Source organism: Physella acuta, unplaced genomic scaffold, assembly GCF_028476545.2.
Source record: "Physella acuta isolate Inbredline_101_S28 unplaced genomic scaffold, ASM2847654v3 ptg001618l, whole genome shotgun sequence".
Lineage (NCBI taxonomy): Eukaryota > Metazoa > Mollusca > Gastropoda > Physidae > Physella > Physella acuta.
Genome location: NW_026733132.1, coordinates 34745 through 323102, shown reverse-complemented (window position 1 = coordinate 323102; position 288358 = coordinate 34745). Strand labels below are relative to the sequence as shown.

Here is a 288358-nt window from a genome sequence, read left to right as displayed (position 1 = left end):
AATAGCATCCTGTCTCATGCTTCCAGTAATACCACCATCAATTCTTTCATAACGATAATTTTCTGCTTCTAAAAAGTCCTCCAGTAAATCCAACATTTTTGTCATCTGTGAGATTTTAAAACCATACATGAAATTTCCTGTTAAAGGTAAATTTACCTCAAAGTAGTGTTTTTCATTCATGCATATGGGAAAGTCTTTTTTTTAAAAAAAAAAAGGCAAACCTGAGAAAAAATAAGAACTCTATGGCCTGTTCCAAACAGCTCTCTCAACATCTTTGATAGAAGTTCCAGTTTACCAGAAGCTTTGATTAAAGCAGATCCTTCAAAAGCATTGTTGTGTGTTCTTGGAGCTTCCTGTGTTGCAAAATGTAATTAACCAGTAATGTTTTTTTTTTAAATCATACATTATATAGAATTGTAAATAATTCATTAAAAAAATGTGTTTCTACCTGTGCAGCTACTGGAAAAAGATATGGGTGATTGCAACATTTCTTTAAGTCCATCATTATATTAAGAAGTGATGTTTGATTACTTCCACCTTTAATGTTCAATGCTTCATAATTTCTTGCCAAAATATATTTGTAATATTTTCTGTAAAAAAAGAACGATGTTACAGTAAAATATATACAATTAAAATTTGCCAGAGTAGTTTGCAGGTTTCAAGTTCATGGGTCAAGCTTAAATAATGTCCACCCTTTAGTGCCAAAATTTCAGCCTCCTTTCCCCCCACTTCCTCTATATTAGAATATTAAGGACGCTGGAATAAGATATTCTGAGATAAAGCACAAGAATAAATCTAACTCATAAGATATTAAGTATTAAGTGGATGTTGATTAAAACATATTTTATCAAAACTAAAAAAGTAGTTATAAAGGTTTTTTTTTTTAAATCTCACTTCTGTAAAGCAGATAGTTCTACTCTAACAATGAACTCAGATTTTGAAGGCATCCCCTTTAAAACATCAGCTTTAAGTCGTCTCAGTAAATGTGGTCCAAGCATATCATGAAGTTTTTTCACTTGATCTTCTTTAGAGATATCAGCAAATTCATCCAAGAAGCCTTGAAGATCACTGTAAATATTGAAATAAAATACAATTTATCTAAAAGCAATCCAAAACAATAAGCCCACTGAGATAAAAATATTCTTAAACAAAAATGTAAATGGATTTCATAGATTATAATGCAAACTTCAATAAGATCAACATGCAGTTTTCTTAAAATTATATAACTGTTACATTGTGAGGACAGGGTCTAAGGACAACGTACGACGATCCAATATCACTCAATAGAAATCACTAAACAGAACCGCAATTGTACTTTCCTTGGTTTTTATTGTACTATTTAAATACATAATGGACACGGATGACCACATTGACATTTTACACCCTAACACAACATGACTAAGATTGATTAAACTCTATCCCCTAACTAAATCATACTCTCCCATGTCACATCCTTACTTGCCTCGTCACATTCAAAATCTTTTATTAATATAAATCATTCCAGAACATACCTACTCTCATACCTATTCAGTACACTAAATTACCATTCACAACAATAATAAGGCACTAGCATTTATAAAACTGTAAAGAAAAGTGAGGGTGTCTCATACATTTTATGAAGCATTTTTATCACAAGCATTTACAGCAACAATAACTGAATTTTCAAAAATAAATTAATAATTGGCTTCTGCCCATAAAATAAAATATTACTGTTCACAACTTATTTTGAAGGCAAGGTAACTAAGAAGAATGTTTAATGTCACAACTTTTATCAGCACATTGATGTTAATCATCTACATTACTCAAACAACTTACATTATTATTTTCAAGGAAATGGAAAAATTGTTATTTTTAATCTAGACCTTTAGCTACAAAAAAAAAAGTAGATTAGGAATTGAGAAACTGTCATTGCATGATGACCATTCACAGGGTCAGAAAATGTTCACACCACTTGCCTTGATATTGGATGAGTAGGGAAGGGGGAGATGTTACATAAGCAGCCAGTAGATAGAAGAACAAGCTATTACAGCTGTAAACAAAGGTTACCAAAAGAAAACAATCTAATTGATGCTCGTCATGGTTTTATGTTTTTAAAGAAGGTAAAGGAGTAACCTTTTAAACATAATCCTAATATTGTAACCCTTGTGCCAAAATTGTAAAATTATGGGCAAAATCATAGTTATTTTTTAACATTTATTTTAAACAAAATGTTTTTAACCACTCAACTAAAACTGTGTGCGTTTATCTGTTAAAGCAGTCTCTCACTGTTATTTACAAATCAATAGTTTAATATAGCTAATATTTAAAACAGAAGAAGTGTTAGTTACTCTAAAATAATCATGAAAGTCTAACATTGTAATTTAATGTTTCCTTTGTAAACTACTTTATAAAATTTAAATTTAACAAAAAAGGAAATAAATTTTATTTTGAAATTAAGCTAATAATAATTTAAACTGTAATGATCTAGTTGGACTGTCATTATAAATTTTAAATTACACCTTATATATATATTCTTAAACATGGTAAAACATGCAAGTCTTCAACAGTAAAGAGCCTAAATCTAGACTAATTGCAAATTACAAGTTTTAGTTTGTGAAACGGAATATGAAATCAACCAGATTTGCTGAAATTTGAAAGGAAAGAATCAAAATTAAAAACTGTTAGTGTTTTTTTTCTCCCACAAACAAGACGTTTAAAATGCTAGAAAACAAATTTTAGCAATTATTTGGCATTTTAGAAAACTGTTTTAAAAATTGTAATAGAAATTGATTAAAAAAATCTATGCTGACAGAGTTCAGACAAGATTTGGGAAAAATATAGCACAATTTTGAGGGGGGGTTGTAGGCTGAAGCGTGACATCATCTTAGGGAGGGGTCTGCTTAAACAAGATTTTTGTTAAACATTTTGTTAAACTTATCAAGGTAATATTACGATATAGTGTCGGTTATTATTCAGGAACAGTACAGCAGAAAAAACGTCACACTATCAGTGTTTCATCCAGGCATTTTTTCGGGGGGGGGGGGGGGGGGGGGGGAGGAATTTCCATAGAAAATATATAATTTTAACATTGTCGTTAAAAACAGTCCGTAAAATTTTCTTCCACAAAGACACGGTTGGACTCACGTTGAGTTCAGTTGTTTTTTTAAATCTGTAGGCCTATAGCATATCATATGTATAGAAGGAACAGCTATTTGAAATTGACTGTGACGTCATTTATCTTTTTTCCCCCCACAAGCAGTTCCAAACACATCTTTGGTTCATGGTGAGGTCACAAGAGCCAGATTGCAAAATAAAATAGAAGCAGAGAGAAACTGTAGATTTGGGCGGGTAATAAGGCAGATGGATAAATTAGGCTATATTGGTAGCTAGATTACCAGGCTTGGGAGATGTAAGATTCATTAGAAATACAGCTTTATTTTAGATTACTTTTTCCCGTGTTTTGTTATAAATATTTAACTGATGATAGCGGAAAAGTTGGACTAAAAATGTGCGTTCTGAAAAACTCTGTAATTTGCATAAGTTCTGAATCTTGACCTAGATCTACATTTCATCTTGATCTAGCATTGTCAGACATAGCGCAATCATCCAATTAAAAATAAATGTGCAATTTGGGTGTCCGTTTGACGCAAGTACTGTAATTCTCTATTTAAATCCGAATATTTGGAATGCACAGGTCGGCTGTTTCTGTAGAAGAAATTTCTGTTATTTTTTCCTAATTTTTAAAAATCCGTAAAAAAATAGACAAAAAACGAAGAAAACTGGCGGAAAAATTAGGCGAAAATGAAATCAGCAGAGGAAAATTGAAGCTGCAAAAATCTGATTTCCGCTACTAAATTCGGAAAAGTCACATCCCTGTAAACATGTACTTGGGTTAATTGTGAGTTCACATACAAGGTGAGTTGAATCTTGATATAGATTGAATCTTTATCTAGTACAGAGATCTAGCCTAATCACCAAATTGAAAAGAAATGTGCATTTTGATCATCTGTTTTGAATTAAGTGACAACAAAGAAATCATTAGACCAAGCGTAATATGACTATTTTAAATAGGAACATGTGGAATGTCAGCTGTTTCTGTAGAGATCATTATAGCTTTTGTTAAACACAAAAATCAGCAAGAATCTGTGGCAGAATTATTTGGGAGGAAATGAATTTAGCACAATAAAATACTGCTCAAACGGAAAATCAGATTTCAGCAAAATGTCACATCATTGAAGTAAGTCAAAGTTTATGTCACATTGCACTATAATCAGGTCTTGAAATGCATGTTGTGTTTGAAGCACTATCATCAGGTCTTGAAATGCATGTCGTGTTTGAAGCGCTATCATCAGGTCTTGAAATGCATGTTGTGTTTGAAACAATTCAGTTTGGTAGCAATGGTTGAAATTTAGTTCTTAAGTTATGATCCATTACAAAAACAAGATGAAACAAGTTTTTAAAAAAGCTTGTAAAAGAAATCACTGTTTTAGTGTCCTTTTCTTTTGACTTACATTTTTGATGTTCTATAATTTTATGTTTAATTTCAACTTTTTTGTAAAGTGACATTTTAAGCAAATTATTATTATTTTAGTTACCTGAAATTTTCAGGTGTCAGGAAGTTAAGCAAATGAAACAATTCTTCAAGGTTGTTTTGTAATGGTGTTCCGGTTAACAAAAGCTTGTAGCCTAGTTTGTAATTTGTCAAAATTCTGAAAAACTAGAAAATTAAAATAATTTTTAATAATCCAAACAGTATGTTAAAGTATATGGTAAAAAATAGTAAATTTAACAATAAAAGAATCTGTTTCACCTACTTTTGACTGATTATTCTTCAACCTATGGGCCTCATCAACTACCAAAACAGCCCAATCAACAGAACCTAGACATGCTGCATCAATGCTGATTAACTCATATGAAGTTAACAAAACATGAAATTTAACATTACAGCCTTGCTTCATTCTGGATGCTTTGGCACCACCTCTTATTGCATTATCATCAAATGAGAATTCATGTTCTCTGAAACGAGGTCATACAACATTAAAGAAAATAGAACAAGAATCCAAGTTTTATGCAAAGAAAAATTATTTAATATGTAAAAACAAAATTTAATTAAAATACCTAATAACAATTCTGGAGTCTTTATCTCCAATATATGTCACCACATAAAGATCAGGTGCCCAGAATTCAAACTCTCTCTCCCAGTTGATTATAGTTGAAAGAGGAGCACTAACTAAAAATGGTCCTTTACAATGTCCCTTTTGGTAGAAAATATTTGAAGATTAAATATATATTTTAATAAAATAAGTTTCAAATTTGTACATGCAGCAAATTAAACATTCACAATTTTAGCACACCAAACAACTTTATCATTAACTTTTAACCATAGATAATACTAAAAGTACATCTTTTATACCTCTTTATAAAGAGAATACAAAAAAGTGATGGTCTGTATAGTTTTTCCAAGTCCCATCTCATCTGCCAATATGGTATCTGTATTATTAGCCCATGAATAGCGTAGCCAGTTCAGACCTTCTAATTGATAAGGATGCAAGTTTCCACCAGTTTCATCTAAATAAGATGGCTGTTTATCAAGTTGTTTACGCAGCTATGGATTGATTTAAAAGATTAAATTACAACAAAAGATGGTTGCTTTTATAAAAAAAGGATAAACAAATATTACCTCAATTTAAAACCAAAACAAAAGTTATCGGTACCATTACAATAATACATATGCAAATATTTAAAAGGTGAACATTTTATTATTTTAGGCTGAGACTTTATACCAACAATATCAAATGACTAAATAAGCTAACTTAATTCAGTGTAAAAACAGACTTGACAAAAATGTAACAATCAACACTTTCAAAATTTAATGTTAGTGTTGGATTTGAAACTTTCATGAAACTTACATCAGTTGTAGGATAAGCTGGAGGCATTTTTGATAAGATATCTTCATCCAAATCTCTTTTTTCTCTTTTCTGTTTTCCTTTACTTTTCTTCCCAGCTTTTTTGGTTTGTGGAGGTTCATCATTACCATACATTACAAGTCTATAAATTAAAGATAAATTGTATTCAAAAGTTTGTGTATAAACAAGGTGAATAGCTACAAAGATTAAGTTCATAAGGCTTTTAACCTGAGATTTTTGTAGTCATCAATAGCAGTCTGTAAATCAGCTATATCAGCATCTTCTTTTTCCCAAGTTGCTTGATCATATGGCAAATCTCTCCATTTTACCAAATAATAAGTGCCTTTATCGGTCTCCCTACAAAGTACACACAAGTATTAAACTTAAAGTAAATGAATGCAATAGAAATTAGAAGACATTAGCTGCTGCTTATATTAGCCTGCTGCACAAATAAACATTAAACCTCAATGACATACATGTGGTTAATAATCCTATGAATGTTCAGCCATTCTGGTCGCACACCATATCTGTAAAATCTATCTTCAAGGTTATGCGGGTCCTCTTCTTTCATTTTATCTTTGTAGCTGCTTCCATCTTCAAGTGGTGGTGGTTCATCCATATCTACTCTTCTGATGTAATTACGATACAAGGCTGGATGGTAAACATCGAGCTGGCAAATAAAATTACAATTAATCTATTATATCTATTCAAAGTAAAAAAAATTATACTTGATTCTTGAGTACTAATGTATTGGATTAAGAGGTATTCAGTTTAAAATCATGTTACCTGCAGTTCGGAGACCCAAGAGCAATGCCAGTAAGACATATCTGCCCACTTTATGAAGAACTCGCGCAAAGGTTTCTGAAAAAATGTAAGTTATGGGTAAAAAATTCATGGAAATATACTACATTTGGCTAAAAATGCAGCATCAAGAATAAACATGTTTTTCTTCTTATTTAACAAGCTTATATTAAAAAACCTAAGATGATATTATGTTTATCCTTAAAGTTATAATAAAACCATTACCAGAGTCTGTTTCTTTGGAGGATCATGATGAGTATGGTCTAATTCATCGTCAGTCTTAGGGGGTTCACACCATCTCCAAGTAAGTATTTTCTTCACTTTACCCTTTAAAGGTTTGCACTGCAATAAAAATGCAACAAGATCTTGCATATCTAGATCGAATGACTTTTCAAATTTATTAAGCTGAAAATTTTGTAAAGCTTACTGAGCATCTTGGACAGTGCCATTCTCCATCTGGCACACCTTTAATTGGAGGATTTAAACAATGTGTGTGATAAGCAGAAGGACAGAGATCACAACATAGCAGCTCCCCACCATCTTTACAAACTCTACAAAATTCCATGTGATCATCTTCTTCTTGCTCCTTTATTCCTTCGCCCTCCTATATATGCAAATGCAAATATTTTAGTTCAAGTAAGAACATACAGAAAAAATATTCAGTCAATATTCCAACAAACATCCAAATACATTTCTTTTTCAGTTATGTTAATATTTTGATAAAAACAACATACACAGTGAGGACAACTCCATTTTCCTTCAGGTGCCTCTTCAAGCTCAGGTTCAAGACATACAAGATGGTATGCACGCGGACAAGTATCACAAAGAATGATTTCTCCACCTTGCTGACATACTTCACAGTAATCCTGATGCTCAGTCTATATATATATAAATAACACAATGTGATTAATTTAATTTTTAAATTCTATAAAAGAAACCAATAATTTAGAAGTGAGAAAATGTGAAACTACCTCATAACCATCTGCATCAGGGTCATTTGGATATTTGCTTGTCAGCTTTGTTTTCTTTTTTCTTCCTCCACGTCCCCTTTTTGTCTTCTTCTTTCCTGATTTATCTTTTTCCTGCTCTTTAACTAAAGCAGCTTCTTCTAACTGGCGTTCGAATTCTTCGTCACTAGTATTAAAACCTTTTTCTCCATCATCATCCTGTATTTGAAAAACTTTAATTTATGAAAAATCATGTAATAACTGGTTATTCTGAAACTAAATTAAGAACAAATATAAAATACTCATCTAAATCATAAGAAGTATATTGTACGTATGTGCTTAACAACATTTAAGCTTTGAAAATAAAAAATGCTACATTGGGTATCCCAGGCTAAGCATGCCATAAGCTATGTTACACCTTATCTTAGCAGATAAAATAGCAGTTTGCCTAAAATATTCAACTTATGTCATGGTTGAGTCAGAAGGAACTAGCAAGAACAACTCACGTTAGAAGTTTGAAAAAATCTTACAGAGCTATTCTTCTTCTTCCTTCTTTTCTTGAGCTTTATTTTGAGAGGAGCTAAAGCAGGTGCATTTGCCTTCTTGGATTTAGACCTTTTCCGAGAACCTGACTTTTCCTCCTCCTCTGCTTCTGAGTCATCATCATCATCTGCATCTAAAATTATTCCCATTTTGTAATGAAGTAACATCAGCCCTAAATAATTACAGAATAACAGTGAGTAGGTCAAAATTTAAAAAACCAATACCTCTCTGTGGTGTAGAAGGAGAGTCTACAGGAGTTTTGACTGAAACTACAACAGGAGCTGGAATATCAGGTGGTCTGTCACTTTTAAAAGGATTGTTAGCAACAAACTCTCTCCATTTTATACCCAACAGCATGACCAGCCTTTGCTGGGGAATCTATAAAAAAAAGGCGTATTCTACTATACACATTTGTAACATTCATGTATCTATGTAGAGTAACTGTGCCTACCTTGAACGTGGACCAACCTCTAACACCTTCACTTTGAATAGTCATAGCACTGTTATTCAGAAGTTTTATATGTAACAACTTCTGTGTCAAAATTAGCTACAATGAATTGCCGATAGAGGAATGAATAATTCCAGTCTGCTGGCAGCCATTTTTATGTTACACATGACCTGAGACACATTCCGACTTTGTGCCTTTTTAAATGTTTAAATGTTTGGCTGTAGAGTATTTACGAGCTTTCCTTTTCATTCTTTGTCAAATAATAATGAAACTAGGTGGCGCGAAGTGAAAGCTAGTATAGAGGTGTTCGATGTTGAAAAATTACAGTAACAGGTTATATGTAAACATGCAGCAAAAACATTATGCTAGTATACTACCTTAGGGTTTTCTTTTGTCAACATAGGTCTCATCAGCTGGCTGAATAATTTGTAATTGGTAACATTCTTGTAATCTTCTTCAGAAAAATCCATTGTGACATTTTTTAAGCCATTTTCATCACAGAACTCTTCAGAGGACTTCTAAATACAATAATTTAAATGATACACTGATATTGTAAACAATGCATATAATTAATGTCTTTTTCTTTCCTTTATGTCTCTTGTGTTTGTTTAACAAATTTTTACTGCACACCCCCCCCCCCCCCCCCCCCCCCCCCGTTATCTACCCTTGTAAGTGAAGCCTTTGTGATAAGCCATGCAATTATTCAGGCAAACCATTTTAAAAATGGGACTAGGTTAAAAACAATAAAAGATAAAACAATAGTACCTGAGCAGGTCTGGTTGGCGCAGGAGTTGCCTGTACAGCTGATCCTTTTTTTCTCTTTTCTTTAAGAGGTTTAAACCCAAAGGACTTATCATCTTCTGAACCATCACCCTCACTTTCCTATATTACATTTAAAAACTTGTTAAAACACTTACAAAACCTCTCTGGAGGTTATTAGATAATAAATGCAACTTAACTTTAAATTACAATTTAAAAGAAAAATGTTCTGTAGCATGATATTCTTTTAATGGCATTCTTTTATGAGTAATGCTGTGTTGCTTTTATGACCTTAATGTCTCCAACTGTGAGTATGCTCACAACAAAAATTGCACAAAACAGTTGTTTAGCTCGACCTGTCAAGCCTTAAATAGTTTAAGAAAAATTTCCATTTAGGCTACTGGGTTAATATATACCTCAGCATCACTTCCATGTTTGCGTTTCTTTTTTTTGGATCTTTTTTTGCGTTCACTGCTATCTTTTTGTTTTCTTTTCCGACCTCTTTTACTTGGCTGCTTTTCAACAATTTCCTCCTCTTCTTCATCCTCTTCTTCTGCTAAGAGTAAAAAATGGATCTGGGTTACATTCGTGTAAAGAACCTTGCTTTTAATCAATTTGGATAGAAATTGGATAATCTTTAAACCCTAACTAAGATTTATATTATTAATATATGAGCCAACCCGCGGCATATCAAACGCCGCTATTTTGTTGTTTTTTCTACTTTTCAGTTATTCATAATTTGTGAATTCGACACTACCAACGCTGCCACCGAAAATATTTCTTTAAAACACTATAAGTATAAGTAGCTCGTTAAAGATGATAACCCCCCTCCTCCCCCCTCCGTTAAAGTAAACCCCACTTAGTTACCCGCCCCTACGTTTAAAATAGTTTCAAACTAAATTATCTGCCCCTAATAGTCGTCACTAAACCCGGCTATGTTTGTAAACATTTAGAGTGAACCACAGCTCAGTAGTACATAAACTCTATTTGTGTATAAAAATATTGTAACGCGACGCCTGTTTAAAGAGGGCGATTTGAAGCACAGCCGAGCGGTTCAGTCAGACAGAGGTCGGCGCGTCATGTATTGATTTTCGGTCCACTTCAAAGTCTATAGACGTCGCTATCTTAGGGCATTATAGTACATATCATACATATTAATAAATGTCCAGATTTCAGCAACACAGCGCAGGGTTCAAATTAAAAATCGGTCTATAAATAACCCGGGAAACTTGGTTCAACTTTGCTGTACGATATCTCCGAAAGTATTTAATATATTTTGACGACCAACCCTGCGCTAAATACGTCTACATCTAATCTGTATATCTGCCAAGTTTCACTGTTGAGGTACGAAAACTCGAAGACTCTATAGACTCATAGTAACAACCCTGTTTTTAAAAGTTGAAAGTCTCCCCCCGTTCAACGTTTGAAATCATATTCAAATCAAACTTATACAGTTTAAAAAGTTATTCAATTACGAACAGAATGATGTATAACATGTTAATATAAACACAATAAAAGCATGCAAAAAAAGTGTTGAACACGCAGGGGGTAGGGAAAGGCCGATTTGTCCGATTTTCTCGGCAGCGGCATTGGCTTAGCTATATAAATAAAGATACTAGGCCTACAAAGTTATAACAAATTTGACAGTATGGTTTGCAAGCTAGGACAATTTCAGTAAACGCATAAAAAAACTCACAGAACTTGAAAAAATCCTGTTAAAAAAAAAGGCCCATGCTAGCCGGAAAAAGACATTCATGCGCAATGGAGAGAAACCAACTTGCCATCGCGACGATGTTTTCGATGGTACTGCGCATGCGTGTGTTTACAACCACAGAACCCTAACCCTATCTTTTGCAGACTAAGTGGAGACGTTGGGGAGAAAAATCTTTTTCCGAGTAGGCCTAGTCACTTCGTAAAAAAAATCACCTTTTTTTATAGGAAAAAAAATCATAACCATTTAACCATTTGAGCTACATCAAAAAGGAAAACTGGGATGATTAGGCCTATAGATTAGATTTTCTCACTTAATCTAAAATTTACCCTATTTTAAATTTAAACATGACCACTGAATGATAGACAACCGTATTTAATCCATTAGGCACTAATTTTGAAGCTTTTAATTCATTTTAAACAAAATTAGGCCTACTTAATTTAATATTTATTGTCACTCTCTGCCATGCACAACACACCTCTCCATGACAACTTCTCTTATGTTTGAAGCTTAAGAAAACCACGAATCCGGTTAGACTTTTTAAGCGGCCATGCACCCAGAGTTCCTCAATAGTGATCACGAAATAGCGGTCACGTGGTTTAAAAAAATAAATAAAAGTGGTTAGCAATATTTGATTTCTTTTTACATAGACTGATACTGATAAACATAATAGTTCTACAGACTTCAATTCAATTTTGTACTCTTCAGGTTGATATTTAAAAAGTTCTAGTATTTTTAATGAAACCAACTTTTAAATTAAGGCTTCATTTTCCAACGCAAATTTTGAAATGCTTTTCTGGCATTTTTAGCCTTGCCACCTATAGTTTGTTGTTATAGCGTGAAAACCCCGCCATTTTGCTCGTGGTAAACATTTTTAATAGTAAATTGTAGAAGGTCACTGGAATTAGGCCGAAAAAACCTCGGAAGTCATGCGTCCGGTCCGGAAACCACCTTGTTGTAAGCAACCGACCACGCCTCCAAGTTAGCAAGTAATACTATTATAGATACCGGTGTCCGATAATGGAATCTTCTTTAAAAAAGGGGTGTTGGGTTGTTAGTAGTATTGTAATCTCGACTAATTTTATGGTTAGAAGTTAGGGTTAGGCGTATGGTAGGACCAGGGTTGGGGTTAGGGACAGGGTTAGCATAGCCAGCCATCTGTGCACTTAGTTAACTAACAGTAACCTAACACCCCTTTTTTAAAGATGATTCTATTTTCGGACACTGGTGTAAACCTTCTCCCCGAAAACTGTTTTGTTATTGTAATTTTTTACTCCTTTTAACTGTAGATCTAGCTAGATGTTTTTTCCCAGTTAAACCAATTTTAAAAATGTATCCTAGTACCTTGAGTCTACATATTAGAGTAGAAAGGCAGCTGAGTAACACAGTACTTTCGGTTTGTTTCTTTGTGAAACGATTACAAAATAGCGCCTGATGAAAATCTGATGTTCGGAATTTTTCACTATGTCTGATCGATTTGCGAAATTTACTCTAGAGTAAAGTTCCACGCGCGGTCACACATAGCGAACTCCCGACTTTCATCGACTTTTTTGTAACCGTTTAACACAGAAACAAACCCAAAGTACTATATTATTCCTCTGCCTTTCTACTCTTAATATGTATCAATCATTTTATATTCCTACGCATTGAATTTGAGATATTCATGTTTTAGTGACGTGCTACTTGCGATATTTTTTTCCCCTCTTTTTTTTTCCCTGCGGCCATCTGAACCGGCCTGCGTAACGATCGTGTTTTATACGTTTTAATCCTAGTTTAATAAATAAAATAAATATTTTACACTTTTAAACGTGTTGTTGATTGTATTATTAATTAATAGATTTCAAAACCAAATTAAAAACATGTTAATTAAATTAATTAACGACATTAAAAGTTGACCCAGTGATGACTCAAGGGACGCAACTATAATAATCATAACAAAGGGACGTAACAACCACTGACAAGACATAACGTAACATTTGCTTAGATATGCTTGTATGTAGAGACACAAACTAGATTTAGAAGAAGTAGATGATCGAAATAATTTAAAACAGCAGAAAAAATAGAAATTATATAGATTCTAGGCTTAGCTTGAAATGTAGAGCATCTAGAACTAGGCTAGTCTAGCTCAAGTCGTTGGTTACGCAGCGCGGTGAAACCACCCAAATCGACACCCAAGCTGCGGCCACCCCTATTCACCTATCAGGTTGCTTTATTAGCCTAATCTATCGTATGTACAGTGTCCCGCACATATTGTAGAAGCTATTTATAGTTAACCTAGTTATAAAAAGCTTTGATTGGTTGGTTTATTCATCTCATCCGGGACTTAGTGTTTTTCATACGGGGAACTAGAATCGCCTTCGACGTCATACCTCGAAACTTTAAAATTCCTACGCATTGAATTTGAGATATTCATGTTTTAGTGACGTGCTACTTGCGATATTTTTTTCCCCTCTTTTTTTTTCCCTGCGGCCATCTGAACCGGCCTGCGTAACGATCGTGTTTTATACGTTTTAATCCTAGTTTAATAAATAAAATAAATATTTTACACTTTTAAACGTGTTGTTGATTGTATTATTAATTAATAGATTTCAAAACCAAATTAAAAACATGTTAATTAAATTAATTAACGACATTAAAAGTTGACCCAGTGATGACTCAAGGGACGCAACTATAATAATCATAACAAAGGGACGTAACAACCACTGACAAGACATAACGTAACATTTGCTTAGATATGCTTGTATGTAGAGACACAAACTAGATTTAGAAGAAGTAGATGATCGAAATAATTTAAAACAGCAGAAAAAAATAGAAATTATATAGATTCTAGGCTTAGCTTGAAATGTAGAGCATCTAGAACTAGGCTAGTCTAGCTCAAGTCGTTGGTTACGCAGCGCGGTGAAACCACCCAAATCGACACCCAAGCTGCGGCCACCCCTATTCACCTATCAGGTTGCTTTATTAGCCTAATCTATCGTATGTACAGTGTCCCGCACATATTGTAGAAGCTATTTATAGTTAACCTAGTTATAAAAAGCTTTGATTGGTTGGTTTATTCATCTCATCCGGGACTTAGTGTTTTTCATACGGGGAACTAGAATCGCCTTCGACGTCATACCTCGAAACTTTAAAATTTAAAAACTCGACTTCCAGAAGGAGAAAAACAAAAGTATTTGACCTGGATATATTTAGAAATGGACAGGTTTACAGCAGATATCGGTAGTTTCGTATAAAACATCAAAACAAATATTGTACGAAGCGATAAACAGGCGATGACCGCACCGGTGTTTTAACCGCGCGTGGAACTTTACTCTAGCTCTAGTCTCGGACGATTTAACGTACCTAAACTAAATTACGAGGCGTAATACTAGATCTAATTTGATAATAAATTTAAGTAGATCTACCTTCATCAAGATCATCATCTCCATCTACACTAAATTCGTCTTCTTCTCTCCTCGACATGGCTGATTCAGATAAAGCTTTAACAAATGAACAAAAGTGTCTCGAGTTTAGATTTTTCTAGAACTAGATTTCTAGATTCTTAATATAAATATTATAGCATGTGATGTAGCCTACTGTTTACTGTTTACACTTTGCACCACACACAGTCATGGATCTAGAGTCTAGTATATAAAACTAGAATCTAGGTCTAGATAGAACTTATCTAGATCTAGGTTAGATCTTCGTTGTTTGTTCGTAGCCAATTGTAGAGTTTAAGGACTGGATCTAGATCTAGAATCTAGATTCTAAACTAGACAGATTCACAGATCTTAGAGCCTAGACTAGATCAGATCTTTAGGAACATTTCCAGTCACAGAAAGCCGCTTTTACATTTAGAACATGCGCAATCGACGCTCATTTGACATCCCGTAATTTCTATCCCATAATTTCTATCCCATAATTTCTATCCCATAATTTCTATCCCATAATTTCTATAAAAAAATATCCATCCCATAATTTTTAATAAGGTATAATTGTAAATATGGATATGAATAGAGTATGGTAATAATTATTATTGACATCCGCATTTATTTTTAAAAGTTGCCAATAAAATGTCCGTGCCTTATTATTGATCTAGATTTTAATCAAATCTAAATGATTAAAATAAAAACAAAAACAACAACATTGGAAACTGAATTTAGATCTAAAGATCTAAGCTTAGACTCCCGTAGTTAATCTAATAGTGAGAATAGATATTTGAAAAAGTGGTCATTATTGGGGAAGGCCTAAGTGAATGCGCAATTGTTAGAACTGGTGTCATCTACTTATGACGTCCACAAACATTCGGAATTGTATACCACCCCCCCCCCTCAATGTGGACGTCCAAAAAAATTCAGTAGACCTCCGGTGTTTCTTCCAGGCATCTCTTCGCCCCCCCCCCCCCCGAACAAAATGGAATTTGTATAGAAAATATATACTTTTAACAGTGCCCCCCACGGAAATTTTAGTCAGCCCCCCCCCCCCCTCTGGAAATTTCAATTTCTGCTAATATACAGTAAGCTTTGATTTTGACGGTGCACCGTCAAAACGGTCCAGGACAAAACGGCCCAGCACAAAATGGCCCTTTTAAAACGACTCCGTCAATATGACCCGTCAAATCGACACCCTACAAAACGACACCGTCAAAATAGCCCCGTCTAAAAGGCCCCGGCATTTTGGCTCCAGTCAAATGGGCCCCCGTTATATTGACTCGCGACATATCGGCTCCCGACATAAGGGTTCATGACAAATGGGCTCCCGACTAATGGGCTCCCGACATATTGGTTCCAGACAAATGGGCTCCCGACATAATGGCTCCCGACAAAATGGCTTCCGACATATTGGCCTCAGACAAATGAATCGTATGACTACTAATGGCATAAAAGTAACAGCTTTGTCCAACCCACCAACCACATGCAGTTCCTATTTCCACTACTACTATAACCTCTTTTAAATGCCTGAATGAAATTTGTTTCATGAACCAACAGCAATTTATAAACAAATCAAGCCCTTACAGCTATATTCTACCAATTTTAAAATTCTGATAATGTTTTATTTACAACAGGAAAGACCTGTAACTTAAAAGCGCGCACAGAAGTTTAAATGTATGATATAAGACCTACATGATATTACATAATAACGACATTTTTTTATAGCCTACATGCATACTGCAGGTAGGAATGTACCGTGAAATGTTTTAGATAATGGCCGCGGTCACTGCCCCCAACCCTCCCTCCCGATTGCAAAAAAATAAAATAAAAAATCTGCCGCTTTTTTACTTAGGCGTGCGGTATACAATTACATTGTTTGCACATTTATTCACACTAGGAATATTCAATGCAAGAGCTGCCGATTTAATGTACAACCTACATTTTATGTGCAGTTTTGTTCTGTTTTTTTTTTAGATAAGTAATTTGTTGATAATAAACTCAACATGCATCATGTAGACGTCCACAATGACTCGAACCGATTTTTTTCTCACCCCCAATGGATTACCTCTTAGCCTGTGTTTAGTCTAGTTCCAGGGATCTCCCCCCCCCCCCCCCCCCACACACACATTATAATTATTCCAAAAATAATGACGTTCAGTTTCAGGGTTCGGATGAGCTGAAGACACACACCCGATTCATATGATTCACGATTGGATTTTGACAGTGCGGGTGATGGAACTATTAAGAAGGGTTCGGTGAATGCGCATTTAAAACTGGTGGGGTTCGATACCTCCATAAAGGTTAAGAACCACTGGTTAGAGGGTAGTTTATAGAATGCGCAAGTTTATTTGGTCTACTTTTCTTCGTGTTCTCAGAACAATTTCGATACTAGTATATTACAGTTTTAAATTATCAGCTAGGTTGAACAAAGTAACAAAGCAATAGTAGTCGAGTAGTCGTAGTGTTGTACAAGTTTTACCTTGTTTAGTAGGTCTAGTGGCCCCTACTATTAAACAAGTTAATAAAAAGTCTAGTGACAATTTAAGCGCAATTTCATTTTGTTTGACACATCCCTTTCCCCATAGATCTATATCTATATATTGCTATATAGTACTGTAGTGTATTATGTAAAATGTAATATTTTTTTTTAAATTTGTGACCGAACGAAAGAATATTTTTGAAAACTTTCTTCGGCAATATTGTTCTAAATTATGGCAGGAATCGATTGGTAAATGTTTCAAGTCGCTAAGTGGTCTGGTTGCCGAGATATGGGCCAAAAACTGCATTTTTTCGAGGTTTTTTGTGTGGCTTTTCCGGGAAATCCAGGAAGGAATTCCGGGAATTTTTTTAGCCCACAATCATCCTCGGAACTTGCTTAACATATTTGCTTTTGGAACTAGTCCTCGATATTGCTTCGTTGAGGAGGAGATACGACTTAAAGCTGTGGACACACATCCATTCATCCTTGACGAGTTAATAATCGCAATTGTCCAGTATGGAAATTGCGCTAAAAAATTGCAGTATTAGGACTAGTTATGAAAACAAATAATTACGAAGCAAGCAATTTTTAAAAATCTGTTCGGTACAATTTACTTCCTATTGATAACTGTAACCCACCTTCAAAAGAAGAGATACAGACAGCACTGACAGCAGATATAGAAACTTGCAAGTGGTATAACTGGTTCATTCGTGAATTCCGTTTCACAAAAGCACTGAGACGTAAAAATCACCAAGGTAGAATGTCATGTCATACGACAACCGTTGGACGCAATTAGTTTTCCTTAAAGTGTCCCGAAATAATTGAATGGTCTCATCCATCCACATTACAATGGTTAGATCAGGGTGGGACATGATGTGACGAACAAAGTTTGTGTCAAGGGCAATTTCATGCATATTGTACATGGCATTCCTGATGTAGAACTTGATGGGTTTCCTTCCTCTACTAGCGTTTGGTAGACCTTACGAGCTGTTCGATTACCCAAGCAATCTTTTTTTCAGAACGCCACTGACAACAGATATAGAAACTGACACCACAGTACTACACACACTCTTCAAGAAAATCTGGGAAGATGAACAAATACCAGAGGAGTGGAAGGAGGGACTACTCATAAAACTTCCAAAGAAAGGCTTTCTTAGTGCATGCACTAACTATAGAGGGATAACACTTTTGCCCATCCCAGGCAAAGTCTTAAACAGAATATTATTAAATAGAATGAAGGAAGCGATAGACCCCCAGCTTCGATTTCAACGGGCGAGCTTTAGGAAGGAAAGGTCATGCGTAGAACAAATTGCTATCCTGCGCATCATCATTGAACAGACCCAAGAGTGGAACTCATCTCTCTATATTAATTTTATATATTACGAGAAGGCCTTTGATAGCCTGGATAGACAGTCAATGTGGAAATTGTTAAGACACTACGGGGTGCCACAGAAAATAGTCAACGCTATGTATTCATATTAAGGTCTGAAATGTAGAGTAGTGCATGGCCAACAGACTTCGGAGGCCTTCCCAGTACGGACCGGAGTAAGGCAGGGTTGCCTACTTTCACCATTCCTGTTCCTGCTGGCCATATACTTAATTATGAAGCTGTCAACAGAGAAAAAGCGAAACGGTATACAGTGGCCACTGCGGAGCAAGCTGGATGACCTAGACTTTCCTGACGACGTGGCCCTTCTTTCTCACACACAACAGCAAATGCAGGATAAAACCAACAGGGTTGCTAATTTATCTACATGCCTGGGCCTGAACATCCACAGAGGGTAAAGTTCTCAAAGTCAATGCATCAAACAGCATCCCTATAACATTGGCAGAAAAAGCCCTACAAGAAGTGGATAGATTCACCTACCTTGGAAGTATTGTTGATAAGCTGGGTGGGACAGAAACAGACAGAACAATAAGGACGGACAAGGCAAGAGCAGTCTTCAACTAACTAAAAAATGTTTGGGGTTCTGGAGATTTAACCCTTGGAATAAAAAATCCGGATCTTTATTTATTCATTTATTTATTCAAATGCGGTAACAATAGTAGGCACGAAGGCCTTTTTTCAGAGGCGTATCTAGGTTTTCGTTGTAGGGGGAGCGAAATGAGCAAAAAAAGGCGCCGAATTTTTAACACGTTCTATATGCGTATATTATATATATATTATATATATATTATATATATATATATATATATATATATATATATATATATATATATATATATATATATATATATATAGTAAAATATCTAATTCTCTACCTTCTGTTAAATTTTGAGTAATTTCCGTTGACCGGAAGTAATAATTTACGCTACTTCCGATTTCTCAAAAAACTAATGTAAATTTTAAAAGTACTAATAATATTGCGCACTATTATGCGCTTTTTTATTTGGCGTTCACTTGGTGTGCAATTAATTTGTCTAAGAGATTTTATTCTATTTTTAAAACTTTAAGTATTTAAAATGGATAAAAAATCATGTCTATAGCCCGAGTTCCCATCCCATTCCCTGTTATTTTATATAAGAATATTCGAGAAAGTTTAGGGGAGATCACTCCCGGTTTATTTAACATAGTGATCAGGTATGGGTTAGATCACTGTATTGATCACACACCTTTTTACTGGTAATTGCAAAATCCATATTTACAGAGTTTTACCTGATTCAAAAGCTATGATTCTGGCGGCATGGTACTTTGGTACATCGTTACGCGTTTTCACAAATGTACCTAACAGATCAGTTCGGGGTGGGTTGGAGGGGGGGGGGAATATTCAACTTCATTCACCACTGTCCGGTCACTTTAGGTCAATTATTCAACCCAGTGTATACCTAGGTGTGACATTAATGTCGCTCTACACAATTGAGGTGGTGAGGTGTGTGTGTGTGTGGTGAACAGAGTGAACATAGCGTCAGTTTTTAGATGAATTGTTCTAAACATACATGTTCAATTACACATATATACTGATTCAGAAATAGATTTAAATAAGTTGCAGTGGTATTATGACACTATTTTTTTTACAAAGGGGTCCATGGGGGGGAGGGTGGTTGTAACTGTTTCATATAATTTGTAATCGTAATCACTATAGCCCAAACTGTCATAATACTACTACTTCATCGCGATGACGTTGTTGACCTTGTCAAAATGTCACCGCCACTACGCAGTTTGCCCATAAGTAAATTTAAATAGAGTTGCCACATCAGTTGTATTTGTGTCTGTATTGTAATTTTAAAAAATTAATTACACGATTAAAACTGTATATATAAAGTAACTATGTGTGAAGATTTATGTATAATATTTTCTAGATTATTCTTAAGCAAATACATTATACATTAACACCCCATCTTGCCAAGTGGTACTAAGAGGTTTTTTTTAAATTGCAATGCATCGTAATGGTTATTTTTAGAATGACAAACTTGATACAGCTGTTAATACGTGTTGTTAACGTAGACGCAACTAGAATAGTACAATTCTGCTTAATTGCTGCATGGAAAGAAATCTTGTGATTTACATAGATGTGCCGACCAAAATAATTTTTTAACAAAATTCATTGTTTAAAAAGTTTCCAAAAAGGCGCCACTTTGCTGAAAATGGCCAGAGGGGGAGCGGCCGCTCCCCCTGCTCCCCCCCCCCCCCCCTGCGTACGCTACTGCCTTTTTTCACATTGACCTTTTTTAAAATAAACATATAAAACTACAATTCAATAACAGCATTAAAATTAACCGGGAGTGATCTTCCCTAAACTTTCTCGAATATTCTTATATAAAACAATAGGGGATGGGAACTCGGGCTATAGACATGATTTTTAATCCATTTTAAAAAACTTTTAAATATTATATAATAAAATCTCGTAGTCAAAAGAATTGCACACCAAGTGAACGCCAAATAAAAAAAAGTGCATAATAGTGCGCAATTTTATTAGTACTTTAAAAATTTACATTAGTTTTTTGAGAAATCGGAAGTAGCGTAAATTACTACTTCCGGTCAACGGAAATTACTCACAGACACACAGACACACACAGACATACGGACAAGATTGCAAAATTATGCTTTTCCGTTGATAAATTCGAACAGTCTCGAGTTCAACCCCACTGGCAGATAAATCTCGATCCCCTTCAACACTAATAATTAAGAACGAAGAAGAAGAAGAAGAAGCTTTTCCGTATCAGTGAGGTGTAAAACGTCGAGATTTGTAAAAATCTCGATTTTTTTTTACACGATTACAATACTTTCTCTATACTTCGTATATACGAGAAAGTAAAAAGGCAATTGCATAGTAACGACATAGCAGTAACATAGCACTAATAAACCGGGAGTGATCTCCCCTAAACTTTCTCGAATATTCTTATGTAAAATAACATGGGATGGGAGCTCGGGCTACAGACATGATTTTAATCCATTTTAAATACTTAAAGTTTTAAAAATAGAATAAAATCTCGTAGACAAAAGAATTGCACACCAAGTAAACGCCAAATAAAAAAGTGCATAATAGTGCGCAATATTATTAGTACTTTATAAATTTACATGCGTTTTTTAAGAAATCGGAAATAGCGTAAATTAGTACTTCCGGTCAACGGAAATTACTCAAAATTTGAAAGAAGGTAGAGAATTAGATCTTTTACTTACATGTTAAATTTCATTTATCTATCTGAAATAGTACTCAATTTATAGGCTTTTGAAAAATTCAAAGTAGAAAAAGTACCACTTCCGGTTATCGGACATTGCACAAAAGTTGATACGGATCTACGATTTTGATAAAATAGTTATATATGAAATTTCATCAACCTAGCTGTAACGGCACTCAAGTTATCGTGTTTACACACACAGAGTCAGACACACAGACAGACACACAGACATACGGACAAGATTGCAAAACTTTCTCTATACTTCGTATAATCGAGAAAGTAAAAATGTGGAATAAAGAAATAATATTACATAGTTATAATACAAATTGAGATAAAAAAGAATATAATAGATGAATGAGAAATGTTTCAATGAGTCAGTTATAGAGGTCATTAAAGAATTGTTGTTTTAGTTTAGATTTGAATATATTTTCAGATCTAGATGGTTTTATTTTATTAGGAAGATTGTTCCACAAATTAGAACCAGAGTAGGCGAAGCAACTTTTTTCTGGAAAAAAATTGTATATGGGAACGGTAACTTAAGACGACGATTTAATTTTATGTTAAAATAAAATACTTAAAAAAAACTTTTTAAAAAACCACGTTTTTCTTGTGGACTAAAAAGTAGAAAATAAATTTTTCTTTTGTGCTTCCTCGAGCTGTGCAGGTTGTTGTGATGACTGACAAAACACGTGGGTACGTTCACCATCAAATTTCCCGACCCATCTGCCCGACCCACGTTTTTTTGTCAGTCATCACAAGAACCTGCACAGCTCGAGGAAGCACAAAAGAAAAATTTATTTTCTACTTTTTAGTCCACAAGAAAAACGTGGTTTTTTAAAAAGTTTTTTTTAAGTATTTTATTTTCTCCTTTTTAGTCCGTTGCTACACATGAAAAACGTGGTTTTTAAAAAAGTTTTTTATATACTTTATTTTCTACTTTATCTAATGACTTGATTAAGTATGACTTGACTAAGTGTTTATAAATACACGGACTAAAAAAATCTTGAGCGACCAGGATTCGAACCTGGGTTGTCGCGGCCACAACGCGAAGTACTAACCACTATACGATCACGGCCAGCGCGCTCACATCGATTGGGGCCGAAGTAACTGTGTCTATAAGCCTCCAGTCTTGTCGGTATCTTTAGAAATCATGTCCTCAATTTTATGGTCCTTGGGGCGTAATTAAATTAAGCTAATTACGGTCTCTAATTGCTAGTTTTTATGATTGCATCTGAAATTGTTAGGCGAAAGTAGCCTGTATGCCAAATTTCAGATCTGTAGAGCAATCAGAAGTGGGCTAATTTTCGATGTCAATTTTAACAACAAACAAATCCACAAACGCGAAGCTGAGTTAAGAAAAACGTGTTAAGAAAATAGGTCTGATAAGTAAGAGGGGGCTGTTTCGTGGAATGTTTTATAAAAAAAATTGATTTAGTATATATTATCTTTTTAGTTAATGGAAGTATTTTAGTTGTAGTAAAAAAATCCAGACTACTAGACAAGCCAGTAACCAGTTTTATAGCCCTTTTTTGTAATGATAGAAGAGGACGCTGCTTAGTTATAAAGCTGCCGCTCCACACTACAGAAGCATAATCCAACCTAGATTGAATAAAAGCTTCATAAAAAAACTAGCCTGCTGCTATAGTCCAGAAAGTTCTTTATCCTTGCTGGTTGAAAAGTTGTCTTTAATAAGGACATTCTTAAAATATGATCGGACCAAGTGAGGTTGTGATCTATAACCAATCCTAGGCATTTGTAACTGTTAACCTGTTCAATGTTTGTATTGTCTATTGCAGGGGTCTCCAAACTACAGCCCGCGGGCCGGGCCGGCCCGCGTGGTTCTCTCATCCGGCCCGCGGAGATCTTTTTGTCCACGGAAAAAACGTTTGTTGGTGATGGTTGAGGAACTTTGCCCAGAAAAATCAAAGACATGCCTGGAAGAAGCTGGCCCTCGAACTGAAATTTGATAGTTAATGCGGCCCTCGGACGGAAAAGTTTGGAGACCCCTGGTCTACTGTAATGCGTAATGAAGTGGGTGGAAGACGAAGGCGTTTCTGATGAATAGTAATAATCATTGACTTGGTTTTATCGGGGTGAAGTTTCATTTTGTTAAATTTTGTCCAAGTAGCAAGCTGATTGGCACATGTTTGAAGTTTGTAACTGAGTGAGTCAGCACTGTCTGCAAAGACATGTAACAAAGTATCATCAGCGAACATCTCGCACTGACCTGCGTCGATGTGCAAAGCAAGATCATTAATGTGTAAAGAAAAAAGCAAAGGACCTAAAATTGAACCCCGTGGAACCCCTATATAAACATATTTCTGTGAAGAGATGGTATTAAGGTGAAACACGCTTTGAGATCTGTTAGATAAATTTTTTTCATAAAAAACGTTTTAATAACAAGCTTTTATGTACTAATGCACTAAAAAGTAGAAAATAAATTGTAGATTACTATTTAAATAACTATAAAGAAAAGCGTGGGTCTTTTTAGTATCTATTGGATACCTTCACTAATGTTTAGGAAGAGACCCACGCTTTTCTTTATAGTTATTTAAATAGTAGGCTATAATTTATTTTCTACTTTTTAGTGCATTAGTACATAAAAGCTTGTTATTAAAACGTTTTTAATGAATAACTTGAGTACCGTTACAGCTACGTTGATGAAATTTCATATATAAGTATTTTATCAAAATCGTAGATCCGTATAAACTTTTGTGCAATTTCCGATAACCGGAAGTGGTACTTTTTCTACTTTGAATTTTTCAAAAGCCTTTAACTTGAGTACTATTTCAGATAGATAAATGAAATTTCACAAGTAAGTAAAAGATCTAATTCTCTACCTTCTGTCAAACTTTGAGTAATTTCCGTTGACCGGAAGTACTAATTTACGCTATTTCTAATTTCTCAAAAAACGCATGTAAATTTATAAAGTACTATAATATTGCGCACTATTATGCACATTTTGTTTTGGCGTTCGCTTGGTGCGCAATTCTGTTTTCTATGGATAAAAATCATATCTATATAGGCCTTGTTGCCAATCCCGTGTTATATATTATTATGAATATTCGAGAAAGTTTAGGGGAGATAAAGTAATTAAAAAATTGATAAAATTCATATCTATATACCTTGTTGCCAATCCCGTGTTATATATTATGAATATTCGAGAAAGTTTAGGGGAGATAACTCCCGTTTTTTTCCTGTGACTTTTTTCCTACAATCTACGCCACTGGCCTCCATTGAAAACGTTACTTCATCTGCACAATATATCGTTGGCACGATGGGGATGATGATCTTTTAAAATAATCCAGATTTAACATGTTCGGTTTCGATTTTAAAAGACATCCAAGAAACAGTTATCCAAAAAGGACAAATTACTTGTATTTTAATAGGCAGCTTGATACAAATTATTTGCAGCGTTTCTTCCAGACTTTTTTCAACGGGGAGGGGGGGGGGGCTCCCCCTGCCCTCCCACCGAGGAGATGCGTGGAAGAAACTGATTATTTTTAGGGACAACATTTAATTTAAAAAACAAAATAAAAACAACAATTTGCATTAGGTTTACTCTGATTTTTAACAACCAAGAGCTAAATTATCGACAGCAGTAAAAAAATTATTTGACAGAAGAAAATTAGGCATATTATATAAAGAATCATGCAGATGACTAATAAGGTTTCATGCACAGAAAAAAAAACACATCAAAATACATTAAGTTTTTAAACGATTTATCACACTGGGATAAAACCAAATAATGAAATAAATCTTTTTGTAAGCTTAGGTCTATTAGTATATGCTTCATTTAAAAGAACATTAAAAATCCCAGTTGGGCAAACAAAAGCTAGTTTTTAAAAGTGTTTAATCAATCATGGACAAAATAACAAAGCAGGAAAATCTTTTAGCACACAATGTGTTTCATACATTGGCCAGCCAATTTCCTGTGTATGTTACAGTGTGGTGGTAATTTTGACTGTGGGTTCATTGTAATGTGTTGCTCAAGTTTGTATTGTATATCCTTCTTCTATATGCAATGCTACATAGAGCAAAGAGGCTCACAGACCAAAAAATCTACACCTTCGTTAGTTGTCAAAATATAGCACAATATGTAACTTCTTTGTGATAGCCTGCTCTAGAATGACAAGATAAGTTTATCAAAAACAAAACAAAAAAATAAAAAGTAGTTGGCGCCATTACCGACGTGCAACCAGATGGAACTTTCAATAGACATTGCAGCAGTGGATGCTATTCTTATCTGATAAACAATAGGGTCCCAGTGACAGGATATATCGTAGTTGTCTGAAACTATATTGTGATTACAAAAAGTGAGTGTGTTTATTAGTGTAGTTTGAGTAGGAGTGTTAAAATGTGTGTGAGGGAGTGTGTTTATCATGGGTGAGATTTTGTATGTGTATATGCAAGCTGAATAAGTGTTTATGAGTGTTCCTAAAAATGTGTGAGAGTGCATGTGGATGAATCTATATGTATGAGAGAGACTATGAGCATTCGTATGAATGTGTGTGTATGAGTGTATGTACAAGTAAGTATGTGTTGACAAAGGTCCTCCCCGGAAGCAACCTTTCAAAATTTTGTGCGATTGTGTGAAAGGTGTAGTAATGCATAAGGACAGACCAAATAACTTGCATACTTTCATTAGCATTTCATTATATGTATATATACATTTTTACATGGTTGGATAAATTCAATGGCATTTCAATTATTTTCAATGGGGAAAATTACTTTCAGATACAAGCAATTTGAATACAATATATGTTACGGAATGAATTCAATTTGTATCTTAAGGTACCACTGAATGAGGCCCTTGACATGCTTGGAAGTACACTAAAAACATATAAACACTTGATCTCTTTTCAACATAAACACTATTTTTTTCTCAAATATATACATTTTAAAAGTAAATAGGACAAATGGAGTAAAGTTTACATGTTTTGTGACTATGACTATGATCAAAGATATTAAATTACCTATTTAATATACTACATGATTTTTAAGTAAAAACAAATCATTAGATACAAAGTTTTTAAAATTGAGTTCAATGTCAATTGCTGCAAGAGTGATCACTGCTAATATATATATTTTTTACATGTACAATAAGCCTTTGACCAAGAATTTCAAAATTCAGCTTAAATATATAAGACAAATTTCACCGTGCATGAAATATATATTTACAAATATCCTTTTTTTTCATCCTTTGTTACATTCACATTAAAATGTATAAACGCATGCATAATAATTTTGTATCAAAGAATAATAAAAACAAACAGGTCAATATTGTACAATAAACGCTCACAATTCATCTCAAAAGTTATATATTTTATCAAAATATTCTTTCATTGGAGGGACATAGTAAACGTAAATGTGTTTAAAAGTTTATTAAATGTATTTAACATGATATAATGTTCTTATTTATTGAACACTAAGTTAATTAGTTGAATGTTGTATTTAAACATATGGATAGATTTTTATAATAGATTTTGCTTATTCAAAATAATTGTATTAAAATATTTTTACAATGTTATTTAAAACAAACTTTTACTAAAATCTCAAATATTTCCTTTAGATTTGTAGATTTTTACCAAATGTAAGTAGTTTTCAGTGGTCACGTTATTTAGAATTGGCTCCATCAAATGGGAAAGGAACATAGACATTTTTGTTTAAAGCTTCAACATTACTGTAAACAATGTCATCTCTGTCCAGGTCATTATTCTGAAACTCTTCATCCCCTGAACCATCTAATGACTCATAAATATTAGTTTCATCATCATAGTAGTATGGTTCATCAGATATGCTTTCACTTCCAGTGGCCATTGCTTGACTTAGAGCTGAGCGAGGGACATCATAGGTATATGCCTCATTTTTGTCATGATCCAAGAAGGCTCTTTTTGTAGAGCTGGCTAAAGTTTCATTGCTTCCATCAAAAGTATTCTTTGGTAGTTTTTCTCTATACCTTGATGAAGTTGGTGGAGTATCATATTTATTTTCACCTCTCAGCTGAGAATGACTTTGAGGCAAGAGCCTAGCATCTTGTGCAGCAAGTGATGGTCTGAGACTACTATTATTTTTACAATCATTAATGTCTTCATTGATTGAATTTTTATAGTTACAAAGTGGACGTTTGACTTCTCCATATGATGGATTTTCATAACTTACACTAAAGTCTTCTTCTTTTTCTCTGTTTCTGCGTCTAAAAACATTTAAAAAAAAAACAAGTTAAATATCACTTTATAAAATACACAATATTACCTAGGTGAAAGCTAAAACTGTTTGCTGTAATATATCAGAAAAATGACAAGATAATCTAATGCATAAAATAAAAGTCCTAAGCATTTTGTTATCTTTCTGTCTTATCTCATGCAGTGACTTTTTTCTCTAACAGTTTTGTAAACATCACAGTTTGTCTGGCATGATCAATCAAGACTTTTAATGCCAAATGAAGAATATACTTTTTATCAACCAAATAATTGACTGTAAAATATATCAAATATGTATCACTTTTTTAAAATGTTAGGACCTGAATAAAATATGTACCTTCGTTTGAAAAAAATGAAAAGCACAACTGCCACAAACAGGAGGACTAATACAAAACACACAATCACTGCCAAAGTACCTGTAATCATTTAAAAGATGACAATCAGTGTAAATTTAGAATTAAATATACATTTTAAATCCCTGACTTCCTATTAATCTGGTGGACGAAGAAGATTCAAATCAGAAAGATAGGAGAAGTATTACATAGCAAAATACTCTTGGTAGGACGGAACTGATTGTAAAACAAGGGGCTGAAAAAACAGTGGGCAAAAAGTAGGTCAGGGCTGTAAGGTTTATACAAATAAAACCAATATCAAACCAAGTTACTGACCCCTGCATTTATATTCATTATCTAACTTTTTTTTCTTTGTATTTTTTAATACAGTTTCAATCATCACAAGCTTTTGAGGGCAATCATATGATATAAGCTCACTGGCTTATCAAATTATCCCAGTTTTTGTTTAATATATATGGTAGTATGATGATGCACTTGCATATTATAAACAAGGTTAGTATAAAGGCATTATAGCCTTTCAATACGTGAGTGTAGACTAGAGAGTAAAATGAAGGCAAGCATAATGAATTATATAAATGTTTATCCTGTGCTCTTGATGGTATGTACTAAAACAATATACATAACCAAGAAGATCTCTCAAATGGAAGAGTCAAAATTATCAGTTAACTATGTGTAGAATTTTAAGTGTTTATAATGCTATTGGGTGTCATGGTGTAAATGAAAGTATTTTTTAAATTTTTAGCAGTGAAATTTTGTTTAATTCTAAATCCTGTAATAAACTTGTAATCATAAATCTTTATTGAGTGTAATGTCATATTCTATCAGTTCTGTCCAGCAAGCCAAAGATTTCAACATGCTCCACAAGCAGTGACTGAAACAGGTGTATAAAGTCAAAACAAAGTCACACGACTTACCAGTTCTAAGACTTGAGGTTGTAGGGCTTTGGTCGTGATCTAAAACATAAATTAAAATATTTTAAGTAATGTATTCCATTCAATTACATGAGTATAAAGCCATTCATATTGCAGATATTAAGGGATCCACAGAAGCCACAGAACCTTACAGAGAAGGTGACTGTTACTAAATAGCTGTAAGGAAAAACATCATATGCCACCATCAATCGCTTCACTGTCACACCCAGCCACACAGCAAGAAATAAGCTGGAACCATCACAACAAAATATTACACCTTTTGGTACTGAGAGAACACAGCAAACAGCTCATTACAGGTATTGAAGTAAAAAAGAAAGTGGCAAACAATGTTATTGGGATAATAGAATATCTTAGTGGGAAATATTTTTTAAAGAAATAATAGTTAAAAAATGTACATGAAAATGAAAAGGTAATTTTTTTTTGTTCATAGCAAGGGAAAGCAAAAGTTTCATGAAAATTGCCTAATAAAAAGATATGTTAACTTTTTAAAATTATTAAACACTAAAACAGAAAAACTTATAAATACTTTGTGCCAATACAGCAAGTGGTATTAAGTCTGAAGACCCATTTAGATTCTTCACAGGTGTTGTCATCACATCTTTAACAACTTGAGAAGAAGTTTGCATTGCTGATTGCAAAATTATGACAGTGTCTGGGGTAGTTCCAGGAGATGTGGTAGAAGTAGTGGTTGTCTTAGTTGAATGTGGTGTAGTAGTGGGTGTTGTAGTTGGCTCAGGCAGCATATCTGTTAACATTTTAAAATAGAAAATTTAAGATGTTCTAAAATAGAACCAAAAAATGTGAAACAAAAATCTAGATATTTAAACCCACAAGCTAATTCAATAGGCAAAAATCAAAGACTTAGAAAAACATTTTCAAAAATTTGAAGAGAAAAATGACATAAAACAATCTCTCCTTACTATATTCACAAATAAATGAATATTTTTCTAATAAAGAGCAGTGGTAATCATGCCATTCTCCACCAGCAATTTTCCATCTCATAACAGCACAATCTTCCAGACAGAGAAATGAACAACTTGGTTGACCCTTGGCCCACTTATTGTAACCATCCTTAACCTTTTCACCTAACAAATATATAAATAGTAGAATTTAAAAAATAATTTGTTAGATAAGTAAGAAAAAAAGCAAATACTATTGTCCTTAATTAGAGCATTATTAGAAATTGTAGATAGCTCACTATTTACTTTTTGACTAAGATCAAAGAATTTATTTTATTTATTACTTTTTTTTTATTACTTATTTTTTCTAAATAAAGCTATGAATATAATACCTGTAACCCATCTCCAGTCCATTTCTTTATCACTATCAGATGCACCAATCCAAAGCCCATTTCTAGGCCACCGATAATGAAGTAAGGCCTTGAATAAAAATTTCTGAAGCAAAATAAAAATGTAAATAAAAATCATAATAAAATCTGCAATTTTCTGCCTTTAGTAGGTATGTCAAACGGCCGAAAAAAAATGCCCAGATAAAATAGTTTTTCATTTCATATTTTTCCTATAGCAATAAGCTTAGTACAATTAAAAAGTAAATTTTAAACCCCCTTATTCTGCCTATTTAACTAGCTGCATACCCATGCTCCGCCACGTAAATCTTTTTTAAATGTACCAACTTGGGAACAGAACAAAACTAAACACAACACAAACGAAAACACAAAAGAAAACACAAACACAATGCAAAAAAAAAAAAAAAACGCAAATAAAAACACAAACACAGTGCAAACACAAATGCAAACGTAAAAAAAACACAAATGAAAAAACAAACACTCATAACATAAACACAACTTAAATGCTAACATAAATGCATAGTGCTCACAGTTTAGCACGTGGTGCCTAATCGCACCCTGTCCGAGCACCGGCGGAGGTGCCTGATTCAGTGAATGAATATAAAACCCCCAGCTTGTCCGCAAGCAGAAAGATAGAATAATAATTAGTAAACAGTATAATAATTAGTAAACAGTACGTTCAGTGTATAAAATAAATAAAAGGTACTATTTAAAATATCCGTGTTTTACCTACCATATAGCACTTTATCAATTCATGCATTTTTTTTTCAGAATTTTAAAAATTTACAATAGAGTTTCATGACTAAAACCATTACGCACCTAATGAATGTGATGACGCGTGTATAACAGTGCAGAATAGTTGATTAAAAATTATAATTAGTAAACAGGACGTTTAGTGAATAAAATAAATAAAAGATACCCTTTGATCAATCAATGCTAACTATAATATTCTGTAATATTCCAACAATAATGTCCCGTAACAATAGTGTCCTCTGCAGATTTGCATTCACATTTTGCTAATTATATTATTCCAACAATAATTCCCTCTTGGAGATTTTGCATTCACATTTTTTATTAGCGTGAGTTTAATTTATTTTTAAATTACCTCCCTTGGCAAAATTACAAAACAGTTTCATTAATTCGCTTTTTCGACCCTATTATTATTAAAATGTATCCACTTTTATGGGAATCAAAACGAAAATGATATTTGACATTAATCAGTTTAATATGTTTTAGCAATTTGCGTGTATTTAATAGTTTCTTTACATTATGCGAAAGAGTAAAAACTGTAGCAACTATAAAATAAATTTAAGTCGTTATATAAACAAACCTTACTCTATACAATAGGACACTGTGATGCAAGTGTAAAGCACGACATGTGATGTGTTAACTTTTATGGTTCCAAAATCTATAGCGATGACGGAATGACTGACACACTACCACCAGTCTCATATTATAATACTAATAGTTTCGCTGTCTGTCTATCTATCTATCTGACAAGAACGCTGTAGAGTAAACACAAGCAAAATAAAAACATGCACAGTAATTCGAAAAACGAAGTATGACGCGGTCACATTTAGCATAGAGTAGAAAATAATCTCAAGCACACAGTGTGCACACAGACATATGACGTCATTGATTATCGAGTAAACATTGAAAAAAAAAGGAAATAATTGTGTCTAAATGGTTTGCGTGAAGAGTTTCTTGCATACAATTCTTCGGGTAGGGGCGAAGCCCCACCCCCCGCGTAAGAACGTCTGAGCCCCCCCCCCCTCCCCAACTCAAAAGAAATTTCTTCATCGATACTCTATAATAAAATTACCGCCTAATTAATGTGTCTAATCTAAAAAGTGATTTTCTTGCAATTTCTTTAATGCAATTCTTCGGGTAGTGGCTAAGCGCGACACCAGTGTTTCTTTCAGACTTTTTCCTTCCCGGAGAGGGGTGGGGGTACTTGAAATTTTCGGGGGCGGGGGTAGAATTTTCGGGGAGGGGGCGGACACTGGAAAAAGTATATAATTATATTTCGTTGAATGGGACGGTAGACATGTTTTTTTAAGGGGGGTGGGGGGTGGGGGGGGGGGTGGTGTGTGTGTGGGGGGGGGGGGGGTGGTGTGTGGGGGGTGGGGTGGTTTTCGTTTAGACTTTTTCCTCCCCGGAGAGGGGTGGGGGTACTTGAAATTTTCGGTGGCGGGGGTAGAATTTTCGGAGAGGGGGCGGACACTGGAAAAAGTATATAATTATATTTCGTTGAATGGGACGGTAGACATATGTTTTTTTTTTTTTTGGGGGGGGGGGGTCGGGGGTGGGGGGGGTGTGTGTGTGGGGGGGGGGTTTAGTTTAGAGAAAAGAGACAGCACTATCAGCCTAGCGCCCGTTGTATCCTTCCTCAACGGGCCATTTTTCTCGTTATAGATAGTTGTTGAAATTACATAAAGCGGGAGTGATCTCCCCTAAACTTTCTCGGGGATGGCAACTCGGGATATAGACAGTAGGGTGTAGCCTAAGATTTTAAACTTCATTATTGTTCAAGATGACTTAAACTATTAAAAACTACTTTTATTTACCTTTAATTTGATACCAATTTTATTTATCAAATTTAATCGGTAACCTAGAAAATGATTTGTGAAAAAACGCGTTTGTTTTTAAATGGCAACGATGATATGACGTATTGTCATTGATACGGTTGGTTAGTTTTTAAGGAGTGTTGTTGTGACGCGATTGACTGCCTTTCAGCAGAAATGTGTCGTCTACTAAATTTCTCCCTATTCAAATACACGGCGGGCAAAATGGGCGGGCTTAGTAAAAGTTAGTTAGCTGTTGTCTAGATCGAGTTATTTTTTAAAGGTTTGTTTTTACCCTGCATGATTTTTAAAACATTAATGACATTAGTAGAAAGCAAGTTATAGATTTTAGTTTCTATAGTTTAGAAAAAATTTTCATTGAGTTTAGTATAATATTAAATAAGGGGTCGTCCATAAATGACGTCACACTCGTAGGGGGGGGGGGTCCGTAATTTTGTGACGGCGTGTGACGTCACATTTTTGCATTAACAAAAAGTAATGTTGGAAAACGAATTTTATCCGTTATTTAACGTTTAAGAAAGCTGTTTTAATAAATTGTAATAGGAATTGATTAAAATACTCTATGTTGAGAGAGTTCGGACAAGATTTTGGAAAAATATCGATGTTTTAATTTAAAAAAAATTCAACTGCAATTTTTTTTTTGGGGGGGGGGGGGGAAGGTTGTAGGCTGAGGTGTGACGTCATTTTAGGAGGGGGGTCTGGCTTTTTGTGACGATGTGTGACGGAGGGGAGGGGGGGAAGGTAAAAATCGTCAAAATAGCGTGACGTCATTTATGGATGACCCCTAAAGCAATTCACGTTTGCTTACTTTTACTATGTTCTGCTCGATATTCTCAACGATTAGACCACAATAATATACTAATGGCAAGTTTGCATTAAACACTAATCGTCCATTGTTAAAACCAGACCGGCATCGTTGAATAATACGCAAAAATAACGATTTAAATATTACATTTCTGAAATGACCATGAAACATGGTTAAAAAAACGAATAACGGTATTGTCGTTTTCGGCAGCCATCATTACCATGTAACCATAACGACGGTAAAATAGTTATTTAAATAGTAGTGTATTTTCTACTTTTTAGTGCATTATTACATAAAAGCTTGTTATTAATACGTTTTTATGTTTTTTAAAAAAATATTGCAATTCAATTTAATTATTTAACTCATTGTCGTCAGTCTAGATCGAAACGCCAGAGCGAAAATTCGGGCACTTCTGACAGATTCGGTTCATAGTTGGGACGTGTGTCAAGACGTAAAGACAATGCAACATGACATTAAATTTGACTTAATTGGATGCCTAATTAATTTTTATGAATTAATTAATCTTGTGTCCAAATTAGTAGGCTGTCTTATACAATTATTACGCACTATTATACTCTATTGTAAATTTTGACCACAGCGGAGCTTTGACCATAGGGGGGTTTGACCATAGGGGCTTTGTCCACAGCGGGGCTTTGACCACAACGGGGCTTTGACCAGAAAGGGGGGGGGGGGTTAATTTAATATATAGATTTTAAAATAGAAATTATAAATTGTTATTTGATTTTAATTTGTGATACAATTAATACGATTTTATACATGTTTCATGGGAGTCCATTAATAGAAATTAACGTACTAAAAAAAAAAGTCAAGAACGATATTTTAGTCTCCACATAAAGGCTGGTGCTACGCCTAATAGAATTTATTTTAAATATAAATGGAACACAAATAATGCGACATATAACAAGTTTCTCAAATAAAAATGTAGAAATACTTGAAAATACATAAAGGGAAAGGATAACAAAGGATAAAAAACATGCCGACAGTTTAGTCAAAGTAGTAATACTTGTATGGTTTAGATTACTTGTATTTATACATGATGAATTAACATACTATTACATCCTGCCACAATTTAAAATATCTTTACACAAACTTTTAAAATCAATCATTACAATATATGGACAAAGCGCTTGTTATCAAACACCAGCATTGGACAAACAACCTGTGATCATATACCCTATATGGACAAACCACCTGTGGTCAAAGGCGGACACGGCGTTTGTGATCAAACACTCGTTGACAAACCACCTGTGATCAAAGACCCTCTGCTGAGTAAACACCTGTAGCCAAACCCCCTATGGTCAAAGCCCCGCTGTGGTCAAAGCCCAGCTGTGGTCAAAGCACCTATGGTCAAACCCCCTATGGTCAAAGCACCTGTGGCCAAAGGTCCGCGCACCGGATGTTGCATGTTTTCTTTATCATTATCTGGTTTACATCATGGTGTCACCCCCCCCCCCCCATGTCAGGATTTGTCAACTTTGCTCTTAACAGACTATTTAATTCACTGTAATTAATCATTTAATTAAGTGAAATTATCATTGTTCTGTATATATTTTGCTATTTTTTGCCTTGGTGTCACCCATAGATGGTGTCACCCGGTGCGGTCCGCACCCCGCCCCCTCGCCTCTGGTATACCGTATAGATCTAGATCTACATTTGCATGATTTGTAAAATGTAACTAACAACTTATTTAAGTTATTCTTGATTTACTTCTTAAAAATTGTGTCAAGTTCTCTTGTGTTTTATAGTTATAGGAAAAAACTGTTAAAAATGAAAAATAAATGATGAATTATTCATAATAAACTCCAAAGTTTAATCAAGTTCTCATCTGACGTATACTCCCGACTGCGTTCTTTGCTGTTCGAATCTGGCTGAATGTCTGCCTCTAAGCAGCCATGAATCAACGTATCTTGCAACTGTTATATGTACTAATCTGATAAATAACAGTGAAGATACAGTTGTTGTCATCAATGAACTTCTTGTCGGGATGATAGGATTCATTTGCGAATATCTTCTTTCGGCTTCACTTGAAGAAATTGGGATTGTACTGAGAGCAATTTGTAAAGGAAGTTGTTTATCCGGAATGATATTTTCGATGAGAAATTCACGAAATCCGATAATGATTATTCTTTCGTTTAATTGCAATCTTGTTGACCAGTTTCTAATTTCTGTTTCGCCAAATGTTAAGTGAGTACCAATGTTGTCCGGCCATCGCTTTGTATCGAGCACTGGAGCCCAATATGCCAACTAGTAAGCAACCTTTGTTTAATTGATTCTTGTAGTTTTTGTAAACATTTTTTTTTTTTTGCAGGATCAATGGTACAGTTTTTTGTGTGAAGTGAAACTCCTTTGAAAAGGTTACTATCTAAAACAGAGGCCGCAATTTTATAATAAGGGCCTGGAATAATTTGCCTTTCTTCAAAAATCTGTATAACAACCTTGATTTTTTAATCTGCTCGGTAGATGCCTATGTTGCGCTCTTGCAAATCCAAAGTTAACTCTGACAATGCTCTGCAAACCTTCATACATGCAATGATCTTTTTTTTTTAGTCTCTGGTTGAGTCAAGTTTTGCTTCTTCAAAATATTGTACTAAAACTTCATAATCTTCCCAAACTGCTAAAACAGAACTGAAGCTGGATGCCACCCATCGCGTGCTTAACATTGTTCCAATTTAAACAACTTTCCCTCCAACAAACGAGCACATATTAGCAATTCTCTGCAGATTTTGGGTGAAGAATGATAAACTACATACTGAGAGTTCCAGTCGGTAATTTGCACAATGCCAAACAGAACCGATGGAAATTTTTTTTTTCATGTTTGTCTTGACGCCACTTTTTCTTCCCAACATCACAGCTGCTCCATTACATGCAAGAGAAACTAAGGTCCTTCTTATTTCACAAGTAATGTGATTCACTACATTTATGCAAGCATTGGTTGAATGAAGAATACGGCCCATCTCAACTCCGTTTAGTTCTTGCAAATCTATTTCAGATTGGTTTTATTTTGCTACTTTGTGTGCTGTACGAAAAATCTTTGCAGTTAACTGCCTTTAACAAGTTCTCTATAGATACTGCCGCGGCTTCTGTTAGGATCTTAAGCGCAGCTTTGTGTGCCGCGGTGTCTTTATGATCGAATCATTTCTTTCTTAAAGACATAAGCTGCTGTTGTCGATTCGTACCGAAAAAAAATATTTTATTGTCGACCCATTCGTTCCACACCTTCATTCCCATGTCTGCCTAGACTCCGTGATTGCCAACTATAGTCGATTCAGCTGGATGTAACGTTTTCACTACAGTTTGCATGTTTAGGTCATGGTGTTTCCTCCCCCCTCCCCACCCCGGAATCGTCAATTTGTACTTTAAAAAACTTTTTACCTCTAATTAACCATACATTGAACTGGCAAAAATCATATTTATTCTATATATTTTGCAATTTTTTTTTGTCTTGGTGTCACTCCCCTAAATACGCACCCCCGCACCCGTCTCGCGACGCCCCGGCGGCAAAGTTCCAGCCGGAACTGTAAAAATAAAAGATGCATTTTTTGAGAGATTGTGAACCCCTGCCCTGTTTCTTAAAGGTAAATGTTATAGGCCTATATAGTAATTAAATTTAAAAAACGCGTTGTTCCCCTAAATTTTGATATACATATTTTTTTTATTATGGTGATTTTTTTATTATGGTGATTTTTTATATGTGCAAAAAAATGTTATATTATTTTTTTTTAAGTCGTAACTTTTTTAACACTTGAGATATATCCACTAACTTAGAATCCTGAGTTCCTAACATAACTTTCAAAAAAGCTCTAGAACCTTTTTAAAAAATCAGTTTGACATACCTACCTTTTGCAAACAAATATAAAATGCAATCATGAATTATATATGTGTGCATTATTACCTGAATTCTCTCTTCTTTAATAGTTACAAGGTTCCCCCCCTTGTTATGGCACACATTGTTAGCACCATTCCAAGTTCTTTCATCTGTATGAAACTCATAGCATTTACCCCACTCAGCAGCTTGTAGATAGGCCGTTACCAGATTTTTTGGACAGCGTTCTAAAGATGTATCAATATGTAGAAATTAAAACAGAATGGGATTCATTAAACATCATCTATGCATAATATAAAAATAAAAGGTTAAATGTTTGACAATTTCAATCTGGCATACAACTAAACTGCATAGTAGTGTCAACAGTAAAGCACTCATGTTAAGTGTCATTTAATGGAGAGTGCTTCAATTACTATTGAGGAAATGGTTTCAAAGGTCAGATTTAATGTGGTTCCACATCATTTCCTATTTGTAGGTTAAAGCTGGGCTTTAAAATGAAATGTCAAAGGTTATAATATCCTTACAAAATTTTTAGAGTAGCTAGCGGGCATAAAACTATATATATATATATATATATATATATATATATATATATATATATATATACATACATACATATACATACATATACATACTAACCGGCAGGCCCTCTATGTAAAAAAAGTAAAAGATCGTGACTTGTGTGTTTGTTACGCAGCATATACCAGGCATTGCCCGGGTTGAGGCAATATATTACTTTTCCTATTAAATGTCTATATGCAAATATTAAAGTTTGAGAAAACCAAACATAACCCAAACTGTAACTCTAAACTTCATCCCAAGCAACCAAAACCAAAAATAAACATAAATGCAAACACAAACGCAAGAACAAACGCAAACACATAAAATACAAACGTAAAAAAACGCACACAAAAAAACCACACACACAAGCTCAAACCCTTAACCCATACATATTCTGCTAGCGTCCCACTTATGGGACACTTGTAAAAATAAAATCGATTAAAATTTGTTAAAAACTAGTTAAAACACAAATTATGTTTCATTGTATTTGAAAATGGTTAGACTATTTTAGTTGTGTACGTTTTGTGAAAAAAATTTATTTGGAAAATTGTTATAGCGCCGGCTTTGTAAGACTAGTCGAAATATCGGAAAAAAGAAAACATGCGCACCTGAAAATGTGTATCTTCTAAAATATTAACATTTAAAGTGCAAAATATATTTGCAACTAGTAGCAGTACCATATTTATATCTGATAAAAATTTAAGAGTAACAATTTTTTAAAACTACGTTATATCAAGTGTACAAGAAGCGTCCCATAAGTGGGACGCTAGCAACGAATGGCCCCCTAACCCTCACCACAACCTCAACCATGAACATAAACCAACCCTCACTATAACCTCAAACTAAATTAAGAAATTAGGTCTAAAGAAGTGATAAAATAAATTATAATTCCTAAACCAAACAGCTTTGAAGGTAATTAAAATTAAGTAAAACATGAAATATTTTAAAATATCAAATTATCAAATTTTATTATATCCTCATACCCGTTTTTATTTCAGAATGTTAAATAAATTCTAAATAGGAAAATACATAAATGATAACCTAAATAGCAACGGCGTTGAAACCAGCGCAAAATATTTAAATTACGAGAAAAATGGCCCGTTGAGGAAGGATACAACGGGCGCTAGGCTGATAGTGCTGTCTCTTTTCTCTAAACTAAAACCACCCCACCCCCGACCCCCCCCCCCCCCCAAAAAAAAACACATGTCTACCGTCCCATTCAACGAAATATAATTATATACTTTTTCCAGTGTCCGCCCCCTCTCCGAAAATTCTACCCCCGCCACCGAAAATTTCAAGTACCCCCACCCCTCTCCGGGGAGGAAAAAGTCTAAACGAAAACCACCCCCACACACATCACCCCCCCCCCCACACACCACCCCCCCACCCACCCCCACCCCTAAAAAAACATGTCTACCGTCTCATTCAACGAAATATAATTATATACTTTTTCCAGTGTCCGCCCCCTCCCCGAAAATTCTACCCCCGCCCCCGAAAATTTCAAGTACCCCCACCCCTCTCCGGGGAGGAAAAAGTCTAAACGAAAACCACCACACCCCCCCCCATCCCACCACCCACCCCACCCCCCTAAAAAAAACATGTCTACCGTCCCATTCAACGAAATATAATCATATACTTTTTCCAGTGTCCGCCTCCTCCCCGAAAATTCTACCCCCGCCCCCGAAAATTTCAAGTACCCCCCACCCCTCTCCGGGGAGGAAAAAGTCTGAAAGAAACACTGGTGTAGCGCTTAGCCACTACCCGAAGAATTGCATTAAAGAAATTGCAAGAAAATCACTTTTTAGATTAGACACATTAATTAGGCGGTAATTTTATTATAGAGTATCGTTGAAGAAATTTCTTTTGAGTTGGGGAGGGGGGGGGGGGCTCAGACGTTCTTACGCGGGGGGTGGGGCTTCGCCCCTACCCGAAGAATTGTATGCAAGAAACTCTTCACGCAAACCATTTAGATTAGACAAAATTATTTCCTTTTTTTTTCAATGTTTACTCGATAATCAATGACGTCATATGACTGTGTGCACACTGTGTGCTTGAGATTATTTTCTACTCTATGCTAAATGTGACCGCGTCATACTTCGTTTTTCGAATTACTGTGCATGTTTTTATTTTGCTTGTGTTTTCTCTAGAGCGTTCTTGTCAGATAGATAGACAGACTGCGAAACTATTAGTATTACGAGAAAAATGGCCCGTTGAGGAAGGGTACAACGGGCGCTAGGCTGATAGTGCTGTCTCTTTTCTCTAAACTAAAACCAACCCACCCCCCCCCACACACCACCCCCCACACACCACCCCCACCCCCACCACCCCCCACACCACCCCCACCCCCCCACACACCACCCCCCACCCCCCCCCCCACCCCCAAAACATGTCTACCGTCCCATTCAACGAAATATAATTATATACTTTTTCCAGTGTCCGCCCCCTCCCAGAAAATTCTACCCCCGCCCCCGAAAATTTCAAGTACCCCCACCCCTCTCCGGGGAGGAAAAAGTCTAAATTAAAACCACCCCCCACTCACCCCCCACCCACCCACACACACACCAACCCCCCCCCCCCCCCCACCCCACCCCCCACCCACCCCCTCTAAAAAAACATGTCTACCGTCCCATTCAACGAAATATAATTATATAATTTTTCCAGTGTCCGCCCCCTCCCCGAAAATTCTACACCCGCCCCCGAAAATTTCAAGTACCCCCCACCCCTCTCCGGGGAGGAAAAAGTCTGAAAGAAACACTGGTGTTGCGCTTAGCCACTACGCGAAGAATTGCATTAAAGAAATTGCAAGAAAACCACTTTTTAGATTAGACACATTAATTAGGCGGTAATTTTATTATAGAGTATCGATGAAGAAATTTCTTTTGAGTTGGGGAGGGGGGGGGGGGGGGCTCAGACGTTCTTACGCGGGGGGTGGGGCTTCGCCCCTACACGAAGAATTATATGCAAGAAACTCTTCACGCAAACCATTTTGATTAGACAAAATTTCCTTTTTTTCAATGTTTTCGCGAGAATCAATGACGTCTAATTACTGTGTGCACTCTCTGGTTTGAGATTATGTTCTACTCTATGCTAAATGTGTCGACGTCATATTTCGTTTTTCGAATTACTGTGCATGTTTTTATTTTGCTTGTGTTTTCTCTAGAGCGTTCTTGTCAGACAGAGCGTTCTTGTCAGACAGAGCGTTCTTGTCAGATAGACAGACAGACAGCGAAACTATTAGTATTAATAACGAGAAAAATGGCCCGTTGAGGAAGGATACAACGGGCGCTAGGCTGATAGTGCTGTCTCTTTTCTCTAAACTAAAACCAACCCATCCCCCAAACACACCACCCCCACCCCACCCCCACCCACCCCCACAAAAACATGTCTACCGTCCCATTCAACGAAATATAATTATATACTTTTTCAGTGTCCGCCCCCTCCCCGAAAATTCTACCCCCGCCCCCGAAAATTTCAAGTACCCCCATCCCTCTCCGGGGAGGAAAAAGTCTGAAAGAAACACTGGTGTCGCGCTTATCCACTACGCGAAGAATTGCATTAAAGAAATTGCGAGAAAACCACTTTTTAGATTAGACACAATAATTAGGCGGTAATTTTATTATAGAGTATCGATGAGGAAACCACCCCACCCCACCCCCCCCCCCCCACATAAACCACCCCCACCCCCCACTCCCAAAAAAAAACATGTCTACCGTCTCATTCAACGAAATATAATTATATACTTTTTCCAGTGTCCGCCTCCCTCCGCGAAAATTCTACCCCCGCCCCCGAAAATTTCAATTACCCCCACCCCTCTCCGGGGAGGAAAAAGTCTGAAAGAAACACTGGTGTCGCGCTTAGCCACTACCCGAAGAATTGCATTAAAGAAATTGCAAGACAACCACTTTTTAGATTAGACACATTAATTAGGCGGTAATTTTATTATAGAGTATCGATGAGAAAACCACCCCACCCCACCCCCCCCCCACACACACACCACCCCCACCCCCAAAAAAAACATGTCTACCGTCCCATTCAACGAAATATAATTATATACTTTTTCCAGTGTCCGCCCCCCTCCCCGAAAATTCTACCCCCCGCCCCCGAAAATTTCAATTACCCCACCCCTCTCCGGGGAGGAAAAAGTCTGAAAGAATCACTTGTGTCGCGCTTAGCCACTACCCGAAGAATTGCATTAAAGAAATTGCAAGATTAGACACATTAATTAGGCGGTAATTTTATTATAGAGTATCGATGAAGAAATTTCTTTTGAGATGGGGAGGGGGGGGGGGGGGCTCAGACGTTCTTACGCGGGGGGTGGGGCTTCGCCCCTACCCGAAGAATTATATGCAAGAAACTCTTCACGCAAACCATTTAGATTAGACAAAATTTCCTTTTTTATTCAATGTTTACGCGAGAATCAATGACGTCATATTACTGTGTGCACTCTCTGGTTTGAGATTATGTTCTACTCTGTGCTAAATGTGTCGACGTCATATTTCGTTTTCGTTTTACTGTGAAGGTTTTTAATTTCCTTGTCTTTTCTCTAGAGCGTTCTTGTCAGACAGATAGATAGATAGATAGATAGATAGATAGATAGATAGATAGATAGATAGATAGATAGATAGATAGATAGATATAGATAGATAGATAGATAGATAGATAGATAGATAGATAGATAGATAGATAGATAGATAGATAGATAGATAGATAGATAGATAGATAGATAGATAGATAGATAGATAGATAGATAGATAGACAGACAGCGAAACTATTAGTATTAACGAGAAAAATGGCCCGTTGAGGAAGGATACACCGGGCGCTAGGTTGATAGTGCTGTCTCTTTTCTCTAAACTAAAACCAACCCACCCCCTCACACACACCACCCCCCACCCCACCCACCACCCCCCAACCCCACCCCCACCCCACCCCCACAAAAACATGTCTACCGTCCCATTCAACGAAATATTATTATATACTTTTTCCAGTGTCCGCCCCCTCCCCGAAAATTCTACCCCCGCCCCCGAAATAGTTGTTTTTTTTTATCGAAAACATGTATAAATTGTATCCTTATTACAAAAATGCCGCACTGTTTTGTGCGCAGTTTTCCGCAGTCACGTGATAAGAATAGGGGATAGGGATAGGGGTGGATAGATGTCAGGTTATGATTATGGTTAGAATTATGTATATTGTTTGTGGGTTTGTCGCTTATACATTTGCCTCCAATGACAATACAATAACATCTTTATATATATATATATATATATATATATATATATATATATATATATATATATATATATATATATATATATATATATATATATATATATATATATATATATATATATATATATATATATATATATATATATATCGATATTAAATTAGTCATTACAATTTCATTAAAAGTAATTAACCGCACGATTACTCAAGTCAATTTTAAAAGTGGAGATAATAAACACTCGCGATAGCCCGAACAAGCTAGCCGACACTCTAAGCTGCATTTACCCAAACACCTCAAATAATTTCACATAGAAAGTTGCGACATAGTAATGGAGTGTATGTTATGTCGTCGTACTCCAACCCCCCCCCCCCCCCCCCCCCCCACCAAAGAAGACTGATTTTTACACAACATATTCTTTTCATACAAAGATTATTCAACAGCCTCAATGTGAATGAATGATTTAAGGATCGGGTGAACAGTGAAAAATAGAGAGAATTTTACGCCGAGTGTAAGCCAGGGACATACACCGTGGTGGATACTAACTTTTTACACTTTAAATATGAGCCTAACTTATTTTTCCCAACATGTTGCAAATACCTACAAAGACCTGTGTTTAGACCAACTATCTCTTTACAGAAGTACTATATAAGACACCCTTCCCCAAGTAAAACAAGTTCTAACGCTTTTCCTTCGTGTCACTTCACGACAAAATCAGCCAATCAATACAATTGTAAGCGGCGATAAGTAAATCATAAGGCTTTGAGGATAGTTACTAAAACGGTGAACATGCACAGTTCGTAAAATTAAAGCATGGTAGTTTCTTATATAAAATACGCCACATCATTTGAAACAAGCGAAAATAAATAACATGAAGATACACGTTGTGTATTTTCGTAAAAGCAAAAATATTTGGGTAAATATAAAATATCAATATTTATCGATTTATGTTGCTAGGCAAGATCGAGTTCTTTCCTTTGATACGCATTACATTGTAGAATCTTTTATCTTCTACGAATCAACTAGCATTTGATTTGCTAATAGCCTCCAGTAGCCCAAAATGGCCGGATGTATGGATGTGAGCAGACCCAAATGAACATCTGTAATAATAGTTTCGCTGTCAGACTAAATTTTCTGGCAGGGGGCGGACACTGGTGAAAGTAAATTTTCTATATAAATTATATTTCGTTGAATGGGACGGTAGATGTGCTTTGGTGGGGGGGGGGGGGGGGGGGGGGGGGGGGACGACAAGTAGAGTAGCCTAAAAGAAACTCTAAATGCGACTTTTGTCATGATCGAGATTAGGTGCAAGGTTTAGGGGTATGGCTACGACTATATTTAATATCAATGTGCAGTAACTACGATAACTACCGATTCTGGATAAAAATCCGTTTTCATGTCACTTTTAGTTTCCGCTTAAATTTGATTACGGTGGTGATTTTGTTTTTACTTTCTCGTATATACGTAGTATAGAGAAAGTATTGTAATCGTGCAAAAAAAAAAAATCGAGATTTTTACAAATCTCGACGTTTTACACCTCACTGATACGGAAAAACATAATTTTGCAATCTTGTCCGTATGTCTGTGTGTGTGTGTGTGTCTGTGTGTGTGTCTGTGTGTCCGTGTGTAAACACGATAACTTGAGTACCGTTACAGCTAGGTTGATGAAATTTCATATATAAGTATTATATCAAAATCGTAGATCCGTATCAACTTTTGAGCGATTTCCGACAACCGGAAGTGGTACTTTTTCTACTTTGAATTTTTCAAAAGCCTATAACTTGAGTACTATTTCAGATAGATAAATGAAATTTCACATGTAAGTAAAAGATCTAATTCTCTACCTTCTGTTAAATTTTGAGTAATTTCCGTTGACCGGAAGTAGTAATTTACGCTACTTCCGATTTCTCAAAAAACTAATGTAAATTTATTAAGTACTAATACTATTGCGCACTATTATACACACCTTTATTAGGCGTTCGCTTGGTGAGCAATTGTTTTTTACTGAGATTCTATTCTATTTTTAAAAGTTTCAGTATTTAAAATGGATTAAAAATCATAACTATATCCCCAGTTACCATCCCCTGTTGTTTTATATAAGAATATTCGAGAAAGTTTAGGGGAGATCACTACCGGTTTATTTAGTTTAGAGAAGAGAGACAGCACTATCAACCTAGCGCCCGTTGTATCCTTCCTCAACGGGCCATTTAACGGGTGCAATTTTTGCTATCTCGTGAGCGCTATGGCGCTTATAAGTTCGCCGGAGCCCCCGCAGGGTTCTATTTGGTGCCCTAGGTAATCCTGTGAACACCATGGCGCCTACATTAGTTTTAAAGAGCCAGGGCAGTACGCGGCGCCTCAGCAATAGTGTAATCGAGTGGTCCCGAGAGCGCCCCTCTATGTCCCTGACAACTGGACGGTCACTAAAGTCTGTTCCACCTCTCTATTACGGTAGTTTAAAACCCGTGCCCCGATAAATATGATCCAAACGCAGGCATTGTTTACATTTAAATAACTCAGCTTTAGGAAACAAGGTCACAAGAATATAATATTAGTGACGCAATGATGACACTCTCTTAAAATATTACGTCATTCTTTCTTCTATCCCCGCGGGGACGAGTACGCTAATATATCTAACCGTAATTTGTTTTTACAACTTAACTGGTTCTATGAGTCGTGTGTGTTTTGACCACCGCCTAACCCCTGAGACTGACTCACCAAACCCTTGGGTTTCGAACTAATCCAGGTTAAGAACCACTGCAATAAGCACTGTAAGTTTCATAAAAGCTTGTAAAAACCCGAGTCAACCAAGCCCACAGTGACACGGACAGGTTCCAAAGTCCCTGAACTAAGCGTGTTACACGGACCGGGTACTTTCTGTTTCGGTTATAAAAGGTGCTGTGTAAATAGTAGGTAATTGGGTTATTAGCCAAGGCCACCTTTCATAGAAAATAAAAAAATAAAGCAGATGCAAACGTAGTATGCTGTAAATTTGAAGCAAAATTGGTATTCACATTACAGTACAAAAAAATCAGATGAAGTGGCGAAGCAAAAAGAAAATAATAGAAGACAAACAATGGCAAAATATTAAAAAACTAAATATCGTCGGTCTTGTGAAATGCCAATTTTTTAATCTCTTGACTGGAGTACAAATCGTTAATTTAGATCTATAAAGATAAAATTCTGAAAGAAAATTGTTATAGCAACTAGTAGCCTAAAACGTTTTTAATAATGTACAAATGTCACTAATGACTAGCCATGTTTTAAAAACGATATGTTGGCTTATCTCTGCAATACGTGGGGCCTACTATTAGGTAGGTTAGCCTATTTATTTCTTCGATAAATGGCAATTAGTTATTCTTTTAATAATCTGAATGACACCCCCCCCCCCACCTCCAACTTTCTTGCATTACTGAAGATTTGGGGGGGGGGGGGGGGGCTTTTTTGCCAATTAAAATCAGAAGAATTTACACTAGATAAACTAGTTGATAAACGTTATCACTTATAAAAGAAACCAAGAAAACAACAGCATAAAACAAAAAAAAAATGTCTCACAAATTGGAGTCTCACTATTTACTCGCAAGCCAGCAATTGACTAGCACTTTACCGCCTGGCCATTTTGAGTTTGCATCTTACCAAGACCCTAATAATATTATAGAATTTAGGCCATAGAAGATTATAATTTATAAATATTAAATATAATTTATAAATTCTAGGCTTAGGCTACATCAAAATTAAATAAAAGACTATTTTTAAAATTGTTAAGGGCATGGGCGGGTGTACTTTTCGTCATAAATCCATTAAATCATCGATTTCCCACTTTTACTTGATCTATACAGAATAACCATAGTTGATTCTAAAAATGACATTGTTATGACCCTAAAACATTATTTATTTATGAAAAACCGGGTTCAAAGTAGTGTGTACAGGGTCATTTGTTTGATGTTTTGGTAAAAATAGCCATTTTTCTACCTAGAAAAGTACTATTAGGCTTAGCGGAAGCCTAATGTGCTTCATATCAATGGAAGGGCCATGACATCCTTTCTTTAATTGTTCTAAAATTAAAGGATCAATCAAAATACCTATTTTAATATGATTATTTTTCTACGTCATAAAGTTGTTTATTTTACTCAGTCGGGTTTTTCCGGTATCAAATTTTTAACCTCAATTTTTTCATTGGCATTCAATGCGGAAGCTAGTTAGCGATCGGTCGTTTTGCTTCGGAAGTAAACATTCCCTTAGTTTCACAGCGTTGCTAAGTTTGATCTAGTTTTGTATCTCTAAGCTTCTGTGAAATATTTACATTATTTTAACATATGATTATTTCAATTAAATATACTAATATACTATTAACAGTTTAGATTAATATGTGTGAATTGTCATAAGCAGTGAGACGATTTAATTTGTTTCTCTTTCGATAATGGGTAGAACAAAACACTCGCTAAAAATAGATACACACATCTAACTAATTTACTAAAGTAAGGGCGCGTCCAAATGATGCAGATGCAATATGCACATTTACCAAGAAACTGCGGCAATGTAAGACAGTTTTTACAGGCAGAAGAAAGCACTGTTACATCTAATACTGGTAGTGCTAATTGTAAACCACAGCCATGCAGAATTATTGTCGACTGTGATTTGCTTTTTGATGTTATCAATACATTTCCTTTCCCAGAGTGTAACTGTGATGTAGTGGCTACTATTTATGAAAAAAGTGTAAAGCGTTTGCTTCAAGCATGGTGTGGCAGTAATAAAAATGTTGTAAACCGTAAGAATACAACTGCGAAAGAATCCAGAACAAGGCCATTTACAATAAACAAAGACATCGTCTTATCATAATTGGCTTTAGACCTGAGACCATGCAAAATATACTGCTGTTTTTGCGATAGCAGAATTCAATTTTGGACCCATGCATGCTATGGCATTGCTGTCAAAAGAAGGATACCATAGTCGAAGACTCTGTGAAGGACGCCAAAAAAGACACCTTGACAACAGCTTTACTACAGCTCTATGTAAAACAAAGAGCGACAGAAAAAAGGAAACTAACAGCTGAAAAAGCTCAGAAGCAATATATTCAGCAGCACCATACTTCAGGCTATAAATGTGGTAGATTTTAGTGACATACAGCGGTAAATTTTCATTTTTTGCAACATTTTGTTGATTTTTTGCGTTTTTCTCAGTTTGATGTTTTTTTTGTACCATTGTTGAAATAACTTTGTTAATAATTATCAAAACTGAACTAAATTTGCTTCAGTTAAATTCAAATTTATTCAAATTTATTCAAACAACGGTTACAATTGTAGGCACAAAGGCCTTTTTTCACATTGGCAGTTTAAACAAATAAAACAATTCAATAACACATAGCAGTAACACATAGCACTAAAAATGTGGAATAAAGAAACAATGGTACATAGTTATCATACACAATGAGATAAAAAAGAGAATATAATAGATGAATGAGAAATGTTACAATGAGTCAGTTAGGTCATTAAATAATTTTAGTTTTAGTTTAGATTTGAATATATTTTCAGATCTAGATAGCTTTATTTTATTAGGAAGATTGTTCCACAAATTAGAACCAGAGTAGGCGAAGCTATGTTTTTGGAAAAAGGTTGAATAAGGGAATGGTAAATTAAGACGACGATTTAATTTTATGTTAAAAGAAAATAGATCTGATAAGTAAGAGGGGGCTGTTTCGTGGAATATTTTATATAAGAAAATTGATTTAGTATATATTATCTTTTTATTTAATGGAAGTATTTTAGTAGTAAGAAAAGAATCCAGACTACTAGACAAGCCAGTAACCAGTTTTATAGCCCTTTTTTGTAAAGAAAGAAGAGGACGCTGCTTATTTATAAAGCTGCCGCTCCACACTACAGAAGCATAATCCAACCTGGATTGAATAAAAGCCTCATAAAAAACCAGCCTGCTCCTATAGTTACTCTGTATGTATGTTCAAATAAAACTGACAGAACACTTTTGGAATTTTATTAAAAAAAAAAATTTGTATTGTTGAAATAGTGAAAAAATTGGACGAAGTAATGTAATTTTTACAGTAATGTATGGGGGAAAACAAGTTAAAAAAAAAACTATCTTCTTTTTTGAAAATGTAATGTGTCTCCAGACTATAGGCCTATTAAGTTTTCATGAAATTCGTTTTCAATAAAATCCAATATGAATATGGCCATCACCAAGGCAACAGACTACAGAGGATTTTAAAAATTAAAAAAAATATGTGTAGGGGCCTATGCTTAGCTTTTTGAGTTATAACTATTAGCCAAGTATTACATCTTTATGGAAATAAGGAAGTTGGTACTCCCCACCTGCTCATGCCTTTAGTCGTAAGGTTAAAAACTCAAAAAGTTACCTGTAGAGAGTCCTTGTGCAACTTCTAAATCCAATGAGAAGATAAAGAAAATAAGCAATCTTGACAGCAACAAATTAGATTGTCCATCAAAGCAAAAGTTTAAAAAGGATGCCTTTGACTTCCTGGGCATCTTCTTAGCTTTCTGATTAAATCTATTCTAGTCTCAGATAATTTTAATAATTTTATTTAGGCCTATCAATAGTATCATGTAGCCTACCTAAAATCCTAAATGATAGATCTAGATTACTTATGTTACTTATGTTACTTATGATAATAATGATGATATGATTACTTTCTTAATTTCTAGATCTAGATATCTAGGGCCTAATCATTAATTAATTAATTAATCACTTAGATTTAGTGACTAAAAACGAATCAAATCACTAATCTTAACTAGAATCTAGTCTAGATCTAGGTCTCTAGATCTAGACTAGTTACTAGTTAGTAGTGTATTTTACTATTTACTAGATCTAGATTCTAGATTCTCATTTGTTATAATCTATAACGTCATTACTTCCGCAAAAACGAAAGAAAAACACAATAGCTGGTGACCGTCGATTTAGTAAGACTAGATCTAGATTAAATCATTAAATCAAATAACTGAAATAGTCACTTGGGCCTAGGATATTCGTATTTCATTTATTGTTTCTGTCTCGGTGCTTAAACCAAATGTGAGTAATCTGTGAAGGCGATGTTTATTTATGAATGAGGTTAATGCGCTCATGCGCAGAAGCATTGCCTGTTATCCAGCTTTGGGAATACTAGACTAGGCCTAGGCCCTACTAGATCTAGATCTAGTACTAGATCTATGCCTAGAACATTTCCGCGAAGAACAAAAGTAAAACCGAAAACTACTAAAACAAACTGAAAAACATTCAAGGTTCTTAAACGAGCGTGAAGTAGCGTGTGAAGAGAATTTTTTAAAAATTCAAACAAAACCGGCGCTATATGTCATGGATCTTAGTTATGGGATGTAGGTTTGTCTACACTACTTCCCAGACGCACATGAGAGAGCTGTATTTAAGCATTTAGTGTACATATAACCAATAGTGAGTTGGCGGCTCGGTGCGCTCTCGTTATACTTCCACAAGGCTGTCGTGTGCAATCCATGCTCCAGTTTAGTTATCCTATATAGTAACCCACCGTGTTCCTGCTATAGGGTTTATTTGCATTACAGAGCCCAGGGCGAACTATCAATTTAGCTAGTTAGTTACGTAAGCGAAAAAGTACCCTCCCTCCTCAAACACCAATGTTTCACTAAATGGATGTAGAAAACAGCTAAATAAGCACGTAAAACCAAGTGTCATTCTGTTTTCTTAACTTTGTGTGTAATTTAGAATGAGCATTTAGAAAAAATCTACCCCATTTGGCGACCCCAAGAGCTGGCGCCCGGGTTAGCCGCCCCATCCGCCCTCCCCCAGCTACACCTCTGCGAACGCACTGTCATAAAGTAGGCCTACCCTAGAGAAAAAGTGTCATTTTGGTGGCTCATGGAGAGGGGTATAATCAGTATAATCTCCTAACAACCAATGTCTAAGCCACTGTGTTAAAGGTTAAGTTAACTTCTAAGACAAGCCTTATCGATAATTGTTGTAATGCACAGGGTTTAACACTAATACACTAGACCTTTTAACATATTGAATAATAATGGGGTCATCCATAAATGACATCACGCTTTTTTGGACGATTTTTACCTCCCCCTCCCCTCCATCACACATCGTCACAAAAAACCAGACCCCCTCCCCTAAAATGACGTCACACATCAGCCTACAACCCCCCTCAAAATTGCAGTTGAATTTTTCTTAAAACATCGATGTTTTTCCAAAATCTTGTCTGAACTCTGTCAACATAGAGTATTTTAATCAATTCCTATTACAGTTTATTAAAACAGTTTCCTATAATGCAAAATAAGGGCTAAAACTCGTTTTCCAACATTGCTTTTATTTATGTAATGCAAAAGTGTGACGTCACACCATCTAAACCCCCCTCACACACCGTCACAAAATTACGCCCCCCCCCCCAGAGTTTCTTCCAGGCATCTCTTCGGGGGGGGGGGGGGCAAAGCCCCCCCCCCCCCGAAATTTTTTTACCGCCCCCCCCCCCCCCCCGAACGAAATGAAATTTATATAATTTATATAGAAAATATATACTTTTAACAGTGTCCGCCCCCCCCCCGAAGAAAGTTTACCGCCCCCCCCCCCCGAAGATTTCAAGTGCCCCCCCCCCCCGGAGAAAAAAGTCTGGAAGAAACACTGCGCCCCCCCCCTCATGAGTGTGACGTCATTTATGGACGACCCTTATGCCTTATTGAATCTAATATTAAAAAAGTACGTGTTATTATATTAAAACTTGAATGGCTATGAAGGCGGAGTGTAAAAATACATTTGCCGGGGAAAAAATATTTTTATTTTTAATATTGATTACAAATACAATTAGATCTATAACTTATCTTTATTTAAAGACGCCCTAGTACTAGAATATAGATCTAGATCTATAACTTATTAAACTGTTGGTTGTTTTTTTTTTTTAATTTGGCAATTCTAAAGCCTGGCACTTCAGTTGTCTGGCAAGTAATCATTATAAAATATGGAGAACCACGAGTTGAGTAAAGAGAAGCAACCCTCAATATTTCCAGGGGTTGCAGATGTTAATGAACTCTCCCAGGTAAAGCTTTACACTTTACAGATTGCGTACATTTCAATACATCGAAATCGGGTAATCTATCGCTTTAGGTAGATCTACGTAAAATCGGCCGAGGCTAGTAATGGAGGCGAGCGAGTTGACGAGATCCATAATGACTCAATGAGATGACTAATGTTGTTGACATGGATTAAAAACGTGCTTTTTAGATTTAGACCGTAAAAAAAAAAAAAAAAAACTTAAGCCTAAAATTAATTTAGAAATTTTATATTTTTAGAATAAATGCTATAAAATTTGCAAATCCAGAGAACTTGAAAATAATTTGTTGAGTTTAAGGCTACATATTTGATATTACTACATGTACATAATGATAATATTTCGGTAAAATCACGATATAGCGTCGGTTATTATTCCGGAACTGTACAGCAGTAAAAAACAGTAAAACCATGGCGTAGTCTGTCGAGCCGTTCCGGAAACCACCGGAAATACTGTAAACCATCATTTATTTGCCGCCATATTATTTTTAATACATAATGTTTAAAAATGTGCAAGGATTGATTTTAGTTGCATTTTAAATACTGTTTTGCTAATTATTTTGTATTTCTAATTATTTTAAGTGTATGTGCTAATTATTGCTGCTACTAAACATTATTCTAGTTTTAACTTTAGTTAATCTAATCGTCTTATTTACTAACAGAACTAGAGCTGGTTGTCGCAAATCTTCTGCAGGTTTTTTTCTGTTTCTTAAAAAAAAAACATTAATTACTACACTCGACTTTATTAATAATATTTAGATTTACTAATTGTTGCTAATTTTTTGTCAGTTAAACATTAAATTAAGTTAATACAATAATTTAATGCACTAGACACTATTTTTATTTCACCGGTCAAATAAACTATGGTTTACAGTAACGAATGTTACCGAAACTCAACGAACATTACCCAATAATTTCCGACGCTATATCGTGATTTTACCATATTTCTATTTATTTTCATCAAGCCTAAGTTATAACCGGATGTTTCACTTTCGTAAGACAAATATTGATTGGCTGTACAGTAACTTAGTGATCGATAACTATTTGTTTACAAAACTTTGCAGATCAAGTTTTTAAATAACAATGCAAATTTAAAACCCCATGACCAAGTTTTCTATTTTTAGCTTACAATGTTTACAATAAAATCTATGGCGGCCTATCCAATAGCAGGATGCCATTTTGTTTATGTCGCCATTACACGTGAAAACCAAATTGTTTTTGCTTTTTTTTTAAATTTTATTTAGTTACCGAAAATATTATAAACATCAAATACATCCAATCTTTAGTAAAGTCTGAAAAACCAGACAGGCAGGATTTTATAACCATATTAATTGTAACTACGCTGTGCAAGATTTTTAAATGAATTTATACACCTCTCAAATACCTTTGAGACTTTTCTCGCTGGTGTCCATTTGAAAAGGCAGTGCCTCATTAAATTTTTGTAGACGTAATCAATCGTTTTAGGGCAGGGTAATCTATCGTTTTCATTTAGGTACGTAAAATCGCCCGCGACTAGTAATGTGAAAAACAGGTGACTCCTTACTCCTTAAATTTTAATAATTATTTCACATTTTGAAGAGGATTTATGTTTTGAAAAATACAAAAATGTTTCATTTATGTATCTATTTTTAAACAACTGAATTTTATTCATCTATCTATAGGCCTAGGCCTAATATTTGACACAAATATATCACAGTAGTATACTTCTATTAAAGCCTTGACAATGAGGTAACTTTTTCGTACATTACTAGCTGCGGGCGATTTTACGTACCTAAAACGATAGATTACCCGTTTTAGGTCCTTAGGTAGAGTGAAGTTCCACAGCTGATCACACATACTGACATAGTGGAAAAATCCGAACGCCCAACTTTCAGCGGGCGCTATTTTGTAACCGTTTCATACAGAAACAAACCCAAAGTATTATTATATTATTCCTCTGCCATTCTACTCTAATATTAGTAATATGTATCATTACATTATTATTATTTTAACACCTTAGAGTCTAGTACTTGTAAAAAAAAAAGTGTAGTGTCAATATGACAATAAGTGGGTCAGATTATAGTCCTAGATCTAGCAGCAATCAAGCTAAATCAAACTGCCCTTTAACCTTTAGGCCTAGCTATCTAGCATGCGTGATAGTAGATCTAAGTCTTGAACTTAAAAAAAAATTTATTTGCTTGAGGGCGAGGGGTGGGAAAAAGAGAGAAGTGAAAACAGACGATCTCGTGAACTTGTGTTCATTCTGTAACATATGCTTTAGGCCTGCTGAACTCAGTGACCTCGCCGACAGTGGGCCGTGGTGGGATTTTCCACTCACGGGATAATAAACGTAAGGCAAACAAGCAATCACGCCAGTGACGATGTTTGGAGATTTTATTTAAAAAAAAAAGAATCATGCGTTATAGTTTCAATATGAAAAAAAATGAAAAAAAAAAAAAAAAACCAGTACCAGTCGTGCTAACCCCGGGTTTGAACTCGGAGCCCCAAGTCTATGAACTACAGTCTACAGCTGGCAAACTGTTGACTCAACCACACCGATAGAAAAGTAAAAAGTAAGCATTTTCAATTAAAATATGGCAAATCCAACCTGGGAGACGCGTAGTCACTTTGTATTAATTAATAGATTGCAAAACCAAATAAAAAACATGTTAATTAAATTTATTAATGACACTTTAAAGGTTGACCCAGTGATGACTCAAGGGACGCAACTATAATGATCATAACAAAGGGACGTAACAATCACTAACAAGACATAACGTAACATTTGCTTAGATATGCTTGTATGTAGAGACACAAACTTACTAGATTTAGAAGAAGTAAATGATCGAAATAATTTAAAACAATAGAAAAAAAAATAGAAATTGTATAGATTCAAGACAGCTTGAAATATAGAGCATCTAGATCTAGGCTATTCTAGCTCAAGTTGTTGGTTACGCAGCGAGGTGAAACCACCCTAATCGTTACCCAATATGTTTATTAAGAAAATATCAGACATATTTATTATAAATTCTACGTAAAATTTAAGACATTACATAATTAATTGAACAATCGATACCATAAAGTTGAGAAAATTAATATCCAAAACTAAAAATAGATCTGACAGAAATATTGATCTAGTCCTTGTAACTGTAAAGACAATACAGTATTAGGTAAGATGATAAACCAATTTTTTTAAAACTTGAAAATAAATACTACTTAACCATTAATGTCCCATTCATTCTACCAAAACTCCACCCATGACGGCCCAATGTAAGGAGCATAACTCTGTATGATCAAGTGAATAGTTTCACAAAATATTTGTTTTTGTCTAAATGAAATTGAAAATTAAGATAAAAACTACTGCTTAATGTTGGGAATAAACCTGGCTTTCCAACAGTATTAAATAGAATATATTATATTCGGTAAAAGTACAGTAAAAAAATAAAAAATGTCGGAGAAAATTCAAAACAGGTCATTTTCGGTAGTCAACTTTATTTATTTTTGTCTAAACAACTAAGCATCGAATTTAACAGTTAAATATCAATTTGGTTATGTTTAAGATAACTAATTCATAAAATACATGCCTAGATACGTTTAGAGGCATTATTTTATTTTATTTTTAACATTAAATCTACTAAAAAAAGGACAGATGAGTCTAAAATTTCGAGATCGAAAGAAGCTATTATTTTTTATCTTTCAAAAGTGCCATTGAAATTATAAGACCGGAAAAGGATGGTGAAACTATCCGACTTCCTGTTTAGTTAAAAATTAGGATTTGTAGGCCAAATTTTAATGAAACAAATTTAATTTTTCTATGCGTATTTTAAGCGGGCGGCAGCGGGCGTTACGGGACATTAACGGTGTCGGGCGGCAGCGGGCGTTACGGGACATTAATGGTTAATTATTTTCTCTTCTGTTGTAGCATTAGGTTAGGCGAGGTTTTTTTTTTTTTTAACCAGCTATCTATGCGTAGTAAATCTATAGTCCTATAAGCTTGCGTGAACTTAAAATGACTCTAAGTATGCCTGTTTTACACTTTGCTTGGTTTATGAGGGGAGGGGTGGGGTTGACCACCGGCGATCTCTAACAGTAATCGTTAATGCTGTGACGTATGCTATAATAGGCCTGCTGAACTCACTGTGAACCCTCAACCATGTTAACATTTTTCTCCCGCAGACGAGAAAATGTAAGCAGTAGATCTCGCGAGTGACGATGTTTGAAAAACCTAATTAAAAACTACATATAATTTCATATAAATTATACTAGAATACCCGTCATCCGTTGGATAACTGTGCCACCCGCATGAGAGCCGGCTACACTACCAACTTAGCTATTTACTCGTGACGTCACAAGTGAATTTTTATACTATACTTTGAGTCTCCTTATGCAACTTGATTTACGCGCATAGATCTAGATCTAAGTCTAGTAGTAGTAACTTTCAAATTTAATTTTATCTTAAATTAGCCAAACAAAGATTTATATAAAATAATTAAGGCCTGAAATAGATTCTAGATGTATTAAGGCCTGAAATAGATTCTAGATGTAGAATTTACATTAAGTCTAGATCTAGAATTTACATTGAGTCTAGTGACCTAGATCTAGGCTAGATCTAGATCTAGGCAAGATCTAGATCTAGGCTAGATTCATAACCTTTCCTTCGACAGCTGATCTTTAGATCTAGAGAAATTTATTGTAAAACTAAATGAAAAAAGACAGTTTAAAATTGATATAAGTGTTGGAACGTAATAAATACAGCAAACGGGCGTATTGTTAAAGTTATGACTGACAGAAAATTAGATTTAGAACGCGTTAAACTTTTGAATTGGAACACAATTTTCTTCGATAGACGCCGCCATTTTATTGTACTAAAGAGTAAACAAAAAACTGTGACGTCACGGTCCCGCCGAGTGTAGTGGTCGTTCTAATCTTTTTAAAAAAAAAAGGGTTACTCTACGTATGAATAAATCAATAAATTAATTAACGTCTTTAAATAAATTTGTGATTAAAAGTCTGTCTGCATTAAAAAATTATTCTCTACCTACATACTATTTTACAGCTCTCCAGATAGAGTAGAACATATCACAATACTCGATCAGCCAAACAAACAAAAAAATAAATATTCAAACATGTAAACAAACTTGAGTTTTAGTAGTATATAGATAGAAGGTTAGGTCACTTAGTATTTACAAGGTTAATGACCGGTCACAAATTATGTTCAATGAAACTAACAGTGCAGTCGGCCTACTTGCAGTGAAGAAAAAAAAAATCAATATACTAATAAAATTACTAATAATTTCATACAATAATAATGTCCACATTTTCTGCACATGCTACAACTGAATTATATTTAAAATACTAGACTTAACAGTTCATTCCACAAAAATAAAAAATTAGTTGTTTCTATCTGACAACAAGTGTAACAATGATGTAACGTTACTAAAAATAGCTCGAGTTCGAATCCGGGTTCAAGTCAGTAGACCGTCCCTGAGTCCACCCAACTCTGATCAGGTACCTAACTCACATTAGGGAAATTAAAGGCGGCTGGGCATAGTGCTGACCACACTATCTCTTCATATGCCAAGGTCACAGAAACAAGTGAACTCTACTTCACTTGCCCCATAGACCGTCAGGGAAACTTTACTACTTTACTTTATAGTCTACTCCACAATAATTACCAAAATCCACTTCAAATAAATGTCACATCAGGCTTTGAGGTGTTATAAAGCATCGACTTCATCCTGCATGTCCTGCAGCCTTTTTGAGAGTAGGGCAAGAGCATTTGCAAACTCTAGGCTCTAGGTAATCTAGTAAGTTTCCCAATGAGTGTCCACTTATTGCATTTTCCAGAATCCTAAGTTGAAATTTTTATTAATTATCCATTTAATTAATTATCCCTATTCATAGTTGTTGTTTTTTTCTTTTTAGAAAACCCTAAAAGCAGTTTTGAAAGCAACAAAAAGTTCAAATACTTTACCAGTCGGTGATGATTTTGATTTTTATTCTACATTTAGAACTGTTCGTGATGTTTTGGATATTGAGGGACGAAGGATCTTGTCTTTGTGAGCTATAAATATCAGTTGTTTAATTACAATAGTTTTAAGATTTGCTGTGGTTATTTACTGTGCTATTGAAACTGTGTATAAGTTGAAACAAAAATAAAATTTCTATTACATCTTTAAAAAGCAATTTGCAGTATGCAGATAAATGTTTTTAATGTTTTAAAAATAATTTATCATAGGCTACAGAGACTTCTACGTCATCAAAATGTTAAGGGAAGCCTTAATCAAGATGTGGCTGAGCTTGAGGATCAGTTTGATGTTCTTCTTGATGCAAATGATCAAATTTTGGAGCGAACTGTACGGTTTTTATTTATTTTTAAACATTCAATCACTACTAATATTTTGTAACAATGTTAAAAAGAACCAAAAATCTGTTTTAACCATTGTTATTTAGTGAGTTGTTTTATTTTGAATATAGAATAGAAAGTTGTTTTTTTTTGGTAGCACTGCATTAAAGTTTGTGACCTGCTTAAAATCAAATAGGTGCTTGTCAGTTTTGTCAAGTTTGATCTTAGAGTAGGCCCCTACTGATAACATACCATGAAGACGACTGAATTTACGAGAATCCTTCCATCACGTTGTTGACATGGATTAAAAGCTTGCTTTTTTAGATTTTGCTATCAAAGCGACCGTAAAAATAACAAAAAATAAAACTTAAGCCTAAAAATAAATCAGAAATTTAATATTTTTAGAATCAATCAAATCAATGTTATAAAAGTTGTTAATCCAGAGAACTTCAAAATAATTTGTTGAGTTTAAGGCTACATTTCTTTTTATTCTCATCAAGCCTAAGTTATATCCCGATGTTTCACTTTCATAAGACATACATTGATTGGCTTACAGGAACTCGATTTCTGACAGCCCCACATCATAGTTTTTTTGTTACAAAACTATGCAGATAAAGTTTTTAAATAACAATGCAAATTTAAACCCCATGATCTAGTATTCCTTTTTTTTCGTTTACAATGTGTACAATAAATTTTATGGTAGCCTATGGAATAGCAGTGTGCCATTGTTTATATCGCCATTACACATGAAAACCAAGTTGATTTTTTTTTTTTTTTTTAATTTATTTAGTTACCGAAAATATTAAAATATCAAATACATTCAATCTTCAGTAAAGTCCAAAAAAACCCAGAGAGACAGGATTTTATAACCATATTAATTGTAACTAAGCTGTGTACAATTTTTATGCTTTGTATGCTATGACAAATTTTTAAGTAGTTGATTTATATTTTTGAAAAATTAAAGTTCACAATATTTCTGTAATCTGACATCTTTATTAAAATCTTAATAATACTATTACATTTGACTTTTACTGAATGCTACAACTAGTTACATATAATTTATTTTTAGGGAACTCTTTTGGATGAGGCATCTGGGATTCACAAAGAGGAAACTAAACTTATAATAGCCTCTGCTTCACCTGTCTCATTTAAAGCAACTTCAAGCTGGAATCAAAAAGTACTTTCAAAGAAAACTTTATTGTTTTGCAAAAATGTTAACAATATTTAATTTTGTGCTTTAAATACCATATCATAGACAGCTTGTTTTGTAAAAAAAAAAATTTCTGCCAACCATTTGCTTTTGTTTTTTTAGCCTGTTGTTGATGTGGGTAAATCTGCAACAGCTTATCGACTAATGACAGCCAGAAATATACAAAGACCTCAGTTGTCTTTTCGCGACAAGATTGACAACACTAACTTGCCATTTAAGCCACAATTACTTTCCAAGCCTAATGCCCTAAAATCACTTGAAGGTATGTGTAGAAATCAGGGGTAATATTACTAGTAAGTTTTATGTTCAAGTGCCTTTGTGATAAAATCAGACTCCATATCCAATTTTTGCTCAGAGTTTTCTTCTTTGCCATTTACATCCTTTCATGCTTATTTTGTCCAGTTCTTTTTATTTCTTTCTAATGATTTTCATATCTTTCAATTTCTCTATGCCAGGTGTTTTTGGGTCTCCCTTATTCTTTATTCTTGTAGATTCTTTTGATGTGCTTTGTCTGGTAGTACTCATTGCCGATTTCTTGACTAATGACCTATACATGTCCACCTTTTATCAAATTTCTTGCTGCACAGGATTTGTCCTATCCTTTCCCTGTGTTAGGTACTTTGTCAAACCACTTAGGGAATAATATTCACAGTTGGTTCAGATTACAGATTTATAATTCCATGTTTCATATTTCATTTCAAATTTGCTTGAATCTTTTCTCATTACAAAAAAAATGTCAAATGTCAAAAATTGACACCTCAAAAAACTTTGTTGAAGAAAATAATCATTTAATATTATTTATTTTTAGAAAGCCTGAGGCTACCTGATGGTGTAAATTTTGAGGAAACTGAGAGGCCCAGTTTTGTGTAAGTTTTTGGCAATAAAAGAATCAGCGATTTATTAGGTGAAAGATAAAATTGTCAAATTTTCATTTAAATTTCTTTATCCAGATACCCTCACCCATACAGTTTTGAACTTGATTCTTTCAAACCTGATCCAAAAGAATTTGAACATGTTGTGCCTCAGGTCTGTTTACTTTCTGTTTAATTATTAATTATTTTTAAAAATTAAACATTACTTAATTGAACTTTTTTTTTTAAATAAAGCCAATTAAAAATTGCAAACCTTGAAATTAACACACACAATTTTTTTTATTTAAAAAAAATACCAGGATCCCCAACCTCTAAGTGTAACTCCTTTGATAGTTGTTGATACTCAGAAAAAGTTGCAAGAGATGATTGATCACCTGAGAACACAAACTGCATTTGCTGTGGATCTTGAACACCACTCGTATAGAAGTTTTCAGGTTTGCTTGCCTAACTATTTATAAAGGTGGTTTTATGAGTGTTCTTTTCTAGCTTTTGCCATCCCAATTGTTAAAACCCATGTTTAAATGTTGTTGGTTTTTTTGCATACAGTTCTCATTCTTTAAATAAATAAATTTTTATTTTGTAGGGTTTTACATGCTTAATGCAAATCTCTACAAGATCACACGACTACATTGTTGATACCTTGGAATTAAGAAATGATTTATATATATTAAATGAAATTTTTACAGATGTAAACATCACTAAGGTAATAATTTTTTTTTTAAAAACCAGCCTAGTTAACAGCTCTTTTTAAAAAGTTAGAAAATTACATGTAAAAGTAAGTTATTTTATTTAATATAAAAAACTTTTTTCTTATTAAAGCTTAATTCTTGATTCTTGTTGTAGGTATTTCATGGAGCAGATTCAGATATTGTGTGGCTTCAGAGAGATTTTGGTATTTATGTTGTCAATATGTTTGATACTGGGCAGGCAGCACGTGTTCTTGGTTTTTCCAGATTTTCCCTTGCGCATCTACTTAAAAATTATTGTAAGATTGAGGCAGATAAGCAGTTTCAGCTGGCAGATTGGAGAATTAGGTGGGACTGATTTGAAAGTGGTGGTTTTTTTTTTTTTAATTTCTTTGCTAGTATATTATCCTCTAACATTGTCTCCTAAAGCTTGTATTGCTTAAAAAGTTTTCTTCAGAATACTTTTCAAAATTCATCTTTCATATTATGTTTTTAGACCTTTACCATCAGAGCTGATCAATTATGCAAGAGAAGATACTCATTATCTGCTTTACATTTATGATTCAATGAAAAACCAGCTCCTAGACAGGGGAAATTCTCAAAACAATCTTCTACTCTCGGTTTATGAACGTAGCAAAATTGTTGCTGGAAAGGTAACATACAATACTTATTATCAATAAACAATATGTTCGTATTTTTTTTTAATTAAAAAAATCATGTGTCAATCTTCAATTTATCAAGGTGTATCAGAAACCTGTATTCACTGAGAATGACTATAAAGAACTGTACAAAAAAAGCAAAAAAGTTTTCAACAACCAGCAGATGGCAGCACTTCGGGATATTTTTGCATGGAGAGATTTAATGGCAAGGATGGAAGATGAAAGTCTTGGGTATGTTTCAGCCCTAATAATGCAATATCATACATTTTAGATATGAGAGGTAATAATTTTAGTCTTATTTTATAATCTTCATTTGTTAACAAATTGTTGTGTTTACTTTCTTCTAATTAGATATGTTCTTCCGAACCATATGTTACTTCAGATAGCAGAAATTTTACCCAGAGAACGACAAGGGGTGCTTGCCTGTTGTAATCCAATACCCCCATTAGTTCGTCAGAGTTTAATTGAATTGCACAATATGGTGCTTCAAGCAAGGGAGCTTGATATTTATAAAGTAAATAAAGCAAAACCTTTTCATATATATGTTTACAACTAAATAATTTGATGGAGATATCATTAACTCTTAACTAACATTCCTGTTAAAATGATCTGAAACATATCTATATATTCAAAAGTTTTTAAATTTTAAAAGGTGAATTTAAAATAGTAATTTATGTTTTTCTGTGTCAAAACTATCAAACTAATATGGCATATTTGTATATTTCAAGATGGAAAAACCAGTACAGATTCAGTCATCATTTTACCATCCCAAATATGATGCTGATAATTTTCTTAACTGTCCACATGACATGACTCATTTAGATGAAAAGATAGCTGATATTGAGAAAAAAATATTGGGTAAAGAATTAGGTTATTTCTTGTTTAAACCCTGCTCTTTACATCGATTTAATTTGGCATTATTCATGCATTTGTAATGAATGGTCTTTTATTTCATTTTTATTCACTTTGTGTCATCCCGCTTATACATTCCCTACCCCCAATGTTTCTTTTTTATTTTATAGTGACAGCACATGTAGAAATGTATATACAAATTATTTATTAAACTTGTTAATTACTTATATGCTATGCATTACTTTTATTTACTTACTTTTTTAAAAAATATTTATAGAAACAGGATTAATTTCAAGTTCAGCATCTATGTTATATAAGAGTTTGTCTGGAGTGGCCCTTAAAGTATTGCCTATCATCTCAGCTTTCTCCATTAGGAAAGACAAGGTCATTATCAAGTTATTTATATTTGCACATATCTTTTTTTTTGAGAATCTTTGTTAATTTATGTCAACAAATCATTGCTCCTTTAGTGGGGTTTTTTTTTTAATATAGAAAACAATTTGTTTTAGAAAAAGGATGTATCTCAGATATTAGCAGAAGAGGTCAGATCATGCTTCTCCAACCCATTTTTAAAAGTTAGTATATTTGAATTATTTCTATGTGTTTACAGTTTTTTGTTAACATAAACAAATATTCACCAATCTTGAAGCAGTTCTTAAAATAGTTAACACAGACTTGTATATCAGACACACAATAAATATGTAAATCTATTGCTACAATTTTTAATATGCTTGCTATTTTTATTTACAACAGTACTTACCCCCTAGAGATGTTTCAGTCTCGTCTGTGGTAAGTCTTCTCTTGATGATTTAGTTTATTGGATAATAGTCAAATATATTTGTTTTACAATGACTATGTAGTCCACATCAATCCACATTAAGTCTGGATTTTATAAATAAATATGAATTTCAGTTTTAAAAATGTAATATGATGGAGGCATAGTCAACCATTTTAATATTACTTAAATAGCAAACATAAAAGAAAGATTATCTGCTAATTCATTAAAAATTAAGTGTTGTGTCATAGCTATATACAATTATCTTTTTGCAACAAAAAGTTTTCAACTACCAATTTCCATAATGTTGCCCATTCTATGGTTAATATCTAACATTTGTTTTATCTTTTTTGAAAGACTAAAGTGTAAATATAAATGTTACAGGAAAAAGAAATATGGAATTTAAAACCATCAACAGTTGTTCAAGGCAACAAAAGAAAAGCAGACATTTTGGAAAACCTACAACCCATATATGGTTAGATTAACAGTGAAAACATGATTACTTTGCAAATTTTTATTTCACCAGCAGTCTGATTGAAAAAGATGTAGGGTCCATATAAAAATGTGACCATAGCTTTGCGCTGTTTAAACAAATTTAGAAAAAAATCTGTCTGTTAATGTTACCTCAAACTCCTTTCGAGAAAAGCTCTGATTCTGGGATTCTTATACTAATAGTAATTATGTGAAACCATGGATAATTTACCAGGCTTGGAAATGAGTTTAGAAAAACTCAAAAATTAGACTTAGTACTACACATTATTTATAAAATGTAGCAGCAAACAGTATTTGAAGCAGTTCTGGATTTGCCAGTTCAAAATACCAAAAGATATGTGGCATGCTTGTATCATTCTTTAATGACCAAGTATATCATATTTGTGGCATTGATTTTTTTTTTTATTTTTTTTTTTTATTTCATTTTTGTTCTAATCTAACCATTATCTATCTTTGTATGAGGTTTTTATTGATTCTGACATCTGAAACCAGTTCTAGAGGGTTGATATACAGTTTAACCATTATGAGTAAATTGGTCCAGCTTAATTTCAATAAAAAAATTTAATTTTACCCTATATGTGTGGTGGTTGACTATAGTTTAGTTTATTTGAAATACATAGGCCTATTTGTTATTCATTTATTTTTCTAAAGGTTTATTTTTGTATTCTTATTATATTGTTTAAAATATAAATACTTGTTAAATATTCAGCACCTCCTACAAAGAAGATGAAAAATGAAGCTTCTTCCTGCATGTTTCAAAGCACACAAAGTACTGCTATAGGAGCTTCTAAATGTTCTGACGCAACCATAGCAAATCCAGTCAAAATTAAAGATAACACTACAGGAGAGATAGTTGGAAAAAAACTTATGTCTATCAGGCAAGAGGTATGTGACTAGTAAACATTAAACTAGTCTATGTACATTTTAAGCTCCTTTGTTTTATCTTGTAAACACTGACCTCTTTCATTTATAGGCCACTCAAAAAAAAAAGAAAGAAAAAAAGAAAAACATATGCCAAGAACTGAAAACTAAAGCAGAAACTGAAAATTTAAACAATGCATCTTGTTCTAGTGTTATTAATACTGAAACTAATATGAGAAAGGATAAGGTGAAAAGGTCTAAAAAGAAACTAACTGTTACTGATGTTGAGCAAAGTTTTCAACCATTTGATTATTCAGTGGCTGAGACATCCTGTATCAAAGGTGAGATTTAAGTAAATCACAATTTATTAGGTAGATTTATCTTTGCTAAATGAATAGGCAGTAAATGATGTACTGTGTTATGTAGTTTTTGTATGGCACATGACTGTATATGATAGAAATCCAAATGTTGCTTCCATAGATTTTTGGGTTGTCTTAGCCTGTATAGGGTTGGTAAGTAGGTCACCAACCAGTTCTACGGCTCAATAAAACCTGCATGAGCCATAGAACTTATTGGTGACCTACTTACCAGCCCTATTATGTAGACATCCGGGATGTAGTTTTTCAAATATTTTCAATCATTTGAAGAATTTAGATAATTTTCCAACAGCCTAATGTTTTTCTGAGAATTTTTTAAACCTATTACTTAAACATTAAAAAAAGACATTATTTACCAAAATATTATTTGCCATTAAAATAGTAATGTTAGATGATACAATATTCCAGGATGCCCTGGTATTATTCCTCCTTTCTTATTTCCAGATTTGCTGTTTAAAAAAGTCCTTTTTAGCAGCTTTTATTTAATCTTGCTTTGTCATGCTTCATCTTGCTTTTTCATGCTTCATCATGGTCAAAACTGTGAATGAAATTTTGACCACTTTGGATCAGTTTCTTTGAAACTTTGGCTAAGATTCAAGATTGAATGACAAAGCAATGTGATATAAAAATTTGACTTAACTGGCTGCTTTATTAATTTTTAAGAATTTAGTAAAGTTTGCTGTATAAAGAACTAATTTTCCACTCTATTATTAGTAAATGCACACTGTGTGTTCATTTGACTTGACTTAGTCCTCTTTGCTCCTTATGGAACATAGGGCCTCCACCATTTCCTCCTATTTCTTCCGATCCCCGGCTATTAATTTTGTCATCTCCCAAGACATCCCTGTTGGCTTCAGTTTTTCAAGAAGACTCCGCCTCCAGGTCTGTCTTGGGCGCCCTCTTTTCTGCTTTCTTTGGGGGTTCCACTCAAGCGCTTGGCGTGTAACATCTGGGTGAGCCTTTCGGAGTGTATGACCCACCCAGCGCCACTTCCTCCTAATTTGCACACCCATATGCTCCTGCCTAGCTTTCCTCCATAGTTCTATGTTCGGCACTTTGTCCTGCCATCTCAGTTTCAATATCTGTCTAAGGCACCTATTCATGAAGGTCTGTATCTTTGCTGTGCTTACTTTGGAGACTCTCCATGTCTCTGCTCCATACAGCAGAACTGGCTTGATGGCACACCGCCTTGAAGTGGTGGGATGGCTTGTGTGCCCCAGCGACCCCCAGAGCTATGCCGACAGAGCCTATTGCTCCTGGCAGGTCTAATCAAGTCGGACAGATCTGCGCGGGTAGGGGCCAGACCAAACGTTGTGCCCTGGTCCTCCAGGTTGGGGGTTGTGCGATGGGCTAACTACTCGTCCACATAAAACAAAATATAGTTACAGAAACCGAAGCCAAATCTGGAATAAATCCAGTCCTCGGAAGAACCAGGGCTCCACTTAGAAGTATGACGCAATGCAGCCAAATCCACAAGGACGCTACAGAGCCGACCGACCCCCCCCCCCTTCAACCGAGGAAAACTAAATTCACAGCCCCAAAACTACTGTCGTGCGTTCATTTGGCACACAAGTTTTTATTCATGCAATACAATTGTACTAAAAAAAAATATTTTAAGTATTTTCCGAATTATTTGAATAAAACAAGTACATGTTTTTTGTTTAGGAGAAGTTTCACAATTTTGCAGAGGCGTAGCGACCCCTCCCGGTGCCCGGGGCGAACTTTCAGTTTGGCGCCCCCCATATATATATATATATATATATATATATATATATATATATATATATATATATATATATATATATATATATATGTTACGGTCAAAGCCCGAAGTCGGCCAATGCGCGGATTGGCCGGCCAATCCGCGCATTGGCCAATATCGTCTCCCATTGGTCGGCCAAAGTCCGAAACTTTGCTTGATTTTGGCCTTTGGCCGGCCAATCCGCGGACTGGCCATGGTGGACCGGCCAAAGTCTTAATTAGTAGATCGTGGGCAGATTTTGGCTTTTTTTTTATGCCGTAAGGATCATGAAATTAAGTCTTTATTGATTATTAATTAAAGTAAATGACAGAAACATTCACATTTTTTATTTTATAATAGTCTCAATCAATCAATATTATCATTTGTTACAACAATTTGAACTTTTATGGCATTTAGAATTACATAGTAGCTTGTTACTTTTACACTTGCAGCGATTTGTTGTGCACTTGGTTTTGCAATTGCAGCGAGTGTAACCTTGGCCCCCAGTCAATGATTGTGAAGATGCAATTGTTCGTAGTGATTTTTCCTCAGTGCCAACTGAGCAGTTTTTCGTGAAGAATTGAAAACTCACTTCTACTAAATAGTTGTGTTAGAACACCATGTTCCGTTCCTAATTTGTAGAAGCCCTCGACGCTCATGACAACTGCAATCACGCTTCGGGGATCACCGCGACCTCTTGTCAACATCTTGAACACGGATGCGTACATTGTCACCCACTTCACCATCTTTAAATTTTGTATTTGATGTTTTAAGCATCTTAGCACCCTGATTTTGCAAACCAGCATGAGCTGCTGACCTGTGTTCCATGATGTCTTGTTTGTTGTGACACAATCTGCAGGTAATGTTCCCTCCGTACCCTTCGTCTGCTTCATTGGGTACTCCACAAATAGCATGGACATCTTTGCCACAGGATCCACAAGAATGAGCTTTACAAACAAGAGCTAAACAATACGTTACTCACAATGAAACCGCAACCAGAATAATGAAAACGCGATCACAACTTAGTCTAGATAGAACATTGGCCAGGACATCCCGGCCAATGCGCGCATTGGCCGGCCAATGTACAAAATACGCTGTCAAGTTTAAGCACTTCGGACTTTGGCCAGTACGTCCCGGCCAGTGCGCGCATTGGCCGGCCAATGTACGAAATACGATCTTAGTTTTAAGTTCTTCGGGCTTTGGCCAAGAGAGCCGGCCAATCCGCGCACTGGCCGGCCAATCCGGGGTTTGGCCGCACTTCGGGCTTTAACCGTAACATATATATATATATATGCGTGTGTGTTTGTGTGTGCGACAGTCTGGAAAAAAAATTAACAATTACGCTGATTGTCGTTCCCTAAAACTTCACTTGGCGCCAATTAATCTCCCCTTAAGATGCTCAAACGAATAAAGAGTAGAAAATCAAAAGAGCTTGGAACCGTGGGCTCCATCGAACCCGAGAGGTTCGGTAATTCAGTCTCAGGGCTTCCGCGGAGGACAAGACACACCCAACTCATATGATTCACGATCGGATTTTCTCATTGTGGACGATACAACTATTAAGGAGGGTTCGGTGATTGCGCATATGAAACTGGTTGGGTTCGGTACTCCAAAAAGTTAAGAACCAGTGCTTTAGAGTTATTTTGTAGAAGGTGCAAGCCTTATTTGGTCTACTTTTGGTCGTGTCTTTAGAACAATTTCGATAATAGTAGGCCAGTATTGCAATTTTGAATTATCAGTTAGGTTGAACAAAGTAATAATCAGTACAATATACTAATTTTCTTCTCTCTTAACATTTTGGCAAAGAGTGTCGCTTCCCATCCACCCGCTCCGACAGTCTGCTAACTCTTTTTTACTTTCTCGATTATACGAAGTATAGAGAAAGTCTTGTAATCGTTCCAAAAAAAAAAAAATCGAGATTTTTACAAATCTCGAGTTTTACACCTCACTGATACGGAAAAACATAATTTTGCAATCTTGTCCGTATGTCTGTGTGTGTGTGTGTGTGTCTGTCTGTGTGTAAACACGATTACTTGAGTACCGTTACAGCTAGGTTGATGAAATTTCATATATAAGTATTATATCAAAATCGTAGATCCGTAGCAACTTTTGAGCGATTTCCGATAACCGGAAGTGGTACTTTTTCTACTTTGAATTTTTCAAAAGACTATAACTTGAGTACTAATTCAGATAGATAAAGGAAATTTCACATGTAAGTAAAAGATCTAATTTTCTACCTTCTATCAAATTTTGAGTAATTCCCGTTGACCGTTAGTACTAAGTTACGCTATTTCCGATTTCTCAAAAAACGCATGTAAATTTATAAAGTACTAATAATATTGCGCACTATTACGCACATTTGGTTTTGGTGCTCGCTTGGTGCGCAATTTTTTTTCTATTAGATTTTATTCTATTTTTAAAAGTTTAAGTAAACAAAAATCATGTCTATATTCCGAGTTGACATCCCACGTAGTGTCATATTAGAATATTCGAGAAAGTTTAGGGGAGATCACTCCCGGTTTATTTTTGTTACACAATCGTAAAATACGCTTTAGTTCAGTGGGTTTCTTTTCTGGGCGATATCGGTTTATTCCTTAATCCGGTGTGAATTTTTCCGATTTTAGTCATCGAAAAAGCGCCCCCCCCCCCCCCCCCCCCCCCCCATCTAGGAAAGCTGGAAAGCGGTCTTTCCTGTCACTGTTTCTTAAAGATATACGTTTTACAGTTACACAACCAAGGTAGAAAACAGTTAAATCAGTATGCAAAGGCTCTCAGCCGTTACATTTCTTTATTTTGACTGTTTATAATTTAAAACTGCAGCTTAAAATGAGCTTTTAATTATTTTTTTTCTACCCCTTTTGGCGCCCCCCTAGGGTCGGCGCCCGGGGCGGCCGCCCTCCCCGCCCTCCCCTAGCTACGCCACTGCAATTTTGTTTTATCCATAGACACAGCATAAAAGACATGTTATTTGTCAGATTTTAAGATTCATTGATTTGTCAGCACATATTCAGAAGATTGGGGGTGGGGGTGATACTTGTGTAAACAGGAAAAATTAGGTTTTTAAAAAATGTGATACCCATCCTTCCCCCTTAGCAACCCTTTCAATGCAAGTAGAATAGTGAAACTGAAACAATTTACATTTTAACTTTCTCGTATAGAGAAAGTATTGTAATCATGCAAAAAAAAAATATCGAGATTTTTGCAAATCTCAACGTTTTACACCACCCTGAGTCGGAAAAACATAATTTTGCAATCTTGTATGTGTGTGTGTGTGTCTTTGAACACGATAACTTGAGTACCGTTACAGCTAGGTTGATGAAATTTCATATACAAGTATTTTATCAAAATCGTAAATCCGTATCAAATTGCAGCAATTACCGGTAACCAGAAGTGGCACTTATTCTACTTTCAATTTTTCAAAAGCCTATAACTTGAGTTCTGTTTCAGATATATAAATGAAATTTCACATGTAAGTAAATGATCTAATTCTCTGCCTTTTTTTCAAAATTTGAGTAATTTCCGTTGACCGGAAGTAGTAATTTACGCTATTTCCAATTTCTCAAGCATGTGAATTTATAAAGTACTAATATTAACCAGCCCTTATATACAGATGTTTTTGCGTTTGCTTGGTGCGCAATTCTTTTTTCTAGGAGATTCTATTCTATTTTAAAAGTTATTAAAAATCATGTCTATATCCCGAGGTGCCATCCCCCGTAGTGTTATATAAGAATATTCTAGAAAGTTTAGGGGAGATCACTCCCGTTTTATTATTAGGAATATCCATATGTTCTTATTAATAAATAAAAGCATAGAGGGTGGGGTCAGTTTGAGAGAAAAGACACAGAGGCGTAGCGACCCTTCCCGGCCCGGGGACATACTTTCAATTTGGCGCCCCCTCGGGAGCAAATTTTCGATTTGCACACCCCCCCCCCCTCGAACTTTTCATTTTCACCCCCCCTCAAACTTTCAATTTGGCGCCCCCCCCCCCCTAAGGTCGGCGCCCGGGGACATATGTTCTCCCCCCCCCCCTCGCTACGCCTCTGAAAAGACATAAAAAGCGATCAGGAAAAAATACAAAGTAATCGTCATTGATAATTGATGCAGTTAATCATATTTATGGACTCTTTGTGAGATATTGATATTAGATCTATAACCATTTCTCACCAATCAATTTAGTTCCTGTAGCATTAGATTCACATTTAGCTGATTTTTATGTCTGTTCTGGCATAACCAATACTGTGTAAAACCACTTACTTGTGGTACCACTCCACAGACATCTTAGCCTTTCAAGTTCTTTTTTAAATTAATTTTAAGTTAAATTTAAAATTGGTTTTCAATATTACTGTGATGTTTAATTTCAGACAGTAAAAAGAAGAAACAAGTTGACTTCTTCAACCCTTCCTTACCTTCACGTTCCAATAAACATAAAGATAAGGTAATTAAATAAGTTTTTTTTACATTGCTTGCATTGGATTTTTACAGACAATTACACATATAGTTAGCATTAACAAACAAATAAAGCTTTTTAAAATCAAGCTATATGGGGCTGCGTGTCCTAGCGCTAGGCTGCTAACCTGAAAGTCTTGAATCAGTTGAACGTCCTGGAGTCCATCCAGCTCTTATGGGTACGGGAAAGTTAAAGTGTCTGGGCCATGCTATTTCTTCAAATGCAGAGGCTACAAAAACGGGTGAACTCTACTTCACTTGCCCCATGATCGCCCTGGTTCAAAAAGAGAACTTAACTTGTTAAACAAGCTATTATTATTTTAAAATAATAGTTTTACATCTTTTATATGAGCAGGGAGGACTAATACAAATTTTCTTTCAGACCAGAAAACCCAAATTGTCTGGACCAAGAAGTAACGTCAGTCTGACCTTTGGGTGCACTGGAATGGAAAGCAAGAAAATGAAAAAATAAAGAAATGTTTAGTATCTCAGTTCTCATCTTTCTTTTTTTTTCTATAACAAAACCACTATGTGATTGCACAAAAGAAAAGTTTCTTTCCCTCAAATATCGCGAGTTTTGGACAAGGCATAAATTTAGCCAAATCTGTTCTCGCCAATTCTCGAGGTTAGTTTTAAGGGGCCCAAATCTAATATCTACGTTTCTCGTGATCGTTTTTAATTTTACTGTGTAGATATCCACTGCAATGCTAGCTTGAGGCTTAGACTTTGGGGTCATCCATTTATGGGGGGGGGGGGGGGGGGGGGGGGGCATCGGACGTCTACATGTTGAAGTACTAACATTTAAAATAAAACTTATAAAGTGAAATTAAGACGAGATTGCTCTATTTTGATATTTAAACATATTATAGTTACGGTTTTTTTTAAAATGATCTCTATACTACTAAAACTCAAGTTTGTTTTTATGTTTGAATATTAATTTGTTTTTTTTTTGTTTGTCTGATTGACTACTGGAGAGAATCTGCTCTATGTGGAGTGCTGTAAAATAGTATGTAGGTAGAGAACAATTTTTGTTTTCAGACAGACTGTTAATCACAAATTTATTTAAAGACGTTAATTGATTTATTCATAGGTAGATTAACCACATTAATTTTAAAAGTTTAAAACATTGACTTTACTTTGTGGGAATAGTGACGTCACATTATTTGTTTACGTACAATAAATGGCGGCTTCAATCCAAGATTTAGTTGCCGATTCAGATGTTTAACGCGTTCTTAGACTAATTTTCTGTCGGCTATAACTATAACAATACGTCCGTTTGCTATTTTTATTACGTTTGAACACTATTATAAAAGTGTTAACACTTCTTTTTATTTTGTTATACTATTTATGCAATACATTTCTTTAGATCTAGGCCGACAGATCAGCTGTCAAAGGAAGAAAATTTTTGAATCTAGATCTATTTCAAGGTATCTAGACTTAATGTACCTTCTACATATAGAATCTATTTTATATAAATCTTTGTTTGCTTCACTATGCAATTGGCTAATTTAAGATACAATTTAATTTGAAATAATTCTAGATCTAATTCTAGGGCTGATTCGCGTAGATTCTTACGCCGCTTAGTAGTAAAATATATGTTATTAACTTCTTCAGAGTACGAGCCTAGATAGCTAAGAGGTTAGCACATGTTACCATGCGGGTGGCATGGGTTCTAGACATGTCAGTTATTTTTTTATTAACTTGTTAATGATAATGTTGCCTTTGTCTATTGGAACTTAGCGGGATACATGGCAGGTGAAGTAGAGTTCATCTGTTTCTTTGTCCTCAGTATATAACGTGGATAGTGTGGTCAGAGCCATTCTCGGCCGGAATCTTTTTTTTTTTTTTTTAGCGCAATTTCCATTCTGGAGAATTGCGTTTATTAACCCGTCATTTATGGATGGATGGATGGATGTGTGTCCGCAGCTTTAAGTCGTATCTCCTCCTCAACGAAGCAATATCGATGACTAGTTCCAAAAGCAATTATGTTAAGCAAGTTACGAGGATGAGCATAGGCCATAAACATTCCGGGTTTCTTTCATGTATTTCCCGGAAAAGCCAAAAAACCTCGAAAAAATTCAGTTTTTTGCCCATATCTCGGCAACCAGACCACTTAGCGACTTGAAACATGTACCAATCGATTCCTGCCATAATTTAGAACAATATTGCCGAAGAAAATTTTCATAAAATTTACATAAACACCTACAAACCGATCGTTCTTCTAGCTTGAACGCACCCCAGCATTATACGTCAGAGCTATTTTTAGATAACATAAGGAAATTGCGCGTAAATGTCACTAGACTTTTTTAATTAACTTGTTTTAAGATAAAACATGTCTGAGACTTGGCGGAACACTGGGCAGGTGAAGTAGTGTTGGGTAGGTGTAAAGTTCACCTGTGACAACAGCATATGAAGAGATAGTGTGGTCAGACCCACGCTCAGCCAAAATCTGTGTTTTCACAGACAAAAACGTGTCTGGGTTTGGAGGACACTAGGCAGGTGAAGTAGAGTTGACCTGTTTATTTTTTTTTACTTCAGCATATGAAAAGATTGTTGTCAGACCCATGCTCAGACGAAGTCAGTGTATTTAAGACAGAAACGTCCGAGATGTGACGCCTTTTTGAATGTGGGGTCTGGTTATTTTGTGATAAGTGACAGTCGTAATGTCATTTATGGATGACCCCCGAAACCCAGTTATCCAAGGGATGACCGGGTAAGTCTAGTTATTAGTTTTCTGTCACTGCGTCAGGAACGCTCTAAAGAAAACACGAAAGTAAAAACTTTCAATCTATCGAAACTTCCCACTGCCGTGACGTCACATGGAACTTACAGGAAATTTTCGAAACGAAATATATAGTTGTAGTTGAAAAGCCGGAAAGGTACAAAAAAATTACGTCATTGATTCTAGAGTAAACAGAATTAAAAAGCCAATGCAGAAAATTTTTTTTAAATAATGACGTCATCGATTCTCGATAATAAAGACACTGACACTACCGAATAATTCATTCATGGGTCTAACCTTACAAGTAGTTTGCGTTCATCTCTTCGGGGAAAGAACGAAAGAAATTTATATAGAAAATCTATACATTTAACAGTGTTCCCCGCCCCTGCAAAAATATCAAGTGCCCCACTCCCGTAAAAAAGTTTGAAAGAAACACGGTTTAGCGGCCAAAAGTAAGTAGCGGGTCTAGATTAAAGATATCGGGTGTTGCTTAAGTCTATATGATGATTACTTTTAGAGAAAAAAAATTCCCCTTGGGAGAGGCGGATGCTTGTAAGTATGTATTTTCTATATATTGTAAATTCTATTTCGTCCGAGGGGGGCGGTAGACGTTTTTCAGGGGACTCAGCCTCCTACTTCCCCCCCCCCCCCCCCCTTAAAGAGTTGCCTGAAAGAAACTCTGAATGCGACTTTTTTCAAGTTTGAGCTTAGGTGCAAGGTTTAAGGTTATGACTAAGATTATATTTTGTGTAGATCAAGGTTAACAGATAAAGTATTGTGGCAATGTCTACATTTAGCGTCTGCTAGACTGCCCGTTATTCTTGAATAACCGTGTGTTTCGGGGAACATCCATAAATTACGTCAAGTTTGTTTGACTATTTTTATCTTTTCCCTTCCCACTGTCAAGACAAGTTTTTTTTTTCTTTTAAAAACACCGAGCATGGGTCTGAACACACTATCCCTTCATATGTTGAGGACACAGAAACAGATGAACTCTACTTCACCTGCCCCCGTGTCCCGCCAAGTCCCGTAAGGCAACTTTATAATTCCTATCTATAAAAAAATATTGACATGATGTGTCTCAAACCCGCACCACCCGCATGGTAACTATTACAGTATCATCTCAGCTAGCTGGGCACCGATTTGGTGCAAAATGGAATACTTAGAGCATGGGTTCACAAACTGGGCTTTTTTGGGATGGGGGGGGGGGGGGTCGCCAACTGATAGACTAAACCATAGAAATGAAAAAAAAAAATTTAGAAGAATATCTGAAACTCGGCTTTACTAAAAATCAATGGCAATGGAATAGAGAAGAAACAATGCGTACTGTGTAAAGTTGTTTTCAGTCTTCAGTCTATGAAACATTTCAAACCAAAACTTCATTTGAGACGAGTCATACGGAACACACACACAAAAAACCGGGAGTGATCTCCCCTAAACTTTCTCGAATATTCTTATATAAAACAACAGGGGATGGGAACTCGGGCTACAGACATGATTTTTAATCCATTTTAAATACTTAAAGTTTTAAAAATAGAATAAAATCTCGTAGACAAAAGAATTGCACACCAAGTGAACGCCAAATAAAAAAGTGCATAATAGTTCGCAATATTATTAGTACTTTAAAAATTTACATTAGTTTTTTTGAGAAATCGGAAGAAGCGTAAATTACTACTTCCGGTCAACGGAAAATACTCAAAATTTAACAGAAGGTAGAAAATTAGATCTTTTACTCACATGTGAAATTTCATTTATCTATCTGAAATAGTACTCAAGTTATAGGCTTTTGAAAAATTCAATGTAAGAAAAAGTACCACTTCCGGTTATCGGAAATCGCTCAAAAGTTGATACGGATCTACGATTTTGATAAAATACTTATATATGAAATTTCATCAACCTAGCTGTAACGGTACTCAAGTAATCGTGTTTACACACAGACACACAGACAGACAGACACACAGACATACGGACAGAATTGCAAAGCCCAGTTTTTCAGAATGAATTACGCATAAAACCTCTTAATTTTGATAAATCTGGATTGATAATTTTTGCCCGATTAAAATAAGTCCTCTATACTTCGGATTTGATGAAGGACTGAGGTGTAATACGGTGAAAATTGTTAATATTTCAAGAGATTTTTGTGCACGATTACAATACTTTCTCTATACTTCGTATATACGAGAAAGTAAAAAATATGGAGTTCTTTCGTTGACATGAAGCTAGTTGCAAACGTCAGAGACTTAATGGAACGGGAAGAAGTTTTCACAAAGAAAACAAAGCATTAGTGTAAGCATCATATTATGAAGTCGCATTAGAAATTGCCAAGCAAAAAAAGAAAAATCTCTCACACTTTAAGTGAAAATCTCATCAAACCCTGCATGTTGAGGATGATGAAATTAATTCTTGGGTATTACAGTGCATTAAAGATGCAACAAATATCTCTGTCTAATAATACTATTCAGCAGTATATAGTAGAGACGACCGTAGATGTTGAAAAACTAATTTTGAATGAAATCAAGCTTTCACCATTGTTTGCTTTTCAAGTTGATGAATCCACAGACGTTAGTTCGTGTTACCTCAATAGCTTGTCTTTGTGAAATATATTCATTCGGATGATGACAAGGAAAAGTTGATATTTTATAAAGACATGGAGAAAATAAATACGTTTTTAAAACGTTTTTCTTAACTCAGCTTCGCGTTTGTTTGTTTGTTTGGATGTTTGTTGTTAAAATTGACATCGAAAATTAGCCCACTTCTGATTGCTCTAGAGACCTGAAATTTGGCATGCATGCTACTTTCGCCTAACAATTTCAGATGCAATCATAAAAATTTGCAATTAGTGACCGTAATTAGCTTAATTTAATTACGCCCCAAGGACCATAAAATTGAGGACATGATTTCTAAAGATACCGACAAGACTGGAGTCCTAATGACACAGTTACTTCGGCCCCAATCGATGTGAGCGCGCTGGCCGTGATCGTATAGTTGTTAGTACTTCGCGTTGTGGCCGCGACAACCCAGGTTCGAATCCTGGTCGCTCAAGATTTTTAGTCCGTGTATTTATAAACACTTTTTTAAAAAACACGTTTTTCATGTGTAGCAACGGACTAAAAAGGAGAAAATAAAATACTTAAAAAAAACTTTTTAAAAAACCACGTTTTTCTTGTGGACTAAAAAGTAGAAAATAACTATTTACATACATTTGATGACAAAAAACGTGGGTCGGGCAGATGGGTCGGGAAATTTGATGGTGAACGTACCCACGTTTTTTGTCATCAAATGTATGTAAATAGTTATTTTCTACTTTTTAGTCCACAAGAAAAACGTGGTTTTTTAAAAAGTTTTTTTTAAGTATTTTATTTGAAACTGGATGATTAAAATGGGAAAACGGCTGTGGGGTTTGTACGGATGGTGTTTCATATTTGGGTCAAAATCGGGTTTTAGAAATTTTTTTTTAGCTCCCTAATGAAGGGGAATCCAATGCATGATTCACCAGTATGCCCTCGCCAGCAAGACTCTTCTGACTCAATTTCTAATATAAGTAGTAAATTCTATTAAATCTGGAGCCCTAACCACCCGTCTGTGCATATACATGAATAACGATCACGAGGTTCTACTCTTCAGTACGCTGGCTTTCAATAGGAAATGTGACACGTGTTTTTGAATTGAAAGATGAAATCAAGTTGTTCTTGGAAGTGCATAGGAAACAAGACCTTTTGATATAATTTAACGACAAAGATTGGTTGGAGAGAATAACATACCTACATAAGCGTAGCGTTGGGGGGGGGGGGGGGGGGGAGGGGGACATATGTCCCCGGGCGCCGACCTTGGGGGCGCATAAATGGGTTGGAAAAAGTAATCGAAAGTTTGAGAGGGGGGGGGGGTGCAAAATGAAAGTTTGAGGGGGGGAAGATGGGTGCAAATTTAGCAAATTTAAAGTTTGAGAGGGGTGCAAATCGAAAGTTTGAGGGGGGTGGGGTGCAAATCGAAAGTTTGTCCCCGGGCGCCGGGAAGGGTCGCTACGCCTCTGCATACCTAGCAGATATATTCGAACAGCAACATAAGCTTAACCTACAAATGAACTAATATTATCTCTTTTCATGATAATATCTTGGCATTTTTTGTTAAAGCTGCAAAATTTGCAAAGAAAAATAAATATTGGAAATATTGCCATGTTTGAGAAACTCTGCAGTGTGGTAGATGAATCTGATTGTGAGATAAGTACAAACTTAAAAGAGTGAATCTCTTGAAAACGAACTGCGGCGTTATTTTCCCTGAGCTAAAAGAAGAAGAATCTGCATTGACACGTTACCAATTCTCGGCTTCCCTTGATGATGCCAGCATTCCCGATGAATTACAAGATGAATTCTTAAATTTGCGGAATGATTCCGCGTCACGTATCGTGTTGAAAAAACAAACTGCTCAAACAATTTTGGTGTAGTATGCACCGTTCATACCCAAAAGTGAAATCGATTGCATTACGAGTTTTAGTTCCTTTTGTGTCTTCTCCGTTTAAAAACAAAACAAAGAAATAAATTAAATTATGCTGAAAATGACATGAGGTTGGCGTTAACAAAAACTCAACCGCGAATATTGAGGCTAGTGATATATATATATATATATATATATATATATATATATATATATATATATATATATATATATAGGCCTATGCATTCAAATATCACCCATCGAATTAAAACAGTTATCAAGATTAATTAATATTGAAAGTCTACTAGATAATCATATTTTAGTGCTTATTAATTTCCTCACTAATTTCGACTTTTTAATTCTATGGGGTGCGGGTTACTTTTTTTTTTATTAAAGGGGTCGCCACTCGAAAAAGTTTGAGAACCACTGACTTAGACTAAGAAACTTGTGTTACGCGAATAGGCCCTGTTATTTCAAATTAAATTATATCTCAAATTAGCCAATTCCATAACTAAATAAACTTTCTCGAATATTCTTATATAAAAACAACAGGGGATGGGAACTCCATTTTAAATACTTAAAGTTTTTAAAATAGAATAAAATCTCGTAGAAAAAAGAATTGCACACCAAGTGAACGCCAAATGAAATGTGCATAATAGTGCGCAATATTATTAGTACCTTATAAATTTACATGCGTTTTTTGAGAAATCGGAAATAGCGTAAATTAGTACTTCCGGTCAACGGAATAGTACTCAAGTTATAGGCTTTTGAAAAATTCAAAGTAGAAAAAGTACCACTTCCGGTTATCGGAAATCGCTCAAAAGTTGATACGGATCTACGATTTTGATAAAATACTTATATATGAAATTTCATCAACCTAGCTGTAACGGTACTCAAGTTATGGTGTTTACACACAGACACACAGACACAGGCATACGGACAAGATTGTAAAATTATGTTTTTCAGTATCAGTGAGGTGTAAAACGTCGAGATTTGTAAAAATCTCGATTTTTTTTTTGCACGATTACAAGACTTTCTCTATACTTCGTATATACGAGAAAGTAACAAAGATTTATATAAAATAATTAAGTCCATAAATAGTTTAGTATAGAAACTCATTATTGGCATAGACTCTAGATATAGATAGAGCTAGAATCAAGATCTCAAATCTACGGCTGACTTAAATCTAATTTTTCCGTAGCTCTAGAATCTAGATAAATTCCTTGTATTCTCGAATTAGATGAATTGTGAAGCTGAAAAAGCAGATTTTTATTACATATTTAAGGGCTAAAATAGTTTAATGAAGAAACTCAATTATTTATTGTGTTTTTATAATTGTTTTTATTTTTAACTAATTAATTTTGATTTTACCTAGATTCTAGATGTAGAATAATCTACTTTGACTTTACCTTCCTCCGACAGCTTATCAGTAGATCTTGACTTGACTTACTTGACTTAGTCCTCTTTACTCCTTATGGAACATAGGGGCGTTACCTTTTCGTTCCATTTAGTCCGATCCCCGGCTATTAATTTTGCCGTCTCACAAGACATCCCTGTTGGCTTCAGCTCTTCAAGAAGCTCTGCCTCCAGGCCTGTCTTGAAAAAAAAAACGAGTGTACCCGTCCCCGCGCGTTGCCGCGGGAATAGAAGAAAGTCTGACGAAATATATAAGAAGGGTTTCATCAATGCGTTACAAATCCTATATTCTTAGACGCGTGACCTTGTTTTCTAAAACTGAGTTATTTAAATGCAAACAATGCCTGCGCTTGGATCATAAATATCGGGACATGGGTTTACCTATACACTACCGCATGAAAACCTTGAGTGTACGTTAATCATTCACCAAAAATATAAGGTAGAACACACTTCGGTAACCGCCCATGTGTCAGGGAGCCTCTTGATTACACTACCTCAGAGGCGCCGCGTACGGCCCCTGGCTCCTGTGAGGTTTCTGCGAAAAAAAATAAAATTCAAATTTTCTATATATGGTATATTAAAGAAAATTAAAGTCGGATGAGGTTTAACGCCGTTTATCTGAGTACCATAAAACATTGGTGAGTTGATGAGAGTACTCACGAGGTTTCTGGTTGGAGGGGGGGGGGGGGTAGTTTCGCAAGGGCGGCCCCCGCCAGGATGTTGAGAATACTCATAGGGAGATTTGTGTAAAAAAAAAATCATTTCGCACGGGCGGCGCCCAGGCTGTGTGCAATTTGGCGCCCAGAGCTATCCTGTGAGCGCGATAGCACCTACGATCGTTTTAAAAAGTGCGATAGACTATGGATACAATGTGGCATTATAATCGTTCACTAAACTGAATCAGTCGCGTCCGCCAACGCCCCAGTAGGGTGCAATTTGCCCGGACTTTCTTCTTTCTCAGCGACAACGCGCGGCGGCGGCGGGCACGCTAATTTGCATACAATTTTGAAACATATTCCGTCTCTTTTAATGTAAACATAATGTAAGCTCATATAGATACTAAATTGGTATCTAAACGCGCAATGCCGTTACTAGTTGAATCGCACACGTGACAATTGGAACAGTAGGAAGTTCCTGATTCCACCCATCTAGGTAGATATTTAAAAGGATGGGAGATAGCAAGCAGCCTTACCTTACCTTAAACGTTGTTCTCTCATTTACATTTAAAATAATTTCTATGAGGTTTACGCTGATGTTGTATTTGTGTATAGTAGCCCACATTGCATCATGCCATACTCTGTCGAATGCCCTCTTAAAGTCCTTGAAGACGTGGTACATATGTTAATGGTGTAATAGTCTAGTAGGTATTTTTCGCAAAGTAACCTAAGATTAAAAGACATGGAGAAGAACGGTTGAGGAAGAGGCGAAAGCTGGGCTCACATGGGCACAGATAAAGGGAGCAGCCCAAAACTGAGTCTGCTGGAGATGTGTGGTTGCAGCCCTTTGCTCCCCAGGGGCCACAAAGGAATGATGAACCTAAGTAAGATTAAAGTTTTGCTCAGTTGAGCTGCGTCCCTGCCTAAAGCCTGCCTGTTCTTCAGCTATGATCTTTTCATCTTGTGGCGTTAGTCTGTTGAGTATCATCCTTAGCATGATTTTGCTTGGATGACTTGACGGTAGTTTAGGTAGAGATGTAATTTGCCTTTCCTGCTATTATTCTTTTTCAGGTTATCCCCCATTTCTTTGCATTGACTTTCAATCTATGCTTCTTTGGTTATTGTCATGTTTTTGCGTATGGTCTGATTGACTGCCCTGTTACCACCCCGTATTGGCTATCAATCAGTGGCGTAGGCAGGGGGGGGGGGGGTTAAACCCCCCATGGACCCCTCTGTAAAAAAATTTTTACTGTCATAATACCACTTTTACTAATTTAAATCTATTTCTGAATCAGTAGTATATATGTATAATTGTATATGTATGTTTAGAACAGTCTTCTAAAAACTGACGCTATGTTCACTCTGAGTTGGTTATCTTCCCCCCACCCCCACCTCATCACCTAAAACGGGACAGGCTGTAATTTTGTAGAGCGACATTAATGTCACACCTAAGTATACGCTGGGTAGGATAATTGACCTAAAGTGACCGGACAGTGGTGAATGAAATTGACCCCCCCCCCCCAACCCACCCCGAACTGATCTGTTAAGTAGTACATTTGGGAAAACGCGTAATGAGGTACCAAAGTACCATGCCGCCAGAATCATAGCTTTTGAAACAGGTAAAAGTCTGTAAAAATTGTTTTTTTCAATTACCAGTAAAGAGGTGTGTGATCAATACAGTGACAAAAATCAATAGGATTTATCTTTAACACGTAGAAAAAAAATATTTGACGTGTTATAATCATCTGTGTGACTAATGCAATTTGTTAGCGTTACTTATGGTGTACTATTAGATGCTCGATCTCAATTTCTGTTTCGATCGTCTGAAAATAGATGCTGTTTGCATCATTCGCAAAGTGACGAAGCTGTAAAGAAGGATTTCTTCGCGTTACATAGTTATTTTTAGAAGTGTGGCTTTTATTTAAAGATTTGATTTGCCCTCCGAAACTTAATGTTTTACGGAAATATTTTCATTATTTCAAGAACTGTAAGGCTTTTAGAATTGTTTGGATTTTTTTTTTATGGGCATAAGGAAACAACCCGATTAATAATCTACTAACCTCAATTAATTTATCTGATTAATTAAAAAAAATTACACTGTACAGGGCCCTCAGCGGCTGATGTCAGCCTTTCTGGGCCGAAACTGAAATTTTTGTTCGCACACTAGTATAAGTGTATGTTTATTATATAAAATCCATGTCGTTCGGGGAGGGGGGGTGGGGGGGTGGGGTTCCCCCCGAAGAAATGCCTGGAAGAAACTCTGTTCGAACAAGGTGGTATTTTAAGTCGACACAAAAGATGGTGAAGTTGACAAATCAACATAATGTCTAGCCACAGTGGAAACGAAACGTCTTTGGTGAAGTCTGCATCGGATATCACTGTAAATCGGTCGCGGTAAAATTTTCGCAGATAGTTTCACATCCATGGAGGGCGAGGCGATTTGGTGCCGTGTGGAATGGTGGGTTCGGATCCCGTCTGGGTTCTGACTGTTCTGTCTTTACTTGGACTAGATCTATATTCTGTACCTTTGTCTACCCTTGGCGTTGAAATATCACTTTCTGTTTACATTGCTATTTCACCACCCTGCGTAAGTATCGGGTGGTGGTAAAATGCGAGGCAAAAATGTCACGTGACCGACAGTTTTCGCGCCCTTCTCGCAGATTACCGCCTCACCTTTTCGCGTCTCGCAATTTCCCCAACACCCTTTCTACGCAATACGGGCAACGGGGGGGGGGGGGGGTTACCCGTTTTTAAAAAAAAAATCAATTTTGTTTTTAAAAAAAATAAAATTCTAGATCTAGATCTAACAAGTAATCTAAATTTAGATCTATTTAGACGAGTAGCCTATACTAGTATTTGTCTGCATTGTTTTAGGGTCTAAACTCTAAATTAAATAAAAGTGAAAATGTTTAATACGTCTATTAAAATTGTAGATCTAGATCATCTATATCTGAATTAATACGAAAGACGAAATTAAGAGGAGGAATATAGGGCAATGTTTTGTAAATGTACAGTTAGATCTATGGGGCCTACCACAAGTTGGTTTTTGAATAGCTCAGAATGAATGTTTTTATTTGATGTGTGCATCATTTTGATCTGTGTTAACAATAGTAGGGGCCAAATAAAATGACATCATATTTACTTCGTGGAAGCTTTGGGTAAGATTTAAGATAGGAGCTAGATCTAGAACTACCACACAAGTAGTAGATCTAGAAATCTAGATCTAGTTAAATCTAGTAGTTAATTATAATAATTAACTATTTCATAATTGATTCATATCATCATCAATCTCTTCACTCTTCGTAGTAGATCTCTAGATCTAGTTAATAAACTAGATCTAGATATCTAGTAGTTAACTATTAATTTCATAATTGATTCATATCATCAATCTCTTCACTCTTCACTTTACTATGACTAGCTATGGGAATCTCTATCTTGTGAAATGAGTGATGCAACAGGAAACTTTTTTTTTAAAAACAATGTAGATCTACAAACAAAATGAGTTTTTTAAAAATGTTGTAGTTGTAGGCCTATAGCCCTAGGCCTAGGCCTACTTCTTACTGTCTTAAACTTAGGGCATAGGAGGTCTAGATCTAGATTTCTAGATCTGTTCTAGAGGGTGTGGGGAAATTGCGAGACACGAAAAGCGAAATGGCGAGGCGGGAAAAAGCGAGAAGGGCGCGAATACGGTCGGTCACTTGACTTTTTGTCTCGCATTTTACCACCACCCGATACGCTGGGTGGTGTTGAAATGCGAAGATTTCTGCGAAAAATTTACCGCACCCGATTTTCAGTGGTATTTGGTCCAGACTTCAAAGATGTTTCGTTTACATTGTTAAAACTTCCTATTTTTCCGTTGCTAGACATACTGATGATTTGTCAACTCCCCCCATCTTTTGTGTCGACTTAGAATACCACCTTGTTCGAAACAGATGGAAATACCGCCGACGATAGATCAACTTCTGTCTTTTGTGTGGAACGCTGAGGCCGCCTGATGTACCGTCTTTGAAGATCACTGTGCCCGGATCCGCTGCCGCCGCAAACATATTTTCTATTGTTGCATAGAAATTGTGCATTATAGCTGCCGCCTACGATTTTTTCTAACTTTTTTTACCATATAAATATAAGCACAAGGAAATGCCTACATCATTTGGATACAACTATTCTTGAGGTAAGAACTACTTACTGTTCTACGTCACAGAACCTTACAGAGGACCAAGGCTAATAGGAAATTACCTGCAAGGATGATCTTGTTCATCTGTATAGGGAGGAGCATACCGTCATTCCGCCTGCAGTTAACCCCGATGACATAGTTGAAAGAATTCGAGAGAATTTACAAGAAGCAGTTTTAGTTACTGCACCCGTAGGGAAGGTCTGTTTGCCTGTTTGTTCAACTGTTGCCGAAAGGGCACAATTCGTGATTTACAATGAACTGATAAGTTTAAATACTAAACTTGGTGTATTCACTATTAAAGGGTCAACAGACCCCAGGGTGGTCACCCTTTTTCCAAAAGAAACATGCTCCTGTCTGGCCGCAGACAGGCAGTTGGATTATCGACAGTAAGCAACAAGGAATCAAGAAATCTAACACAACTTAGAAGAGCTGCAAGGAAGGGACAGGATAAAACTTCAGGGCGTAAACGTCCACGCCCCGCTGACATAGATCTGGCTGATGACCACAATGAGCAAGACATTGCCAAAATTACAGAAATGATAAAAAATAAAAATTATAAAAAAACGGAAAACAGATGTTGAGCGTGCAGATGATGATGATGAGAACATGGGTGCCAGTGTTGTTTGTGGGATGAACGAGGAGGTCAACTGTGATGAGAATGTGAAATGTTGTGAATGTGGATTGGAAGAAGTAGCCAAAGAAAAATGTATAAATGGGAGTCTAATGAACTGGGTTGGATGTAGGGCCTACTATGTGTGAAAGATGGTGTCATGAGGTGTGTTTGAGTAGTGCTAGGACTGTTTCAGAAGATTTTGTTTGTAAATTTTGTTTGTAATTAAAATTACTTAATAAAAAAAAAAAATTGCACTTTTTAGAATTGTTTATACTTTTACACTTTTTGCAAGTACAAAAATCCATAAATACATGTTGCAGAATATCTCTCCTGCTGACAAGATTATACCAATTCACAATGACACAGCTCACGTTTGTATAAACATGAGTGGGCTAGATTTTTAAAATTAATGCCGACTGAGACGGGATTTTCCTCTCGCTAACGAGTGTGTGCGATGACAGTAGCACAGCAACGATGTTAGGTTTTTTTTTTTAGATAGATCTAGATATAGATCTATCTATCTTCTTAGTATCTATCTATATAATAAAATCTAGATAAAAAATAACAACATACAACACTCATGTTAAAGGGTATGGCTAAATGCTTGTTTATTTTAAAACAAAAAAAAATAATTTAAATAAATAAAGATGAAAAAGCATGAAAAAAAACTTTTTTTTTGCAAAAAGTGTCTCACTATTTACCCTTAATTCCGCAGGTATGTCTCGCATTATCTTCTCGCATTTTCCCGCCTCGCCATTTCGCTTTTCGCGTCTCGCAATCTCCCAACACGCTATTCTAGATCTAGATCTAACTATTTAATAGTATTTAACTAAACTCTAAAACAACTCTAAACTCTAAGCCTAATCACTAGTTAGTAAACTTATTAATATTATTATTAAGTTATTATAATATATAATCTATATACTATTAAAACTCAAGTTTGTTTAGGCCTACAGTTTACATGTTTGAATATTTAATTTATTTATTTGTTTGTCCATTGCCATTTGGTTACAGGAGAGAATCTGCACTATGTGTAGAGCTGTAAAATAGAATCTAGTAATTAAAAAAAACATTATGTAGAGAACAATTTTTGTTTTATAGACAGACTGTTAATCACAAATTTATTTAAAGACGTTAATTATTTTATTGATTTATTCATTGGTAGATTAACCACATTAATTATAAAAGTTCAGAACAATGATTTTACTTATAGTGAATAGTGTTGTCACATGATTTATTTACTTTTTACATCAACAATGGCGTCTTCCATCGACTATATTGTTGCAGATTCAAAACAATAGCGCATATAGATCTAGCTAATTTTCTGTCGGCTATAGCTTTAATGATGCGTCCGTTTGATATTTTTATTAGGTTTCATCACTATTATCAATTTTTTAACAGTTCTTTTTATTTTCGTATACAATAAATTTCTCTAGACATCTAGATCTAGAATCTAAATATCAGCTGTCGAAGGGAGTTATTTATAGATGTAGAATCTATGTCAAACCAAAATTAATTAGTTTTAAATTTAAAAAGCCTTTTAAAATCAGAATACATTATTGAGTTTCTTTATTAAACTATTTTAGTCCTTAAATATTTGATATAAATCTTTGCTTTTTAGCTTCATGGATCATCTAATTCTAGAATATAAGTGATTTATCTATCTAGCTAGATCTAGGTTCTAGATCTAGAGTTACGGCAAAAACTCGGCTTAACCAAATCAGTCGTAGAATCTAGATAACTCTATATAGTTCTAGATAATATTGAGTTTCTATACTAAACTATTTGAAACCTTCATTATTTTATATAAATCTTTGTTTGTTTAGCTATGGAATTGGCTAGTTTAAGATAAAATTTAATTTGAAAGATATTAGATCTAGGGCATTTTTTTCTAGGGCCTATTCGCGTAAATCAAGTTTCTTAAACAGAGTTAAACTATTTATATGAAGCACAAAAAGGGTCATTATGTCACGAGCCTAGATAGCTAAAGTGATAGTGTAATTGGCTTTCATGTGGGTGGCACCGGTTCTAGACACATCATGTCAATGTTAATTTTTTAGCGCAATTTCCATTCTGGAGAATTGCGTTTATTAACTCGTCATTTCTGGGAATGGATGGATGAATGAATGAATGTATGGATGAATGTGTGTCCGGGCTTTAAGTTGTATCTCCTCCTCAACGAAGCAATATCGATGACTAGTTCCAAAAGCAATTATGTTAAGCAAGTTACGAGAATGAGCATAGGCCATAAAAATTCCGGGTTTCTTTCATGTATTTCCAGGAAAAGCCAAAAAAACTCGAAAAAATTCAGTTTTTGGCCCATATCTCGGCAACCAGACCACTTAGCGACTTGAAACATGTACCAATCGATTCCTGCCATAATTTAGAACAATATTGCCGAAGAAAGTTTTCAAAAATATCCTCTCGTTCGGTCACAAATTTTAAAATTACATTAACACCTACAAACCGATCGTTCTTCTAGCTAGAACGCACCCCAGCATTATACGTCAGAGCTATTTTTAGATAACATAAGGAAATTGCGCATAAATGTCACTAGACCTTTTTAATTAACTTGTTTTTTCAATTTACGTCTTTTTGAATCTGGGGTCAGATTATTTTGTGATTATAAGTGACAGGCGTGATGTCATTTATGGATGACCGCCGAAACCCACAGTTATCTAACTAGATAATGGGTAGTCTAGTTATAATTATAAGTAAACAAGGGTAAAACTCCATTTTAGCGTATTTTATTCCCCGCTTCACTTCACCTCTGGTTGAGCGTATTTTATTATAAACACAACCGAAACACACAAAATTAAAATGACTATTTATGTCTGCAGCAGAGGCCAATTTCTATAACCACTCGTCATCAGACATCAATGACTGTAGCTTGACTTTACTTTCCAGGAAGTAACCTATTTCCCTTCTTAACTTATAAAAACTCTGCTCAGATCTTTCTGACAACTTAGCCATCTTACTGCTGTGTAATATGGTAAATCTTGCGATTCTGTGTTTGTATCTTTCAACATGTCTCTGAATAATCTATGGTTTAGCCCATGCGACCTTATTAAAATTTACTGTCTTCACCACAGGATTCAGTACACTGCTAAAGTCCATATATTTAGCACACAAAGCTTGCTGGTGAATAATACAGTGCAGGAACATTGGTTGTAGAATGTTTTCTAATTCCTTGTCCAATAAAGCCTTTCTTTATGCCACTCATGTACTTTCCTCCATCAACAGTCTAACTGTGGTTAGTCCAGTCCCAGTTATAATCAGCAAATGTTTTTTAAATCATTGAATATCACTCTCCGGTAATAGTGCAATACATGATATGTAGGGAAGCCAGCTCTTGTGTTATGTTCATGTCTTTATCCACACCTCTTATGAACACAAGCAGTTGAGGTGAAGAGCTGTCCAGCTTCTCATCCATTGCTATTGAAAAATGGCGAAACTTGCTTGCATTTTTTACTATTTGGGTCACAATGTTTACACCAATGTCTGCAACACAGCGGGCAATGGTATTTGCACCCAAAGTTACATTTTCAAATTGTTCTGAATTTTCTGGGCAAAGTTACTCAGCCACCTCCAACAAAAAATTTTTTCATGGACAAAAAGATCTCTGCAGGCCAGATGAGAGGATCTCACGGGCCGTATCCGGCCTGCTGGCCGTAGTTTGGAGACCCTTGCTCTACAGTAACACACTACATATGAAAGGACTTCCTCTGTGTATAGCCTTAGTTGTACCTGGTAATGCCCTTTTCGTTAACTCCTATTTCAAGGCCAACTATTTCTCATTTGACCTTTTTTGCTAAACAAATAAAGCAAGTGAACAAATACAGACTTAAATGACAGTATTTTGCTTTTCTATATTCTTCCATATTCAGTGCAGCTACTGTGGGTACTCTGCCACTGCTGTGGTCACTCACTATTGTTGTTGTTAGCCAATGTTTCTGCTTTTGGTACAATGTACTATTGCTGTGGTACTTGAATGATACTGCTATGGATACTACTTAATGCCACTGCTGTGGGTACTTAGTGCGGTGCTGTTGATACTTGATATCATTGCAGTGGGTACTCAGCCTTATCTGTAGGTACTCAGTATCACTTTATTTATCATGAGGTGTACATCTATGCTCAGTGTTATTGTGATGGTTACTGTGAAGCCCTTTCTTAGGTGCTATCCAGGATGGTGGTCCACCACCTCACTTCCTTTAGTATTATTTAGTTTTTCTGTTCTTTTAATATTTTAAAATGCTATTTCAAGGATTAATTTGTTATATTATACCCAGCAGCATGTTCACATTAATCCAGTATTGCTCTCTCTCCATATGCCAAAGTCGATGAAACCGGTGAATTATACTTCACCTGCTGTGTGCACTATAAAGTTTGAAAGTGTACATTATATACGTAGGCGAAGACTATATTGTACATCCTTCACTTATTTATAATCATATTTGAAGAAATGACAGCTTGGTGAGGCTTCCAATTAGGCTATACCCACTTGGCACCAAAGTACAATTTTATGTCTTTTTGTCGGATGTTGCGAAAATGCGACAAAGCGTAATCAGAGGAAAACTTCTTAAAATATTCTCATATGTGATTGATACTGTTTATACTCATAAAAGAGTGAATAATAAAGCTATTAGTATTTTTTGTTGTAAAAATGGACCACCTAGCTAAATTCATGAAGTCAAAAAATTTGCGTATTAGTTAAGTGTGACGTCATAAATTTCAACTTGACACCATGAACATTGGTACCTATAAGACCGTCTGGATGTACCCAACACACAATGCATGGCAGCAGTAGGATAAATGTACCAATGCTCAAATGCTAAGCGCAAAATCAATATGTTGAGTTTTAGTAACAGTCAACATTAAGGGATTAAAAAATAAACTTTTCTGCTCATCAAACATACTCTTAGACATTTTAATCACAAGTAAAATATAATTACTTTTTTTTAAGCCCTGCAAATGACATATTACAAGCAAGATGTAAAAATGTACTCCTGATGCCTACATCAACTTATAGGAAAGCTCGTTTTAATGCAGTGGTATTTTATAGTAAGAGACAATCCTTCAAAGTGACTTATTCAAATGGACAAAAATATGGTAATGTTCTTACCTCCTTGCAACTTCAAAGACTTCATGTACGACAGTTTTACAGTTTCAGTCATCGAGGTAACATTGTCTACAAAAAGAACATTAAGTCACTATTAGATGCAGATGGAGTATACAGATATGGTACCTACAGAGAAATAACGAGCCTTGTTCGTGTCATTGGTGGTCTTGGTCGGCTGTTAAAACTTCGATACCTTGTGTTGTTTGGTGGTGCTGGTGGAGGATATGCTGCTACTCAGGTATATCTTAATAACTTATTTCTTTCTTTGTTTGAGTTTAAATAATGCCTTTTTAATTTAGGATTAATTGTTAAAATTCTTAGATGGTTTAAAAAATTTATCATGAAATTTATTGCTATCACAGCAATATTTTACTTAAAAAACTTCCTTTTCTTAAAAAATATATTTCATTAAAATTTACTATATACAGCGATAGAAAAAGAGTTTAGGTATAAGTTAGGCTGTGGCTTAACCTACTTTTTCATGTCTTCCAAAAAATACCAGGCTTCATTTTTGTTCTTTTTACAAAGTTTCATGGTCATTTAAAAAATATATAAATAAATTCGCTTTGCTTTGCTAAATCTGCTTTGATACTTATATAATTAAAACAATGAATACTTGGTGTTTGTTTGCACTTATTATTTTTAATTTTTTTGTCAACACACTGGGTAAACTATAGCAGAAGATAAGGTAAGAATTACATGTTAAATATGAAATTGTTTATGCTTTCCACCAAACTATTGCTGCTTTAAAGGTAATCCAATGATCCTTCATACCTAAATAATATTCATTATAAGCAAATCAATATAAGAACACACAAAATTCATAAAGAAAATAATTTCTACAAGACTGCAGCCGTCTAAGCCACTCCCATAGCGCCCATCATGTGTTTGAATGGGACAAACCCTAGCAAAGACAGAGCTTTGGCTAAGTAACCATTTAATAAAAAATGTGCATTTTTTAAAAAGCATTTTCTCGGCTACTGATTAACTTTGTTAAAGCTTTATTACAAAAAGGAAATTTAAAATTGCATGCAACATGCTAATATAAGTATTTAACTCACAATAACTTAAAATACTTGAATTTAGTTTGATTAATTATTTTATTTTAAGCAAATGGAAAAAATTAAAAGCTACATGCCAGATGTAGAATGGATGAAAGAATATATTCCTGATTATGAAACCATCAAGAACATAGTACCAGATTGGAGCAACTGGGAAGTGCGAGAACAAGCTGCAGCTTCCTTCAGAAATTTAAAAACCCAAATGCTTGAAGTGATGCCTGAAAAAGTAATTACAATTTTTTTTTAAATATGATCATTGCTATAAACTTAAATTGTGCTCTTAGGTTTCTACTTATTTTATAGCATTTTGTCCCACTTACACAACATAAGTTACTAATAATATTGGTTATTTATAGTTAATAGTACATTTTAAATGGGAAAAACCCTTTGAATTCCACTTTTTAATAATTATTTCCCCCTGAAAGATAGTGTAACAATAATTTTTTACGGTTTGTAGTTGAGATACAATGTAACTAAAGATTTTATGTTTTATGCAGTTAACAAAACAAGACAGCAAATGTAATAACTTTGATTTTAAACAATCTTTTTTTGAAAAAGGGTTGGTTAAAAAAGAAGTTGCAAGATCTACCTGATATAAAACCAAAATTGCTTGAAATTAAGGAGGGAATGAAATCCATTATCCCAGCTGATCTCTCTACAACCATAATAGAAGGTATACTTTTAAAATCTTTTAATCTTAATTGTACTATTTTTATATAAATCTAAAATTGTATTGATATTATAATCGTGAACCACCTACACTGTATTATTCTGAGTTTTGAAATAACTTCATTTATTTACTTTTGTCTCTGTTAATTAAATTTTATTATTAAGTATTAAAAATGTAACATTTATTTATCGTACAAACAGTTTGAAACAAAAATTGAATAGTTGCTTTTCTTAGAATATATTGTTCATATTAAATTTCCTTAGTGTAGTAGTGTTTTTTTTTCCATTTTATTTAAATTCTACATTAATGGTGGTAGGGTTAGGCACCTTTTTATATTTTCCGGCATATAAGTTGATTTTTTTTAACTGGGAAAATCTTTCTAAAAGTTGTGGGTTGTCCTATGGACTTGTGCTGAAGCTTCTGAGCCAGACTGGAAAATCTGCATAGGGGAAAAAAATGGTCATGGCTTCATCTGTATGGAGTAATCATACTAAATCAGCAATGATTCATTAAACTCCAACAGCAAGCAAAGATGCAATGGTTATGTATGATTTTTATAGTTGGTACAGCCACTGGATGTGTACTTAACTAAGTACTAAGATTACATTTGAGAACAGTGGAATGAATGGATGGTTAGCGCTAAGACATTCACCAAAGGAGGAAACATAGTGCTGTGAAGTTTGATCTTTTGTGCATTGAAGCCTGCATTTATATTGGTGCAGAAACAGTTATAAAATATTTAAGAAATGTAGCATATCAACTTCATTATTTGTTTTGGAGGATGATTACTCCTTATAAAGGATGACTAATTAACATGGAGGATGGCTACTTCTTTTGGAGAATGGCTACTTCTTAAGGAGGATGACTACTTGTGGCAAGAAAGAGGAAGCCCAAGACCACATCATCTGAAAGACTATACTTCTACTGATATTCAATACTTAAGTCTATACTTAATAGGATCCATAGGAGGGCTGCCTTATACATGTAGCTCAAGATGTCATTGATGCACTAGTGATACTAGATGATGAAATGACATTGTTGAAGGCTTTTAAAGGGAAACTGTCATGCTAGCAAAGCCTGTAAAATTATCACAGGTTGCGGTTATGATGGGTGCTGCTAACTCAATAAAGACCTTTCTGGCACTTGCTCTCCGTATATTGTTTGTTATCTTCCTCCTATAATTGTAAGGATTAACAGCACTGGTTTCATTTCGGCAGCTTTTGCAACACTGCTGATTCCAATCTAAATATGCGTAGACATGCCAACTGCCTAGCCTAAAACGCAATTTAAAAAAAAAGTCGTTTCTCATTCCAGCATTCCGATTTTGGTGAAACTTGTTCCTCTAAATCAGAATAAGTGAATATGTATAAAATGAATTGAAAAAAGAGCGGAGAAAGCGCGACTGCTTTCCTTCGGCATTCTTTTCTGCCTCAATGTTTATTTTAAATACTAAGGCTATTGATAATCTGGAAAATGTCAGCTTTCAAAATAGCAGGAGCTATAAAAATGAATACAATATTTTAGAGATATTCCAAGGAATGATTACCAAAGGATTTGTGATAGTAAATTATACAGTAGATAAATTGTTTTTTTCAAATAAGGAGGATATTATTATCAAGGCACTAACTGAAATATCTAATGTTGACCCACTTTAGTTTTTTAACACGTTTTTCTTAACTCAGCTTCGCGTTTATTTGTTTGTTTGGATGTTTGTTGTTAAAATTGACATCGAAAATTAGCCCACTTCTGATTGCTCTAGAGATCTGAAATTTGGCATGCAGGCTATTTTCGCCTAACAATTTCAGATGCAATCATAAAAACTAGCAATTAGAGACCTAAATTAGCTTAATTAAATAACGCCCCAAGGACCATAAAATTGAGGACATGATTTCTAAAGATACCGACAAGACTGGAGGCCTATTGACACAGTTACTTCGGCCCCAATTGATGTGAGCGCGCTGGCCGTGATCGTATAGTGGTTAGTACTTCGCGTTGTGGCCGTGTCAACCCAGGTTCGAATCCTGGTCACGGCATGTAGGCTTAATTAAATTACGCCCCTTCTCTGTTTAAAGCGTATCGGTCGCTCAAGATTTTTAGTCCGTGTATTTAAAAACACTTAGTCAAGTCATACTTAATCAAGTCATTAGATAAAGTAGAAAATAAACTATATAAAAAACTTTTTAAAAACCACGTTTTTCATGTGTAGCAACGGACTAAAAAGGAGAAAATAAAATACTTAAAAAAAACTTTTTAAAAAACCACGTTTTTCTTGTGGACTAAAAAGTAGAAAATAAATTTTTCTTCCGACCCTAGGGGATCTACCAATGACTGCTCGTAGATTTTGTTCATACATTTGATGACAAAAAACGTGGGTCGGGCAATGGGTCGGGAAATTTGATGGTGAACGTACCCACGTTTTTTGTCATCAAATGTATGAACAAAATCTACGAGCAGTCATTGGTTGATCACCTAGGGTCGGAAGAAAAATTTATTTTCTACTTTTTAGTCCACAAGAAAAACGTGGTTTTTTAAAAAGTTTTTTTAAAGTATTTTATTTGTTCATGTGGCCTAGTACTAGCTAGTACATAGCAGGTCACAAACATGTAAGCTTTAATCAAAGGATCCTTAATAGTTTAAGATAGTTGTAGCATCAAAAAGTGTTAAATCAAACCAATAGTGTTATAACAGCTAAAGTTATTGTTTTATTATAGTGGGGTGGTTTTTTTTTTTTAAACTTTAATTTAAAATTAAGCAGAATATAAATCTAGATGCAGGTTAGATATTAAAAATATATATAACTATACTAGAACTATACATAATACTTATATTTAGTAATATTGTCAGGCTTTTAAAAATTTGTATATAATAATTTTTAATTTTTAATTTTTGGCTTTTTGCCTTTTAATTCCTCTTTTTAAGTATGACTATTCTACTTTTGGTTGCCAGGGTTTGTATTGGTAACATCCTGTCCCTTGGGTCTTTCAGCTGTGTGGAGAATTTTGATACATGGGCAACATTTAGCTCTACTTATCTTACCACCTTGGGTTTGGGCTTGCATTTCCAAAGGGCAATCATCTATTAGACTATAGAGCCATATTTATATTATCATCATCATCAATTCTGGTTTGGTTGACAGCTTGGAGAGCAGACCAGGCCATCTCGCTTTTTTAGTATCTTATCCTTCCTTTCAGTTTTAGAGTGAGTTTGGGAAATCCATTTACATTTTTCTGTTTGAAGAAGAACAAACTCTCGTTTATAAGTGATAGCTTTCCTGCTAAGTAACTAACCTGTCAAATTAAAATTAACATAGTACAATCCAATCTGATGCTTTAAAATCTTTTAGTGTGCGTTAGAATAGGGTAGTCTTATACAGTAAGTATATCCTAAACTATATTCTAAATGGTAAAAATGAAGGTCGTTTTATAAACTGTCATCGTATAAATGTAACATATGGTATTTAAATATATATATACTAGCTGCATACTCGTGCTCCACCACAGTGAATCTTTTTTAAATGTACCAACTTGGGAACAGAACAAAACCAAATACAAACACCAAAGAAAACACAAATGCAAAACACAACAAAAACTCAGCGTAGTCGAGTTTGTAAAGCTCAAGTTTGCTAAACCGAAAAGTGTCGAGTTCGAACCCTCGGGAAGATGATGCTCGTTAGCTTGGGACAGCCACTCTTCTTGGAGAGACAACTCCAAAATCAAACAACCGCTGCCTTGTAGTTTGTTCTTGGTTGGACAAAGGCTATGGAAGCAAATCCAAAAAGAAAAGCATAACCAGTTGACACGTATCCTTAATTGTGTTGGAGGGGGTTCCCTTCCAACACTAAAATTAAGAACGAAGAAGAATAAGACGCAAATGCTAATGCAGCATACAAACACAAAAGAAAATGCAAACAAAAGCACATCACAAACACAAAAACAAAAGAAAACACAAACACAATGCAAACGCAAAAAAATAAACATGAAAACACAAACGCTTATGCAAAACGCAAACGCAAAAAAAAAATCCAAACACAAAAGAAAACGCAAACGCTTTATCAATGGCTTTATCAAACAAATGGTTGTGTATTCCAACAATAATGCTCTCATGGACATCCATGCAATTTGCATTCACATTAATTTATTTTTTTACTTAAATAGCAATATTTATTGTGAGTTGAAATTCTTCTTAAAATACCTTCCTGGCAAAATTATATTAATTGATTAATTTTTTTCGACCCTACTATTGTTAAAACGTATCCATTTTTCTAGGAATATATGCAAAAATATTATTTGACATTGATCCGTTTAAATATGTTTAAGAATGTGCGTGTATTTTATATTTTCTTCATGTTGTTTTGTTGACATATGAAAAAGAGTAAAAACTTTGTCGATGACCAAAAATTTAAGTCTTTACATAAATAGACCCTACTCAATTACTTATAATAAGACAATGAAATGTAAGTAAAATGTACAGCATTTATTATTGTTTACTTTTATGTTGCTAGATTATATAGCAGTGACTGACTTACTGACTGACACACTTATATATATATATATATATATATATATATATATATATATATATATATATATATATATATATATATATATATATATATATATATATATATATATATATATATATATATATATATATATATATATATATATATATATATATATATATATATATATATATATATATATATATATATATATATATATATATATATATATATATATATATATATATATATATATATATATATATATATATATATATATATATATATATATATGAATATAAGATGGTTTAAGATGTTCCAAGCAGAATTGATGGGATTTAAATAGGGCACTATTGCACTTACTTTTTTGCTGACTTTAAAAGTATATTGTTGGAAAAATAGGCTTGCATCTAGTATAGTGTAAAATAAAGTTTGTTTCAATAAGTAACTAACTGTTGGTAAGACAAAATTGAAAGGCAGTCCAGGGCAATATGATATTTAAATTCAATACATGTAAATGTAATTATGTAACTACTGTTTAATTAAATTATTACTTTTGCATGTATTATATTTAATTGTTAAGTACATATCACTTATTTTAGTTCCTTTCTATTGACAATTCATTTCAGAAATTTAAAAAATTAATCTTTTTGTTGCTGTACACTTATTTTATCTAATAAAATTCTAAATTTTTAAATTGAAAATTCTTAAGGTTTTATCATTCTTTTTCAGTGATATTTTGATTTAAAATATCTATAACTTTTGGTGTCTTTTGTTTTGATATTTTTTCTGACAGGACTCAGTTTGACCAAGATGATCACAAATGCTCATGCTCAAGGTGTGTAGATTACAAGAACATCCATTTTGTTTATGTTGTTACTATTTTTATCAGACAAGGACACTCCTTTTAACATTTGGTTACTTTGTTATTGTTATGCAAGTTAGTATTGATCTAAGCAAAAAAAAGAGTTAAAGATAAAGTTGGGGTCAGATTTATTTTTTTCTTTTGTTCTACTTTAATTTCAGTTTGTACATTGAAAGTCCAATCTTTCCATTGTGATAAACATCCATAACTAAACAAGTATTACAAACATTAAAGAAATGTGTTAAAAGTTATGATATTCTTGCAGTCTGCACACCTATGGTTAAGGTGTAGGTTAATTTTATCTGCATCTTCTCCTGTTTATAGTGCCACACCTGCTTATTTTTTTGAAAAATTAAAAGTATTATTTATTTTCCACATTTTGTAAAACAAATTTAGGGATTAAGCACATGATATATAACAGTTACATCTTACAAATATTTCTGCAGTTTAAGGATATATATATATATATATATATATATATATATATATATATATATATATATATATATATATATATATATATATATATATATATATATATATATATATATATATATATATATATATATATATATATATATATATAGTGGCACCTATAATTTAATTTTTTCTGAAACATTGCTCATATATCAAATTTGTGGCTTGTCACAACAATTTTCTCCATTGAAATTAATTGAAATGCCATTATGGGCATGGTGATGAGTACCAACTTCCTTATTTCTGAGTCTAAAGATATAATACTTGGCGAATAATTATAACTCAAATGGCTAAGCATAAAAATATTTTAAATTTTTTTTATTAAACCCTCCGTTGCCATTTAGGAATTTATCGATTTTTAAATGGAAATAACTCAAAAATGGTTTGTACAAATTTCATGGAAACTTAATATAGTCTGGAGACACATGTGTTTAAGACTTCTGATAGATTACATTTTCAAAAATGAAGATAATTTTTTTAAACATTTTTTTCCCTATACATCACTGTAAAAATATTATTTCGTCCAATTTTTCATTATTTCAATCATTTTAGAAAAAAAAAATTCCAAAAGTGTTCTATCAGTTTTATTTGAACATATATAGAGAGTAACTGGAGCAAATTTAGTTCAGTTTTGATAATTATTAACAAAGTTATTTTAACAATGGTGCAAAAAAACATAAAACTGAGAAAAACGCAAATAAACAAACAAAAAGTTGTAGAAAAAAATGAAAATTTGCCGTTGTTTGTCACTAAAATCGACCACACTCGTAGCCATAAGTATGGTGCTGCTGAATATATTCCTTCTGTGCTTGTTCAGCAGCTAGTTTCATTTTTTCTGGCGCTCTTTGCTTTTACCTAAAGGCATCAAGGCGTCTTTTTTGCCATCCTTCATTTAGTCTTTGACTATGGTTTTCTTCTTTTGACTGCAATGCCATAGAATGCATGGGCCCAAAATTAAATTCTGCTATTGCAGAAACAGCAGCATATTTTGTATGGTTCCATGTCTAAAGCCAATGATGCTAAGACAATGTCTTTGTTTATTGTGAATGGCCTTGTTCTGAATTCTTTTGCAGTTGTATACATACTGATAACAACATTTTTACAACTGCCACACCATGCTTGAAGCAAACCCTTTACACTTTTTTTTCATCAATAGTAGCCACTATATCTCAGTTACACTCTGGGCAAGGAAATTTATTTGATAAAATCAAGAAGCAAATCACAGTCAACAATAATTCTGCATGACTGTGGTTTACAATTAGCACTACCAATACTAGATGTAGCATTGCTTTCTTCTGTCTGTATAAACAGTGTCTTATATTGCAGCAGTTTCTTAGTAAATATGCATATTGCATCTGCATCAGTGCTTGTCTGAATATTGTTAGAGTGAGTAGAGGTAGCTGCAATCAGTTTCATTCGGACATGCCTTGCTTCAGTTAGATTTGTGTGTCTATTTTTTAGCGAGTATTTGGTTCTTCCCATTATCAAAAAAGAAACAAATATAATCCTCTCACTGCTTATGGTAATTCATACTAGTTAATCTAAACTGTTAATAGTATATTTAATTGAAATAATTATATGTTAAAATAATATAAGTATTTCACGGACGCTTAGAGAAACAAAATTAAACCGGATCAAACTTTGCAATTCACAAAAACTAATGAATATTCACTTCCAAACAGAAACGACCAATCGCTAACTAGATTCCGCCGCTGAATGCCAATAAAAAAAATTAAGGTAAAAAATTTGCATACTGAAAACATCTGACTGAGTAAAATAAACAACTTTATGACGTAGAAAAAGAATCACATTAAAATAAGTATTTTTATTGGTCCTTTAATTTTAGAACAAAGAAAGAAATTAGGTCCTGGCCTTTCCATTGATATGAAAAACAATAGCTTCCGCAAAGCCTAATAGTATTTTTCTTGGTCGCAAAATGGCTATTTTTAACAAAAAAATAAACAAATGACGTTGTACATACTATTTTGAACCTGGTTTTTTATAAATAAATAATGCTTTTAGGGTCAATGTCATTTTAGATTCAACGATGGTTATTCTGTATAGATCAAGTAAAAGTGAGAAATCAATGATTTGGTGGATTTATGAAGTAAAGTACACCCTCCCATGCCCTTAATCAGTTCCAGCACCCCTAAAATGCCATCATATGATGTTTTTATACATTATAGTGGGGTTTTTTTAAATAAGAAAGGTATATTTATACATGAGAAATATTTGTTAAATAATACAGTAAAGGATAATTTTAAAAAATTGGTTTTATAAAGTGTATTTACCATTAAAATCAGACAATTTGAGCTTTTGGAAGATGCTGGTGGAGGTGTAGGCCCAATGTAGATTGGAGTAGATAGGCGGAGGAGATTCAGTTTGTTCACTTACTCACTTTAAATGCTAAGCTCTTTCAGTCACTTTTATTCACTTATTCGTTATACTCTTACTGATAGACTTTATCCATAAACTTAATGGAACTTAAACTTCAGAGAACATAATTGAACCTAAATCTTACTATATAATGTTTTACTTTCCCTTATTTTTCGTCACTACTTTTCTCTGCTGGTCTATGCTTTTCTTATCCACACTTTCCTCACTTTTCCATGCAAGCCGTTCAAAAAAACTTGTTCAAGGAGGTTTGTTATTTCTTCCGTTTTTTAATGTTTTGGAAATGAGTTTAGGTAAGTGTCATTAAATAGCTCCAATGCACTATTAGGTGAAACTTTTTTTAGTGATTCTTTTCCATGAACTGTTAAACCCACTAATCTGATTACTCATATCTCAAATTTTGCTCACATATCAAAGCAAATTTCAGCTCGCTCAACAGCTCGTTTGTGTCTAAAAAGATCTCTTATGTTGAAGTATCACTATTAATATTTATTATATATTTAAATATATATCTTTCAGACGCAATAATAATGACGTCATTGATAGTAGAAAAAAAATGTAACTCCTAATTTGTCTTATTTTAGAAGTGAAAAAAAATTCTGGAAAATTGATATAAGTTATATATATAGTAAGGATTAAGCTAAGGGTTAGTAATTTTAGGTGTTTTATCTCAAGTTAAATTTCCTGATCCGGTTAAAATGCCGATTCTGGATAAAAATCAGTTTTCCATGTCATTTTTCATTTCCAGTTAAATTTGAAGTTGAGGTGGTGATTTTGATTTTGTTTTTCGGTTTAGAGAAAAAGACGACACTACCAACCTAGTGCGTTGTATTTCTCCCTCAACAGGCCATTTATCTAGTATATATATATATTTACATATCTTTGTGTATGTGTGTTAGCAGTTAACTTGTACAGAAGTATAGACAAAAATATAGTCAATTACATTTCTTTACAAGTGCTATATCTATGATCCTATAGAGTCAGATGCTGCCTCTGTCAATGTTACATCTGCCAGATTAGGAACAACTGCTTCATCTGAAAACTTAAACAAGGAGGTATGTGATTCTTAAATACTTTTTAAATATGCTTTTGGCATATTTTTTTTTACTCTTAAATAAATTATTTACACATATGTTAAATAAAGAGGGAGTGATCTCCCCTAAACTTTCTCAAATTTTCTTAAATAACAATACAAGTGATGGCAACTCTGGATATAGACATGATTTTTAATCCATTTTTAATTACTTAACTTTTAAAAATATAATAGAATTTTGTAGAAAAAATAATTGCACACCAAGTGAACAGCAAAAAGTATGTTATAAAAGTGCAGAATATTAGTATTTTATAAATTCATATAGTCTTTTTGAGATATGGAAATAGCGTAAATTACTACTTCCTGTCAATGGAAATTACTCAAAGTTTGACAGAAGGCAGAGAATTAGATCTTTTACTTATATGTAATCTCTGAAAAGTTGATACAGAACTACCAAATTTGATATACTTGTATATGAAATTCCATCAACCTAGCTTTAATGGTACTTAAGTTATCGTGTTCACAGACATACACACATACATACACACAGACATACTGACAAAATTGCAAAGCTGTTTTTCAGACTCAGGGAGGTGTAAAACGTTGAGATTTGAGAAAATCTCTATTTTGATTTTTTGCACAATTACAATACTTCCTCTATACATTGTATACGAGAAAGTAAAAAATATAGCCTTGTATACAGAGGTATCTTACCCTGACTACTTAAATGTACTCTGCAAAGGTGAACTCTTGTAATGAAAAGATGGTCTTTTTTTTTTTTTTAAGAAGTGGCATGATAATAACTTTCATGTTTTTGTTAGTGTAGTTTTTAAAAGAAGAAGGGCATTTATTTTTGTTGTGTTTTTATTGTAGAGAGATATTAGCTCATTATAGGGTCAACAATCGTTTCTGAGTTAGGAGTTATTTTATAAAATACAAGTAATAAAAAGCTTAGAGCTATGAGCCTGAGTGTTAGGAAAACCAACACAGATACCTATGAAATCTTTTTTTTGTGTGCATGAACACAAACTTTTGCTGTTTAATTGATTTAGCTGTTTCTTTTTTTTTAAAGATTCAGATTTGAAAATTTGTTAAAGGGATGTGACTCTTCCAAATTTCACAGTTATAATTTTGAGACCAAATTTTTCTGCTGAATTTTTCAGTAATATACTTTTATCAATAAAATATTTGAAAAAAGTATACTAAACTGTTGCATCCTCATAAAGGAAATCTACATCTCCCAAACCAGTCTCTTTATTGTTATTTCTCATTCGTGATAGTCTAGGTTTAAGTTATCTACCATTATTTTTTATCAGTTTCCATTTTGTAACTACCACCTCTACCATTTCCCTCTGTTTTCTATTTTATTTTGGAATCTCAAATTAATTTTGAAAGGTTTGTAAAAGTGACTATGAGGACTAAATTAACCCTCTCCTCCTTGAAGTAACAATCACTGATTTCTAACTTCTATGTGAGGAGAGCATAAAAGTGACAGCAATCTCAAATAAGCAATGACTATGCTTTAAATGCATATTAATGTCTAAACTGATTTATGAAGACTAAATTGCAATTAAAAAGGACTTTCAGTTTTGTTTTAGAGTAAAAGAAACTTTAATATTTGATAGATTAGCCATATTAAGCTATTAAGTAGTAAGTAGCATTGATACAGCTTTATTGCAATTGATTAGAGATGATGCATAGAGCATACTAAATCTGGTCCCCAAAAATGTATTAATTTTTTTTCATGGTGTATTATTACAATAGTATTTTGATCCAAAAATAAACAAAAATGCCTATGCAATTAAAAAGTTGTGTACTTCATTATGATAAGAGGTGCTCTGTTGATATTAAATTCAAATGCTTATTTTCACCATCATAACTCTTGTGGGGCATAGGGACACAACACACCTCTCCATTGATCTCGGTATTGGGAAATTCCTCCAAGTTGGTTCTTGGCATGACAACTCTTTTCTATGTTTTTTGGGGAGATGTGTGGTGAGTTTCAATCTGATGCCTATCTGGTGATGCTCTGTTTGTTGATTAGTGCAAAGCTTGTCCAATCCATCCCCATTTGCCTATTTTCCCTCCATTGTTGTTGATAATTTTCTCAGGCCAATATACATTGAAGGCATCCATTTTTAAAGTTTGTGTTACAAATCCATGTCTCAAAACCATACAGGAGAACACATTTTACTTTGCTTTAAAATACCTTTATTTGGAAAGCATATACATTGCTCTTGATGTCCAGATAGTGAAAAGTGTGTTGGATGCATTTCTGGTCTAAAACAACTATGTAATATACAGTGAATCTGTTTTCATTATTATATGACAAATATTGAAGAAACTGATGTATGTAATGTGATGCTAAATTTTAAAAATTATGGTTCAGGTAACAATGTAGATTAATGAAAAAATTATTGTCACTTGTTAGAGCCACATTTATTTATTTATGTGGCTTGAAGCTACTTATTGCACACTTACTATTGTTGTATATTTACAAATAGTTTATTCAACTGAATTTGTAGTAAAACAACTGCATTAAAAGAAGACTAGATGCATTTAGCTCAAACACCAAAGACAACTTTTGTAAAACATTGAGACTACAAAAGTATTAGATATATTTTTTGGCTTTATAAATTAAGAATAGGGAGTAGTATATTTAATGTAAACAGGAAAAATACACCTATGATGGATTTATTAGAAGTACTCCTATTAAATTTAAAGAAGGGAAATTATCAATTAACAAGGAAAAAAATGAATTGAAAATTATCGTGTCACAATCTATTGTAACAATCTGTTAAATACTGCTAGACATTATATGATTTGAATATTTTGTATAGACCTATTTAAAATATTAAAACATGGGTTCCCAAACTAGGGGTCGTGACCCCCATAGGATCCCCATAGGGGAGTCGCAAACTGGTAGACTAAACCCTAGCAATGAAAAAAAAACAACAAATATTTAGAAGAATATCTGAAATTCGGCTTTACTAACATCACAGGAAATAAAAGAGAGAAAAACAATGAGTACTGTGAAAAGTTATTCTCAGCCAAGAGTCTATGAAACCTTCAAAACTTAAACATCATTTTGAGACGAGTCATTCGGAACACACCAAAAAGATATGGAGATCTTTCGGCGTCATGAAGCTAGTTACAAACGTCAGAGACTTAATAGGACACAAAGTTTTCTTCAAGGGAACACAGCATTAGTGCAAGCATCAAATGAAATCGCAATAGAAATTGCCCAAGGAAAAACAACGCAATGGGAGAAAATCTCATCAACCCCTGCATGTTGAAGATGGTGAAATTAATTCTTGGGGATGCAACAAATATCTCTGTCTAATAATACTATTCAGCGGTTTATAACAGACCTGTCCATAGATGTTAAAAAACAAATTTTGAATGAAATTAAGCTTTCACCATTGTTGGCTTTTCAAGTTGATGAATCAACAGACATTAGTTTGTGTTCGCAATTGCTTGTCTTTGTGAAATATATTCATTCAGATGATAGCAAAGAAGAGTTTTTTGTGAAGATATTATGGAGAAAATAGGTTTTTTGAAACTGAATGTCTAAATGGGAAAACGGCTGTGGGGTTTGTATGGATGGTGCGGCATCTATGTTTGAATCAAAATTGGGTTTTCAGAAAACAGTAAAAGATTTAGTTATCTTACCAAGGGGAATCCACTGCATAATTCACCATTTTGCCCGGTATGCCCTCGCCAGTAAGACTCTTCTGACTCCATTGCTAATAAAAGTAGTAAATTATATTAAATCTGGAGCCCTAAACACTTGTCTTTTTAAAGAACTGTGCCAAGACATAAATAAAGATCACGAGGTTTCGCTTTTCTACACTGCAGTATGCCGGCTGTCAAAAGGAAATATTATGAATCTTGTTTTTTTTTAATTGAAAGATGAAATCAAGTTGATTTGAAAGTGCAAGGGAAACAAGACCTTTTGATATACTTTAACTAAATGGTGTGATATATTCGAACATCAACATACGAAATAAATGAATATTATCTCTTTTCATGATAATCTCGGGACATTTAGGAAAATGCTGCAATATTGGCGAAGAAAAATAAATCTGGAAAAAATTTCCATGTTTAAGAAACTCTGCAGCGTGGTAGATGAATCTGATTGTGAGATAAATAAAAAATTGAAACAGGAGATTTCTGGGCATCTTAAATCTCTAGAAAACAAACCGCGGCATTATTTTCCATGAGCTGAAAGAAGAAGAAACTGCACTGACACGTAGCCCTTTCTCTGCGTCCCTTGATGTGGTCAACATTACCGATGAATTACAAGCTGATTTCTCAAATTTGCAGAATGAAAAACTGCTCACATTTTTGGTGTAGTACGCACCATTTATACCCAAACGTGGAATTGATTGCCTTTCGAGTTTTAGTTCCTTTTGTGTCTACATATCTTTGCGAGAATAAATTTTCAACACTTTTCCTATTAAAAACAAAACATAGAAATAAATTAAATGTTGAGAATGACATGAGTTTGGCGTTAACAAAAACTAAACTGCAAATGTTGAGGCTAGTTAATAGCATGAAATTTTACTCATCGTATTTAAACAGTTATCAAGAATAATTCATTTTGAAAGTCTACAAGAAAATCTTACTTTAGTTCTTATAAATTTCCTTATTAATTTCAACTTTTTAATTCCATGGGGTTCGCGGGTCACTTACTTTTTGTAAAAGGGGTCGCCACTCGAAAATGTTTGGGAACCACTTTATTAAAACAAATTGAATCAATAAATAAATTATGTTGTAATATATATTATTTGTTTTGTAGGAAGATAATATTTCTGAGGTAATAACTTTATATTCATTTGTCTATGTGGTTGCTTTAAATTTGCTTTAAAATTACTATGAAAATGTTTTGATCCCAGAATATAATTTTTGTTCAACTACTGTTTCATGTTAAGATTTTTTAAAATGCAGTGTTTATTTGACAAGTGCTATTCAAATTGTTATTGCATTGCGATCAGTTTTAAGCATAATTTGCAAGATATCCTCTTCTTTATTCTTAATCTAATACACTCTTAAGTGTTATTGGTTATTATGTGAAATATGGCCCGTTTACCAAGTTCTGCCTGCTTTTCTGTCTGGATTTGCTTCCATAACATTTGGAACAATCTACAGGGTAGCAGTTGTTTGATTTTGAAGTTTTCTAAGATGGCTGTTCCCAGCTAATGAGCCTCATCTGCCTGGGTGTGAACCTTGGGCTTTTGGAGTTAGCAATCATATGCTCTTCCAACCAATATCATAGACAAAATAGATAGACAAAAAGAAACACCAATTGTTACTGGTGTAGCAGTATTACCTAACCATTGTTCAGTTAAATTAAATACTTAAAATCCTTTCACTTTATTGCAATATTGTGTAAAGCATTATGGTTTTTCAATTAATGTGAATACAACTTGATATAAAATGATGGACATTTGTCATTAAATTACTATTAAAGCAATTTAATACAATGAGGATTCCTCAATACTTAAATAATTAATTTTAAAATATCAGTGATGCTTATGCAACTCTGTAAGTTGTAAAGTCTATGCAAGTTTTTTTTACCTATATACCTAAATATCAGTTTCAACATTATAATTTTCCCCTATTTAAAATGTAAGCAAACATAGAATCACTGTCTAGCATAGAAGATAGTTATCTCACATAATAATAATGTCACACATTAAAATGACATCTACTTGTTTTAGGAGTCAACCATCCCAATACAGGAGGTAAATGACTTAAAATCTGTTATTATATTTTTTCTGAAGTTTTTGTAACTAATTGATAATTTTAATTTCTTTACTTTCATGAAAATTTTAATCATGCTAAAAAAAACTCCTGTTTTATTTTGATATTCTTAGGAAACTATAGTTTCATCAGCAGAGGTATGCGTAAATAACTTTAGTCTTTTGTTCATTATTATGTATAATCCACACATTAAAATGGCATCTACATTTTTTAAAAAGGAAGCTGTTATCTCAATACAAGAGTTAATTGCTTAAAATTTATTAGTTTTGATGATTTTTACTGCTGAATTTATAACAAACTGATACTTAATGTTTTTTAATTTTATGAAAACATTATTTTTGTGTTAAAAATGTTTTCTTTTGATAAATTTAGGATGCTATAGTTTCATCGCCAGAGGTAGGCTTTAATTTAATAATTTTAGTTTTCATTTATCATCTTGTATTACCAGCACATTTAAATGCAGATTTTAAAAAAGCTAGTTTCTTGATACAAGAAGTAATGATATTTTTAGGGTTTTTACATTTACAAAAACTTTGTTTTGTGTTAAAACAAAAAGATGTGTATTTTCTTTTGATAAATTTAGGAAGCTACAATTTCATCACAAGAGGTAGGCTAAAATCCTTTTACGGTCTTTGTTTGTATATTACATGTTTTTTAAAAGTGTATTCTACATGAGATTGATTCATTCTCCAGTTTTAATTTGAAATTTTTAAAAATCTATTCAAAATGAAAAAAACCCTGACTTCTGTTGTTTAGGAATCCACTGTCCCAGTCCCTGAGGTAAACAGTTGACTTGATTCATTTAAAATTCAAAAACATGTTTCAAATTGAAAAACTTTCTTGTTTTCTTTCGGTTTCAATAAAATTGTAAAATTTCTGTCTAATCTAGCCATTGGACAAATTGCTGTCTAACACTTGCTATACAAAATACAAAAAAAAAGGAAAATTTCAAACAATTACTGTTCTTTAAAAAATGTTGCAGAAAATTTCATTTATCCTCATAAACTTTTAAAATTGTTTTATTTATTATATATTAACCTTTCTTACTACAAAGATATGTTAGATGTAAGAAATGAGACAATATATAGGCCTATATATATATATAGGCCTACACACACACACACACACAGATATATATATATATATATATATATATATATATATATATATATATATATATATATATATATATATATATATATATATATATATATATATATATATATAATTGGCCTGTGGCGGGGGAAATACAAAAGGCTTTAGGTTGATAGTGGTTTTTTCCTCTCTAAACCAAAATTCCAACTAAATTTAAAACTCAGTTTAAATAAAAACAGAAATATCAAAATGGCGCTTTAACCAGAAATTGACAAATAACTGGAAACAGAAATTTAACCTGAACCGCAAATTAAACTTTATTGGAAATTCTAATCCTAAAACTAAATCGCCGAACCGGAGTTGGAAATTTAACTGGAACCAGAATTTAGCCGGAATACAAAATTTCACTGTAAGGAAATTTAACCAGGACTGTAACAGGAATTTTATCCGGACCCATAAATTTAACCGGACTTGAATCAAGAAATTAAACCAAAACTTGAAATTTAGCTCAACTCGAGCTCTAATTGGATCATAAACTTTATTGAAATCAGAAATGTTAGCTGAAACTACATTTTTACCAAAAATCTTGATCCCAATCCTAATCTTAATGCTTATTATATATTTTACTTTTGCAGAATTTTGTTGTATATCTACATACACTTCTAATAATAGACTAATAATAATAGACATTTAACTTCGCATCTCTGTTATCAATGATGTCATTAATATTGTTTCTTTTTTGACATTTGATTTTTAATTCTATAATGAATGGCGTAATTATTTGTGTGTTTAAACAGAGTTTAAACTTTTTATTTTGATATTTTCCTATTTGTTTCATGTGACGTCATTCTCTTTGTGATAGTTTTTATTTCCTTATCTTTTCTGTGTCTGTCTGTGTCTTTCATGCATTACTACACCTTTTATCCGATTGCTATAAAACTTTGGGAAGTTGTTGCGAATACACCTGGGAATGTTTCTGCATTAAAACTTTTTGATGGAGTGGAGCCTCAGTTGTAGGATGCAGTTTGACACTCAGTTCTATGGTGGCTATCTTAGCACCTGGGATCCATTGATTGGTCATCCTGCCCAGGGTCAGGGGTGCTACTTGATACTTGATTCAAAGATTGAACTGCACCAGGTGTATCCACTGGCACTCCAGTACTTGGGTGACCAGGAGCACCTGGGCCCACCTGTGAGCACTGTGATATATGTTTAAAATAGCGCTATACACTATGGATACTGTGGACTACTATAATAGCTGACCATATTGAAACAGGCATGTCTATCGGAGCACCAGCTGTTGATTGACCACTATGGAAATGTTGGGCTACTATAATCATGACTAAATCAAATGAAGCTTATATTAAATTTTATTCCTTGACCTCTTCTTTACTCTGTTAGGCACTGCATATAAAAGGTGGAAATTGTTTGTAGTTCTATATAGTTAAAGATGTGCCAACACATTTCCTAACTTTTTCAATGGATAACACAGGAAAAGTGTGGCACATGATTGATTTTGTACTCTCCCAGCTAATCTGAGGCCTTCTATGGAATGCCAGGTTTCTTACTTTGAGACAGTGACAAGTGTAATGAGTATTCTAGGAAGAGGGGAGTAATTATATTGGTGGGGGGGGGGGGGGGGGGTGAGAATAACAGGACCAGATTATAATGTTTTAATCCAGTGGGTCTTAACCTTTTTGGAGGTACAGAACCCTATCAGTTTCATATAAGCATTCACAGAACTCTTCTTAATAGTTCTATTGCCTACACTGACAAAATCTGATCATAAATCATATGAGTTGGGTGTGTTTCTGGACCTTCCGCCCAAACACCAAGACTTACTCACCAATCTGCCGAACCCCCAAGACTTACTCATTGAACTCCTGGGGTTGAATGGAACCCAGGTTAAGAACCACTGTTCTAATCCCATTGATCACAGATGACAATGTTTTAAAGGCAATGGGCTACATAATTTTAACTACCAAAGTTAACTTGTTTTGTCTTATTCATTGTTTTTTAAACACTATATGCATAAATATATTTTAGTATTCATTTTTACTTGTAGGAAAAATCATTTCCTGAGGTAACATTTTTTTTTTAATTTGTGAAATTAAAATATGAATTAAAAAGTTTACTGTCAACTGTCTGATAAATTAAAAAAAATATATTGTACAAAAACTACACATTTTTAATGTAAAAACATTATTTTCCTTAATCTCAGTTTTTTTAATTTTTTAATATACAACTTATGAAGAACAGGATATTATTACATCTTCAAATACCATATGCAATTGAATGTTAATTTTTAACTAAATACCAAACTGTTTTCATTTTTATACAATTTCTGTATAGAAGAACAATTTGTAGTTTAATAAATACTTTAAAATAATATAAACATTAGTTTAATTTATTTATTTTTTTTGCATAATTTTGTTTTACTTTTATTAAAGCTTTTATCTTGTAACATATGTGATAAAGAACAAAGTTACACAGATTCAGACATGTACAAGGTAAAATTGGTTTGTGATTGAAAAGTTAATTTTTTATCCTGCATTTTCAATTATGAAATAAATTAGTATATACCAGGGGTTGGCAACAAAGTTCCAATTTACAAAATTTTCCAGTTTTTAAAGAGCCACTGACATTTTTATTTCAATTTTTTTATTTGATTAGGATTAGGTGTATATTCTGGAAGACTGTACCGTTCGTCACATAATAGTGCCTCAACTCACAGTATTTCTTTTAGAGCTGTCCAGTTATGCAGCAAAACGTGCATGTTTTACTGGACCTCCAACTATTTTAATTTGCCCTTGAGCTCTGTCAAGTTATTACTCCACAAATGTTTGGTTTTCAAATCCTGCGATTTCATTTGAAGCGAACCAGAATCCATTCTAAAAGCTTAATATTGATCTAATTTGTTTTTTCTGTTAAGATGATCTACTGTAAACGTCAGAGTACTTGCATTTTTTGAATTGCTCTGATCTCCCAGGAATCCATCATCCATGTTGTTTATAGTAATGCTGAAGTAAATTCATGTCAATAGTAGCATTGGTTTCATCAGACTTTTCCATATTAAGTATATCGCTCTCAGTGTCTTCAACGAAAGCAAATAATTTTTTTACGAAACAATCCACTTCTTCAAGCAATGCATAGGCTGGGTTTTCCTTTCTTTGCAGTTTTACATTTATCTCATTTAATTTCTACGTAATAACCACCATGAATTGAATGTTTCAATTCGGGATGGACAATTTAATAGGAAGTACATAGAAATAGGGAGTAATTAAATATTCTAATAGAATAGTGAGTGTTTATTGTTTATTGTTTATATTTATTATCATATCGTTCTTTATCGAGTGTTGAAGGCTAATATTTTTATGAGTTATAAAAATAAAATAATTATTAATATGTGGGCATGGAGCTGAAGAGCTGCATCTTGACATCAAAAGAGGCACATGCGGCTTGCGAGCCGCAGGTTGCCGACCCCTGGTATATACCCCAACACTGTTATCTAAGTGTTTGGTATTGCTTAGAAAAAAATGCATATGGCTTATTTATATCAAGCCTTAAAATGGCTTATTAGCTTAGATAATTGACTTTCTTGTTATCATTTTTGTTTTGCACTGTGCAATCTTACTTAGTTTCCATTTTAACAAGCTGAAAGTATATTATATATTGCCTGTAGCCAGTTAATTTTTTTTAAATGAAATATTTATTTCCATACTTTTTGTGTGTTTACAATTAATTTTTAAAATCTTTAAATTGGCATGATTCATTTAACAATTGATCTACAGGATAATATTGAATCTATTTATACAGAACCACTTAAGGTATTAAGTTATTTGTTTGTAGTTAATATAACAATAAATTGCAAGAAAAATGATGTCTTAAACTTTTAGTGAACTATATTTATTAAAAACAAGATTATTATTATTATAGTATTACAAAGAAAGAGTTGTTGGTACTAAATTGACTGGCACTTGTTTTGAGAAACTTTTCATTTGTTTGAATATGTTGAATAATAGGATGTGTATGGGGATTTTCCTAAATATTCTGAAAAAAATATGGAAACAAATAAACTGGGCAAGTTAAAGAAAACACCCAGCCCTTCATTTGACAATATGGATCCATACAATGAGGAGTGTGAGGAAAATTATTGCTATGAAGAAGATCCAAGGGTAACTCACAGTTAACACGAGTTTAAATGTGTGCCTTTTAACATTTTTGAAGTTGTTTTACCACTTCTTTTTATAGTTAAAACTTGAAAATTTTCAAAAAAGTTTCTGTATTTATATTTTATACATTTAATTATACCTTTTATCTATATTTATAGATAAAAGGTATATTTAAAATGTATATTTTAAATATACCTTTTATCTGATAAATATCAAGTAGGCTATATATTTTGAACTTAATCATAGTGTACTCTAACTTACTGGTAATTATAGATTAATTGCTAAGCATTACATTTTCTCAACATGCAAATTATTTTTGTTTAAAAAGCATCATGTCTACCAACACAGCTGAAATAAAACATTCTTATGCAACAATCCAAATTTTAAACTTATGTGTGTTTTAACTCAGCAAGAAAATACTACATGTGTAGGTGATATCGATGTTTAAAAACTTCATAATGTTATCAACATGCTTACAAAACTAGCTAATACAACTAGGTTTAAGTATGTAATTATTTGTTACTGTTTTTTTTTTTCATTTTTTGATGTTCCAATTTAAAATAATTTTTTTTTGCAGTTATCTATTTTTGTTACATTTATTACAAATAGCATTGGTATCTTATAATCAATGAATCTATTCTTTAATAAATTTGACTCAGTCAATGCTACTCCATCCAATTTTTCCTCATAGCATCTGCAAATCTTTAATGGTTATACAGTGTAATGATTTTGGGTTATTACATTTGTAAATGATATTCTTGTAAACATGAACTAACAAAACACATTTTGTTTTACTGTTTATGTTTCAGGTGACAAGACAAAAAATACAGGAGGAAGTCATGGACATTCAGGTAGATTTTATAACACTTGAACTTTATTTTTATGAAAAATTTTAGGTCTTGGTTGTATAGTTTCTCTTAGTTTTGTGTATAATACAACTGCACTTAGGTTGTAACAAATAAATTATCATTAGGGAAAAAACAAATATAATGAACACATTCTGAGTGCAACATTGTTTTAAGCAAGATTACAATCATATTTTTTTTTAATTTGAAGAACTAAATAAAATTATAGAAAGGATATAGTGGTATCATGGTAAGTCAGTGTGCTGTCATGATTGCCTCTTTTTTTTAAAATTATTTTCCACATTTTTTGGTGACATTTTTTTAATTTGTTTATTCAGCTTAGGTATCAAAAAGAAATAGAACGGCTGGAGAAAGATAACAGAGAATTGAGAAAACAACTACTTTTAAAAGAGCAAAAGTCAGGTGCAAAACCAAGAGCAATGAAGGTATATACTATTTGCTTTTGTAAAAATTATATAAAAAATCATTTTCATTTTTTAAGTGAAAAAAAAACTATATTTTTCAGCTGCTGATTAATTTAGAAGTTACTAATTATATTTTTAATATGCCAACAGAAATCTTTAATAGATATGTATTCAGAGGTTTTGGATGAGTTAAACCAGTTTGATTCTAGCTACAACACACAGGATAATTTGCCGAGGGTATGCACTATTTTATTAGTAGTTTTCTGTTCTATTTTGTCCCCATATCATAAACAAATGTTCTGTTTTATAACCAAACAAATTTAGGGATAGAGTTTGTGTTTACTAAGACTTATTAATTCAATATTCTTGTAGTATTTAAGGCCTTTATTCTCATTCATTTCTAATTGACAATATAGGTTGTTGTAGTTGGCGATCAAAGCTCCGGAAAAACTAGTGTTTTGGAAATGATTGCCCAAGCCAGAATTTTCCCACGGTAATGTTTTAAAAATGTCTAAATTAAGAAACTATAGAGAACAGTCATTAGAGATGGTAACAAATGTTGTAGGAGAGCTAGAAATGTAACCAACTAGAATTTACATTAGGTTAGAAGTAGACAAGCTGTTGAACCTTGCTTCATAGAAAGATTCAAAGTCTACTAGATTTTCACTCATTGCTGTCTACATCATTAATTAAACACCATTCTTGATGGGTTGTTTGTTTTATTTTGAACTATATCACTGTAATCAGAAATTTAGACTAATCTGAAAAAAATATATTTCTTCTGTAATTACTCTTCTTTTACTAAATTTTTATCAAATGTTCTTATTTGATATCATTATTTATTAAGATTTTTATTATTTAGGTTTCTATATTTAAAAGAAATCTGCCTTTATTTTATATTGGTAATTGTATGAAGTTGTTCATGTTTTGAATACTTAAAACTCTCAGGGGCTCTGGACAAATGATGACACGATCTCCAGTTAAAGTGACGCTATCTGAAGGACCCTATCATGTTGCCCAATTTAGAGACAGCGCTAGGGAATTTGACCTTACCAAAGAGTCAGATGTGGGTATAAATAGGCATATTACAAACTAATTTTTTAAATAACTATCTGGTTTGGCTGATTTTCATTACAAATCCTTTAACCTTTACCATCTCAGTTATCTGCTTTGAGAAAAGAGGTGGAGTTAAGAATGAAAGCTAGTGTTCAGTCAGGACAAACAGTTAGCAGTAAGGTAGGCCAATTTTTAAATAATGAGTGATCATAGTCATTTCAATGAAATGAATATACAGATTAAAAAAAAACTGATCGTTAGCCCTACAACCTGACGAGCACATTTACACACGCTGTCCTTTAAGTATATAATTGTAACGTGGTTATTTTGAGTTTTTTTACTTGAAAAAAAGGACTAGATCTTCACCATCTTAGGCTTTGTCACAAAATAATAATGTAGGCCTACTATAATTTAGTTACAATTGATTGAAATGTTTAAAATGTATTGTTTTTGAAAATTGCTGCCGTCACTGCCTCATACCCTCCCGCTTGTAAAAAAAATCGCTTTTGTTGTTAGGTGATACATTTACCACGAAAACTGCCGATTTAATGTATCAACTACATTTTATATCCATTTTTAAAATTTACTTTTAAAATTATCAAATGTATGAATCGTGTGGTTTAATTCCTCATGTGGATGTCCACATTGAAACCCCTCCTTTCTCCCCCCCCCCCCCCCCCAGTCCACCGTCCACAAAAGTCAATTTTATTTTTTGGTCCCCCCCCCTGAAGTTGTGTGTTATAAATAATATAGACTCAAATTGTATGTCCCACAGTGTATTTCAATGACTGTCAAAGGTCCTGGGCTGCAAAGAATGGTGTTAGTTGATTTACCTGGCATTATCTCAGTAAGTTTCTCTAGCCATATTTGTTTATCCTCAATTAAAAGTAAACTAGTCAACAGCAGTCTCATATATGACTTTATTTATTCACAGACTGTAACCACTGAGATGTCTCCTGATACAAGAGATTCTATAAAGGTTATGTGCAGGCAATACATGGAAAACCCTAACTCTATCATTCTGTGCATACAAGGTTTGTTTCAAAATCTTGATAGTGAAAAATAAATCACTGATTACTTACATCAATAGCAGTTATTTAATTGTCAGTTTTATATATTAAAAGAGAAAAGAGGAAAAGTTGTAATAAAATCTCAAACATTTTGTATACATTGAAGATGGTTCATTGGATGCAGAACGCAGTAATGTGACAGACTTAGTTAGCTCTATGGACCCAACTGGCAAGCGTACAATATTTGTGTTAACCAAAGTTGATCTAGCTGAAACTTCTCTTTATGATCCAGAAAGGGTGGGTTCTTAATTTAATTTTTAAATTACATTCAAACATTATTGTGGTATTCCTTTATGAATAATTTTAATTAGCTTAATTTTTAAAGTTTAATACTGATGTATTACCTTGTTTATTCCTGAAATGAAGATAAAAAGCATTCTTGATGGTCGTTTATTTCCAATGAAAGCTCTTGGATACTTTGCTGTTGTTACAGGAAAAGGTACTGTCGTATAATTTTTTCAAATTACTGTTTCAAAGTTATATAAGCAGTTGAATTTTAAATCAATATTGGGCTAGCCCTACAAGACTTTAATTCGAACAGCAAGCGTACAGAATAATTAAATCAGTGAAACTGCCTTCAAAGTGTTAGTATGTCATTACAAAATATCAAGACAATTTATTGTTGGATTGGTGTGGATAGACCATAAAACATAAAACACCACAAGCATTAATAAGTTATTCTTCCTTATTTGTAAGGAATCTAGATTGGCTAGTTGTACATTAGTCTTAGCATTATTTCCTAATAATATTTCTAGCGTATTTGTTGGCTAGTTCAAATCTTGGGTACTTTGGGTTGTACTATTGTTTCTATTGCTTTTAACTCTAATTTCAATCAACACTTATTGTCCATTTGTCTCTGGAATTTCAGGAAACAACAATGATAGCATTGGTGCCATCAAACAGTATGAAGAACAGTTTTTCAGGAACTCTAAACTTTTTAAGTAAGTTAATTGGTTAATTAAATGTCATTTGTGTTAAAAATTGATATTACTGCCAAGTAAAATTTTAATGTTCGGAACAGAGATGGAGTTCTAAAACCAACTCAAATGACCACTCAAAATTTGAGCATGGCTGTTGCCGAAACATTTTGGAAAATGGTTAAAGAAACAGTGGAACAACAAGCTGATGCTTTTAAAGGTTAGAGCTCATTAAATAATTAATTGTGTAAAATGTGCAGCCTTTTTAAAAGTTCATAATCTGCATTGTAGTCTAATGTTGCATTGCTCTTTTACCTACTTATGGAGACAAAAATGGACATTTCATATTATCTTAACCTTACTCTAGGTATCACACTACTCCTAATCCTAAACCCATCACTCAATATCACCCAAACTTTTGCCATTTCTTTTCCCTTCTGGCTCAGTTAAACAGCAATTCAACATTTTTCACTTCATCCCATAAATTTTGTATAATGATGAAAACAGTAATCTCTTATCTTTGAAATCAGTTTTAACTTTCAATGGTTTATTCAAGCCACCAGATTTAATTTAGAAACAGAGTGGAAAAACACATATCCTAGAATCAGAGAACTTGATAGAGTAAGTAAAAATTAAATGCCTTTTTCTCATTAGTATTTTTTATGGAGGTTGATATATTTTAATTGTTTCTTTCATTCAATTATTAATTCGAAAATTACCTGCGATTTACAGGTTTTTAAAGTCTTTTTAAAAAATACTTTTTCAGGATGAACTTTTTGAGAAGTGTAAAGGGGAAATTTTAGATGAAATAATAAATCTAAGTCAAGTCACTCCAAAAGAATGGCAAGCTTTTTGTTCATCTTTTTAAAAATTTACTGTTAACTTGATCAAATGCTTAAAATATATATTATATTGAGTCATACTGTTATAATTTAAATTTAATTACATCAACTTGTGTAACAACCACCTATAAGATTCATTTCTGTTATTCAAAATTTAGAATGAAGTAATCCGATTTGTTTTGTGCTTTTTAGGGAAGAAGCTTTTTATAAGAAATTATGGGATAAAGCAGGATCATTTATCATCGAAAATGTTTTTCTTCCTGCTGCACAATCTAAGGACACAGGGTTTTGTACATTTTTGTTTGTCATAATATCTATTTAGCTTTTATTGCATTGACTAAAAAAATATTAATATTTGATCATTAATATAGCACTGTTTGAAACTGACACTAAAAAGTATTTCAACTTATAATTGGTTTTGTTACCCACCTTTAGTTTTGTTTAGATATAAGAAGATAATCCCTATGTCATTACTCGTATAACTACCAATTATCTAGACAATTTTCATGTATGTATGCTCTGGTCAGCTGTTATTTACTCATCTTTTGTTTTGTTGACATTATACAATTTTTAATTGGCCAGCTACATAAACTTAGAGCAACATTTCTAAAAACATTGACACCCACCATAATTCACTTCATTTTGCTCTGATCCATAATAAAATAAAAGAAATGATACTATTGATATAAGCAGTGATAATTGTGTTACTTAAAAGTATTTATCTATTCAAGTTTTTACTCTGATTTAAATACAATGGTGCAAGAAATGTTAAACTAAAAAATAATTAACTTTCTTTATCAGAACATTTAATACTGCTGTGGACATAAAGTTAAGGCAGTGGGCAGATGTACAGTTGCCTAAAAAATGTGTTGAGGTTTGTATTGTTAATGAAAACTTAGTGGCAATCATTTGATCAAACAACTTACAATACTGTCTAAGTAAGTTTCCAAAGGTAACCAGAAAACTGTGCATTAAACTGTGCGCAAGGAATTTTTATTTTCTAATGAAGTATTCATGGACATTAGTAAAGAATGACCACATTGTAGCATAATAAAAAATACATTTTCCATGAATGATGACAGAGTTAAAGCGTCTTAGTATTAATTAGTTAATATTCGCATATTTTTCTGATCGTGCAGTTTTTGTTTATGCATTTTTCTTGAAACTGTTACAAAAGTGTTAAATATTAAGAGGAAATGTATCAGGTCTGGATAATTTTGCATTGTGACTTATTGTTGTTTAGTATAGTAGTCAATCTTATATTTCTCTTGTTAAATATTTGTTCCCTCCCAATTTGATAAAATGTCATAATGACATTCAATTCATTAAAACCTAAAGTATGACATTTTATGCAGTGCTAATATATTTTAACTTCATTCAAAGTTGTTTGAAGTCCTCAGTTTTAGCATTTAGTTTTTCATCTAATTTATTTTCATATATGTAACTTGATAGATTGGTTGGGACACTCTACATGAGCAGTTTACCAACCTGTTAGAGCAGAGTAAAAAGAATAAAGATTATGATGAAGTGTTTGACCCTCTTAAAGCTGCTGTTGTTCAGATGACTAAAACTAAGCACAACTGGGAAGGCAAAGCTGAAGATAGTCTGGTCAGTTTTACTAGTATAGGTTTAATTCAGGTCATCAAAAACTATTTTGAAGGTTGTTGAAAACTTGCTTATTACACATTTGTATTTTTCAGCGTGTCATCCAGTTAAATACTCTGGAAGATCGATCAGTTCATGACAAGGAGCAGTGGGATAAAGCTGCCAAGTTTATGGAAGAAACAATGAGAGAAAAGCTCAATATTAGTAGGTCCCACTTTTCATATTACTTTTTATTTCATATTTTAATTTTGTTTTATACTAATATCACTCAACTCAAATATTTCAGCTGAAAAGGAGCTAGAGTATATGACTGGTCCAGGGCTATTAAAACAGTGGGTCAAATGGTCTAGGCGAACTGAAGATCACATTAAGTTTCTGGCAGTCAAAGGAGAATTAGAGAAAATGTTGGCTGTAGAACCTGTAAGACTTTAGGTTTTATATTTTATAATGATAAATTCATTAGCTTAATCAGTGGCATTGCTGTTTTCTATCTCAATCATTGAGTGTAAATAATGTTTTTTATACTATATTAAAATTTAGCTTAGAAAGATGTATTTTTTGTATCAATTAAGGAACACAAAGCACACTTAGCAGCTGATGAATTGACGACAGTGAGAAGAAATTTATTTAACCAAAACTGCGAGGTTGATGGTGAAATGGTAGGAAATTTTATGAAACTTTAAATTATTTTGGTGCTGATTGATTTTTAGCATTCAAATCAAATATAAAAGAACTTATTTTTACTTCAACTTTTACTGTATTTTTCACCAACGCAGATTAGAGAAACGTGGTATTATGTTTATCGCAAACATTTCTATAAGAGAGCTGTTCAGCAAGCTGTTGACTGTAAGAAGTGCTTTTTTCATTATCAGAAAGGTTTTCAAGATCAAGAGGTATGTTATCAGAAAACTCCCTTTTTACACTATTATATATTGTGCTGCTATCTTTGTATAGAATTTGTAGGATTTAAAGGAAAGACACAGTAATTTAGTTTTTCTTTGCATTTGCAACAGCTTAATTGCAATGCAGTTGTTTTGTTCTGGAGACTACAGAGGATGTTGCAAGTGACAAGCAATGCTTTACGTCAACAAGTTGTTAATAATGAGGGTTAGTTACTTTTTATGTTTTATTGAAACAGATTCTAATGTTACAGGCCTACATATTAGCTTAAGAGTTCTTTATTTCATGTAATGAATTTAGTTAAAAATATTAAGGGAAATCACCATTTGTTACAGCTAGACGTCTGGAAAGAATTATCAAAGATGTCCTAGATGAAATTGGAGATGATAAGGACCTTTTGCAGCACTTGCTCACAGGAAGAAGAGTACTGTTAGCAGAGGAACTCAGTAAGTGCCAAACATTTTTTTTAGATCAAAAGTAATGTTCTTAGCAACATTGAAATGTTTATATTAATGCCTCACAGGCAACATAAAGACATTTTGTTGGTCCAATACAGAGCCTCATTTTGTTTTGCCTAACCTTAGTGTGTAGAATATTTCACAGATCAACAACAAAACTCAAACTATTTTTAATAGTCATGACATGTTAGTGAAATTCCATCCCCATTTCATAGTTTCACAGTTTCTTCTAGCAGTATAGCAGTAGTTGTTCACCTCTAATACATGCTCTTTTACAGAAAAAGTGAGACAGATCCAAGACAAACTAGAAGAATTTATTCAATCCTTAAATAAAGAGAAATAGTTTTAAAATTAGTAAATAAATTTAGTTTTTTAAATTAAACAATAGGAAACAAACTGAAACTTAAAATGGTATTATTATGTTTCTTTCCTGTTTGATATCAACAAATGTTTTCTCTGAGTTTTAAAGAATATAATTTGTCTTTAAAAATTTCATAAATACATTTCTTTTTTTTTTTTATGTGCATTTTAAAGAGTCATCTTGTATTAGAGATATTTTACATATTCTAAAAGTGTCATTCATTAAAATTTAAGGCATGAAAATATTTTATTGTCTGAGTCAATAGGAAAACTTCTTCATTTTAATTATTTCTTCTATACAATAATTCTTCTATAATGGTTTTGTAAAGCCCAGTCAATCTGAGGATGTAAATTTTGTTTGCCAAGTGTATTATAACTTTGAGAGCCACTTATTGTTCTTGCTCTAACATAAACAAGTATGTCTAAACCTCATTTTTTAAACTAAAATCAAATGAATGGAAAATATTTCTTGGTGTTGTTAGATGTGAGGAAAAATACATGTGAATTCTTTAGGAATAATTTTTTAAAACCTTATGAAACAAAAACGTGAGCAACTTTCAAGAATGTGTGCCCTTTTCATGCTCATACAATAAGTTTCAAATTGCAAAAATTGGCATTTTGATTTAAAATGAGTGACTATTATATGTATGTCAAATACTAGTAAATTATAGTAAAAATGTTTTAACAGTAAACTTAAAACAGTTTTGTGTGATAGAAAATTGTATGCACTTTTGGATTTGGCAAAAAAATAAATTATTTTCCCTGAGCTGTGCATTTTGTGTTACTTGTATAGTGATTTTAGATGTACATTCTGTTTGTTGGGAATTTCATTTGCATTAGTTGATCTAGTCAATAGTGAATTGCTCAATTGGGAAGGTAAAACTTTGAGTGAAGTCCATATGCTGTCCATAATTTAAATATAAACCAGAAGCAAATATTAACACTGAGTGGACCTGAGAAATACATGTGGTCACTTACCCCTACTACCAGCTGAATCTAATATTAGTTAAAATTAAAGTCATTTTAAATTTTCCTTTTTTATAGTATTTTAAAACAGCACACATGTATAATTTACCAAAGTCAGTAAGAAACTAATTAATTCAATGATAAACCATTAAAAAAAAATCCAATTGCCCTTTTTTAGAACCCAAATTTAAAATACACTAATTTGTATCACAAATTTCAATTACACATAATCAAGTTAAAATTTTGGCAAAGTTTTAATGCTTAATTATCTTAAAACATGTACACAGTTTTTTATTACTTAAAAAACTAAATACTTTTTTTAAAAAGCACTTTTTGAGAAAAAATGCAAACTCAAACTATATTATCCAATAAACAATATTCATTTATATATGTATCATTAATTTTTTTTGTTTTTAGCTGTTATAATAATGTTTTATGTCAATTTAATAACTTTCCACATTTTGGCAGAGAATAAATAAGCCCTTGGTGAGCATTATAAATAACTTGCTTATAACCTTAATCAGCTGTACATTAAAAATTCTAAACTGTACACCCATCATAACCTACATCAAAAAATAGATCTACTATGCTTCTGTTAGATCATCATTGAAGTATAACTGAATGGCTTGAAGGTATGTATCATCGTTCATACTTAATTCATAAAATTCTTCATCTTCATCATCAATTCCATTCTCTGTAAGTGTTTTGCTCATATCCAGATTTTTTCCTTCATATTTCCAAGTGTAACTCCCAGCATGTGCATTAAACTTCATGTAACGCTCTTGAATTTCTGTCATCACTTCTTCAGAGCACACCTTAATGAAATTTTAAAATGCTTTTTAAACTTTGCAAAAATAAAATAAAATTAAATGTACTATTTAGCCCAGACACAGCTTTCACATTACTAATCCTGCAGTTTAGGCTATTTTTAAAAGTATGTTCCATCAGCTTTCATTGTTTTTGTATACAGGTCAGAAGAAAATTTAACAATTTTGTTTCTCCATTTGATATCCACACTGTTTAGTTCAACTTATTAATTATTATCTATGCTTCCCATAATGTTTCATTCAATTTATAAATGGTCAACTAGTTTTACTGTCCAATGATTCAGTGTTTCAAAATATATAAATTTCTAGACTGACCCTAAAGACCTGGGATTATCCACTAATGATGCTGCAGCACTTAAAAAAGTAACAGGGCTTTGATTATATCAAGTGGAAATGGGGATCACTTACAGCACAATTATGAGCAACATGACAAAAACTGAAAAATGTTTAATCAAGATTTCTACCTCAATAACTTGGGACTTGGAAGTTAATGTGTTGGTAATTTTTATAAGACGTGTTTTCTGTGACAGGATTCCAACTAGGTAAGCATCATCTTTCCACCATGGACGACCAAAGTCATTGGCCCAGTTTGAGTCTGGACATGTTGGTGGTATGTGTACAAACCTTCCATTCGGACAGTAGGGAATAATACAGTTTGTTTGTGGATCAACGTGTGTTCGGATCTGCAAAATAGAACAGCATAAACATACAATAAGTCTACAACTTAATGAGGTATCACTAGATTGATGAAAAAAAGATGGTTTAAAAATATCAGGTTAAGGCATAAAAGCTAATGTATTACAAGAACTGAGAAAATAAAAGATTATCAGCTTTTTAATTTAAAAAATTGTGTCTATATTAAGTGTTGTTTAGTTGAAGCAAATAATAAAAAGGTACTGGAATAAACTGCAGATCAGCTAATTTTTTTATATAAATAATGTGTGGTTAGCAGTAAAATTTGGGTCATCAATACAGTATTGGTTCAATTAAACTCTTAAGGATACAAAAATATATCCACAGAATGAATCAATCTAGATCAGTATATCTATATACATAAAAATCAAAATTCAAACATCTGAATGGATCAGGTTCGTTTTTGCCACTCAAGTGCATTATAACACCAGGAGTTTTTGCACGCACTTTCTGGCCAACTTCAGTGAAATTTCAATTAGTTTTCATTTTTCAAATATTTGTAATGGCGACCTCATTTGATGCCATTGTATTTTGTATATGCTGTAACCATAAAGCTGTCTTTAAAGATAGTTTGCATTTACTATTTTAGTTTTTATCCCTCTGAAACTAAAATCTGGATAAAGAAAAACTAAATAATTAAAACTTGATAAGTTTCTAAATTGAAAATCATGTATCGTAGTCTATACATTCAAAAAAATTTAAAAGTCTCGAGTTCAAACCCTCTGGCAGATATGGCTCTCTCCCTTCCAACACTAAAAATTAAAAACGAAGAAGAAGAAGAAAATAATTTAACTGCCTACTAAAACTACATTGTTTACTCATTTCTGTTTATGGTGTTAGTTTAGCTTATGTATTTTAGGTTCTTTGAATATAACTTTAAATAAATATGGTTAGGGCAGTTTTTGTTATTGTACTACAGAGGGAATACACCAGCTACCTTAATCCTTCACGATTTGGTGCCATGTTCGTTTTGCAACTTAATGTATTAATTAACGTGCAAAAAACAAAATTTTTCTTCACAAAAATTATAATTTATCTGAAAATGTGTACATAAAAAAAAATATCAAATTTTTGTGCTTGTTTGTGGTTTAGGCTTAGGGGTCATCCATTTATGGTATCCACATGGGGGGGGGGGGGGGGGGGGGGGGTTGGGTCATTGTGGACGTCAACATGTTGAATTTTACATCAGAATATTTACATCTATATTTAAAAAGCACATTTTTACAAGCCCAAAAAAGTGGGAGTGGGATATTGACCCCGGCAATTCCCTAAAACAATTTATGATATTTCAAGTTTTTCTTTAAACATTTCTCTGAAATGAAAACATACATTAACAGCAGCTCACTCTATTGATTGTTTGCTAATCCTACTTAATCCCGTTATCTCCCCTTTTTTAAATAATAATTAATTTAGTATCTAATTAGAGAAAAAATATTATTTCATTGTCTTTGAAAATCAAATCACTGATTTCAATGTGGGTCTTCTTCTTCTTCATTCTTAATTTTAGTGGTGAAAGGGATCCAGTACAGTTAAGTATATGTGTCAACTGGTTATATGCCATTAAGGTCATTGACTCAGATTTCAGTATGCTTTTCTTTTTGGATTTGCTTCCATAGCCTTTGTCCAACCAAAAAAAAAACTACAAGGCAGCAGTTTTTTATTTTGGAGGAGTTGTCACTTCTAGAAGAGTGGCTGTCCCCAGCTAACGAGGGTTTGAACTCAAGACTTTTCAGTTTAGCAACCATGAGCTTTACCGACTCAACCAGACAGAAGTTATGAACCAAAAACAAGCCATTGTGGTTATTAATAATAAAAAAAGCAAATTTTGTACATATAATACTACATACATCTTTTGTTTTGCTATCAAACCAGTGAGTAATGTCTTTTCCAGCTGACTGTATAATAGGTTTTAGCAAAACATCTCCTGAAAATGTAAAACACAAAAGACTTTAAACAAATGTTTCTTCTTTTTACTTTCTCGTATATACGAAGTATAGAGAAAGTCTTGTAATCGTGCAAAAAAAAAAAGTGAGATTTTTACAAATCTCGACGTTTTACACCTCACTGATACGTAAAAACATAATTTTGCAATCTTGTCCGTATGTCTGTGTGTGTCTGTGTGCAAACACGATAACTTGAGTACCGTTACAGCTAGGTTGATGAAATTTCATATATAAGTATATATATATATATATATATATACTAGCTGCATCCCGTGCTCCGCCACGGTAAATCTTTTTTAAATGTACCAACTTGGGAACAGAACAAAACTAAACACAACGCAAACGAACGCAAAAAAAAAACAAAAAAAAAAACGTAAAAACAAACACAACACTCATAACATAAACACAATTTAAATGCAATCATAAAGGCATATTGCTCAGTCTAGCCCGTAGCGCCAAATCGCGCCCTTTCCGGTGATTTGCACCCCCCTCAAACTTTCGATTTGCACCCCTTCCCCCCCCCCCCCCGCCCTAAAACTTTCGATTTCCACCACCCCCCCCTCGCATTTTTTTCCAACCCACTTTGGCGCCCCCTAAGGTCGGCACCCGGGGACATATGCCCCCCCCCTCGCTACGCCTCTCCTATAAAACCCGAAAGATAGAATAATAATTAGAAAAGAGTATAAATAATAGGCAGTATCTATAATATATACAATATTTCACTTTATCCATTCACGCATTTTTTTCCAGTACTTTAAATTTTAAAAATTTACAATAGAGTTTCATGACTAAAACGATTGCGCACCTAATGAACGTGATGACGCGTCTATAATAGTGCTGAATAGTTGATTAAAAATTATAAGTAATAAACAGTATGGCCTACCTTCAGTGAATAAAATAAATAAAAGATTGCCTTTTATCAATCCATGCTAATTATAATTTTCTAACAATAATTTCCTCTTACACATCCGAATAATTTGCATTCACATTTTGCTAATTATATTATTGCAACACTAATTCCTTCTATGACTAACGTATATTTGCATTCACATTTTTTATTAGCGTGAGTTTAATGTATTTTTAAATTACCTCCTTTGTCAAAATTAGAAAAGAGTTAAATTAATTTGATTTTTCTACCGTACTGTTATTATGTTATTAAAATGTATCCACTTTTTCTAGGATTATAAACGAAAATGATATTTGACATTGATCCTTTTTATATGTTTTAGCAATGTGCGTGTATTTAATATTTTCTTTAAGTTATGCAAAAGAGTAAACACAGTGGTAATTATAAAATAGCTCTATGTCGTTATATAAACAAACCCTACTCTATTAATTATAATAAGACACAGCGGTGCACTGAAAAGCACAGTATGGTGCGATGTTTACTTTTATGGTTCCAAAAGCCATAGCGATGACAGAAGGAAGGAAGGACTGACACACACTCAGCCCAAGGACTGACACACACTCAGCCCGCTTATATTATAGATATATATATATGGGGGCTATTGTAACTGATAACTAATTTGAACCAGACACATCTGCTGGTGCCACAACAATTTGGTGACCTAGAGCAGGGGTCTCCAAACTTTTCAGTCCGAGGGCCGCATTGACTATCAAATTTCATTTCGGGGGCCAGTTTCTTCTAGGCATGTCTTCGATTTTCTGGGCAAAGTTCCTCAGCCATCACCAACAAACGGTTTTTCTGTGGACAAAAAGATCTCCGCGGGCCGGATGACAGGACATTGCGGGCCGCATCCGGCCCGCGGGCCGTAGTTTGGAGACCCCTGACCTAGAGCATCCCAGGTTCCACTGTGAGCACTATGGTGCCTACATTCATTTTTAATAGGTACCCTATGCCAGGGACACAGTGGATCACTACATTTGATGACTAAACCGAACCAGGGTAAGATGTTGGTGCCTCTGAGGTAGTGTAGCTGGTGGCTCCCAAGAGCACCCCACAATGCCCCTGACACCTGGGCAGTCACCAAGCTGTGTTCTACCTCACTATTACTATGTACACCCAAGGTGTTGATACAGCATGCCCAGGGCAGTCTGAGCAGGACCTGTGCCCCCATATATAAGATCCATTAAAGCCATAGCACCTAGATCCATTATAGTCATAGCACAGGCTGTTTACATTTAAATAACTCAGTTTTAGAATCCAGACACACATCTAAAAATACAGATGTGCCATTTGATGATGTGCTGACTAAACCCTTATAAAATATTTCATCACTCTACTCTGGTGTGTAGAACTTTCTATAATATAAGCCGCCAGCGTCATTTTGCACTTTCTGACACTTCAGTCATTCCATCATAGGTATAGCCACTTTGTCTTCATCAACGCTTGAGAATGTGGTCATCCACATGTTGTTTGGTGGCGGTTTAAATTTTTATTTTGACCGCTGTTTAATTTTCATGAATATCATGCTGTGCCCTGAAGGAATATCAGCCACACAAAAAAATAGTTTACACTTACAACATGTATACTATACTTGACCTACTAAAGTGTATACTAAACATGTTACGAGTATATGGAACATCTTCTGAGTCGCAGGGCACAAAACCATGCCCCTTTTTATGTTCTGGGTCAAGTTTTTGTCTTCGCTTGCTGAGCGAAAACATAGTACATGTTCCGAATTTTCAGTTGAGTGCACATGCGTCGAAAAACCAGTTTAGGTATTAATAACGAAAATAATAATTAATAAAAAAAATATATAATTTTACCAAATGTATCTTCAATTTTTCCTTAACCAATATTTTGTTTTAAGTGTATCAACATATTTTTCAGTTTCCGTCTGACATGAATAAATCTTTAGGCCCACCAGAATGTACCGTGCTCGTGAGATCACACATAATCAACTGACTATAAAAACAGGCAGATAAAAAAGTCATAGGCTAATTATTAAGGTTTAGAATGGGACATAATTAACATAAAGAAACGAAGGGGGGAGGGGGATGAGGGTCACATAGGCCCTACTCTAAAAACTAGAACTACTTTTTTCTTAATAATAGACTCGGTATAGTTGTAACGCGATCTCAATACTTTTAATGAACTTGGCAGATGCAAGTTTTCGAAGAAATCGAGCCTTTCAGCAAACAAATATTCAGCCCTGTTCATCCGAAGCTGTTTCTGAAGGATATAGACATGCAAAGAAGCTGGGGGAAAAGACTACCATGAGGTTGGGGTGGGAAGGGGTGATTGTACTGCGGGATGGGAGGGAGGGGTAATAACATGTGGGTAATGTCTACGACCCGTGCTATTATACACAGCAATATATTTATAAAAACTGTCTAGCTCCATTTGCTGGCACTCGAATAAAATTTATAAAATCTTGCATGTTCTGTAATGTTTAAATAATTCATTGTTGAATCACAAGCACAGTGGCTACACCATTTTCCTTTTTAAAAAAATAAAGCTGTATGCCTACTATCTACGTGTTGTTTTTTTTACTCTGATTACTCTTTATTTTAATTGCCTAGGCCTATAGAGCAGACGCTCCATGTCAAAGGTCATGCTTGTCTAATAAAATGTTCTATAACATGTTCTGTAAGTGTAAACGCTAAAGTATACATGTTCTGTGGACAAAATTGTTCTAGATAAAATAACTTTTGGCGGGCTTTGTGTTCTAGAAATGTATAGTTATATACATGTCGTAAGTCGTAAGTGTAATCGCCGTATAAAAATACATCATTGGTAACAATTGAATTATATCATAACAACTCATAACAATGTCCTTGAATTTCTTTAATTCTTTAATATTAGCAAGCGTGATAGGTTAGTTTGTTCTTAATGTTATAATTGACTATTGACCAAAATAAATAAAAATGAACCTGTGTTTAGTTGAATAGCACTCACTTTACTGACAATTGAACCTAAAATTACTAACTACATTTCATTACAGCCTACAGTCCTTGGCTATTATTTATAATGATTTATTACTGATTATATGATATGAATGAATTTAGAATTAACTTTTTATATTTATTTTATTTACTATTTACCTTTGTACTTCTCACATAGCGGTGTCAAATTGTAAACATTACCCAGAAACGACACCCACAAATCATCGGTTGTGTTGTGTACTGAAACTTCTTTCGGTGTAAAATACTTAGGACGAGTGATGGCAACCATGTCGTTTAATATTCTTCCTTGCTTGTTTATGCTTTTTCTTGTAGAACCATGATATTAAATTAGTATTAGTGTAGCTGCTGTTGCCAATGTCAACAGGAAGTAGTTGTAATTAAATCACCTTAGAGCTGTAAGTTCGGCGCATGCGCTTTGCGAGGGAACCTATGCTAAAATGACACAAGTGAGATAGCAGACTGCAACCATCTAGATCTAGATTAGATTGGGTTCCCAAACTGTGGGTCGCAAAGGGCTTTATGGAGGGGGGGGGGGGGGGGGGGGGGGGTTCGCCAACTGGTAGACTAAACCCTAGCTATAAAAAAAAATCATAAATATTTAGAAGAAAATCTGAAATTCGGCTTTACTAACATCACTGGAAATGGAATAGAGAAGAAACAATGCGTACTGTGCGAAGGCTGGCTTATTGGCCCAGGCGTTGTTTTGTTCCTGTACATATGTGCTTCGTTCCAGATATTTACATATGTGACCAATGTTTTTATACATGTGGCCAATGTTGTACCAGTGGCCAAACGTCTTGCCGTGTAGATATGCTCTTCAGTGGCCATTATCAGTGTGGCCCGATGCTGGTACCAGTGGCCCAATGTTTTATTCCAGTGGCTGGAAATCTTCCTACCGCTTGAGTGTCCAGCTAGATTGTTATGGGTACTGATGAGTATTCATAGAAGGATTTAAACCGTGTTTGATTAGTAGAATCAGAACTAGAGATGATAACATTTACACGTGTGATTCAGAGATTACCTAAGCAGTGCAAGTAGAGTGTAGGACTTGAGTAAATAGCTTTTACCTGTGTGAATTATGAGTTGTGTAAATGCAGGTTTACTATTCACACGTATAGGCCCTATATGTTTTTTTTATGTTATGTCAGTAACCAAGGTGAATAATTCTGCATGAAAATGTAAGTTTGTAAATTAAAAAGTGTTTTTCAAATAAATTAAGTCAGATTTGATGTCAGATTGCATTGTCATCATGTATTAACCCACGTTCTAAGTTTGAAACGAATCGGTCGTTAGAAGTGATCGAAATTTCGCTAGGCAATTTCTATCCATGGCGAAAGAAAGATAGATAGGCAAATAGACAGAGGAAGCAAGTTTAATAAAATGTTATAAAATGGGCGGACAGAAAACAAACCTTCATTCCCACACTCTACCAACATTCACCCCCCCCTCCCCACTTTACCAACCTTCAAACCCCCACCCTACAAACCTTCACCCCCCCCCCCCCCACTCACCAAACCGTCATCCCTCCTCTCCCCCCCCCCCCCCTTTTCACCAACTTCATCTCTCGCTTTTGAACCAATTCTAACAACCAATTGTCTCACATAATGGACCACGAGATGTCACAAGCACGTTATCTAAAGACTAGATAGCTGAACAGTTGTTCTACCATATGCTAATGCCTTATTGTGAACATGACCTTTACGTTGAAACAGGTCGGCCTGGTTTAAACTTTTAGATAAAAAGCCATGCCAAATATTTTGTACTCTGGCCTCATTTTGTCAAAGCTACTACTGCTAGTGTTTGGGAGAGTGTGAGGTGGTGTGTGGTAGAGTGTGAGGTGGTGTGTGGTAGAGTGTGAGGTGGTGTTTGGTAGAGTGTGAGGTGGTGTGTGGTAGAGTGTGAGGTGGTGTGTGGTATAGTGTGAGGTGGTGTGTGGTAGAGTGTGAGGTGGTGTGTGGTGGTGTATGGTAGAGTAGGAGGTGGTAGAGTGGGAGCTGGTGTTTGGGTAGAGTGTGAGGTGGTGTGTGGTAGAGTGTGAGGTGGTGTGTGGTAGAGTGTGAGGTGGTGTGTGGTATAGTGTGAGGTGGTGTGTGGTAGAGTGTGAGGTGGTGTGAGGTGGTGTATGGTAGAGTAGGAGGTGGTAGAGTGGGAGCTGGTGTTTGGGTAGAGTGTGAGGTGGTGTGTGGTAGAGTAGGAGGTGGTGTTTGGTAGAGTAGAAGGTGGTGTTTGGGTAGAGTGTGAGGTGGTGTGTGGTAGAGTAGGAGGTGGTGTTTGGTAGATTAGGAGGTTGTGTTTTGGTAGAGTGGGAGGTGGTGTGTGGTAGAGTGTGAGGTGGTGTGTGGTAGAGTAGGAGGTGGTGTTTGGTAGATTGTGAGCTGGTGTTTTGGTAGTGGGAGGTGGTGTGTGGTAGAGTGGGAGGTGGTTTGGTAGAGTGGGTGGTGGTGTTTGGTAGAGTGTGAGGTGGTGTTTGGTAGTGGGAGGTGGTGTGTGGTAGAGTAGGAGGTGGTGTGTGGTAGAGTGTGAGCTGGTGTTTTGGTAGTGGGAGGTGGTGTTTGGTAGAGTGGGAGGTGGTTTGGTAGAGTGGGTGGTGGTGTTTGGTAGAGTGTGAGGTGGTGTTTGGTAGAGAGGGGGGTGGTGTTTTGGTAGTGGGAGGTGGTGTTTTGGTAGAGTGTGAGGTGGTGTTTGGTAGAGTGTGAGGTGGTGTTTGGTAGAGTGTGAAGTGGTGTTTTGGTAGAGTGGGGGTGGTGTTTTGGTAGTGGGAGGTGGTGTTTGGTAGAGTGGGGGGTGGTGTTTTGGTAGTGGGAGGTGGTGTTTTGGTAGTGGGAGGTGGTGTTTGGTAGAGTGTGAGGTGGTGTTTGGTAGAGTGTGAGGTGGTGTTTGGTAGAGTGTGAGGTGGTGTTTGGTAGAGTGGGGGGTGGTGTTTTGGTAGTGGGAGGTGGTGTTTGGTAGAGTGGGGGGTGGTGTTTTGGTAGTGGGAGGTGGTGTTTTGGTAGTGGGAGGTGGTGTTTGGTAGAGTGGGAGGTGGTGTTTGGTAGAGTAAGAGGTGGTGTGTGGTAGAGTGTGAAGTGGTGTTTGGTAGAGTGGGGGGTGGTGTTTTGGTAGAGTGGGAAGTGGTGTTTGGTAGAGTAAGAGGTGATGTCAGTCAGTAAGATTCATTGGTTGAATGATGGGCTATAGGGTGGTAGCTACTGGTTGAGTGTATGGGGGTAGCTACTGGTTGAATGAGTGTATGATGGTAGCTACTGGTTGAAAGAGTGTATGATGGTTGTTACTAGTTGAATGAGTGCATGGTGGTGGTTACTAGTTGAATGGGTGCATGGTGGTGGTAACTAGTTGAATGGGTTTGTGATGGTGGTTACTAGTTGAATGGGTGTATGATGGTAGCTACTGATTGAATGAGTGTATGTTGGTAGCTACTGATTGAATGAGTGTATGATGGTAGCTACTGATTGAATAAGTGTAGGGTTGTGGTTACTGCTTGAATGGGTTTAGGGGGTGTTTACTGGTTGGAAGCGTGTATGATTGTGGTTATTGGTTCAATGTGTGGTTGTGGTTGCTGTTTGAGTGAGTGGAGGATGATGAATACCTTATTCGAATCCGAAACGGAGGAGCAGGCAGTTTTTGTTGTACCTAAACTAAAGAGCACCATTGACTGTGTTTTAATTTGTATATATGTTAATAATTTATCCTTCAGTAGCTTTTTTTCTTTGTATTCTTTAAATTGTCTGTTCAATACACTAATTCAATAAGAGCTTTTAATGTTTATATTCAAATTAAAATAAAACATACTATAATTAAGCTCAGATTTCACAAACGTGATGATTTGTTTCTTCAATTTGTAATAAACATCATAATTTTCAAACGAGTTCTCTAAAAAAAATTTCTACACCTCATCAAAGTACTTCATATTTTACTCATTTTACTTTTAATTCCCTCATCTCTATGCTATTCCGGAGTTGAATGTTTTGTTCTCGGATATACATTCTAATACATTTTTTTAATTGAGACATTTACTCCTGAACTGAAAGATTTGTCCTGAGATTTTTCGCCAGTGATAAACTCAGCTATTTCGCCTTATCGAGTCATATAAGCGAGCGATTCGTGTTAAGAATATTTTTTTCCTTCATGCACGATCTTTAGGATATAATTTAATCTTGAGTATTGTTGATTGATGGTTTTAAAGTTTATAATACCCTTTTGGATCATTAGATGCTATAAGATAAGTGAAATCGACAAGGGTCATCTGACCGGGGGCTCGAACTCAGGTTAATAACCATACATACAATCTATATAACCTATATTTACATCAAATAGTTGATAACAATGGCAGAGTTAGCATTAGATACATTGTAATTATTATACAGCGAACCCGTAGAACTATCTTAAAATGTGTTGGTGTAATGCACAAGTTGGGGTACTATAGTCGTTTATTAAGCTGAAACATGCGATTCCGCCCCGGGCTAGACTGTGAGCACTTTGCGTTTATGTTCGCGTTAGTGTTTTCTTTGTGTTTAGTTTGGGTTGCGTTAGTGGTTGCGTTTTGATTTGGTTCGTTTTTGTTCTTTCTTTTTTCGTTTTCGCTTGTGTTTTTTCTTTGTGTTTGTATTTGTGTTTGTGGTTGGTTTGCGTTTGGATTTGGTTTGTTTTCGTTTGCTTTTTTCGTTTTTGTTTTTTTCTTTGAGTTTGTGTTTGTGGTTGGTTTTGCGTTTAGATTTGGTTTGTTTTTGTTTGCTTTTTCGTTTGTTTTTTTCTTTGTGTTCATATTGGTGTTTGTGGTTGTGGTTGGGTTTGTTGTTAGGTTTTTGTTTTCGTTTGCTTTTTTGTTTGTTTTTTCTTTGTGTTTGTATTGGTGTTTGTGGTTGTGGTTGGGTTTGTTGTTAGGTTTGTGTTTTCGTTTGCTTTTTTGTTTGTTTTTTCTTTGTGTTTGTATTGGTGTTTGTGGTTGTGGTTGGGTTTGTTGTTAGGTTTTTGTTTTCGTTTGTATTTGTAATTGTGTTAGCGTTATGTTTGCGTTTTGTTGTTTTGGTTTTGGTTGGTTGTGGTTTGGCCGGGTTTATGATGATTACTAAACACAGGTAATGGTCTTTAACAGAAAGGTTTTTCACAGAAGCCAGAGCAGGGCCTGGCCGGGACGGCTAGTCTATGACTATATATATAATTCTCTTCTTGGAGACCCTAGAAAATACCAAGCTGTAAGCGTGCTCCCTACCACCCCCACCCCTTCATGGTCTGGTGAGCTGTGGTTCACGCTAAATATTTACAATCGTAGAGCCGGGTTTAGTGACGACTATTAGGGGCAGATAATTTAGTTTGAAACGATTTTAAACTTAGGGGAGGTAACTACGAGGAGGCTGCTTTCACGGGTGTGGGGGGGGGGGGGGGGGTAGGGGTAGGGGGAAGGAGGGGGGGGGGGGTTACCGTCCTTAACGAGCTACTGATAGTGTTTTAAAGCAAATATATTCAGTGGCAGCATTGGTACTGTCGAATTTACAAATTATGAATTACTGAAAAGTAGAAAATAAAACAACTAAATAGCGGCGTATGATACGCCGCGGGTCGGCTCGTTTAATATAAATAGGCCTACAATCTATACACCATAGCTCACTATTGTGTATTTTTGTCACGGAAAATTATTGTTCTAATTTGTGTTGCCGGTTCTTCAAGTTCAAGGAGAAGTTGAGGGCAGTTTTTGAAAATATTTGAATTGATAAAATAATTCTAAACGGCTTTTCAACTGCTTATATTCGATACAAAAATATAAAATGAGTGAAATAGATGGTTCCCAAAGGACTTTAATTTTTTACAAATGTAACTATAATTCTCATACCTGTTGTTTGTATTGCTTGTGGAATTCTTTTGGCGTATATAGGGTAGGAATAAGAGTGCTTTGTTTGTGTATACATATATGTATGTGGGGAAGGTTTGTCAACAACAATGTGTACCAATATCGTCCTCCATATACATAGCACATTGTTAAAAAGGTGTGTAATTACTCAATATACTAATACTGCATTTAAAAAAAAAGACTGTTTTTGTTAATGTTTAATGTAAGTACAATTTCACATTTTTCTTTAAAAAGCGCATAATTCCACGTAAATACATTACCGTCACATCAGTTTACATTATTAATGGTATAAGCCAACATAAAGTACACACGTTTGTTTCAGCAGAATCCAAGGGAAATAACAACTTTACAACATTGGATTCAACAAGTGGAAAACAACAACACCTGTCTCAGTCTGAATAGCGATGCAATTATCTCTTTAAAAATTGTCTTTTCATTAGAAAGCTGTCTAACACTTGGGAAAATGTGTCTACGAGTGTTTATTATGTAAACATTGGTATGATTTTATGTCGTCAGTAGCGGTTGGGCCAAGATGTTCTGTTAAGCATAAATATAGTTTAAAAACAGTTTATTATATTCCTCGTAGATTTATACGCTATTTTTAAAGTTCAATAATATTTTAAAAAGAAAAAAAACTAGGCTGTATAACTCAACGGTGTGCGTTGATCTATTCTATTTGTAAAATTAATGTAAGTGTTAACAAACTGTTGTATTTAAATTACGGTATCCTTTTTTTACTCAAAGAATTTGCAAATTAGCAGTGTCTCGATGAAAAAGAAATGCTTTAAAATACAGGTACTGTAATATTTATTTACAATATTTGTGAACACTTTTGGACACTCTATGTGCCAGAAGTAAGTGAAAATGAACAGGAGAAAAAAGTCTCTAAACATCTGTCACATTGAGCAAATTTAAATAATTGTGAGCTTAAGCGTAACAAAAACGTAACTGATAAACGTTAGGTTCGAAAGGGTACTTTATTTACACAGAGTGTGTGGGGGTGGGAGGGTGCTGAGAGGGGTGTGTCTGAAAAGGTTACCTTTTTAGGACTGGGGGGGGGGAGGGCGTCCATATGTTGCATTTAAGACGACACACGTGTATGCCACACACCACACACACCATTAAACCTGCATACAAGAAGTGTCCATTTGAAATGTAATGCTCATGTTATTTTTTTTATAACCCCAGCCCATGGGGTAATTAAATTACGGTACGTAGACCTATATTTATAAACTAAATAGGCTACCCCAGGGGGTGATGAAGGAAACAGAGATTGTGAGCCTGCAGTGGCTTTACACCTTATTATATTATGCCGTGTTCAACTACAGAAAATAATACTAGGAAAACTTTTGGTTTATACACAAAATTTATTGTTTACTGCTCTGCAATCTGGATCTGTTTTTTTATGTATAAAAACTAACATGAATCAAACGCTTAATGTTTAAAATATTTATTTTTCTTAACAAACTCTAGATTAAGCTCTAAGATTTGGCAGATAGAAACTTAGCGATAAAGTGTTCAGTTTTGTCGCAACATAAGCAGTCGTGCGCTACCGACCACATTGTAGTATATTCAGTAGTTATGGATTTTGTTTTAATATTTTTATGAGTAATATACCATAAATAACGCGCTAGTAAAGTAAGCTCTAGTAAACTTACTTGGTTTTATGTATGCTCTTTAATAACAATGAACAAGGAGGATTGGGGTGTCACTTACATGAGAATCGGACTATGCGATAGAAATGCTAGGAACGTTTATGGCAAAGCCACTACAGAAAACAGAGACGAAAAGTTTTTAGAATAAGCTGATTTATGAGAAAGTGATGTGAAATTATCAAAATGTGAGAAATCGGAAATATAGTGAAGTAGGCCTACTACTTCAACAGCTGACTGAACCCTACATCTAGGGCTTATGAATAACATATTAACATTTCGTCCACCTAACAGAAACGGTACTAAAACTATGTTGTTCATACGATTAAAATGCTTCCCTTTACTCGTTATTCAACAGGGTAAAACATAAATTCAAAGGCTTTACTTCTGATAGAACATTTTAAATTAAAAGATAAAAAGCACAGCAAAGTCGCGTCATTTTAAATGAAGTTTAAACGTGGATTTGTAAATGAAATATCAAAGATTTAATTGAAAATATATCTAATATTTTATAATATCAACATTTGTCAAACCAATCACTTGGTAGCTTTTTCCTGTTTTAGTTTTTATCATGAGATATTGAAGCAATCAGATAATATTGTCTGCTGTATGTTCAATATGTTGCCCCCAGCGGGTTCCTAAGTTTGGCTGATCAGGAAGAAAACTGCCTTCCACACCCTGGTCAATAAAAGGATCGATAATGACTTGAGTGGTTCTTAGTGCGGGAGTAGTTGTCCTTCTCGTTGTTCTCCTTGTTGTTCGTGTTGATATAGTTGATGTAGTTGTTGTTGTAGACGTTGTTGTTGATGTAGATGCAGCTGATGTTGTTGTAGGTATTGTTGATGATGAAGATGTAGTTGTTGCTGTACTTGACGCAGTTGTAGGTCTGGTTGTTGTAGATGTAATTGATGGTTTAGTAGTAGATATTGATGTAGTTAATGTGGTAGTTGATTTTGGTGTAGTCGCCTTTGTAGTTAGTTTTGTTGTAGAATTTGGTGTAGTTGATGTTAAAGTTGGTCTGGTGGTATTAGAAGACCTTGTGGAAGTTGGTGTTGTTGGTACAGTGGTTTGTGCTGTATTTTGAGGAAGAGTTGTGTTGTGTGTAGAGTTGATGTATGACGTAGTGTTCTCCTCTGTGTTGTTACTAGAACTCATGTTGATAGCAGCTGTCGTCGTCTCGGGGCCAGTTTCTGATGCTGTGTCGTCTGCTACCGTTGTATTGACTGAAGCTGTTGTTGTTGTATTCCGATCTATCATTATAGTGGTGGTCTGCCTTAACGTTGTAGACATTCTGGTAAGAGATGTTGTTGTATGAGGAATGTCTGTCGTGACAGGAGTTCTAAAATGGACGTTTTTTAACGTTCTTAACCAATCGTAGGTCGCTTGTCGAATGTATTCGCTAAACGAATCGTCCGAACGCCTGTAGGCGGGGTGTATTAGCAACTGTCGTGAGTACAGATCGTCCAATGAGTTGATACTTTGTCGAACCCGGGCAGCTGTTGATCGAAGGGGGTGAACCCATTCTCTGATGAAGCCAGCGTGCGGGTTACTCCACTCACGAACACTGGGTGTTTCCCACAGAGACCCAGTTTGCTCCCAGCCGACCTCTGGTACCTGGTAGCCTCCATAGATAGGTCGGTGCAGCTGGTTGTTGACGGTTTTAGTCACGTGGACTGACGTCGTAATGGACGATCCAGGTGGGTAAAGTGGAGACCTAACAGTTTCTCCGGGTTGGTACGATGGGGACCTCATAGTTTCTCCGGGGTGAAATATTTCTCCAGTCAAACGTGATTGCCTAGGCGTATCAGAATACTGAGATATCTGAGCATCTTGTCCGTTTACAGAAGGTGATCTATCGTTTCTTGAGGAATTTAAGATTTCCATAAGGTTCGCCAACATGTCGTATGGAATGGCTACAGTAGTCAAAATCATCAGATAAAAAATAAAACTGTATACGATAAGAAATCTCACCATTGTTATTGGGTTATAAAAATGTTTCTCAATAGATTGTACACACTATCATTAACACAAGTCTAGCGCCGGATAAATTTTCCCCGTTATAATATTAACACGACGTACCGGTGATAACTATATGAACTTCCAATAAGGTGAAGACAGAAACATGCCGTAGTCCGTTGAGCATGGATGTGAGCTCAAGTTGGAAAGTATTTTACATCTACTACCCAGGCGTACACGGTCATCCATCAAGGAGCCATTTTTAGAGCACAAAATTACCATTAATACGTCTAATCTGTCACACAACTGTCGGACACACCTTGGTAAACAATGTCAACATAAACACGATATGGATATTTGAAATTTTACAAAAAAAGTAAGCCCATGTCTAATTAGAAAACTATATTATAGGCCGTTTATATGTACATAAATACCATCATATATCTATATAGAATATAGTCATATATATATATATATATATATATATATATATATATATATATATATATATGCCTGTAGGCTATACAGCATATTATTAATACGTTTCTATAGGCCAGAGGCGTAGCGACCCTTCCCGGCGCCCGGGGACAAACTTTTCGATTTGCACCCCCCTCGAGATTTCGATTTGCACCCCACCCCCCTCAAACTTTCGATTTGCACCCCCCCCCTCGAGATTTCGATTTGCACCCCCCCCTCAAACTTTCAATTTGCACCCCCCCCCCTCAACCTTTCAATTTATTTTTCCAACCCATTTTGGCGCCCCTAAGCTCGGCGCCCGGGGACATATGTCCCCCCCCCGCCCCTCGCTACTGCTATAGGCCTAACTAAAGTTTAGGAAAATAAAAAACATCATGGGACAATCACAATGCGTCCAAAAACACGATTAAAAAGGGAGGGGAGGGCTCGTTATGTGGGGTCGTCCACACGGACTAGTTAAACTTAAAGTAAACAAAAGTTCTTTACCTTGCAAACAAAATATATAGCACCAGCTTTAATGACAGCTGCACGGATTTTAAGGAAAAAAACCCAGCTACCCCGGTATCTAAAATTATTTTTTATGAAATTAGTTGAACCTTTTAAATTAGTAGCCTACGCGGGCTATGAAAGAAGTGGGGGAAAAAACCCATCTACTTTTGCTATCTAATTAACGCCATTAAACAATGACCTTTAAATAAAGCATAGTCATTGTAGGTCATGCTTAAAATAATACTTTTACATTTTTGACTTATCAACCGTACACTTGATGCTTTGGCGGATGAAGCGTTGTCAAGGTCCCCGACTTTCCAGCGTCCACCGTATCCCCCCTCCCAATAAAATGTCTGAAAGAAACCCAGCTAGTGACTGTAATACAGGTGGACCTAGTCTTGCGGATACTGCATATTGAAAATACCATCACAAAATGCAAATAATAAGGAAACTCTGTATCTAACTGCTTGTATTTTACCCAAAAATGTAGGTGGAATTAGCTAAAAACCTCTTACCCCATAGTAAGATCCATTAGAAGTCTTGTATTGGAAAAACGTATTGGCAGGAGCAGTCCTGCCCCACACATGAAGTATAACATACTTTTAAAAATTGTCGCGTATTCTATAGGTTACCTTTAACTAGGAGGTATATCCTGTGCTTACCAGTGTTTCTTCCAGACTTTTTTCTCCGGGGGGCACTTGAAATCTTCGGGGGGGCGGTAAACTTTCTTCGGGGGGGCGGACACTGTTAAAAGTATATATTTTCTATATAAATTATATAAATTTCATTTCGTTCGGGGGGCGGTAAAAATTTTTCGGGGGGGGGGGGGGGGGGGGGGGGGGGGGCTTTGCCCCCCCGAAGAGATGCCTGGAAGAAACTCTGGTGCTTACCCGTAAAGTTTGAACCAGCGGGCAGATGAGGCTTGATAGCTGGGGCGATAGATTGCTAACTTAAGTTCGCTTTCGACAACTTCTGCATCTACCTATTGCTTAGCATTCTTTTTGACTAAACCATCCAGGGTTGAGAGAGGCAACACGATGTATGATCTGATTATCTAATACCCAGGTACCCCCACCCCTTGTAATTCTATTGTTTGTCTGTACCCCTGTCTTCCACGTAGAATTATCTTTAGACATAATTTTTTAAAAATTTCCACATCATTTATGTTCATTGATTTGTTATAGATGGGAAGACGGGGCCTAGGGGGAACCATGTGAAATCATTTTTAATACTATTGTAAAAACGTTAAAACCCACCTTCAACTTCTAAAAATATAATGTGTTTTTTTTTTGTTGGCACATACATCAAACCCAGTATTTAAATGCGCAAAACCTCTTCTGATTTACATACATTACAATAATTTGCGAACTGAAAAAAAAGACCTTTGCTGTTGGGCATTTTGTTGCCAGTGCAAAACGGCACAGTGGTGTCACGGAGTAAGAAACGCCAAATCTGGTCAGTATGCCACAGGAGGCGTCGCGACCATTCTGGTGTCAGTGTCGGACTATCATTTTTGCGCCCCCACCCTTACATTTCTATATAATTATTCCTGTCTGTGAAAACGCCCCCCCCCCCCCCCTTCCCCAGTTGGAAAGGTTTGTTTAGTGGACAAAACACGGACCAGAAGTATTTTTCCCCTTGATAGACTGGTGGATCTACTGCAGTGATTATTGTTCTACATTAACTCACGCACTGTTGCCTAATACAGTAATAGGGGTGCCCATAAAGGTCATTTATACTATCAAGTCCACTTTAACCTCTGAAAAGAGATTTACCACTCTGGGGGCTGCTGATCAGGATTACTACTTGAATAAATGGTATAATTGGTCTAACTGCATCAGGGGCGTCCTTTCTATTTCGGTACCCCCAATATATATATATATATATATATATATATATATATATATATATATATATATATATATATATATATAGAGAGAGAGAGAGAGAGAGAGAGAGAGAGAGAGATATTTATATAGATATATATATAGATATATATAAATAGATATATATATGGATTTTGTATTTTTCCAAATTTTTTTTAACTACATGAATAAAATTTATATGTGAATAAAGTTTAAGTCTTTTTAAATTTTTTATCTGTCAATATGTGGTATTTTTGTTTCTTTAAGACATGTTTAAAAGTGCATTCAATTTATTTGAAAAGTATTAGTTTTGAAAAAACAATTCACCATTTTGTGAGGGCCCTAGGTTCTAGACTATTCCACCCTACTCTAACCTAAACTCCAATTCCAAATGACCCTCAACAGTCTGGAGCCAATTAGTTATGAGTTCATTTGTCAGGAGCCAATATGTCAGGGCTATTATTATGACTGGGTTGTTTTTCCCGGGTCATAATAACAGTGTCATTTGACAGTGCACAGTGCTGATCACACTAACCTCTTATACACCTACGCCGAGGTCACAGAAACAAGTGAACTCTACTTCACTCGCCCCATGCACCGTCAGGTTTGAAAATGGAACCCCACCTGCTCTGACTGTATTAGTCAGATAACCGAATTATATAATCCGATTTATTTTCTCTTAAGCTTTTAACAATGCAAATCCATACAAAATGTATTGCAATCTAGTCAAGTTGTAGATTTACGTTGACAAAAAAGCGCCAAAAATGTTAGTAGGCGGTTTTTACCAGCCACTAAAGGGCATTTTTTTTACACAATCAATATAGAAAACAAATCAGATTGTAAAGCCTTGTAGTTGTAGCCATCCATTCTCTTAACTTTGACTATGTAATTATAAAATTATAAACTACTCACATTTACTCACAGGTAGACAACAAGGTGTGTTAGAATGCACATTTTAATCAAATATTTCAACAGTTACATTGAAGGATAAATTATATATTAAAAGCAACATGGGATAAATATTACAATATATATCTGTTTACACTTGGGAAAAAAAACCTTGCTTCCAATTCAATGTAAAATCATGACATATTTTAGTATTTGTATATTAGCTTTACTATTGGTATATGGTCTAGGCTTTAAGAGCAAGACATTATGAGCAGTGGCCAGATTTCCCACTGGGATGTACTTGGGGGGGGGGGGGGGAGAGAAAATTAAACCATTTGCAAAGACCATACAAGTTCCTAACCCACAACTTAAGTATAGATCTCATACTCTCCACTTGGCCAGACATCACATTTCAAGTTGACAAAAATTTGTATTGAGACTTCTTATGGGGCTAGAGTGACACCTGAGTAAAAAGACTGCTTGCTACAGTGTTAGTGAGCAATAATTGGAAATGTGTTCATGGGAGTATTTAATCACAAGCATTAGGTATTAAGCCTACTTGAGATTATAGTATAGCAATTGGGCTGTTGAAGTAGATTATCTATTTATAAATAGGCCACAATTCTTATCTTTTTATGATTAAGATTATAAAACATTGCCTTTTACTTTTATTTATTCCAATCAACTTTAAACTTTATGCCCTGTATTAAATATGGGTAAGTTTTTTTTCCCTGTAAATAAGTAAAATACCCTTTCCAACCAAGGGACAGGTGAAGTAGAGTTCACCTGTTTTTATTTCTGGCATATGAAAAGATAGTGTGGTTAGCACTAAATATATTTGATAATTATCTCTACATGTAGGTCTATAACAGTCTTTTCTAAATACATTTTTGATATAATTATTATAATATTAATTATAATTAACATGTCTGTTTGAAGTTGCACTTGCATATTAAAATATATTAGTATTAAAAGTTTTGAAAGGCACAATTGAAAAGCACAAATGAAAAAAAAAATGTATGCTTAACTTAATGTAAATATTTTTTATACACATCAGGAAGTGTTTCATATAATCCTCTTGATTTAAGGATCTCTTTATTGAACAATTTGGCATAATACCGCTGTCCTGTATCGCATAAGCATGTAACAATAGTATGTCCAGGTCCCATCTCCTTAGCAACTTCAAAAGCAGAAGAAACGTTAAGTCCAGTTGAAGCTCCAACAAAAAACCCTTCTTCATGTAACAGGCGAAATGTCATATTTATTACATCAACATCCATAACAGCCCGGGCATCATCTATCGGTGCATCTTTTAAATTTTCTGTTATTCTACCCTGGCCTATTCCTTCAGTGATAGAATCACCAGGTGTTCTTTCTATTTTTCCATGTTTGAAATAATTATAAAGGACACTACCTTGTGGATCAGCAAGTATCACCCTGATTTTACTATTCTTTTCTTTCAAGTAAGTTCCAACACCAGACAGTGTACCCCCTGTTCCTGTACCAAAGGTAACAGCATCTATTTTGCCACCAGTTTCATTCCATATTTCTGGACCTGTTGTTTCAATATGAGCTTGTCTGTTTGCCCTATTGTCAAACTGGTTAGTCCAAACAGCATTGTCTAAACTTTCAGCAAATCTCCGTGCCTGATGATTGTAATTGTTTGGATCATCCCATGGGCACACTGGTACAGTTGTAACAACTGCACCAAGAGTTTTCAAAATGTCTATTTTTTCCTGTGATTGATTATTAGGCATGAAAATTACACATTTAAATCCCATGGCAAGACACAAGTGTGCTAAGCCAATTCCAGTGTTGCCAGCAGTTCCTTCAACGATTGTACCACCAGGCTTCAAATTTCCTCTTTTGATTGCATCTTGAATCAAATAATAGGCAGCCCTATCTTTAACAGATCCCCCTCCATTGCACATTTCAGCTTTTGCTAATATATTACAACCTGTTTCATCACTAATTTTATTAAGACGAACAAGTGGAGTTCTTCCAACCATACCTACAAGGCCATTGCGTATACTAGTAACTTCACAATTGTAATGTCGAACTGAGATAAACACAGATGTTGCATAGCACTTAAATCCCTTCATAATCACATATTCTCTCCTCAATACAGATTTTACAGCTGTTAATATTATGGCCGACATACTACTCGATTGAGTCAACAACAACTCACTCTTTATAACAATTGTAGATAGATCTAGATCTAGATCTACTAATGACAATTCTGTCAAATTGACAATCTCATCTGACAATCAAATGTATTGTATTTTTACTATTTTTTATTTGTGGAAAGTTTCAAAATTTTATAAATTAATAGGGGCCTAAATGCAATGAATAGCTGTTTTAGGCATAGATCTATAAAATGTGTTTCTGCCGCGCCTCCGACCTACAAAATACATTTTGTAAGGAATCTAAATTTTATATCTAGATTCTAGATCTAGACTAGTTGCCGTGTCATTGTTTGTTGTATTCACTTCTTAATTCACGTATCACTGTTGTATGTACATGTATTGATTGATACCTGAACATCGTCCTCGAAATATTGTTTTGAAGTCAGTTCTAGCGGTTAAAAAATATAATAATGCCGTATTGCGCGCTGTGCGCATTACTATTGTTAAAACAAACTTTAAAAATACTTAGTATTACTTAGATCTAGATAGATCTACTTGACAAACTTTTGCGAACAAATATGTTGAAGTGATTTCGTTAAATTTAGATTCAGAAGATCTTTAACTTACAGGTTTGTATAATGAAGAAAAACACATTGAATATTATATTACTAGATCTACTAGGCTGCTCTCACAGTTTTTTTTTTACCTAAATGGCTAAGAAATCGGTACAGGGATTAGGATCTAGTCCGATCTAGGGTTGGGGGAGGGTAAATCTGAAACTGCTCTAAACTGCGTAACAGAAATTAGTTTGTCTTAGATCTAGATCTAGACTCTAACTAGGCCTAACCTGACATTGTGAAACGACACGCTACATAGTTGTTTTATTGTATACTTTTCAGAAATTCATGATTTGTGAATTTGACACTACCCTCCTCCCCCCCCCCCCCCCCCCCGTGAACGTTTTAAAGTAGCCATCCATGTCTGACGACAGTTTACTTACAGACGTCAATGAAAAGAATTGAAAAGATCAAGAAGAACTTGTTACCTCCCCTTAGTTTCAAAAACTAAATTATCTGCCCCTAATAGTAATAGCTGCCTCTGATTCAACCTGGCTCTACGATTGTAAGCAGTCAGCATGACCCACAGCCAGTGTTTCTTCCAGACTTTTTTCTCCGGGGGGGGGGGGGGGGGGGGGGGGGGGGGCACTTGAAATTTTCAGGGGGGGGGGGGCGGTAGACTTTCTTCGGGGGGGGGGGGGGGGGCGGACACTGTTAAAAGTATAAAAGTATATATTTTCTATATAAATTATATAAATTTCATTTCGTTCGGGGGGGGGGGGGCGGTAAAAATTTGGGGGGGGGGGGGGGCAAAGCCCTCCTGAAGAGATGCCTGGAAGAAACTCTGCCCACAACTCACCAGACTGGTAGGTGGTGGGGGTGATATCGGGTCTGTTGAGCATGCCTTGAGGAGTGGAAAGTGAGGGAGAGGGCAGGAGGAGGGTTAGATAGTCAGCTTGTTTTGTGGTGTCCACAAAGCCGATGAAGAGAATTATAATATATGTAGATTATTTTTAGTCATTTTTAGATTATGTAAAAATTGTAATGTAATATATAGGCCTATAGACCTTAAGTCTATAATTAGCATGTTTATTAGTATTAGTAAAGTAGTACTAGATCTAAGTACTTGGCTTATTTTGTTAGTTCAAGTTATTTTTTAATGTCAATATGTTGACTAACCATATCCCGGCCTAACACCAACCAGTCCTACCCTACTACGCTATGCCTAACCCTAATTTCTGGCATAGTAGCATAAAAAATAAAGCTAGTTCAGTAGTTGAGATTCAAGCAGGGGCGTAGCGAGGGGGGGCGGGGTTGCGGACCGCACCGGGTGACACCATTTAGGGGGGTGACACCAAGGCAAAAAATAGCAAAATATATAGAGAAAAACTCGAGGGGGGGGGGGTGCAAATCGAAAGTTTGAGGGGGGGGGGGGTGCAAATCGAAAACTTGAGGGGGGGGTGCAAATCGAAAATTTGAAAGTTTGTCCCTGGGAAGGGTCTCTATGCCTCTGGGGGGGGGGGGGTGACACCATTAAGTGCCGCACCGGGTGACACCCGACCTCGCTACGCCACTGGATTCAAGTACTACTTACTTACAACCTAACACATGCATTTTCAATCATCCAATGGCCTTATTACACAGCTAAGTTTCCTGAATGATTTTTAACAGGACAAAAAGGTTACAAAATTGTTTTTTATGGAGCCATCTTAAAAAGGGAAGTGAAGTGGTATTGCCTATAGATCAAAATTGGCATGTCTTTGATCTTTTCTCTGCTAGTCCACAAGAGTGATAGTTAACATATTATGCAATCTCAGCTTGGCTAAGATTAAAGAACCTTAATCCATGTTACCAACAAAGTGATTACAAACTTTGTTAGGGGTTAAAAGCAGGTGGCAGCTAGGATGGTGTTGTTGCCTCTAGGGCGAACTAAGGGACTTGCATCACATGTCTTAATTAATAATTATTGCTTAAATACAACTCAGAACTGTTTGTCTATTATTCTATTTTGGACTCAAGTCTGCTCAACAATCAATTCATATTTTTAAAAAGTTTAACAAGTTTCATATTCATTAGGCCTATAATGTTAAACACTATAGTTTTGCTTTGAGAATGCCAAAAACTTCTTTACATAATAAATCTGGACCAAGGTCAACCATTTTGTTTAGGCATTATCAATCACTGTGCCAATTAAAATTCACTAAAATAAAACAAACCTAACCATAGTTATAAAATGTGTTAAGTTTGTTTTGCAACCAAAGCCTGAGGTTTTGAATGAAGAATGGCCTTGAAAATATATTGTTAAAGTTAAAATTTAGAGGCAACAGTAGAAAATTGAGACAAAAACTCTTTCCACAGTAAAATTTTAACCGAAACCAAAATTAAGCAACCAGTCAACATCAATACCAAAATAGTTGGATTTGAAAATACAATGGTTAAGTTGTTTTCAATGGAATTGGCATATGTTGAGGGTTACCTGTAATTAATTTGCACTAGATGCTGCTTATCTGTTCTATAAGATGAATTATAATTATTTTTATTATACTAGATAATAAAAAATTATAAAAGATAAATGGAAGGTGTTTATTTAGACTACAATGCAACAACACCTTTAGCATCAGAAGTTGTTCAGGCTATTTCTGAATCGCTGACACAGTCATGGGGAAATCCATCTAGTTCACATATAGCAGGTATGTTCAGAAATGAAAACTTAACCACATAATTCTCATTTTATCAGTAAATATTGCTTATAAGAATTTAAATTTTCATTCGATGGTGATAATGAACAGTATTTGTTGATAATTATAGCATGGAAGAACAATTTTATTGATGTTTCAGAAAGTAAATAATTCCATTCTTAGGTGTAAGTGCCAAAAACACAATAACTACAGCACGAACACATGTTGCTAACATGATTGGAGCCAATCCTCCAGGTGGACTTTGGAATTTTTCTTAGGATATCCAACATTGGTTTTAATGTTAAATAATTTTTTTACCAAATATTTTTATTATTCTAACTTTATTTTTAAATTTTAAAATCATATTCTAGTTACATAAACTGGCATGCTTATTACAAGGTCATTTTTACAGTGTTAACTTCTATTATTTCAGATATTATTTTTACATCTGGAGGAACAGAGGTAACAAAATTAATCTTGTCACTGCTAATGACATACTTGTTTAGCTAATTATTATATTTGGGCAAACATTTAGTAAAAATCTATATTATATTTTCTTTTAAGGAATGACAAACATTTTATCATAATATTAACTATTAACTTTACCATTTGCAGTACACTTTGCCGATCTGTTGGGCTATACATATTTCAGTATATTTAGGGGCTTGTATTTACACATATGTTATAACAGTAATTTAGGTTTTGAATATTTTGTTTATAGGGGAACAATTGGATTTTACATATTGCTAAACAACAGTTTCAAAAGCAGTTATCACTGAAAGATCAACAAACAGGAGATAACAATGTGTGCCTTAATCGACCTCACTTTATAACCTCCAATATAGAACATGATTCTATCAAACTTGTCTTGGACCATTACAAAGCTGAAGGGTTGGCAGGTATAGAGAAAAAGATAGGAATACATTTAGTATGAACAATAAAATCTGCTGATTATAGATATGAGTGCTATTATTTTTAGAATATGGTTGAAGTTTATTACCCAGATATGTGAATTTTATAAAACAGATGTGTTAAACTTACATAAACAAATGTGTGAATTTTGTATTAAAAATGTGTGAATTATAACGTGATGTGTGTACCTAGGGCCTAGGACATTATCCATTTATAGCCCTTCTGCCATAGATATTTAGATATATTACCCCATGCAAAATTTTGTTTTAGTAAGAAACAAATAATTTTATAAAATGAAGAGGCATTTTCTAAAATGGTCTAACATTGCATTTGTAGGTACTCTTGCTAGACAAAACTGGAAAACTGGCTTATTCCATTAAGATCATTGACCAACCTAATCCTCTATCTAAATTAATCCCTATACCTAAACTCATCCCTTATACACTATATTTTCCCTACCCTAATCCTATCTTTAACCATATCCCTAACCCTTTTCATAACCGTGTCCATATCAGTTACCCTAAACAGATTTCTATCCTTCACCCTAATAACAGGTATTTGAATTTTATTTCCCATGTGACATGTACATTTTATATAACGTGTGAACTTTATCTATGACATGAATGTGTAAACTTTATATAACAGATGTGACAGAAGTCCCTGTACGCCACTCTACTGGAGCTGTCCATGTTGATGATGTGCTAGCAGCTATTCGTCCTACAACTGTACTCATTACTATTATGCTTGCTAACAATGAAACAGGTGTTATCCAGGTACACAGACTGTTTTAAACATTTTCTCTAGTAATCTTGAGATAATCCTGACTATACTGACTAATATCTTAAACATTTTCTATTTATGTCTTGTAATCTCAAGATTTTGTTATACAGAAAATACTAAAATTTTGATTTTGTTATTTGGAGTATTGTTTCAGCACAAAAAATTAATACTACATGCTTAATCTTAAGCCTATTTCAGCAGTGAGTCAAAAAGTTAAGTCCCTGAAGAGACAGAAAGGTGAAACTGAGAAGATTTTTATCCACACAGATGCTGCACAAGCCATTGGAAAAATTCCTGTCAATGTTAAAGAACTTGGTGTTGATTACCTGACAATAGTTGGTCACAAAGTAAGTCAACATTTTGATGTAAGAAAATTGCTTTGTTGGCCATAAAATAAACCAGAATACTGATAGAAGATATAATTCTTTGTTCTCACCAAATATTAAATTTAGAGTTTGGCTAATATTTATTTTTGTCTAGTTTGATAAATATCATTTATTTCTCTAGTTTTATGGTCCAAGGATTGGCGCTATATATGTAAAGAATCCATCTGAAACCACACCATTGTATCCTATGTTTTTTGGTGGAGGACAAGAAAGGAACTTCAGGCCTGGGTTAGTGAATAATTTTTTTTGGAAAGTTAATTGTGTTAAGTTTTATTATTAGGGTTGCCAAATATAATGGGTAATGGACATTGACCAGTGATTGACAACATTTTGAGACAGAAGAGCCAACAGCTACAATTTACAAAATGTCCCAGTTTTTAAAGAGTCACTAACACTTTTATTTCAATATTATGGTATTTGAGTATGATTAGTTAAAAATACATTTGAATTTCGATTTATAAGAAGTCGCTTTAAATATGAAAGAACATTTATTCATATAAAAATATACACATTTCGCACAAAACATTATAGTATTTTAGGTAGCTCTGCTGGAATAACAAAACTAATTATCTAATAATATTACTATAGCTATGGGACTATCCCAACCCACTTTAGAAGTGAATAACTTAAAAAAACTATGTCACTCATGGTAAATATAATGCATACTGACAGATAGAGAAATGCATTCTGAATAGACAAACATCCCACATTTAATAATATTCGAAGTTGGCACTTTGGCAGTGGCAAGCATGGAACAGTCACCATGGGGCTGACTACAACACAGCTGTGGGACTGTCAGCTGTCCGTATACTCTCTACTCCATCTATCCAGTTTAAAGTTGTTGTTTTTATGAGTTTTGAAAATAAAATAATTTAATTATGATTATTTGTGCACAGAATTGGAGAGCCGCATCTTGAGATCAAAAGAGCCGCCATGCGGCTCACTTAGTGCTCTAGACCTGTTTAACACATAGACCTATGTTGTTGTTGTTCAATTAATGCTTTTTTTTTTTTTTAAATTTCATAGTACAGAAAATACACCCATGATAGCAGGGTTAGGAAAGGTAGGTGTATATTTTTTACATGCTCTTATTCAATCCATTTATCTACTTCATGTGGAAATAGTGGTTTAAATAGATGAAATAAAAAATTTAAAATCAAAAGTAATTGAAAAGAGCAATACAAATTGAACTATCTGTGTTAAGATTTAGCTTAACATTACTAAGAAATCCTATGATTTATTTGCACTTTTTTATGTAAACAATCATGGGTAGCATTTTACTTATTCTTAGTCCTGTTTTCTTATGATAATATTTTCTGTGTACCTCAGGCTGCAGAACTTGTCTATAAGAACCTACAGCACTACCAGTCCCATATGCTTGATGTAAGGGATTACTTGGAACAGAGACTAAAAGTAAGAATTAGAGGCTAATGTCAAGTTTGAAATTTAAGATTCTATCTACTACACCTGTCAGATCAACACAACTGCCCAAATGAAATCTCGTTTACCTGATCCACTGTGAAGAAGTCAAAACACAAAGAAAGAAATATAGAGGAATTTTCATGATTAAAATGAGGAAGAAATGGTGAAAAACATTTATTGTGACAAAATAAGTTAGAAGGAAAATTGATTAGCTACATTCATATATTCTATTTAAGAACACTGTTTTGTTTGAACTTTTTGGTTTGGTCAAATTGCAACCATGCTTGTATCCCTCATCAATGCTTAAAATTTCTATTTTTAAAAAATGACTTTTCCTCAAAGTTCAAAGCAATCAAATAGGTAGGCATGACTGTAATACTAGCCATGGGTAGCCTACTCGTTTCACTTGAATTATAGGCCTATAAATTTTTACTGACTTATTTGGAAAAAATAGTTTATAAAATAGTTATTGGTCAAAACGCTATGTGCTTTACTACATGTTGAATGATATTGGTGACAAAGCAAAAAAATAACTAAATATCTAAAAATCCGACACATTTAAAATAACATAGGCTACCAATACCTATTAGAAAAATTAAAACCAAATTAGATACATCATTAGTCAACACAACACCATATTAAATGCACACATTGATTAAGAGACTTAAACGATTCCTTTAAAAACCCGGCTATTCAATGGTCATTATGTTGGTTTTTTTAAAGTAATTTGTATTTGTTTGACCGAGAAAATCCTATACATTTCATAGCTTACATTTTGATAAGTAGATTTATAGAATCTAGATCTAGATCTAAATCAAATTTGAAGGAAATAGTTCATTTATTCTAAAATTGGAAGATGATGCCAATAGTATTTTATTCTTTTTGTAGTTTAAAAATGTGGCATGTGATGTCGTTGTTTATTGAGTTCTTGTCACAACCATAAACAATTACCGGTTGCACAATTAAAAATGTGTTTCTATATTCGAATATTGCTTTATTTTTATGTTCTTTCTTTAAATAAAATTTAGTTTATACATTTAAAACATCCAACATATTATTTTCAACATAAGTCCATATCTTTAAGTTCTCCAAATATCGCTTAACTTAAGATAGTGATCGCATAGCATCGAGACATGCGGACAAAGAGAGAGAGATAGAGAAGTGCGCACATGGGCTTTTATATATTAGAAGTTGGGAAAGATGAAGAGACAGCTGTCATAATTTTTTTGTCAGTTGGTGCAGCTCTTAAGTCGATAAAATAAATCTAATAATTGCACGTTTTAAATAAAAATAAAATTTTTCAGGAAATCTTTGGAGAGCATGTTATTTTCAATGGGAAAACCAACAAAAGTGATCGACTACCAAATACATGTAATGTGTCTTTTGTCGGTCCTGATATGATGAAAGGTATATTTTTAAAGAATATAAAAAACAAAATTATTTTATTAATATCTTAAAAAAATACAATAGATTTGTAAAATGATATTTCTTTTGAATTCAGTAAACAAAATCAGCTTTGGTCAGATTTTACTTTACATCAATCACTGATTCATCAATTTTACTTAAATCATCAATTTTACTTCACATAAATCATTGATTCCTCAATTTTACTTTACATAAATCATTGATTCATCAATTATACTTCACACCACTATTTGATTTATTAAGTTTACTTTACTCCACTCATTGATCCACCAATTTACTTTATTAATATCAATGATTCATCAATTTTACTTTACAGTACATCAATTCTTGATTAAAAAATCAAGAAAATATAAATTAGATTTAGTATAAGCTCACAGCACTAACCATAGTATTGGATCAACATACATCAGTCTATGAGTTTTGATGGATCATGAGATATTGTATCAATTTTGCCAGGTCATGAGATTCTGTCTAGCCTAACCAGTATACAGGCTAGTGTGGGAGCTGCTTGTCATGCACAAGACAGGTCTGTTTTAAATTGAGTGTTGCCTCTTGTCAGTTTCATTTATTTGGTACCAGAAGGATAATTAATGTTGTAATCACAAAACCCTAACTGGGCAATATACTTTGTTTTCTAATCATCTTTTTAAAATTGTTTGACACTTCCCACCTTCATCATCAAAAACATGTCAGACACACTTAAAGTAACATCCTCATCCCCTCTTCCATATGTTGCAATTATTCTTCTTTGGAACATTAATTACTTTCTAAATATAAATTGAGCTAGACTTTTGCTACATTTTTAATACGTTTTTATTAACTCAGCTTCGCGTTTGTTTGTTTGTTGTTAAAATTGACATCGAAAATTAGCCCACTTCTGATTGCTCTAGAGATCTGAAATTTGGCATGCAGGCTACTTTCGCCTAACAATTTCAGATGCAATCATAAAAACTAGCAATTAGAGACCGTAATTAGCTTAACTTAATTACGCCCCAAGGACCATAAAATTGAGGACATGATTTCTAAAGATACCGACAAGACTGGAGGCCTATTGACACAGTTACTTCGGCCCCAATCGATGTGAGCGCGCTGGCCGTGATCGTATAGTTATTAGTACTTCGCGTTGTGGCCGCGACAACCCAGGTTCGAATCCTGGTCGCTCAAGATTTTTAGTCTGTGTATTTATAAACACTTAGTCAAGTCATACTTAATCAAGTCATTAGATAAAGTAGAAAATAAACTATATAAAAAACTTTTTTAAAAACCACGTTTTTCATGTGTAGCAACGGACTAAAAAGGAGAAAATAAAATACTTAAAAAAACTTTTTAAAAAAACACGTTTTTCTTGTGGACTAAAAAGTAGAAAATAAATTTTTCTTTTGTGCTTCCTCGAGCTGTGCAGGTTCTTGTAATGACTGACAAAAAACGTGGGTCGGGCAGATGGGTCGGGAAATTTGATGGTGAACGTACCCACGTTTTTTGTCAGTCATCACAAGAATCTGCACAGCTCGACGAAGCACAAAAGAAAAATTTATTTTCTACTTTTTAGTCCACAAGAAAAACGTGGTTTTTTAAAAAGTTTTTTTTAAGTATTTTATTTAAAATGTCAGAACCTCTTCTCTTATCTCACCATCATAAATGTTTGAATCAACCCCACGTCCCCTTCACCATATTAGTGTTAGAACATTTATAAATGACATCTTAGTAGTGGAAACTAAAATGATGTCTTTCATTATTTCAGGCCATCCCATATTCTGCTTGCTACAGGAGCAACTGAGTTTGCTGCTTTCAGAGCTCTGCGCATTTCTGTTGGAAGGGAAACAACAAAAGATGATATAGACTTTGCTGTAAAAGAATTACAATCATTGCTTATTCAAAAATAAAACATGCAACAATTTATTTTACATGCTTTTTTTTTAAATTTACATTTTAAAATATTTTAATATAAATCAGCCAGATTGTATTTATTAACTTTAAGTTCAAAAGAAAAAACATATGTGCATAATAACTAAAGATTAAATTTGTTGGTTTTTAAATACAGAAGATTTGGCTATTTAACAAATTCAATGCTTGCTAAGTTCTGGCTCTGTTGCTTTCATCTGGATACCAACTACAAAACCCTTTTTGAATGTTTGAGATGTGGTCTAGACACTGGCAACAGCATGGGTGAATGTTTGAGGTGTTAGCCTAGACAACATGGATGAATGTTTGAGATGTTGGTCTAGACAAGATCCTTGGTTAGTATTGAGATGTTGGTCTAGACAAGATCCTTGGTTAGTATTGAGATGTTGGTCTAGACACTGGCAACATCATGGATGAATGTTTGAGATGTTAGCCTAGACAATATCACGGATGAATGCTTGAGGTGTTTATATAATTTCTGTTTAGCCAATGGTGAATATAAATTTTGACAACTCAATTTGTCATTTCAGAAAGGCAAGTTTTTTAAAAGTTTCCGCTGGACTTTCTCTATCCCCTTCTGACATAGCTCAGTGTTTTTGTCCAAAATATATTATCCCGTGTATGGAAAATGATGTGGCTGTCCTGACATGGTATACCCAATATTATCTCCCTTGTTCAAGCATAACGCAAATTATGATATGAGTACCAAAATGTACAGCATGTCACCATAGAGTAAAATTTTAATATACTTAGTTTTAGAATGATGCATTTTATTTGAAGAATACACAATTTGTAAGCTATATAAAAAAATAATGGCTTTAAATGTTTAAATATTTTCCTCATATTGAGGTCAATGGTTTGTTGTAATCCAATTTGAAATTGTACAGCAATACAAAAATGAAAGTTTAGCTTCAATTCCTGAAAAAGAGGTGCATGAATACAAGAGTGAAAAACAACAAGAAAGTTCATGTTTTTACTTAGAATTGTTTTTTGTCAAATGTCATGTGTACAGATTCGACCACCATGTCGGAAGTGGCTATAGTTTGTTGAGTTGAATACATTACAGCATAGAGGTGTTACTGACATCACAGAATAAAGGTGTCACTGACATCAAAGCATAAAGGTGTCACTGACATCAAAGCATAAAGGTGTCACTGACATCACAGAATAAAGGTGTCACTGACATCAAAGCATAAAGGTGTCACTGACATCAAAGCATAAAGGTGTCACTGACATCAAAGCATAAAGGTGTCCCTGAAATCACAGAATAAAGGTGTCACTGACATCAAAGCATAAAGGTGTCCCTGAAATCACAGAATAAAGGTGTCCCTGAAATCACAGAATAAAGGTGTCACTGACATAACAGCATAAAGGTGTCGCTGAAATCACAGAATAAAGGTGTCCCTAAAATCACAGAATAAAGGTGTTACTGACATAACAGCATAAAGGTGTCCCTGAAATCACAGAATAAAGGTGTTACTGACATCACAGAATAAAGGTGTTATTGACATCAAAACATGACGGGGACATTGACGCTGCCGTACAAAGAGTGTAAGATTGCTGCCCTACTGCGGCCCTATTCACATCTTTTAGGGGGGGGGGGGGGTGGAGAGAGTGATGTGTGAATTTTTCTTCTAGTCGACTAGATCAAGCCTGGCTTTATGCTGTGTTGTAGCAAATTAATGAAGGCACGTTTCTGGCACAGCTAATTAATTATTTTAAAGCTCGACGTGACAGAACGAGGCCCTGAAATTGATTAGTTAATTAGGTTAAATAAGAAAATAAACTGGATTTCTCCAAGACACTGAGGCCTATTTCAGTTATAATATAAGAATTGTTTAACATTTTCTTTTGGAAGTTCATTTTTTTACCGGTTTACACTTATTTTTCAATGAACTGAGGGGTTTTTGTAAAAATAATTTGAATTAAAACAGTTTAAAGCTGTTTTACAATATAATTTCGTTTTTTCGTAGAACAATGGATTTTTTTAATAAGCACACACTAGAGTGACTTACACAAAGCATTGGTAGCAAGCAAGCTATATACAGGTCAGTAGTCGTTACATGTAACTTGACGGAGAGGCATCAACTGTTGAGTGAAACTCTAAACAATACCTGGTTTCAAAGAAATAAACTGAACAAAAATCATTAGCATAACAAACAGCCTTAGAAAGATACATAGAAAGATACAAGCAAAATATCAACAGCCTTAGAAAGATACAACACCAACAGCCTTTGAAAGATACAACAAACACCAACAGCCTTTTGAAGATACAACAAACACCAACAGCCTTTGGAAGATACAACAAACACCAACAGCCTTTGGAAGATACAACAAACACAAACAGCCTTTTGAAGATACAACAAACACCAACTGCCTTTGGAAGAAACAACCAACATCAACAGCACCAACAACGGTTCCAAATGGCAGAGACTAGAGGATCCTGGGGATCGTGGCTGGAGTTTCTCTTGTCAGCCATTGGTTCTATGGTGGGACTGGGCAATATCTGGAGGTTTCCGTACGTTTGTTACCGGAATGGTGGCGGTAAGTGTAGCTCAGTATTAGCCCACAAATACAAATAAAATACACTTGATTTGGTCAACCTTAACCCACGCCAACCATAAATAAAATACATGTGATTGTGTTAATCTTAACCCACGCCACCCATAAATAAAATACATGTGATTGTGTTAATCTTAACCCACGCCACCCACAAATAGAATACATTTGATTTAGTCACTTGTTTAACCTCCCTAGGAGCATTTTTGATTCCCTTCTTTGTGTCGATGATCGTGTGTGGCTGTCCGCTTCTCTTCCTGGAGATGCTCTACTGCCAGTACTCGAGTCTAGGGCCTGGGAAGGTCTGGGTCATCTGCCCTTTGTTTAAAGGTTAGCTACCCATTACATTCACAGTATTTATTTAAAGGTTAGCTACCCATTACATTCAAAGTATTTATATATGTAAGGTTAGCTACCCATTACATTCAAAGTATTTATGTAAGGTTAGCTACCCATTACATTCAAAGTATTTATGTAAGGTTAGCTACCCATTACATTCAAAGTATTTATTTAAAGGTTAGCTACCCATTACATTCACAGTATTTATTTAAAGGTTAGCTACCCATTACATTCAAAGTATTTAAGTAAGGTTAGCTACCCATTACATTCAAAGTATTTATGTAAGGTTAGCTACCCATTACATTCAAAGTATTTATATCTGTAAGGTTAGCTACCCATTACATTCAAAGTATTTATGTAAGGTTAGCTACCCATTACATTCAAAGTATTTATGTAAGGTTAGCTACCCATTACATTCAAAGTATTTATGTAAGGTTAGCTACCCATTACATTCTAAGTATTTATGTAAGGCTAGCTACCCATTACATTCAAAGTATTTATGTAAGGCTAGCTACCCATTACATTCAAAGTATTTATGTAAGGTTAGCTACCCATTACATTCAAAGTATTTATGTAAGGTTAGCTACCCATTACATTCAAAGTAGTTATGTAAGGTTAGCTACCCATTACATTCAAAGTATTTATGTAAGGTTAGCTACCCATTACATTCAAAGTATTTATGTTAGGTTAGCTACCCATTACATTCAAAGTATTTATGTAAGGTTAGCTACCCATTACATTCAAAGTATTTATGTAAGGTTAGCTACCCATTACATTCAAAGTATTTATATCTGTAAGGTTAGCTACCCATTACATTCAAAGTATTATGTAAGGTTAGCTACCCATTACATTCAAAGTATTTATGTAAGGTTAGCTACCCATTACATTCAAAGTATTTATATCTGTAAGGTTAGCTACCCATTACATTCAAAGTATTTATGTAAGTTAAGCTACCCATTACATTCAAAGTATTTATATCTGTAAGAGAAGTTTAAAATCGTGGCTACAGAAATAAATGCTGTTAGTTCTGGATACGTTCATAATGTATTTAGTCATGACTATAGCAATAATTCATTTAGTCATGACTACAACAATAATGTATTTAGTCATGACTACAGCAATAATTCATTTAGTCAAGACTACAGCAATAATGTATTTAGTCATGACTACAGTGACAGCGCAAGTAAAACCTGTTCTCGTCAGGTATCGGTTTCGGCATGATGACCCTGACCTTCGTTGTGTCCATCTACTACACCATGATAATGGCCTGGACGCTTTACTACGCTGCTCTCTCCTTCAGTTCTGTCCTGCCCTGGAGCCAATGCTTGCCTCATCAATACCAGCTGTGTGGGAATAGCAGTTACAGGTAACAAACTTTTGATACCTGTATTTTGACAGTTACAGGTAACAAACTTTTGATACCTGTATTTTGACAGTTACAGGTAACACAACTTGTGACACCTGTATGGTGACAGTTACAGGTAACACAACTTGTGACACCTGTACTTTTGGCAGCCCCCCCCCCCCCCCCCGAAGAAAATCTACCGCCCCTCCCCCCCCCGAACAAAATGGAAATTTATATAGAAAACATATACTTTTACCAGTGTCCACCACCCCCTCGGAAAATTTGTACGCCTCCCCCCCCCCCCCCCCGAAAATATTAAGTGCCCCCCCCCCCGGAGAAAAAAGTCTGGAGGTTTTACTACACAAATAAATACATTGATTTATTGCCTCTAGTTTTCGTTTATATTGCCCTCCATTTCTCAACTGCAAATTTCCATCGCCAACAGCTACAACGAATTTACCAATGAGACCAGTGTCACTAATGTCGCCAATCTTACGTTATCTACAATGAAAAACGCTACATATTCGTCTCGAGAGGAACAGTTTTGGTTGTGAGTTATCGTTCCTTTGTTTAAAGCTTGTTGTTAGTGAGTTATCTGTCTTTCTTGCAGTTAAAAATCTTTTGTTTGTGAGTTATATTTCCTTTAGCAAGGGGGGGGGGGGGTGAAGGGTCTGGCTACTATTAGGGGCAGATAATTTAGTTAGAAACGATTTTAAACTTAGGGGAGGTAACTAAGAGGAGTTTACTTTCACCTGGGGGGGGGGGGGTAGGGATTGGGGAAAGGAGGGGGGAGTACTGTCGAATTAAAAAATTATGGATTACTGAAAAGTAGAAAATAAAACAACTAAATAGCGGGTCGGCTCGTCTTAATTAATGCACGTAGGCATGCCACTTTCGAAATGAAATTTTGTAAAAACATCGTTCTGTGTAGATATATGTACGTATGAATACCAGTTTCTAAATGAAATGTTACATGATAAACCTACTGCCAGTTATAAATGAAATGATAACATGATAAACCTACTGCCAGTTATAAATGAAATGCTAACATGATAAACCTACTGCCAGTTATAAATGAAATGCTAACATGATAAACCTACTGCCAGTTATAAATGAAATGCTAACATGATAAACCTACTGGCAGTTATAAATGAAATGCTAACATGATAAACCTACTGCCAAATGAAATGCTAACATGATAAACCTACTGCCAGTTATAAATGAAATGCTAACATGATAAACCTACTGGCAGTTATAAATGAAATGATAACATGATAAACCTACTGCCAAATGAAATGATAACATGATAAACCTACTGCCAGTTATAAATGAAATGCTAACATGATAAACCTACTGCCAGTTATAAATGAAATGCTAACATGATAAACCTACTGCCAAATGAAATGATAACATGATAAACCTACTGCCAAATGAAATGCTAACATGATAAACCTACTGCCAAATGAAATGATAACATGATAAACCTACTGCCAAATGAAATGATAACATGATAAACCTACTGCCAGTTATAAATGAAATGCGAACATGATAAACCTACTGCCAGTTACAAATGAAATGATAACATGATAAACCTACTGCCAAATGAAATGATAACATGATAAACCTACTGCCAAATGAAATGCTAACATGATAAACCTACTGTCAGTTATAAATGAAATGATAACATGATAAACCTACTGCCAGTTATAAATGAAATGCTAACATGATAAACCTACTGCCAAATGAAATGATAACATGATAAACCTACTGCCAAATCAAATGCTAACATGATAAACCTACTGCCAGTTATAAATGAAATGATAACATGATAAACCTACTGCCAGTTATAAATGAAATGATAACATGATAAACCTACTGCCAAATGAAATAATAACATTATAAACCTACTGCCAGTTATAAATGAAATGATAACATGATAAACCTACTGCCAGTTATAAATGAAATGATAACATGATAAACATACTGTCAAATGAAATAATAACATTATAAACCTACTGACAAATGAAATGATAACAGCATAAACCTACTGCCAAATGAAATGATAACATTATAAACCTTCTGCCAGTTATAAATGAAATGATAACATTATAAACCTACTGCCAGTTATAAATGAAATGATAACATGATAAACCTACTGCCAAATGAAATGCTAACATGATAAACCTACTGCCAAATGAAATGATAACATGATAAACCTACTGCCAAATGAAATGATAACATGATAAACCTACTGCCAGTTATAAATGAAATGATAACATGATAAACCTACTGCCAAATGAAATGATAACATGATAAACCTACTGCCAGTTATAAATGAAATGATAACATGATAAACCTACTGCCAAATGAAATGATAACATGATACTACCAGTGAAGAGGTATTGGATGTGAGCTCTGGGCTGGATGAAATGGGAGATGTCCGCTGGCAGCTACTGCTGTGTTTGGCCAGCTCATGGGTCCTGGTGTTTCTTTGTCTGGTCAAGGGCATCCAGAGCATGGGCAAGGTAAGATTCTAAAGATTGTGTATGATAGAGGGCATCCAGAGCATGGGCAAGGTAAGATTCTAAAGATTGTGTATGATAGAGGGCATCCAGAGCATGGGCAAGGTAAGATTCTAAAGATTGTGTATGATAGAGGGCATCCAGAGCATGGGCAAGGTAAGATTCTAAAGATTGTGTATGATAGAGGGCATCCAGAGCATGGGCAAGGTAAGATTCTAAAGATTGTGTATGATAGAGGGCATCCAGAGCATGGGCAAGGTAAGATTCTAAAGATTGTGTATGATAGAGGGCATCCAGAGCATGGGCAAGGTAAGATTCTAAAGATTGTGTATGATAGAGGGCATCCAGAGCATGGGCAAGGTAAGATTCTAAAGATTGTGTATGATAGAGGGCATCCAGAGCATGGGCAAGGTAAGATTCTAAAGATTGTGTATGATAGAGGGCATCCAGAGCATGGGCAAGGTAAGATTCTAAAGATTGTGTATGATAGAGGGCATCCAGAGCATGGGCAAGGTAAGATTCTAAAGATTGTGTAGTTTAATCGTTATTTTAACAAAGCGTTCGTTTGACCAATTATTGTTTAGATTGCATTACTCAGATTTAAATAAATCTGCTCATGTGACGTCATATCCCCCAGGTTGTTTACGTAGCGGCTACCGCTCCTTACGTCATACTTACCTGTCTCCTTATCCGCGGCTGTCTGCTGCCTGGGTCCAGCCTAGGCCTGTACTACTACATGATACCTGACTGGACCAGACTTGCTGACTTTGAGGTGGCGTCTCAGATCTAGCCTGATTGGGTGGTGTTAGCTTGGTGGTGTCGCGTCTAGCATGATTGTGTCGTGTTACCTTGGTGGTGTCGTGTCTAGCATGATTGTGTCGTGTTACCTTGGTGGTGTCGTGTCTAGCATGATTGTGTCGTGTCTAGCATGATTGTGTCGTGTCTAGCATGATTGTGTCGTGTCTAGCATGATTGTGTCGTGTTACCTTGGTGGTGTCGTGTTAGCTTGGTGGTGTCGTGTCTAGCATGATTGTGTCGTGTCTAGCCTGATTGTGTCGTGTCTAACATGATTGTGCCGTGTCTAGCATGATTGTGCCGTGTCTAGCATGATTGTGTCGTGTTAGCTTGGTGGTGTCGTGTTAGCTTGGTGGTGTCGTGTCTAGCATGATTGTGCCGTGTCTAGCATGATTGTGCCGTGTCTAGCATGATTGTGTCGTGTTACCTTGGTGGTGTCGTGTCTAGCATGATTGTGTCGTGTCTAGCATGATTGTGTCGTGTCTAGCATGATTGTGTCGTGTCTAGCATGATTGTGTCGTGTCTAGCATGATTGTGCCGTGTCTAGCATGATTGTGTCGTGTCTAGCATGATTGTGTCGTGTCTAGCATGATTGTGCCGTGTCTAGCATGATTGTGTCGTGTTAGCTTGATTGTGTTGTGTTAGCTTGGTGGTGTCGTGTCTAGCATGATTGTGTCGTGTCTAGCATAATTGTGTCGTGTCTAGCATGATTGTGTCGTGTCTAGCATGATTGTATTGTGTTAGATTGGTGGTGTCGTGTCTAGCATGATTGTGTCGTGTCTAGCATGATTGTGTTGTGTTAGCTTGGTGGTGTCGTGTCTAGCATGATTGTGTCGTGTCTAGCCTGATTGTGTCGTGTCTAGCATGATTGTGTTGTGTCTAGCATGATTGTGTCGTGTCTAGCATGATTGTGTCGTGTCTAGCATGATTGTGTTGTGTTAGCTTGGTGGTGTCGTGTTAGCTTGGTGGTGTCGTGTCTAGCATGATTGTGCCGTGTCTAGCATGATTGTGTTGTGTTAGATTGGTGGTGTCGTGTCTAGCATGATTGTGTCGTGTCTAGCCTGATTGTGTCGTGTCTAGCATGATTGTGTCGTGTCTAGCTTGGTGGTGTCGTGTCTAGCATGATTGTGCCGGATCTAGCATGATTGTGCCAGATCTAGCCGGATTGTTCCTCTCCTTCTAGGTGTGGAGAAGTGCGGCCACTCAAGTCTTCTTCTCTATCGGAATGGGTTTCGGTTTGATATCAACACTGGCCAGCTACAATAAATTTAATAACAACTGCTACAGGTATAAAAACCTTTGCTGCTGATAGTTGCGTTTTAGTTATTAATCTTTTTTTTATGTTGTGTACTGAATGGAGTATTTTTGGCAATGTTCTTTACATGGTAATAAACCGATGAAAAGAATATTCCATTTGTACTTTGCTAAGCGTATACTTGTGTATACTTGTGTACTTGTACACTGCTACATGTGTTGTGTACAGGGATGCACTTCTGCTGCCCGTCTTGGACTGTGCTACCAGTGTCTTCGCTGGGTTCATCATCTTCTCCTTCCTTGGGTACATGGCTCACATCTCGGGTCAAACGGTCGACACGGTGGTCGATGAAGGTGGGTCTTACAGTAGATCTGGATGGGTGGGCTTTACCATCTCCATCAGTTACAGTAGATGGGGATGGGTGGGCTTTACCATCTCCATCAGTTACAGTAGATGGGGTTGGGTGGGCTTTACCATCTCTATCAGTTATAGTAGATCGGGATGGGTGGGCTTTACCATCTCCATCAGTTACAGTAGATGGGGATGGGTGGGCTTTACCATCTCCATCAGTTACACTAGATGGGGAAGGGTGGGCTTTACCATCTCCATCAGTTACAGTAGATGGGGATGGGTGGGCTTTACCATCTCCATCAGTTACAGTAGATGGGGAAGGGTGGGCTTTACCATCTCCATCAGTTACAGTAGATGGGGATGGGTGGGCTTTACCATCTCCATCAGTTACAAGAGATCTGGATGGGTGGGCTTTACCATCTCTATCAGTTACAGTAGATGGGGTTGGGTGGGCTTTACCATCTCCATCAGGTACTAACTACTCTGGCGTGATGTCTCAACTTTCAGGACCAGGATTGGTGTTTATCGCTTACCCAGCGGCGTTGTCCACTTTACCCGTACCACAGTTATGGTCCGTGCTTTTCTTTCTCATGTTGTTTTGTGTGGGGCTGGACAGTCAGGTAAAATGTGTGATGTTTGTTCCTTGTGTTGCTAGCTGTATGATGTTTGTTCCTAGTGTTGCTAGCTGTGTGATGTTTGTTCCTTGTGTTGCTAGCTGTGTGATGTTTGTTCCTTGTGTTGCTAGCTGTGTGATGTTTGTTCCTTGTGTTGCTAGCTGTGTGATGTTTGTTCCTTGTGTTGCTAGCTGTGTGATGTTTGTTCCTTGTGTTGCTAGCTGTGTGATGTTTGTTCCTTGTGTTGCTAGCTGTGTGATGTTTGTTCCTTGTGTTGCTAGCTGTGTGATGTTTGTTCCTTGTGTTGCTAGCTGTGTGATGTTTGTTCCTTGTGTTGCTAGCTGTGTGATGTTTGTTCCTTGTGTTGCTAGCTGTGTGATGTTTGTTCCTTGTGTTGCTAGCTGTGTGATGTTTGTTCCTTGTGTTGCTAGCTGTGTGATGTTTGTTCCTTGTGTTGCTAGCTGTGTGATGTTTGTTCCTTGTGTTGCTAGCTGTGTGATGTTTGTTCCTTGTGTTGCTAGCTGTGTGATGTTTGTTCCTTGTGTTGCTAGCTGTGTGATGTTTGTTCCTTGTGTTGCTAGCTGTGTGATGTTTGTTCCTTGTGTTGCTAGCTGTGTGATGTTTGTTCCTTGTGTTGCTAGCTGTGTGATGTTTGTTCCTTGTGTTGCTAGCTGTGTGATGTTTGTTCCTTGTGTTGCTAGCTGTGTGATGTTTGTTTCTAGTGGCATTAGCTGTGTGATGTTTGTTCCTAGTGTTGCTAGCTGTGTGATGTTTAATCCTAGTGGCACTGGCTGTGTGATGTTTGTTCCTAGTGGCGCTAGCTGTGTGATGTTTGTTCATTGTGTTGCTAGCTGTGTAGTTTTTGTTCCTAGTGGCGATAACTGTGTGATGTCCATAATTAATGTCTGTTGAGTTCTTGCATGTTCAAGTTATAATTTGACTAAATATCTGGACAGTTCATGCATGTCCAGGGCGTGACAACAGCTTTGGCGGATTGTTTCCCATCTCAGCTGATGCACAGAAGAACTCAACTGACATTTCTGGTGTGTTTCCTGAGTTTTCTCCTGGGTATACCTCTCACATCACAGGTAAAACCTACATCCAACTCTCACATCACAGGTAAAACCTACATCCAACTTTCACATCACAGGTAAAACCTACATCCAACTCTCACATCACAGGTAAAACCTACATCCAACTTTCACATCACAGGTAAAAGAACTCTCACATCACAGGTAAAAGAACTCTCACATCACAGGTAAAACCTTCACACCTACATCCAAGTCTCACATCACAGGTAAAACCTTCACACCTACATCCAACTCTCACATCACAGGTAAAACCTTCACACCCGCATCCAACTCTCACATCACAGGTAAAACCTTCACACCTGCATCCAACTCTCACATCACAGGTAAACCTTCACACCTGCATCCAACTCTCACATCACAGGTAAACCTTCACACCCGCATCCAAGTCTCACATCACAGGTAAAACCTTCACACCTACATCCAACTCTCACATCACAGGTAAACCTTCACACCTGCATCCAACTCTCACATCACAGGTAAAACCTTCACACCTACATCCAACTCTCACATCACAGGTAAACCTTCACACCCGCATCCAAGTCTCACATCACAGGTAAAACCTTCACACCTACATCCAACTCTCACATCACAGGTAAACCTTCACACCCGCATCCAAGTCTCACATCACAGGTAAAACCTTCACACCTACATCCAACTCTCACATCACAGGTAAACCTTCACACCTACATCCAACTCTCACATCACAGGTAAAACCTTCACACCTACATCCAACTCTCACATCACAGGTAAACCTTAACATCAACCTTACTTTTACATCCAACACTTAGATCCTTCTCTTAGATCCAACTGTTACACTCAAATGGTTAAATCTAAATGTTACATCCAACTCTTACATCCAAGTTTTTCCTTTAAGTAAAATGTAACCTTTAATTCACGTGTTGTTTCAGGGAGGGTCCTACATTCTAAACCTGATAGACTGGTACATAGCCAGCTTCTCTGTCATGTTGATTGTCTTGATAGAAGTTTTAGTTCTAGCCTGGATTTATGGTATAGTTGCTTGTCTAAGGCACTACAATGTTCATTGAATGTCTGAATGTACAAACATCTTGATATACAGACTTTCAATTTCTAAATATACAAACATCAAGATATACACACTTTTATTGTCTAAATGTACAAACATCATGATATACAAATTTTCAATTTCTAAATATACAAACATCATGATATAGAAACTTTTAATGTCTGAATGTACAAACATCATGATATACAAACTTTCAATTTCTAAATATACAAACATCATGATATACAAACTTTTAATGTCTGAATGTGCAAACATCATGATATACAAACTTTTAATGTCTGAATGTGCAAACATCATGATACACAAACTTTCAATTTCTAAATATACAAACATCATGATATACAAACGTTTAATGTCTGAATGTACAAACATCATGATATACAAACTTTCAATTTCTAAATATACAAACATCATGATATACAAACTTTTAATGTCTGAATGTGCAAACATCATGATATACAAACTTTTAATGTCAGAATATACAAACATCATGATATACAAACTTTTAATGTCAGAATATACAAACATCATGATACACAAACTTTAAAATGGCGGGATATCTAGCTTCATGTGATGTCCACACAGGTACTGATCGTCTGTATGATGATATACAAAGTATGATAGGATTCAGACCTTCGATTGTTTGGAAATTCGCATGGAAATTTTTTACACCATTCTTCGTAATGGTACGTCTGTGTTTATATGTGTTTATTTATAGCATGATTTAGATAGCATGATTAAGTTGACATGACAAAAATGGCATGACTTCGATTATAGAAAGAACTATATTATGAATAAACGGATAGCAGGCTCTTTTAGTAGTGTTCGACTGCTAATCCTAGAGCCTAGAGTACCGAGCCCGGTCAAGATTTTAAATGCCAAGTCCATCTTGTTCTGAAGGTTACCTGACTCACGTTAGGGAAAGTAAAGGCGGCTGGGCATACTGCAGACCACAATACTGACCACACTGTCCCTTCTTATGCCGAGGTCAACATTGACCGTAAGGTTCAAATTGGTACTTTACCAATTCTATGTGTATTTACTTTCAATGCGACTTTTAACAACATTCATCAGTTTGAAACAAGAACATATTTGAAACTTTTATAGAAAAAAAATATCTTAGAGAAACAAGTAACTGTCAGCTATTATTATTTTAACGGAAATACATAAAGGTGTAGTAAGTGTGATGTACATGTCACAACCACACAATGGTGTTGTGTGATGTACATGTTACAACCACACAATGATGTTGTGTGATGTACATGTCACAACCACACAATGATGTTGTGTGATGTACATTTCACAACCACACAATGGTGTTGTGTGATCTACATGTCACAACCACACTATGGTGCTGTGTGATGTACATGTCACAACCACACAATGGTGTTGTGTGATGTACATGTCACAACCACACAATGGTGTTGTGTGATCTACATGTCACAACCACACAATGGTGTTGTGTGAAGTACATGTCACAACCACACAATGGTGTTGTGTGATGTACATGTCACAACCACACAATGGTGTTGTGTGAAGTACATGTCACAACCACACAATGGTGTTGTGTGATGTACATGTCACAACCACACAATGATGTTGTGTGATCTACATGTCACAACCACACAATGGTGATGTGTGATGTACATGTCACAACCACAGATAGGTGATTCTGAGTCTGATGTACACCTCACCAAGACATCGTTATTGGCAGGTGCTATGGACGTCTGGCCTGGTTAGCTTTCAAGGAATCTCCTCCACGTTTTCTGGCTTTCCCCCATGGGCCGATGCTGCTGGCTTGTTCATCGCTCTCCTGCCCATAGTGCCCATCCCGGTCAAGATGGTGTGGACACTACTCACACTTGATGGCTCTTTCAGGGAGGTCAGTGCTTTTATTATGGCACTGTTTAGGTGGTGGGCACTGTTTAGGTGGTGGGCACTGTTTATATGGTGGGCACTGTTTATATGGTGGGCACTGTTTATATGGTGGGAACTGTTAGGTGGTGGGCACTGTTTAGGTGGTGGGCACTGTTTATATGGTGGACACTGTTTATATGGTGGGCACTGTTTATATGGTGGGCACTGTTTAGGCGGTGGGCACTGTTTAGGTGGTGGGCACTGTTTAGGTGGTGGGCACTATTTATATGGTGGGCACTATTTATATGGTGGGCACTGTTTAGGTGGTGGGCACTGTTTAGGCGATGGGCACTGTTTAGGCGGTGGGCACTGTTTATATGGTGGGCACTGTTTATATGGTGGGCACTGTTTAGGTGGTGGGCACTGTTTAGGTGGTGGGCACTATTTATATGGTGGGCACTGTTTATATGGTGGGCACTGTTTAGGTGGTGGGCACTGTTTAGGTGGTGGGCACTATTTATATGGTGGGCACTGTTTATATGGTGGGCACTGTTTAGGTGGTGGGCACTGTTTAGGTGGTGGGCACTGTTTAGGCGGTGGGCACTGTTTAGGTGGTGGGCACTGTTTAGGTGGTGGGCACTATTTATATGGTGGGCACTGTTTATATGGTGGGCACTGTTTAGGTGGTGGGAACTGTTTATATGGTGGGCACTGTTTTAGGTGGTGGGCACTATTTATATGGTGGGCACTGTTTATATGGTGGGCACTGTTTAGGTGGTGGGAACTGTTTATATGGTGGGCACTGTTTTAGGTGGTGGGCACTATTTATATGGTGGGCACTGTTTATATGGTGGGCACTGTTTAGGTGGTGGGAACTGTTTATATGGTGGGCACTGTTTAGGTGGTGGGAACTGTTTATATGGTGGGCACTGTTTAGATGGTGGGCACTGTTTATATGGTGGGCACTGTTTAGGTGGTGGGTACTGTTTAGGCGGTGGGCACTGTTTTAGGTGGTGGGCACTGTTTTAGGTGGTGGGCACTATTTATATGGTGGGCACTGTTTAGGTGGTGGGCACTGTTTAGGTGGTGGGCACTGTTTAGGTGGTGGGCACTGTTTAGGTGGTGGGCACTGTTTAGGTGGTGGGCACTGTTTAGGTGGTGGGCACTGTTTATATGGTGGGCACTGTTTTAGGTGGTGGGCACTGTTTTAGGCGGTGGGCACTGTTTTAGGTGGTGGGCACTGTTTTAGGTGGTGGGCACTGTTTATATGGTGGGCACTGTTTTAGGTGGTGGGCACTGTTTTAGGTGGTGGCCACTGTTTAGGTGGTGGGCACTGTTTATATGGTGGACACTGTTTATATGGTGGGCACTGTTTATATGGTGGGCACTGTTTAGGCGGTGGGCACTGTTTAGGTGGTGGGCACTGTTTAGGTGGTGGGCACTATTTATATGGTGGGCACTGTTTATATGGTGGGCACTGTTTAGGTGGTGGGCACTGTTTATATGGTGGGCACTGTTTAGGTGGTGGGTACTGTTTTAGGTGGTGGGCACTGTTTTAGGTGGTGGGCACTGTTTTAGGTGGTGGGCACTATTTATATGGTGGGCACTGTTTAGGTGGTGGGCACTGTTTATATGGTGGGCACTGTTTTAGGTGGTGGGCACTGTTTATATGGTGGGCACTGTTTAGATGGTGGGAACTGTTTATATGGTGGGCACTGTTTATATGGTGGGAACTGTTTATATGGTGGGCACTGTTTATATGGTGGGAACTGTTTATATGGTGGGCACTGTTTAGATGGTGGGAACTGTTTAGGTGGTGGGCACTGTTTAGATGGTGGGCACTGTTTATATGGTGGGCACTGTTTATATGGTGGGAACTGTTTATATGGTGGGCACTGTTTAGATGGTGGGAACTGTTTAGGTGGTGGGCACTGTTTAGATGGTGGGCACTGTTTATATGGTGGGCACTGTTTAGGTGGTGGGCACTGTTTATATGGTGGGCACTGTTTAGATGGTGGGCACTGTTTAGGCGGTGGGCACTGTTTAGGTGGTGGGCACTGTTTAGGTGGTGGGCACTGTTTATATGGTGGGAACTGTTTAGGTGGTGGGCACTGTTTAGGTGGTGGGCACTGTTTATATGGTGGGCACTGTTTATATGGTGGGCACTGTTTAGGCGGTGGGCACTGTTTAGGTGGTGGGCACTGTTTAGGTGGTGGGCACTATTTATATGGTGGGCACTGTTTATATGGTGGGCACTGTTTAGGTGGTGGGCACTGTTTATATGGTGGGCACTGTTTAGGTGGTGGGTACTGTTTAGGCGGTGGGCACTGTTTTAGGTGGTGGGCACTGTTTTAGGTGGTGGGCACTGTTTTAGGTGGTGGGCACTGTTTAGTTGGTGGGCACTGTTTATATGGTGGGCACTGTTTATATGGTGGGCACTGTTTAGATGGTGGGAACTGTTTATATGGTGGGCACTGTTTAGGTGGTGGGAACTGTTTAGGTGGTGGGCACTGTTTAGGTGGTGGGCACTGTTTAGGTGGTGGGCACTGTTTATATGTTGGGCACTGTTTAGATGGTGGGAACTGTTTATATGGTGGGCACTGTTTAGGTGGTGGGCATTGTTTATATGGTGGGCACTGTTTATATGGTGGGAACTGTTTAGGTGGTGGGCATTGTTTATATGGTGGGCACTGTTTATATGGTGGGCACTGTTTAGATGGTGGGAGCTGTTTATATGGTGGGCACTGTTTAGGTGGTGGGCATTGTTTATATGGTGGGCACTGTTTATATGGTGGGAACTGTTTAGGCGGTGGGCACTGTTTAGGTGGTGGGCACTGTTTAGGTGGTGGGCACTATTTATATGGTGGGCACTGTTTATATGGTGGGCACTGTTTAGATGGTGGGCACTGTTTAGGTGGTGGCCACTGTTTAGGTGGTGGGCACTGTTTATATGGTGGGCACTGTTTTAGGTGGTGGGCACTGTTTTAGGTGGTGGGCACTGTTTTAGGTGGTGGGCACTGTTTATATGGTGGGAACTGTTTAGGTGGTGGGCACTGTTTATATGGTGGGCACTGTTTATATGGTGGGCACTGTTTTAGGTGGTGGGCACTGTTTTAGGTGGTGGGCACTGTTTTAGGTGGTGGGCACTGTTTAGATGGTGGGCACTGTTTTAGGTGGTGGGCACTGTTTTAGGTGGTGGGCACTGTTTTAGGTGGTGGGCACTGTTTAGGTGGTGGGCACTGTTTATATGGTGGGCACTGTTTTAGGTGGTGGGCACTGTTTTAGGTGGTGGGCACTGTTTTAGGTGGTGGGCACTATTTATATGGTGGGCACTGTTTAGGTGGTGGGCAATGTTTAGGTGGTGGGCACTGTTTAGGTGGTGGGCACTGTTTATATGGTGGGCACTGTTTAGGTGGTGGGCATTGTTTAGGTGGTGGGCATTGTTTAGGTGGTGGGCACTGTTTAGGTGGTGGGCACTGTTTAGGTGGTGGACACTGTTTAGGTGGTGGGCATTGTTTAGGTGGTGGGCATTGTTTAGGTGGTGGGCATTGTTTAGGTGGTGGGCACTGTTTAGGTGGTGGGCACTGTTTTAGGTGGTGGGCACTGTTTAGATGGTGGGCACTATTTATATGGTGGGCACTGTTTATATGGTGGGCACTGTTTAGGTGGTGGGCACTGTTTAGGTGGTGGGCACTGTTTAGGTGGTGGGCACTGTTTTGTCACATACTGTTCATGAAGGCCAATGTTATGTTGAAGACAAATTTATTGCCTCAAATTCGAACCACAGAGACTTGGAGCCTCACTGAGACCATCACGGCTGTGGAAGCCCGCGGAGCAAGTCATGGAGAAAGCTGAGTTACAAACCTTGGCTTGATTTTTGGGACTAAACCATGAGAGACAATGTCCAGTGTTTCTTTCAGGCATCTCTTCTGGTGGGCATTGCACCCCCCCTCGCCCAACCCCACCACACCCGAACCAAATATCATTTGTATACTTTCACAAGCGTCAATACCCCTCCCCCCCCCCCCCCCCCCCGCTATTCCCGAAAGTTTCAAGGGCCTGCTTCCCGCTCCCGGAGAAAAAGGTCGGAAAGAAACACCGACCAAATCATAGCCACATAAATATAATTGAATAAATTATGTGTAGACAATAATTGTTACTGTCGTTTTTACTTTATAAGTAAAATGTAGGGGGGGGGGTGGATATAAATTCTGTATTGTCCCTGAAGGTAGGAAATTAATGTTTTGAAGTGGAATGTAGGTCACTTCTGCTACAATCGAATCAATAGGAAACTATCAAACTTCAGAAACAAATTTGTGTTCTCAAAAATGACATTATGGTAAACCATCTTGTGACATCAAGATATTGAGCCATTTACTGACATGAATGTCTGAATATTGAGCCATAGAATGACATCATTGTCAGGATTTTGAGCAGTTTAAGGACGTCAATGTCAGTGTGTTGAGCCATTTAATAGTTTGTTTTGTACATATCTAATCAGTATCACTGACAGAAGATAATTGTATCAGAGCTCTGATAAAACCTCGAGCAAAACGTGCCAAAAACTCGGAGCACCATCCATTTTCTGCTCTCAATACCGACCACTCGAGCCGACTAAACGATTTACCCGAGTTATCTCTCTTGATCAACGCGCGGTTGTTATCTTTTGCACTGGATGGAATCTGTAACGCAACATTTGGTTAGATGAATTACGTCACTCAGTAAGGTTAGAAAATGTTTACCCTCCCCCCGTAGATAGAAAATGCCTGCCCACCCCCAGTGGATTTGTTTACTTGAATATTTGTTAGTTACCTGCACATTTGTCAGTTATTTGAAAATTACTCAAGAAAATTCGTTAATTCCCTAAGATTTGAGAGAATTAGTTAATTCCCTAAGATTTGAGAGAATTAGCTAATTCCCTAAGATTTGAGAGAATTAGCTAATTCCCTAAGATTTGAGAGAATTAGCTAATTCCCTAAGATTTGAGAGAATTAGCTAATTCCCTAAGATTTGAGAGAATTAGCTAATTCCCTAAGATTTGAGAGAATTAGCTAATTCCCTAAGACTTGATAACTACCTACAGATGTATGGGGTGGCATTTTGTAAAGCTGAAATCTTGAATTAAATGACAAAATGAAGTGAGTGCATGAGCCAGTAGGGTGTGTGTTATCTGACTGATAACATCATATTATACAACCTGATGAATGGCCGGCAGAGTCAAACACTGCAGTACTTTTGATTCCCCGCTAAATGGGACGTGTTACACTTTACTATCTCATGTAAATACCAGTTCTAATTCATGTATGCGTGTGTTGGGCTGGAGGGGGGGGGGGGGGGGTTACCAACAACATCAAAAGAATAACGATTCTTTCAAATATAGAAAAGATGATTTTAATTTAAGTACGGAATTAGATTCATATTTTTAACTGGGAATACGTTTGAGTTAATATAAAACCTGATGTTTATGTAGTCTATTTAAAAAAAAATACATTCTTGAAGTCACAGTTACTTTAAAAATGTAGAACTGTAGTTAATGGAATATGTGAAGTCTGACCACTGACCTGTCATATCAAGTGACGTCTGACCACTGACCTGTCATATCACGTGACGTCTGACCACTGACTTGTCAAATGAAGTCTGACCAGTCACATGATATCACATGAAATATGACCAGCGAATGATGTTGAACACAGATAATGTGAGTGGAACAATTATTTTGTTAATAGAACCGTAGAAGAATGGTTCTGCTGGTAAACCAATTGTGAACAAATGATTGAGCTACTGAGCTTTATATTTTAAAATGTAAACAGGAATTTAAAGCATGGATGTTACTATACCGTCCACAGACCGTAAACAAAAGTCAGATGACCCCCTCCACTCCCCAATACTGCTCGACGTTATTTGTGTGCACTCATTTAAACCGTCATTTTTTATACGTTTTGCCACCCACATGACAACAATATCACGTGACTTCTAAAAATAAAATCTCGACAGTGTTTACTGTTCTATTAGGGAAGCAGATTGTCACTTTTGGACTTTAGACCCACACCGTACTTTTAAAGCTTTTTATTGTTATGTCGCTGTAGCCAGTCTCGTTGTCTCTCACATGGGGTTATAGACAGTGGGACATCCTCTCCACGGTCTAGGATACATAGCGGATAACACTGAGGATAGGTATGGCGTCCGACAAAATAGACGCTGTACAGCATGGAATCTCCGGCGCAAATGTACCAGAAAAAAAATCACTTGTACGGGATATACACTGGACCACTCGCAGGAAGTTCAAGGTCCTGAGGTAAAACGGTTATATATAATTATATATATATATATATATATATATATATATATATATATATATATATATATATATATATATATATATGAAAAATATAAGGAATAATATGTATTTTAATGTTTGTCTGTACGTGTGTGTGTGTGTCTGTTTGCGTGTGCACGCACATGCACATACATATTTATATACTTGTTAGTCTAGCCCATTTCTGTTTTAGGAACAAAATCAACACATTGTTATGGCCTGGCTCGGTTTTGAACCTTGGATGTCTGGTTGGCGGTGTGACTGCTGTCAGAGTATCCAGTGTCTCCCTGCTACAGCCCATCAAAATTCCATTACAAAATCTCGAGAGTTACCTCCCTTTATCTGAAGGTATCGTTACTTTAATCAGCTTTTCTGTCTGTCTGTCTGTCTGTCTCTGTCTGTCTCTGTCTGTCTCTGTCTGTCTCTGTCTGTCTCTGTCTGTCTCTGTCTGTCTCTGTCTGTCTCTGTCTGTCTGTCTTTGTCTCATTTGTCTGTCTGTCTCTGTCTGTCTGTCTGTCGCTTTGTCTGTCGCTCTGTCTGTCTGTCTGTCTTGGGGTAATACTGGCGCAGGATGAGAACTAATTTTTTTTTAAACCCAGGTATTTTATCGTCTGCTTGTGTGTGCACCGTGAGTGGACTTGCGCTATTTATAGCACTGACTTTATGGCGGCGTTTGATGTTGAGACTTTTGTTGGCTCACCGAGAATGGATGTGTAAGTTTGTGTTTTATAAATTGTTTTAGGTGTAAGTTTGTGTTTTATAAGGCGTTGTGTGTGTAAATTTGTGTTTTATAAGTTGTTTTAGGTGTAAGTTTGTGTTTTATATCAAGTGTTTTATAAGTGTTTTATATCAAGTGAACAGCAAACAATAGTGCGGAACATTACCAAAAAAGCTTAAAGTGCTACTTCCGGTCACCGGAAATTACTCAAAATTAAAAAAAAAACAACAACAGAGGATTAGATATTTTACTTATGTATGAAATTTCAATAATTTCATTTATCTATCAGAAACAGTATTCAAGTTACAGGGTTTTCGAAAAACCGAAAGTAGAATAAATTCCACTTCCGGTTACAGGAAATCGCTGAAAAGTTGATACAGAACTACACTTATATATGAAATTTCATCAACCTGTGCTCAAGTTATCATGTTCACAGACAACCATGTATATATATATACACACACACGGACAAAATTGCAAACCCAAGTTTTTCCTACTCGATAACGCGTAAAATGACGAGATTTTAATAAATCTGGATTAAGAATTTTTGCCCGATTAAATAGTTATATGATGAAGTACTGAGGTGTAAAACTGTGAAAACTGTCAAAATTTCGTGTGATTTTTTTGCACGATTACATTTACAATACGTCCTCCATTCTCTGTTTACGAGAAATTAAAAAATTAGTTGTGTTGTACAAAATTATGAAAGTTGAATGATCTTGTTTTGTAAATAAAATGTGTCTGTTTGCTAGACGAGCCACCTGGCAAACCGTCAGTTGGCACAAAGGTGTGGGGAGCAGCCATACGGCTCCTCAGAGGCTGGTCAGTTACTCTGTACAGCTCACAGAGCAGCCTGCCCAGACAGCCTGTGCCGAGGCTAGAGGACACTATCGACAAGCTGATGACCTCTCTAGAGCCTGTATACTCCGAGCAGCCAGAAGAGCTGGAAAAACTGAGAAAAGAGTCCAAGGAATTTCAGGTAATTACATAAAGATTTGATGTAGTAAGTTGCGATTACATTACGGTTGCAGCACTTTAGGTTCAAGTTTTTGCCGTGCAGCTGAGTATTGATGTGTATGTACGCGAGACATTAAGTATACGTTAATTTAAGTCTGTATGTAAATATGACTTTAACGCTGTATGCACACACGACTATAATATGGCTCTGTGTACATGTAACATTTATGCTCTGTGTACACGTCCCAATACTTGGGTCTTGCATGTTTTGTCTGACAGCTGACGATAGGACGTAAACTACAACGTGCTCTTGTGTTACGTTCCTGGTGGGCGCCACACTACGTCAGTGACTGGTGGTAAGTCGCAATCTACGTCGTCATCGTTTTCCTCTAATGTTTTGTGTACACATTCAACATCATCGTTTTCCTCAAATGTTTTGTGTACACATTCAACATCATCGTTTTCCTCCACCGATTTGTTGGCACATTCAACATCATCTTCCCTTTTTCATCTACAACGCGTCAAACTAGACTAGTATTAAAATTGGTTATACATTTACTTCAGGGAGAAATATATTTACCTGATGGGTCGGTCTTCTCTCGCCATCAACAGTAATTATTACATAATGGATCAGAGCTACTGGACACCCACTGACAGACTCTGTGCCAGGTAGGGCTCGACGTGTGGCAGACGTCAGTCTGTCGTGTGAAAGATTATGTGGGGTTAGTGAACATGCGGGTCTGTCTTTGGGAGGTTTGTGGTCTGATCAATTTGTCTGTGGTCAGTTTGTCTTTGGTCATTTTGTCTGTGGTCAGTGTGTGTGGTCAATATCAAATTATCTGTGCTCTTTGTGTCATTTAGTTGCCATATTGTCTGTGGTCAGATTGCTCCTTGTAGGAGTCTAAAATCAGCTGCTGGTCAGCGTCTTTGATCAGCTAGAGGTCAGCATGTCTGGTCAGCTAGAGGTCAGCGTCTCTGGTCAGCTAGTGGTCAGCGTGTCTGGTCAGCTAGAGGTCAGCGTGTCTGGTCAGCTAGAGGTCAGCGTGTCTGGTCAGCTAGTGGTCAGCGTGTCTGGTCAGCTAGAGGTCAGCGTGTCTGGTCAGCTAGAAGTCAACTAGAGGTCAGCTAGAGGTCAGCGTGTCTGGTCAGCTAGAGGTCAGCGTGTCTGGTCAGCTAGTGGTTAGCGTGTCTGGTCAGTTAGAGGTTAGCGTGTCTGGTCAGCTAGAGGTCAGCATGTCTGGTCAGCTAGAGGTGAGCGTGTCGGGTCAGCTAGAAGTCAACTAGAGGTCAGCTAGAGGTCAGCGTGTCTGGTCAGCTAGAAGTCAACTAGAGGTCAGCTAGAGGTCAGCGTGTCTGGTCAGCTAGAGGTCAGCGTGTCTGGTCAGCTAGAAGTCAACTAGAGGTCAGCTAGAGGTCAGCTAGAGGTCAGCTAGAGGTCAGCGTGTCTGGTCAGCTAGAGGTCAGCGTGTCTGGTCAGCTAGAGGTCATCGTGTCTGGTCAGCTAGAGGTCAGCCTGTCTGGTCAGCTAGAGGTCAGCGTGTCTGGTCAGCTAGAGGTCAGCGTGTCTGGTCAGCTAGAGGTCAGCGTGTCTGGTCAGCTAGAGGTCAGCATGTCTGGTCAGCTAGAGGTCAGCGTGTCTGCTCAGCTAGTGGTCAGCGTATCTGGTCAGCTAGAGGTCAGCATGTCTGCTCAGCTAGTGGTCAGCGTGTCTGCTCAGCTAGTGGTCAGCGTGTCTGGTCAGCTAGGGGTCAGCGTTTCTGGTCAGCTAGAGGTCAGCATGTCTGCTCAGCTAGGAGTCAGCATGTCTGGTCAGCTAGTGGTCAGCGTGTCTTGTCAGCTAGGGGTCAGCGTGTCTGGTCAGCTAGAGGTTAGCGTGTCTGGTCAGCTAGTGGTCAGCGTGTCTGGTCAGATAGAGGTTAGCGTGTCTGGTCAGTTAGAGGTTAGCGTGTCTGGTCAGCTAGAGGTCAGCATGTCTGGTCAGCTAGAGGTCAGCGTGTCTGGTCAGCTAGAGGTCAGCGTGTCTGGTCAGCTAGAGGTCAGCATGTCTGGTCAGCTAGAGGTCAGCGTGTCTGGTCAGCTAGAAGTCAACTAGAGGTCAGCTAGAGGTCAGCGTGTCTGGTCAGCTAGAGGTCAGCGTGTCTGGTCAGCTAGAAGTCAACTAGAGGTCAGCTAGAGGTCAGCTAGAGGTCAGCGTGTTTGGTCAGCTAGAGGTCAGCGTGTCTGGTCAGCTAGAGGTCAGCGTGTCTGGTCAGCTAGAGGTCAGCGTGTCTGGTCAGCTAGAGGTCAGCGTGTCTGGTCAGCTAGAGGTCAGCATGTCTGGTCAGCTAGAGGTCAGCGTGTCTGCTCAGCTAGTGGTCAGCGTGTCTGGTCAGCTAGAGGTCAGCGTGTTTGGTCAGCTAGTGGTCATCGTGTCTGGTCAGCTAGAGGTCAGCGTGTCTGGTCAGCTAGAGGTCAGCATGTCTGCTCAGCTAGAGGTCAGCGTGTCTGGTCAGCTAGTGGTCATCGTGTCTGGTCAGCTAGAGGTCAGCGTATCTGGTCAGCTAGAGGTTAGCGTGTCTGGTCAGCTAGAGGTGAGCGTGTCGGGTCAGCTAGAAGTCAACTAGAGGTCAGCTAGAGGTCAGCTAGAGGTCAGCGTGTCTGGTCAGCTAGAGGTCAGCGTGTCTGGTCAGCTAGAGGTCAGCGTATCTGGTCAGCTAGAGGTCAGCATGTCTGGTCAGCTAGAGGTCAGCGTGTCTGGTCAGCTAGAAGTCAACTAGAGGTCAGCTAGAGGTCAGCTAGAGGTCAGCTAGAGGTCAGCGTGTTTGGTCAGCTAGAGGTCAGCGTGTCTGCTCAGCTAGAAGTCAACTAGAGGTCAGCTAGAGGTCAGCTAGAGGTCAGCTAGAGGTCAGCTAGAGGTCAGCGTGTTTGGTCAGCTAGAGGTCAGCGTGTCTGCTCAGCTAGTGGTCAGCGTGTCTGGTCAGCTAGAGGTCAGCGTATCTGGTCAGCTAGAGGTTAGCGTGTCTGGTCAACTAGAGGTTAGCGTGTCGGGTCAGCTAGAGGTCAGCTAGAGGTCAGCGTGTCTGGTCAGCTAGAGGTTAGCGTGTCTGGTCAGCTAGAGGTCAGCGTGTCTGGTCAGCTAGAGGTCAGCGTATCTGGTCAGCTAGAGGTGAGCGTATCTGGTCAGCTAGGGGTCAGAGTGTCTGGTCAACTAGAGGTCAGCGTGTCTGGTCAGTTAGGGGTCAGTTAGATGTCATCCTGGCTTCCTTTGATCTTCCGATAGAGCCGCTGGAGTTGTGTACCAACTGCTGAGAGCACGTGACATGATATTAACGGAAGAGCTTGACCCACTGGCCATCAACAATACCATCCCTGTGTGCATGGAACAATACAGAAGAATATTCTCCACCACAAGGTAGGCTAACTAGTTACAACTACTTGAAATTGTGCATTACATTTCGTTTATCTTACTGAAAGTTCAGAGAGAATAATAAGTTAGTAGAGTTGTCAATTTAACAAATAATTGTGAACATAAAAATGTATTGTTCGAAAAGTGGGGGTTGGGGGTGATTGTAGGTGGATAAGGGGGTGGTGTCTTGTAGGTGGATTTTGTAAAGCGTATAGAGCAAAAGATAATACATAAGCATAAATGAATATATGTATGTATGTATGTGTTATGTTTGTTTAGAGTTCCAGGTGAGGAAATCGATACTCTGGTCAACTACCCGCCCAGTAAATCACAGGTAAGTAATGGCCACTCATTCACATCTCTGGCAACGGTTACAAAAATAGGTTTGAGTTTTAAAAGAAGTAGAATACAACACGTTGTATGATACTGCGACATCCCGTGAGTTAAGATTCCGCCGAGGTCAATGTCCGCGCTAACGTGATCGTGTTGTTTCAGCACGTGGTGGTCAACAGACGCGGGCTGCTGTACAAGCTGGAGGTCACTGACCCTCTAGGCCGGCTGGCCAGTCCCTGCTACCTGGAGCAGCAGTTTGAGAACATCGTAGCTGATGCTGACTCCAAATACTGTAAGTAGCGGTCAGACGGTCAACTTTTAATGTAAACCGTCTCTGTAGGTCAACAGTACGAATAATTTTTCTTGACATTTCCAGGTGAATGGACACAAATATTTTTTTTAGTAATTGCAGATTTTATAAACAAATCTAACATTAATTTGAAATCAAAGTTTTCATGATGTTAAAACTTGTCAAAATGGCAGCTTCCATACCGGAAGTTGAGCGTATGGTTCCTGTCCTAACCTCCATGGACAGAACAGCCTGGGCCAAAACACGGAAAGAATTTTTCTGCAGGGGAGTTAACCGTGAAACTCTTCACTGGGTGGAGTCATCTATCTTATACGTGAGTCTATCAAGTTTGTAATATACTATATTTAATCTATCTATGTGATTATCAAGTCTCCACAAATTTTAAGTCTAGTAAGTTTGTAACAGACGTGTCTCCACAATGTGTAAGTCTATCAAGTTTATAATATTCGTAAATGTATCAAGTTTTCAAATGAATTTACATAACATTGACGATGTGTTGAACATACTGCATACAGGTTGTGCTTGACACCAATTCTTTCCCTGACCTGTCCTCCAGGGCCGCCCACCTACTGCACGGCACCCCAGGCCTGTTCTGGTTCGATAAATCTTTACAGGTAGATACACACCACTGACAGGTAAATACACACCACTGACAGGTAGATACACACCACTGTGTGACAGGTAGATACACACCACTGACAGGTAAATACACACCACTGACAGGTAGATACACACCACTGACAGGTAGATACACACCACTGACAGGTAGATACACACCACTCTGTGAGAGGTAGATACACACCACTGTGTTAGAGGTAAATACACACCACTGATACACACCACTGATACACACCACTGAGAGGTAGATACACACCACTGTGTTAGAGGTAAATACACACCACTGATATACACCACAGGCAGGTAGATACACACCACTGACAGGTAAATACACACCACTGACAGGTAGATACACACCACTGACAGGTAGATACACACCACTGACAGGTAGATACACACCACTGTGTGACAGGTAGATACACACCACTGACAGGTAGATACACACCACTGACAGGTAGATACACACCACTGTGTTAGAGGTAAATACACACCACTGATACACACCACAGGCAGGTAGATACACACCACTGACAGGTAGATACACACCACTGTGTGACAGGTAGATACACACCACTGACAGGTAGATACACACCACTGTGTGACAGGTAGATACACACCACTGACAGGTAGATAAACACCACTGTGTGACAGGTAGATACACACCACTGTGTGACAGGTAGATACACACCACTGACAGGTAGATACACACCACTGTGTGACAGGTAGATACACACCACTGTGTGACAGGTAGATACACACCACTGTGTGACAGGTAGATACACACCACTGACAGGTAGATACACACCACTGTGTGACAGGTAGATACACACCACTGACAGATAGATACACACCACTGACAGGTAGATACACACCACTGTGTGACAGGTAGATACACACCACTGACAGATAGATACACACCACTGACAGGTAGATACACACCACTGTGTGACAGGTAGATACACACCACTGACAGGTAGATACACACCACTGTGTGACAGGTAGATAAACACCACTGACAGGTAGATACACACCACTCTGTGACAGGTAGATACAGACCACTGTGTAACAGGTAGATACACACCACTGTGTGACAGGTAGATACACACCACTGACAGGTAGATACACACCACTGACAGGTAGATACACACCACTGACATGTAGATACACACCACTGACATGTAAATACACACCACTGTGTAACAGGTAGATACACACCACTGTGTGACAGGTAGATACACACCACTGTGTGACAGGTAGATACACACCACTGTGTGACAGGTAGATACACACCACTGTGTGACAGGTAGATACACACCTATGTCTGATCAGGTTACACAACTGTATACACAACTTAAGTTACACAACTGTATACACAACTTAAGTTACACAATTAACGACGCTGTAAATTTTCAACCAATGAAGTCGCTGCTATCAATTTTTAAATAATACAGCCTTCACCTATCCGTTATCCTATGTTCCAGGTGATAGCAATGAATGACGGCCATTTTGGCATGAACTGTGAACACTCCTATGCTGATGCCCCAGCTGTGGGTCACGTGGTAGAGTTCAACATGACATATGAGTAGGTTGACTGCATATGTTCATCTAATACAGTATATGCATATATACGTTTCTTTTATATAGTTAATTTGATGGCATAATATGGAGATCTATAGCCTATTGTAGCAACCAGTAGTTAAACGATGTATGTAGGAAGACTGGGAGTTGCAGCGACAAATAAATTGTGTGACCGCCTTTAGTCCAGTACACTGTTCCCAGCAAAGTTTGGACATTCCAAGCGTCATAAACCTTGTCTTGTTGCTTCATAGGAGATGCTCTAAGCCCTAAGCTCATGGAGCTTGTCTTGATGCTACGTTGATAATGATGGTCTAAGCTCATGGAACTTGTCTTGATGCTACATTGATAATGATGGTCTAAGCTCATGGAGCTTGTCTTGATGCTAAGTTGATAATGATGGTCTAAACTCATGGAGCTTGTCTTGATGCTACATTGATAATGATGGTCTAAGCTCATGGAGCTTGTCTTGATGCTACATTGATAATGATGGTCTAAGCTCATGGAACTTGTCTTGATGCTACATTGATAATGATGGTCTAAGCTCATGGAGCTTGTCTTGATGCTAAGTTGATAATGATGGTCTAAACTCATGGAGCTTGTCTTGATGCTACATTGATAATGATGGTCTAAGCTCATGGAGCTTGTCTTGATGCTACATTGATAATGATGGTCTAAGCTCATGGAACTTGTCTTGATGCTACATTGATAATGATGGTCTAAGCTCATGGAGCTTGTCTTGATGCTAAGTTGATAATGATGGTCTAAACTCATGGAGCTTGTCTTGATGCTACATTGATAATGATGGTCTAAGCTCATGGAGCTTGTCTTGATGCTACATTGATAATGATGGTCTAAGCTCATGGAACTTGTCTTGATGCTACATTGATAATGATGGTCTAAGCTCATGGAGCTTGTCTTGATGCTAAGTTGATAATGATGGTCTAAACTCATGGAGCTTGTCTTGATGCTACATTGATAATGATGGTCTAAGCTCATGGAGCTTGTCTTGATACTACACAGCTAGTATTACAAACTAGTTGCTGCTGTTTGGACACATGAACATCATGTGTGTCTTATTCCATTTACACAGTGGCGTAGGCAGGAATTGGTCATAGAGGTTGGAGTTGGCAAAAATGTTCCATATATATATATATATATATATATATATATATATATATATATATATATATATATATATATATATATATATATATGTTCGGTTTAATTTCATGTATTGATGGCTTCACAGTGTGACTGCCCAACTGTATGCCTCAGACGGCCACTGCATTCCATTCGACCCTGCCAGATTTGCCCCAGCCCCACTGAGTAAGCCCCTGCTGCTACAGTGGGAGGTCCCAGACAGACTGGCCACCCTCATCACAAACGCGTGCGCGCAGTTCCGGCAGGTACGTCAGTCCTCACTACTGGCTGCTGTTACGTCATCAGCCTCTTTCAGGCTCGTCTGGCTCACAGAAGTAGGCCGAGAGGAACCTAATCATTGATGTATAGTTACATCTGTTGGAAGATTGGCTACTAATTAACTTTTAATCAATGCCACCTTGTGTTTTGTAGTCACCCCACCCCACCCCCTCTCTCTCTCTCTCTTCAGTTAATTTTGTTTCGTTTTGAAGCTAGACCTACCAATAATACTAATAACAAAAATACATTTTAAAAAACACACACTTACGTTATTATAGATATGCAAAATTTTAATACTGCACATAATTTTTACTTTCTCGTATACAGAGTATAGAGGAATCGTTGTAATCGTGTACAAAAATCGCATGAAATTTAGACAGTTTTCATCGTTTTACACCTCAGTACTTCATCAAATACGAAGTATAGGGGACTTATTTTAATCGGGCAAAAATACTAAATTCAGATTGATCAAAATTTCAGCGTTCTATGCGTAATCGAGTCGGAAAAACTGGGCGTTGCAATTCTGTCCGTATGTGTATATATGTGTGTGTGTGAACACGATAACTTGAGTACCGTTACAGCTAGGTTGATGATATTTCCAGTAGCGTAGCGGGGGGGGGGGGGGGGGGAAATGACATATGTCCCCGGGCGCCGACCTTGAGGGCGCCAAAATTGGTTGGAAAAATAAATTGAAAGGTTGAGGGGGTAAAATCGAAAGTTTGAGGGGGGGGGGGGGGGGGGAGTGCAAATCGAAATCTTGAGTGGGGGGGGGGTGCAAATCGAAAGTTTGAGGGGGTGCAAATCTGGATATTTCATATTCAAGTATTATGTCAAATTTTTAGTTCTGTATCAACTTTCCAGATATTTCCGGTAACCGGAAGTGGAACTTTTCTACTTATCGTTTTTCAAAAGCCTATAACTGGATTACTGTTTCAGATAGATATACGAAATTTTACATATAAGTAAAAGATCTAATTTTCTAACTTCTTTCAAATTTTGAGATGATTTCCGTTGATCGGAAGTAGTATTTTACGATTTCTAAAAAAACCGCATATGAATTTATAAAGTTCTAGTATTCCGCACTATTATACACATATCGTTTGACGTTCACTTGGTGAGCAATTCTTTTTCTATACGAAATTCTATTCTATTTTAAAATTTTTAATTGATTAAAAAGCATGTCTATATCCCGAGTTGCCATCCTCCGTAGTGTTATGTAAGTATATTCGAGCAAGTTTGGGGGAGATCACTCAGCAGCTTCAGTGTATGATCATGGCTAATTCATGTCTAATGTTTCTACCTTGGCCAGGAAATCAACGACATTGATTTAGTTCTGTATGACCACACCGACTTTGGAAAGGGAAGCATCAAGAAATGTAAGATCAGCCCCGATGCATTTATCCAGATGGCGCTGAATGCCACTTACAGAAAGTTAACTGGCAGACATGTTCTCACATACGAGGTAAAAGAAATGGAAGCGTACATTTTAACAGTTGTACACGCAGTATAGATGAAAGGGGAAATAATCTGGACCGGACCTGCTCCCCCCCCCCCTCCCTATCCAAAATTATTTTTTATAGACGACCCCTGAGATGTCACCTACACATGACCACAGGGGTGGGGGGCTGGGCCGCTGAGACCCCAGGGGAAATCCCGGTGGTCTGCCAGGGTCAGGGCAAGCTGTTTTGGGGCCTTTATATATATAGATAGATAGGAAATTTTAAATCTAGTAACAAAGTTAAAAACAGTTCTCATACCTTCATTGTAGGGGCTTATATTATAGGTTTAGTTTTAAGTGAATTGCATGTGTAAATTGTATGAACTTTGGGCAAGCTACACACATTGGCAACATGATTCCTTAATGTATCTTCAAAAGTGTCATGTTTTAAATCCATCTTTCAGGCAGCAATGACCCGACTTTACAGGAACGGTAGAACAGAAACAGTGCGCAGTCTGACCAAAGAGGCGAACACCTTTGTGGACGCGTTGTTGGACACCAGCAGAAGTGTAGACGAGAAGCGGGAACTGCTGACACGTGCCTGCAATAATCACGTGGTCATGTACAAAGATGCCATGAACGGAAAGGGCATCGACAGACATTTATTTGCGCTCTACGTCATCAGCAAAGGTTTAGGAATGGTGCGTATTTTCAAGCTTATTTTCAACAACTGTAGGCCTTGGTGGTGCCTACTTAAATGTCACAGAGCGTATGATAGACAGTGGGTCATTATAGATAGTTGCAAAATCATGATCTGTAACGGTAGATTCAACACGAAACAATAAGCAGAATTTGAATATAGCGACAAGAACACGCAACTAGCTCATGACCAACAAGTTTCTATTACTCACCACAACACACAGTTCTATAAAAAATAAACCGGGAGTGATCTCCCCTAAACTTTCTCGAATATTCTTATATAAAATAACAGGGGATGGGAACTCGGGCTATAGACATGATTTTTAATCCATTTTAAATAGTTAAAGTTTTAAAAATAGAATACAATCTCGTAGACAAATTAATTGCACACCAAGTGACGCCAAATAAAATAGTGCATAATAGTGCGCAATATTATTAGTACTTTAAAAATGTACATTAGTTTTTTGAGAAATCGGAAGTAGCGTAAATTACTACTTCTGGTCAACGGAAATTACTCAAAATTTAACAGAAGGTAGAGAATTAGATCGTTTACTTACATGTGAAATTTCATTTATCTATCTGAAATAGTACTCAAGTTATAGGCTTTTGAAAAATTCAAAGTAGGAAAAGTACCACTTCCGGTTATCGGAAATCGCTCAAAAGTTGAAACGGATCTACGATTTTGATAAAATACTTATATATGAAATTTCATCAACCTAGCTATAACGGTACTCAAGTTATCGTGTTTACACACGGACACACACACAGACATACGGACAAGATTGCAAAATTATGTTTTTCCGTATCAGTGAGGTGTAAAACGTCGAGATTTGTAAAAATCTCGATTTTTTTTTTTTGCACGATTACAAGACTTTCTCTATACTTCGTATATACGAGAAAGTAAAAAAAACGGATACCACTGTCGTCAACATTGTCTAGGAAGTATGAAGTATACGTAGATATATTTCATTTAACTTACAAATAAACTTTAAACAATTCTGGTTTGACTGTCGTGAATATTTCTCCAGGAAAGTGAGTTTTTGAAAAAAGCCTTGTCTATACCGTGGACCTTGTCTACAAGTCAACAGCCACAACAGCAGGTTAGTGCCACTGGCAGTTGTCAGGTAAAACAGGTACAGTACAGGTAAAATAGGTACTGTACAGGTAAAATAGGTACTGTACAGGTAAAATAGGTACTGTACAGGTAAAACAGGTACTGTACAGGTAAAATAGGTACTGTACAGGTAAAATAGGTACTGTACAGGTAAAACAGGTACAGTACAGGTAAAATAGGTACTGTACAGGTAAAATAGGTACTGTACAGGTAAAATAGGTACTGTACAGGTAAAATAGGTACAGTACAGGTAAAATAGGTACTGTACAGGTAAAATAGGTACTGTACAGGTAAAACAGGTACTGTACAGGTAAAATAGGTACAGTACAGGTAAAATAGGTACTGACAGGTAAAATAGGTACTGTACAGGTAAAATAGGTACTGTACAGGTAAAACAGGTACTGTACAGGTGATAAACATCACAGCTCTGATGTTTTACATTTCAGATCCCATGGTCCCCAAAATGTGAGGACCCTAAATACAACCACCAGCTGAGCCCAGGCGGGGGGTTTGGCCCAGTGGCGGCTGACGGTTACGGTGTGTCCTACATGGTGCCTGGGGATCTACGCATCTTTTTTCACATTACGTCACGCAAGTCAACAGGCAAAACAAGCTCTCTCTTGTTCCAACAGACATTACAGGAGACGATGACAGAGATGAAAATGTTGTTTCCAGTTTTTTTTAAATGACGCAAGCATCACACACCAGGGAAAACAGGATGATATTAATTTAGAATGCAGCATGAGAAAGTTACCTTTCTAAATGCTGTACAGTTTTGAATTATTTTATGTTTAGTATGATATTTTGCCATGTCAAACTCCAACATTTATGCATCATTGTAGCCTATCAAGTGTCATGATCATCAACTTCAAATCAACATCACAACACTGTTCACAGTATTTATTTTTAACACAGATATTTGGAGAATACAAGCCAACATTACTAAGCATATTTGTGTACAAAGCTTGGTTTATTCATATATATACATGCTTATATACACAAACATATAGTTACAGAAATAGATTTACAAACACAACAAGTATTATGATATTTGTATGAACTGGTATTTGCAGTTGATGCAGCATTAATATTAACTATAGTTTTGTAAATATTACGAGAGTTAAGTATTTTACCCCTGTTTATCAGTTTATGCAATAGTGACCTCTATGACATTATTTGCAACACAATGCTATGTGTCTTAATGAAAGTTTATTGTAAAGTGTTTAATTAAACTATTAAATATTTTTCTATTAATACTTAAATAATATTACTGGTGCCATTTCATTGGTCAATACTGGTCTAATATTCTACAGATTCTAAATCAATTTTGGAAATAAAATTTTTAAGGAACAATTACTCTTTCAACAAACATGCATGATACTGTGAATACTGTATGCAACTTTTAGTAACAGTTTAGATTTTTTAAAATAAATTTTGAAGTTTTACTTACACATATATAACAACAAACAAATAAAATTTTGGTAAAACTCTTTACAACAATCTTGATGCAAAGGTCTTCTACATTTAGGTTGTAACTGATACTCCTCATTTCTATTCATTTCTTTGATGCACACTGCATTACTTTTGAAGATTTTTAAAACTTTTAATTAAACTTTCAACTGAATCACAAATGTTATGACTGTTATTTCTTATACCTTTATTGCACAAATGAACAATACTTAAAACTCTTTTCACAAACAAATTTTTATTTACCAAAAAAAAAAGTAAAATATTTTCTATACCATTTTAAAGTTTAATAAATGGCTCTGTAATTTATGATGAAGTTTCTTAATAACCTTAATTAAGCATTGGTACCTGTTTATACATCACTAGATGCTTCCACTGACATCTGACAACCCTGTAGTGCAACACATAGTGCTGTCACTGGGATACATTATTAATTTACATCCAGTGGTGCTGTCCAAATACTGGGGACAGATTCTTTCAACAACAGCATTAACTGTCTTTAAGCCAAACACTGTGGTTCAGGGAGTTTCCTTTGATTATAAAGCTGAATACCATACTTGTAGTCACTAAAATAAAATAAAATAGATTTAGCATAAAAAAGATAGTATGAAATTAGTTGGGAAAAAAGTATAGATTAAAAAAACAGGTATTATTTTATATTTGGTACCAAATGCAGCTTGTTAACCAATATTATGGTCTTCATCAGTGGGATAGGAACGTAGTGATTTAATCCCAAAAAAATATTTACTCCAAAATCTGATGAATAAAACAACTTCAATCCTTTCATTCTTAGAACCAATTCCTGCCTAAGCCACTGATTGCCATACAGATGAAGCATTATTTTTTTTAAAATGTCAGACCTTTTTAGATCAACAGCTTTTGCAAACCATCTATATAAAAAATAATATTAAAACTCAAGTTTGTTTACAAGTTTGTATATTTGTTTTTTTGTTTGTCTGTTTGGTTACATGAAAGAATCTGCCCTATGTGTAGAGCTGTAAAATACGTATTTAGGTAGAAAACAATGTTCTTTTTTTAACAAACTGTTAATCACAAATTTGTTTAAAGACGTTAATTAATTTATTGATATATTCATTGGTAAAACACCAATTTAATTATAAAAGTTGAGATCAATTACTTTATTTATAGTGACATCGCATGATTCATTTATTTTTTACAACAAATATGGTGGCTTCCATGGAAGATCATGTTGCTCATTCAAAAGTTTAACGCATTATAAAGCTAAATTTTCTGTTGGTTATAGCTTTTAATAGGTTCAAACACTATTATCAATTTTCATTCGGATATGCTGGGCAGTTCTTCTAATTTGACTAGATCTATACATAAATTTACCTAGCCGAGATTCTTGCTAGATCTAGAGATTTTAGAACTCTAGATCTACCGATAGGCCAAACCTTAATTAATTAGTTAGATACAAAAAAAAAAAACACAATAAATAATTGAGTTTTTTTATTAAACTATGTTAGTCCTTAAATATTTGAAATAAATCTTTGCTTTTTAGCTTCAAGGATCATCTAATTTTAGAATACAAGGGTTATCTATCTAGATTCTAGATCTACGGAGAAACTAGAGTTATGGTAGCGGTAGATTCTAGATCTAGATTTATCTATCTAGAATCTATGCCAATGATGAGTTTCTATGCTAAACTATTTTATATAAATCTTTGCTTGTTTAGCTATGGAATTGGCTAATTTGGGATATAATTTAATTTGAAATAATGGGCTTCTTCGCATAACTCAAGTTTCTTACGCGGACTCTCTAAGTAAACTATCCAATAATTTTGCACCTAATCGGAAGTGCCGAGATAGCTGAGTTAATGGGTTTGAGACACATCATGTCAATGTTAAATTATTTTTTTCAATTTTTTACTTTCTCATACGAAGTAGGCCTATAGAGAAAGTATTGTAATGGTGAAAAAAAAAATGAGTCGGAAAAACATAGTTTAGTAGTCCTTTCCGTATGTCTGTGTGTGTGTCTGTAAACATGATAACTTGAGCACCATTTCAGCTAGGTTGATGAAATTTCATATATAAGTATTATATCAAATTTGTAGATCTGTATCAATTTTTCAGCGATTTCCGATAACGGGAAGTGGAACTTTTTCTACTCTCAATTTTTCAAAAGCCTATAACTACTATTTCAGATAGATAAATAAAATTTCACATGTAAGTTAAGTAAAAGATCTAATTCTCTGCCTTCTGTCAAATTTTTGGTAATTTCCGTTGACCGGAAGTAGTGACTTACGCTATTTCCGATTTCTCAAAAATGCATGTGAATTTATAAAGTACTAATAATATTCCACACTATTATACACATTTTGTTTGGCATTCACTTGGTGCGCAATTTTTTTTTCTACCAGATTCTATTGTATCTTAAAAAGTTTAAGTAATTAAAAATGGATTAAAATCATGTCTATATCCCGAGTTGCCACCCCCGTAGTGTTATATAAGAATATTCGAGAAATTTTAGGGGAGATCACTCCCAGTTTATTTTTAGATGTGAATGATAAAGTTTCCTATCGGAACTTGGCGGGACACTGGGTAGGTGAAGTAGAGTTCACCTGTTTCTGTGTTCTCAGCATATGAAGGAATAGTGTGGTCAGACTCATGCTCAGCCAAAATATATGTTTTTCAAAGACAATAACATGTTGCCTGAGGTGTGACGTCTTTTTAAATGTGGGGGTCTGACTTTTTGTGACGATGTGTGACAGTGGGAAGGGAAGGGGAAAGATAAACATCTTCTAACAAGAGGACATCATTTATGGATTACTCCCAAAACCCAGGGTTATTCAAGAATAACAGGTAGTCTAGTTAATTCTAAAAGGTTAAGTTTTTTAAATTAATGTATTTAAAACAGTGCTTTTTTTCAACCAGCTAAATTTCCAAAACTCACATTATCTAAATCATCATGAGTAGTCTGTTTGCTTTTTGTAGACTTCTTTGAAGGCTTGCTGACATTCTTCTGTGCCAACTGCTCTTCTGATAGTGAGTTTAAATGTTCCAACTAATAAGACAAAATTTTTTTTTTATCTCAAATGATGCACAGTGGCATAGAATTAGATACTACTTTAAGAAGAAGGGCACATACTTTTCCTAATTCACTGGTATACAAACTTTACTTTTACCATGAAACAATTCAAAACTTGATTGCTAATGAATTAGCTCAAACTTACCATTGCACTGTTTCTTCTTGCCAACAGTTTGACATCATCTACATTTATGGTTGTTCTCTTAGCATGTCTAGGGAGTTGATAAAACGCAATTCATAATGTGCAGGTTCAGAGCATAAATACAAAATATAGTTAATAACATTTCTATTGTACTGCATTATTTCTGATGGTGATTCTTAACTAAGCGACCTAGCCTAGCATGCTGTATATCAGAATGACCAGCTTGCAATTGCGCATTTAAATAACCTAAATACATTGACATAGTTTTAAATACTAAAATAGAAATCGCAAGGTGAATGCATGATGGAAATAAGAAAAGCTGTATTCCTATTGGTTACCAGGCGATGCCATGTTGTAAGTTACTAAAATTATCTCATGTCAAGGCAACATACGACCGCAATGTAAGTCATTGCAGAGATACCGACTATTTTTTTGCTCAGCGTATGACTTCCTTCACTCGATATCTGCGAACCTGTGTGCTTCATTTTTATCAAATAAGTGCAGATTTTTTGTTTGTTGGCTTCTTTTTAAGGTAAGATTTGATTTAAAAGTTATGATAAACAATTGTATAGAGAGCAAAAAATATTACTTAGCAAAATTTTCCAGATCCAGTGCATAACATTCTGCTTGTCGAACTAAGCTCTCACATAGAGTGGCAAGAACTGGAGCACTAATAGAAACTTCCATTTCCTCCTCCACTTCTTTGGCTATCTGCTTTATACTAAAATATAAGCTGGCCTTGATTTTCTGAAATAAATAAAATTTTAAAGAATACTACTTTTTAAAAAATCGGAGTTTGTAAAAGGTCTGGTTTTTTGTGAGGCTATATTATTATTAACAATTCAGTCTATACCACTTGGACTATATTCTGTACCTTTGTCTACCTTTGGCGTTGAAATATCACTTTCTGTTTATATTGCTATTCCTAGTTTAAATAATATAGGCTGATGACAAAATCATAAGAAAAGCCAATTTTGCTAGCAAGTATTGGATACTTTCATTTTAAAATTGAAGTTGGCATATCAAACTTTTTTTTTTTTTTTACATTTTTAGTCACAGGGCTGAAAATGAAAAAGTGTTGGGTCCAAGAAATTAGGTTTAAAAAAAAATCTACAATGGATACAGCTATTAGTTTAGCAAATTTGTTCTTCTAACATTCATTTAAGTGTGTGCAGAATTTAGTACAAGTATATTGAAAATTGTCGGAGATATGATGTACACAAGAATTATTTTTCAATGTCGTTTTCTCCAAAATTAATGACTAATTTTTTTAATGGAAGTATACAATATTTATGAGCAAAAAGTTTTTCCTGTGATTTTTTCACCACTCTACTTGATTTAAAATAAGTAAAGTAAGTCTAATTTTTAAAAGATCAAATTATGGGGTTTAAGCTGTTCCTAATACACAGAGACATAACCTTTTAAAGTTAAAAGTTTCTAGTTTTGTTTAGCAATCATGTTCTCATTTTACTTTTTGCTCTTTAAGTCTTGCTCTCTATTAGTTTCCAATTCAGTTTTAGTTAAATTTTCAAAGCAAAATTACATAAATAAAATATAAGGTTATGCCTATACACATCTTGTGGCATGATGTAATTCCTACAAAGTGTCATAGTAATTAGGCTGTGTGCTGTGTTCATAAAATAATGTTTTAAGCTGTAAAAGGATCTAAAAAGTATTTTTTTAATTCCCAAGCTTAAAAATATTGTGTAGACCTTTTTATCTATAGGTCATATATTTTATCTTTAAGTTAAAGATCTAAAAACTTAATTTATAGCAATCAATACCATTTGTATCAACCAAAAGTATACTTTATTTAGTCTATTAAAATAAAATCAACAGGAATAGATTTAAATGTAAAGTAAGGTAGTTGGCCCTCCATTATTACAGTAGAATGTTTTGACTCATTTTTTAATGGGGGAGGGGGGATGGATATCCTACTTAGTACTTACCTGTTCTTTGCCTATTTGTGCATCAGGGTCTGTTTCCATTTTGTTTAAGAACAATTTTATCTTTAATCCAAGACCTAGTGGAGTAGATAATACTCATGGAATAAAAAATATCCAGATAACTATTTTTTATAGGTCCATTAGTTAGTAGTATTAGGTTACAAAGCCTATTAAATTTCAAATTACTACTTGGCCTATTAATTAGTTAAAATAAAACATCTAATATAAACTAACACCCTAGTACTATACTTAACTATACTATACTTATAATACTAGTAACAAGACATTTGGTATGAAAATAGAAATACTAGATCTAGATTATATAGTATATACTATACATCTATGTCTAGATTCCTAAACTGGATCTTCTAGACAGAACTGAATCTAGAGATCTTAGATTTAGAATTAGTTCTAAATTAGATCTAGAATCTAGATCAGTGGTTCTTAACCTGGGTTCAATTGAAATTAAAGAGATTGATGAGTCAGCCTCAAGGGTTTGGTGGAGGTTAAGACACACACCGATTCATATGTATGATGTAGCGATAGAGAGGAAAAGAGGGGACTGCAAAACGCGCGCTTGCAGCTTGTTTTCTAACGGTTCCCAGAAGAAAATTATATACATAGATATACTTCTATTCAAGCCTTGACAATGAGGTGACTTTTTCGTACATTATTAGCTGCTGGCGATTTTACGTACCTAAAATGATAGATTACCTGATATTTTTATCCCTTCATTCATGTCAAGCATAAAAAGAAAGTTTATAAAGTTGTTGGAATGTACATGAACATGGATTCACATGTGTATGGTAACAGGTAACAGAACTTGATGGGAGTAACTGTTCTGTATGATGAGCAATTCTAGTCTTGCAATGGCAAAAAAAGTATAACTATAAGACACAAAGTATGTATAAGTCAGTATAAAAGACTATAAGACTTATTATAAGACAGACTGTAAGACATTATTTATTTTATTATAAGAACACTACCTTAAGCTGCATGGTATGGTAATTATACTAATTAAATTATAAATAGAATAAATAATATTAAATAATAAATAAATAGGCCTACAAGTTGAAGTTCACAACAACACACACACACACAATCACTGATAATATTGACTGTGTGTAAAGTGTAAAAGTAAAAGTGTAATTCAAGGAAGCTGTGCAATTTATATTATTTAAAAATATTTAAGATTAAGTAATAAAAGTAATAATAAGAACCACTGATCTAAATCCACATCAAGATTAAAGATTAATTAATAGCCTAATAAAATAAACTTTTAGGCCTAAATATTAGATCCTCTATATAATCTATATATATAATTCTCTTCTGGGAGACGTTAGAAAACAAGCTGCAAGCGCCTCTTTGCAGTCCCCTCTCTTTCTCTCTATCATTATCACTACCACCCCCACATGTGTGGTCACGATAATGTTTACAAATCGTAGAGCCGGGTTTAGTGACGGCTATTAGGGGCAGATAATTTAGTTTGAAACGATTTTAAACTTACAGGAGGTGGTAAAATCTTAGTTTAGCGTCGTAAATTCCAACGTAGCTAGTAATGTGCGATGAAGGTAACTAATGAATATTTCTTTCATTTGGCCAAATTTATGTCATATTTTACATAATATAACAGATAATTGAATAACAAATAACAATCCAAGACCAAACCAGTTATAAATATCCTGGAATAAACTTTAAACTACTCCGTTCGAGACAACAATGAGTAAATACAAGCAGCGGCCATGTTTTAAAAACAATAAATTGTCTATTCGCATGTCTTTTGTGTTGATTTTGTGGTTTAATATGATTGTTTTGTATTGCTTTAATATATGCCGGGGGTCGTCCATAAATGACGTCACACTCGTAGGGGGGAGGGGGGGTCCGTAATTTTGTGACGTTGTGTGATGAGGGGGGGGGGGGGGGGTTCAGATGGTGTGACGTCACACTTTTGCATTTTAAAAAAGCAATGTTAGAAAACGAAGTTTAGACGTTATTTTGCGTTTTAAAAAACTGTTTTAATACATTGTAATAACAATTGATTAAAATACTCTATTTTGACAGAGTTCAGACAAGATTTTGGAAAAATATAGCTGTTTAAAAACAATTCAACTGCAATTTTGAGGGGGGTTGTAGGCTGAGGTGTGACGTCATTTTGGGGGGGGGGTCTGGCTTTTTGTGACGACGTGTGACGGAGGGGAGGGGGGGGGGGAGGTAAAAATCGTCAAAAAAAGCGTGACATCATTTATGGATGACCCCCTGTATAGTAATTTTTCTTTTTTTTAATATAGTTGACATGAATGACTAATAGACCTTATCAGACTTAATAGTGTGCATCCAAGACCACAACAATTGTTGGGAGGTCGAACTTTTGAACACTTTATTTGCAGTAAGCAAATCAATATTAGATCGCTCATAAATGACGTCGCTCTTAAGGTAGTAATGACAGCGTGCATTATTACAGAGCAAACATGAACATATTGTTTCAGATAGAAATTGTGATTTGTGGTGGGGAGAGGTTGAATAGAACTCAGCGATGTGATTTTGGAGACGGGTCAGGTTTTTTTTTTTTCGTGAAAACGGGATGGTTGTGGGAGAAAGACCAGCTGTAGAAGTATGATGCATCATTCATTGGTGATCCATTTTCTCAGTGGGGATGAAAGAACTATTAAGAAGGGTCAAGAAATGTAAAAAGCTTGCCGAGTCGCATTTCTTGAACCCCACCTCTTTCATTCCCCCACTTAGCAAATCGTCACCGAGTTAACGCCCGCACGTGACGTCATGTAGCGGTACCCCCGACCGTTAGGCTAATTTTATAGAAAAAAAAACAACAAGCACTGCCTTTTTGACGCTTTTGCGACATTTAATTTGATTACATAAGTTGGTGTTCATTAAACGGCCCCTAACACATCTATCACTCGTCCATTTAAATGTACGTAGTTATTTCTGCAAGCTTGCTGTCTTGAAACTTTTGGCCTTTTAAAAATGTATTAAGCTCTCACCGTATAGAACTAGACTATTAAGCTCCAAAAGAAGCTTGGTGAAAACAGGATGGCCGTGCGATTTTGAAGCTGCTCTGCGCTTTATAAAAACCACAATAAACGATAAGATGACACTTATTAAAGTAAATTATAGTTCTGAATCTTGATACATTAAAAGTGATATTCGGAAATTAAGAGCCAGACAGTCAACATGATATTTCAATTTAAGTCCAAGAAAATAAATTTCCTCAAACGATGGAACATTACTAAATTTTCGCTTAGTTTAGCGAAATTGAATGTAAGTATTTACGTCATCTTACAAAGCGCGATAGCCTACTGGTGCTCTAACGCGGCCCATGCTATTTGCCGTATTCCTAACGCCCCGCATTAGACGCCGCTTATTCGTCGGCAGGCATTTGGTGGCAAGCCTTTTTGACGGGGATAATGTGTTGCGGCCGTTTTGCCGAATGTCTTAAACTAGCAGGCTTGCAACATTTGTGATGATTCGTTTTAAGCAAGGTATACGTATACTAATGCTTATTTATCGTTATTTTGATTGAACAAAGCATTATAGAGGTTCTCCATCAACCACCTAGGTATTTTTCCCCGTTCACCTCCCTTCATTCATGAGACCGACACGTCATAAATTGCAAAGCCGCCTGAGTTGACGTCACAAATCTTCACTCACTCCCGTAGCAAATCATACGTGACATCATTTATGGACAACCCCATATCACTCACTTGCATACTTGATATTGACATTTTGACAACAAAGGATAACCAAAATGTGTCTAGCAGGTGGAGACTTGCGATCGACCATAAATGACAACATGCACTTAAGGGGTGGACTAACTCATTGTTTTAGATGATGTTTTACGAGGGAAGCTGGTGGATAATACATTTTGTCTCTCTGTATATACAAATGATGACAAACATTTAATGTTGTCAGAATTATGGTTAGAGATCTTAGATAAGGCAGAGTGAAGCGTAATTTTTTACATTATGACTTGTTGTGACATTGACAACAAAAATATGATGGAGGATGGGGTTTAATTAAGGTAAAGAGAAGTAAAAAAATTTCATAAGTTACGAAAGAATCACTAATTGATGAAAAGAACAACCTGAAATGAAAATAGTGAACATTCAAACAATAAAAAAAACCTCAAACTAGATCTATATAGATCTAGATCTAGTAATAGTAAGATCAAATAAAAATTAGTAAAAAAACGTGATTTAATACATTGATACAAGTTGCATCTCACAATGCTTCTAGAATTAATAAAGTTTTTTGTTAGGAAATTCAGTTTTTAAAGAGCAGAATTTAAAAAAAAAATGCTTTGTAATACGGACTATACAACAAGACAATCATATTTAAATACATTTTCATACGAATAGAAATGAAAGGAAAGCTACTCTAACATTTTCTTAAGATCGCTGCTGTTTTTAATAGCAAATTTACTATCTCGAACAGGGTTGATAAACATTAATTTCAGGATATTTAAATTGATTTAACCATCAATGGTGATCTATTATTCAATTATCTATAATACTTTATCAAACTATACGAAAATATACTCATATTATTATTTATTAATATTTAATGACATATTCATTAATTCACTCTCTCCTACATTACTAGTTTTGGCCGAATTTACGACGCTAAACTAAGATTTTACCCAGGAGGTAACTAAGAGGAGGCTGCTTTCACGGGGGGGGGGGGGGGGTGTAGGGTCGGGGTTAGGGAAAGGGGGGGGGGGGGGAAGTGTTTTAAAGCAAATATTTTCAGTGGCAGCAGCCATTGGTACTGAGTACTCAAGTACTGTGACTGTCGAATTCACAAATTATGAATTACTGTAAAGTAGAAAATAAAACAATTAAATAGCGGCGTATGATACGCCGCGGGTCGGCTCGTAATAAATATAGACCTATAAATTATAAACTATAATCACTAGATCTAGATTATAACGGGTATAACTATAACGCACAGATTTAGTAATTTTGTTTAAAATGAATTGGCAACAGAGCGTACCAAAGACCAAAAACATAGTTTAAAAATCAGAAACCACTTTCATAAAAATGAAGTTAAAGAGTGCTATATTATTGAAATATCAATTTCTGTATATAATTATATATGATTATTAGTCATAGATCTATATATTATTATTATTAACATTATAGTTGGTAATCTATCGTTTTATTATAGTTGTAGGAGGACATTTTTGGTGTAGGGGCCTAAATCAAATTAAATAGAAGTAATTGCTTAGGGCCTATTTGGTGCCAATTTATTAGTTACATAAGTCTAGGCCCTATTTATATTTAACAACAACAATCGAGGTGGAAGGGCTAGATAGAAGCCATGACGTATTTAAACTGAATGACAGTAGTTAGATTCTAGTAGTTAGATATAGATCTAGTTGGCATTTTTAAAATGGTAATAAACACGGATAGACCTTAACATATTTAATTTTGACAAAGCTTAATTTTTTTAATAGAAAGGAAGTTTTGGAGCATATTGGCATTATTTATTTAATGTTGATAAGACTTTAATCCTTCGTTATAATCAAATGAGTAAATGTTATAGAAAAATGTTAAGCCTAACGTTTTCCGCATTTTGTGGTATTTCGCGGTATTTGAAAAATCTACTAGCATACTGCTGTTGTGACCCCCATGTTTTTCAGCTGAAAGTCAAAACTAACACCGCAATTAAGAAATAAAAACAAACAGATCTAATCTAGATCTAGAATCTATTGGCAAGGAAGAGATCCAGATCCATCATTTTAATAAATAGTATAAATGTAATAATGTTGAGCCCATTAAAAATTAAAAGTAACTAGGGCCTAGATTGGCCTAGACTAGATTAGATCTAGATTATTCTAGATCTAGAAAAAAAGAAATGTTTAATTTAAATTTTTAATTTAGGCCAATTTACTTGAATTTAGGCCTAATGTGAATGTCTGTGGTAGATCTAGATCTAGAAATCTCGGTTTCTAGGATCTAGAAAGAGATCTAGATATCTGGAATAATGAAGACCTCTAGATCTAGAGTAAAAGTAGAATCTACTACTAATCTGGTAATCTAGATCTAGCTAGATTCTAGTCTAGTTTAAAACTAAAGTTTAGTAAAAGTGTGACTGTGTTGTTTGTAGTGACAGTTGTGTAGATCTAGATCTAGTGGGTCAGTAGCATCTGTCAAATCAATATTAAATTAATTGACATTGATCAATAATACATTTTTAATTCATGCTTTATTATTATCAGCGCAGATGAATTAGTGTTCATCTGTTTTCATTGAGGTTTATGTTATATAGCTATTGTAGATAAAGTACTTGTACTTACTATGAATATTCAATGCTGGGTGGACTGAGATATCCAATACATTTGAAATTTTCAGATCAGCTAATATTTTTTCCAATATGCTAAGAAATTTGATTGTTTTGGATGAGATTTGATAAGAACTATCATATAGTTAATTTTCAAACTTTGTTTTTGTTCTAGGTTTCACAACTTAACCTGTGATTTAACCTGTGATTTAATTAGGAGTTCAACATTGTTGATGAGGTTTTGATTATGTCGGGGGTTGCTCACATTAGAATGGATGAAGATGAAGCAGTCGCTGGCCAGCGCAACCTTGGCAACGGCCATAGTCATGAGTCTGCTCTTCAGCTATTCGTAAATGCCAAAAAGAAGATAAATGATATATTCAAAAATATTGGGCAGTATGTTTGTGAAGCAGATAAATTTGTTAGAGGTAACTTTGCTTTGTTTGCAAATGCTATTTTGTTTGTAAATGCTGTTTAAGTTTATCTACCTCTATTACTGTATTTATTTTATTTGTTTGTAATTGCACTACATATTTTTGGAAAAATCAACCCTAGATTTGCACATTTTATAAACAATACATGTAGAGAACACATCTTTAAATTTATACTTAGTGTTGAAAATATTTATTTTTAAAATTAATAGGCTATATTAAAATAATAAAATATACATCTTCTAATTGAACTGACAAAAATTTTGCTTTTCTTCCAGACATTTCTGGTTCATCTGATCTGAAAGCTTTGGTATCAGAGGAAAATATAAATGTTGTGAAAGGATTTAGAGAGAAAATTGATGGAATAGCAGAAGTTTTGGCTAGAGACCATATGAAAGTTGTGTTTTTTGGAAGGTTTGTTTTTGTGCTAACAATATTGTTTTCCTTTTTAAAGGTAGCAGAGTTTGAAAGTTTATTTAGCCATAAAAATTAAATTTTATGATCTTTTCATAAAATAATTGTTAGAACTTATTGATAAAATTGTTCCTATTTCAGAACTTCTAATGGTAAAAGTACTGTTATAAATGCTATGCTCCGTGACAAAATTCTACCCAGTGGTATAGGGCATACAACCCACTGCTTTATTCAAGTTGAGGGATCTGATGGAAAAGAGGGTTGTTTACTTACTGAGGAATCTGAAAAACCAAAAAGTATTAAAGTATGATGGCTAGATTTATTTAAAATTTTTTTATTGTATTTGAAAATAATGATGATGGATTTTTTTTTTAATATTATTTTGTTAAATGTCAGTAGTATGTTCAAAATATTATCTTTTTAAACTGAAAATAAAATATATTATAATTTATAAAACTTTGTGTTTGTTTCAGGACATTAAACAACTTGCTAGTGCTTTAAGTGATGTTAAGCTTTCACAAAACTCCTTGATTCGCATCCTTTGGCCTAAAGACAAATGCAGACTTTTAAGAGATGATGTAATCCTGGTTGACAGCCCTGGAATTGATGTTACACCTGACCTTGATACTTGGATAGACAAGTTTTGTCTAGATGCAGATGTTTTTGTGCTGGTTGCGAATGCGGAGTCAACTTTAATGCAAACAGTCAGTAATCAGTTAATTTTCAGAAACAATAAATAAATGTTGCTTACTTTCAGTATAATTTAAAGGGATTTTCTAAAGAACAGATATTTTTAGATTGTATTTTTTGGGGATTCTGGATTTAAAATGAGATACATAACTATTTTTAAATTTGGAAAAATATCTGATTTTTTAAAATTTTGACACAATAAATGTTATTTTTTTAGGAGAAAAACTTCTTCCACAAAGTGAGCTCTCGGTTGTCTCAGCCCAATATTTTTATCTTACAAAACCGATGGGATGTTTCTGAGATGGAGGAGGACATTGATCAGGTTAATGAAGTTTTTATATTAATGATTTTATAAACATTTTGCTTAGAACATTAGCCCTGTCTACCTATCAGAGCAACAAAAATGAACTATGAATTGATTGTACTTGAAGGTAAAACAGCAGCATATTGATAGAAACACAGAATTTCTGGTGGAAGAATTAAAGGTGACAGATAAAAAGGCTGCAAGGGATAGAGTGTTTTTTGTTTCAGCTCGTGAGGCACTTGCCTCTAGGTTGAGCTGTGACAAAGGAATAGCCACACCAGGTCAGAACATGTTGTGTTCTCATTATATCTTTACCCTAATTAAACTTGACTTAGTTTTAAATTAAATTATTTTACCATTTATATGACCTATATTTAGTATTAAACTAAATTTGTTTAATTGATTCTAAATCTTTTCTTCCTAGAACGTATACTTCTACCAGGCTTTCAGGCTAGGTTGTTTGAGTTCGCCAACTTTGAAAAAGAGTTTGAGGTTAGTCACATTGATCCGTTCCTTTTTATTTAATTGTCATCAAAACTCAAATTGAAAATAAGATATTCAAATTATTTTTAATTTTTAAAAATATATTGAAATTAAAATGGAATTAAAACTGAAAGAAAATAATTCTTAGTTTTACAAGGTATAAGGCTCTTTAAAAAATGTAAATTTGACCCCGGTTTTAAGTGATTAACTATTGATTGTTTTATATTACATCATTTTATAAACATGTTTAGCATATTGCTCTGTTTTTAATTAATTAGTTAGAATGTATATTTTTCAGACATGCATTTCTCAGTCAGCTGTAAAAACTAAATTTGAGCAGCACACTAAAAGAGCACATAACATTAATTCAGAGATACGTTCTGTAATGGAAGAAGCATATACTAAAAGTTTGAGTTTACAGTAAGATTTCTATTGTACTATACCATTCATCCACTTAAATTATAACTAATTCAATTGAAATGAAAACTGAACTTATGCAATACAATATGATGGAATCTGTGATTGGATTGTTTTGTCATCATAATTAAAAATGATGTTTAACCTTTCATTTCAAGAGATGAGCAAGTTCAGCTCCGCAGAGAAAAGTCAGCAAGACTTGGTCTGTTGGATAAGCAGTTAGATGCCTTGACTAGTGATGTGAAAATAAAAATAAGAAATATGGTTGAAGATGTGGAAAGAAAGGTCTTTTTAAAAACATAACTTAAACTATTGATCAATACATTTTTCCTCTTTCTTCTTTAAAGGCATTAAATTTAATTTACACTGCATGTTTACGAAATGTAACGATAAGACATGCTATCATTTGCTAACCAGTATAAGAAAATTATCAATAAATTACATTAAATAATTTGAATAATCTTTCTTTACATTATATTATTTTCACCTTAAAGGTTTCTGCAGCTCTTAATGATGAAATCAGACGTCTGTCACTACTAGTTGAAGAGTTTGAAAGACCATTCCATCCTGACCCCATGCTATTGAATGTATATAAAAAGGTAATTGATTACCTAAAATATATTCTTTGTAACCCTAAGAATTAAAGTAAAACATGGTCCAGTACACTACATATCTGAGCAAAATGCCAACATTTTTAAAATTCAAAGTACAATGTTTGTTCTGAGTTAAGGGGCAAGGGCGGGTGATGAAAACCAGAGTAACCAAAATGCTTTTTTCTAAACGTATAATATTTAGCACATAGTTATGACTCAAAGAATTAAGTCTAAAATTAAAAGAACTGCTGAAAATTTCATGCCTCTTCCATGGCAGGAAATTTTTGACCATTTAGTTATTTTTTGACTTAACTCTTTGAATCATAACTAGATGCTAAATATTATAGCATTAGGTTTAGAAATGAGCAATTTGGTTTTCATCAACAGCCCATGCCCTTAATGAAAGTTTGTAATTTAATGGACCAATAGGTTAGAAATTGTACTTGACTTATTTACATAAACTTAAACATACATAGTCTGACATTATTGATTACGTTGAACGTTTAACCATCTGCAGCAAAACAATTCTTCACTTTTAAATTTAGCTCAAAAACTCAATTGGTATTAATCATTCAACTCTAGTTTTTAGGCCATATTGGACTAATTTTACATTGCTTTAACACTATGGCCACATTAAGTTGAGATAAGTGAGGCTTTTACATATAATCTGTCACAGTTATTACATAATTATAGTGTCTGACTACATTTTTTCTTCACTGGCCCTATAGACCGTCAGGTTTGAAAGGGGTACTTTTTATTTTTAATATTCAATTTAAGTAATGTTTACACCTTTTAGAACTTACAATAATGACTAATAGTAATATCTTTGTCTTTTTTACACTCAGAAGTATGTCAAATTAAGTGAATGTATGTTTTTAGAAGTTTTTTGTGTATTTGTGATCATATTTGTAAATAGGTTTTGGTACATTTCTATCTAATTGACTACTTTCAAGCTGTACCCAAATGTGCATCTCAAAGGACAATTAAATAAGTAAACAAGTCTAATGAGAAATTACATTACTTGCTAAAAATTACATTGATTACTATTACAGCAATAGAAAGGGAGATGACTGTCAGTTTAATTTGTGTTCATAAATGTAAAAAATCTTGTGCACATTGACTTTTAGAAAGCAATATTAGCATTGTTTTGTTTGGGGGTGGGAGGGGGGTTGATTTAATTAGGTACATTAGCTTAGAAACTAAATATTAATCCCCATTTCATTTTTTCATTTCCTATAGACTAAAAAGGTTGAAAATAGAACTTGTATAAAATAGTCTTTAAAATCAAGCACTAAAATATATTTTCTAATGTTAGTTCATTTAGAACCTTTTAAATAGTTTTTTTAGTGTTTAATGCTTTCAGAATGTAAAGAAAAAACCAACTAGTTAAATAGTTTGCCATGTTTTTGTTGTCAGGGTTGGAATACCTTGGTTGGTCTAAGAGAAATATGTCATGTTTTCCTTGTAACCTATTTATAATTTTTTAGGAAATTCATCATTTTATTGAGGAGCGTCTGTGCTTAAATCTGGTTGGTCGCTGCAGTAGTCCAATTCTTCGCTCACTTGATAACATGCTGAAATATTTTGCAGGTGTTTATAGTCTGATGGGATATTTAATGTTTTTGTAATCACATTTTTTTTTTAAAGCTGCTGTATCCCATATATTTATGATTACATTTTGTAATTAAACACTAAAAGTAGCTTATTCACTTTTTTGAGTGTGATAGATTTTTTGCATGCTGATGTGTTTACAGTTGTTTCTTATTTGGCACACAGTAACTTATAATTAATTGTACATATGGTAGTACCCAGAACAATCACACTAACCCATGTTTGTTTTTTAATTTTCACTATGTATATTCAATAATTTATTATTAATTCATGAGAATAGAGAAGCAAAAATTTGTCTTTTTAAATATTAGTAAATGCTATTTTCTAGAGATAGGATATACTACAATTTTAAGGATTAGAACTTATTAGAATCAATGATTAATGCATACAACTAAAAGAGATTGAAGTTTTCTTTATGTTGGAAACTGTTTGTTGTTTGTCCACTCACACATATATAATTTTCAGTTGCTTTTAATCTATTTCTTCCTATTTTGTTTTCTAAAAAATGTTTTTTTTTGTCTAGTAGTTGCTGGACTGTAAAGCTGCTTTATTTTGTAGAAATGTTTGGTTGCCTTATATAATTGTGCTTTCATGTTCCTGTATTATGGCCATTTTCTAGGAACTTCATTCACATATAGAACAAACTTTAGGCAGAAATCTTCAAGCTCGATGTTCCTCACTGGTCATACAAGCAGTAGACGCTACACAGAAAAATATGACAGGTCTGATTTAAAATATTATAAATCTTGATTCAAGTCAGGAATTATTCTGAACTTTGCTGGTTAAAATTTAAAATTATCTTATATTTGAATATATAAATATTAAGTGTAACCTTTTATTATCTCCAAAACGTAGATGACCATTTGAATTTTAATGTAATTTTTTGTACAACAATCTGTGTAAATTTGTTTTAAAAAGCATCACCACAGGGACATATATAATTTAATTCAATTGCTAAATGTTATTATTGTAGCAGAATACCAATGTGTGATTTTTTATTTTTTTTACTTTATAAGAATGTATTATTTTTCTTTTTTGCGCTTTTTTTATTTGATAGTGGCTTTCTTCCTTAATCAGCATGTTATTAGTCATGAATTAGAAATATATATAGAAATATAATCATTTAATTTTTGATAATCTATATTTTAAGACTAGTGGTTTCTAAAAAAATATAGATCTATATCAGTTTTAAATTTTTTAAAAAAGTTCTGTAAAGAAGATTAGTATTTTTATAGATTCTTATTCTAAAATTAAAATCTTTAAACGTGTGTTCATAAATCAAATAAAAACATATTCTTAATTCAAATTTTGAACATTAAAAATATCTTGAAATAGTATAATATTATAATAATTAGATCCTAATCTATTATTGTTAACCATTGTAAAACTAGCTCTGTTATGTATTTAGATAACCAATCAAAGCTTGCTACAAATAAAACCAGATTCAATATTCTTAGTTTAATCTATACTGTTGTTTAAACTTACTTTTAGATCGGCTTTCTGAAATCCTGCCTTCTGATTCTAAGCAGCAACTAATGAATCTCATGCCTAAGCGGGACTTTGAAATAGCCTACCGTCTGGACTGTCGAAATTTGTGTGCCGGGTTTCGTGAGGACATTGAATTCAGATTTTCTTTAAGCCCAACTGCCCTTATGCAGCGCTTCTTAGGCATCAAAGATCAAATCAACTTGAAGAAGGTAGAAACAGTTTTAATACATATATTTTAAAAACATAGGAAATGTTAACTAAAATGAAAATTAAGTTAATTAGTTTTTTATAATATACAATAAACATTTTGATTTTTCTGTCTTTAGTTATAAAATACAACAGTTTATCTTATAATTACAGGAAGCAACTTCAAATACCAGGAGAGGTTCATTGTCAGGAGATAGCCACCATCCGATGACTGGTAGCAATGATGGTGAAATAATGTTGTCCTTGCTTGCCACATTTGCCTCCCTTACATCTAGGTCTACACTAGGTGCAGCTGTTGTTGTTGGGCTGGTGAGTCTCCTCTACAATACAACCTGTCTCCTCTACAATACAACCAGTCTCCTCTACAATACAACCTGTCTCCTCTACAATACAACCTGTCTCCTCTACATTACAACCTGTCTCCTCTACAATACAACCAGTCTCCTCTACAATACAACCTGTCTCCTCTACAATACAACCAGTCTCCTCTACAATACAACCAGTCTCCTCTACAATACAACCAGTCTCCTCTACAATACAACCTGTCTCCTCTACAATACAACCTGTCTCCTCCACTAACTGTCTTTACTATTACACAACTAATCTACAACCTGACTTTTCACCACTGCAATAACACAAATATACAATACAACCTATCTGCAGTTGTTTTTATTTGTAAGGTGCCACAATACAGATATTTTTTTTAAATGTGTAAGAATAGTATAAGCACCATCAATAATCAGTGCTGATTGAAATAACAAATTTATTTAAAACTTTAAATGGTTAAGAATAGTTTATCAAGGTCTTGTGTATCTCTATGACCTATTAAAACTGGTCTTGTGTATCTCTATGACCTATTAAAACAGGTCTTGTGTATCTCTATGACCTATTAAAACAGGTCTTGTGTATCTCTATGACCTATTAAAACAGGTCTTGTGTATCTCTATGACCCATTAAAACAGAAGGTCTTGTGTATCTCTATGACCCATTAAAACAGGTCTTGTGTATCTCTATGACCCATTAAAACAGAAGGTCTTGTGTATCTCTATGACCCAGTAAAACAGAAGGTCTTGTGTATCTATATGACCTATTAAAACAGAAGGTCTTGTGTATCTCTATAACCCATTAAAACAGAAGGTCTTGTGTATCTCTATGACCTATTAAAACAGAAGGTCTTGTGCATCTCTATGACCCATTAAAACAGAAGGTCTTGTGTATCTCTATGACCTATTAAAACAGAAGGTCTTGTGTATCTCTATGACCCATTAAAACAGGTCTTGTGTATCTCTATGACCCATTAAAACAGAAGGTCTTGTGTATCTCTATGACCCATTAAAACAGGTCTTGTGTATCTCTATGACCTATTAAAACAGAAGGTCTTGTGTATCTCTATGACCCATTAAAACAGGTCTTGTGTATCTCTATGACCCATTAAAACAGGTCTTGTGTATCTCTATGACCCATTAAAACAGAAGGTCTTGTGTATCTCTATGACCCATTAAAACAGAAGGTCTTGTGTATCTCTATGACCTATTAAAACAGAAGGTCTTGTGTATCTCTATGACCCATTAAAACAGGTCTTGTGTATCTCTATGACCCATTAAAACAGAAGGTCTTGTGTATCTCTATGACCCATTAAAACAGGTCTTGTGTATCTCTATAACCTATTAAAACAGAAGGTCTTGTGTATCTCTATGACCCATTAAAACAGAAGGTCTTGTGTATCTCTATGACCTATTAAAACAGAAGGTCTTGTGTATCTCTATGACCTATTAAAACAGAAGGTCTTGTGTATCTCTATGACCTATTAAAACAGAAGGTCTTGTGTATCTCTATGACCCATTAAAACAGAAGGTCTTGTGTATCTCTATGAGCTATTAAAACAGAAGGTCTTGGTTTCTGTAAGTACAAGTGATGCAACAAGTGTCCCTCTCTGCTAGGTTGCTAAAGCAGCAGGCTGGAGGGTGATCATAGTGACTGGTGCTATGTATGGTGGTGTCTACCTTTATGAACGACTGACATGGACCACTAAAGCCAGAGAAAAGGCATTCAAGCAGCAATATGTTGATTATGCAAGCAGCAAGCTGAGACTCATCATAGATTTAACCAGCTCTAACTGCAGTCATCAAGTACAACAGTAAGTTGGGAGCGGGTGGGGTGTCAGATTTAAGTCTTTTGATCAAGTAGGGGGTTCTTTTGGTCATGAAGTACAACATTAAGTGCTGGTGGTAAGGGGAGTGTGGTGAGATTATAGTCCTTGTGGATGTCAAAATAGATAGTTTGTTTTATTTTTTTTAATACGTAACTTAATTAAAATATTATAAAATATATATATTTGATGTCATCATTATGATAGAAAATGATGTTTTAAAAGCTTATACAATATTATAAAATATATATATTTGATGTCATCATTATGATAGAAAATGATGTTTTAAAAGCTTATACAATATTAAGTATAGGGTTGACCTGCAGAAGTTTTTGAATTTTAGCAATCTTATACTTGAGGGATGTATTTGGTATATTTTCAGAGAATTAACATCTACATTTGCTCGACTTTGCCATCAAGCAGATATCACAAAGACTCAGTTAGAAGCTGAAATTAAGGATGTAGACAGCGGATTATCTATTTTAAAAGAGATTTCTTCTAGGGCTAAATCCCTGAGGTTTGTTTTTCAATTTTTCTGTCCTATAAGTTTTCACTTGATAATAAAATATCAATCAAGAGCACTAGATAATTGAAATATCTTGTGTTCTCTCCTCAGGAACAAAGCTGATTTCTTTGATAGTGAGCTTAAAGGATTTGTGACGCAGTTTCTTTGTTATTCTGGCCTGTGACCTGACATGACCTGAGCTAATTCATCAACCTTGTCTTATTGCACTAGTTGTAAATAGCAGCTGAGTTCTTAAAAAGCCATATTTTTTTAATTACCCCATATCCTTATTTACAACAATTGTACAAATTAAAACTTAAATTATTTAGTAGATTACATTATTTACTTATTTACATAGCTGGATTGGATTAAGTTAAAAGCATTTTAGCTGTACATACTCTAAATGTACACATTAATCCATGTTATTGATGCATTAGTAGTGTTGCTGCAATAGAATCTTGATTTTTTTTTCAAACTGTACATAATTATTTTAAAAATTGATTTTACTATTTGTACCTATGTATACTTTTTATAATTAACTTTTCACATTAATTGCCCTTCCAAAGAAATTTTTTTAAGCAAACATTTGTAATTATTAGTAAAAAGAACCTACAAATGACATCAGATTGTCAGGATAGTAAAACACTGAATTGGTTTTGGTTTTCATATGACTTGATGTTCCATAGAATTGTAGTTGTAATGGATTTAATCCAAAAAAAGGGTGTCCACAAATCATTGAAGAATGTTTTGAGTGAGCTGCAAACACTTGGTTTGGTAAAGATTTTATTAGCATGTTACGGAAGCACTTGAAGCTAGTTTTGTTCTTTAGTATCATACAGTGTAAGAGAAATCTGTTATGGAACAGAACATATTTGAGGACTATTTTGTCTGTATAAAGAAAGATATATGTGGGTATACATTGTTGAAGTGATGGTGAAGGGCTGGTCAGTTTATGATGTAGTTTAGTCAGTACGTACAAGAACATATGAGCTGTTTGAACCTGACAGCAATGACAACAGCTCTGTCCATCAGTGGCAACAGCTATGCGCAGCTGATTAGATTAATAATGTAGATTTTATTCTACACGTTGATTGCCATCAAACTATTCAAGAAAAACACAAATAAATGATTGATAAACCTTGGATTCTGTATGCTTAACATACAAACAAGAAAATATTATTTACTCTTCATCAAATTTTGTTTCTTTTGGGTGTTTAGAATATTGCCAATTTATTTTTTACATTTGCTATTTGTATTGTCTCATTAAAACCAATTCAAATAAAGATAGACTCACAATCATGAGCAAATACATGAATTGTTAGGATTTGTAAGATCTTAATTTTGGTTCCTGTCCATTTTATTTATCTATGTGCTCTATATGAATACATTTGTGACATCACATTTGCCTAGAATTTGAATAATGTATGAGCACAGATTTGCTGTGGTGATTGGTACTACACCAGAATACATATGTAAGTCTTGGACATAACCTGTCTTGAGAATAAATTATTTCATCCTAAATGTTTTTTGTTGTTGATTTGATATCAGTTATCTGTGATCCTAGTGTTATAGAAGCAGTGGACACATTGTGAGCGCTATCCTAATTGTGTGGGTTCTAGTGATCAATTAGTTAGTGGGTACCTTGCGCATGAGAAAATACATCTGTACACACATAATACTAAATTATTCACTAACGGTTGTTTGCATCTTACACAAAAACTAGTGGACATTTTTTGATAGTTTGAAAGGATTATGGTAAGAACATTGAGAAAATACACTTTAAGATCTGATTTTTGGTAGGTAATAACCTAAAGAAGTTTGTAGACTTCTTCAAACTAGAGACTGAAAACTATGTCAGTCTTATTCACTTACAGTACAGGTTAAACTAACACCATGGCCTCGTTAAATGATTAAACGCAGAGTTATTTAAAGTATTTATTTTTTGTGAAGTTAAATCAATTTTTTTTTTTAAATATTGCCCCGAGAACGACAACCCAAACACAGCAGCCGACGTAGAAGATATGCACGGTTCCCGACAAGATTCATGAGGGGAGGGGAGGTAAGTTTGTGCTCTATACCTGCAACCAATTTGTTATATATTTACCTACCAATGCAGTCGGTGATAGAAAAGTGGTAATAAAACTGCTATAAATAGCATTTGAACTTTCAAGCATCAGTGTAGCTCCACAGTTTTTTTTCCCATATCTGTACGCCTTAAAGTAGTTAAAGAACGATCTATAAGTATATTCATAGGCTTTATATATATATATATATGTGTGTGTGTGTAAATGTTTATACTCTATGTGAACGTTAAATATAAGGGATTGCGCGAGCTAGTAGAAACTTCGATTGTCTACTTTTAACCAAACCCATCCTTGCCTATCTTCTGACGAATCTAACGGGCGGGTGGTATAGGAGAATCTTTAAGAACAGGTGCTTCGCCCTAGTTGATCCACCGCGCGATACAGCTCTCCCCACAGACTGGCTCCCCAATCCGGCTCTGGCGGAGACTTCTGTTGGACGTCAGGAGAGCCACTAACCGGCGGAGCGTGGTTTGGGCGGGACCAGCCCTGGTGTTGCCAGTCACGTCTGATAGCCAGACACACGTCTGGGTGGACGGTGGAACCATGGACGGGGTAGCAGGCTCGCCATGGTGGTGCAGCGTGTCTAGCAGGTGTCTTTGTCTGGCGCTCTTCTGGGTTGTGTCGGTGACGTCATTGCCTGTTACAAGTGTCACATCACCTGGAATGAACCTAAAAAGTGTGACGTCACCAGTCTTAAGCAGCAAAAACCGATTGGATACCTGGTTATCAGATGAGGTAATTAGTATCATAGATTTTATTTCTATTAGTTTAATAAATAATATATAGTCAGGGTTTAATAGAGCACCAACTTAAGTCATTTTTTTCAAGTAACTATATATATATATATATATATATATATATATATATATATATATATATATATATATATATATATATATATATATATATATATGTATGTATGTATGTATGTATGTCTAAAATATTTCACGGCGTCCGAGTTTTTGCTAAAGTAAAAGCCACTTGTTTCTGCTCCCACATGAAATGTTCCACATCTGTTCTAAACGTGAACGCTCTTCGACTTACCCTTTCCCCCTCTCCTCCCCTTTCAAGTCGGTTCTTACCTGGCGCTCGATGCGCGCATAAGATGAAGGAAAAGGTTGATATGTTCTGTAAAGGCTAACCCTTATGTTTTATCAGTCTGTATGAAAAGTTGATATGTTCTGTAATAACTAACTGGCGAAGGAGAGTTGATTTTACACACAAACACACACACACACACACACACACATATATATATATATATATATATATATATATATATATATATATATATATATATATATATAGGCCTATATAAACACAATTGACACCGTTCAAATTGTAATGTTTACTAACATAAAGGCCTCACTATCAGGGGCGGAACTACAGTGCCGCCAGACCCCGCAATGCGGGGGGGCCCACGCCGTTTAGGGGCCCTAGGCCGACCATAATCTATTTTATTTTACTTAAAAATTTTCTTTCATTTTTGACTTGATGGTTGTTTTGTTAAAAGAAAACTGTAGCTGCGGTTGAACTATCTTTATTCTATAGACACCATCCCACGCTCTAATATATTTTTTTTTCATTTGTTTTTAAACCATTGGGAAAGATAGGCAAACGTTTAAACCACCTTCATGACTTATTTCCCTTTATTAAATAGTCAAATAGGGGGTGCTCATAAGCACCTTTTCCTAGATTTGTACTAAACGATTAAAAAGAGCAATTACGTCTCTTAAATATTTTAAAATTATACATACTAAAGAATGACATAGCAAAAAAAGGAATTTTTTTTTAAATGAATAAGATAAATACAAAAAACACATAAAAATAAACATAACACGAGAAACCATTACTTTAAAAAAACTTTGATATTTCATATTCTTTTGTTAAATAATATTATGTCCAACTTTAAAAATAAAACAGATTTTCAAAACACACTTATATACACTCACACCCTTGAGACGTTGTAATTTATATTAAATGAAAAAAAAAGAATTTTTTTTTTCAAAACCCTATCAGGCCAGAAATGAGTATCCTATGTTCATATATATATATATATATATATATATATATATATATATATATATATATATATATATATATATATATATATATATATATATATATATATATATATGGTAAGGGGGGGGGCCCAAAAATTTTTTTTGCGGGGTGGCCCTTTTTTTCTAGTTCCGCCACTGCTCACTATCCATCTATTCCCTATCTTAACTGCGTTATTCCTCTGTTCCATACATTACTTCCACTATCTCAACTGTACCCTAATTTATCTCCATGTCCAACTTAGCTATCTTCTAATTCTAACAATATTTGACTAGATTCGACTTTTTTTCTAACACTTCACTAGCATCTTATTTCTCATCGGTACTCATCAATCCAACTCGTCTGCTTGACCTCTGACCTATTTCTAATCTTGCCTTATATATTTTGAGTCATCACGCTAACCCTGATGTTTTATTTCTCTGGTGAAAAATGTGCAATGAAAATATTGCAATGTTCCTGAATTTTTTTTACTTGTTGAGGGTAAAAATTAAAAAGATAAAATGTTATTCTCTCTAATGCCTTAATTTAAAACCCATTGGGTCTGTTGGATTAATTACTGAAATCCAACTAGATCTAGCATTATAAGTAAAATTACAAAATCAAAACACATGAATTATGGTTAATATTAAAATATTTGCATCATTATAGAATATTTATGTAATTCTACAAGTAGTTTTGACTGACATATGTTATTGTTGTGACAGATCTATTAAGGTTAATGTCGGTTTGAATTTTCTCCTCTTGTGTTCAATTAATATAGTCTATTATGTATCTGTAAATGTGTCTTTGTATCTTCAAGAATACATTTTCAATAACTCTCATTGAAATTTTTCTTAACATTCCCCTACTTGCCACGTATATTCGTCAGATATTTTATGACCTTGAACTAACAAGTGAGCAGCCTCAGGCAGACGACGGCGGACATGTTGGAAATACTGTTTGTCCGCCGGTGTCTACAAGTTTACCAGTGGGTTCGTGTGAGTCTAAGATTTGCCGGTCTGACAAGAACTGCTCCAAAATTTGCCGGTCTGACAAGAACTGCTCCAAAATTTGCCGGTCTGACAAAAACTGCTCCAGGGTTTGCCGGTCTGACTGCTACAGCAAGATGCTGACGTGCTGCAACACCGGTTGTGTCTACACGTGTTTGCCTGACGACAAGCCCGCGCCATGTAAGAAAACATTTGCTTCGGCATGTAAGACAGAAAACATTTGCTTCGGCGTGTAAGACAGAAAACATTTGCTTCGGCGTGTAAGATAGAAAACATTTGCTTAGGCGTGTAAGAAAACAATTGCTTCGGCGTGTAAGACAGAAAAGATTTGCTTCGGCCTGAAGACAGAAAACATTTGCTTCGGCGTGTAAGACAGAAAACATTTGCTTCGGCGTGTAAGACAGAAAACATTTGCTTCGGCGTGTAAGACAGAAAACATTTGCTTCGGCGTGTAAAATAGAAGGGAACAGGGCATTATCGCCCCCCCCCCGTCAATTACCCCCCGGACGTTCTCCCCCCCCCCCCGTCATTACCCCCTGTCAATTACCCCCCGCCCAGTAGGACATTACCCCAGGTCATAGCTAAAGGTTCAGCTAGGGTTAGAGCTAGGGTTAGAGTTTGGGCTAGGTCTAGGGCGTTTATTTACCACAACCTAAGTTAGGTACCCATTAGAGCTGGGCGGACCCATGGACTTTCTACTGAATTTTTCAAATATGTCACATTTAAGCGGCAGTTTTCTCTGCCCTTCTATAGTTATAGAGTCCTTGCAAACACGTGACCTAAATCACGTGATACCTACGTCCGCCGCCACGGTGGTGTACACCGGACGTAAACACAATCAGCTGTTCGTCAGCGCTGGACAGTCACTTGTTGAAATGAAGCTGGAGGACTGTAAATAGTGTAATGTAAATGTGTGGTTTACTTTGGTAGACAGACCTGTCCCACATTTCCCAACACACGAGAGCACACACTCACCAGATCTGGATGTGATGCACACAACAGTGACAAGCTTCGTGTTGTATGAAAAAATAGTTTTTTTTCAAGCTAGAAATGTAGTTCTAAGGAAGTTAACTATATGACGTTATTTACGATAATGGGAGGGGGGGGGGGGGTGTTAGTGGCGTAGCCAGGATCGTCTCAAGGGGGGGGGGGGGGGGGGGGTTTCCAATTTTTACCCGGGGACAAACTTTCGATTTGCACCCCCCCCCCCCTCAGACTTTCGATTTGCACCCCCCCCCCCCTCTCAAACTTTCGATTTGCACCCCCCTCAAACTTTCCATTTGCACCCCCCCCCCCCCTCAAACTTTCCATTTGCACCCCCCCCTCATACTTTTTCTATATACCGAGGGGTCTATGGGGGGTTATGGGGGGGTATGACCCCCCCCTAACCCCCCTGCCTACGCCACTGGGTGTTATATGCCTATATGAAAAACAAAAAGTTGATTTTCTACAAAAAAAAGCCTCTGACTACGTGTCAGACTATCCTACAAGAATCAAAATTAACATAGAAGCCCATTTGTCATGTAAATATTTTAAAAATCTTTAGGGTCTATACCATATCTCTTTTTCCTCAATAAAGTTAATTTAAAACTATGTAGTCTACACCTTCAATTAAAATTAATTTAAAAAAAAATGTATGGCGTTAAAAAATTGTATTCCCACTGGAAATCGTGTGATCACACTAGATGACATCAAGGACCGGCAACTCGTCCGTCGGCGGAGTTTGTCGCTGTTTATTAATGGGCTGTGTGGATTCAAGGGCCGTTATTACAAAGACATTAGGCCTATGTTGTTTAGTTAGGCCGCCTTTGTGCGCACAGCGTTTCTTGTTGAATGTGCAAACTAAAAGAAATAGCATGCATTATGCATCGTGTGTAATGCTCTGAGCGAGTCTATTTGTGGGGGATTAAAACGAACATGTTGATACTGCACAGGCTATGCTAGACCAGATGGAGCAAATAAACTCCAATAAAATGCTACATCAGCAGTTTATAATGGGCGTTATTTATAGATATAGATTATAGACCTATAAAATACCGAAGCTGTTTGTTAACATGCGAAACGCAAATCTTTACTGTGTTACCCCCATTGCCCTAACTTTGAAGATATTTTGATTTTCTTCTGTGATTTTAAATTTGTGTGGACCATAAAATGAAACAAAATTTTCTGTCTCTGCGATACGAATCAGATCTAGATCTAGATTCTAGAGCTAAGCCAGAAAGATTGTGTTTGACCAAAAGATAAACGGGAGACTTTTCTGTTTTTTCCTCTCCAGATTTTGATTGGATTAAAGTGCCAATTAGAAGGTTAGATAATGGTAAGTTGTTACTTGTTGAGTAATAATATTGAGCATGGCAGAACAAAAGAACTTTCCACTTACTGAAAGTTCACATTGAAATCTATTAAAGGTAAAATCATAACGACAAAACCCCGAACATGGAGTTGGGCGGCATTTTTATCATTGTATAGAGGATCTAGTAATGTATAATATCAAGATTCGTAGTATGAATAAGGGGTTAAAAAGAGAAATAAAATAGCCCACATCCCATTTAATGACGTTTTAATTTGAAATATTTTTTTACCAGGTCAATCATGGTTAGTTCCAGGTCCAAACAATATAGTAAACAGTAAGTTATTTGCTTCCCTAACTTGTAGGACTTCTAACATGTTCATGTGTATGTATGAGTGTCAGTGGCGTAGTGACGGAAGGGCGGGCGCTCCCGGCGCCGACCCTAGGGGGGTGTCTAAGGGGTAGAAATAAAATTAAAAAGCTCAGTTCAAGCTGAAGTATTGACATATACACAGTCAAAGAAAATAAACTGCTACACTGATTTAACTTTTCTCTACATCATTTATGTGGCACCAAAATAAAAATGGTTACAGGATAGGGAATGGAGGGGAGGGGCAAAGTATGAATAACTATGTATATATATATATATATATATATATATATATATATATATATATATATATATATATATATATATATATATATATATATAAATGGGAGAGGGGCACAGCATTTCTAGTTTGCCTATGGTGCCTAAATAGCTCACTACCCCTCTGATGAGTATAAAAACATTATAAACATATGTAGGCTAGAGCATAACTATAAAAAATTAACACATGAATCCTGCCTGGTGATGCAGTTGAGCTGTGTAGTACCACACCCTCCGAGGATGACTCCGACCCACTAGTCTGTCCACATGGCCATCTGTGTAGTATTGATGATGAAGGGAACCCTGAACAGGGAATACCAAACAAAGGGCATTGTGTTCTAGTGGAGGATCCTTCAGCTCAATCAGGTGGGTTGGTTGTGGATCACTGGCAGGTTTGTTGTGGATAACTGGCAGGTTGGTTGTGGATAACTGGCATGTTTTGGATAACTGGCAGGTTTGTTGTGGATAACTGGCAGGTTGGTTGTGGATAACTGGCAGGTTGGTTGTGGATAATTGGCAGGTTGGTTGTGGATAACTGGCAGGTTTGTTGTGGATAACTGGCAGGTTTTGGGTAACTGGCAGGTTGGTTGTGGATAACTGGCAGGTTTGTTGTGGATAACTGGCAGGTTGGTTGTGGATAACTGGCAGGTTTGTTGTGGTTAACTGACAGTTTTGTTGTGGATAATTGGCAGGTTGTGGATAACTGGCAGGTTTGTTGTGGATAACTGGCAGGTTTGTTGTGGATAACTGGCAGGTTGACTGGATAGCACTTGGTGAATGACATTAGGGCTCTAAAGCTTCATTACACTTGTGGATAATAACAAACTTGGTCACAGAAATGTTTATTTAATAAAAGCTCAAAGTATAGCCTATGAGCACTTGCCGTAGTGCTTAGATTTAAAAAAATCTCCACTTGAATTCAGTTCTAACTATTTAAATAATTTAATCAAACGTTTTAGAATAGTGATAAAATAAAATAAGGTAAAAATGTGACAGTAAAAGCAGTTAATTGGTCAAGTAATTTTCAGTACAACTTACAGCAGACCAACAAAGTCAGATTCTGCAAACAAATCACCAAGGTCCATTAGAAGATACAGTGCTACATCATGCTTGCAATGTAGGTGATGGACAGTTACTGATTTCTGGACATCAGTTGGTCATAAATGGACATAATTGGTATGCAGCTTTTTAAAAATTATTTTAAACATGTTCTGATAATTGTCTTTTAGACTTACAGTTTTAAACTTTAAACAGTTGAAAATTCTCTGAAACAATTTGCTTGAATATTCTTCCCAATGCATACAAAAATTAAAAAAAAAAAATCACGTACATTTTTTGAATCATATGGAAAAAATTTACCCAAAGCATATAGTATAAAAAAATTGTGTAAAAGTATTATTTATTTGTACATTTTCTTTATTCTCAGCAAATGTCACGAAACAAAGCTGACTTGCACTACCTAACACTGTAACAGTACTGTTTCAACTGCTGAAATTATCATTGAAATTTATCATAAATTACTTGTAGATTGTTTTTAAAAGATTTTTCTTGTTTGTTGTTTGAAAATAAAAAGATTATGCTTTCAGTACAGCTCTTACATATCTTGATCTACATCCAGTAATGTTGTATCTGATATTTTACATAAAAATTATCACAATGATTTATTACGTCACAAAAAACTATTTTCGAAAGATGCTGATTGGTGAAAAAAACAAGTCTTTTATCAGTTGTCTGCTAGTTGCCATGCAATGTATCACTTTTAAGACCTATTTTGTTTTAAATTTTATTTACCAGCACAATTTAAGTGATTTCATTTCTGGTTTTCCTATAGGAAAAAAGCTAATCATGAACTACCTGCAATCCAAAAGTTATAAATTATATCAATTGAAAAACTTCTGATGATTTTTTTCAAACTAGTATTGCTTAGTAATGGAAATAACACTTCAAAAGTGTATAATAGGTTAAAAGCTCCCAGTTTTCATCAAATTTAAATTGTTTTATATTGTTCAATACATAAATTAAACATGTAAGTACCATTGTAATTGAACTGAGTTGTTTCAAATGGGACCAGTAATTAATTTAAAAACTATAAATTGGAAAGGTTGAGGAGCTTAAGTCCCAAACAAAAAGAAACAAAACAAATTAGTCAGATGAGTTTATTATCATAACGTATGATCTGCATCTATTGCTGCACCTTCTTCTAACTTGGAGATTTCTTTCTTCATTTTAGCTATGGAGTCTTTAGCTTTCTTTAATTTTTCATTCATCTGGTCAATTTCAAATCTAATCTTACTGTGAGCATTGTTGATCTTGTTTTTTGTTTGCTCTCGTTTTTCTTCAACTGTGCATTAAAAACATTTAAAAAAAACATTTAAAAAAAAACACTTTCTGGTATGCAAATAAAAATAAATGTAAAGGCGTCATCCATAAATGATGTCACATTATTTTTGACAATTTTACCTGGCGCTACCTATAGTTACACATTGCCACAAAGCCCCCCCCCCCCCCGCGCAAAATGACGTCAAATATTGACTGAGATCGTTCAACATAGTACTTTAATCAATTTCTATTACAGTTTACAAAATTCTTTTCAAAATGCAAAATAATGGTAAAAAGTCAGTTTCTAACATTATTTTTTCTAAACGTAAAATTGTGACATTGCACTATCTGAACCCATCCTTGCCATTGGAGTGTGACATCATTTAAGGACAACCCCAAAAACTTTAGCAAATCTAAAATAATTAAGTTAGAAATAAAAAAGACTTTCAACTTGAAGTTTGGAGTATTGAAATTGAACAATTTAATTTTCCTAAATGAATTAATTCAACACTACATTTAATTATAATTTGTAACATTAAGTTAAACTAAGATGGTTTTTGTTAATAAATGCATCAAAATATAAAAACAAAGCAAATTAGAGGGCTGATTATTTAACGTTGGGAGGACTGATGTATTTAACATTGGGAGGACTGATGTATTTTAACATTAGGAGGACTGATGTATTTAACATTGGGAGGACTGATGTATTTAACATTGGGAGGACTGATGTATTTTATTTAATTTTAACCATGGGAGGGCAGATGCATTTCAACTGTAGGAGGACTGATGTATTTTAACCGAGGGAGGAGTGTTGTATTTCAACTGTGGGACGGCTGATTCATTTTAATTGTGGGAGGAATGATGTATTTTAACCATGGGAGGAATGATGTATTTTAACCATGGCAGGGCTGATGTATTCTTAGAGTGTTTTGACTTACAATCCGTCTCATGTTTGTATGGTCCAATACCCAAGGATGTAGTATTGGCAAGCATCGAGTTCATTGCTGTTGTTGGATCTTGAAAAATCTGTTTAAAAAAAATACCAGAATATGGATCTGAAATCTATTTTAAAATAATGATAGTAATACTATTAGTATTGCCACTTTTGGTAGCAACCTCAGCTATTCAGTTAAATTAACAGCAGACTTGTGGGCCCATAAAGTAATGCCTAGAGGTTGATGATCCAAAAGTAAAGAAAAAATTATCAAAACTAAGTTCAAATAATAAAAAGCAAAGTTGAAATACCCACCATTTCATCATAGAACTCTACAACAAGAGACTTTTTCCCTAGCATGACATCTGTTTCACTTTGAAATAATTTCAACAAATGGTAGATGGTAACCTGTAGGGAAACATTGAGAAATATACAAGAAAATATAACATGGCATAACACTTGCATCTGGATGCTTTTAGGAAGAAATCAAACTAGTTAACATAAACGTCATTATATGTGTTAACATAAAAAACAATTAACAGTAGAATATTGTTTTAACTATATATAATTATTATTAAAAGAAAGAAAATAATTAGCATTAGTTAAACAAATAAAAATGTTATAGTTACTGGTCTTTCCATTGGATCGTTAAAATAAATCTTGATAATAATTTCAAATTCTCCCCATCCAGTTTCTGTTACTTCGTAAGGTGGTTTTGTGACAACTAAAAAATATTTTTATCATTCTTTTAATATACCAGCTAGACAAAACAAGTTTATTAACCACAAAGAAATTTCAAGCCCTTTGTTAATATATTGCCTCTACATAAAATTATGTTCATATCAATTCCTTTTGGCAAACCCATATGCCGTCAACACAACCAGGTATGACTGGAAACTTAAATTTAAATGTAGCCACACTACTTTAAATAGTTAAATCAGACTTATAAAGACTGCTAGCATTGAAATGCTCACCTCTATTAGGATTTGGATAGCTGTCATGTAGTTTGAAATTTACTTTTTTTACATAGGCAGACATATCCTAGAAAAACAAGAAATAACTTATATACCATTAATAGATTTCTTATATTAACTATAATAGTTTCACTATTCTGTCTGTCCTTCATGGAAGCTCTAGAGAAAACATAAGCAAAATAAAAACTTTTCAATGGAAAATAAAACTTCCCACGACCGTGACGTCACATGGAAGATAAAGGAAATTTTCAAAACAAAATAATATGTTCAATTCTAAAGCCGGAAAAGTACACACAATAAAATTACGTCATTGATTCAAGAGTAAACATAGGATTGAAAAGCCAATGGCGAAAAAAATGCACAATAATAATGACGCCATCGATACTTGATAATACAGACACTGACATTACCGCCTAATTTATTTGTCTAATCTTAAAAGTGGTACATGTAGAATTTTTTTTCAGGCATCTCTTTGGGTAGAGGGGCAGAGCTGAGCCGCCCCCCCCCCCACCCACACACACAAAGAAATCTATCACCTTCCCCCAAACGAAATACAATTTATATAGAAAATACAGTGTCAGTGTATTTAGTAACTACATGCAGCTCGAGGTTAAATCTGGTTAAAATGCCAATGTTGATTTTTTACATAAAATGTCCTCCACACTATTTCCTATTTTCCTTTCTCTGCTTCTTCTTGATTGTTTATGATAGGCTGTTGGCTCATGTCACATAATAATAAAATTTAAGAAATCAATATCATGGTCAGATAAATATGTTAGTTAAAATATTTGACTTAAGTTGTATCTTTTACCTCATTTTTATATGGCTTAACATAGACCGTCCATTGATGCGTGTGTCCATCCTCTTCTCTTTTCTTCCCAAAATATCGAGCAATGTTGCCATAGATAACAGGTTTAACAACAGTGACACCCTATGACAAATGATAGCATTACACTTTTTATTTCAGTTTTAGATCATTGTATGTTTTTATCTTAACACTTTAGAATTGTGATAAAAACCTAACAGAAGCATTTTTAATTTTTGATAAACTAGTATAAACTATAAACATATATCATATATCTAGTGACGTTTCAGATAGGCTGATTATTAATTAATAATTAGGCCTAAGGCTAAGGCCTATTTGTTATTATTTATTTACTAATTAGTTTTAAATAGTAGGTCTATTTAATTTAGTCTACTATTTAGTTTTTATTATGATTATAATTATAAGCCTAACTTATTCGGGCTTATTATTAGGCCTACTTTATAAAACTATAATTAGGCCTACTTATTTAATAATAAATAATAGGCTAATCCCTAATAATAGTAATAGACTAATAGATCTAGTAAAAGACAGTAAAAGATAGTTTTAGTAAAAAAAACTGGGTAATCTATCCTTTTAGGTACGTAAAATCATCCAATGAGCAAGAAAGGTGACTCATTAATATGGCTTTAATACAAGTATATTCAATATTGTGATATATTAGTGTCAAATATAATAGATAATTGAATAATAAACGCAAATATAATAGATAATTGAATAATAAACCGAAAGCAATGTCTAAATATATCAATATAGGCCAGAAATTAACTTTAAACTGCCATGTTTGTGAGCAATATAAACTGCAGCCATCTGTAGGGTGGTTTCCACTGAATCTCTAGCAAAAATTTACCAAAAAACTTAAACAAGATAGCTGCTAAAGGAAATGCGCTTGGTTGCATATGATGAAAACATCGTTAATCTCTATTTAATTAATATTTGCCTAGGGGCCTATTGAAAAGTTTTAATATGATTGTTTAAAAAAAAAGGTAGGCCTACAAAAAAAAAAACCTGAATGAAATCCCCCCCCCCCTTTTTTTTTACATTACTAGCCTCGGCCGATTTTAGCATCTTACATACCTAAAACGATAGATAACAAAAAGCTGTAGGCCCTAAAAGTTAAATTAAAAGTAAATTTAAGTAGCCTAAATTTTAAATTACTAAATTTAACTTAATTAGTAGGGCCTATAAAAAATTAGGATGATTATAGTAATAGAATATTATAGATACCGGTGTCCGATAATGGAATCTTCTTTAAAAAAAGGGGTGTTGGCAAGTGTTGGGTTAGTAGTTTTGTAATCTTGACTAATTTTATGGTTAGAAATTAGGGTTAGGCATGGTAGGAGCATGGTTGGGGTTAGTTAGGGACAGGGTTAGCCAGCCATGTGTGTATTTAGTTAACTACCAGTAACCTAACACCCCTTTTTAAAAGAAGATTCCATCTGACACCGGTGTAAACATTCTGATAAAATGAAATTTTAAATTAAAATAATAAAAATACATTTTCAACAGATCAAGTTGTGTTTTAATATTCCTGAGGCCTGGTATTGGTAATCTACCTTTTTGGGTACGTAAAATCGCCCGCGACTTGTAATGTGAAAAACAGGTGACTACTTAAATTTTAATAATTATTTCACATTTTGAGGAGGATTTATGTTTTTTAAAATACTAAAATGTTTCCTTGTTTCATTTAATTATTATGTAGACTATGTAGTAATATGTAAGCCCTACCTGTTTTTAAACAATTGAATTAAAACTTTTCAGTGGCCTATATAGTATAGTATATTATATTGATATATTTATTGGCCGATGCTGGCCGGAATAAGATACGCATGCGCAATGGAGAGAAACTACGACTTGCCTTTGTGACGATGTTTTCGATGTTACTGCTCATGCGTGTGTTTACAGCCGCAGAACCCTAACACCAACTCTAATCGTATCCCTGCCTAATCCTATCCCTAACCCTATCCTACCCCTAACCCTCATTCTAACCCTAGCCATAGGTCACTGCGCATGCGGAGAGCTATCTTTTGCTGACTAAGTGGAGACGTTGGGGAGAAAAATCTTCCGAGTAGTCACTTCGATATTTATTTAGCCATTGATTTAGGTTTATTATTCATTTATCTATAATATTTGACACAAACATATCACAATATACTTCTATTATAAAACCTTGACAATGAGGTAACGTTTTCGTACATTAATAGCCGCGGGCGATTTTATGTACTTACAAATTACAATGATTGATAGATTACCGGTATTTTATATTTGAGTGCTATTATTATTCTGTTAAATTTAAATAAAATACCTTTAGTCTTCCTGCATTATCCTGTCCTGGCAAAGACATGTCTAGAAAAATATTATCTAGATCTAGCGGTTTCTAATCTAGATCTAGAATCTAGATATAATAAAAAAAACTATACAAGGGTAAGTCACATCAAAACTTCACTTGACGCAAGAAATTTTGAACAAAAACACTTCAGTACAAACAGAATAAGAAACTAGAGTTGTTTCCCTTCCAAGATGCGTTTTTTTAAAGATTCGTTTATTAACTTTTTTTTTTAAACCATCTGAGTAAAAAACTTGAACGTTAATTTTTGTAACGCTAGTAATCTCTATAATCATTTATCTTAATAAAGTGAGAGTATCTTATATGTTTACGAATGGTGAATCAATACAATGAATCAGACAACCTCGCCACCCCTCTCCAGCCTATTTATAGGCCAAGTGGTTTATAATATCTTGCAAAAGCTGGTTAGAATGATACACACTAATAAAGTAATACCACTAATAATGCATATCATGATTGAATTAATTGTTATGGATGGGGAAAGTTGAAAAATAGGTGTGCATATATATATATATATATATATATATATATAATTATAGGGCCTTTTGTGATTGTGTTGTGTTTAAATAAGCCTTGAATGCCAAGTAGCAGTATATTTTCTTAACTTCAATAGTGTATAACAAACCATCTCAGAATAAACTTTTTTTTCTACCCAATAGGGCGCCCGACCCTAACTATGTATTGAATTAAGCACAGGTGATTAATGTATTATAATCTCTGCTTGTGTTGAAATTCTTCTGTGCACAGTTGGTGGTTTGTTCTACTTTTGCATTCCTAATGAACTACAGCATTACATTTTCAAAAACAATTTTTTAAATGGTAACTTAAGAATGGTATTAAATTTTCATTTTGTTTTCATATGAAAATGAGGAAATAATTATTTAATAATAAAAAAAAAGAAACACAACCAAAGAGAAATTACTAGCTAAGTTTGACATTCAGAAAGGTGATAATTTGACTATAAGCAAGAAAAACTTAGCAAACACCACACTGAATCATTGGTCATACACTTTTCTTTATTATTTTAAAGCATTCTGCAGTATTTTACACCAAATAAAAAAAAAGAATTCTAATTGCTTCAGGAATATTAAAACACAACTTGATCTGTTGAAGATGTATTTTTTTAAAATGTTACAATCAAACAATTAAATATAGGGCCCATCACAATAAACAATCTTCAAGTTTTTCCACTGCTAAATCACCTTGAAATTTCAACTGGACTTCACTACAATAAAATTCAACACGTCAGAAATTTACTAATTTACTTGATGTTTACTTTTGCCATAAAAATTATGGTGATAAATTATTTATACCACTGTAACAGAGGGTTAGGCTTATACTTTTGTAGAGTTTGGTGCATGTTCTGTTTTTTTAAATTTAGATATACCTCTTAAAATTAAAATAATTTATAAATTGTTAAAACAGGCATTTAACATTCAGAAAAAAATATTTCATATAAGGCGTTAATTTTCTAGTTGTTAGTTTTTCATCTGAGTTAACAAATTTCTGTGCATTATTTATGTTAAAATATATTGACAATCAGTAAAAAATAACAAATGTAATAAATCATATTTTTAGAGAATGATATTTTCAATACCTTAATTAGCCAAATATAATATAAAGCACAGATATTGTTTATTTTATTTTATATTTATTGGATTCATTATTACACCGAATTAAACAAAATTATAACTGATGTCTTTTGAATAAATAATATATAATGAAAACCAGCAATTTTACTAAAAACAGAAACTTCATCAGCAGTTTACATTGACACAAACATCTATGGTCCAAAAAACTAATAAATCATATTGACAGAAACAAACCAGTTTAAACAAGAAAGAAAATCTTCATATTCTCTAGCTAACTGTGATTAAAAAAAAAACAACTTATATAACTGTTGAAGACAAGCAAATAAAAATTATTTATTAATTGTTGTATGGAAGAAAACTAAATATTTTCCTTTGCTATTGAATGCTATTAATCTGTTAACAAACACTAGTACTATTTATCATTTAATGCAATATTTCTATAGCAATTTTACATAGTGGTATACTTTACTTTGTGATTGTTTATTGTTTTTGTTTAAAGAAAAATAATTTATATCTTCCATCACATTTTTATTTGATCAATCTCTTTAAATTTACTAAAAGTGATCAATTTCTTACACTCAAATGAACGAATTTACTTTGCAGAAGTATTAATAAGGCATCAAATACAAAATTACTTTTAGTTTCTGTTAGTTTTCCTTGTTAATGTTTATTTTTTCACATCTTTTTTCTTTTGAGCCTTTTCCCTTGCTCCTGTTAAATCATATTTAAAACCTTCTTTCATGGCTGCTGTCTCTCTTTTCTTAACAGTTTTAATAACTTTATTTTGTAGTTCACTGCGAGTCAAAGGCCTGGCTTCATCTTCTTCTTCTTCACTTGCCTCACTTTCATACTCATCTCTGTAAGGTTTCAATTTTAAAAATGTTTTATTAGAAGAGAGGAATAAACAATATAAGGTGATAGATAAAAGTTGTTTCACCACTGGAACATTTCAAAATAAATGGCTTCAAAATGAATGAAACTTTTTATTATAATCACTAAAATATCCATGTTACTAACCCAACTGCTGGAGGAATAATAGGATGAAATTGTTGCGGTGGGGCTGGTCCTTCCCCTAACAGACCTGGCAGTTTTGAATCATATTTGTCTTGTTCCTTTATTTAAAAGACAACATAATTTTTAGTTACTCTTCTCTCAATTTAAAAATTTGTATCATTAGTTATTTTTTGTTGAATGTGATTATAAATTTTCCCGCGCATAATAACAGATGTAGAGTAGTTAACTTGAAACCTATACAAATGATCTTACTTTCATAAGGCAATATGTTTGTATGGCTAGCAGGTCATTTGTTTTTTGTTCAATAATGCCAAGGTATTGAATCATATTGCTATCTGTAACACCTGTAGCTGCTCCAAGCATGTCATCAATGGCTGATCTATCACAGTTTATTTTGTTGAAAAGAGATTCAATTCCTGCAGAGTGTCAGTTTTTATATACTGTTAGTCCAGCACTGTTATTTTAGGATTACATTTTTTGAACTAGTAGCATGAAAGTAATTAAATTGGCATAACTGTGACTGACAGCTTGTATCTACTAATATTTGTGAAATAGCATTCATTTTTACATCTTAAGTGTCATATCTTATGGTACATTTGGGTGAAATACTAATAACAAGATATTGCTTAGGCGTATCAATCTATTGTATGTATATGTACATAAATACACACAGAAAGTATATATCTTATTAATATAAACACAGCAACTTAAAATCTGTAGACTTTATAAGGTTTAATAATACTAATTATTTTTGTACCAGCAACCAAAATAGTAAAAAGTAAACAAACATTTACCAGCTTTGAGCTGATCCAGTATTTTAGAAACTTCTTTATGCTTCTGTTCATATTCATCTGCTTCACGGGTTGCTTTGATTTGATGTTGCTCTAGGTTCTTCAGAATGATCTTTCTTTGACTCTCTAACTCAATTCCTTGATTTTTGAAGTCCTCTATTTCTTTTTGAATCTAAGCAGCAAAGTTGTAATTATGTTTTAAATATGTAATGTAAATTTATACTGTCTGCAGTTACAAATAACAAAGGATATATTTTAATTTTGCAATCTTATTCCAGATAGCACAAATTGAAGCTAATATTAAATAGGGATTATACTAGAGGTAAAAACTAGGATTATAATACTGTGCATTATAACTTACATTGTTGATATCATCATTTAATTTTTCAATCTCGTTGTTTTGTTCATTCACATAATTGAATAGGGCAAAGTTTGTATCTTCCACTTCAATAAACCTCCTAACAAGCTTGTCAATATCATCTTCTCCTGTCATTTCTTTGATCCTCACAAAAGCTTCTTCATAAGTTTCCACTGAATCTTCTTGACTTTCTTTCTTTTTCTCACTTTCAATAGCTGCAAGTGAATACAGGATTCAACATTAACTTAATATATAATTTTTTTTCCTGGCAAGGAAATTTTCCACTAAAGAAAAGGTGAACTCCATCTGTTATCTTTCTAACCTTTTTGTTGTCTCCAAGCAACCAGTTGTGGATCTTCTTGTCTTTCCTGTCCTTTGATCCCCATAAACTCCTTCAACTTGCGATCATGGTCAATAATGCGCACAAGCTCTTTCATTTCTGTGTTATGCTGTTGAACATCTTTGTCTGCTTTTTCCTTTAGAATTATCATTTTTGCTTGGGCATCATCTCTGAACAATACAATTGTATTTGATGAAAAGTTTTAAAAGATATAGGGTACTAGTTTCTCTAGACTTGCTGAAACAGGCAATGAGATATGTGTTTTCGTTGTATACGATTAAATAAGATTGTTTAAAAAACTTTATTTTAAAAATTTACTTCTGGTTAGTATTTCAGTGTCTTTAATTGTCATTTTAAAGTTTTTGATTACACTTATTCTTTTACTGCCTACCTCTGATCATAAGCAGTAGTTGATGATTCTATAAGCTCTGCCATTTCTTTCCTTAAATTTTTCAGCTCCTTTTCAAGCTTCTTGTACACATTTTCAAATCTCTTATGCTCATTACGGTGACTCTCTATTTCATCTCTCAGCTTAGCATTTTGACTAAGACAGTCATTAAATCTTTTTTTAGCCTATAAAGTTCAATTAAGAAAGATAAATGTGTGTGGTTTTATGTTCACATAATATTTTATTACAAAGATTAGTAGTCGTTATTGAACATTAAGAAAAAATAATAAAAAATAGCTCTAAAATTTTAACCTGGTCAAGACGATTTTCAAGTACACGTTGTGTTTTGCTTGTTTGTGTTGTATGTTGTGTGCTCATGTTAGATCCACCCATGTCCTTCTGTTTCTCTTTGATCTTTTTCTCCCATTCTCTGATCTTAGCATCCAGCTCTTTTTGCTTTTCTTCCTCAGCTTTGATTTCTTCTTCATTTTTTTCTATCAAGAATAAACAAATCAACATTACTTTTTACTCTTTTCAAATGAATGTATAAAGAAGTCAGTGTAGTTACTGTAAAAATGTGCAATAACAATTTAACAAAAAGTGGATGCTAATCCTTCACAGTCAAACATACTTGAAAATATATTTGTAACATAAAAGTACCGCTTTTTGTAACACAAATTACATACTTGGATATCTCTTTACAATTTTTAATTTGAATTATATGAAGAGCTGTTTTTGTATGGATTAGATCATGCACATATTTTATTACATGAACAGATTAGATGACTGAGTTATAACTGTGTTGTATTTTGTTATATGATTTCTATACATTTTTATTTTTCTTATTTTCACATTATTTCAGCTACATAAAATATGAATACATTGATATAATTGGCTCTGCTGTACCTTTTGCTTCACGCAGAGTAACTAAAGTATCTGTATGCTCTTCATCTTTTATTTGATTGGAGCGTGACTCTGCTAGTCTTAGTTCTTTGAGTAGTTCTTGTTTTTCTGACTCCAACTGATTCATCTCCTGTCTAAATTAAAAACAATAAACTATTTTAGGTGTGTGTGTGCATATTTATATATAATGTTTTTTAAACAAAAGTAATAACTAATAAAATCCAAGGTGATATGCAATAGACCCACATTACAATTTAAAATACTTATCATTAAGTCAACAAACTTAAAAACTAGAAAACATTTTTTCCCCTTAATTTAATCAAGTGAATTAATGTAGGCCTACTTCTGTTTGCGTATCATATTTTGAGACTCTTCAGTGTAGGCAGAACGATCTCCTTCCATATTTCTAAATGTCCTCTGTAACTTGACAAGCTCCTGTTCCTGCAATCCTTCCATGTCAGCATCACTCATATCTGAGCGAGCAGAGCGTGGATGAGGCATTTTATTCTGCTAGAAATTTATATTCTGAAATAAACAAATTAATTAAACTAGATAAGAAAAATTGTATTAATTCATTATGATTAGAAACTGATTAGTTCTTAAATAGTAAAGTCAGAAAGTGTAAAAATAAAAAAAGCTAAATGACATGTCCAGATGGTACCAAACATAACACTGACAATAACAATACTATAAGAATAAGAAAGAGAGTCACAAGACATCATTTGAAACTCTATCAAATAGACAAAAAATAGGCTTACCTTGATCTTTCAACTTATTAGACTAATAACATATTTGGTAGTGCTTACTTCATTGACTTTATTGATATTTAAAGGACAGAGAAAAATCTAGCACTAGATCTAAAGTTATAATTAGCTGGAATATGGTTTAGTTCAGGGAATGTTATCAGTTATATGTCACATATCATCATATGAAAGGCTTACTTTTTTTTCCCCAGTTAAATCACCCTACCATTTAATTAGAATTCTTAGAATTACGCCTATAGATTACTAGATAATAGAACATAAGTAGAGTAAATCGAGTAAAATCTAGATTAGAAGTACTGGATTCTAGTTGATACAATTCATCTCACACAATTATCAAAATTCTTTCTTGTTTATTAATATATATTGAATATAGATGCACTTCAACAGATATAGTCTAGATTAGTCTAGAACTAGTTAGATCTATCTTAAGACTAAGATCTACAATCTTGTAAATGTCGTAATGAGTCTTAATTCTTAATCTTCTGTGTTAGACTTAGTAGAGTGGTGTAATGAAGTCAATGTTTAGTAATGTAGAGTATTACACATTAGTTCAGTAGTTTACTCAGTCAGTAGTATATATATAAAATTAAAAATATACTATTTAAAAGTTTACTGTTAGTAATTTAGTTAAATTTAGTTAGTACTATTATATTATTACAATTAGTTAGTGAGCAATCTAGTAAGTGTAGTACTAGAGTGTAGTAGGCTATTCTAAATTCTAACAAATAATTTATTAATTAATATTTAATAATTAGTATTAGGCATAGCCCTACTACTAATCGTTTAATAAAAATCAATAATTAATAGGCCTAACTGGCCTAACTACTATTACTATATAGTATAAGTATATTGTAACTACTAACTGTAAATTCATACTAAATTCAGTGTAAACTTACTATTCAGAATATTCACTATTTCTATTCTATTACTATTACAACACTATAGTAATAGTATTACTATTTTTATTTTATTTTTAAGCCTAGGCCTAGGCCTAACTAAATTAATTTTAATAATGTATGCCTAGATCTAGGTTTAATCATTTGGAAAGATGTTCTGAATAGTTATTTTGAAAAATGCATAAGTATTGACAAAAATAAGATGTTTACCCTCTGCACTACTGTACTGCGTTAACAAGTTACTATTTCAACCTGATGGAGGTCTGTGTATATTCTGCAAGGTTTCTAAGACAACAGGGGAGATAACGCTCAAGTACTAAAAAGGAGATAATCCTACATTGTTGATTACAAGACTATGTTTTAAAACAGCGCACTCTGTCAAATTAAGATGAACTATTATTTTGAAAATTATAATTATTATGTTTCATTTAAATAAAGGCATTTAATTTCAACCTCAGGCATACCGTATACCTTGAAGACTTTTGCGATTTTTTTTCACACTTTCTATTGAATAACGTCTATTATGGTCTAAGTTTATTAAATGATGAAAATACTTGATTTTATACTATTAGTATTGGTAACTATTAGACTAGGAGATTTCACTCTGCTATGAATTAGTATTATACAATATGAATTATTAAGAGTGTGCTATTATTGTCATAGGCAATACCCCAATAAATATTAAATTACCTTATGTCTTAGAAACGCAAACATATTTTTCTCAGCCTAAGGCTAAGGCCTAAGCTAAATCAAAATGTCATATAATTCATATAGAGATCTAGATCTATTGTGCATACCTCAGTCAGAGTCACACTAAATTAGCACTAGGCCTAGATTTAGATCTAAATTTTATCTGAACTTTCTTTCAACATTCCTATTTATAAATTTTAAACCTTTTCCTTAGGCCTAGGCCTAAGGGTTATGCCCTACATAATGACGTCACTATACACGGATGACGCTGTCTTGTCTAGATGACGACGACGTAAATTTATGGTCGTGACGTCAACTATCTTGGCTTTTACTTGAAACAAACAACACTCTTTTTGTGTACACAATTTCATATCATTACTTGTCTTGAGTTTTCTACAGTGGGTCCAAATTAATATTCTAAGCAAAGAAATTCTTCATTTAATCACGTGAGTAATAATTATGGTGAGTTATCGGAAGTTTTCTATTTAGCTCTCTTGATTAAAAAACAATAATAATGATAGTTTTAAAATTGACGTGTTTTTACAAGCTTTTATTTAACTCACTTCCTCGTCAGTCGTCAGTCGTCAGTCGTCAGTCTAGACGGAAACGCAGGAGTGAAAATTCGGACAGTTCTACTTGACCGACACGATTCACAGTTGGCACGTGGGTCAAGACATGAAGACAATGCAATCTGAAACTAAATTTGAATTAATTGGATGCCTAATTGATTTTTTATGAATTAATTAAAATTTGGACCGAATTAGTAGGCATGTCTAGCCAACCACACCACACGCGTCATCAATAGCTGCGCCATCAAGACCACGTAATGGCTGCGTTCAAAAACCATTGCGCGCCTACTGAACGTGATATTCAGTAGGCGCGCAATGGTTTTTAGTCATGTAACTCTATTGTAGATAAAACATGTAAAGTACTGAAAAAAAATTCATAAAAAACGTTTTAATAACAAGCTTTTATGTAATGATGCACTAAAAAGTAGAAAATAAATTATAGACTACTATTTAAATAACTATAAAGAAAAGCGTGGGTGTCTTCCTTAACATTAGTAAAGGTATCCAATAGATACTAAAGTGACCCACGCTTTTCTTTATAGTTATTTAAATAGTAGTCTATAATTTATTTTCTACTTTTTAGTGCATCATTACATAAAAGCTTGTTATTAAAACGTTTTTTATGAATTTTTTTAAAACGACTATTTCCTCTTCTAGATCTAGAATCTAGATATATCTAGATCTAATCAGGAAATGAGCACTGTTTATTTCCACGATAGCATGTATAGAAAAATATACATAAAACAAAATAATAGAAAAAAAAAGCTCATTGCTTATTTCCTCGAAAACCTGTAAGAAAAAAAAAAGAGCGTTGCTTTTTCCACTAGGCTATTGCAAGACTAAATAATAACTACCAGCTCCCCAACACTTATGATTTTTTAAAACAATAAATTATATACCTATAATAATTAGCGTCAGTGTAGGGAACTGAATATATATAGGTACACTTTCTAACTTGGCCGTCCACGGGCCAGATGAAGTAGAGTTCACATCTTTCTGTGATATCGGCCTATGAAATTTTGTGTTTCAGCACTATGCCCAGTCGGGTTTAATTCGGAAACCCATCAGAGTTGGGTGGACTCGGAGACGTCCTACGGACTGGGGCGGGGGATCCGAATTCGAGACTTTTGGGTTAGCAGTCGTGCGCTATCTATATGTTATGTATGTATTCTAAAGCGCTTAATTCCACAAGGGTGGGGGTAATTGATCCGTGGGTAATTGACTGGGGGTAACCGCCGAGGGGGGGGGGGGGCAGTGTTTCTTCCAGACTTTTTTCTCCGGGGGGGGGGGGGGCACTTTGAAATTTTCGGGGGGGGGGGGCGGTAGACTTACTTCGGAGGGGGGGGGGGGGGTGGCGGACATGGTTAAAAGTATATATTTTCTATATAAATTATACAAATTTCATTTCGTTCGGGGGGGGGGGGGGGCTTTGCCTAGATCCAGAAACCCATAATACTAAACTTGCTACAGAAAATGCAAACACATTGAACCAGCCAACGTCCCTATGTGAAAACTATTTGGTGAGCCAATTATCCCTTCACTGAAAACTATTTGGTGAGCCAATTATCCCTTCACTGAAAACTATTTGGTGAGCCAATTATCCCTTCACTGAAAACTATTTGGTGAGCCAATTATCCCTTCACTGAAATTCATTTGGTGAGCCAATTATCCCTTCACTGAAAACTATTTGGTGAGCCAATTATCCCTTCACTGAAAACTATTTGGTGAGCCAATTATCCCTTCACTGAAATTCATTTGGTGAGCCAATTATCCCTTGACTGAAAACTATTTGGTGAGCCAATTATCCCTTCACTGAAATTCATTTGGTGAGCCAATTATCCCTTCACTGAAATTCATTTGGTGAGTCAATTATCCCTTCACTGAAATTCATTTGGTGAGTCAATTATCCCTTCACTGAAAACTATTTGGTGAGTCAATTATCCCTTCACTGAAATTCATTTGGTGAGTCAATTAGGGGTCATCCATAAATGACGTCACGCTTTTTTGGACGATTTTTACCTCCCCCCCTCTCCTCCGTCACACGTCGTCACAAAAAGCCAGACCCCCCCCCTAAAATGACGTCACACTTCAACCTACAACCCCCCTCAAAATTGCAGTTGAATTTTTAAAAAAACATCGATATTTTTCCAAAATCTTGTCTAAACTATTACAATTTATTAAAACAGTTATCTAAAACGCGAAATAACGTCTAAAATTCGTTTTCTAACATTGCTTTTTTATAATGCAAAAATGTGACGTCGCAACATCTGACCCCCCCCCCCCTCCCCCTCATCACACATCGTCACAAAATTACGGACCCCCCTCCCCCCTACGAGTGTGACGTCATTTATGGATGACCCCTTATCCCTTCACTGAAATTCATTTGTTGAGCCAATTATCCCTTCACTGAAAACTATTTGGTGAGCCAATTATCCCTTCACTGAAATTCATTTGGTGAGTCAATTATCCCTTCACTGAAATTCATTTGGTGAGCCAATTATCCCTTCACTGAAATTCATTTGGTGAAGCAATTATCCCTTCACTAAAATTCATTTGGTGAGTCAATTATCCCTTCACTAAAATTAATTTGGTGAGTCAATTATCCATTCACTGAAATTAATTTGGTGAGTCAATTATCCCTTCACTGAAAACTATTTGGTGAGCCACTTATCCTTTCAGTTAAAACTATTTGGTGAGTCAATTATCCCTTCATTGGAAACTATTTGGTGAGCCAATTATCCCTTCACTGAAATTCATTTGGTGAGTCAATTATCCTTTCACTGAAAACTATTTGGTGAGCCAATTTTCCCTTCACCTAGTGGCATTAAATACCTTGCGTTTATTTCTTTAAGAATTTGTAGCGTTAATAAAAGCTGGAACGATGGTTTGCTAACATCCAATAAGATTTCAATCCTTATGTCTGCGACAAACAGCAGTGCTAAATGTCGTCCATATGTGACGTCACACACAGTGTTTCTTCCAGACTTTTTTCTCCGGGGGGGGGGGGGGCACTTGCAATTTTCGGGGGGGGGGGGCGGACACTGTTAAAAGTATATATTTTCTATATAAATTATATAAATTTCATTTCGTTCGGGGGGGGGGGGGGGGGGGGTGGCGGTAAAAAAATTTCGGGGGCGGGGGCCTTAGCCCCCCCCCCCCCCTCCCCCCCCCCCCCCCCCCGAAGAGATGCCTAGAAGAAACTCTGGTCACACATCAGCGACAATGTGCTACATTTCAGTAATGTGGCTTTGCATTTGTTATATTTTGGATTACTAAACTGAAAAACCAGTGCTTTTTAAGACTTTTTCACCTGGTTCAAATAATGTTTAAAATAGTAGGCCTACTTTATGGAGGAGGAAGTCTGGCTTTTTTTTGCCGACGAGTGATATAAGGGTTACAAATACGCTACAACTGCATGACGTCACTTGTAGTCGACCCCAGATTGGTATTCTCTAAGACCAGTTCAACTTATCATAGCTTTTATTTACTTCCAGAATTCAAATATGGACGGAGGTTTTGAAGGTCGTGTTATCGACGGATTTAAAATTGAAATTGAAGAAGATGATGTCAGCTTGCAGACGACGGACATCTCAAACGACACTGGTTTGGCGAGAAGATCACTGGTGAGTACAGATGTAAAGCGTGAGCTGTTGTCCGACTTTGATCAGCACAACAACAACAATAGACACATGCATGGTGGAGCATTGACACGTTGTGGCGATACTTTCATACAAGCAGACCACACAAAGGTTCTGCAGCAGCTTTGTGTAGAGGAAAAAAACAAGGAACAACAAGGAGTTGATCTACTACTCATGGGTTATCCAACTTTAGCACAAGCTAGCATGCAAGACGCGTGCTGTCAAATAGCCAATTATTTCTCAATAAAGGACATCATGGATAAGGTTCTTGTTTCAAAACATAGCAGCCTACAACTCCAGGACAACATGCAGTCTATGTCCATTAGGACAGACAAGACACAGCCCAATGTCCAGTCTGTGTCTATGAGGACAGACAAGACACAATCCAATGTCCAGTCTGTGTCTATGAGGACAGACAAGACACAGCCCAATGTCCAGTCTGTGTCTATGAGGACAGACAAGACACAGCCCAATGTCCAGTCTGTGTCTATGAGGACAGACAAGACACAGCCCAATGTCCAGTCTGTGTCTATGAGGACAGACAAGACACAGCCCAATGTCCAGTCTGTGTCTATGAGGACAGACAAGACACAGCCCACTGTCCAGTCTGTGTCTATGAGGACAGACACTGAAATTTGGCAAGCGCATTTTGCTGTCACCAAGGAGCAAGAAGAGCCTCTGGATTTATCCCTGCCAAAAAACTCGTCTCATACTGAAACAGCTCGTCTAAACAGCCGAGATGATTTGTACGGCTTACAATCTCTATGTGACAGCCCACAACAGCCAGCCGTGGCACCGTCCACAGAAAACACATCGCCTGGGCAGTTTTGTGTGTTGGAGCTTCCTTACCACTCCTCCAACTTGATGGACTTTGGTCAAGCACACAGAGAGGAACCAATGTCTGGTCCTAGAAAAGAAAAGAAACATGTGGTTCACAGGCCTATACCTTTATATCCCCACTATAAGCAACCGAGCTATTTCTGTTCACTGAATTTAGTTCCAGACTTTCAAGAGAGGAAACCCGTGAAGCAGGACCACGGCTGGTGGCTAGTAGAGCCGACCATCGTCTGTAAGGACGATTGGTCAAGATGGAACACAGCGACTGACCGCTCGAGGAAAGTACAAACTGACACGTCCTATCTAGGGGGCGGTGGTCATGTGTCACATGATTATCCCCCCATTGTGTTTCCTAGTGTCCAGTACTGGCATTCAAACTATAATCCCGCGACTGGACTGTTAGGCTACAGGGATAATCCAGCTGACTTAAGGGATAATCCAGCACATATAAGGGACAACTCCGCTAATACACGGGATAAACCAGTTCATATAAGGGATAACTCCGCTAATACACGGGATAAACCAGTTCATATAAGGGATAACCTAGCTCATATCAGGGATAATCCAGCTCATATAAGGGAGAATCTAGGTCATATAAGGGAGAATCTAGGTCATATAAGGGATAATCCAGCTCAAACAAGAGACTTTCTAGCTCATACAAAAAATAATTTAGCTCATAAAAGGGATAACCCAGCTCATACACGAAATAACCCAGCTCATACACGGGATAATCCAGCTCATATAAGGGATAATCCAGCTCATATAAGGGATAACCCAGCTCATATTAGGGATAACCCAGCTCATATAAGGGATAATCCAGCTCATATAGGGGATAACCCAGATTATATAAGGAATAATCCAGCTCATATAAGGGATAATCCAGCTTATATAAGGAATAATCCAGCTCATATAAGAGATAATCCAGCTCATATAAGGGATAATCCAGCTCATATAAGGGATAACCCAGCCCAAACTAGAAACTTTGCAGTTAAAACCAGGAATATTCCACCGGACTCATGGGACGTGTTGCACCTTGCTGGTGCTGGGTTTAAAAACGTTCCTCTAGAACCGGTCGTGGATGCAGACATCAGTACTGACGCTTGCGAGTTCGATTATAATCTGATGAAAAACTCGTATCTACTGCACCATACAGAAAACACAATAGCAGTTGTTAGCAGTAAAGGGAGCACTTCTTCACGTACCAATAGCATGTGTACGGCTGATGTAGGGAACACTTCACGTACCAATAGCATGTGTACGGCTGATGTAGGGAACACTTCACGTACCAATAGCATGTGTACGGCTGATGTAGGGAACACTTCACGTACTAATAGCATGTGTACGGCTGATGAAGGGAACACTTCACGTACCAATAGCTTGTGTACGGCTGATGTAGGGAACACTTCACGTACCAATAGCATGTGTACGGCTGATGTAGGGAACACTTCACGTACCAATAGCATGTGTACGGCTGATGTAGGGAACACTTCACGTACCAATAGCATGTGTACGGCTGATGTAGGGAACACTTCACGTACCAATAGCATGTGTACGGCTGATGAAGGGAACACTTCACGTACCAATAGCTTGTGTACAGCTGATGTAGGGAACACTTCACGTACCAATAGCATGTGTACGGCTGATGTAGGGAACACTTCACGTACCAATAGCATGTGTACGGCTGATGTAGGGAACACTTCACGTACCAATAGCATGTGTACGGCTGATGTAGGGAACACTTCACGAACCAATAGCTTGTGTACGGCTGATGTAGGGAACACTTCACGTACCAATAGCATGTGTACGGCTGATGTAGGGAGCACTTCACGTACCAATAGCATGTGTACGGCTGATGTAGGGAACACTTCATGTACCAATAGCATGTGTACGGCTGATGTAGGGAACACTTCACGTACCAATAGCATGTGTACGGCTGATGAAGGGAACACTTCACGTACCAATAGCATGTGTACGGCTGATGTAGGGAGCACTTCACGTACCAATAGCATGTGTACGGCTGATGTAGGGAACACTTCATGTACCAATAGCATGTGTACGGCTGATGTAGGGAACACTTCACGTACCAATAGCATGTGTACGGCTGATGTAGGGAACACTTCACGAACCAATAGCTTGTGTACGGCTGATGTAGGGAACACTTCATGTACCAATAGCATGTGTACGGCTGATGTAGGGAACACTTCACGTACCAATAGCATGTGTACGGCTGATGAAGGGAACACTTCACGTACCAATAGCATGTGTACGGCTGATGTAGGGAACACTTCACGTACCAATAGCATGTGTACGGCTGATGTAGGGAACACTTCACGTACCAATAGCATGTGTACGGCTGATGTAGGGAACACTTCACGTACCAATAGCATGTGTACGGCTGATGTAGGGAACACTTCACGTACCAATAGCATGTGTACGGCTGATGTAGGTAACACTTCACGTACCAATAGCATGTGTACGGCTGATGTAGGGAACACTTCACGTACCAATAGCATGTGTACGGCTGATGTAGGTAACACTTCACTCAGCACACAATTATCAAGTGACGATGTAATCAAGTTGGGAGACGACTGCAGTACTTTACCACAGAGAGCGTTGACCGTGAAGAAGAACTACACGGAGCTGCAAGTTCCCAGGGGCAAGACATGCTCCCACAGTGACACACGTGCAGACTGTGGGGAGAGAGATAAACTACACGTGGATAGAAGACGGTTTACCACCGCTGATCTTGTGAGGAAATTAGAGCTCCAACACAGTAGGCGGTTAGAGGAGAGTAACTACCAGGATGAAACTAGCACAAAGACCAACACTGGAATGAAAGAAAACAGGAACAGGCACAAGACAGAAAGACAAAAGAGTAGTTTTAAATTCCTAGACCTGGGGAGACTTAATTCTTCTGACCGCCAGAGTCCAGCCCCCGACCCAGCCGGTGCTGATGTTAAACTTCTAGCTGGGAACTCTTGTACGTCAAGCACTGTCCAGTCAGCAGTCCTAGCAGGTCACCCACGTTTGGCCTGTTTCCTAAAGGCAGGCGGTCAAAGCTTGTGTGAAGATTTGAACCTAGACAAGCTGGCAACAAAAGCAGAGGACGAGAGCAACCACGTGGACGAATGGGCTCTGTCTGGTCAGGCCGGTACTGATGCGTGTGTCAAGTCGACCCAGACTACTGTACACCGCTCCGGCCGACAGAAATGTCCTGCACACACAAACAAAAACTGCCCAGTGCCAGAGGATGAGCGAAAGTTCCAGTGTCAAATCTGCAACGCCCGCTGTTTTTCATTCCTAGAGCTCTTAAAGCACCAATGTTACTCGCTCATTGGACAACCTCCCTTGCTCCACGCAAATGACTGCTTCCGGAAAACGGGCAAAAACGAGAATTGCGAATGTGCTGCCTGCTCATTATGTCTGGGCGTTTTTAACTGCAAATATCGCGTGTTCTCGCACTACAAACGGGGATGTTTCGGTAAACTTCACACCCTCGCACAGTACGAAGAGAAACTGAGAGGAAATAAGAGGGAGAAAAACAAAACTCCTGTTGTTGAGCTCATCGTCCCCAAACCAAAAAGACAAAAGAAAGCGAGATCCGGGAACACAGACAAGATGAGTTTAAACCAAACATGTTCAAATATTCGAGTACGTCAGGAGGAGACAGGTGAAACGTGCAACAACACAAGAGAAAGTTCCACTTTTCATTGTCTACGTGAGGGGACAGGCAGCCCAAGGCAGCTAAAATTTAAGTCGGATAAACAGTTGTTGGAACTACCCACCCACCTACCATCTCTGGAACTACCCATCCACCCACCATCTCTGAAACTACCCACACACCGACCATCTCTGGAACTACCCATCAACCCACCATCTCTGGAACTACCCACACACCCACCATCTCTGGAACTACCCACCCACCTACCATCTCTGGAACTACCCATCCACCCACCATCTCTGGAACTACCCACCCACCTACCATCTCTGGAACTACCCACCCACCTACCATCTCTGGAACTACCCACCCACCTACCATCTCTGGAACTACCCACCCACCTACCATCTCTGCAAAAACTCATTCATCCATCATCCCTAGAAGAAAAAGTTCAACTGGCCTCAGGAAATGTGAAGACTGTGCTTTCTTCTATAAAATATGAAAAGTCTCAGGAAAACGTTGGTAGTACAGAATTTAAAATGGAGATTGGGTCACTACTGCAATTAAATCTAAAAACTGAGACGGGGTCACCACTGCAATCAAGTCTAAGAACTGGATCGTCACCAGACACAGGTCTTAAAGCTCAGATGGAATCATTACCGCCCCAGCCATCGAGCAGCGACATGCCGAGTGTTGTCCCAGGGTGGGACGAGACAAGCATCAAACTGGAACTTGATCAGCCTGCTGGCTCAAGTCGCGCTCAACTGATCGCTGACACACTAACTGGACACGGTGATCCCAAGGTAGCAGCCAGAACAACTTCAGCTCTTGTTTGCCAAACTAATTTGGTCGCCTTCATCCAGAAATCTGAAAACTCAGCCCATCCACAATTAAAAGCGGCTAACAATATGCAGTATTACACACCCGGCGAGCTAACACTCCTCACTGAAGTAGCTGGTGCTTCGGCAAGTAATTTAAACAAGGGCTCTAACAAGCGGCGCAATAAAAACGGCCAGGCTCCCCAGTCTGACCCTCATGACCCGAGCAAAGAGAACTTTGTTTTACCAATAAAGACATATAGACAAAACAGTATTACAAACACTCTGCCACAAAATTCCTTTCTTAACACCAAACACACAATAAAGAAAGAGAAAAGAAATGCCAGAAAGATGAATTCTGCTAGTGATCAGCAGTTATTCCAGGAAAAGTTCAACAGTTTTGTGAAGTCTATTGAGAAGAACGGAGACCCAATCTTAACGGTGAGCCGCATAAGCAGCCCAGTGAAGCGGAAGTTGTCAGGTCCCAGCGAGCATGTAGGGAAGAAGCTTGTCCGCCAAACTTGTCTACAGGCCCCACTGTCAGATGACCACAGCGAACCTGCCGGGAAAAAGCTTGTCCCCCCGTGGTCAGATGACAAGACAGACACCCCTCAAGGAAAACAAGTGCTGGTAAGTCTCTCAGTTGATTATAGAAAGGGTTTGATATACATCATCAAAAATAGCACGGCCCCAGCTGTGGGATCAGGGGATTATTGTGGGTACAAAAACTAGATAGACCCATCATAGGACCAGATTCTATGAGTCATAGCTTGATGTATGTGCTTATTCGTCCACTATATCTAATAAACGGCTTCAAATGTCTGGGCCTTAACGTTACACTGCAATAAAAGTCTTTAATTGTTTACACTACAAAATATATCTTCTCAGTTTTATTGACTTAACCTGAAAGCCAATGTGTTTATATCCGCTCCATCAGCAGAAAGTGTCGACGTGCATTCCAAAGTGTGGCTACAGAGCTCCATTATGAGCTGTTGTTACTGTTTTATTTGACAGAAAGGTGTGGCCTTTGGTAAGACGGAGAGGATCAACACAGCGGGGGAGAAAGAGAGAATCACGTATGTTTTAGATGAGAACAACAAGCCTGTCACACTCATTGAGACGCTGTAGCAGCTCTCACAGCCTGCACGGACAACGTCTGGGTAACGTTTCTTTGTTTTATTATAGTGGGGGTCACATTTAACCTGTTGGGAAGTCGTCTCTCACCCCTCCCCCCCCCACGAAATTGCAGGTTTTTTGTTTTTTTTTTTAAAAAGGACGATTTCTTTCCATCCAAAATACCAACTATGGTGAGACAAGATTAGGTCATGACTAGAGCTTTCAAGTTTATTTCCAAAATTATTTTGTTGACTTAATATATTTGTCGCAGTAATATTAGAACCCCCCCCCCCCCCACATTGATCTATGGTGCAGGTGCCGGCAGATATACAAAACATACATGATGTCATACATGTACACATAGAACAAAAACTCTTTTGAGGCTGTCAGTTATATTTTGTGGCATCCTAACAACAAATTCCTATCTAAAAAAAAATAGCATAGAATAAAAGTTTTACAAATCCAGGCAGCAGTCCGATCTACTAGGTTTAATGACAGTAGAGAATGCTCAAGTTTTCAGATCCGAGAGTGAACATTTTCCTCCAGAGTGTAGAGACCCATGTAAGCACACCTGTCTTACCACATGGGTGAGCTGAGAGTGTACCAGAAGTACAGCCAAGTTTTCCAGTGCTCAAACATCCCACTCAATCCTTGGATATAGCAGCTACATTAATGAGAGTACACGTCATGGGGACTTTTTTAAACAGACACTGCTGATGATTGAAGCTTACTGTTGAAACAAATGAAACAGTGCCCAACATGTCAATGCATAGGATACACAGAGCCATACAGGAACAGTTCATGTTGGATTAAAAACTTTCTTTTTGTTTCTATTTCATGCTATTTCAATAATCATTTCATTAAAAAAATACTTGTGTATTTAACATTCTTTAAAGAGTATTGGTCTCATTTGTATTACTTATTATCCGTGAAATGATTATGCACATTAAAATTATTATTTATAATATATATATACTGAGTATAATAAAAAAAATAATGCATGTCTATTGAAAGACAAGCATGATTTCAACATATCAACTGTAGTAACCACATGATGTATCATAACCACATGATGTGTAGTAGTAACCAAAACATGATGTGTAGTAACCACATGTGTAGTAATCACATGATCTGTAGTGACTACATGTGTAATGACCACATGATGTAATATTCCCCCCCCCCCCCAATCCCTCCTAGGACATCATTTATTGATGACCCCATAACCATAGTTCGAATTATATCATTTTACATGGGCATTTCATTAGTCAAAATAGGAAGAATATTACTCAACTAAAAATACTCCCTGTAATATTTCCTTTTAAAACATTTACCAGTCATCTCATCCAAAAATGTAACAAAACATTATGATTAAAAGAAGAGACATATTTACATACTTACACAATCCTAAATGCTCATGTTCTCATAAAATTTCTGTAACAATAGATACAGTAAGATAAATACACCGTCACCCACAATCCATCTTACTAATTAATCTTACATTCCTTTTAGTAAAAAAAAAGTGATTATGAATCTTTGAATACAAAGAAAAATAAATCCAGCCAATGTCTGAGTAATATTTCAATTTAGGATGCTTAGATTTTTTCTGTGACAATATGGAAGAAATGGATCAACGGTAGAACATTAAATTTGTGGCTGCGCTGAGACCAGGGCAGTAACCTGAACACATACATGAACAAAATCTCAGAGATATTCATGGAATTAAAACATGTGCAAATATACATGCAGTTCATTAGTAATTCAACATGTATGAAACATTCAAAGAGTAGCAGTTGAGAATCTACTGGTGCTGCTACTATTTTAACCTTGCCCTTACTACTGTGACATCCTACAATAATCTACCAGGGCAATTAATCAACACAGAGTATCAAATACAACACATGTTCTTGTGAAAAATATTAAAATTATGTTTTAAAAATCTAGTTAATAGTAACGAAAAGAGAAAAATCTATAAATGTTTTAGAAATAGAACATAAAAATGATTTTTCAGTCATTGCTTCTGTATAATAAAATAATACATTTTGGTTTGTGTAACAATGAAAATGTTTATCATTCAAGCTACAATTGTATTTAAAGCTTCAAATAAAACAAACTTTGTATTGTTGCATATGTCAAAACAAGTATGTACATGATCAATGTTGTATACCCTTATATAAAATGATTGTACACACATTAGAAAACATATTTAGAGCTTTCATAAAATAAACAGTAGGATAATTTAAGGGTTTTATTACACTCTACCTAGTATGACTAGAAGAAAGTTTTGTGGATTAATCACCTTAATCCCCAACACGGCACAAATTTCAGCCTTTTTGATACAGAAGTCCCAAGGTAGAGTCAAGTGGTATAAACCAATACAAAAACAAGATAAATATACATATCCATCCAAGCGGAATGTTCTAACACAACATTAGTTTTGTTTTGACAACACGTTTGTATGGAAGTAATACAAAAATTTGGTTCTAGTAATAATGCAGTCAGGACATTACAGTAAAAAACCAAGATTTTTTAACTGCCATTATCACTGATAAGGGGGGCAATACAAGCAGAAAGATGCCTTGGGTGTAACAATAAGTACCAGAAGTTAAGTAGATTCCAACAACAGTTTTTCATGGTGAAATCGAGGAGAAATTTGCAACAAAGAATTGTATTAGGAAGACATGAACACAAGTGGCTAGAGATACACTAACAAAATTAACACTCAATCAGAGTCAGTACTGGCCATTAAATTTGTGGAAAAACTTGTAGATAACTATGATTCAATGTATCGTAATGTTACTTCCTTTTAACAAAAATAAATGGTTTTGTTTTCAAACAGTTTAAGTTAGGTCTAGAGAACAAATGTAAAATATGATAAGAGTATATTTTATAGTCAACATTTGTTTTTAATATTATAAAATTTTATAAGTTGAGGAAAAAAAAGTTTTCTCCAGATTATGAGCATTTTTTCTCTAATTGATTCAACCAACAAATGACATTGTGACTATTTGGTTTGTAATAAATGAGTTTGTAAAGCACAGATCTATTCAATTCGACTAGTGCAAAAAGTTAAAAACAAAATGTTTTTCATCATGATAAAAAAATTATTTTCTTTAGCTTTTGCTTACTAAATGTTGTTGTGACCAAAAGGCCACCATAAAAAAAAGATGAAGCTAAGTTTAACATAAAAAATCAATCAATTAAAATGCACAACATAAGGCACTATGTTAATATCACAAAAAAAAAAACCAAGAAAATTTTTAACAATATTGTACAGTTCAAACTACAGGAATGTTAAATATCAGCAGAGTATATATAATAAACCATTCTGATTACAGTTAGCACCCAATAAAACATTATCCTGTACAATTAATATTGTAATGCTTGCGGAAATGACATTATTGAAATAAAAAATCATATTGGTCACTTCATTTGATGAAAACATTAGATTATAATTAAAGCTAATACTACTTTTTCCTTAATAGTTAATACAGTAAATTTTCAAGATTAGAAAAATAACTTACATATAATTGAAACCACACTTTAGTAAATGAAATGACTTTTTCATGTACTATTGATAATAATCTTTCAAATTGCTAACAAGTATAAAATAGGATGACCAGATGAAAAAATGACTAACATTAAAACAGATCAAGAACAACAGTCTAACTAGGCTTGAGTATCTTTTTCTCTATTCCTGGCATTAAGGCTATGTATTCTGTATAAGGCTCCAGTAGGTTCCTTGACAACTTCAAGATTAGCATCATCAATTGGAGCTTGCTCTTCATCTGCGCTTGCTTCAATTTCGGCACGAACTGCAGTGTCATCAACTTTTGTCTTGCCATTAGCTTGTAATTCTATCTGACCTTGAATAGCCACCCTCAGCTACAAGTAAACAGAACCAAAACATTGAAAACATTGTTGAAATGTCTTTGGAAGCAATTCTAATTAACCAAGACTTTCAACTAAAAAATCTAGGAATACTGATTAAACTAAAATATTTTAAAGAAATCTTATAGAAATGCTGGTACATTTTGATGTAATTTAAAATTTAAGGGAACTTAAAAACAAAATACCATCTTTAATCAAAGAAATTAGTACTAATTGGACTCAAAACTCAATAAACCATACAATACTGTAATGGACAAATTCAAATATAGTAGCATTGAATATTTTGATTGAATACCTCTTTTAATCCTACCACCCCAACTAGGCGACCAGTATTTGTCACAAAGGCGTGGCTCAAACCAAGCAATGAAAATAGAGAATGGACCTAGAAGAAGAAAATTATGTACGTCAATTGTTTTTGCAACATATTTTATAATGTATAGAATAATAAAAATGCTAAAGAAAAATAATTTTACACACACACACACAAATATATATATATATATATATATATATATATATATATATATATATATATATATATATATATATATATATATATATATATATATATATATATATATATATATACACACACATTCTGGTGAATAAGATGACCAACTTTTACTGTTAAAATATGAGGTATGGGATATAGACAACACTGATGCACCCAACATCTTTTTAATTAATTTGAAGACATTATTCCTCTTCCACACTCTGCCTATTTGTTTCAATAACAAAGCTATTGGCAATAAATAATTGCAATACATTCAAATTTTAATGGAACTCCAGTGACAATACTAATAAATATACTTAATGTGAAATACATTTTTAAAAAGGCAAATCAATGTTTCACTTAGTACTGTTTTATATCATTCTATTTGTAGCATGTGATAACAAGTTATTTCAAATATTGACCTTATGTAATGATGTCCTCTCAACCAGTTGAAATGGAGCAGGATCAATTTGCACACCCTCCCAATCAATAGTTTGCTGAAGTTGCTCTTGTTCCCATGCTATTTGCTACACACAACATAGACAACAGGAAATCAATTAAAATATAACACTTGAACTAAATAATTTAAATGTTGAAAAATGTTAAAGATGAGAACCACTCACATCTTCTAGTGGCAAGTTTCTGATCTTTGTGGGCTTTGGTTCACCTGTCTAAAATAATTCAAAGAATCACGTCTACATGGGTTAATAATATTTTGTACTAATTTAATAGAAGAAAATCATGAAATTTAGATGCAACACTCTACTTATAATAAATTTTTATTTTTCACTAATTACAGACTGTTACTATAAACTTACTAGTTTTACTTTCTTGTACAGGCTTGTCAAACTCCCTTTCTATATTCATGAAATAATGTTGAATAGCAGAAATACAATAATTACAAAATTTGTGATAATTTTTAAGACAACAGGTTTGAAAAGGAATTTAAATTCACTTATTTTTAAATACTGTATAAAATAATGTTAATAGAAAAAATACATGACTATATATGAATTTTTACATATGTATGTAAATGTAATATATATATATATATATATATATATATAATAAATATATTACAAGGATAGTCTGAAACGATTCAGCCCTAACAATGAAACAATGTCTTTTTCTTTTAAAATTATTTTAATTTTTTGACTTAAATCTTCTTTTAGATCAATGCTCCCACCTCTAAACATGTCAAACAGAGCAGTGCAAATGTTAAGTCCAACATACTTTTGGTTTGTAGTGAGCAGGCGCAGCACCCAGCTTATTTTAATATCCAAACATGCTTATTCTTTAGAAGTGTTCGTTGACTCCACTAGCTCTCTATCCTTATCCTACATACACATTCTTTGGAAGTGTTCATTGACTCCACTAGCTATCTAACCTTAATATACACATTCTTTGGAAGTATTCATAGACTCCACTAGCTATCTAACCTTATCCAATATACACATTCTTTTGAAGTGTTTATTGACTCCACTAGCTCTCTATCCTTATCCTACATACATGTACTTTTGACTAGTTTGTCTCACTTAAACAACTGTGTAACAATAACTGCTCATATAACCTGGCACAAGTTTCTGTGAGTGGTATACAATGCATGCATAAACACATTGTTGAGGACGGAAACTTTTCAGACCACCCTTGTATATACATATATATTTTTACATAAATATATCGGTATATCTAAATATCTATAACTATACAATGTGCTTACATCTAGTGTGTAAGGTCTATCCTCTAGAATACTTTCTTTTCTCTGCTTTTGTAGTTTGCGATAAAAGTTTGTCATTTCCTCTGTTGATCAGAAATTTTATTTTTACAAAATGATGTAGGATATTTTAATACAATTAGTGTTATCCCTCAACCCCAGAAAGTATTTAAAAAATCAATCATTGATTAGTTTTAATAACAACACAAACACAAAAATAAAAAAAACTGTATAGTATTGTAAATTTAGACATGAATCAGTTCTCAATTCACCTCTCAGATCTCCTGTGCTATGGGCCCTCTCAAGTGTTGATCCCGACGCAGATTTTTTAAGTATAGATCTCAGAGGGGCATGTACTGTGTGGTAGTTGTTTTGGCTGTCTTTTGTCCCATGATAATCTATTCTTGGTGGCTTAGTGGAAATACAAATTAGACATTAAAAAAAAACTATTAAAAAAACCCCACAAAACCTTAAAAACTAATATTTAATGCAAACTGATGATTAAAAAAAAAAAGAAATCAGTTTTATTTTTGACTCAATCCACTATTTAAAAAAAATTATTCCTATTGTTAAACCTAAGTTTGTATTTCAATTTATCTTGTTGTTCAAGTAGATGTTTTACATTATTTAAGATCAAAATATTAAAATAAAAAGCCACAACATAAAGCAACAAGTCCACTTGCTCTTACTTGCAATATCTGTAGTGGTATGTTGTTGCTGGCTTGGTTTGTTTCCTGCCCTCCCACTTCCTCCTCCTCCACTCTTGTCACCTGAAACCTCCTTGCTGGCCCACCTTTATCTGGACCATCCCCTGCTGGGGCGCCTCCCTCACTGTCAGGGGTTATGGTCAGTGTTGGAATAGGAAGTTTGGGCTGAGGAGGCTGAACACGGTGGTCAAAACTCCACAAAATCTTTTGATCCTGACTCAGGCGGATAAGAAGGATTCGCTCTAACTCAAAGCGTTGAATAGAACCAAGTAAGATCATTGAATCTGAAAGGTAGTTTGATTAGAAGATTATAGACCCTGGAAGCAATTTGAATGTTGTCAAGTCAGGGTGGGTCTTAGCATTTAAGTCAAAGTTTATTTGATGTAGACAACAAAATGCTACTTACCTTTGGCATCAACTAATGGATATGATCTGTGTTTTGTTTCTAAGATGAGACTTTGTAGATCATTATATGTGGCATCAAAAGCAATAAACTTCACATCCTTGACCATGAAGTCTTCCACATACAGCAACCACGCACTAAAATGGACATAGAAAATTGTGTTTGTTCAATTTCTTGTGGTTAAATAACTGTTCATTTTTAACAATTACACTGACTTTAATACAGACTGATGTAACAATGGGAAGATGGGAAGGTCAAGGCTAAGGAAGACAGCCTGTATGCTGGTCCTTTTGTGAGGACTCCTGAGTAACTCTTGCCACATCAAGACTTTACAGTAGCTGCCAGATCAGTGCAGATATTTGAGATTAGCTCTTACTTTGATACAGCATCTATGTAAGATCTACACTTACTTTGATATAGCAGCTATGTAAGATCTACACTTACTTTGATACAGCAGCTATGTAAGATATACACTTACTGTGATATAGCAGCTATGTAAGATCTACACTTACTGTGATATAGCAGCTATGTAAGATCTACACTTACTGTGATATAGCAGCTATATAAGATCTACACTTACTTTGATATAGCATCTATGTATGATCTACACTTACTTTGATATAGCAGCTATGTAAGATCTACACTTACTGTGATATAGCAGCTATGTAAGATCTACACTTACTTTGATATAGCAGCTATGTAAGATCTACACTTACTTTGATACAGCAGCTATGTAAGATCTACACTTACTTTGATATAGCAGCTATGTAAGATCTACACTTACTTTGATATAGCATCTATGTATGATCTACACTTACTTTGATATAGCAGCTATGTAAGATCTACACTTACTGTGATATAGCAGCTATGTAAGATCTACACTTACTTTGATACAGCAGCTATGTAAGATCTACACTTACTTTGATACAGCAGCTATGTAAGATCTACACTTACTTTGATATAGCAGCTATGTAAGATCTACACTTACTTTAATACAGCAGCTATGTAAGATCTACACTTACTTTGATATAGCAGCTATGTAAGATCTACACTTACTTTAATACAGCAGCTATGTAAGATCTACACTTACTTTGATATAGCAGCTATGTAAGATCTACACTTACTTTGATACAGCAGCTATGTAAGATCTACACTTACTTTGATATAGCAGCTATGTAAGATCTACACTTACTTTGATATAGCAGCTATGTAAGATCTACACTTACTTTGATATAGCAGCTATGTAAGATCTACACTTACTGTGATATAGCAGCTATGTAAGATCTACACTTACTTTGATATAGCAGCTATGTAAGATCTACACTTACTTTGATATAGCAGCTATGTAAGATCTACACTTACTTTGATATAGCAGCTATGTAAGATCTACACTTACTGTGATATAGCAGCTATGTAAGATCTAAACTTACTTTGATATAGCATCTATGTATGATCTACACTTACTTTGATATAGCAGCTATGTAAGATCTACACTTACTGTGATATAGCAGCTATGTAAGATCTACACTTACTTTGATACAGCAGCTATGTAAGATCTACACTTACTTTGATATAGCAGCTATGTAAGATCTACACTTACTTTGATACAGCAGCTATGTAAGATCTACACTTACTTTGATATAGCAGCTATGTAAGATCTACACTTACTTTGATACAGCAGCTATGTAAGATCTACACTTACTTTGATACAGCAGCTATGTAAGATCTACACTTACTTTGATACAGCAGCTATGTAAGATCTACACTTACTTTGATACAGCAGCTATGTAAGATCTACACTTACTTTGATACAGCAGCTATGTAAGATCTACACTTACTTTGATATAGCAGCTATGTAAGATCTACACTTACTTTGATATAGCATCTATGTATGATCTACACTTACTTTGATATAGCAGCTATGTAAGATCTACACTTACTGTGATATAGCAGCTATGTAAGATCTACACTTACTTTGATATAGCAGCTATGTAAGATCTACACTTACTTTATTAAAGCAGCTATGTAAGATCTACACTTACTTTATTAAAGCAGCTATGTAAGATCTACACTTACTTTGATATAGCAGCTATGTAAGATCTACACTTACTTTGATACAGCAGCTATGTAAGATCTACACTTACTTTGATATAGCAGCTATGTAAGATCTACACTTACTTTGATACAGCAGCTATGTAAGATCTACACTTACTTTGATATAGCAGCTATGTAAGATCTACACTTACTTTGATACAGCAGCTATGTAAGATCTACACTTACTGTGATATAGCAGCTATGTAAGATCTACACTTACTTTGATATAGCAGCTATGTAAGATCTACACTTACTTTGATACAGCAGCTATGTAAGATCTACACTTACTTTGATATAGCAGCTATGTAAGATCTACACTTACTTTGATACAGCAGCTATGTAAGATCTACACTTACTTTGATACAGCAGCTATGTAAGATCTAAACTTACTTTGATATAGCAGCTATGTAAGATCTACACTTACTTTGATACAGCAGCTATGTAAGATCTACACTTACTTTGATACAGCAGCTATGTAAGATCTACACTTACTTTGATATAGCAGCTATGTAAGATCTACACTTACTTTGATATAGCAGCTATGTAAGATCTACACTTACTTTGATTTAGCAGAGATAATGTCGGGCAAGTAGGGCAACTTTTTAAGTTTAATTATGCTGTCATAAAAAGAAGGCTGGAATAAGTTGGCTATAGCATTAGCTATCAATACAGATATCTGAAATATGTGAAGAAAGCATTTCAATGTTTAAAAAAATTTGTTTGCTTACATGTTTAAAACTTTAAAAAGGCCTACGTATAATTAAACAAGGGAAACTACTGTTCACTTACAACTGCAGGCAGAACATGACTTATCTGCCCTGTAACTTCAAATACAATAACTGCTGTTGATATTGTACGGGTCACACTTCCTGATAGACTAGCTGCACCTACAAAAAAAAACATCATTTTTTGTAATAACGATCAAATTTTCTATTTTTTTCAGAGCAGGTCAAATAAGTTACAATATATAATAAAAGATAGCAATGACTTACCAACAACAGCATAACCACCAGGAACAATTTTTCTAATGACCTCACCAGACTTGATGCCATCAGGGAACCAGGCTGCCATGCTCTCACCAACCAGACGGCCAAATGCTGCCCCTGGGGTGAAGGAAGATAGAGCTCTAGTTTCTATGTGTTATTATTGACAGCTCAAACATAAGACAAGATTTCAAAATTTAAACTATATTTGTAATAATGGGAAAAATGTGAACAATCACAGAGTTCTATTTAAGGTTTTTAAAATGTAAATATCAACTTTATTGTACCTATAGTAAAAACTGGAACGAACACCCCAGCAGGTATTGGTAATGTGTTGGACATGACAGTCATTGAAAACTGATTAAAAAAAAAAGAGTTTTTATAGATTAAAATTGTGATCAACATTACTAAACTACATGAGATAAAGTTTAGGTGAGAATTTTAAAAGCCTTACATTCATAATGATGTGGAGAACTAAAGTCACATAGATGTTGGTTAAGGGATTTTTCCAGTGGCTAAGAACCTCTTCATCATCCATATTTTCTGCCTGATCAGTGGCCCATGTGATGTTACTGAACAGATCTTTAATTGCCATTTTCCCTGTTAGCTAAGTTTCAAAAAGTGAAATTCCATTTTTAACTTAAAAAGGAATGCAAAGAACTTCATTAAAAAAATAGTAAAAGAAATTTTAAAAATCGAAATATTAATTACACATTTTCTTGGGGGAAAAAATGAACTAATTTTCGAAAGTTGAAATAAAAAATGTACAATTTTTGAAAGTTGAAATAAAAAATGTACAAAATGTAAACAAACCTTTCCAGCAAAGAACTGCCCTAGACCAGGAGGGAAAGTAAGAGATGCTATAACAAATGTTATAACACTTGGGTAAATAAAACGGCTGAAACAAATGGCTTATGTTAAAAAAACAATAGCAAATTCTAGCATTTGTTTTTAGTAAAATGAATAATAACATTTAAGCTTGATTTATTCATAAATACTGTATTTTCTGGCATAGGCCCTATTAGACGTTGAGGTATATAAGATGACTCCCCAACATTTTCTACTAAAATTTTGAGTTTAGAATAAATGAGTTTAATATTGATGAAAACTGGTTGTGTAAGATGACTCTTGACTTTTAAGAAGATATTCCTTGGTTAAAAAGTTGTCAGGGACACTGGAAAATACAGTGATGTGAATTCTTAGGCTTATTGGTAAACATTAAAAATTCTAACATGTAAACAAAACATATTGAATTCACACAAAACAAAAATATCCTGAACAGTTCTTGCATATTCATTACATAAGCCATATTTATCTTATAAAAAAAAAGCAAATTTAGGAAAAAGGGGTAACATAACGCTTAGAAAAATCAAGTAATATTTTTAGTTTGTTGGTTAAAAAAAAGTTATTTAAAAAGAATCAGGTGTATTAAAATTGAATAGATAAAAATATCCAGCTGATTGGGCAATAAAGAATCCTAGGAATAAACATACAACGTCAATGTCCTTACTTTTTTTGTAAAAAACGTGAGAGTTTTTTATGTCTTCTTGTAAACAAGATAACACTTCGGTGGGCTAGAATAAACAAGGCACCTCCAAAACCACATGCAACACTAAAAGAATAAAAATATACCAAAATACAGAATTTAGTACATGTCCAATAAAAAAATACTGTTATATATTGAATAAAATAATCTCATGCAACAATTGGCTTACCCAATGGAAGCAAAGGCAAATAATTCAAATGCATCAAAGGGAAACTCTGACCTAAGAGAGGTCTTGAACAATGCAGTTAATGTTTCTGTAACACAAGTGATAGGATACTCAAACAACTAAATAAACAATGATCTTATTGTTTAGTAAATAATTCAGGAAACAAAGGTTAGTGTTGTAAATGGTATTTCAGTGTACTGCATGGGTATGAGAGTCTGTGTGTTGTGGATTAATTTCTATTAATAAAAGATTCTGAAAGTGTGACGAGGCATGTAAAGATGTGACGTTGGAGAGCAGGATTTGGTTGTTAGGGGAAATAGTTGAGATCAGTCTTCTGTGATGTTGTGTTAGAATGTGGAGGTATTTGTCTGTCGACTGGCTACTGAGTTCTTTTAAGCTGCACCACCATGTTATAGTGCGAGGTTAGCGTGGGTCGACACTGAAGGACAACATGAAACCACTCAAAATGATGATCCAACATTCAATATAAATCACTCAACAGGGTCGCAATTGTTAATTCCTTGGTTTATTTCACTATTTACAAAGACACAGACGAAAGCTTTCACCACTTAAACAGCAAGTACATACACCATTGTTCCATTAGTGTTATGTCATCAGTTATATCTGACCTACATCCAGTATGTTTCTTTATCAGTAACAATTTTATAAATTAGGCTAATGAAATAATTTTAGAATTATTTGTTTTAAATACCGAACACAAAAAAAATTAGGCATGGAAAGAAATATTTTGAAATGAGGTAAAGATTGTTCGTCTGCTATGAATCCATTAGTGTTGTATGCATTCCTTTATGATGATGACAACACACACTCTCGTACCCTTGCAGTACACAGAAATACTATTCACAAAAGATAGGTATACATCTAAACAAAGTAGGCACAATAATATATCCAATCTTACCTTCATTTTTAAACCAGTAAGCCATTAGTCTAAACATTAAGGCACCACAGACAGCAGAGAAAAATCCTCGCCAATAATTTCTAACAGCAAAATAGGTTGCAGTTACCTCTATGCTAAATAAAACACCTGTATTTCAAAACAAAATTTATTAAATGTATCATTCAAAATATTTTTATAGACAATATTAAAACATTGTAACCGTGCATTACCAATTGAGGCAGTCAATAAAACCCCTTCCTCATTTGAGTAATGTTGTTTACGGATGACTCTTATGCTTACTATGAGTAAGTTGTTTGTGTGCTAGCTCTCTAGTAAAACCATAAAAGACAACCTAAGCAGTGTTTATAAATTTTTGTTTTGGTTTAGTGTAGATCCATATGGGTGGATTTCACCCACAACATACTCTAGGGTTGGTAAATCATGATTATAACAGCCTGAATGAAACTATTTGATTCAGAGCATAGCTGAGTTTTACACATGTTTCTATTATGAACACTTTGAAAACAAACAAAAAATTTCAATTTTTAAATAAATTATTAAATTACAGTCAATTTATTTCTTTAAAAAAACTTCTTTCTTTGAAAGACTTAAGAGAAACTAACTGGCAATAAAGTAAACTTACCCGCTCTAAGTGAGGCAAATGCAAGACTTAAGAGAAACCAACTGGCAATAAGGTAAACTTACCCCCTATAGGTGAGGCAAATGTTCCAGCAACACCAACAGCACAAGCAGCTGCCAACATTTCTGAGCGCCTGGATTCATTCTGGGGAGCAATACATCTTATTCAATGTTTACTTCTTCATAAATAACGGTCAAAGCTGTCTTAATTATAAAAAAAAATATAAACATGACTGTACTATTAAACAGATCTTACCTCATATATGCCTCTAAAAGACCCAATGGCTTTACTTAGCAGTGTGGCCATTATACTGGCAATGTGTACAAATGGACCCTAAATGAAAAAGGAAATGTTTAAAAGGGAGGAAAAGATTTTAGTAACTTTTAAATTTATTTAAAGAAAGAGTGAATGCTTAAACTAATTGCAGATGTTGACCGTTAGAAGCTGAAGACACATACATTCATTTTAAAAAATTCCTGAGGGAAGAAAACAACCAGTTTTATGAACAGATATTTTTAAACAGTTAATCCAAGCCTTTTAACTAAAAGCTACATTATTTACAAAATTGTTGAAACCACTAATCTAATGTTAAAGTTTTACAGTTAAACAAAAGCAAAAGGTAAAATAGACAACAATAGACTTTTCAACAACTGGTTATGTCAAGTTATGCACAATAAACACTATTTACACAATAGCAAGATAACAAATCTAGGTCAAACTGAAAAAAACAACAACTGAAAGGTAAAAAAAAATGAAGTTTCAACGACAGATATTTGTTACAAATGTGGTTCAATAAGCGAAAAGATACATAAGCAAAAACTCATATTGAAAGAACCACCCATTTTTTATACATCATACTGTTTAGTTTTAATACAAGAGTTATTTTACCTCCTTTCCGAATGGTAATGTACTACCCAAAGATGAACAAAGGCCAACAACTTTAGCTATCAATGTTCTAAATGTCAGGTATTCTTTAAGAACAACTCCTCTTAAGATTGTCTTCATTTCTGGTATTCCAGAACCTATATAGTTTTTTTTTTAGAAATTATAATAATTATTTTTTTAACATTTGAAACAGGTGTTTTAACTGTTATCCTTATGTAACCTAACATGCACTCTAGTCTCTAGGGCTATTGATATTTATTTATTATCATTTGATGGTGATTCTATTTAATCTTGAACTACAGAAATTGTCTGCTAGAAGACAATTTTATGTCTATTAAGCATACAACAGTGACACAGTTGATGAGTGAGGTGCTAGCTACATTTACAAAGTCTAACATAATCGTGTAACAAGATGTGACTACAGTGGAAGTAGAAAACTGAGGTTTGGAAAGTCAGGTGTAAAATTTTACCAATTGCTTGAGGAGATACAAGGTGAGTAAATCCAACAGCAAACAGGATAAACAGCAGAGAATATGAGACCCAGGCTAAATACTGTAATCCTACTGAAAACTGGAGCTCATCATACAGCCAGAACTTAGCTGGAGAAATAAAATAAGCTGAGCAATATCGTGCATAATTTTTTACAACTTAAAACTTTAAAAAAAAAGTAGCTTTACCCTCTTGACACTTTTCTATGACAAAGTCCATTACAAAACTAAGTAAGGCATTTAGAACTCCTAGAAGCAGTAAAAAAATCCAATCTTCTCCAATTTTAAGAAAAATGGCATCTCGAATTTCAGCAGCTCTTTCTGCAATGCAAAAAAAAAAAGGTTTCAAAAGAATCGTACTTACTTTGCCCCATTATAACAATATGCAATGTTTCCTATGACAAACACTTAGTCATTAAATAAGGTAGGCCTTAAAAAAAAGATGCATTATTTCTTACTTAAATATCTCCATATAAAATCCAACTTATGTGGCTTTTTCAATTTTTCTTCATCTTCCAACTCTTCTGGCTGTAGTTTTGGGAGTGTAGCTTGAAACTTAGCAAATGAGCTTAGTTCTTGGGTATATTTACCATACAGCTAAAAAAAAAAAGAAATTTATCATTCAGGTGGACAATTATTTTCTGTGAGCGAGTTTAATTATTATGAAGTTTGTTTTAAAAATTCTATTTTAAAAAACCAATTGAAAATTTTAATTAGCTATCTTGATTTTATAAATCCTATATTTATAATATTAGTATTATTAGAAATGGGTATTTCAGTCGGATCTGAATGTGGTACTCTTAGTAGTTTTTAGTCGATAGTTTGTTTAGTTTTGTTATATTCAGTACTTTCATCACATAAGAAAATAATATTATAATCACAAGACATTTAATTTCTTCAAGAGATACGAAAACAAAAAGTTGACAAAACAAATAGATTTTTTTGTTCAGTGAGCAGCAGATTTTCTTTTCGTGTGGATATAGTTATTCATGAAAATTAAACTACGGTGGAAAAAAATATGAGCCGACGCTGTCACGGATGCCCGCCCAAATTTCTCTTCTCCATCAGACCCGTGGCGTAATCTGAACCGGCACCCGTGGCGTAATCTGAACCGGCAGTGTCCATACCGATGATGGAAGGATCGAAGTGCGAAATGAAACTGGCGGCTTATATTATATTCACATACTGAAATGATTGAAAAAATAAGACTAGAATCTACTAGAGGCCTCTAAGTCTTAATCTATATAATTCTAACTAAAATAGGCCTAAAGTCGCTAAAGATAAATTTGATATGGCAAGTTATGGTTTGGACAAGGCTACTAGATCTAGTTATCTAGATCTAGTTAGGCGTACTTGTAGTTAATATGTTTAATTATAATATTTAGGCCTAGGCTAATGATTAATATTAATTATAATGACTAATTATAATTATTATTAATTAATAATTATTAATTAGGCCTAATTATTGTCTGTAAGCCTATAGAATTATAGATCTACATTTTATTACTTTTATTAGGTCTATAAAACTCTTTAAAAAGCACTTAAAACACTAGATCTAGATGACGAGAGATGTCACTAGTACTAGTAGTTAGATTCTAGATCTAAAATCTAGGTAATCTATCGTTTTAGGTACGTACAATCGCCAACGACTAGTAATGTTAATTATTTCACATTTTGAGGAGGATTTATGTTTTGAAAAATACAAAAATGTTTCCTTGTTTCATTTTTGTACCTGTTTTTAAACAATTGAATTAAAACTTTTCAGTAATAAATGAAGACTAGCGATGTTTCCAACGAATGAAACTATGCTCATTTACTATATCAGCCATCTTGTTTATGGTTTTTTTTGTTAACTTATAGTGCAAGATTCAGGGGAAGCCACTCCCAACTTACAGATGGCCACTTTTTATATAGCAAATCCTGCTCGCAAACACTGCTGTTTAAAGTTAATTTCTTGCCTATATTGATATATTTACTATTATTTAGCCATTGATTTAGGTTTATTATTCATTTATCTATAATATTTGACATAAATATATCACAATATACTTCTATTAAAGCCTTGACAATGAGGTATCTTTTTAACTTTTTCGTACATTACTAGATCTAGCCGCGGGTGATTTTACGTACCTAAAACGATAGATTACCAAAAATCTAGTAATCTATCGTTTTAGGGACGTAAAATCGACCGCGACTAGTAATGTGAAAAACAGGTTACTCCTTGAATTTTAATAATTATTTCACGTTTTGAGGAGGATTTATGTTTGAAAAATACAGAACTGTTTCCCTGTTTCATTTATGTACCTGTTTTTAAACAATTGAATTAAAACTTTTCAGTAGGCCTAATAAATGAAAACTAGCGATGTTTCCAACAGATGCAACATTGCTCATTTACTATAGCAGCCATCTTGTTGAAGCTTTTTTTTATAAACTTATAGCGCGAGATTCAGGGGAAGCCACTCTAACTTACAGATGGCCGCTTTTTATATAGCAAATCCTGCTCGCAAACACTACTGTTTAAAGTTAATTTCTTGCCTTACATTGATTTAGGTTTATTATTATTCATTTTTCTATAATATTTGACCCACATATATCACAATATACTTCTATTAAAGCCTTGACAATGAGGTAACTTTTTCGTACATTACTAGCTGCGGGCGATTTTACGTACCTAAACGATAGATTACCCAAAATCTAATAATAATATGAGTACACTTACAGTAGGGGGTATTTTTTTCTGACAGGGGAAGACAACCTACCCCCAAAATCTCACCATGAAAAAATTTTGTGTTTTTAAAAAAAAAATTGGGGGTACTCTCTGGTTTTTTGACAATAAATTAGTACTCTACTGTTTCCTCTCATTTCTACCACGTTTTTTGAACAGAAGAAGATCAGCTCTGTAATGAAGTAAAATTTTCGTTTTTCTGTGTTTTTTTTTACCAAGAAAACTTCAAGTGAAAAATAGGTAAGTTTGAACCTATTATAATTATTATTATTATATTAAAGATTGAAGCTGAAAAGTGAATAACTATACAGAAGAACCTTTTTCATTTGTAATAGAATCATAAAATGTTCAAAAAGAAGTCAGCAATTTACCTAAATTAATTTTTTCCCTAACTCAGTAAGGCAGCTTTTTTGGCTGCCATCTTGTTTCCGTAATAGATAATATATAGTAAAATATACACTCCTTTCAAAACCTCAGTGCTTTAATAAATAGTTGAAGATTGAAGCTGAAAAGTGAATAACTATACAGAAGAACCTTTTCCCCTTGTAATAGAATCATAAAATGTTAAAAAAGAAGTCAGCAATTTATCTAAATTAATATTTTTCTTAACTCAGTATGGCAGCTTTTTTGGCTGCCATCTTGTTTCCGTAATAGATAATATATAGTGAAATATATACTTATTTCAAAACCTCAGTACTTTAATAAATAGTTGAAGATTGAAGCAGAAAAGTGAATAACTATGCAGAAGAACATTTTTCCCTTGTAATAGAATCATAAAATGTTCAAAAACATGTCAATTATTTATTTAAATTAATTTTTTCTTTAACAGAATTCAGTTACAAATTTCTTCACATATCTTGTGAATTTTGCAGAGCGTGCTGTTCCAGACAGCCCCAGAAATGATCAAGTGATGAAGCTCGACCCCAATAGCTGCTAGCGGACTGATGAGGTTTTTGGACAGAAGATAGCAGCTGATATGGTTCACCAGTATCTGTTGGTGGACAAAAGGCTCCTGCAATATGTCCTGTCTGTGCTGATACAGTCTACGCAGGATGTTATGGAATGGCAGATATCCCCTTACTTGACTGGTAGCTATTCTGACCCTTCTGAGGAAATGTTAAAATGGACTCAGCTCCTGCCCACAAGATCCATGCTGTGAGGATGCTGGGATATATGGACTTCCTGATGCGGAGCTCTTAACACCACTGGGTTTTCTGGATTTCAGGGTGAGGCATAGCTGAACTCAAACCTTCAGTGGCTGGGAAGGAAGTCAGAAGCAGAGCAGAAAGTCCTAGAGGGACAGCACTTGGCTGGTAAGGACTGCAATTACTCCAGAAGGTTTATGAATAAGAAGACTGAGATTCATGTACATTCTCTAATTGTGGATCTTGCAGTAGGTGACCTCAGTTTTGATTAATGTTAGTGGTGAGTTATTCATTTTATTATTTTTTGTTGGAACACCCAGCTATTGAATTGTTTTAATCAGCTCAATAGAATGTACTGGATAGTATTTAAATTTTAAAAGAATTAGGCCCTATTTTGAAATATTTTGTATTAAATTTTTAATTATGCGCAAAATAATAGCAAATTATTATAGCTGTAAATAAATTTTCTGTGTTGTTTCAGGGCTGATATTATTGTAACTTTTATTTGTGATAAATTGTGATATAATATTTCCAAATACAATTTTTTTAAGATCATTTTGCTGTTTTTGTTTTTTTGCTTTATGTGTTATCTCCCATTTACAATATTTGTGTTGCTCGCCTCATTAATTAACAAAAAAATTGATTTCTCAGCTTCTAATTAAGCTAGAAATACAAATGAAGTATCTATGTCATGTTTACCTTTAACACTATGTAACTAACAGGTTTATAAGGTATAAAACTCACTAATTCTAATCCAATGCTACTACCTAACTTACAGTGTACAGTGTACACTAGTGTACAGTACCAGTATTCAGTGAGTAATAGTAATTACTAATAGTAATAGATCTAGTATTAATTATTAGTATTAAGTATAGACCTAGATCTAGATAATCTATTATTTAAGTTAAACTGCTACTGTCAAAGTTCAATTGTTTATTTTTACCAAAGTTTGTTCGTAACCAAAGCTAGTACTTGTTTCTTTCGCCATTTCTTTCTTTCGATGTTAGAGTTACTGTTCCTGGTTATTACCACACGATTAAAACTCCATGAAATCGATTATCCCGTTAGACCTGTAATAGAACAATGAATTATAACATTTTTTTATTTCCATGATTGTTGTTAGTTTATTGTTTTTAAAAAATATAACATTTAAGTTAACATAGATCTACGTACTGATTGAGCCAATATGTATTCGGTTGTCTTCGCGGTGTAAAAATCATTCTTTTCTAAACGAGGTTTTGATTTACGTCGTATACTTGTGGCAACGCCTTGTCACGTATATTTAAATTATGGTTCCAAATATAGCTTCTAGCCTTCCCTTCTAGCTGTTTTTTTTAAAGGCGCTTAGGGCTCATCATAGCATACTTAGCTGATTTCAAATAGACCGACTATCAAACGCATAAAAAAGCACGAGTTTAAGGCTTAATTTTTTAGAGGATGACAACAGAAACTAGATCTACAGTTAATTTATCAGTGTCAAGAAGACTTACGTCTGTTTATAATGATTGTTTTCGCTGAAGGCACACATCTAATAAAAGCAATAATTAGTAGACTGCCATTGCATAAATATAAATAAAAAAAAATAGGCAAACTATTATAATCCCACAAATGAGAAAAAGCGGTAGCTAACATGTCTAGCATCACAATGTCGAAGCGCTTCCCAACCGGTTTTCCAAAGTCGACCTTAATTCAACGCTAATCCTTAGCAGTGCATGATTGTTTGATACGAAATATAATGTGTTTGTGTGCTTATAAGTTGATAAGTTCCATGTCACGGCCAAAGTTGTAGGCTAACAAGAGTGTCGCTAGATCCACCCAAAGAGTGTCGCTAGATCCACACAAAGAGTGTCGCTAGATCCACCCGAAGAGTGTGGCTAGATCCACCCAAAGAGTGCTGCTAGATCCACTCAAAGAGTGTCGCTAGATCCACCCAAAGAGTGTCGCTAGATCCACACAAAGAGTGTCGCTAGATCCACACAAAGAGTGTCGCTAGATCCACACAAAGAGTGTCGCTAGATCCACCCAAAGAGTGTCGCTAGATCCACACAAAGAGTGTTGCTAGATCCACCCAAAGAGTGTCGCTAGATCCACCCAAACAAGAGTGTCGCTAGATCCACCCAAAGAGTGTCGCTAGATCCACACAAACAAGAGTGTCGCTAGATCCACACAAAGAGTGTCGCTAGATCCACACAAAGAGTGTCGCTAGATCCACACAAAGAGTGTCGCTAGATCCACCCAAAGAGTGTCGCTAGATCCACACAAAGAGTGTCGCTAGATCCACCCAAAGAGTGTCGCTAGATCCACACAAAGAGTGTCGCTAGATCCACACAAAGAGTGTCGCTAGATCCACACAAAGAGTGTCGCTAGATCCACCCAAAGAGTGTCGCTAGATCCATCCAAAGAGTGTTGCTAGATCCACACAAAGAGTGTCGCTAGATCCACACAAAGAGTGTCGCTATATCCACCCAAAGAGTGTCGCTAGATCCACACAAAGAGTGTCGCTAGATCCACCAAAACAAGAGTGTTGCTAGATCCACACAAAGAGTGTCGCTAGATCCACCCAAAGAGTGTCGCTAGATCCACCCAAAGAGTGTCGCTAGATCCACCCAAAGAGTGTTGCTAGATCCACCCAAAGAGTGTCGCTAGATCCATCCAAAGAGTGTCGCTAGATCCACCCAAAGAGTGTCGCTAGATCCACCCAAAGAGTGTCGCTAGATCCACACAAAGAGTGTCGCTAGATCCACACAAAGAGTGTTGCTAGATCCACCCAAAGAGTGTTGCTAGATCCACCCAAACAAGAGTGTCGCTAGATCCACCCAAAGAGTGTCGCTAGATCCACACAAAGAGTGTCGCTAGATCCACACAAAGAGTGTCGCTAGATCCACACAAAGAGTGTCGCTAGATCCACACAAAGAGTGTCGCTAGATCCACACAAAGAGTGTCGCTAGATCCACCCAAAGAGTGTCGCTAGATCCACACAAAGAGTGTTGCTAGATCCACCCAAAGAGTGTCGCTAGATCCACCCAAACAAGAGTGTCGCTAGATCCACACAAACAAGAGTGTCGCTAGATCCACACAAAGAGTGTCGCTAGATCCACCCAAAGAGTGTCGCTAGATCCACACAAAGAGTGTCGCTAGATCCACCCAAAGAGTGTCGCTAGATCCACCCAAAGAGTGTCGCTAGATCCACACAAACAAGAGTGTCGCTAGATCCACACAAAGAGTGTCGCTAGATCCACACAAAGAGTGTCGCTAGATCCACACAAAGAGTGTCGCTAGATCCACCCAAAGAGTGTCGCTAGATCCACACAAAGAGTGTCGCTAGATCCACCCAAAGAGTGTCGCTAGATCCACACAAAGAGTGTCGCTAGATCCACACAAAGAGTGTCGCTAGATCCACACAAAGAGTGTCGCTAGATCCACCCAAAGAGTGTCGCTAGATCCATCCAAAGAGTGTTGCTAGATCCACACAAAGAGTGTCGCTAGATCCACACAAAGAGTGTCGCTAGATCCACCCAAAGAGTGTCGCTAGATCCACCCAAAGAGTGTCGCTAGATCCACCCAAAGAGTGTTGCTAGATCCACCCAAAGAGTGTCGCTAGATCCATCCAAAGAGTGTCGCTAGATCCACCCAAAGAGTGTCGCTAGATCCACCCAAAGAGTGTCGCTAGATCCACACAAAGAGTGTCGCTAGATCCACACAAAGAGTGTTGCTAGATCCACCCAAAGAGTGTCGCTAGATCCACCCAAAGAGTGTCGCTAGATCCACCCAAAGAGTGTCGCTAGATCCACACAAAGAGTGTCGCTAGATCCACACAAAGAGTGTCGCTAGATCCACACAAAGAGTGTCGCTAGATCCACACAAAGAGTGTCGCTAGATCCACACAAAGAGTGTCGCTAGATCCACCCAAAGAGTGTTGCTAGATCCACCCAAACAAGAGTGTCGCTAGATCCACCCAAAGAGTGTCGCTAGATCCACACAAAGAGTGTCGCTAGATCCACACAAAGAGTGTCGCTAGATCCACACAAAGAGTGTCGCTAGATCCACCCAAACAAGAGTGTCGCTAGATCCACACAAAGAGTGTCGCTAGATCCACACAAAGAGTGTCGCTAGATCCACACAAACGAGTGTGGCTAGATCCCGAACTAATCGTCTTCAGTTTATTCATACCAGAGGCGTAGCGACCCATCCCGGCGCCCGGGGACAAACTTTTCGATTTGCACCCCTCCCCTCAAGATTTCGATTTGCACCCCCCCTCCCTCGAGATTTCGATTTGCACCCCCCCTCACACTTTCGATTTGCACCCCCCCCCCCTCAACCTTTCAATTTATTTTTCCAACCCATTTTGGCGCCCCCTATGGTCGGCGCCCGGGGACATATGTCCCCCTCCGCCCCCCCCCCCCCCTCGCTCCGCTACTGATTCATACAGTTTTATTAAACTAAATAATGGTTGTTTACAAAACCTTTTTTTAAAATTTGACAAATTTTATAGAAAAATGAAGTGAACGAACACATAATTTCATAGAAAACCACTATCCCACCACATAAATCTGTAACGTTATGTAGCTTTCTCATAAGCCACCTCCCACATCCCCCTCATAAACCTCTCACAACCATACACATAATAAACTACGAAAGGTTATATTAGAACATTTACATTAAAATGAATAACTATAACAAGTACGATAACTACTACTTTGTCCTGGGTTCAAGTAAGGGCAACAACTAGTGTTCTTCTCTCACACATGATTACAGATATATTGGTATATGTTAATTGTAGAAATGGGGGTTGTGGAGTAGCAACCCCCTGAAAATCTCTAGAACGCCACTATATCCTGCCCCCCCCCCCCCCCACATACAACTGTCTAGTTATCTGCCTGCTGGTCAACACTGGACTCTACGTGACGTGTTGTGCTAGGCGCTCCACACAAACTACAAAAACTGCACCAACTCATCGGTCTATTACACACATCTTTTTGTTTAGCAAGACCATTCTAGGTACTAGACACCACTTTCTGTCTAGATCTTTCTGTGTACTACAAAAATGTGTCTGCAATAAAAACAGTTTATGTTTATTTCACAAAAAATCTCACTGTTCAGAAAAAAAAAATCTGCCTATTACATAAACTCTTCCGCCTACTACACAAACTCTTCTGCCTACTACATAAACTCTTCCGCCTACTACACAAACTCTTCCGCCTACTACATAAACTCTTCCGCCTACTACATAAACTCTTCCGCCTACTACATAAACTCTTCCGCCTACTACACAAACTCTTCCGCCTACTACACAAACTCTTCCGCCTACTACACAAACTTCCGCCTACTACACAAACTCTTCCACCTACTACATAAACTCTTCCGCCTACTACACAAACTCTTCCGCCTACTACACAAACTCTTCCGTCTACTACACAAACTCTTCCGCCTACTACACAAACTCTTCCGCCTACTACATAAACTCTTCCGCCTACTACACAAACTCTTCCGCCTACTACACAAACTTCCGCCTACTACACAAACTCTTCCACCTACTACATAAACTCTTCCGCCTACTACACAAACTCTTCCGCCTACTACACAAACTCTTCCGCCCACTACACTAACTCTTCCGCCTACTACACAAACTCTTCCGCCAACTACACAAACTCTTCCGCCTACTACACAAACTCTTCCGCCTACTAAATAAACTCTTCTGCCTATTACATAAACTCTACTGCCACCACAAACTCTACCTGCTCCATTAACAGTCCTAGTTCCATTGAGAGTCAGTATGTAAGGATGGGCTCCCTAGCTTACTGTAACTGTTACTATACTGAGATCGCTGTACATAGAACGGCACTTATCACTCTCAAAAGTTATTCACATGTACATGTAGTAGGCCTATATGATGGGGGCTATATTCTCATATTTATATAGTTTCTCACATACTATATTATCATGAAATGCTTTTGATATTGATGTATTAAATTGTTCTATGTAACTAAGGCTTGTTAAAAAAAAGGAAATTCCAGAAATGTTGGTCAAATATTTTTACAGTGAAATGTTTGAGACATGTAGCGCTCAGTGGCAGCTAGACCCACCTTTGTGCTCGTAGCTTCACATTGTCTTCATGTATCAGATAATAATACCATCGGTGGTAGACCACGCTACAAAGTAATAATTCAACATTCTATAGCGTGCTTCTGTGTTGTCTACCTAATCACAGTCTTGTGTTATGACAGGGCTTTTGGAATGTTGAACATAAATTTTAGTTTCTATTTAATTTTTAGGTTTAAAATTTTAATTTTTTTAATAAAATTGTGGGAATGTAGCAAAATGTAAGAATAAATATCCATCAACATATAACATCAATGAATACCTATTTACTAATTTAAACTATTTACTTATTAAATGTAAAAAAACAAACAAAAAAAAAACAACAGACTGAGTTTTAGTGACTTGTTTGAGCTAGGCTTAGTTTGAAAGAAAGCTGCTTGTACCGTGCTTTCAAGGGGATATTACAATCTCACAATAACCTTTTTCGCTATAGCATAGCATAACCCCAGAATCTACACAGCTTTCATCTAATAAGCTAATTATTCCATTACGCAAAAAAGTAATGCTAATTTCAAAACTTTTATTTTCTTTATATAATTCCCCTCCCCCTTCAACGCTAAGCCTCAACAAGACGGCACTTAAATAATATTTACATTTCTTCTTTTACATCCTAACGTTAAAGGCCGAATGCGATGTTATTAAGCTAACACACACACACACATACTCTCTCTCTCCTCTCTCTCTCTCTCTCCCACACACACACACACAAAACAAACAAACCAGCAAACAAACATACAAAAAAGCAATAGCAAAAAAAAAAAAAAAATCAACAGGTAATGATTAACTTATTGTCTGGTTTGTTGTGACTGCCAATGATTATGTAACCAATTATGTAGGACAAAGCTTATATTCCTGCAGTATAACATGCAATATCTAAAATCTTTCTGGACTGACGACGTAAAACAAAGAAACCAAACTAGTTTGCCAAGACATAAATTAGTTCGTACCAAGAAGCACCTTCAGCACTCAGCGTAGACGCCATTGTACTTTCTGACGCTCATTTCTTCTAATGAAAACTTTAATCTGAGCGGCCCACTTCGAGTTTTATAAACGTAAGTGAATAACTTGCTTACAGCATGAAGAAACACACATTGGGGGGGGGGGGGGGGGGGGGATAAGGACACGGTAGTTCCGCTCCCTCTATCGATGTGTAATGACAATTTGTCCCGGACAAATACAGAAACTTGAAGGATTACTTGTGCATAGATGTTGGTAATTAGAACTTGCTTTCACGCAGAGGCTAAAATAGGCCAAAGAACTTTAGTAGTCCTAAACAATTGCCCCCATTGTAATATTTCATTCTTCGCACAATATTTAAGAGTCTTCAGCGTATTATATATATATATATATATATATATATATATATATATATATATATATATATATATATATACATATATATATATGTATATTAAAAAAGAAAGTGCAAGGGTCTATATTTTTGAACATAGAATACAGCCTATATTATTCACTATATAGGACTAGTTTGACAGTGCCTAATAAAAGATATTTAAAAAACGGATTTTAGTGTTTAATTCGTATCCTTTTACAATTTTAATTTAGAACATGGGAATATTTGCTGTGTTTCGATGCAAGTAAAAAAGTATATAAAACTTACCATAATAAAACAAGTTAATAAAAAGTCTAGTGACAATTTAAGCGCAATTTCCTTATGTTATCTAAAAATAGGTAGTGATCACAAAGACGTATAATGCTGGGTGCGTTCAAGCTAGGAGAACGATCGGTTTGTAGGTGTTTATGTAATTTTAAAAATTTTGTTGTGACCAAACGAAAGGATATTTTTGAAAACTTTCTTCGGCAATATTGTTCTAAATTATGGCAGGAATCGATTGGTAAATGTTTCAAGTCGCTAAGTGGTCTGGTTGCCGAGATATGGGCCAAAAACTGCATTTTTTCGAGGTTTTTTGGCTTTTCAGGGAAATCCAGGAAGGAATTCCGGAAATTTTTTTGGCCTATGTTCATCCTCGGAACTTGCTTAACATATTTGCTTTGGAACTAGTCCTTGATACTGCTTCGTTGAGGAGGAGAAACGACTTAAAGCTGCGGACACACATCCATCCATCCATCCAGAAATGACGAGTTAATAATCGAAATCCCCCAGTATGGAAATTGCGCTAAAAATGAAACATACTTTTAAATTTAAATAGTAAAATGCATTCCTCTGAGAAAATCTTATTGTTATTGTCTGGTATATGGAGTAGGCATACAGAGGCATTTTTGTAATCGTGCTAATTCTGAGTCTCAAAAACTAGTTTTTCTATTTTCTCTGTAAGCCCGTCTCTCTGTGTAGGTGCTACGCGTGTTTGTGTGTGAGTGCGCGTGTGTTAACATCATAACTTGAGTACCGTTTCAGTAAAGTTGATAACATTTCACACACACACACACACACACACACACACACACATATATATATATATATATATATATATATATATATATATATATATATATATATATATATATATATATATATATATACCCCTATATACCTCAATATATATATATATATATATATATATATATATATATATATATATATATATATATATATATATATATATATATATATATACCCCTATATACCTCAATATATATATATATATATATATATATATATATATATATATACCCCTATATACCTCAATATATATATATATATATATATATATATATATGATAACTTTTGTTTGAGTGACTTCCGATATCCGGAAATGGTACTTTTATAATTTGAGTACCGTTCCAATTTTTTTTTTGAATCACAGAAATGATCCCCACTCGAGGCCGTGTTAAAGCTTCATTAAGTAGATCAGCAGATCTAGTTTAAAATAAGTTTTATAATTATTTAAATTAAAGAAAACTTGATAGAATGTTACACGAAGACGGGTTTTGAAACAAGCCCACGGAAATAATCGAACAGCCCATATAAACATAGGCTCACAATACGCCCCTTACACAGTGCCCTACATTGAGTCAAGCCCAGAGAAAGAATAAAATCTGTAGAATATGACCTGTCATTAATCAACCTTGAATCTAAAAATGGAACATTTTCCTAGACCTGTATAGGAAACAGTGGGGGAGACAGGCGGGCCTTTCATACATGTATCCGCATTTACCTGTTCAACTATAAAGTTAGCAAAGGTATTTTACGTCCAACGCCTGTTAAAAATAATTGTTTCCTGCTAACCTAATTAGCTCCCTTTCGTTACTTTCAAGTATTGGGACAGATCTGTTGGTACACAAGCCCTCAATCTCACGGCACACAGTTAGACAGACGAGGTTTTAAGCTTTAAAAACTTCAAATTTAAACTCTCGATTCATTCAACGATAAAGGGAGATAATTTTACTGAAAATACGAACGTTAAATGTGACTGTAATTAAAGTGTTAGAGCTAGTACTGATATATATATATATATATATATATATATATATATATATATATATATATATATATGTATATATAATATGAAAACAACACGAGACTACCAACGTCTATCTTACTTGAAGAGAGGAGCATCCAACAAACAAAATCTATTTGTTCCGTGAACACAAGTGTAGAAGAGTTTTTAGGCCGCTCCAAGTTGACCAGGTAAACTGAGGCTACAGAAGTCACTTTCCCAAAGGAAGTCTACACGGCTGGTAATTTATGTGACGTCGTCTGACAGGTGAATGGCCGGCTCAGGTTGGTCCTCACAGATTTGTGCGCAACATGTAGCCAGCGCTTGTTGTTCTCTCGGCCTCCTCGCTGGATGGTGTCAGGTACCATCACATTGTCGTCTGCTGCCACCGTTCTGTCTGCCCCACACTTTCTTGAACACATACACACACATACATGCACACACACATACACACACATACACGCACACACACACACGCGCACACACACATACACACACATACATACACGCATACACACGCACACACACACACATACACAAACAGATACACCCACGCACACACACACACGCACACACGCACATACATACACACGTTCACACACAGAAATACAAACCCGTACATAGATACACACACACACACAAACACATACACACACAAGCACACACACATGCACACGCGCACACATAAATACAAACCCGTACATACATACACACACGCACACACACATACACATAATGATGTATATTACACACAACCATATATAAGTAACAAATTTAAAAAAAAATCCGAAGCTTAGACCTTATTTTATTTAAACATATTTAGTACTCAACAATGGTTACTTTACTGTTCATATTCTGATCTCTTCTCGACCGTTCGTTACAGATAGTACTATTTCTGAGAGCGGGACGAGACCTAGAACAAATTGGCTTGGAACAATCACTGCCCAATACACCCCATCATAAACACAAACACAATGATAACACTGACAATCACTGCCCGATACATCCCATCATAACCACAAACCAATGATAACACTGACAATCACTGCCCGATACATCCCATTACCACAAACACAACGATAACACTGACAATCACTGCCCTATACATCCCATCATAACCACAAACACAACGATAACACTGACAATCACTGCCCTATACATCCCATCATAACCACAAACACAACGATAACACTGACAATCACTGCCCTATACATCCCATCATAACCACAAACACAACGATAACACTGACAATCACTGCCCTATACATCCCATCATAACCACAAACACAACGATAACACTGACAATCACTGCCCGATACATCCCATCATAACCACAAACACAACGATAACACTGACAATCACTGCCCTATACATCCCATCATAACCACAAACACAACGATAATACTGACAATCACTGCCCTATACATCCCATCATAACCACAAACACAACGATAACACTGACAATCACTGCCCGATACATCCCATCATAACCACAAACACAATGATAACACTGACAATCACTGCCCGATACATCCCATCATAACAACAAACACAACGATAACACTGACAATCACTGCCCGATACATCCCATCATAACCACAAACACAATGATAACACTGACAATCACTGCCCGATACATCCCATCATAACCACAAACACAATGATAACACTGACAATCACAGCCCTTTACATCCCATAACCACAAACACAATGATAACACTGACAATCACTGCCCGATACATCCCATCATAACAACAAACACAACGATAACACTGACAATCACTGCCCGATACATCCCATCATAACAACAAACACAACGATAACACTGACAATCACTGCCCGATACATCCCATCATAACAACAAACACAACGATAACACTGACAATCACTGCCCGATACATCCCATCATAACAACAAACACAACGATAACACTGACAATCACTGCCCGATACATCCCATCATAACAACAAACACAACGATAACACTGACAATCACTGCCCGATACATCCCATCATAACAACAAACACAACGATAACACTGACAATCACTGCCCGATACATCCCATCATAACAACAAACACAACGATAACACTGACAATCACTGCCCGATACATCCCATAACCACAAACACAATGATAACACTGCCGATTACTCAGCACCCACCTAATACTAATCCTAGACTGAAACGAAAGATTTTCTAATTTTGCACATCAGGGGACGCTACTGAATAGTTGTTTTAATGACACAGTTTGGTGCTCTTGTTCGACGCAGTGTTGAGAGAAATTCCCCTAAAATGGTTTACTGTTGCATTGTTTACGTTCTTTGATATTTGAAATTTCCGCTTTGAAGCAACTGAACATGTTAATTGAAGCTACATTGGAGTTACACTATAGGTTTTAATACAACAGGTTTTTATTAAACTCAACGGGTTTTAACTCGACAGGTGTTAACTCAATAGGTTTTAACTCAATATGTTTTAATACTAGAGCAAGGTATTGAGGTATTGACGGTACTGGGGGTGGGGCGTTATGGAGAGAGGCAAACATTTTTAACCGGGTTAACATTATCTGATTGTTTAACAAATAATTTTTAAAATACCTCTACAATTTAAAACTTTGTGATTTTACTTTAATAATTTAAAAAAAAATCCGTAAGTAGAGTTATCTATCTTATGCCAGAGTAGCTTGCCTTGATTTAAATCGTCTTAAAATCGTACAGTTTTATTAATGCTAGTCGTCAGGCGAAATTGTAGCCAATAGCTCAGATACATAACAATGAAATATATCGACTCTTGTGATGTAGTAGTGTAATTCGCTGCTTCAATTTTCTCGTCAAACCCTCTCATCTTGACGCACACGGCAAACCCTCAAAACTTGACACGTTTTTAGTGCCTGACCTTGACATACTATATTCTACTTAACTGGACCCCGAAGATTTATTTTTGTTTTGGGCCGAAAAATAAGGACTTAGTTTACTGTTATACATATTAAATAATAGAGGGCGAAGTTTGGGGTCATATAGGTAGAGGGCGAAGTTTGGGGTTATACAGGTAGAAGGCGTTGTCATAAAGACAATAGAGGGCGTAATCTGGGGTCATACAAGTAGAGGGCGTAATCTGGGGTCATAAGGTAGAGGGCGTAGTCTGGGGTCATAAGGTAGAGGGCGTAGTCTGGGGTCATACAAGTAGAGGGCGTAGTCTGGGGTCATAAGGTAGAGGGCGTAGTCTGGGGTCATAAGGTAGAGGGCGTAGTCTGGGGTCATAAGGTAGAGGACGTAGTCTGGGGTCATACAGGTAGATATAGACTCAATAGAGGACTTAGCTTGGGGTCATACCGATAGAGGGCGTAGTTAATTTTTCTATAGACAACACAGAGGACGTCGTTTGAGGTCATACAGCCATAATGTCTACTAACTAAGAGCTTCCATACTTAAAATTCCTTGTGGGCGCTGGAAGACACGATGGAAGATGAAATGGCAACTAAAAAAAAGAAAACATATTTTAATGACCCCCCGGGATGACGTATTAAAATCTGTAGAGCGAGTGATTCCTCTGTCCCCATCCTGAGATGGCGGCCATAATTTATGGTTATGTAAACAAAACTTTCAAGTGTAGCTTGCTCAATGACAGCTTATCCTCTTTTATGACTTTTCCTTGATGATAAAAACATTATTTCACGCAATAACCTTGTTAGAAGAACTTGTGGCTTGCACAAGGCGGACACATGTTCGTTTTTAAGTTCTTTTTATATCTTGCTAGTATTCTATACATCATCTTCGTCTTCATCATTTTTTTCCAGTTCGTGGGCAAGGCACATGTGGCAGATGAAGTAGGCCTAGAGTTTATCTGTTTCAGATACCTCGGCATATGAAGGGATAGTGTGGTCAGCATTATGCCCAGCCGCATTTGTTTTCCCTAACGTGAGTTAGGTACCGATTAGGACTGAGTTGACTTATGGACACTCTACTGACTTGAACCCGTATCCGAGCTCGAGACTTTTGGGTTAGCGGGCCAATATTCCGTACATGTTAATATATATATATATATATATATATATATATATATATATATATATATATATATATATTCCATATTAAATTTTAAACATTGGGCAGAGTAGAGTACGAGGAAAATTAGCATAGTTTACAGCCAATAAAACGATTACATTTTGATAGCTAAATGGCATGTAACTAGATCTAGATCTATAAACAAACAGTAAAAACATTAAACCGTTTTAGTGCCCTGACATATCTTACATCCTAGGCAAGATATCTTCAGTGGCGTAGTCATTTTCATAGGCAGAAACTCACACACACATACACAAACAAACAAACATCCTGGGCGCCATGGTATCAGAATTTCAGGGAGGACTTTATAAGTGAAATATTTTCACACACATATAGGCAGACACACAGAGACACTGTCAGACACACACATACAGACACACACACACAATCACACACACACACACACAGACACACTTCCAACTTGTAAAACAACAACTGATAGAAACTGCAAACTTGCAACTGTCAATAAATATACTTACATGGCCAAAATTATGTATTGTAAAAAAAAGAGATTATTATTTCTTCCCCTCTCTCCCAGCTAATCCACAGTACCATTTTTTACGGTTATTTAGCGTCCTAGAAAAAACTTATTAAAACGCCCCCTTTCACACAAAATAATAACAAAAACATATGTATAAGCAAACAATAAATTAAGAGTGCATATTACATTTTAATCCATTGCATAAGCGTTAAAGGTAGACTTCAAAATCTAAACTTAATTTTTTTTCGTGCCTTCTTCGTCGCTAAAGTTTCTACTAATTCCAATGTGATCACATTCTATTGAAATGAGGTAGGATGGGGCATTTTCACCAACGCGAATACCCATAGGGCCCATTTAGTCCTGGGCGCCGAAATAGATACTTTTTAAAATGGCGATTAAACATTTTTGCGCCCCCCTATGGATAGCGCCCTAAGCGACCGCCTAGTTCGCCTTTAAGTTAGCACCAGCCCTGCTCTCTCCCCCCCCCCCGAACAAAATAGAATTTATATTGAGAATATATACTTTGTGTTCATCCCCATCTTCGCGCCCCAACCAGAAAATTTCAAGTGCCACCCCCTCCCCCCCGAGAAAAAAAATCTGAAAGAAACACTGATTGTAAATACCTCTTTTTATGAATCCCCCTGCATACTTCTAGGCGATCACGTGAGAACTAGGCTTAAGTGATGCGTTTTTTTTTTCCACAATATCAGACCACACTAGTATCTGTACTTCTGCTGTTTCCTAATACCTGACTAGCCACCCTCCCCCCCACCCATCAATTAACCCCAGTCAGTTACCCTCCATGTTGTTTACCCCCCTATTTATAGTTACCAAGAAATAAACTGACATTGTGTGAGAATAATCATAATTCGTCTTTTTGTAAGTCGTCCTATAGAATATCAGTAGAACAGACACAACCATATTCCTCTCAAAAATTTTCCAACCCTGAACCTAACCGTGACCTCACTGAAGATTTAAACCATGTATTACTTGCATAATGTTAGGATCGAGGGGCAATTTATAATAGACATGTGGGGGTAATATTTTTCTCCATTCGGACAAAGGTAAAATACAGGGGAGGGGGAGATGGCCCCAGGGTAGGGGGTCGACAGGAGTAAATGAGGAGCATTCATTAACAAAGTTTCGTTTAGCTAGGGAATTTTAGCCCAATTATTAAATAATTATTTGAGAACATGTATTGTATTTTCCAGTCTAAGAATATCAATTTTTTATTGCATACCAAGGAAGACTGGGCTAAATAGATGTAGTAAAACTGTCCAGATATTGATCTAATAAAGCTATTCAAATAACTTCGAAACATCTGAGATTGTCTAACTGATAGCATTAAAACTAGTTTCATAACAGTACACTGCATATCAACAAATCAACATTAGATGATACATTTAACTACACACTATTATATATTTAACTGAAAGTTTGAATCCGATTAAGATTGATAAAATATTCATGTTGATATCGTGCACCACTAAGCCTACACAGTATTTCAGTTGGATTACAACTTCTATGGTTTGGCCTGATTTTATTTTTACTATGAACGGTGTATTATAGTTATCACTGCACAAATATTTTTAAAGTTTAACTGTAAAAAAATGTAAAAAAAAAAATTGCCTGTTAATAACAAGATGATGTGTAAAGCTGAGTTCTAGAGAATGTGGGCTACCATAGACGTGTATGTTAGAAGGCATTTGATTTCACACGGGCTGTTTGACGTTTCTGGAGTACATAAAGGGACATAACTAAATCAAAAGCACTTGTAGTAAGACGTCCAGTGTGTAAAGGGGCATAACAAAGAAAAAAAAAATAAGATAAGGTTAGTCGAATATGTAAAGGGACACAACTAAATCACACGAACCCATAACAAAACAGGAAACGTTTTAAAATTTTTCTATCCAGTAAAACTTTATTGCAATAATGCACTTCGTTTGTTTTATTTTTGTTTACTATAGATATACTTTTCATTTTTTAAAGTTTAAAAATATTTTTTGTCCAAACATTAAAATTTTAAGTCCAAATGTTGAAGCTTTCTTGCTGACATAGAATCCAACTTCTACTGACAGTTAACAAATGAAAAAAAGGTTTACAAGATTTTAAATTTTTTAATTCAGTTTTTCTGAAAGCTGTTGATGGCTCGAATAAATAAATGTACAGTCGAGTGCATCACTGCATGTTTTGTATCAAAAGGTCAGGTGGAATGTGGGGTCTGGCAGGGTCACGTGGGTTGGTTTATGCCTCCTCTTCACCCTCCTCCTCCTCGAATTCTCCCTCCTCCTCAGCGGTGGCATCCTGGTACTGTTGGTACTCTGAGACCAGGTCGTTCATGTTGGACTCGGCCTCAGTGAACTCCATCTCGTCCATGCCCTCACCAGTGTACCAGTGGAGGAAAGCCTTACGACGGAACATGGCGGTGAACTGCTCTGAGACACGTTTGAAGAGCTCTTGGATGGCGGTGCTGTTGCCAATGAAGGTTGAGCTCATCTAGAGGAAACAAGTTCAAATACACTTTACACATGTGACTTATGTAAAATTGTGTTGTAATACATTATTTGACTACATAGGTTATACAATACACCCATAGGTTTTAATGTGCACAAGCCGTTTTGAATATAAGTAGGTTTATTTAAGTACAATAGGTCTAACAATACAATCAGTGAGTTTAAACCCACAGCCCTATAGGTTTAAAATAAGAGTTTAACTAGTACTAACCTTAAGACCACGTGGTGGGATGTCACAAACTGCAGTCTTGACATTGTTGGGGATCCATTCAACAAAGTAGGATGAGTTCTTGTTCTGGACATTCAACATCTGCTCATCAACCTCCTTCATGGACATGCGGCCACGGAACATGGCAGCAACTGTCAGGTAACGTCCGTGTCTGGGGTCACAGGCAGCCATCATGTTCTTGGCATCAAACATCTGCTGGGTCAGCTCTGGCACTGTCAGGGCTCTGGGGAAAAGTTTTTGTAAAATCATCTTTCATGTTTAAATAATTTTTCATCTGATCCTCTGTTTTTGTAAAACAATTCTTTTAGAAGTTTTTAAAACTAAGAGTTAAAGACACATACAATTCATTAAGTGTCAGATACTTGTCACAAGTCATGTGTCAGTGACACATGTCTAAAGTCGTGTATCAATGACTCATGTCTAAAGTTGTGTGTCAATGACTCAGAGGTTGTTGACCTACCTGTACTGTTGGCTACCACGAGATGTGAGGGGAGCGAAGCCTGGCATGAAGAAGTGGAGACGAGGGAAGGGGACCATGTTGACTGCCAGTTTCCTGAGGTCAGCGTTCAACTGACCAGGGAACCTGAGGCAGGTGGTGACACCAGACATGGTGGCACTGACCAGATGGTTGAGGTCACCATAGGTGGGGGTGGTGAGTTTCAGGGTTCTGAAGCAGATGTCATACAAGGCTTCATTGTCAATGCAGTAGGTCTCATCAGTGTTCTCTACCAGTTGGTGTACTGAGAGGGTGGCGTTGTATGGCTCAACGACTGTGTCTGATACCTGCAAGGGATAAATAACACCATTAGCTTGACACCTCTAAGTATAAACATGACACCTTTAGCTTGTTGCAAAACATCATTTGTATCAATATGAGAATTATGTTGGTTGTGAAATGTTAAAAGCTAAACCCAGAAACTGAACAAAATAAATCAGTTGCCACTTACTTTGGGGGATGGGACAACAGAGAAAGTGTTCATGATTCTGTCTGGGTACTCTTCACGGATCTTGCTGATGAGGAGTGTTCCCATACCTGAGCCAGTGCCACCTCCAAGAGAGTGGGTGAGTTGGAATCCTGGTCAAAGACAAAAGTCAGTTGAAAAAATGTATGTAACTGACCAATGTATGATGTGACCAATGTGTACGTGTGTGTGTGTGTGCGTGTGTGTGTGTATGAATGCTGTACTCACCCTGCAGACAATCACAGCTCTCAGCTTCCTTGTGTGTGTGTGTGTATGTGTGTGTATGTGTGTGTATGTGTGTGTATGTGTGTGTGTGTGTGTGTGTGTGTCTGTGTATGAATGCTGTACTCACCCTGCAGACAATCACAGCTCTCAGCTTCCTTGTGTGTGTGTGTGTGTGTGTCTGTGTGTGTGTCTGTGTGTATGAATGCTGTACTCACCCTGCAGACAATCACAGCTCTCAGCTTTGTTGTGTGTGTGTGTGTATGTGTGTGTATGTATGTGTGTGTATGTGTGTGTATGTGTGTGTCTGTGTGTGTGTGTATGAATGATGTACTCACCCTGCAGACAATCACAGCTCTCAGCTTCCTTCCTTACAACATCCAGGACGGAGTCAACCAGCTCAGCGCCCTCTGTGTAGTGACCTTTGGCCCAGTTGTTGCCAGCACCTGACTGTCCGAAAACAAAGTTGTCAGGGCGGAAGATCTGTCCGAAGGGACCAGAGCGGACACTGTCCATGGTGCCGGGTTCAAGGTCGACCAGGATAGCCCTGGGGACGTATTTGCCTCCTGTGGCCTCATTGTAGTAGACGTTGATTCTCTCTAGCTGAAGGTCACTGTCACCGTGGTATGTGCCGGTGGGGTCAATGCCATGCTCGTCTGAGATGACCTCCCAGAACTGTGCAGGTAGAAAATAGCCAGGTTAGAAATGGGATGAGAAAAGTACGCTGCTGATGTAAAGCTGTTTATAAAGTATGAGTAGACCTAGTGTTTGTTTATAAAGTATGATTAGGCCTAGTGTTTGGCTGTTCATTCTAAATTTTTTGGGTGTTTATTATAAAAAATAAATAAGTTAATTATTTGGAAATTTATGTCTGTACTATTTCTAATGTATGAGTATGCCGAGTATGCCTTGCAGTTGTGTCTATAAAATATGGGTAGGTCTAGTGTTTTGTGTTTATGAATTGCTCATTGTTAAAAAAAGGCTAACGTATCAATCCTTGGTTTAGAGGCGCTTCTCTAAAGGAGAGAGGAAAAAATCAATACCCTCCTCCTTCTATCTAGAACAGTAGACCCATGCCCGGGTGTGCTGTGTGCGCGACACACGGGACCGGCGGCACTACACACCCTGCCACAGGACGGCTGGGGCACTACACGCCAATCACTGTCGTGTGAATCAGTTGTAGTTAAAGGGGGCAGAGATACATTTGTGACGTTTTATTTAAACAGGCCATGGCACAGGCATGTGTCAGACACACGACACCTACACACATAAGACTGATGACTCAGTCAAGATCGAATGTAAATATCGATTAGGTGTTGACGGAATTTTTCACATTTTCCACACCGAGTGTCCCATTACCTAGCAGATTTAAACTGACAATATTTCCCTCTGGGTAATTTAATATTAGCAACAACAATCTACGAGTCGCGTCGTCGTTTGATGACTCAAATAATTTGGACCGTAGTATAATCAAGTAGGTTATACTGCTAAATAGCAGATCTCGTGATAATGAGGTAGTAATCATGGACCACTAATTAATTAATAATACTTGACACTTGTCTTCAATTTAAAATGAATTATAAGCCACAGCCGGTACTTAACCTAAACCTAAAGATATATTAAATAAATATGTGATAGATCTATATGAAAGGCTAATAGTGTATGGGGTATAGGCCTACATAATTTATGCTTGATCTAAAGCTATGTTTAGCAACCTATCATAATTTTAATTAATTAGCATAGCTAGATGTAAAGTGTTGTGCTTACCTTGGCACCGATCTGGTTACCGCACTGTCCAGCCTGAAGATGTACGATCTCACGCATCTTGATGTGTTGTGTCTAGTGGGATGGCTGGCTAATACAAAACTTGGATTTGCTTAGAGGGAGGGATCACCCAAACTAACCGCACTAAGGCGAGCCGGGGGTTAAATATGCTCTACCCACAATGCACAGCGCTGTGCTGACGACGGTTACCCCTGGCAACTCTGTCAACAGTAACGACCCCTGGGCCGGTATTGGTGTGATCGTCTGCTGTTGTTAAGACTGTTGTTTCGGTAGGTTAACCATATCGATTGAAGTGACGTGTCGCTCATGAACCTTTCGCCTTTGTGTGTAGAATTTTATTTTTGTTTTCCTTCAAATATTTTGACGAATGTTTTTTTTAGAAACTTACTATTTACTGTTTTGTTTATACACATTAAAAAAGTTTGATTAAGTTTTTAAAGATGTTGGTATTTGCGTTGCTATGAAAAGGGGGGGGGGGGGAGAGGGAGGGAAGGGCGTGCGGAGGGTTGGGTTTTCGAGTGGTTTAAATAAAATATCCCTCGTACAATCAACTGTTTAAAGTTTTGCTTACACGACAGGAGCTGAGTGGGCTGGTTTAAGACTTGACAACAATTCTAAACTTGATCGATTAACGTGCGTTAGGTTTAATGTAGGGTTTAGGTGATTTCGGGAAATGATTAAGGTTAATCGCCGATATGCATATAAATAGGACCAGAGGTGGATAAATGGCGACAACACACACACACACACAACCACATATATATATATATATATATATATATATATATATATATATATATATATATATATGTATATATATATATATATATATATATATATATATATATATATATATATATATATATATATATATATATATATATATATAGGCCTATATATATTTCTATTTAAAAATATGTATACATATGTATGTATATAAATAAATAAATTAATATATATATATATATATATATATATATATATATATATATATATATATATATATATATATATATATATATATATATATATATATATATGTGTGTGTGTATATGTGTGTGTGTGTGTGAATGTGTATTTCTAGCCAACAAGTGCCTTTACTAATATCAGTCTTTGCTGACCTACATTTGGGCGGGAAAATGTGAACAAGTCTCAAGGGAGGGAATAAGCTAAGCTGGTACATGAGGGAGTTATTGTTACTGTTTGGGCCTGCCTTGGATACCCCCACTTGTTATATAGAATTGTTGTATAGACTTGTTGTGCTATTGGCGCCTCGATATCGCTGTGTGGACTTGACTTAATACGTCCAGCATGTACATACACCATAGTTCCGTTAGTGTTATGTCATCAGTTAAGAAATGGCTGACCCATGTCCATACAAGTTTCTTTATAAGTAACAACTGTATAAATTAGGCTAATGAAATGCTTTTAAAAGTATTTGTTGTAAACACCGAACAAAAAAAATATTTGGCATGGAACAAACTATTTTAAAATGAGGTATAGTTTGTCATTTGTTTTTTGTATACATTAGCTCTGGTCCAATTTGTACTCAATTTCTTAGACTTAATTAATTAATTTTGATCGACACCCGAGAATGTGTGTAATTTTTGGGTGTGCTTGTCCCAACACGCCATTGGTTTAAACAGTGTAGCTAGAGCGGTCTGGAACACCTTCAGGTGACTGGACATGTTTCTCCACTCATTGGTTTCTCGCTGTGGCCGTCCAACGCTTGTCTCTATGACCGTCCAGCGCTTGTCTATATGACCGTCCAGTTCTTGTCTCTATGACAGTCTTGAGCTTGTCTCTATGACCGTCCAGCGCTTGTCTCTATGACCGTCCAGCGCTTGTCTATATGACCGTCCAGTTCTTGTCTCTATGACCGTCTTGAGCTTGTCTCTATGACCGTCCAGCGCTTGTCTCTATGACCGTCCAGCGCTTGTCTCTATGACCGTCCAGCGCTTGTCTATATGACCGTCCAGTTCTTGTCTCTATGACCGTCTTGAGCTTGTCTATATGACCGTCCAGCGCTTGTCTCTATGGCCGTCCAGCGCTTGTCTCTATGACCGTCCAGCGCTTGTCTCTATGACCGTCCAGCGCTTGTCTCTATGCTAGTAGGAAACAATATGTGTAATGAAGGAGTGGGGTGGTTGAGTCAGCTAGCACCTGATGATGTGATGGAGTCGGATAGCAACATATGAGGGGTGGTCAGTTGACACCTTAAGATGGGACGGAGTGTGGATTCAGCTAGAAAAGTATGAAGCGTGGTGTAAGCTAGCGCTAGCAAAGTATGAAGTGTGGAGTCAGCTAGAAAAGTATGAAGTGTGGAGTCAGCTAGCAAAGTATGAAGTGTGGAGTCAGCTAGAAAAGTATGAAGCGTGGTGTAAGCTAGCGCTAGCAAAGTATGAAGTGTGGAGTCAGCTAGCAAAGTATGAAGTGGGGAGTCAGCTAGCGAAGTATGACGTATGGAGTCAGCTAGCACAAACAGTTTATCCAAGCCACTTAAATATTTCTTTCAATAACTGGCTGTTCTATTTGACCAAAGACAGAATTACTACACATATAGCTGTGTTGTGTGCCCATTACTACACATATAGCTGTGTTGTGTGCCAATTACTACACATATAGCTGTGTTGTGTGCCCATTTCTACACATATAGCTGTATTGTGTGCCAATTACTACACATATAGCTGTGTTGTGTGCCCATTACTACACATATAGCTGTGTTGTGTGCCCATTACTACACATATAGCTGTGCTGTGTGCCCATTACTACACATATAGCTGTGTTGTGTGCCCATTACTACACATATAGCTGTATTGTGTGCTAATTACTACACATATAGCTGTGTTGTGTGCCCATTACTACACATATAGCTGTGTTGTGTGCCCATTACTACACATATAGCTGTGTTGTGTGCCCATTACTACACATATAGCTGTGTTGTGTGCCCATTACTACACATATAGCAGTGCTGTGTGCCCATTACTACACATATAGCTGTATTGTGTGCTAATTACTACACATATAGCTGTATTGTGTGCTAATTACTACACATATGGCTGTCTTGCGTGTCGATAGAATATTCTGCCCCGCTCTTCCATTATGCTGAGTAACAGTGAGCGCCCACTGCGGCGGCCAAGGGAGGTTAGTGTGGGCTCAAACTTGTGTCTTGTGTAGTCACATGATAAGGCGTCCATATTTGATTCCAATGATCTCATATGTTCAATGGTCTGACAAGGGACGTAAGCAGCCACGCAGACAACTCTGTTATGGCAACGTGCTTAGCAACCGTGTTGGCTCGGCTAAAAGGAAATACCCCTCCCCTCAATCCTTATAGGGCTTGTTAGTAGGTCACCCATTTATCGTTTTCAAACTTGCCAGATGGCTTTTTTTTTTACAAACTAAATGTGAATATTTTTATTAAATCGGTAAAAAATAAATGAATAGAAAAGTTACTTCCGCTATTGTTAATTTATTAAAAATCGTAAACAATGATATAGATAGTCTACAAGATGTAGGCTAGCGTAAAGAAAAATATAGCCTACGAAAAATTGTGTTTTTAAAGAAGCGTACAGTTTGTTATTTATTTGAATCCATAACAAGTTGTCATAAGCGTAGCTACAATGTTACCGGTAATATTTTTAATAGGACAGGGTATTTAATTTGATTCTATTATAACTTTCATATTTCGAAAAGTAAGCAAATATAATGGTTCCCAGCTATACGAACAAAATAGCCTTAAATTTAAAAAAAAAATTATTGTTGCATTTTAGAGGTTACATTAAACCATAATCGAGTGGTGAAACTAATTATTTAGGTACTTTGGTGAAAGTAAGATAGGGCTTTAGTCAGATAAGAAACTTATGATTTGGTTGCATTTGTGTAAGCAAATCTTGACCTTCTATTGTTAAACTAAACATCCATAATTTCTTATCATAATTATAAAACACACCAACAAACACTTATTACCATGTTTGAATACTTTATAAACCATAACAAAAATGTTATATTGATAAATCTTAGCTCATTATTAAAACAGACAATCAGACGGACACAAGACAGAACTTTTCTTCATCCAATCAACAAGTGTTATTTGAAGAATTCAACCAAACTTCCTTGCAGGCGTCCATTAAATATATAAATATCAGCATGATCGATTACTTTATATCGGCATGATCGATTACTTTATATCGACCTGATCGATCAGCTGGCACAATGTTCTTTTTATATCGGACAATGATGTTTGTCATGGAACATTGAGGTAAGTCTTGCAAAGATATGGAGGGTCATTCGAAATTTTGGCCCATTTTGTGACGGTTGTGAGGGCCCTGTGTCTTTACGGCGGCTCGAGTGGCCTAAACGCTGCATAAGCTTGAGCTAAAATGTTATAAATAAAACAATGTACAGTTGTTTGTTTCACTGCATGTTTTGTATCAAAAGGTCAGGTGGAATGTGGGGTCTGGCAGGGTCCGGTGGGTTGGTTTATGCCTCCTCTTCACCCTCCTCCTCCTCAAATTCTCCCTCCTCCTCAGCGGTGGCGTCCTGGTACTGTTGGTACTCTGAGACCAGGTCGTTCATGTTGGACTCGGCCTCAGTGAACTCCATCTCGTCCATGCCCTCACCAGTGTACCAGTGGAGGAAAGCCTTACGACGGAACATGGCGGTGAACTGCTCAGAGACACGTTTGAAGAGCTCTTGGATGGCGGTGCTGTTGCCAATGAAGGTTGAGCTCATCTAGAGGAAACAAGTTCAAATACACTTTACACATGTGACTAAGGTAAACGTGTATTGTAATACATTATTTTACAACACAGCTATACCGATAGGTTTGTATGTACACCAAGCAGGTATGAATATATGTAGGTTTATATATGTATAATAGGTCCAACAATACAATCAGTGAGTTTAAACCCACAGCCCTATAGGTTTAAAATAACAGTGTAACTAGTACTGACCTTAAGACCACGTGGTGGGATGTCACAAACTGCAGTCTTGACGTTGTTGGGGATCCATTCAACAAAGTAGGATGAGTTCTTGTTCTGGACATTCAACATCTGCTCATCAACCTCCTTCATGGACATGCGGCCACGGAATATGGCGGCAACGGTCAAGTAGCGGCCGTGTCTGGGGTCACAAGCAGCCATCATGTTCTTGGCATCAAACATCTGCTGGGTCAGCTCTGGCACTGTCAGGGCTCTGAAATTTTAAAGACGTTTGGTTCATGACAGCAGTACATTTCAAAATGTGTTTCTCTTAAATGTGGGAAAGGCTTTTTTAAACATTTGTTTCAACTAGTGATAAAGTAATTCTTTGCTCAAATGTCAAAGCTAAGCATTACTGTCAAGTGACACGTCAGAGGTCATGTGTCAGTGACACATGTCAAAAGTCGTGTGTCAGTGACTCAGAGGTTGTTGACCTACCTGTACTGTTGGCTACCACGAGATGTGAGGGGAGCGAAGCCTGGCATGAAGAAGTGGAGACGAGGGAAGGGGACCATGTTGACTGCCAGTTTCCTGAGGTCAGCGTTCAACTGACCAGGGAACCTGAGGCAGGTGGTGACACCAGACATGGTGGCACTGACCAGATGGTTGAGGTCACCATAGGTGGGGGTGGTGAGTTTCAGGGTTCTGAAGCAGATGTCATACAAGGCTTCATTGTCAATGCAGTAGGTCTCATCAGTGTTCTCTACCAGTTGGTGCACTGAGAGGGTGGCGTTGTATGGCTCAACGACTGTGTCTGATACCTGCAAGGGATAAACAACTCCATTAGCTTGACACCTTTAAGTATAAACATGACACCTTTAGCATAACATCATTTGTATCAATATGAGAATTATGTTGGTTGTGAAATGTTAAAAGCTAAACCCAGAAACTGAACAAAATAAATCAGGTGTCAACAATGCAAGCATCACTTACTTTGGGGGATGGGACAACAGAGAAAGTGTTCATGATTCTGTCTGGGTACTCTTCACGGATCTTGCTGATGAGGAGTGTTCCCATACCTGAGCCAGTGCCGCCTCCAAGAGAGTGGGTGAGTTGGAATCCTGGTCAAAGACAAAAGTCAGT

General features: G+C 35.5%; 18 protein-coding genes across 52 annotated transcripts in view; 7 read left to right on the top strand and 11 right to left on the bottom strand.

The window, feature by feature from the left end:
- The window catches only part of LOC131929362 (chromodomain-helicase-DNA-binding protein 4), a 25539-nt gene extending 10547 nt beyond the window's left edge, over positions 1-14992 (bottom strand). For 2 of the 6 annotated variants that reach the window (XM_059285499.1, XM_059285501.1), the window contains exons 1-23: positions 14926-14992; positions 14499-14573; positions 9800-9939; positions 9390-9506; positions 9002-9142; positions 8401-8554; positions 8140-8309; positions 7658-7852; positions 7421-7564; positions 7114-7290; positions 6912-7028; positions 6672-6746; positions 6362-6555; positions 6114-6242; positions 5889-6027; positions 5393-5584; positions 5098-5234; positions 4794-4995; positions 4575-4696; positions 895-1068; positions 449-590; positions 222-353; positions 1-105 (exon numbers count right to left, since the gene is read on the bottom strand). The exon at positions 1-105 is cut by the window's left edge and continues 13 nt beyond it. In XM_059285499.1, coding sequence (XP_059141482.1) covers positions 1-105; positions 222-353; positions 449-590; positions 895-1068; positions 4575-4696; positions 4794-4995; positions 5098-5234; positions 5393-5584; positions 5889-6027; positions 6114-6242; positions 6362-6555; positions 6672-6746; positions 6912-7028; positions 7114-7290; positions 7421-7564; positions 7658-7852; positions 8140-8309; positions 8401-8554; positions 9002-9142; positions 9390-9506; positions 9800-9939; positions 14499-14573; positions 14926-14953 — 3201 coding nt within the window. In that variant the 5' untranslated portion in view covers positions 14954-14992. The other 4 variants (XM_059285502.1, XM_059285500.1, XM_059285503.1 and 1 more) reach the window with 4 other exon arrangements.
- A 10151-nt stretch (positions 14993-25143) lies between these two features.
- LOC131929357 (uncharacterized) lies at positions 25144-50592 on the bottom strand. 8 transcript variants are annotated; one of them, XM_059285489.1, is made up of 9 exons: positions 50295-50592; positions 49781-50005; positions 37701-37858; positions 30383-30485; positions 30012-30176; positions 29618-29836; positions 29074-29112; positions 28144-28222; positions 25144-27799 (listed from the first exon to the last, which is right to left on the bottom strand). In XM_059285489.1, exons 2-9 carry the CDS (start codon positions 49908-49910, stop codon positions 27220-27222), a joined length of 1473 nt encoding a protein of 490 aa, XP_059141472.1. In that variant the 5' UTR covers positions 49911-50005; positions 50295-50592; the 3' UTR covers positions 25144-27219. The 8 variants fall into 8 exon arrangements, with proteins under 8 accessions (XP_059141472.1, XP_059141473.1, XP_059141475.1 ...); XM_059285490.1 differs by having other exon boundaries at positions 49781-49942; XM_059285492.1 differs by having other exon boundaries at positions 49781-49937.
- Positions 50593-52324: 1732 nt separating this feature from the next.
- LOC131929356 (exosome component 10) lies at positions 52325-72242 on the top strand. Its single transcript, XM_059285487.1, has 22 exons — positions 52325-52444; positions 58360-58493; positions 58673-58790; positions 59850-59957; positions 60093-60252; positions 60799-60856; positions 60941-61016; positions 61162-61296; positions 61446-61565; positions 61706-61896; positions 62045-62201; positions 62290-62438; positions 62559-62721; positions 62936-63065; positions 63337-63443; positions 63569-63634; positions 63813-63848; positions 64219-64309; positions 65036-65211; positions 65300-65528; positions 71667-71740; positions 72134-72242. Exons 1-22 carry the CDS (start codon positions 52367-52369, stop codon positions 72221-72223), a joined length of 2646 nt encoding a protein of 881 aa, XP_059141470.1. The 5' UTR covers positions 52325-52366; the 3' UTR covers positions 72224-72242.
- Positions 72243-83804: 11562 nt separating this feature from the next.
- LOC131929352 (dynamin-like 120 kDa protein, mitochondrial) lies at positions 83805-122163 on the top strand. Of its 15 annotated transcripts, none has more exons than XM_059285469.1 (40): positions 83805-84134; positions 90730-91123; positions 91996-92172; positions 92505-92619; positions 97914-97955; positions 101832-101908; positions 106688-106705; positions 107610-107651; positions 107766-107789; positions 108025-108048; positions 108236-108259; positions 108409-108432; positions 110813-110830; positions 111198-111257; positions 112539-112574; positions 112770-112922; positions 113729-113770; positions 114103-114210; positions 114340-114426; positions 114606-114682; positions 115138-115255; positions 115351-115425; positions 116021-116092; positions 116180-116279; positions 116422-116552; positions 116682-116754; positions 117184-117256; positions 117337-117452; positions 117789-117853; positions 117999-118075; positions 118267-118359; positions 118876-118948; positions 119527-119682; positions 119775-119883; positions 119966-120099; positions 120252-120338; positions 120456-120572; positions 120693-120786; positions 120915-121025; positions 121316-122163. In XM_059285469.1, exons 1-40 carry the CDS (start codon positions 84103-84105, stop codon positions 121378-121380), a joined length of 3513 nt encoding a protein of 1170 aa, XP_059141452.1. In that variant the 5' UTR covers positions 83805-84102; the 3' UTR covers positions 121381-122163. The 15 variants fall into 15 exon arrangements, with proteins under 15 accessions (XP_059141452.1, XP_059141453.1, XP_059141460.1 ...); XM_059285470.1 differs by having other exon boundaries at positions 83806-84134; positions 107610-107633; XM_059285477.1 differs by lacking the exon at positions 97914-97955 and having other exon boundaries at positions 83806-84134.
- A 432-nt stretch (positions 122164-122595) lies between these two features.
- Positions 122596-130086, bottom strand: LOC131929355 (cytochrome b5 domain-containing protein 1-like). The gene is made up of 4 exons (XM_059285486.1): positions 129835-130086; positions 125731-125807; positions 123655-123873; positions 122596-123178 (listed from the first exon to the last, which is right to left on the bottom strand). The coding sequence occupies exons 1-4, from the start codon at positions 129962-129964 to the stop codon at positions 122948-122950; spliced, it is 657 nt and encodes a 218-aa protein (XP_059141469.1). The 5' UTR covers positions 129965-130086; the 3' UTR covers positions 122596-122947.
- A 6622-nt stretch (positions 130087-136708) lies between these two features.
- On the bottom strand, positions 136709-139377 carry LOC131929344 (mucin-2-like). Its single transcript, XM_059285456.1, has one exon. It carries the CDS (start codon positions 139165-139167, stop codon positions 137782-137784), a length of 1386 nt encoding a protein of 461 aa, XP_059141439.1. The 5' UTR covers positions 139168-139377; the 3' UTR covers positions 136709-137781.
- Positions 139378-142919: 3542 nt separating this feature from the next.
- On the bottom strand, positions 142920-145421 carry LOC131929343 (uncharacterized). Its single transcript, XM_059285455.1, has one exon. The coding sequence runs from the start codon at positions 145025-145027 to the stop codon at positions 143897-143899; it is 1131 nt and encodes a 376-aa protein (XP_059141438.1). The 5' UTR covers positions 145028-145421; the 3' UTR covers positions 142920-143896.
- A 119-nt stretch (positions 145422-145540) lies between these two features.
- On the top strand, positions 145541-155053 carry LOC131929342 (selenocysteine lyase). Of its 3 annotated transcripts, none has more exons than XM_059285453.1 (13): positions 145541-145623; positions 148100-148241; positions 148413-148484; positions 148663-148691; positions 148951-149128; positions 149787-149914; positions 150110-150268; positions 150429-150535; positions 151334-151370; positions 151637-151720; positions 153034-153136; positions 153611-153680; positions 154896-155053. In XM_059285453.1, exons 2-13 carry the CDS (start codon positions 148124-148126, stop codon positions 155035-155037), a joined length of 1227 nt encoding a protein of 408 aa, XP_059141436.1. In that variant the 5' UTR covers positions 145541-145623; positions 148100-148123; the 3' UTR covers positions 155038-155053. The 3 variants fall into 3 exon arrangements, with proteins under 3 accessions (XP_059141436.1, XP_059141437.1, XP_059141435.1); XM_059285454.1 differs by lacking the exon at positions 145541-145623 and adding an exon at positions 145773-145869 and having other exon boundaries at positions 150429-150529; XM_059285452.1 differs by lacking the exon at positions 145541-145623 and adding an exon at positions 145773-145869.
- Positions 155054-156809: 1756 nt separating this feature from the next.
- Positions 156810-172822, top strand: LOC131929339 (sodium- and chloride-dependent glycine transporter 1). Of its 2 annotated transcripts, XM_059285447.1 has the most exons (14): positions 156811-157600; positions 157814-157945; positions 159158-159320; positions 159745-159849; positions 161692-161824; positions 162459-162593; positions 163800-163903; positions 164100-164224; positions 164730-164842; positions 165793-165924; positions 166836-166935; positions 167558-167658; positions 168687-168854; positions 172617-172822. In XM_059285447.1, exons 1-14 carry the CDS (start codon positions 157480-157482, stop codon positions 172701-172703), a joined length of 1719 nt encoding a protein of 572 aa, XP_059141430.1. In that variant the 5' UTR covers positions 156811-157479; the 3' UTR covers positions 172704-172822. The 2 variants fall into 2 exon arrangements, with proteins under 2 accessions (XP_059141431.1, XP_059141430.1); XM_059285448.1 differs by lacking the exons at positions 167558-167658; positions 172617-172822 and having other exon boundaries at positions 156810-157600; positions 168687-168829.
- Positions 172823-174830: 2008 nt separating this feature from the next.
- Positions 174831-188443, top strand: LOC131929348 (carnitine O-palmitoyltransferase 1, liver isoform). Its single transcript, XM_059285464.1, has 17 exons — positions 174831-175124; positions 175339-175493; positions 175745-175858; positions 176616-176842; positions 177100-177176; positions 177385-177489; positions 180080-180211; positions 180485-180539; positions 180701-180830; positions 181022-181161; positions 181364-181462; positions 182948-183048; positions 184294-184450; positions 185773-185925; positions 186366-186602; positions 187629-187700; positions 188161-188443. Exons 1-17 carry the CDS (start codon positions 175006-175008, stop codon positions 188401-188403), a joined length of 2316 nt encoding a protein of 771 aa, XP_059141447.1. The 5' UTR covers positions 174831-175005; the 3' UTR covers positions 188404-188443.
- A 1174-nt stretch (positions 188444-189617) lies between these two features.
- On the bottom strand, positions 189618-199321 carry LOC131929349 (centromere protein S). Of its 2 annotated transcripts, none has more exons than XM_059285466.1 (6): positions 199281-199321; positions 194321-194394; positions 192961-193118; positions 192375-192441; positions 192095-192205; positions 189618-189747 (listed from the first exon to the last, which is right to left on the bottom strand). In XM_059285466.1, exons 2-6 carry the CDS (start codon positions 194357-194359, stop codon positions 189745-189747), a joined length of 378 nt encoding a protein of 125 aa, XP_059141449.1. In that variant the 5' UTR covers positions 194360-194394; positions 199281-199321; the 3' UTR covers positions 189618-189744. The 2 variants fall into 2 exon arrangements, with proteins under 2 accessions (XP_059141449.1, XP_059141448.1); XM_059285465.1 differs by lacking the exon at positions 199281-199321 and adding an exon at positions 195032-195198.
- Positions 199322-199933: 612 nt separating this feature from the next.
- On the top strand, positions 199934-211421 carry LOC131929347 (mitofusin-2). 3 transcript variants are annotated; one of them, XM_059285463.1, is made up of 17 exons: positions 199934-200090; positions 200832-201042; positions 201324-201459; positions 201601-201763; positions 201933-202163; positions 202367-202471; positions 202581-202734; positions 202878-202945; positions 203235-203356; positions 203512-203638; positions 203848-203952; positions 206177-206279; positions 207049-207254; positions 207406-207561; positions 209193-209389; positions 209784-209918; positions 210018-211421. In XM_059285463.1, exons 2-17 carry the CDS (start codon positions 200862-200864, stop codon positions 210088-210090), a joined length of 2262 nt encoding a protein of 753 aa, XP_059141446.1. In that variant the 5' UTR covers positions 199934-200090; positions 200832-200861; the 3' UTR covers positions 210091-211421. The 3 variants fall into 3 exon arrangements, with proteins under 3 accessions (XP_059141446.1, XP_059141443.1, XP_059141445.1); XM_059285460.1 differs by having other exon boundaries at positions 200790-201042; XM_059285462.1 differs by lacking the exon at positions 206177-206279 and adding an exon at positions 205434-205536 and having other exon boundaries at positions 200790-201042.
- A 936-nt stretch (positions 211422-212357) lies between these two features.
- LOC131929361 (uncharacterized) lies at positions 212358-220066 on the top strand. The gene is made up of 7 exons (XM_059285498.1): positions 212358-212725; positions 214920-215220; positions 217316-217357; positions 217626-217667; positions 218190-218345; positions 219008-219155; positions 219406-220066. The coding sequence occupies exons 1-7, from the start codon at positions 212534-212536 to the stop codon at positions 219440-219442; spliced, it is 918 nt and encodes a 305-aa protein (XP_059141481.1). The 5' UTR covers positions 212358-212533; the 3' UTR covers positions 219443-220066.
- Positions 220067-220123: 57 nt separating this feature from the next.
- Positions 220124-225420, bottom strand: LOC131929360 (YEATS domain-containing protein 4). The gene is made up of 7 exons (XM_059285497.1): positions 225335-225420; positions 223018-223137; positions 222207-222273; positions 221862-221956; positions 221548-221640; positions 221237-221324; positions 220124-220320 (listed from the first exon to the last, which is right to left on the bottom strand). The coding sequence occupies exons 1-7, from the start codon at positions 225371-225373 to the stop codon at positions 220142-220144; spliced, it is 681 nt and encodes a 226-aa protein (XP_059141480.1). The 5' UTR covers positions 225374-225420; the 3' UTR covers positions 220124-220141.
- Positions 225421-226376: 956 nt separating this feature from the next.
- On the bottom strand, positions 226377-232721 carry LOC131929350 (coiled-coil domain-containing protein 63). The gene is made up of 11 exons (XM_059285467.1): positions 232633-232721; positions 231106-231287; positions 230766-230896; positions 230172-230353; positions 229863-230044; positions 229454-229641; positions 229135-229346; positions 228777-228945; positions 228235-228398; positions 227986-228080; positions 226377-227825 (listed from the first exon to the last, which is right to left on the bottom strand). Exons 2-11 carry the CDS (start codon positions 231261-231263, stop codon positions 227636-227638), a joined length of 1671 nt encoding a protein of 556 aa, XP_059141450.1. The 5' UTR covers positions 231264-231287; positions 232633-232721; the 3' UTR covers positions 226377-227635.
- A 12221-nt stretch (positions 232722-244942) lies between these two features.
- On the bottom strand, positions 244943-272312 carry LOC131929346 (chloride channel protein 2). 3 transcript variants are annotated; one of them, XM_059285457.1, is made up of 26 exons: positions 272142-272312; positions 263467-263593; positions 259112-259250; positions 258843-258974; positions 258636-258764; positions 258169-258302; positions 257536-257613; positions 257346-257424; positions 256662-256787; positions 255746-255830; positions 255541-255642; positions 254844-254928; positions 254485-254637; positions 254318-254387; positions 254040-254150; positions 253837-253934; positions 253608-253723; positions 250957-251090; positions 250533-250834; positions 250116-250254; positions 249850-249929; positions 248948-248986; positions 248753-248800; positions 248552-248656; positions 247932-248018; positions 244943-247630 (listed from the first exon to the last, which is right to left on the bottom strand). In XM_059285457.1, the coding sequence occupies exons 2-26, from the start codon at positions 263509-263511 to the stop codon at positions 247415-247417; spliced, it is 2832 nt and encodes a 943-aa protein (XP_059141440.1). In that variant the 5' UTR covers positions 263512-263593; positions 272142-272312; the 3' UTR covers positions 244943-247414. The 3 variants fall into 3 exon arrangements, with proteins under 3 accessions (XP_059141440.1, XP_059141441.1, XP_059141442.1); XM_059285458.1 differs by lacking the exon at positions 272142-272312 and adding an exon at positions 269570-269674; XM_059285459.1 differs by lacking the exon at positions 272142-272312 and adding an exon at positions 263697-263784.
- Positions 272313-278475: 6163 nt separating this feature from the next.
- On the bottom strand, positions 278476-282434 carry LOC131929341 (tubulin beta-4B chain). Its single transcript, XM_059285451.1, has 6 exons — positions 282276-282434; positions 280847-281183; positions 280272-280399; positions 279785-280107; positions 279307-279547; positions 278476-279078 (listed from the first exon to the last, which is right to left on the bottom strand). The coding sequence occupies exons 1-6, from the start codon at positions 282330-282332 to the stop codon at positions 278827-278829; spliced, it is 1338 nt and encodes a 445-aa protein (XP_059141434.1). The 5' UTR covers positions 282333-282434; the 3' UTR covers positions 278476-278826.
- Positions 282435-286262: 3828 nt separating this feature from the next.
- Positions 286263-288358, bottom strand: part of LOC131929340 (tubulin beta chain) — a 4148-nt gene continuing 2052 nt past the window's right edge. The window contains exons 3-6 of the mRNA XM_059285450.1: positions 288209-288336; positions 287714-288036; positions 287249-287489; positions 286263-287027 (exon numbers count right to left, since the gene is read on the bottom strand). Of these exons, the coding sequence (XP_059141433.1) occupies positions 286776-287027; positions 287249-287489; positions 287714-288036; positions 288209-288336 (944 nt within the window). The 3' untranslated portion in view covers positions 286263-286775. The remainder of the gene's footprint in view (positions 287028-287248; positions 287490-287713; positions 288037-288208; positions 288337-288358) is intronic.

What these genes read in the sequence shown, in the direction of transcription:
- LOC131929357 (XM_059285488.1), bottom strand. Translation starts at nt 50,419, where the DNA reads ATGAAATACGAATATCCTAGGCCCAA. An exon ending in GGACTGGAGATGGGTTACAG is followed by an intron (nt 30,177 to 30,382) that starts GTATTATATTCA and finishes TATATTTGTTAG; the next exon opens with GTGAAAAGGTTAAGGATGGT. An exon ending in AACCTCAAGTCTTAGAACTG is followed by an intron (nt 28,223 to 29,073) that starts GTAAGTCGTGTG and finishes AAATGATTACAG; the next exon opens with GTACTTTGGCAGTGATTGTG.
- LOC131929356 (XM_059285487.1), top strand. Translation starts at nt 52,367, where the DNA reads ATGGAGAACCACGAGTTGAGTAAAGAGAAGCAACCCTCAATATTTCCA. An exon ending in GGACGAAGGATCTTGTCTTT is followed by an intron (nt 58,494 to 58,672) that starts GTGAGCTATAAA and finishes AATTTATCATAG; the next exon opens with GCTACAGAGACTTCTACGTC. An exon ending in GGGAGCTTGATATTTATAAA is followed by an intron (nt 62,722 to 62,935) that starts GTAAATAAAGCA and finishes GTATATTTCAAG; the next exon opens with ATGGAAAAACCAGTACAGAT.
- LOC131929352 (XM_059285469.1), top strand. Translation starts at nt 84,103, where the DNA reads ATGACATCATATTTACTTCGTGGAAGCTTTGG. An exon ending in CTATAGTTTCATCGCCAGAG is followed by an intron (nt 108,049 to 108,235) that starts GTAGGCTTTAAT and finishes TGATAAATTTAG; the next exon opens with GAAGCTACAATTTCATCACA. An exon ending in GCTATGAAGAAGATCCAAGG is followed by an intron (nt 112,923 to 113,728) that starts GTAACTCACAGT and finishes TTTATGTTTCAG; the next exon opens with GTGACAAGACAAAAAATACA.
- LOC131929355 (XM_059285486.1), bottom strand. Translation starts at nt 129,964, where the DNA reads ATGGTTGCCATCACTCGTCCTAAGTATTTTACACCGAAAGAAGTTTCA. An exon ending in GCTATGTGAGAAGTACAAAG is followed by an intron (nt 125,808 to 129,834) that starts GTAAATAGTAAA and finishes TTACATTTTCAG; the next exon opens with GAGATGTTTTGCTAAAACCT. An exon ending in CCAAGTCCCAAGTTATTGAG is followed by an intron (nt 123,179 to 123,654) that starts GTAGAAATCTTG and finishes AATTTCATTAAG; the next exon opens with GTGTGCTCTGAAGAAGTGAT.
- LOC131929344 (XM_059285456.1), bottom strand. Translation starts at nt 139,167, where the DNA reads ATGGTGAGATTTCTTATCGTATACAGTTTTATTTTTTATCTGATGATT.
- LOC131929343 (XM_059285455.1), bottom strand. Translation starts at nt 145,027, where the DNA reads ATGTCGGCCATAATATTAACAGCTGTAAAATCTGTATTGAGGAGAGAA.
- LOC131929342 (XM_059285453.1), top strand. Translation starts at nt 148,124, where the DNA reads ATGGAAGGTGTTTATTTAGACTACAATGCAACAACACCTTTAGCATCA. An exon ending in CAAAGCTGAAGGGTTGGCAG is followed by an intron (nt 149,129 to 149,786) that starts GTATAGAGAAAA and finishes TTTATATAACAG; the next exon opens with ATGTGACAGAAGTCCCTGTA. An exon ending in GCTTGTCATGCACAAGACAG is followed by an intron (nt 153,681 to 154,895) that starts GTCTGTTTTAAA and finishes TCATTATTTCAG; the next exon opens with GCCATCCCATATTCTGCTTG.
- LOC131929339 (XM_059285447.1), top strand. Translation starts at nt 157,480, where the DNA reads ATGGCAGAGACTAGAGGATCCTGGGGATCGTGGCTGGAGTTTCTCTTG. An exon ending in TTGTTACCGGAATGGTGGCG is followed by an intron (nt 157,601 to 157,813) that starts GTAAGTGTAGCT and finishes TAACCTCCCTAG; the next exon opens with GAGCATTTTTGATTCCCTTC. An exon ending in TGTGGGAATAGCAGTTACAG is followed by an intron (nt 159,321 to 159,744) that starts GTAACAAACTTT and finishes CATCGCCAACAG; the next exon opens with CTACAACGAATTTACCAATG.
- LOC131929348 (XM_059285464.1), top strand. Translation starts at nt 175,006, where the DNA reads ATGGCGTCCGACAAAATAGACGCTGTACAGCATGGAATCTCCGGCGCA. An exon ending in AGAATATTCTCCACCACAAG is followed by an intron (nt 180,212 to 180,484) that starts GTAGGCTAACTA and finishes ATGTTTGTTTAG; the next exon opens with AGTTCCAGGTGAGGAAATCG. An exon ending in GACATGTTCTCACATACGAG is followed by an intron (nt 185,926 to 186,365) that starts GTAAAAGAAATG and finishes TCCATCTTTCAG; the next exon opens with GCAGCAATGACCCGACTTTA.
- LOC131929349 (XM_059285465.1), bottom strand. Translation starts at nt 195,065, where the DNA reads ATGCTTGACATGAATGAAGGGATAAAAATATCAG. An exon ending in CACAAATAGGCAAAGAACAG is followed by an intron (nt 193,119 to 194,320) that starts GTAAGTACTAAG and finishes TATTTATTTCAG; the next exon opens with AAAATCAAGGCCAGCTTATA. An exon ending in GATCTGGAAAATTTTGCTAA is followed by an intron (nt 192,442 to 192,960) that starts GTAATATTTTTT and finishes TCAACTCCCTAG; the next exon opens with ACATGCTAAGAGAACAACCA.
- LOC131929347 (XM_059285463.1), top strand. Translation starts at nt 200,862, where the DNA reads ATGTCGGGGGTTGCTCACATTAGAATGGATGAAGATGAAGCAGTCGCT. An exon ending in AGCAGATAAATTTGTTAGAG is followed by an intron (nt 201,043 to 201,323) that starts GTAACTTTGCTT and finishes CTTTTCTTCCAG; the next exon opens with ACATTTCTGGTTCATCTGAT. An exon ending in CAGCTGTTGTTGTTGGGCTG is followed by an intron (nt 207,562 to 209,192) that starts GTGAGTCTCCTC and finishes CCTCTCTGCTAG; the next exon opens with GTTGCTAAAGCAGCAGGCTG.
- LOC131929361 (XM_059285498.1), top strand. Translation starts at nt 212,534, where the DNA reads ATGGACGGGGTAGCAGGCTCGCCATGGTGGTGCAGCGTGTCTAGCAGG. An exon ending in TCCAAACAATATAGTAAACA is followed by an intron (nt 217,668 to 218,189) that starts GTAAGTTATTTG and finishes CTGGTGATGCAG; the next exon opens with TTGAGCTGTGTAGTACCACA. An exon ending in GGATCCTTCAGCTCAATCAG is followed by an intron (nt 218,346 to 219,007) that starts GTGGGTTGGTTG and finishes AGTAATTTTCAG; the next exon opens with TACAACTTACAGCAGACCAA.
- LOC131929360 (XM_059285497.1), bottom strand. Translation starts at nt 225,373, where the DNA reads ATGTCTTTGCCAGGACAGGATAATGCAGGAAGACTAAAG. An exon ending in TTAAGCCATATAAAAATGAG is followed by an intron (nt 222,274 to 223,017) that starts GTAAAAGATACA and finishes TTGTTTTTCTAG; the next exon opens with GATATGTCTGCCTATGTAAA. An exon ending in CTATCCAAATCCTAATAGAG is followed by an intron (nt 221,957 to 222,206) that starts GTGAGCATTTCA and finishes AATATTTTTTAG; the next exon opens with TTGTCACAAAACCACCTTAC.
- LOC131929350 (XM_059285467.1), bottom strand. Translation starts at nt 231,263, where the DNA reads ATGCCTCATCCACGCTCTGCTCGCTCAGATATGAGTGATGCTGACATG. An exon ending in TTGAAAATCGTCTTGACCAG is followed by an intron (nt 230,045 to 230,171) that starts GTTAAAATTTTA and finishes TGAACTTTATAG; the next exon opens with GCTAAAAAAAGATTTAATGA. An exon ending in TAAATGATGATATCAACAAT is followed by an intron (nt 228,946 to 229,134) that starts GTAAGTTATAAT and finishes TTTGCTGCTTAG; the next exon opens with ATTCAAAAAGAAATAGAGGA.
- LOC131929346 (XM_059285457.1), bottom strand. Translation starts at nt 263,511, where the DNA reads ATGGCGAAAGAAACAAGTACTAGCTTTGGTTACGAACAAACTTTG. An exon ending in CGTTCCAGTTTTTACTATAG is followed by an intron (nt 254,151 to 254,317) that starts GTACAATAAAGT and finishes CCTTCACCCCAG; the next exon opens with GGGCAGCATTTGGCCGTCTG. An exon ending in AGAGGACATCATTACATAAG is followed by an intron (nt 248,019 to 248,551) that starts GTCAATATTTGA and finishes TTCTTCTTCTAG; the next exon opens with GTCCATTCTCTATTTTCATT.
- LOC131929341 (XM_059285451.1), bottom strand. Translation starts at nt 282,332, where the DNA reads ATGCGTGAGATCGTACATCTTCAGGCTGGACAGTGCGGTAACCAGATC. An exon ending in GTAACCAGATCGGTGCCAAG is followed by an intron (nt 281,184 to 282,275) that starts GTAAGCACAACA and finishes CTACCTGCACAG; the next exon opens with TTCTGGGAGGTCATCTCAGA. An exon ending in CGTGGTAGCCAACAGTACAG is followed by an intron (nt 279,548 to 279,784) that starts GTAGGTCAACAA and finishes ACTTTTCCCCAG; the next exon opens with AGCCCTGACAGTGCCAGAGC.